The sequence below is a fragment of the Pelodiscus sinensis genome, chromosome 14, assembly GCF_049634645.1.
Source record: "Pelodiscus sinensis isolate JC-2024 chromosome 14, ASM4963464v1, whole genome shotgun sequence".
NCBI classification, from domain to species: domain Eukaryota; kingdom Metazoa; phylum Chordata; order Testudines; family Trionychidae; genus Pelodiscus; species Pelodiscus sinensis.
In genome coordinates, this window is record NC_134724.1 from 1,020,239 (window position 1) to 1,308,596 (window position 288,358).

The 288,358-nt window shown below is 47.4% G+C and overlaps 3 protein-coding genes and 1 non-coding gene across 11 annotated transcripts in view; 3 read left to right on the forward strand and 1 right to left on the reverse strand.

The window, feature by feature from the left end:
* Nucleotides 1-27,181: 27,181 nt before the first annotated feature.
* On the reverse strand, nt 27,182-182,312 carry ADAMTS7 (ADAM metallopeptidase with thrombospondin type 1 motif 7). 3 transcript variants are annotated; one of them, XM_075896803.1, is made up of 25 exons: nt 182,247-182,312; nt 170,637-170,992; nt 154,784-154,982; nt 149,182-149,262; nt 148,395-148,591; nt 145,821-145,904; nt 143,604-143,728; nt 142,140-142,289; nt 137,262-137,405; nt 125,980-126,124; nt 124,760-124,852; nt 122,435-122,580; nt 113,838-114,007; nt 112,992-113,125; nt 106,484-106,604; nt 103,594-103,838; nt 90,152-90,293; nt 74,953-75,079; nt 72,765-72,978; nt 67,253-69,148; nt 66,251-66,403; nt 64,634-64,807; nt 63,347-63,493; nt 60,734-60,893; nt 27,182-29,712 (listed from the first exon to the last, which is right to left on the reverse strand). In XM_075896803.1, exons 1-25 carry the CDS (start codon nt 182,299-182,301, stop codon nt 29,549-29,551), a joined length of 5,622 nt encoding a protein of 1,873 aa, XP_075752918.1. In that variant the 5' UTR covers nt 182,302-182,312; the 3' UTR covers nt 27,182-29,548. The 3 variants fall into 3 exon arrangements, with proteins under 3 accessions (XP_075752918.1, XP_075752917.1, XP_075752919.1); XM_075896802.1 differs by lacking the exon at nt 182,247-182,312 and adding an exon at nt 177,385-177,757; XM_075896804.1 differs by lacking the exons at nt 149,182-149,262; nt 182,247-182,312 and adding an exon at nt 177,385-177,756.
* Nucleotides 182,313-207,113: 24,801 nt separating this feature from the next.
* On the forward strand, nt 207,114-207,186 carry TRNAK-CUU (transfer RNA lysine (anticodon CUU)). Its single transcript has one exon. It is a non-coding gene; the product is annotated as a tRNA-Lys (tRNA).
* A 420-nt stretch (nt 207,187-207,606) lies between these two features.
* On the forward strand, nt 207,607-249,387 carry MORF4L1 (mortality factor 4 like 1). Of its 6 annotated transcripts, none has more exons than XM_075896805.1 (14): nt 207,609-207,743; nt 212,864-212,910; nt 219,670-219,737; nt 222,101-222,127; nt 222,535-222,621; nt 223,408-223,488; nt 226,702-226,764; nt 233,006-233,031; nt 234,136-234,224; nt 237,491-237,592; nt 238,682-238,770; nt 243,105-243,277; nt 243,646-243,730; nt 248,718-249,387. In XM_075896805.1, exons 1-14 carry the CDS (start codon nt 207,704-207,706, stop codon nt 248,800-248,802), a joined length of 1,062 nt encoding a protein of 353 aa, XP_075752920.1. In that variant the 5' UTR covers nt 207,609-207,703; the 3' UTR covers nt 248,803-249,387. The 6 variants fall into 6 exon arrangements, with proteins under 6 accessions (XP_075752922.1, XP_075752920.1, XP_075752924.1 ...); XM_075896806.1 differs by lacking the exon at nt 207,609-207,743 and adding an exon at nt 210,924-210,969; XM_075896807.1 differs by lacking the exon at nt 222,101-222,127 and having other exon boundaries at nt 207,607-207,743.
* A 24,320-nt stretch (nt 249,388-273,707) lies between these two features.
* UACA (uveal autoantigen with coiled-coil domains and ankyrin repeats) overlaps nt 273,708-288,358 on the forward strand; it is a 50,015-nt gene continuing 35,364 nt past the window's right edge. Inside the window, exon 1 of the mRNA XM_075896811.1 lies at nt 273,708-273,863. Within this exon, the coding sequence (XP_075752926.1) occupies nt 273,807-273,863 (57 nt within the window). The 5' untranslated portion in view covers nt 273,708-273,806. The remainder of the gene's footprint in view (nt 273,864-288,358) is intronic.

Below are 288,358 nucleotides of genomic sequence, written 5' to 3' on the forward strand. Positions count from 1 at the left end.
TATATTGCAGCTGCAGAAATAAAATATTTACGGTGCACTCCATGGGCAAAATTCACTGCAGCATGCAGGAGAGCACTTCCGTAGAGATTGGCTCCATGGCCGGTCTGCAGGTAACTCTACTGAGTGACTGTCCCACACAGTCGCAAACATGACTAACACCTGCCTCAGCTGGTACCTACACCAAAAGGACTCTGGACTGTTCCCCAAAGATACCTGCAAGATACCACGCATGCCAGAGGGAAGCCTGAGACAAACTGATGTCTGGTGCGATTCCTCTGAATTCATATGGCAGCCATGGAGTCACTTGTCCCACCCTGTTTCATTAGCAATGAGAAGACATTTTCAATCACAGGAGAGCAGGGAAATGCTTCTCGATTAACCTAGCATTGCTATCACCAATGGGATTTTTGCAAAACTGGACTGATTTGTCATGACAGTTCGAATCAGCAAGAGATGACTGAATGCAGCCAGCTATTCCTGGCTCTATTTTTAACTGCCCGTGTGGGCACCTCTCTTTCTGTGCACTTCCCAGGAATATTCCAGTCAGTGAATTAATTTACTGGCAGGAATAGTTGCCACAGCAGCAAATTTTAAGCAACTATTGCAGAATATTTGTGGAGAGTGAATTTTGAATTTGTAATTAAAATAATGTGTATGTGGAATCTGATTCTAAGGATTATAACCTTGCAATTAGAACAGAAATATACTCGGTGGCCCATTTCCAAAACAACTGGAATTACAGAGGGGGAATATTTGCACCAAGGAATGAAGAAACTTTCTCCGTGGAGAGATTATCCCATAACTATTCTGTGGTTTCTAGCATCTTCCTGTGGTGCTGGAGACAGGACAGAGGAGTGGATTGACCTCGCCTGGAAATCCTTATGGACCGTGAAGGTACAGATAAAAAACTACTTGCAGGGTTATTCACTGACTTCATTTGAAAACTGAAATCATCTGTGAATATTCTGATTTATCTGCAAACAATTAACCGTCTAAACAAGAGGCAGAGCTAATTATATTTATGGATTATGGCATATTGGGGTGCATTAGAAGGAACATTGCCAGCAGATCTAGAGAAGTGATTATTCCCCTTTATTCTGCACTGGTGAGGCTACATCTGGAGTATTGCGTCCAGTTCTGGGGTCCCCACTATAGAAAGGATGTGGACGCATTGGAGAGGGTCCAGCAGAGGGCAACCAAAATGGTTAGGGAGCTGGAGCACATGACCTATGAGGAGAGGCTGAGGGATTTGGGCTTATTTAGTTTGCAGAAGAGAACAGCAAGGAGGGATTTGATAGCAGCCTTCAACTCCTTGCAGGGGGGTTCCAATGAGGATGGAGAAAGGCTGGTCTCAGTGGTGATAGATGGCAGAACAAGGAGCAATGGGCTCAAGTTACAGTGGGGGAGGGCTAGGTTGGATATTGAGTCCAGCACCCTGGCATTTAATTTCAAAAAGGGGAATTACACAAAAATGAGGAGGTTAGTTAAACAGAAATTAAAAGGCACCATGACTAGAGCCAAATCCCTGAAAGCTGCATGGAAACTTTTTAAAGACACCATAATAGAGGCCCAACTTAAATGTATACCCCAAATTAAAAAACATAGCAAGAGACCTAAAAAAGAGTCACCGTGGCTTAACCACCATGTAAAAGAAGCAGTGAGGGACAAAAAGGTATCTTTTAAGAAGTGGAAGTCCAACCCTAGTGAGATAAATAGAAAGGAACATAAACACTGTCAAATCAAGTGTAAAAATGTAATAAGAAAAGCAAAAAAAGATTTTGAGGAACAGCTAGCCAAAAACTCAAAAAGAAATAACAAAATGTTTTTAAGTACATTAGAAGCAGGAAGCCTGCTAAAAAACCTGTGGGTCCCCTAGATGATCGAGCTATAAAAGGAGCAATCAAGGACGATAAAGCCATTGCGGAGAAACGAAATGATTTTTGAATCTGCACCGTCCTTTGTGGGTGATGAATCTGAGGAACTGTCCCGGATTGAAGTGTCACTAGAGGAGGTTTTGGAACAAATAGAAAAACTTAATGTTAACAAATCTCCGGGACCGGATGGCATTCATCCAAGGGTTCTAAAAGAACTGAAATGGGAAATTGCTGAGCTATTATCTGTGGTTTGTAACCTATCCTTTAAATCGGCTTCCGTACCTAATGACTGGAAGGTAGCCAACGTGACACCAATATTTAAAAAGGACTGTAGAGGTGATCCTGGCAATTACAGACCGGTAAGTCTAACTTCAGTACTGGGTCAATTAGTCGAAACAATAGTAAAGAATAAAATTGTGAAGCATGTAGAAGAACATAATTTGTTGGACAAAAGTCAACATGGTTTCTGTAAAGGGAAATCCTGTCTTACTAATCTATTAGAGTTCTTTGAAGGGGTTAACAAACATGCGGATAAGGGGGATCCAGTAGATATAGTATACTTGGATTTTCAGAAAGCCTTTGACAAGGTCCCTCACCAAAGGCTCTTGTGTAAATTACATGGCCATGGGATAAGAGGGAAGGTCCTTTCTTGGATTGAGAACTGGTTAAAAGACAGGAAACAAAGGGTAGGAATAAATGGTAAATTTTCAGATTGGAGAGGGGTAACTAGTGGTGTACCCCAAGGGTTAGTCCTGGGACCAATCCTTTTCAACTTATTCATAAATGATCTGGAGAAAGGGGTAAGCAGTGAGGTAGGAAAGTTTGCAGATGATACAAAACTGTTTAGGATAGTCAAGACAGAAGCAGACTGTGAGGGACTCCAAGAAGATCTCACCAAACTGAGTGATTGGGCAACAAAATGGCAAATGAAATTTTATGTGGATAAGTGTAAAGTAATGCACATTGGGAAAAATAACCCCAACTATATGTACAGTATGTTGGGGGCTAATTTGGCTACGACAAATCAGGAAAGAGATCTTGGAGTTATCGTGGACAGTTCTCTGAGAACTTCCACGCAGTGTGCAGTGGCGGTCAAAAAGGCAAATAGGATGCTAGGAATTATTAGGAAAGGGATAGAAAATAAGACCCAGAATATCCTACTGCCCTTGTATAAAACTAAGGTACGCCCACATCTTGAATACTGTGTACAGATGTGGTTCCCTCACCTCAAAAAAGATACTTTGGCCTTGGAAAGGGTTCAGAAAAGGGCAACTAAAATGATTAGGGGTTTGGAACGGGTCCCATATGAGGAGAGGTTAAAGCGACTGGGACTTTTCAATTTAGAAAAGAGGAGATTGAGGGGGGATATGATAGAGGTATATAAAATCATGAGTGGTGTGGAGAGGGTGGATAAAGAAAAGTTATTTATTAGTTCCCATAATAGAAAAAATAGAGAACACCAAATGAAATTAATGGGTAGCAGGTTTAAAACTAATAAAAGAAAGTTCTTCTTCACACAGCGTGTAGTCAACCTGTGGAACTCCTTGCCAGAGGAGGCTGTGAAGGCTAGGACTATAATAGAGTTTAAAGAGAAGCTAGATAATTTCATGGAGGTTAGTCTAGGGCAGCTAGTCTAGGGCTGCCCCCACGCAGCTGTGTGTTCCTGCAGGTGTGAGGTGCCTCTGCTGGTCCCTTCCCAGGGCTGCCCTCTCCTGTCTGCTGTGGGGCCTCTCCTTCCCCCACGTGCTCCCGTCGGCCAGCAGCAGACAGCTAGTGCCGGCTCCCTGTTGCCGGGCTGGTTGCAGAAAGGAGCCCTCAGCTTCTGCAGCTCTGCTCTGGTCCCAGGGAAGCCCTTAAGCCCCAGAAGAAGCTGTATGGGAGGGAAGGGATGCAGCATGGGGAAGAGGAATCATAGGGAAGCCCCAGGCCCCCAGCATAAGCCACAAGGGAGGGAGAAGGGAAGCTCCACACTTCTGGCAGAAACTGTGTAGGGAGTAGGGAGCCCCAGGTCCCTGGCAGAAGCTGCACAGTGGGGGGCCCTGCATTGTGTAGGGCTCGTAATTTGTAAGCACAGCCCTGCATATGGAGACTGAGTTCATTAAGAACAAGCAAACTGACAAGTTCCCATGGGCCTGACGTGCTGACCTCTATCCACGTCATCCCATGGCTCCACAGGCCTTCCGAAGAAAACGACTGTGGGCGGTGCCCTTTTGGCTGCGCGGTTACATAGAAAAAAAATCAAAAACGTTTGTCCCCCTCCCTCCAAACCGACTACAGGTTTTTCTTGTGTTCTTCACAAGGGAAGTCTCAGGGTTGCGAAGTCTTGTTCCCCATTTCTGCTGGCGTAGTTGACTCAGAAACGTGTGGGGGCATCTTTCTCAGACTTTTCTCCAAACGCTGACCAGTCAAACAATCCCCAAAGGAGGATTAGTCAGTCTCAATCAAACTCACTTCACTTCTCAATTAGTCAGTTTCACTTCCATGATCCTCTTGTTCTCCAGTCATGTCCAGTGTCTTCTAGGGCAGACGAGACTCGAGTTTTGAATGTATAAACAAGCAGAAAATAAGACTCCAGCTGTTTTTCAAAAATAAAAACACAACAAAAGGAGGCCAGTCAAGGTATATTTTCCTTTGCTCAGCCTTTAAATCTGTGTTCAGTTTGCAACCCGATGCTCCACACCCTTGCGAGGATTCAAAGGGCAGGTGGACCTTTTTCTGCTAGGCAAGATGTGCAGAATCTCTGGCTCTGTTTAATTTGCTTTCCAATCATTCCGCTGTATGTCAAGCGGAATTTCCTGGAATTCTCTGTTGCAGAGAGATCTGTGTACCGCCGCGCGTGTGGTCGAGCATAGCCAGAACATGTTTGTTGCTCTTCTTCATGGCAGCTACGGAACAGGAGGGCTGGTCTGCTCACTGAGGCTACATCTAGACTATTTTGAAAGAGAGTGTCCACACAGCAAAAGCACAACAAAAAACTGATCAGCTTTTTTGAAAGAGAGTGTCCACATGGATTGGACGCTATCTTGCATTTAAGTTGTGATTACTCTGGACGGAGTGGCCACCAGGGCATGTCTGTTATTTCCTGGAGGCCTCTTCTTTCGAAAGAACTCCCTCTTCTGCATCTACACACGCCTTTTTCCGAAAAAGCTTTTCTTTTCTCGTAGAATAAGGTTTACCGCCGTCGGAAAACCCCTCCCCCCATTCTTTCAACTTTCTGTCAAAAGAACTCAATGGCAGTGTGGATTCAAGTATTGTTTTTCCAGGAAAAACAGCTGGATTTCTGGAAAAACGCTGCAGTGTAGACGCACCATGATGTGCCACAAAATTCTGGTTCAGAATGAGCCTGGCTTTCTTTACAGTCTCATGCCTATATAAAGCAGGAGAGAGATGCTTGTCAGGCTTCTTCTAGATCAGGGGCAGGCAATACAAAAATGGCGGCCCCACTGCTCCTATATTTACCTGTGGAGGGGCATGTAAATGGCAATCACATCTCTCGTTGGCCATGGATCTCCATTCCCAGCCAACTGGAACAGCGGGAAGTGCCACAGACCGGGACACCACTTCCCATCGCTCCCACTGGCTGGAATGGTGATCCATGGCCAGCAAGAACTGCAATCACCTGATACCTGTGGAGGTAAATGTAGAGGTGGAGACCCACCAGGGACTAGCCCTGAGGTCTGGATCCGACCTGTGCACTGGATTAGATGTTGGATCTCTACCCACCACAGGTACAAAGAGGCGTATCTCCATGTATAACATCCTTAGTTTGTTGGGAGGCCAGCTTTCTTATGGCAACTGCCATGATTCTTTCCTACTTCAGTGAGCCTTTTCTCACCAGACTGCAAACTTTCTATCTGTACCTGATGTGGGAATGCAGAATGGCCTGTTGGCTTTGGAAGATTATAGAGCAGGAGGAAGGCAACAGATCTGCCTGGGCGTGCAGCTACTTCAGACTCCTACCTGTCCCATTATATCCAGGCTAACTGTAACCCTGCACGTAGGGGATGGGTTCCAGCCTCACCCTAGAAAATGCAGGTATCTGCCTAACTAGTAAGGAATGAAGTGGATTAGCTAGAGGAAAGGAAGAAAGAACAGTCTAGTGGCAAGTTTTCCTCCTCAATGTTTTTTCTTGAAGTTTTCAAGAGAATCCTTCCTTCCACACAAGGTGGTTTCACAGTGTTGGAAACAAAGAGGGACAACCCCCTTCTGGATCCATGCCCAGCCTGTGTTTCGCTCACCTCCCATATCTCCAGCAGGCGGCACTGTTTTATCATGTTTCTTGTACGTGGCCAGGGTGCTCTGCCCTGTACATTGATAAGATGCAGGCAGGGCGTTAGCTAGTCCATTCTGGATGAGATTCCACCGGGGTCTCAACACTCTGCTACATGAGTGTTGGGCTTTTTCATTCTCTCGGCTTTTTTTGGATCTTTAAAGTGTTCACCAGCCATGTCCTGGTTGGTAAGGAAAACTGAGTCACTGCCCAGCGCAGCAGGTCAGCATGTAATTGCTCAAGGCATACGCATTATTGATTGTGTTGTAATGGGCTGGAGACCTGTCCATGTGCAGTGCTCTGTCTCCATCCAGAAAGAAACGTCTTTGCCCCAAGGAACTTACCATCTAAAAATAAGGCGAGAGAGGAGAGGTGGATGCAAGACACATGCGAAAAGAGGAAAAGGTAACTGATCACAACCATTTTGCTCTCCTTTTGCACCCTGGACACAGGCACCTATCAGAAATTCCTAATTCGCTCACAGGCCATGTCTACACTACACGAAAGATTGGTGCTGCCGCAGATGATCTTCTGGGGTTTGATTTAGCGGGTCTAGTGAAGAACTGCTAAATTGAACTCAGAGGGCACCTCTTCTGGCACTGGTACTCCTACTTCTCATGAGAGCAAGGCAAGTCAATGGGAGAGTTTGTTCCTGTCGACCTCCCGCTGTGTGGACGGCGATTTACAATAGGTCGACTTCAGCTACGTAATTAACTTAGCTGGAGTTGTGTATCTTAGGTCGACCTTCTCCTCTTGTGTAAACCAGGCAATAATGTGGTAATTAGCAGCCAACACCCACTGAGCATTCAGTGGGTTCCCAGCTGAAGGGAGTTTTTGGAGGAGATCTGAAGGGCAGGCTTGTGGAATTTGACGAATTTAAATTACAGATCTAGCAGGGAGCGTCTCTATCTCCAACTGCTTTGTTTAAAGCTCAGTGCTGGGATTTTTCTGCTTTTCTCTGCCCTAAAGAGAGCGTGGGGTGGAAGTGCAGAAGGCTAAAAAAAGGAAACGTTCAATTTTGTGCTCCTTTTCTCCTGTTTAAATACAGTATTTGTATTCCTGCCTGGCTGTGGACAGTTACCCCCTTGCTGGTCCTGCCAGGGCCCTGCCTCTCCAGCAGCGGCAGCGTGGCGGTAACGGTCTGGTGAATTGCTAGCCGCATCTGGTATCCTCATTGCTGAGGTGTCATTTATCTGAGCTCTGCCGCTGCTTCCATTGTCAGGCACTGCTGTTCCTGGCCTCTGGCCTTACATCCCAGCTGGGGACTGCGCGCTTCTTGGTGGAAGGTCTTCGGCGTCTCGGTTTCACGGTGTCCAGATTTCATCTGCTTTTTTCTGCCTCTTCCCTTTGTAGCAGGACAGTGCTCCCCGGTGTGATCCATGAGCGGGGGTGAGACCGAGCGGGAGCCCGAGGTTGTCTCTAGGAGTGATCTCTCCATTCATGATGAGCCGTGTGATGACAGGCACGACCTTGGGCTTTGTTTATAGAGATGCCAGTTATCTCAGCTGCATTTACTAATCCCGCATCCCGCATCCTGCATGTCCTCCCAAGTCCTCCTGTGTCCTCCTGTGCCCCTCGGCCAGACCAGACTGTAACAAGAGATAGTAGAGCTGTGAAGGAGACCAGCCACAAAACCTCAGGAGAGGGAGCTCCGTTTGCAGTCCTCCTGGCCTCTTTCTTACAGCGCTGTAAGGGGCTTGGCAGAAGGCTTTGTTCTCCTTTTGCGCACCAGTCACAGGCCCCTTTCAGAAATTCCTGATCGGATCATCCTGTTTTATTGCCATTACCCAGTAGGGAAGGCCTGGGAGGAGAGAGCCAAGCGTGGGCTTGCGTACTCACACCGTTAGTGAGAACACTACAAGGGGAATCACATCTATTACATTGATCTCCAAACCAGTGGGCTGGCTCCAGTTCCTGTTGAAGTCAATGAGTGTGATGAAAGTAGTGCGGGGCGATGTTCCCGCTAATGGTTTCAATCCATGTGCAGAATAAATTTGTGGTGTGCACCCAGGCATGTGTGGCTGTGCACCACCCATAGAAACTCATGCTGTGAGTGCTCACTGATCAGCTGGGCAGCACTGGAATCTCTCCCGGGCAGCTGCCCACATGCTCCTATTACAGGGAACACTGGTGCGGGACCCAGTGGTTGTGTCATCCCTCACGCTGCCTCTGAGTGGCACAGCGAACGCCATAGTGCCTCTGATTGTGTCCTGACAGTCACCGGATTTAGTGCCTGATCATTGGGGATGCTGAGCACCCTTAATTCCCACTGAAATTACGTTTGGGTTGAGGTACCCCCTTCCCAGTGGGCAGCCAGCACCTTGCAGGCTCTTCTGGCTGAACTCTGCCTTCATGCCTTGTGCACCCCACGGTGACGTCAGCTGGGTGACAAAGGGCATAAAGAGCAGCAGAATCTGGCCCCGAGGACACGGCTGCAGCGTGCCAACGAGGCTGCTGTGTGAGCAGAGGCTTCCAGGCTCCCTGTCTCTTGGAGAGCAATTTTCAGGGATTTCAGTTGCGTGTGCCGGAGGGATCGGCGGCCTGCCAGGCGACATTTGGTATTTAGCAGGCAAAACGGAGGCTAAAGGAGTGTGCTGATTCTCCAGCTAATGTTTCCAGTTGCAAGGATGTTTCCACTTTATTGGCTAGTTGCTCTAGTTCTAACTGGGTTGTTTACGTTACCAGGTGGCTAATAGATCAAAGAGACTTTGCAGCCTCTATGCTCCTTCCTAGAAACCTACCTCCTGCTCTGTGTGTCAGTCTCGCCCCTCACAGCACCCTCCGTGGGCCAGTGTTAAGGGGGTAAATACTTTCTTCTCCTCATCCTCCAGCCTTCTCCTTGCTCCACTGACTACGAAAAGGCCAAGTCCCCTCGTGGGGTGACCCACTGTTCAGTCATTCCATTTAGAGCCCTTCGCTCCTTGTGCAAACATCAGCCAGGGGCGTCTGGTGAGACACGAGCTGCAGGCTGTGGGCGGACAGGCCTCGCTATGGTTTGTGCCACATTTGAATGATGGCAGCGGCTGATTATGAATTGCTGTGAAAAGGACAATTTCAAGGGATGGTGTTTCTCCCTCCCGCCGCCTCCCAGCTGTTCAGCAATGTCTTTCATTCTCCCTTCCTGGGGAATGGGAAAAGGAAACCTGTTTCCTTCCTAGCCCCTGTTCCCACCAGCATGCACAGAGCCAGTTGCTGCAGAGTCGCCCTACAGGGCAGGACTTTTGCTGCCTCCCATGGAAAAATCCACGGGAGAAACAAAATGGGAATGTTCAAACAACTCTGAAACCAGGGCTAGCTAGAGCTAGCTTTTCCTTTGCAGGGCGAGGTGAGCAGCCTCCTGGGAACAGTAGAGGGGTCCCACCTTTCCCCTGTACCCCAAAATGCACAGACTTACACAGCACGTCCAGCAATATTATTTATGCCATCATGTGCCAACAGTGTCCCTCTGCGATGTATATTGGACAAACTGCTCAGTCATTCGCCAAAGAATTAATGCCCACAAATCAGACCTCAGACATCTCCACACAGAAAAACCTGTTAGTCAACATTTTAATCTAACTGGCCATTCCCTTAAAGATCTGAAAACATGCGTCTTACTTCAAAGAGACTTTAACATCAGATTACAGAACTTGTATTCATGCTTAAATTAGACATGTTGCAAATGGGCCTTAATAAAGATGCTAATTACTTTACACATTACAAAGACATCCTCCCCTTTTGATATTCAGAGTAACTCCATATTAGCCACTTATTGACTTACAATAAGATATTTCCTCCTTCCTTGCCCTTCGCCCCCACCTTCTGATTTGTTAATTCATAATCTGTTTACTTTTTTCCTTGTATTCCTTTGTTATATATGGTCATGCCGATTCACTTTCAGAATATGATCTGAGGAAGTGCGTCTGCCCCACGAAAGCTCATCACCTAATAAACTATCTTGTTAGTCTTTAAACTGCTACGTAATGTTTTTTCCTTTAAACTTACAGGCTGTGTCTACACTGCACCCCTTTTCCGGAAAAGGGATGCAGATTAGACACATCGGAATAGCAAAATCCGCGGGGGATTTAAATATCCCCCGCGGCATTTGCATTAACATGGCTGCCGCTTTTTTCCGGCTTGGGGATAAGCCGGAGAAAAGCACCAGTCTAGATGCGATTTTCCGGAAAATAAGCCCTTTTCCAGAAAAGGGGTGCAGTGTAGACACAGCCACACAGTGTGTTTGGAGAGCAGGGACATGTCACTGGGTCCCTAGGTCTGTGTGACTAAGCTGCCCTCTCTCTTTCTCTTGGCAGCGAGCCCCGTGGTCTGCGGTAGAAGTTCTGCTGCCGCCCACAGCCACTGTCCTCATCCAGATACCTGCAGGGTCCTGGGGGAACATGACCTAGCCCAGCGGGTTTCAAACTTTTTTTCTCATGACCCAGTTGAAGACAATTGTTGATGCCACAACCCAGCATAATGTGACGGGAGTGTGAGCTTCAGGGTGGGGCTGAGGATGGAGCTCTGGGGTGCAGAAGGGGTTCCGGCTTTGGGGGTGGAGTCGCGGTTGGGGCAGGAGGGGCTTACCTCGAGTGGCTCCCAGGGAGCGGTGCAGCTGGGGGGGGGGGGGGTTAAGGCAGCTTCCTGCCTCTCCTGGCCCCTCAGATCATGCTGCCCCCAGAAGCAGCCAGCAGCAGGTTCCCAGCCAGTGAGAGTGTGGAGCTAGTGCTCGGGGCAGGGGCAGCATGCAGAGCCCTGTGCATTCCCCCCGCACACCTAGGAGCTGGGCCTGCTGCCGGCCTCTTTGGGGGCGCAGCACAGTCTGCGGTGCCAGGACAGGCAGGAAGCTGCCTTAGCCGCCCCCCCCCAGCTCACCTGATCCCCCTGCAGCACCGAGACCCAGTGCCCAACATCCCACCCCCCAGTCCTGAGTTGTGACCCATCGTTTGAAAACTGCTGGGCTAGAGTGCAGCCTCCTACTGTACTGCTGTGGCCCCACAGAAGCACTCGAACTTGGAGAGCAGGGAGTGTCCCTTCCCTCTGCCAGGTGTACAGCACCTTACACCCGACCTGCTATGCCTTTGCTTGCGTCCAGGCTCTGTAATGGGCAGCATGGGTCCATTGGTCATGTTGTATCCATTTGTTCCAGGGAAAAATGGTTTGCAGAATTTCCCCCAAGAGAACAAGTGAACTCTGCCTTGAGATACACTAAATGAATGGGCCGAGCCAGCCACAGGGTAGACAAACCTACCTTGGCAATATCCTTGGGTACGTCTAGACTACAGGCTTTTGTCGACAGAGGCTTTGTCGACAGATACTGTTGACAAAGCTTCTGTCGACAAAGAGAGTCTAGACGACATCCAGTTCTGTCGACAAAGCAAGCCGCTTTGTCAACATGAGAGTGTAGATGCAAAGGACAGTGTAGATGCAATAATGCCTTCTGTCGACAGAACTCTGTTGACAAAAGATGTTATTCCTCATAGAATGAGGTTTACCACCGTCGACAAAACTGTCGAGTTCTGTCGACATTATGTCAACAGAACTCGGCAGTAGTGTAGACGCAGGCATAGTTTTGTCGACAAAACCCTGTAGTCTAGACACACCCCTTTAGCCTCAAAATCATATAAAGCATTAACGCTGTCTCATGTGCACACTCCTTGGCTGCACAGATATCTTGGCACCTGGGGTGGGGCTAGAAGCTACTACATATAAACCCAATAATCTAGGAGTCTGCATAAAGAAATCCGCTGCCTTTTTGAAACAGCCTTATGTTTGTACCGGAAGCCAAGCCCTTGGGACTTCAAAGAAGCTAGGATGTGAACTCCAACTCTTCCTGCCATGGCGCAGTTAGATGGATCCAAGAGAACGCCATCATGAAACCTTCTTCAGGGCCACCCAGGTCAGATGTGGATCCCAGCATTGCAGTCCCGGCCTGCCTCCGATGGAAGCCAATTCTGCCTGCAAACGATGCTGCTCCGTGTTCTGCGGGAATGGAAATTCTTGCAGAGCTTTAAAGTGTTCATCTCTCTCTCTCTCTCTCTCTCTCCTCAGTTCCTCATAGTTTTTACTGGTTTTGGTGTTGGCATTTGTGGAGTATTTTATAGGACACGTCTACACTATAAAACTTGTTTGATGTTAATTAACTTGACTTTGAACATCCAGTTTATCCAATGCCATTTTGCATGTCGCCTCTAGGTGGCTGTGGTTGACGGAGCTTGTCCTCACTGCCCAGGGTTGCCTCCATGCATGGGGTGATGCATTGTGAGTAGCTATCCCTGCAGGAGGCTGGAATTCTGGGCGAGGGGCCCAGTGCCTCATGGGATGAACAAGTTGTTGGTTGTTACAGGTGTCTGTCGTCAGCCTCCCCTGTGTGAGGCTCAGACCCGGCCTTGTCCTGTGAAAGGCTTGTCTAAGCTCCTTTCTTTTCACGTGGCGCTTCTGGGTGTCCCTGCCTGGCATAGTCCAACTCCACCAGGCCATGTGCGATTTTGGCACACATGTCAGCATTTCTCTGGCTGGTTCAGAGCGCTGCCCATCTTGTCTCTCATTAAAATGATGTCCTGTTGCTTTGTGCCGGAGGCGTGTATGAGCCTGGCCCAGGCTGCACAACTATGCTGTGATTTCTCCACGCTGGTCCCGGGGGGAAATAACCATTCACAAGTTCCCGGGGCTTTTCCTGCTCCCCCGGCTGAAGCGCACTGGGGTTCAAAGCGCTCGCTGGCGCATTCACAGCAGAGGAGTCTGGATCATCACCTGGAGACCAGCAACTCTGAATTACAAGACACAGGCTACGTCTAAATCTTGCCACCTGTCTACACTGGCCATGAGTACTTGCACAAGAACACTGATGTTCTAATGTATAAAATTAGTGCTTCTTGCGCAAATACTCTGACGCTCCTGCTCAGGGATAAGCCCTCTTGCGCAACTGTTCTTGTGCAAGAGGCCAGTGTAGACAGGCAACATCAATTTCTTGCGCAAGAAAGCCTGATGTTTAAAATGGCCATCGGAGCTTTCTTGCGCAAGAGAGCATCTACACTGGCACGGATGCTCTTGAGCAAAAGCACATCGTTGAGACAATGCCCTTCCTGTCTAATATCTGTTTTGTGGACATTGATTCTTTGGCGAAGTGTCTGAGACGTTTGTCCAATGTACATAGCAGACGGACACTTTCGGCACACGATAGCATAAATTATATTTCTGGATGAGCAGGAATATGTGTTCTTGATCTTATAACTCAATTGGTTAGGTCCAATAATGGTATCAGCAGAGTGAATATGTGGACAAAGCTGGCAACGGGGGTAAATCCTCTAATATTTTGTATAGCTTGAAAAGCCTTTGTTGTTGTTATTGACAAAACTTTGATGAAAACATTAAGCGAGCTCTAATTGCTATTCATTTATTTCTTATCCATTTATTTATCTGAACATACTTATTCAGAGCTCTACATGGCAGATTTTTTAAAAGCAAAATTTTATGTTTTAAAAAAGATGCTTTGTTTAAATTAATGCATTTCTGTCATACGCATAAAACAAATTATTCACAAGTAGCTTGGATCATATGGATAGTTTACTGTATATTGCTGCAAATCTCTTGGTGCAAATCCAGATTTTGTCCCCTGGCCAGTAAAGTGCACTGTTTGAATAAATGTAACTTTACCTCTACATACCCAGTCTGCTGATGCAGCCCACACTGGCCTAACCAAGGAAAAGGAAACAATTAAAAACCTGTTATTTATGATCAAATTATTACAGAGCCCAGTTATTCCCTGGAATAATTTGCCTTTATTATTAGTTGTTTATAAAAGGTGCTATGGAGCCAGAAATATGAAGGAATTTCTCTCACATCTTTAATGATGCCCTTATTTAGTGGTGGTCTGCTTATATGCATCTGCTAGGTTGGGGGTAACTGTGGGAAAGGGTCTTGGAATGCATCTTGGCATTGTGAAATATGCATTGTGGGAGGCTGCTACACCAAGCTTGTATTGCCTACAAGGAGACTTGTTGCATTATGAGGATAACAAAGACAATTTAGTCTGCCCGATCTGATCCATTCCAACTCAGAGTGTAACTCTAACCGCCTGGAGGGATTTCTCAGTAGAGCAGTACATAGATAACAATAGTTCCACAAAAAAGAAACCACTTTGCCATGACAGTTTTTCCTTGTCCAAAGCCTTTAGTTTCTAATGTGTTACTCCAAAAATGGCATGTGACGTTCCTGTGCAAATCCCATGTTTGATAATTAGCTGCCCTGAAGCACAATGGATTTTAGGAAACTTTGCTGAAACACAGTTTAAACCCCCCATTTTGTTTGCTTTGTTTTCTCTGTGGGAAATATAGAAAAAGACGACTTATGAGTATCTATTTCAAATCTTAATGCTCAGCTAGCTAAATAGCCTTAAGGTCGGAGAGATAGCTATGGGATAGTGCACTGAAGAAGTTAAAAAAATAGCTTAAATATGCTCACGGTTTTATATTAATCAGGGAGGCCAAAGTGCACAGAATTTGTCTTTGATCTTTGAAGAAGTTGGGATGGGAATTCAAGGTCTCCAAGAATTTGGAGAGGACTCCAAGGTGATAGTAGATGCCAGAGTTTTACAGCAGGCCAAATTAGAATACATTGGGGTGCTGAATTGTTTTGAGGCAGGGGTGTAATGGGAGGTGAGGTGAGCAATGTGAGTCTCTGAAATGGAGAATGTAAGTTTTAAAAGATGCATGAAGGTTGGAATGTCTCAGCCTCTTGCAGACTCTTGTTGACTGAAGTAAGATTCTTCCTCATTTTTTCACTTGTGGATATTTTTGGTGGATTTGGACTTTTCAGTCTTTTATCTAGCTGTAAAAATAACAAGGAATCCTGTGGCACCTTAAAGACTAACAGATTTAAGGTGCCACCGCACCCCTCCTTGTTCTTGCAGATACAGACTAACATTCGCCCCTCCGACACTTCTCTGGCTGTGCGATTTCTCTGGTGTTGGAAAGGAACTCTCCCCAAATCAGCTCTTTGAAATATTTTTATTGTTTTTAAAATTTAAAATGTGAGAAGGCAAATTTTGGAAACCATCAGAAAAGAGCGCTGAATGTTAAATCTAGCTCCTCCTCCCATCCCCAGACAGGAACATCAATGATTTAGGATGATATGATGCATCTATGTAATCCTGGGTAAATGTCAAATGTACACTGACACAAAGAAATGGCCTATGAAATCCTTAATTAACATTTTGCTCTTTTCCATTCACCTTGAATTTATTTGCGAATGTTGAAAAAATTTGCCATTAAGTTCCAGCTAGACACCTGTAGACCCCTTACTATTGCTATATGCATTTGATTCATGGAGTGGGAAAAGAGAACCTTCTGTTTGTAAGTCTTCAGTTTGTTCATTCAGCCCTGGAAGTTGTTTATGGATGAAGTCTACGTAATTTTTTTGGGAGCAGAAGTCAGAGCATTTAAAGGATCGGAACTGATTACGTCATTATATCATGAAATTCCCAGAACCATCAGACCAGCTGTTTCACAATAAAAGTTTCAAATTGACTTTCCGAAAACATTTTGTTTAAAGCACCTGTACCCACTCATCAAAGAAAAAAACCCAAACCCAATCTCTTCCCCCCTGCCAAACTCATAGGAGAAACTCACTCTACACTGAGTGGTGTCCAATACACAAACTTACATAACTGAAAAAATAAACAAGTAGGCTAGATCTGAGGTGGGTATCGCATGCGACCCATCGGGGTTCTGTGTGTGGTCCACAAGACACTTTGTTTACTGTTCTCCACACACAGGGTTGCCAGATTCTGCTGGTTTTCATCCACATTGGTTTTTTCGTACTGGTATTAAGTGACACGCATGTAAAGCAAGGGCATGTGAAGCAAGGTGAATGCTGATTGCACACGACATTGTGCGAGCCATGTGCTCCCTCTGCATCCAATCAAAGTGTTGCTACAGTTCAATCAGCCCATCCTGCAAATTCTAGGTACACAAGCGCAGTTAGCAAAACCACCCTATGCCCTATGCCCACTGACAGGAAGGAGGGCCACTCACGAGGCTCATTCACTAGCCTAGGTTGCCCATCCCTGGCCTAGATCTTCTTTCCCTGTAGCTCGTAAGAACTCCCGAGGATATGACAACTTGGCTGCTCAGGTTGCGTGATGGGGATTTTGGGCTACTATTAAAATTCTTTGTGGCTGTAGGTTGGCTTTTTTGACTGGGTCCAAGCATTAAATGACAAAGCTATGCCAACTCATTTGTCAATGAAACAATGAATCTGCTACAGAACACAGCGCATGAGAAAGTTGCAGTGTTCAGTAGCCTGAGGATTTGCTTATTTGGAGTTTGTGAGTCTCCGCTTTGCAGTTTGAAAGGTAGTGTGTTCTTTTCTGATCTCTCATTCAGAGCTGTGGGGTTATTTTGGGATCACTACCGAGTCAGGAACCCATGGGACCTGACAGAACTGTATTCATTAGAACAATGATGCGTTTATTACATGGCTGACCTTTGGAAAGGCCAATGAGTTTGAAATCACTGCCCACTACCAGAGAATTGGGCTGTGTGTGAGCTTTAATTTCCAGCTCCGATAAGTGCTGTGATAACTGTTGCCTGAAAGTGATAAATCCCAAGCATTTGGACAAAAAAGGTGCTTGCTGTCTGGCTGCGAGGCTATATTTGGGGGTGGAATTTAATTTTTAGGGCTTGTTGTGGTGGCATCATCAAACTCAATGAAAGCCAAGCCCAGTAGAAATACCCGATAGAAAAATGTCTGCGATCAGATTTGCGGGTGATCAAGAGGTAAATGCAGAGCCAGCTTTGTCTCATGAGCACTTATCCAGTATAATATTTGAATTCATGTTTACTGAGACTCATCTGAGGAAACATTGAAAAGACTCGCTGTGTACGCTTGTGTCTTGAGTTTGTCACACTTTCTATTTCCTGGACCCGCCGTGTGTAGTTTCAACTTCTTCAAAGCCTCTTCCAGCAGGGCTGTTCCGTTTCATTTACAGTTTCCTTCGTGGCAGCCTGCCCAATCATTTGTCCTTCTGCGGTTCAGAGGTACAGCAGCAAAAAGAGATGAGGAAATATCCTTAAGGCCTGATCCAAAGCCCTTTGAGGTTAGAGGGAGTCTTTTCATTTGGCTTTTGCTCAGGCCCTCTGTGAGTAATGAGTTGTTTTTTGCTACCTAGTGACATTTTGGCACATTGCTAATAATGTAACAATGCAGCCCCACAAGTGTACTGTGAACAATAGTAACAGGCCACAGGGAGCAAAGGAGGGAAGAGCTGGGTCCCCTAAGACATAATAGGAAACCTAAATTTAAAACTAAAAAGAACTCAGAATGTCTCAATGGCCCTGGACATTTGCTGTTGGATTTCCTCTGGCCCATGGGAAACTCAAGGGTGGTGCTCATACAATTAGGTTTTGAATGTGATATGAACATACTAGCTAAGGAATTACTGGTTTTTTCATCCTCACCCACTGCGCTACATCCTTTTACAGTATGACTATGGCCACATCTCCACTGGCAGGAAGATCAGCGCTGCAATTGATCTGGAAGATTGATCTTCTGGCATTCGATTTAGCAGGTCTAGTAAAGACCCACTAAATGGAACGCTGAGGGTGCCTCCATTGGCGCCAGCACTCCTTGCTGTTGTGAGGAGTAAGGGAAGTGGAAGACTGCATTTCTCCTGTCAACCTCCTGCTGTGAGGATGGTGCCAAAGATCGGCTTAAGGTACGTCAACTCAAGCTATGTTTTTTACATAGATGGAATTGTGTATCTTAACCCGACCTTCCCCTGTAGAGTGGAGCTGGCCTCTATCTCTATTTGCCGGGCTGGCTGTGTGCTCCTCCAGTGGCCCAATCTATTTTCTTTTTAATACCGATGGAACACACCATTTCTTTCAGTGTGTACGCTGTAAAAGGATGAGGCCAACGCTCTGACCAGAAGACTGACAAGGAGTTTTACAGGCCTCCTTTTAAGGCTCCCTCTTTAAGCCCATCTCTCAGAGCTGACCCAGAAAATAAAATATGCCTCGGTGGGTATTGAACCAGAAACTCCTTATTTACTCGGGGGAAGGGGTCAGATGAACACAAGGAACTGAGGTAGGAAGAAAAGGGAAGGGAGGATAAAAAAAATGGAGGGCCAAAACTATCACATAGCAGACCCATGACTCGGCAAACAGAGAAAGAATGGGAACGTTCTGCATTGCCTCACGGATGTCAATATGTGGGCAGCCAGTGATCACTGCCTCCAGGATGACGATCCTGAGCTAGAACAGTGGAGAATCAGGATTCCCTAGCTAGCCCCCAGCCTATCCCCTTTGTGCTGTCCCTAGGGTTGTCAGATGGGTTCAACAAAAATCCTGGACACACTTGACATGATATCACAATGGCTGTGTCTACACTGGCCGCCTATTACGGAATAGGCATGCTAATGTAGAACTTTGGAAAAGGCAAATGCGCGGGGGATTTAAATATCCCCCGCGGCATTTGCATTTTCATGGCCGCCACTTTTTTCCGGCTTGGAGATAAGCCGGAGAAAAGCGTCCAGTCTGGCGCGATCCTCCGGAATAAAGCCCTATTCCGGAGGATCTCTTATTCCTACTTGCAAGTTCTGCTCCAACTGGTGAACAGCTGCCTCAGGCTGACAGCTACTGCACCCATCGAAGAGAGAGAGAGAGAGCTTGCCTCAGGGAGGTGGCTACCTCAAGCCCACTTCCTCTGAAAGGAAATCTGGAGAGAGCCCCTGAGAAAGAGCAAGAGTCCCCTTTTAGGGATTCCCATCTCCTAGCAACGCCTGCCTTCTCTTTCCAACCTTCCTGCCCTTTTTTCTCCTCTAGGAGGAATAAGAACCCTGCCCAACATGGCGGGCTCTTGTAGTTATAACCAAACACAATGGCAATCACATCTAACAGACATAATTGGACCCTCTTTGCAATGGGCATACCTCAATGTAAACAAGGGAATCGAGCTGTTACAAGCAGATAGCTTAGATGCTAACAATTTTAGTTGGAATGCCCTTAACTTCAATGGCGCCAGGATTTCACCCTTTAATGCTTTGTACAAAATGTACTAACTCAGTAGTTGCTCCCCCTCCCTCCCCCGCTGCCCCAAAGAGCCAGTTTACGTGGGTTATTGTTTTACAGAAACAAGAGTGCCGGTGCAGAATGTGTACTCTGAAATAACTCACCTGGAATAATGATTCTGGAATAGCTAGTTCAGTAAATTTTCCAATTTAGGCAAGCCCTGATGGGTGAGAACACAATACCCCAAACATGGTTTGTGATTCTCCTATGAGAAAGCCCAGGGCGCATCTTTTTTAGTCAAGCCATCTATAGAGGTATTTGTGACCTTTTTTCATATGTATTTTTGCTGGACTCTGAAAGAAGACATTACTGCAGGTCCTCCAGCGGCTTGCTCTACCAGAGCATTTTGTGGAGGGCATGTTCTTCCATGGGTAAGAAATAATGTTTTGAACACCATACACTGGGATGAAAAACTGTTGCTTATTCTCTAAAACAGGCAGTGAGGCAAAAGTGACAAAACTCTATGGGACAACAGAAACCAATTCCCACCTGTGACTTAAGGAAGACGAGACACTGTGCAGCATCACACAGCAAGCGTCCTCTTCACTGCACCCACCTTCTCAGAGCAGGAGTTCTTGTCCGGTAATTTGGGGTTCTGATTGTCACTAAACTACAACAAAGCAGAACCAGGGTATTTGGCGCCATCAAGGAGCTGACTTATGGTAGAGATTTAAAAAGCTGTTTCCCAACACTGCAAAGAGCAAGAACATGCTTGCGCAGAGGGTCTGGAGACGGGGAAGATTAAGCTATATCAGTAAAAAGTGGAGGCCTGGGGTTTAAAAATAAAAGGGAAATATTGGACTTGGAGCCTAGGACTAGCTGAGCAACATGCCTGCATTTCCAGGAGGCTGGGAGAGGATTTTACAATGGTCATAGCACCTCTTCCTGTGGCTGTAAGAAGAATTTTGTCTTCTGATGCAACATTTTTTTTTAATTGTTTTTTTTTTTTTTAAGTTTTATAACAAGAGGCTGGAAAGAGCACAGTTGTCATCATACCACTTGGCACAGAATGGGTCCCTGGGCTGCCTCTGTTCCTACTCTATTCTGTAAGGGCCACCTAATCCATTTCCAAGCAGGAAGCAAAAATGTGTCCCACCCCTTCCTTGCCCTGTCCCAGACCTTTATATAACAGCCTCTGGCTCACAGTAGACTGCTAAATTCCTGCCTTAGAAGTGAGAGACTACTTTCCATTCATGCTCAGTGCCCAGTGGGAAATGTCAATGAATTGCAATCCAAGTAAGAATACCCCAAACATATTCACAGTATTTTCAAGTGTGTGCAGGTACTAAGAAAACTTCTTCCCGCCCCCCTTACAGCCTTAACCTCAGCGGCTGCAGATGCAATATTTCAGGAGAGGAAGGAAAAGGAAAGAGCTGGGGAGTTCTTAGTGCCTCTTAGACCACTGATTGAAATGGAAATAGGATGAAGCTCATTATTGCAGTAGGCTTCTGTGGGCAGTGAGTGCTCGAGAACTTTCCTTTTCCTCTGCCCTGTAAGATCACTGGAAGTTTTGCTTACTGACTTAAATTTCATTCTTGTACAGAGGCATCAGAACCAACCCTCCCTCGCATCTTTGGTGCTTAGTATAAAATGGAGCCAGGATCTGACTGAATCTGTATTTTTGCCACCTGGTTTTGCCCCTTACAGAGCTAAGAAGACAAAAGTGAAAACTTTTATCCAATCCAAAGTGTCATTCCCCATAAGCTGCTATTTAACTGAGCAAAGCAAGTTAATACATTTATAAAATTTGCTCCCAGTAAAACCCTTGGCTTCTCTTCAACAGGAAATGGTGAACTTTGAATTCTTCATGCATGGAAATGTTTACATTTCAATTTATTTTTCATTTTTGTTTAGATAGAAAAGCTCCCTTCATTACAACAGAAACTTAAGACCTGATTCAGCAAAACACTTAACATTTACTGGACAAAATCTATTCCTTAAAATCTTCATTAGAATTAAATGACACCCCCCCCCAAAAAAAAAGAAAAGTTTGGGTCCTGAGACTCTTCACAATTAGGAATTGTTACTGATAAATCTTATATCTTTCACAGAAAATTATTATCTAGAAATAGAGAGGCCAGGCCAAATCAGATTCTCTGCCTCTCTAAGGTTACATCTACACAGCAGTCTTTATCCGAAATAACATCGTTCGCGTATAAACTACAAGCAGTTATTTCGACATAATGTCAAAATAGTGTCGAGCTAGAGGACTTCTTTCTCCGACTCCTGTAACCCTCATTTCACGAGGAGTAAAGGAAGTGGGAGGAAGAGCGCTGTCTCTCAGACTTCCTGCTGTGTAGACAGCGCCAAAAGCTGAAATAAGCCATTTCGACTTAAGCTACACAATTGAAGTCGCTCAAGGTGCGTATATTATTTTGGCTTTAGCCCCGCTGTGTAGATGCGCTCTAAATGGAGGAAACGTTGTCAATTTTGACAGTGTTTGTCCAAAGCCAAACAATGAATTTGGGTCACAGTGTTCAGCTGTCAGGGGGCCACTCCCCTAGGCTTTGCTTATTTCTTACCATGGCAAAGGAGGGCCACAACAGGCGGAACAGAGGATTTCAACCAATCTACTGTAATTCTGGAATCACAAAGATCAAAAAGAATAATGAGGAAAGTGGATTCTTTGTTTAGTTACTTTAAAATTAATGCTTATTAATTAGGGGGCTTATTAATTAGCTTCAGTGGGATGTGAATCAGATGAGACCCATGGAGTGATTAGGGAAATTGCTCAGGGCAAGTACTCGACCATGTGGTTAACTTTAAGTTCTGAATAAGCAGGAACTGGGGGGGTTGAGTGAGGGGAAAGGGGAGGGGGGCTGGAACAATTTGTATTGTGGGAGGTGCTGAGAGCCATTGACCCAAACTGTGGACTCTGGATGTGATGGGAACCACTTTAAGCCAGACCCTTTAGTTCCAGACTTCTGGGAAGGAATCACTCTTCCCTCAGTAAAGTCCTGATATTTGACATTTCCAGAGTTTGCAAGGCAGGCTTTTAAGAGACAGGATCTGAATAAATTGTGCACTGTGTTTTCCCTTCCTGAATTGCAGTTCTTAGTTTACTCAATATTTCAGATCACTACAAACATCTCCTGTGTTACTATACGTTTTTATTTGGATGCGCCTGGGATGTATACCTTGTGTGTTCGGAAACCAAATGAAAATCCTGTACATTATGGAACCCTCCTACAGTAGTTTAAAGCAGATAAACTGCCTTGCAGCATCTTAAGTACCCTCTAGGAATGTCTACTGGGTTTCTAGCATGGTTTTGATCTGTAAAGCTAGATTAGTAGATGTATTTTTTTGGGGGTGGTAGTGTTAAATTAGTTCCAACTGCTCACAATTTGAGTGCCTGGAATTTGACTTCACCATTTTTTCCCCACTGAAACCACACAGTGATCTCCAAGTTGAGTATTGTGACAGCTGGAACTAGTTGTATTTCTAAGGCGCACAGCTCCAATCCGGATACACAGAGCCTCTAAAACATTTTGTGGTTTATAGCTCTTGAAATATTCACCTACATTAGCTTGGAACAGATCCCTACAGAGGGCCTGGAGTTTGATTTTTTGAGTGAGGTTTGATTTCCATGGTGCTTCTGGGAGCGCTTGTACGGGATGAGATTATTAGAGGGAGGAGCAGAGGCCAGAGGCTAACCGCCTTGTAGAGAAAAGGGGGGTGAGGTAATTTCTTTTATTGGCCTAACTCCTTTTGCTCCTCATTCTTCCTCTCTCCCCTGGAGAATGTAGAAATAGTGCCCCTCCCCGGGGAGGCTGCTTGGATCTCTAAACCCTTATTTCGTTGATAAGCCCATATCAACCCTCCAGCCTCACGAGGCACAATTTGGACCACAGCATGGAACTGGAGATCTACAATGACACTGCTTCCAGAAGCACGGCCATACCTCCCCCCTCACGTCCCCAGGCAGCAGCAGCTGGTCAAGACTGGGAGTGTTCACCCTGACACGGGGTGGCGGATATCATGGGGGGAAGGCATTGCCGTCCCAAGCCGCCAGCCTGCTCCACCCATTCGCCACCCCCAGAATGCCTGCTGTAGGCATACTGGGGGCAGAGTGTTGCTGCTCTCCAGCGCCTGCCCTCCCCGTGTTCTGGGCCAGGGAAGCTGGGACCGCACATCCTCCTCCCTCCCCGTGGTGTTGCAGGGGCAGCTTGGCGCTTGTGGAGCAGAAGAGGGGGGAGGTATGGCTGTGCTCCTGGAAGCAGTGTCGTTGTAGATCTCCTTCACCTACCGCCCATGACAGCTAGTAAGCTGCACCTCAGAGACAGTGCTAGCCTATTAGGGGCCCTGAGCAGGAATATTTTGTGTCCCTCTCCTGCAATATATACTAAAAAGTGGCTGAGAGGTCCCCTGGAGCTGCTCAGAGCCCTATGCAATTGCTCACTTTAATTGTTTAGCGGTCTCTCTCTGGAAAGGCAAGCCCGGTCTTGTGTCGGATTACCAAGGGACACCTGATCGCCCCCTACATGGCTTCCAGCTGTGACCGAGCGCACGGGGTAGTGAGAGTTTTGCTGCATGAATAGTTTTGTGAAACTCTGCCAGAAGGATGCTATTGCACTAGAATGCCTGGTACACAAAGCTCTCCCATCTCTCCTGTTGTCGGGGTGCATTTTGTCATCATGTCCTGCAGAGGCTTGAACATAAGAACAGCCACACTAGGTCAGACCAAAGGTCCATCCAGCCCAGTGTCCTGTCTGCCAACAGTGGCCAGTGCCAGATGCTCCAGATGGAGTGAACACAACACGGAATCCTCACGTGATCCCTCTCCTGTCACCCATTTCCAGACAGCCTAGGGACACCATTCCTATCCATCCTGACTAATAGCCCTTGGTGGACCTAACCTTCATGAATCTATCTAGTTCTTTCTTGAACCTTGTTAAAGTCCTAGTCTTCACAACATCCTCTGGAAGGAGTTCCACAGGTTGACTTCCTTTTGTTTAAAACCTGCTACCCATTAATTTCATTTGGTGACTCTTAGGCTACATCTACATTGTGCATTCTTGTGCAAGAAGATATGCAAATGAGGTGTGACGATGAATATTGCCGTGCCTCATTTGCATACCTAATGAGCCGCCATTTTGCGCAAGAGGCTTTTGCACAAGAAGGAGCAGTCTACACTGCTCCTTCTTGAGCAAAAATCTCCTCTTGCACAAGAGCCGTTCTGCCTGAAAACAAGTGGCAGAACAGCTCTTACACAAGAAGAGGTTTTGTGCAAACTGCTCCTTCTTGCGCAAAAGCCCCTTGCACAAAATGGCAGCTTATTAGGTATGCAAATAAGGTGCAGTGATATTCATCGCCATGCCTCATTTGCATATCTTCTTGTGCAAGAATGCGCAATGTAGACGTAGCCCTAGTTCTAATTATGGGAACAAGTCTTAAACTCTGTAAGACCAAGGCACGTGTATGGCTTTGCCTCAGCTGCTGGAGCGTTTCTGTAGGGCCTGCTCTGCCAGTGTCCAGACAGTTCCACAGCTCTGCCTTATTTCCATTACTGAAAAATTACAAACATCACTGGCAACACAGAGTGTTAGTGAGAGCAAAGTTTTTAGCATGACTTCCCTCCCCCCCCTTTCATAGGCCTGGCTGAAAGAGGCATCATAGAATCATAGAATCATAGGACTGGAAGGGACCTCGAGAGGTCATCGAGTCCAGCCCCCCGCCCTCAAGGCAGGATCAAGCTCCGTCTACACCATCCCTGACAGATGTCTATCTAACCTGTTCTTAAATATCTCCAGAGAGGGAGATTCCACCACCTCCCTTGGCAATTTATTCCAATATTTGACCACCCTGACAGTTAGGAATTTTTTCCTAATGTCCAATCTAAACCTCCCCTGCTGCACTTTAAGCCCATTACTCCTTGTCCTGTCCTCAGCAACCAAGAGGAACAAATTTTCTCCTTCCTCCTTGTGACACCCTTTTAGATATTTGAAAACCGCTATCATGTCCCCCTTTAATCTTCTTTTTTCCAAACTAAACAAGCCCAGTTCATGAAGCCTGGCTTCATAGGTCATGTTCTCTAAACCTTTAATCATTCTTGTCGCTCTTCTCTGTACCCTTTCCAATTTCTCCACATCTTTCTTGAAATGTGGCGCCCAGAACTGGACACAGTACTCCAGCTGAGGCCTAATTAGTGCAGAGTAAAGCAGCAGAATGACTTCACGAGTTTTGCTTACAACACACCTGTTGATACAACCTAGAATCATATTTGCTTTTTTTGCAACAGCATCACACTGTTGACTCATATTCAACTTGTGGTCCACTATGACCCCTAGATCCCTTTCCGCCATGCTCCTTCCTAGACAGTCGCTTCCCATCTTGTATGTATGGAACTGATTGTTCCTTCCTAAGTGGAGCACTTTGCATTTCTCTTTATTAAACCTCATCCTGTTTACCTCTGACCATTTCTCTAACTTGCTAAGGTCATTTTGAATTATGTTCCTATCCTCCAAAGAAGTTGCAACCCCACCCAGTTTGGTATCATCTGCATCGGTGTCATGAGATCTTGATCCATGGTTGCCTTTGGGCACAGCACAAATGTTTCCAGTAGAAAAGAACTATGATCTTTGTAATATTTGGGCCAGACGAACAGCCGTTATGCTCAGTGTAGCTGCGACAACCAGCTTAGGCTGTTACCACCCAAGGGGTTCCCAGTGCCTCTTCACTCAAGTATGTAATGGACCCATTTGGCACATGTAGTTCATACACTCAGCACAGATCATTCTCAGGCATTTAAATCCTTCTGGATAGCTACAGGCTAGCACCTGAGTTCTTAGGCTAAGTTTAGCACCAAGATACTGCTGTCTGCTTTGACAGAGGTGTGGAATGGTTGAGGCTAGATAAGGGGAGGCCTATACAACTCTGCATGCTGAAGAAGTGCCATCTGTGTGCTAGCAGAGATACCAAATTGCTCTAGCAATCTGCTCTACCTTGTCGCGAATGTGAACTGACCTCCAAAAGGCAACAAAGAAGGGCAAACAATTAAGGCATACACACCATGCCAATCAGTCTGTGATTTAACAGGGAGCTCCTAACTGTCTATATAGGTACAAACAAGAGTACCTATAACGACACACATCACCCAGAATTAAAAACATTCCATAGTCTGCTGGTTTCACTCTGAACCCCAGTGGTGTTTTCTCTCTACTGACGTTGAATTAGAATGTGCTGTAGGAATAGTTTTGTAGGGTGTATACAGTCATTTCTGCTGTAACTCGGTGTGCAGATGTCGGCTGGTTTGACACGATGCTTCAATGAAATTTAATTGAATTAATACTTCTGTTCCAATATTTGCTTATACAATGCCCTTGTCAATTGAGTAGCCCAGAGTTTTGAAGGCTGCCTTCTTGATTCACTGAATCTGCTCGCATATTAAGGAAAATAAAAGGATGATCATGTAACAGAGCATCGCATGTGGAAAGGCAAGTTTCACAGCTCTCATGGAGAGGATCGCTGCAGCTTTGTGAGCACTCTCCAGGATAAATAAAAACAAAATGATTGTGAAGGATTCATCATGACGGGTTCCTTCCTGCTAGAGGCATGGGATGTGGGCACCATTGAGAAAAGGGGTCTTTTTTACTCTCGAATTCTTTTCATCATCAGCAACTTACAAATATAAGTTTCATGGCATCTTGATTACCCGAACCAGTCACAACTGACATCAAACCTTCCTTTCACCTTCGGATATATAGAAATGCACCTATTGTTAAAGAAGAATTTCCATAATTCTGTTGGAGTGTGACCATCTAGATTCCAAGTAAGGTGCTTACGCTCTTCAAAGTATCAAAATTAGCAAATGAGCCAAACGTTAGTCATCTGTGTTTTGGACACCCTGAGTCTCTCTGAAATTTGGACCATCTTGGAAAATAAGCTGTCTGGAACCAGGATAAAATGTGTGAAAGCACTTAAGTTACTTTGAAGTTAAAGAGAGTCCTAAGCCACTTGGACATTTGAATATTTTTACCACAAATGGGCACATATCTGCTTTATATTTTAATCACAAAATTAATAATCATTTCTATGGGCAGCCTCAAAGGAGTTTCAGAAGTGTCCTGATTTGTTATTTTTTGCTACAGATCAGAGGGCTGTTGCTAGGTAACTAGCGCTATCATGGTGCATAAACTTTCTCTATGGGGTTTCTAATGAAAAATTATTAGAATAGAGAGCAAACAGAGAAATCTGCAAACATTACATTTCCTTTGGCAACAGTTTAAATTAACATACTTTTGAGCTACAGCCATTTAAAAACCAACGAACATGGAAACTATTTCTTAGTAAAATCTTAGAGCCCTGATGAATGCAGCAAAATGTTGCATGGGAGGGATGGCGCTATAGCTGGGAAATCAAACAGGAACGTACACAATCTCTTTAAATATAAAACATTTACATCTGCTTGGAAAGAAACAAAATGCAGCTGGTAAAGTGATGGGCTGCAGTTTACTTACAAATTATGCACAGGAATTCCCTTGTCCTCTTGGCAATTGTAGTGAAAGTGGCTTCACACAGTACAAAAGAAGATGGCACTAAAAAAAAGGGTTACTTATTCTGGACTGTACAATTGTAATATCATTTAAGTGATATGGGGTTCAATCCTACTTCAATTAAAATCAATGGCAAAATCTCATTTACTTTAGTGCAAGTAGGATTTTATTCATTATCTCCAATTATTTGGTCTTTCCTTGTATCCTAAAGAGTAACATACAAATTAAGTTTTATCAATATGTTTTGGACCTTGTTCTAGGAACCAGGATAATAAGTCCTTCCTAATACACTGGGGGCATGTCTACACTACACAGAAGATCGACACTGACATGGTCAATTTTCTGGGGTTTAATTTAGCAGGTCTAGTATAGACCCACTAAATCAAACTCAGAGGGTGCCTCCTTTGGCGCTGGTACTCCTGCTCCTCACGAGGAGTACAGGAAGCCAATGGGAGTATTTGCTCTCATTGGCCTCCCACCATGTGGACGATGCAGAAATGCAATTTAAGATACGTTGTCTGCAGCTACATGACCACTAGTGTAGAGGGATTAACATACAGTCAGTGTTGGACCACTGACAGATTAGAACAATGTCTGCCTTGCTAATGAGGTACCCTTTCCTTGTACAATATTAGACAGCCTAGTTAAAAGAATCAACTAACTTTATCAAAAGTCAAGCTAAATAAGCAGAAGGAAGATTTTTAAATTTGTAGAAACAAAGAAAAAATCTTAACTAACCACCAAACGTATACAAAGTGTTGTAATCACATGCATGAATCCAATTGTGCCTTTAACAATCCCATTTGTCATTCGTGCCTTCCAGAGGAATAATGTGGAGAAAGTAAAATAGCAGTAGATGCTGTGTTTTAATACATTGTTCATGAATGGCTTCTTTGCAAATTATATGCTGAGGCAATGACATTTTCCCTCCAATGTAAATTTATCTCTTCATTCATGGATTTGGATGTCCTCACCCCTCTACCTTCCTTCAAAACATGCTCAGAGGTTCAATCACTTTTACACAGAAAATCAGATTCAGCATCAAAAGGGTAAGGAATACCTGGGCAGTGTCCTAATCCCCTTGGTGATAATGACTAGTGCAGGTGTTTTTCTTCCTTGCTCACTCTGATCTGTTTCGGTTTCTTACATTATGTAGCACTAACGTAAATTTGTAAACATTTTTATGTAAATTATAAAAGGGGGTTGCCAGCTTTGTGTCCCTGAAGAAAAAAAGGAAAAAAGGAAGAAAAAAAAAAGAAGAAACAAAAGCTACACTGTTTGGAATGGTAGATGCTCATGTATATAAAATAATAATTATTATTAATAATACAAAGTCACTTGGTCAAGAGTTTTGTGTTGGCCTGCCAACACCAACCAAAAGCCAAAAATGTCACATGATAGCACCATAAACCTTTTAGAGAGAGCTCCCAAAAATGTTTGCTATTTTACGTTTCTGTTTCCTAAAATGTTCTCTTGTAGATTGTTTGCCATTAGGCGTAACACGAGATACGGAAAATTGTATCTGTTTTCATCTACTTGCTAAGAAACAGCACATTTCTCCATGGTAACTAGTAGGGCTTTCGGTGCTGTCTAGTGAAAGTCAGGTGCTGAGTTTCAGACTGATCATTTGAGCACCACGTACTGTAGTTTTTTAAAAAAAGAAATCCCTGTTTTTTTAAAGAGCACCATACAAAATCCCCAGTGTAGGAACCTGTAGCAACATTCTGTATTGCAATATGAACAGACCATGTGGCAAAACCTAGTTTCATGGGATTCCTTTTGCTCACTGCATGATGTACGTTCTCTTAAAGCTTCTAAAGCTCTATTTTCCCCTTTCCCATAAAGGGTCCTTCGACTTAAATGGTTTCACCTCCTGGAGGCACGTTCATTCCCACGATCCCGAGCACTGTGGCCATGCTGGCGGCAGGTTCGGCAGCATTGCACATTGACAGTTGGAAGGTGGCATCTTCCCAGAATCCTTAGGGTTTGACAAAAACTGAATGTGAGGCGGTCCCGCTCACAGATGAAGGCTGCAGGAGAGAGAAGGGGGACACAGAAATAACATGACTGTTAATACAAGCTTTGAACAAAATCTGTATTCGGCTGACAGAATACAAAGTGCCATTGGGTTTTGTGCCTCCCGGGCTGCTTGCGTAAGGAAATAGGCTCACGGGCATCTTGATCCAGGTCTGAGTCAGTCAGCTCCGCCCTGTGCTGAGATATGTAACTTTGCGTGTTATCTCTCTAGCAGGACAGGACTCTTCCTCCCCATACAACTGATGTACAAAAATATGCATGCTGAGTAATATTTCCCAGAGCTCAGGTTCTCTGAGAGCCAGAATTGTGTTTTGTTCTTTGGATGTTTGCACGACGCCTGCGGGAAATGACACTCACAACCCAAAACAACATCAATTAATCCCTTTCCAGTGTCAGTGGATGGAATTAAAACTAATAGTTTGGGAATATCTGAGGTACAGAGTGGCAGAGTTACTAAGAAGTTCCATGCATCTGACGAAGTGGGTCTTTGCCCACGAAAGCTTATGCTCCTACACTTCAGTTAGTCTATAAAGTGCCACAGGACTCCTCGCCGCTTTTGCAGATTCAGACTAACACGGTTACCCCTCTGATGCTTTACACCATTGGATTGTGTTTCAAATGGCCATCCGAATGTTGTCAACAATCCATCATCTCAGAACCAGCATGCCCTGTCTGTCCCTAGTGTGAGGCCATAGGTAGTGAAGATTCTGTTACTGAGTTGTTGGTTTTTCTGGGGTGCTCATCACCACAGTCTCTAAGTAGTTCTCATATAGCAGTCTTCAAGTACCTAAAAGGATGTTACAAGGAGGAGGGAGAAAGATTGTTCTCTTTGGCCTCTGAGGACAGGACAAGAAGCAATGGACTTAAACTGCAGCAAGGAAGGTTGAGGTTGGACGTTAGGAAAAACTTCCTGTCAGGATGGTTACACCCTGGAATAAATTGCCTAGGGGGGTTGTGGAATCTTTATCACTGGAGATATTTAAGAGCAGGTTAGACAGACACCTGTCAGGGATGGTCTAGATGGTGCTAGGTCCTGCCGTGAGGGCAGGGGATTGGACTTGACCTCTCAAGGTCCCTTCCAGTTCTAATATTCTATGATTGTATGATTCTATTCTATGATTCTCTCCCCACTTGACAAATGGAGACGTTGAGGCAGGAAAATTAGGTAATTTGTCCAAGATGACACAGGCAGTCTAGGCAATTCCAGGACGAGAAAAGACATCTGCAGAGTCCCCCTCCCCACTCCCACCCTCCGTATCCATAAGATTCTGATTGTAAACCCAGTTATCACTCTCGTTCTCTCTGTTCAGGATCTTACACCAGATTCATCACCTTTATATCCGAGCATCTTCCAGAGTTAAAACTAAACAAAGGGACTAACAGCTGTCTGCTTGCGATTTCCATTTTATACCTACCCATCCTGGCTAATAAATATCGATGGATCTATCCTCCATGAATTTATCTAGTTCTTTTTTTGAACCCTATTCAAGTCCTGGTCTTCCCAACATCATCTGGCAAGGAGTTCCACAGGTTGACTGTATGTTGTGTGAAGAAAAACTGAATTCCTGAAAAACTGAAGACTTCAAGATTCAGAGAAGCCACCATTGACACTAGTTTAAACCTTAAGTGACCCAAGACCCATCCTTTGTTCTTCTGACTGACATACCCATTGCTTATAGAAAATATTCTTCTTGATAATCCCTTATTGCCGGACTTTGCAATATTACATTTCATCCCATTTCTATTCATCCACTTTACGAGGTCCTCCAGGTCTTCTCGTGATATTCTGGTCCTCCTCCATATTGGTAATACTTCCCAACTTTGTATCATCTGCAGATTTTGTTAGCGCACACCCACTTTTTGTGCCAAGGGTAAGTAATAAAAATGTTAAATAAGATCGGTGCTAAGATTGATCCCTAAAGAACTCCATGAGTAACTGACCTACCTCCCGTAGAATTAGACACCTGGACAAGTCTGATAAACTCAGAAGAGGTCTGATTACTGAACACAAGTCTGCTTGTTATTTACACAGCCTGCGACAGTAAAATGAGGCTATTTGGTACTGAGTTGGAGGAACACAGACCACTAATCGTTAATTCATGTGGCCTCCACCCAAGGGTAAAACGGTTTTTGTAGAGAAAGGCCAATGCCCCACTTTCCAGGAGAGAGAATTTGATCAGTGGTAGTTAATGGAAAGAAGACTGTGCAATATGGACTGTTGTGCCCATTTCAGATTCCACACTTGGCATCCCAGCCTAGCTGCTTGTTAAAGTGCATTTCCTATTTCAGTGGGGATCTTTCCTCTCTCTCGCTCTCCTGCAATTAGTCCTGCTTGGCAGTAATTCTTTGTGGCTTGAAAAAACCTGTTTACAATAGACTAAGCCCCTCAATGCCAGGCATTGTCTGTTAATTCATTTTGCTGGCTCGCTGGTGAAAAGCTGTTTAAACACCTACCTCTCCTATCCCTCCCCTCAGGGCATCGACTTAAAGGGAGCCCCTGTTCACCATAGGCTGGCTGCTTTGCATGGTTACAATTTCCAGCCCAGTCAGCAGAGCCGTGGAATCCATCCAAACTCCTTGAAAGCCGAGCGGTACTAGCATCACTGCCTGGCGGGTGGGAGACTGTGGAAGCCAGCCCAGGCTGAGGTTTTCAGGAATGCTGCCTCAGTGTGTGTGAACGGACCTTCCTGAGAAATCTGACTGTGATTTCTACACCCCGAGAAACAGGTGGGGAGTGGCTCTTGCCTACGTTTTCAGCACACCCCGGGCTGTCCACCACCCCCATTCCCATCACCATGCAAGGGCTATATTGCTATATTGGTAGAGTAGCAAGGGTGGCGCTATAATGTCCTGGCAGAACTGAGGGGCTGCTTTCAATCTATCACCTACGTGGCCTGTGCCTGGCTACCAAGGCCGGCTCTAGGGGGACACGGGGCCTGGGGAAACCTCTGCACAGTGCCCTAGGTGCAGGGCCCAGGGCAACCCCCACAACAGGCCCCACACCACTCCGCCCTTTCCCCCAAGTCCCACCCCTGCTCTAGCCGCCATGCCCCTTCCCACCCCTGCTCCACCTGCTTACTGGAAGCCCCCTCCCAGAAGAATGCAATCCGGGGTTGTGCGGGGCAGCAGCAGGAATCACCCCTGCCTCACACTCATGGCAGCCTGCTCCATTCTGCCCTGCTGTCCTCCCAGGCAGCTGTTCCAGTTCAGCATGGCGGCGGCGAAGCAGAGCACACAGGGCTGGGAGAGGGCGGTGGGGAGGGGCACAGCAGGCTGCTGCTGCCCTGCACCAGGCCCACAGTAATCCCCCAGATGCCTGTGAACCCCCAAGTCTCATCCATAGGACGACTGTGGTGGCTATCACAGAGCCCCCCATAGCGCGGGACCTGTGGAGCTGCCCCAAACCGTCCTATGGACGGGACGGCTCTGCTCTCTGCCAGATGACATGTCAGCGTGTGGTGACATTCAGTGCCTGCCCTTTGGACTGGTCTTTCGAAGGTCAGCCGTCCTGATAACATATCGATTTCCTAAAGTTGCTTCATGAGAACATGGAAGTGACTGTTCTGAGCAGCCCTGGCTCCAAGAATGAACCTTTCAAAGTACAAACGGGTCAGACTGGGCCGTACCATCGCCCTAACCATGTTCACAGTCTTTCTTGCCGTCATTTTCGACCTAATTGCTAGGAAGCTCTCAGCTGGTGTTGAAATCGTCTACAGAATGGATGGAAAACTGATTAAGCTCAGGAGACTGAAAGCTAAGAGTAAGATTTCTACCACATCTATTGTGGAACTTCAGTTCAGCTGATGACAATGCAGCTTTTGCCCACTCTGACAAAGATCTTCAGGCTATCTTGACTGTATTTGCTGATGCTTATGCATGCCTGGGTCTCATCCTCAACATCAAGAAGACAAAAGTGCTCCATCAGCCCTCTCCAAGTGAGATACCATATGCCCCATCTATTAAAATCAATGGAGAGACATGGGAGAATGCCGATCATTTTCTCTATCTTGGAAGTTATCTTTCATCCAAGGCAGATATTGATGTAGCAATGCAACGTCATCTGAGCTGTGCCAGTGCAGCATTTGCTTGTTTAGGGCACAGAGTTTTTGAAGATGACGACTTTCAAACAGACACCCAATTTCTAGAGTTTCTAGATAGGGTGCCATCTGATTTTAAGACTGCTTTCAGTTAAGCCTTTTCATTTATTTATTTAGGCTCCTAACTGATGATCTGGATGCAAATCCCAAATTTTAAAAAATTTACTCCAAAATTTAGTCCACAAGCAATTGCTTAAAAAAAAAGCCAGGCTAAAGAAAGCTATACTGACATGCTAAGAACGGAAAACACCACCTTAATTTTGTTTTGTTGTTTCAAGTTGGTATTAAAGTTGCTTTAAATTTCATTTAAACTGCTGTCATTCAGCATAGGCATTTACTTTTATGCTGGAGGGGGAAAAAAGCTTCCTAGTACAAGTTTTGTAAAAACAAGGAAAAGTTTAGCGTGGAGCTGAGTTGGCAAAAACCAGAGAATTAAGCTTCTGACCTCTGGCCTTTGTGATTTTTCCGAGCATCAGTTCTGACTTTAAAAAGTATTATCTCAGTCTACTGCCTCTTACAGGGCTGCCCATACTCTATTTTCATACTAAGATAAGCTGTAAAAACTTTATCACAGAAAATGTTATATATGTATGTATTGTGTGTGTACTAATACAATAGATATAGATAATATATAACATATATGAAAATAAATATGTATACATATACATTTATTTGTGCAGATGCATCTATCCATCCCATGTAACACATTTTCTGACCTATACAGGACTATGTAGCACTTTAAAGACTAACAAGATGGTTTATTAGATGATGAGCTTTCGTGGGCCAGACCCATTTCCTCAGATCAAAAAGTGGGTCTGGCCCACGAAAGCTCATCATCTAATAAACCATCTTGTTAGTCTTTAAAGTGCTACATTATCCTGCATTTTGCTTCAGCTACCCCAGACTAACACGGCTACATTTCTATCACTTTTCTGACCTATGTGCTAGTAAAATTGTGATGGGTTTTTCTAATGCCGAAGCAAGTGGGTTGTGCCCATGAAAGCTCATGATGCCATCTACATCAGTGGTATCACTTTTTCAATTGAAGTGCAATGTAAGATCTACCTCAGACCCAAATACCCTTGCCCCACCTCCTTCCCGGCCCCTTCTCTGAGGCCCTGCCCCTGCTCAGCCCCTTCTCCGAGGCCTAACCCTGCTCACTACTTCCTGCTCCTTCCCCCGCCCTCACTCACTGTCACCAGGCTGTGGTAGGGATTGGGGTGCAGGCTCTGGTCTTGGGTCTAAGAGTGGGAAGGGCTCTGGCTTTAGCCTAGGGTGGGGGATTAGCGTTGAGGTTGGGTTTCAGGGTGCAAGCTCTGGAAAGGAGGTTGGGTGCAGGGGGACTCACGTCTGGGGCAGGAGGTTGGGTGCAAGAGGAGGTTCAGGGCTGTAACAGGGGTTCAGGAAGCAGGTTCTGGCTGGGCACCGTGTAACTGAGACGCCTTCCGGGTGGTGGAGCAGTGGGGTTGAGGCAGTTTATTCCTGCCCTGGCCCTGCACCACTCCTGAGAGCAGCTGGTACTCCATGGCGCCATGTGCTGCCCCTCATCTACAGGCAGAGCCCACAGCTTCTACTGGCCTCGGTTCCTCATTACTGATCAATGGGAGCTGCAGGAGCAGTGTTTGCAGGCAAGGGCAGCATATGGAGACCCCCTGCTTTGCCTCTCTCAGGGGCTGCAGGGACGTGCCAGCCACGTTCAGGAGCAGCAATTCCCACAGGGATAATGACTCCAGCCAGGACAGGCTCGGCATTTTAGAACTCACTGCTCAAAGAATTACATTTAAGCGTAAGGGAGAAATGAAAATTATGAAATGCACAGACCAGTTAGAACTGCTGGCTGATGGTTTACAATCAGGGTTTTCACGCTGTTGGGTAACGTCTCCAGAGCAGTCATTAGAACGCTGCCTCTACAAGTGACTCTGGGAATTCAGGGGTTGTAGATGAGCAGTTCTCAGCCAGGGGTCTGGGCTCCCTGCGGGGCCGCAAGCAGGTTTCAGGGGGGCTGCCAGCATTGGACTCATTGGGGCCCAGCAGAGAGAGCAGAAACCCTACAGTGCAGGGTTGATGTCCCAGGACCTGAGCTCAGCCACCCATGACTGAAGCGGAAGCTCGAGCAACTTAGCTTGTGAGGTCCTGGCTAACTGCTCTGCTTGCTCCCCACTAGTGTCAGCCCAGCTTTTACATGCAGAACACCTGTCCTTGCGGCTTAGGCGGGCGGGGGAGGAAGGCTCAGACAGAGAAAGGCAGAGAGCCCTGCTGCAGGTTACACAGCTTTCAGACAGCTTATCCCCAATGCATTTTGGTTTTCACTAGGGGTCCAGTCCTGCAAAGGACGAAAGGTACTGAGTGTTCTCAAAGCCATGGCCGCCCCCTTGGGAAAGCAAGCCCCAGCCGGGTGGGGTTTCCAGGAGAGGATCCGGGGGAGCCTTTATGATGCAGAGTAGTTAGCTCACCCTCCCAGAGTGTAACGGGATGACTGGTGGGCCCTACCCATGGGACCGGCCTGGCTCTCGTGCTGTTGTCTTTGGCTACTAGATGGGTGCATCTAGGCTAGCCTGTGGAGTGTCAAATGGACCAGCTTTCCTCGGTAATTATGATAAGCAGTTGAAGCACGCTATTTCAGGGAATTCCATTCATGATTTCACCCCACACAGAGACAACGAAGATGAAGCTTTTCCCCAGAGCTCCTTGCTCGGTGACCTGGTCTTCTAACTCCCTTCTTCTGGGATTGGCCTGTTACAGAGGAACTTTATTCCCAGCAAGCCTTTCTGGGGACTAGCCCTTTAAATGTGGCAGAGGCCTAGCGTGGCCACTTTCTTTCTTTTCCTCTACTCTGAATCCCTTTCACATTTATTCCGGTTTTCCCCTTCTTCTCCCTGAGAAGGGACCATTCTCCACATGGTCCTTTGACCCAATAAATCACATGGTCCTTTGACCATACAAAACTCATAGCACCGGGTCAGCAATGGCTGCACGTAAATACATCGACCATCCGAACCTTGGCTCTGATGTTGTACAGCTCAGGAGCTCTGGCTCTTGCCACTCCACGCTGAATCCTGACTTCCCACAACCGAACAAGTAACCTTTTTATTTTATTTGGTAACCTCGGCGTTCACACAGCTTTACCCTTTCTTTTCTGGAGATGCTCATTTGGAGGGAGAACGGGCAGCAGTAAAATTGCAGACAGTGTATAGCTGAGAGAGGGGAAGCCATCAAAGGGTTAAACAGAGGTACTATTGTAAACACAGATCACTAAGTATGCTTTTAAGCTGGGTTACACATTAAAAGACTCAGCCCTTGACAACCAGCGTTTTCTCCCTTCAGCGTAGAACTAGCGGGAGATGGGCGGGCAGGATGTCACACACTGGGAGCCCCAAGAGAACAGTGTTTTCATTGGGAGTGCATAAGCTCTGATCCCATCTGGGCAAGGGATGACTTCACCAGGTCAGAGGTGACTGCTGTCCCATTCCACAGCTAGTGCTGAACTGAAGCACGGTCCAGTTACGCAGCCTCCCTCCAACACTTCCTAAGTGTCTGACTGAGAGAGCTGCAGACAAAGGGGGATCATGCCTTTGCCTTTGGAGAGGTCAAGAGGGATTATCCATTTTGCAGAGTCGGTGGATCTAATGACAGAGAGAATTTCTCTTTTCCCAAGAGCTGAGGCAGCGCCAGAACTGAAGGACTTTTCTCAAACTCATGAAAAATGAATGCCCTTTCTTTCGCTTCATTCTCTACGAACAATAGGGGGACAAAGAGCCAACTATGGTTAAATGAGTCCCTTCATGCAACCCTGTGGCTTCCTACCCAAAATATGAAACCAATTTAAATACATGCACTAAAGGAGTCTCAAAACTCTGGCAAGTTGCCTCAATTCCAAAATGAGCAAATCATCATAATCTGATTGCAACAAATAAATCTTCCTGGGCAGCTATTTTGCATAAGCAACATTTTTTACAATATAAAGGTTAAAGGGGATGGTGATATTTAGGCCTTCGCTATTGGTGGCATGTACTCATCTCACTGGCCTGATGTCAACAGGAGTTGTACACACAGCTGGCCTACCGGATGCAGGGTTGCTTTACAGGAGGGGGAAATGGTCATTAAAGTTGGCTGAATTCACCACTTTTGGAAGCCTTGTGTAAATCAGCGGTTTGTAAACTATGGCTCATGACCCAGGACTGGGGGGTGGAATTTCAGCAGGAGCAGGTGAGCAGTGGGGGTGCTAAAGCAGCTGTGCCCCAGAAGCAGCTGGCAGCAGGACCAGCCCTTAAATGAGGAGTGGGGACAGGGCAAAGTGCTCTGTGCACCCCAAAGCTCTCATCCTCAGGCCCACTCTGGAGTCCTCACTCAAATTTTGTTGGGTCTTGTGCAGCAGCAATTTTCCTCAAGTGGCTCATGAGAAAAAAAACTTTGAAAACCACTGGGGTAAAGCTTGATTTCTTAAAACTTTGGGGCGGGGGGAAAGGTGAGAAACAGGGATGGAGAAAAGTGCTTTGGGGAGCATGACCGTGTCTCCCAGTTGGAGGAAATGTCCAGCGGTTGCTGGATTTGTTCTGTGATCACATTACTGGCCAACCTTCTTGGGTTTTTTCTTTATCTTTTGAAAGCTATTTTAATAGATAATTGCCCTCAGGTGTCGCTCAGAACACAGATTTGATCTCTGCCACTTTGGGGATACAATATCTATTTTTCATTGCAAAAGCCCTTCTACCTTTCCCCACATTTTCTAGGATTGAGTTATATACAAAAATCTGGGCAGTGGATTAGCCAGGGGCTATAGCAATGCCTGTCCCTACAGTTTCATCTCTTCTCTCCTAAAAATGCCACAAAATGGAGCAGAAAAATGCCTTTGGTACGTTTTGAAATAGTTAAGGAAGGGTTAATATTTTGTGGCTCAGATTAGGTCTCACTTCCTCATTGAAAGGCTTCCTCATCAAAGGGTTTCAAGAGAGGCTCCTTTACAGAGCTATTGAACTGGCCAGCAAAGGAGCTCGATCATTGTCACAAGTGAGATTCCTTTTAGGATGAGCCTTGGGAACACTAAAGCTCCTTATGCATTCATACTGGTGCGAGGCAAAGCCGAAGATAAACAGAGAGGTTCTTTCAGCTTTCTAATGCGTTGCACTGGGCAGGGTGGCCCACTGAGATGGAGGTTTTAAAGAGTTCTTTGCGCAGACGTTATTGTAGGTGACGATGGGGGAATCTTCCAGGGGCCTTGGTCAACAAGCACGGTCACGTCAATACAAACAACACAAGATGTTCACCCTGTGATATGAAAAATTGACTGTTCCAATTAGGGAATGAAATTTCCATCTAAAGAGCACTACTCGATTAATTTTTACATCTCAATAGCTTACCTCTTGATGGGGACCCTCTTGTGGCTATTTGATGTTGGGATTGGCAATTTCCTGTGAAAACTAGTTTAGGCCAGGGCACTGGGGCTCCGTCTACACTGTCAGGTTTTTGCGGAAGAGGAAATGCAAAGGAAGCACTCATTAGCATTTCTTATGCTCTCATTTGCATATTCTCTTCCAATCCTTTTTGTGGAAGAGGTTTTTGCGGAAAAAAACACAGTGTAGATGGGGCCATTTTGCGCAAAAACCCCTTTTGCCTGCCAGACCAGGTGAGTAGCTGCCCTGCCCCAAACCCGGAGCCTGCTCTCCTTATGGAAAGCCTGCAGGACACTGGGGGGGACCTGCTGGAGGAGGGGGCAGTCTGCAGGTTGTGGGGCGGGGGGAAGAGTGTTGGAGTGGGACAGTTGGAGGGGGGTAGCCCCTAGAGCCTGACCCCACTGCAGACAGCCTGCATTAATACTCTCCTTAATTGCTAATTAGTACCAAGTGGAACACCGCACACTGTAAATAGCCTCAGGTAGAGGAAGGGACTAAAACCGGAAAACAGTATGTGTGTTGTGATTCCACCTTCCTCCTTTTTTAGAGTAACACCACAAGCAGCAAGAGCATCTGTACACTGTGTTGCACACTTGCACAGGAGATAGACTCAAACCTCCCACCCCACAATCCAAACACACACAGATGCTGAAGAGATTCAGCATTGGATCCCAAGAAGCCCAGACTCAGGGGTGGATGAGAGTGCCGCGGGGCCCAGGGCAGTGCCGTGGGGCCCCTCCTTTGACACGGCGCATCTGCCGTGGGGCCACGGTGCATGCATGGGGCCTCGGGAAGTGCAGGGCCCAGGGCAGCCGCCCCGCTCACCCTGCCCTAAATCTGCCGCTGCCCAGACTATGGGCAGATTGAGTTCTAAAGGCCACCAAACTAGCGTAGGAAATTGCACACCGAGGCTATGTCTACACTGAAAAAATGCGGAAGAACAGCTCTTGTGCAAGAGGGGGGTTTTGTGCAAAAAGGAGCCGTCTACACAGCTCCTTTTTGCACAAAAGCCTCTTGTGCAAAAGCGGCGGCTAATTAATTATGCAAACGAAGTGCGGCGATATTCCACTCCGCGCTTCATTTGCATAAGCTTTTGTGGAAGAAGGCTACAGTGTAGAAGTATCTCTACTGTGCACTTGCTTTGCACCAGTGTCCATGGTTACCCATGGCACAGGGCAGTGGAGACTCAAGCCCTGTAAAACATCTGGAACATGGGGATAATCATTCTACACTGTGAATCATCCCGGGGGATGGTTATCTCTGTGCGTAAGTCCAGCACCTAGTGCAGTGGGCTTTTACACTAGATAAACTATCGGAAACGAACATCGTGGGGGAAAAATTAAACAAAAATAGTGTGAAAATAACAACAGAATAAAACGTGCCCCTTCCTGAGTGCGACCCACTGCGGTGTTACTAAGGGCAGGAGTGGCCCATTGCTCTCACTCCCAAGCTCTATAGACTGGCATCAGGGAGGGTCTCTAATAATTTTACCCTTCCAAGAGAGACTAAGAGGGACAGAAAAGGTAAACTCTGGGGGAAACATTCCCTTTGCAACTGGAGTGCTAGTTCCGGCTGCCAGGGAGAGCCATGCAAATCTCTGAGCTTGAAAGCCCTTGAAATGTGCCAGGCACTTTACAGACGAAACCAGAGACAATTCCTGTTCCAGTTTCTGCCCTCTGGGGCTGAAATCCTTGCTCTCAGCGTGGCGGAGACCACCAGCTCTGATTCAACCTTCCGCCCCAAAGCAGATCTGAGCCTGCTTCCTCAGCTCATTTCCAATTCTGAAAGCTATTCTCAGTGCTTAGCATGTTCTAAGCCAGGGGTGGGGAACCTCAGGTCTGGGGGCTGGATGCCGCCCCTGGCTTGCCTGGATCCGGCCCCCGAGGCTCAGGGATCCCCCCGCACTGGGGAGCCTGCACTGGCACTCCAGCCTTCCTGCTCTCCACCATGGGGCTGGAGCACACAAAATGTACTAGCCTGGGGCCCCCTTAAACTCTGGGGTGCAAGGGGAATATGAGGAGGGTCTTTTTCCTTCTCCGTCAGGGGCTTCTCTCTTCACTTCTCTCTTGTGCGCGGCCCCTGACTGGGCCAGTGGCTCCCCAACCTGAAAAAGGTTCCTCGCCTCTGTTCTAAGTAGCCCTTTCCTTTCCATGTTATGAATAGGCACGGCTGGCCATCCCCATCAGCTCTAGGGGAGCTGATACACAGCTCTTCTACCCACCTGAATTGAATCAATGCCAGCAAGAAAAAGGGCCTATGAAAAAGCAGGTGGCAGAATCGGACAGAATCAGGGAGAGGGACTCAGAAGTTGATGATGGCCGTTAGGGAACGGAGTGTTTGGTACAGCGATCGACAAAGATTTGCATGTGCACACTGCTCATTATCCAACATGTTTGGATTCCCGTGCAAAGTAATAATGCTGATAGATCCCAGCTGCTAAGTTTAGCCCATAGGCCACAGCAGGTCTTTCCCTCCTGCTGCTATTTGTTAATACATTTGGTACTAGATCCTAATTAGCTTTCGGACTAAAAAAAAATGGTTTTTTAACTAATAGGTGCCCAGAGCAGAAACTCCACCACAGAGTTACATATAACATGTAGAGTAATTTGACCCATGGAAACCATCTTTTTCCATGGCTCATGTACAGATTGAGTTTGGACAGGCCCTGTACGTACAGCTGTGGACTCAGGTGAAGAGGTTAAAGAAAAGAAAGCCCCCCCCACAATACCTAACTAATGGAAAGCCAAGGAATCTGGATTAGTTTAAGATTTCGACACAACCTGACTTCCCCGCAGCAAAAACCAGCACCTGCAGTATCGGTCTCTGCCACAAACCCTGCCCTCTCTCCTGATGGGGTCCGCCCCCGCCCCTTCCCCAGATCTGAATGACACTCCCTCACCCCTGAGAAATCACAGCCTGGGTTAGGCAGCTGAGAATCTGAGCAAGCCTGGGCCCAGACCGGCAGCCAGGGAAGTCACTAGAATCCGCACGAGGCCAGAGGTCATGGCAATGCACTGTTTCCATTTAGTTGATACCGAACAAACTGTGTCCAGAACAGATGCTCACTGGTAGGAGTGAATGAGATAATTAACGGCTATTCTTACGGCTCTGGGCAATCATAATAAAGGTCATTCGATCCTTGGCAGATGAGGTCTGAACAAAAGGAAACACACGTGCATCTCCTGGCATTTGCTGTGGCATGAGCACAAGCAACTTTGATTACCCCTGGACATCTTGCTTCAATATAAAGTAGCTGCCTGCTGCCTTTGTGCTCCTGCCACTTGGGACTCCTGCCATGAGATCTCTTTCCTAGTTTGCTTCCAAGGCAGTAATGAAACTAGCTGCCTTGCATAGCTCTCATCCAATTTTCTCCCAAAGTGTTTGGAGGAGTTCTATCTGATGATGGAGCAGTTAATGTGGCTGAGATGACAGTCTGCATAGCTCTTGGGCTCAGAAGGGTGGGGCAGAGACAGGGCATGGGAGCAACCAGCTTTCCCAGATACTTGCTGGCTCTCTTGTCTCCCTGGCAGCTTTATCCCTATTTCAGCAAATCTGCTCCCGCTCTTATCGACTAGGAGCTGAGCATGACAGCCAGATCCTAGTTCTGAAAGTCAGTGAGAAATGGTGGGTTTTCATGTGAGGGCAATGCTCAAGGCTGAATGTAAGATCCCATCCAGCAAATCAATGGGAGAAGCCAAACATCTCTGCACACCCTTGGCAGAAGAAAGTGGGAGATGGATTTTGTGACTGGAAACTGAAAAGGCTTCCAACATTTGCAAACTAAAGTTTTCCATTTACCCATGGACAGCTGCACGGTGGGTGTTTTTCTACTGCCTTCTTCAAAAATGTAGCTCAATCTCGGGGTGAAAGGGGATTAATTTTTCATGCTGCTGTAGTTCCAAGCATTCTTAGCAGACACTCCTAGTCGCATAAGATTTACAATAAAACCCATGTGTGTTTTGCCCAACTGTAATACAACAGTATGTGGACAATGTGCTAAGCCACACAGCTCCTGAACTAGACCTGGAAGTGCACAGATTTTGGACAACGACCCACAAACAACCTCCCATGTGGCTCTACTAGCATTTCAATTGTTTCTTTGGAAAAGAAGCTACACAATGTGCACAACACACAATACTGATCACTCATATTCCCTCTAATCTTTTCCATCCAGGTGCGAATTTTTTCTATCCATGTGCAGAATACATTTTTATGTGCACTAGGGCTTGTATGAATGTGTACCAACAGTAGAAACAATAAATCCAGCTGTGAAGGCTCTGCTAATCAGCTGGGCAGCATCTGAATCTCTCCTGAGTGTCTGCACAAGTGCCCAGCCCACAGGGAACAATGCCAATCACCCATAAATAAGTGGAAATCTGGGGACCCAGAATCAGTGATGAGTGAACCCCAAAAGGCATTAGTGATTTAGGGCAGTTTGGGGATGTTCAGACCCTTATTGGAAGCTCTGGACACTTTAGAGTTGTTGCCCTTATGGTCATGATGAAAACCTTCCAAGTGGGATCTGATGCAGAGCTGTTGGACCAAGATAATGCTTTGTTGACTACATTTTCATCCCACAAGCATTACACTTGTGCCCACCGTTACAATGTGCAGACTCTAAAGATCATGGAGGGACGGGGAGAAGGAGAAACAAAGGGCATTTTTGGTAAAGTAATGGAGACTGGAAAGATCTTAGTTCAGTTCTTAGCTCTGTCCCCCACGTCCTGTGTAACTTTGGATCAGTCACTTCATTTCTCTACACCTCTGTAAAATGGAGTAAAATATCTTTATTGCCTCAGGGTATGTCTACACTACCCCCCTAGTTCGAACTGGGGGGGTAATGTAGTCATACGGAGTTGCAAATGAAGCCCGGTATTTGAATTTCCCGGGCTTCATTTGCATAAAGCCGGCCAGCGCCATTTTTAAATGCCGGCTAGGTCAGACTCCGTGCCGCGCGGCTACATGCGGCACGGACTAGCTAGTTCGGATTAGGCTTCCTAATCCGAACTAGCTGTACACCTCGTTCCACGAGGCGTTCCACGAGGCGTACGGCTAGTTCAGATAGGAAGCCTAATCCGAACTAGCTAGTCCATGCCGCGTGTAGCCGCGCGGCACGGGGTCCGACCTAGCCGGCATTTAAAAATGGCGCCGGCCAGCTTTATGCAAATGAAGCCCGGGAAATTCAAATCCCGGGCTTCATTTGCAACTCCGTATGACTACATTACCCCCCCTAGTTTGAACTAGGGTGGTAGTGTAGACATACCCTCAGAGAGGTGCTGAGAGGGATAATTCAGTGAAAGTGCATGTGGTTCTCCAATATGTCTGTTCTGTGGGCCATGCAGGGACACAGAAAGATACGATCATCTTTGCCCACAGCTGGATGAAGATCTAAAATGAAACAGACTTAAAAATAACTTCTATACAATCGTTAATTAGTTTATCCCATGGAAATGGAATAGGATTCTGACTTTAATTAGTTCTGACTTTCTTTAATTAGAGTGGAGATGATTAAAAGTGAGATGTTTATTTTTGATCTATTTGGCACGGCTTTTAAAAATAAGAATTATGTTTTTAACCTTTCAACTCTGCTGAATTTATTTGCATTTTTATGACCAACATATGCATAAAGAGGACTACATTGCTGATCTCATGCAAGCTTATTTTACCATTGGAAGGGATTATCTATGTTGTTCTAACACAAACACACAAACATTGCAGCCTTTATGAATCCTGTTCTATAAAGGCTCTTTAAGGACAAAAAGGAGAACACAGAATTTATGTTCGTGCCTTTTTCTGGGAGCTTTTGGATTTACACAGTTCTCCCTTCCTGCCATACGCAGGTTTTGTTACTCATCAGAGTTTGGCAGGAAATGTTTGTTTTCCATTGACATTTCCTGCACTGAGCTGTATTGAACATTCATGTCATTTTAAACCAAGAACTTTAAGGTTTCTTTGTTTTTCTAGACAGACAGGTGTGTGTTGAACACGTCTCCAAATGGTTATTCTGGTAAAACCGGTGGCTATATAGCTCAAGTCTAAGATATACACTTTCTCATTGTTTTTTCAATTAACAAAAACATTTCCTTTCTGACCATTACTAGTGGAATTTAATGGAACATTCTTAAGTATTACAGTGCCTTATAGAACTACAGACTGGGACGCCTACCACTAAAGTGCAGCCAGCCACCTGTGATGTGGAACATGGCAGCTATTATTACCTTGCCAGTAACAGTACATGACAGTGAACGGACAGGAAGTAACGAATAACCCTTCCTGTGGTTGTGTTTAATTGAAGCAACACAGGACATTCAGAAAGCAGAATAGAATTATTTTCCCTTTCGAATCTGGACAGAAACCCTATGCTGTTGGAAAGGAGATAATTAATGACAAATCATCAGGTTTATGTTTTATGTGAAAGACCTGATTCAAATCCATTAGTCAATGGAAAGACTCCCATTCACTTCAACAGGTCCTTAGAGGAAGACTGTTACCTAATTACATCACAAGCACACCACTTCTCTAGATCAAGTGTTTCTTCTCCAATCCAAATACAGTATTAATCAGATACAAAGGTACTTATCTTAATTACAGATCTAATTAGATGAAACCCAAGGTAGCCTACAGACCATGACTTAATGACAAAACTAATCTTAGGCCACGTTTCCACTTGCTGCACCGGAGATCAATCTTCTGGCACTTGATTTAGCAGGTCTGAAGGCACTCCTGGTCAGTGCCGGTACTCCTTGATTCACGAGGAGTAAGGGAAGGTTGATCTCCTACTGTGAAGACAGCGCCAAGCTTGGCTTAAGTCAGTGGTCACCAACCAATCGATCGGGATCTACTGGTAGATCTTGGAGCCTCTGACAGATGATCATGACTGGTTTGGCCAAGAGGCTGTCAAGCGCAGCACTTCAGCTGCCCTTCTCCTCACTGCTGGGCATCTCCTGCCCTTTGGCTTGGAACTGTTCCCCTCTCCCACCTTGTGTTCTATCTCCACAGAAGGGGGTGGGAGGCACAACAAGGTTTGGGATGGAGGGAGTTTGCTGGCTGCTTTTGAGAGTGGTGCAAGGCCAGGGCAGGGGTGAGCCTGACTTAGCCCCACTTCAGCACCACACAGGAGCCACCTGTGGTAAACAGTGTCCAGCTGGCGGCTACATCCTGATCCCTGTCCCAGTCATGAACCCTCTCTTGCACCTGAAGCCTCTGCCCTAGCCCTGAGCCCTCCTAGACCCAAACTCCCTTAGGGTATGTCTACACTACCACCCTAGTTCGAACTAGGGTGGTTAATGTAGTCAATCGAAGTTGCAAATGACGCCCAGGATTTAAATATCCCGGGCTTCCTTTGCATCTTGCCGGGCGCTGCCATTTTTAAATCCCCGGTAGTTCGGACTCCGTGCCCGCGGCTACACGTGGCACGGAGTAGGTAGTTCGAATTAGGCTTTCTAATTCGAACTACCGTTACTCCTCGTGGAACTAGGGTGGTAGTGTAGACATACCCTTACAGAGCTTTACCCTGACCCTCCTCCTGCACCCCAACTCCTGCCCCAGGCTCAGCTCAGAGCCCTTCTGACACTCCAAATCCCTTAGCCCAAGACCAGAGCCTGCGCCCCAGCCCTCTGGGAGGAAGGATGGGGGAGGGAGGAAGGATGGAGTGAGCAGGGGCAGGGACTTGGAGAAGGGGCACAAAGGAGATAAGGCAAAGGTATCTGGGTTTGAGGTAGATCCTGGATTGCACTTAAATTCAAAAAGTGATCTCATCCTCTAAAAGGTTGGAAACCGCTGGCTTAAGGTATGTTGACTTCAGCTATGTTATTTATGTGGCTCAAGTTACATACCTTAAGCCGATCTTCCAGGTCTTGTATAGAACTGGCCTTAAAAGTAAGACACTCCTCTAGAAGTACTTCTCTAGTATAAATTGCATCTATGATGTAAACATGAATTTGAACTTACAGTTACATGCCGCAATAGTGAAACATCATTAGAATTTCTAAAATATAGAAGTTAATGTTCTAATACAAAAGTTATTCCATTCAATATGAAATAACTTTACTTTGGAACACAACATGATGGATAAAGATAAATTAATCACTGGACTGTGAGCTGGAGGTTGCCCAAGGAGCAGTGATCATGACTTGATTACATTCAATATGGGCAAAGAGAAGATTCTGAGTGAAATGGATTGGAGGGGGAGAGAGGGGGAATTTAGTCAGAAAGATATGAATGAACATTGGGAGTGCTTTAAGAAGAGTTTATTAGATGACCAAAAGTCATGATTATACAATCAATAAAAAGGACATCTTTGGTTAAAACCCTATTCTGGTTCAGCCATGAAGTGAATATAGCAATTAATAGTTAAATATATAACAATTTTTTAAAAAGGGAAAGAGATAGGAATCAATATATATTAGAAATGTATTAAGTATAGAAAATTGATAAGGGAAGCAAAAACTTCAGGAAAATCTCCATGGCTAGCAGGATAAAGGACAATAAGGGAGAGGTTTTTAAAGTATATTAGAAACAAAAGAAATCCTAGCAATGTTGAAGGCCAATTACTAGATAGAGATGGTAAAATTATTAATAATGATAGAGAAAAGCCAGAATTACCCAGTAAATATTTTTTGTTTTGTAGTTGGAAAGGAGGATTATGTGCTGGTACCACATGAAGATAATGAAGTTCTTCTCAGTCCATTAGTAACCAAAGAGGACATTAAACAACATCTAGTAGGGATAAAGATTTTTAAATGTAGCAGGACTGTATAACCTGCTCCTCAATCCTAAAAGAGCTGGCTGAGGAGATATCTGAGACTCTGTTAATTTTTCATTTATTGTGGCATATCAGGGAATTCCAGAAAATTGGAAGAGTCCAAAAGTTGTGCCAATTTTCATAAAGGACAAGCCAGATGACTTGGGAAAAAATAGGTGGGTTACCCTGACATCAATCATTGGAAAAGATGATAGCAAATTCAACTAATAAAGAATGAAAGGATAGGACTATCATTAAATGCCAGTGAACAAGATTGGATAAAAATAGGTCTTATCAAAAATCCCTGATTTCATTCTTTGATGAGATTACAAGTTTGGTTGATAAAGATCACAGAGTAGAAATACTATCCTGAGACTGAAAGGCCTTTGAGCAAGTATCACACAACATCCTGGGATTAAAAAAAATTAGCTCTCTACAATACAAAGATCACATTAAGTGGATTAAGAACTGGCTAACTGAGGGTATGTCTACACTACCACCCTAGTTCGAACTAGGGTGGTAATGTAGTCAACTGGAGTTGCAAATGAAGCCCGGGATTTGAATTTCCTGGGCTTCATTTGCATGTTGCCGGGCGCCGCCATTTTTAAATGTCTGCTAGTTCGGACTCCGTGCCCCGTGGCTACACGCGGCATGAACTAGGTAGTTCGGATTAGGCTTCCTATTCCTACTCCTCGTGGAACGAGGAGTAACAGTAGTTCGGAATAGGAAGCCTAATCCGAACTACCTAGTTCGTGCCGCGTGTAGCCGCGGGGCATGGAGTCCAAACTAGCGGACATTTAAAAATGGCGGTGCCTGGCAACATGCAAATGAAGCCTGGGAAATTCAAACCCCGGGCTTCATTTGCAACTCCGGTTGACTACATTACCACCCTAGTTCGAACTAGGGTGGTAGTGTAGACATACCCTGAGAGATCTCAAAGCAGATATCAGTGGGGCTCATGTCTGGAAGGGGGCCTTTCAAGAGGGATAGGTCCAATGCACTTCAACATGTTCATCTGTGGCCTGTAAGTATATATAAAATCACTGCTCCAGCTGACATGAAAAAAACCTGGCCGTGTGGTAATTAATGACGCTGGATCTATATCGCTTGATATGCTGGGCTGTTCAAATCAAATGTGTTTTAATGCAGCTAATTGGAAAGTTATGTCTCTAACCTACAGAACGGGGGCTGTTTTCAGGTAAGTGATGACTTGAGATGGATTTAGGGAACAAAGTGGACAAGCAGCTCACCTGTAACGGTGATTCCTGGCCAATGGGAGCAGAGGGGCAAAAGCCTGCAGGTAAGTGCAGGGACAGAGCTTCTCTGCACTCTCAGTGACGTGTCTCTAGCCCTGAGGGAGTAGGGGAGGGGGAAGAAAGCAGCACACAGAGCCGCCCCCATATCTCCACCAGCCAGCAGTAATGCAGCATGCATTTATTCCAGTGACTGCGGCCCCTAAAGTCCCTTTCATAATCCACCCTTATCTGGAAGGATACACATTAGCTGAACAGCCATTCTTTGGGCCCATACAGGGGTGACTGGGTGAAATTTAAGGGTCTGTGATACACAGGTGGTCACGCTAGATGATCCCATGTTCCCATGTAGCCTGAAGGCTATGAATGTGAGGTTATTTTCATTTTGCAAGTAACTCTAATTTCTGCAGATTAAACTAGTGGTTCCCATTGCTTTGATGACTGTCTCTGGATTGCATGGAAGCAACTCCACCAATTCCCAAAAGTGAGAAAACAGGCAGGCCTCCTTTTCGGGGTGTCGCGTTACACCAGGGATTTTCTTTGCAGAAGAAAAAGTAAATATGGCACAAGCCTCTTTGCATCTCTTGTGCTCTATTTCTAGCCTTTCTCTTTTGTTCCACAGTCCCTTCTGCATCCCCAGAGACAGCAGTCTGTGAGCGGTCCTTTCTACCACAGGCATAGCCTCCTAAATGCCCTCCTTCCGCTGAACTTCTCAACTCTAGGCGCAAGGAGCCGCTGCCATCATGATGGCTGGCACTGAGGGTAGCTGTTAATACCCGCTTTGTTAAGCAAAACTCTGAAGGGTTTAATGTTCCTTTCTGGACAGACAAAAAGCTCCTTTCCAGAGGAATTCAAGTGATAAGGATGGCTAATAAGGGAGGTGCTATTCTCAGTGACATCTAATCCCTCTCATTATGTTGCTTTTGCTTTTCAGCAACTTTAACCCTTGCAGCCCCAGAGCTATTGCCAGCAGCCAGGAGACAGGTTGGTTCCATGGCACATATGGATGGTTCTCTGACAGAAGGTGAAAGGAGCAAGAAATAAACAAAGTGCCTGTTACTGAAGAGCTGGATGCCTGTATCCAAGGTAATACAGCCAGTAAACAGTCGGCATTGTTCAGCTTAGAAACAGAAATGCCCGGCTCATCTAGTCCAACAACTCCAGGGTTCAGTGCTGGACTGTGCTTGACAGAACATTTTCTAGTGCTTAGTCCAGGTTTGTTTTGACCATTTCAAAATGGTCGTCACCACCACATCAAGTGGCTATTTCGCAACCTAACCGAGATTTTTGTGTGTGTGATACTCAGTTCCTACTTCCCTTCTCTTAACTACATTCCATGACTTCTAGTGCTATCTCCTTGTACTAGAGGTGTAAAATCCCATTTAATAAGTTAACCGTTTAGCTGGGCTGGAACTCCTCTTTCCAGCCCCTACTGGTTAACCATTCACATCCCTACCTTGTACCACACTAAACAGTCTGGGAGGGAGGGGAAAAAGTTAATTGGTGGGGCTGCTGGTGGGTGGAAGGTGCTGGGAGGAAAGCAGGGACCCTGAGAATCTCTTACAAATCTCTGAGCCCAGAGCACCCACGGAGTCAGTGCCTGTGAAGCAAGCCCTTGGTTGGGAATCACTGGCTTACAGTGTGTAGCACCTTATTCCACAGGTGGTCCTGGTAAATGAATAGTATTGTTTCACTGGGTCTGCCCCTACCAAGTCTAATGCCATACAAAAAGTTGGGAAAGAAAACCCCCAAATAGCCGCAATGAATACGCACAAGTTATGTGCAAGCAGAGCACAGTCATGCAAGTGACACTGATTGTCACCAGCCGAGAATCAGATCCACACATTTTTCCTAGTGTTGCCTGCAGCTGAGCCATTGCTTTCTGGCTGATTTCTCTTTGCCACTGCAACTTGAGTAACCCTTGAGAAGAGATGTCAAGCATGAGAAGGCCCTGCTGCCCTTCCTGCCCTTCAGCTTACTGCAGGGCTCCATGCACCAGGGTGAGCATGGAAGAAGCATAGTTTGTCTTCGTGGTGTGTCCTGAGGTTGTGGTCAGTGTTGAGAATTTTCCTACTTGATGCCAGTTACACCCACGTCATAATCCCCATCAGCCAGCAACAGCTGGAATGGTTCTTCCGACTTTTCCTAATCTCTGGATTCATGGATAGGCAGCTTGGTATGTTACCATGCCTCACATTCAGTGTCAAAGTAACTCCATCTTCCCTCTAATTTCTCTATTTTGGAAACAACTGTCTAAGGATTTTAGTTTAGCCAAAGCGCCCTCTCCCCCCTCTGGCATCAAGAGATGGTTTAGCTGTAGGTGGGAGTGATGCAGAATTTCCCCTGAATTCACAAATACTGAAAGCTGCTGCCAAGGGAGTGAGTGTTTCCTCCAGGACAGCAATGGAAATACTCCGATACATTTCAAAAGAAGGGCGTGCTGTTCTTTTTTCTTACTGCAAAACTCTATGGTGAGCAACATTCTGATTCAAAGCTTTCTCTTTAAAGCAACATTCATCTAGGCTTGAACACTTGTGAGGTAAATCCTGATCTACACTACAGGAGAAGAGAGAAGAATTGAAAGACATGGGATGCAAGCACATGCATTTGGCATCTGTTCTCGGTCTTGTTTCCATCCCACATATACCAGGCTTCCTCCAATAAAAGAATCACCAACAAAGCAAGATGAGAGATTTTCTAGACAGGAAAATGGCACATTGCCCTGTGTTTCTCCTTTACCCTATCATACGCCCCTATGTAGGGTAAGGTTTTATTAGCACCATTTTTTATTTGAAACATTTACCCTTATTCACACTGAGTGGCACCTTACTCTGAAAGTAGTCCCATTGTTTACACTGGCGTTACTCATGCTCTATGCCACTCTTCAGTATAAGTATGGGGCTCACAATCAGAACCTCACTCCGGTCCACGAGTCCTAAACGGCAATCATTATGTTAGCGTACATTTGAAGCTCCGCTCCCCATAGCTGATATTCTTTTAGAACCTTTGAAAGGTAGCAAATAATGTACAAGATAACTTGTTTCTGTGATGCAGGCACACAGCTAAACAAATGATCTATGCCTACGAGCCCCAGCAATTTTCTTGCAAATGCCGATGTGCAAAGGGTGACGTGGAACATTTTTTGGAAGCAGCCAGTTGCCATTTGCTATGATAAGCTTCTACCATTGTTCCCTTTCAAATGGTGAAGTGCCCTGAGCTTTGAAAGATCATCCATGGAGTCCTTGTGGACTGGGAAGAGAGAAGAGAAAATGACGAGGGGAGGAGCCTCACTTCTGCGTGGCAAGGAGCAGCCTCAGCAGCCCATGTGGCTGAACAAATTATGAAGATTTTGTAGAACACAAGTTGGGTCTCAATTCTAACAGCCCAAAGGACCTCCTGCCAGTTCCAAACTTCTGCTTACATTGAGGGTGAGAATTTTAGTTTAAAGCTTTATAAAGGTGCGCAATTATGTTATTTGAAGTTTTCATCTACTTTTTACAGTTACTCTACAAACGTTTCAAACAAATGTTTTCCCCAGTCTAACTGTGCTCTAACATGGTAGCATCCTTTTGGTGTATGTGGAATAAAGGGGAGGGGACTGGTTCTTGGTTGTGAAGCAGACTGAGTGAAGGTATAACTTTGGTGTGCATTATAATGGCTATACATAATCAAAGGCACTACACAAGATAAAGTCACTAAGAGTTCAAGAAGTGATTTCATGCATTGTAAATGTTCTGGACAGAATTCTTTCTATGACTTGCGAACTATATAGTCCAAGTCTACTCATCACATTACCTGGCTACAAAACACTTTGCATGGAATCAAAAATATAACTTGAGGCACTGAATGATACATGTTGAACCTCTCTAGTCCAGCACTCTGTGGTTTGGCAGCATCCGGGGTCCAGCATGATATTAGTTAGCTGGATGTCCACTTATCATGGATGCGGCCAAGTTCCCCACAGTCCCATAGTTTGTTTATAGCCCCCTGTCCTGCTCTCAGTGTTCTGTGCTGTTACTTAGTTCTAATTTACCACTCGGTGTCTTCTAAGAGCCCAGCAAACAGCGGAAGTGTTGGTGATGCTGCTAGATATTGACCTTCTGTGGTCCAGCAATTTCTCTGGTTTGGAACTGATCCGGTTCCAAGGGTGCTAGACTGGAGAGGTTCAACCTCTTCTGCAAGCAGAAACCTTTCCTGATCTTCTTGCCATCTCTCTGTGGTCTACACCATTATAATTCCTCTGGGAATGGCCTTCCTGCTTCTCCCTCCTACTCCCTCCCTTGTTCAAGCTGCTGCTGGGAATTCAAACTCTGCTGTACATGGGCAGTACATGTCCTCCCGAATGTAAATAGGCACATAATTGCAATTATGGCAGCCCAGCTGCTCAGTTTATTTGTTTATTTAGCGGGTGTGTAGCTCCCCAGTGATGAGGGGCCGAGCAGAGGGTTGTTACATTGTCATGTAACATACCAGAAGATCAATGAGTTGTTTGTAAGCAGATCTGACATAACTGTTTTGTGGGAAAACCCTGCAGAGCTTCAGGGCTGGCTTTCTGATTTTGTGCGTTCCCAAATGGTGATTATCTGCACGGTCTGACTACCACGGAAGATATTCTTCTCAGCCATCAGCCACCTAACAGCTAGGCTGTTCTAGTACTTTGCTCTCATGTACCGGCCGTCTGGAACGAAGTACATTTCTGTCACTCTCAAGTCTGACCCCCATAACGACAGAGTCGTGTTGCCGAGGACTGCACTTCTCTTTAGGTTATTGTAGCACAAACTGATTTGGATTCAGCCCCCAAATGCTGCTGAGAATTTTCCCACAGATACAGGAAGTCTGGGGAGAGAGAAACCAAGGAACATTACAAGGAGGGTTAACAGTCAAAGCCACTTGAGGGACAGAGGCTCCTCCAGCCTCCCTTCAGGTCACTCTTGAGAGGTTCTCAGGAGTCCAGACTCTCAACTAGGGCTAAAAATCCTAGTGGCTACTTGAGGGCTGCTGCGGGCTCTGCAGTAGAAATGAATAGACATAAGCGTTATTCTGCAGAGCCCTCAGTTCAGCCGGCTCCCAGGGAGGGGGGCTGGCATCCAAGAGCCAGCACGTGCAGGGAATGGGCTTATAAACCAGCTCCCGGCCCTATGTCCATCTCCACATTATTCATCTGGGGGCAAAAATAACGTGGGCACCTCTCTTTTCACACTGCTGCCAGTTCCTGCTGGAGCTGGGGTGGATATTTTACAGATCAAGCAAAAGACGGCAGAGGAGGGATGCTATGATTAAGAAAGAAGAAAGGTTGTTACATAGTCAGGTGTGACCAGCACGCTGTGCTATTGCTCCAAGTCCGTCAGGGATATAAGCAGAAGGTTTCGCGCTCCCTGGGGCAGTACCTCGGCTGGGCAGAGGGCGGTCAGAGGGTTTGCAGCCACTTTCCCGCGAGTAGTGAATCTCCTTCCCCGCTGGTGCACTGCATATGCTCAAGCGACTGGCTTTTCCGACAGTGCAAAGCTGCAAGTGGCGTGGTCCCTTCACGCCGTTCGGCGTTCCCAGCTTTGGGAGGGCACGGGCATCAAGCAATCTCAGACGGCCAGAGCACACGCTGAACGACAAAATGCTACCCTGCTGGCCGAGCCTCTTCTGAGTTCCATCACTTAACCGCCTGCAAACAGCAGCACAATCCATCAGGAAACCAGCCGCTCTTTTTGTAACATGAACTTCCACGGCTCTGAGCCAGGGCTGCGCGAGGGAGTGACTGCTCTCTGTGAGCGATGGGGGTTTTCTTGACTGGACCAAAGCAAAGAAAATACAGGATGCATCAAAATGCTCAGAGCCTGGGGAAGAATGGACTTTTTTAGGGCTCTCTCACGCCAGCTTGTCTCTTTGGAGAAGCTGTTTTCTCAAGGAGGTTAAGGGACTGCTCTTTTCTCAGACTCAGCAGAAGGTATTCTTCATTTGGTGTGGGAAACGCAGGCTCAGTAAGCTACAGTTCTTTGTGCTACTGCCTTGAAGTAAAGTTCAGCCTCTCTGTGCAATGGGTCGTAGAAAAATTATGGCCTCAAATCCACCAATTTAATCCAGAATGGGAATGGCACTTAGGAGGGCAGCTGGTTTAACACGGCTGGTCGCTTTCAGGTTTTGACCTGAGTTAAAAGGGTGAGAGTTTAAGGGTTCTCCTAGTTTGTGGGTAGATGGAGGATGGGTGGAGGTGCAAGAGATGGCTGAACAGGGGTGAGTGTCTCGTATTGTACCAGTCACTCTGTGAAAGCTCTACTCAACTGCTGCAGCAGTCCTGCATTCAGAGTAATGATTAATCCCAGTGGTTTTGAGTTTGCTGCATTTCAAAACACATGGCTGTGAACTGGGACTGGTTAACATTAACCCAGCTCTTAGAGGAACCACTGCTCATTCCTGGGTATTAACCTACCATTTGTGGCTTGAAGCTCCACAAGGTGAGTTCAGTCTACAACACAGGTTAATTCCTCTGCAATTGGCTGGCTCTGGTAAGTTAAAAGCTCATCTAAATGCCTGTGTGTTAACCATACCCCTGAAGCCCCATTAGCCAGCTTTGCACACCACCCAGTTTCTTTCTGGTATGCCTCATCAATGTGACCTGGGTCTAAATTCCAGGCTGTTTATTAACCCAGCAGTTTTCAAACTTTTTTTCTCATGACCCAGTTGAAGAAAATCGTTGATGCTGCGACCCAACAGAATGTGAGGAGAGCGAGTGCTTCGGGTGGGGCTGAGGAGGAGAGCTCTGGGGTGCAGGAGGGGGCTCTGGCTTGGGGGAGGGGGTCACGGCTGAGGTGGGAGGGGCTTACCTCGAGTGGCTCCCAGGGAGCGGTGCAGTGAGGGGGGGGGGGTTAAGGCAGCTTCCTGCCTTTCCTGGCCCTGCAGACCATGCTGCCCCCAGAAGCAGCCAGCAGCAGGTTCCCAGCCAATGGGAGTGCAGAGCTAGTGCTCGGGGCAGGGGCAGCGTGCAGAGCCCTGTGCATTCCCCCTGCACACCTAGGAGCTGGGCCTGCTGCCGGCCTCTTTGGGGGCGCAGCACAGTCTGCGTTGCCAGGACAGGCAGGGAGCTGCCTTAGCCCCCCAGCTGCTCATCTGATTCCCCTGCAGCAACGGGGACTCAGTGCCCAACATTCCACCAGCCAGCCCTGGGTCATTTGAAAACCGCTGTATTAACCCTTTCATGGTTCAAGGTGAAGTGAGAATGTGACAGGGACGAAGGAGCAAAGCCACCAGCCTGGCCCAAGGACCCCGTGCAGCCTACAGGCTCGGCACAGCTGTTAACAGCTGTATCCTATGCACAGCTCTGGTGAGAGACAAAAAGAAGAGCCACTTAAAGGTTATTTTAAGGGGTTTGTCATGTCTCTGACCGTGGTGACTGGATCCACTGTTGACTGGAGGCAGTGGGCAAGATGATGGCATTTGCACTACTGCGGTCCTAGGAAAGGCGTATCAAGGAGTCCTTCTCCCGAAGCCAGAGCAGAGCTCTTTTCCCCCACCCTGTGAACCTTGGAAGGGTTAATAAAAATGTTGCTTGTACAGTCTCCACTCTGCAGGCCCATGCAAAGATCTGGGTGACCTGTCCTTTAATCAATGAACCACCTCCAACAGGGAGCAATTTATTAAAGGTCCCCTTACGCTGTTATGGCTCTTTGGCTCACATTTCTCACTCTGTGCCTCTGGCAGGTGGTTTCCCTGGACTTACAGAAATACAGTCCTATTACCGCAGGGAAACTACTCATCCAAATACGTATCAACAGCACAGAGATACTTGGAGCCGATTTATTGCGGCGGTTGAGCATGAGAACAAAGGGAGGAAAAGGAAGAGAACAATCCGGGTATATTGCTGTATGATTTTCCATCCACAAAGACTATCAATTGCCTGAGGTTCATTATTGGCAACATTTCTCTCTCTGCTGTTTTCCTTGTAATGACACAAGCCCTTGGAGTACACGGATTGGACCCATGTGCATGTCTGCTGCTTGCCAAGCTAGATATGCCGGTCTAAAACAACTCCCGCCCACGACACTGCAGACCCGCACACCCATCTGCTAGGCTACTCAGATTTGGGGAGCTGAAAAACACATGCTGTCCGCAGCCTGTTTAAAAAACATGCCCCAAATCTCTGGCCATTCAATTTCACATGGAAAGGACTAAAACGTAGCCGAAAGCTCTTTCTATTAATAGGGGAAAACTGCCGTTAGTCAAGAGTAGTGAGCCAGGTGAAAGGGAATGTTCCAGCTGAGGAGGAGGCTCCTCTTATCATTGTTCTGCACTATATTATTTTAAAGACCAGACTCCCATCCCAACTGCATTAGCATCCTTCAGAAAGCTACGTTAATTTCATCCTTGACACCCCTCCCACATAGACACGTGAAAATATCCAAACTGGGCATAACTCTCCCGTTCACACTTTCCTGGATCTGAAAGGGGACTAAACTTTTCCCACTAACATGCCATGGTTCAAGTGTCTCGCTACGAGGAAGGGGGCAGAGAAAGAGAATAAAGGATCAGGGGTTAATAATGAAGGTCCTAGAACTACTTTAAGGCCTTGCATAAAACGAATGATGGCCGCTCCTGACACAGTTAACAAAGGAATATAGCTTGGAAAGGCACGTATCCTCAGGCCATCGACCTGCCAGAGCCGCTGGGCTGGATTCCGAGTCGCACTGAAGGGCTGAGGGAAAAAACAACCTCTTTCCCCTCCCTGCTTCTGCAGCAGCTGCCACTGTGCCTCCTCTGTAGGGCAGGAAGGTCTATGCGCCTCTGATCCAACAGCACCACCCCATGTGTATTGAGACGGTGGCAGCCCCTGTTCTGGGCTGTCCATGCCACGGGGCTGCCCAAACCTTCCTCTTTATATTGCTCCCTTCCAGATTCCCACAGAGCAGCACTGTGTTGGCTCCACTTTGCGGAGCAACATTCTATAGAGCCATGGTGGAGACAGAGGCTCGACTTTCCCGCTAACAGATTCATTAGGTTTGCCCGCTGTCTTTCAGATACCAGCCACCATCTGTTTGTTCCCCCTGGTTAGTAGTTACCTTGAGGGGCTCACACGTGAAATGTGGGGATAAGTTAACACGAACAAGGGGCGGCCTTAAGTTCCACTAGAAAAATGCACTGCGTTCCAATGTGCTTTTCAGTCCTCTTCAAAGTACAGCTTTGTAAGGGACAAGGAGACCAAAAACCCAAAGAAGCGCCTGCCATTTTAACATTTACTGACAGTGTGTGAAATGACACAGGCGGGTTTTCCCTATACTCATTATAGAAAGTGTTGTGGGATCTCAGATCCGTGCTGTTTGATCTCATTACTAGTTTGTTACATTTAACTGGCTAGTACAGTCTAGGTCCAATCTCCGCAGCAGGGGTTCCAAACTGTTCCCTCTAATCTTTTGTGCAGGTTTTTTCCATCATGTGAGGAATACATTTTTCTGTGCATCAAGGGATGTGTGAATGTGCACCACCAGTCGAAACAAAAACCCAGCTGTGGGTGCTCTGCTAATGAGCTGGGCAGCATTTGAATCTCTCCTGAGTGGCTGCACAAGCGCCCAGCTTACAGGGAACACTGGCCGGGGCGTCAACGTGGGTCACCACCCCATTTTAATGGAGTCACCAGGACTGGTGTAGGATTTGCTGGGTCCCAGAGCTGATGCTGAAACCTGAGGGCAGTGGGGCTCAAGTTTCAGGCCTTTCCCCCAGGGCTGAAACCCTTGGGGCTTGGCTGTCTCTGGCCACCCTGCTCTAGGCAGCGGGGCTCAGGTGAGCTCAGAGTTCGGTCCCCCCTCCTGCAACAGTGCAGTAATTTTTGTTATCAGAAGGGGGTCGCGATGTAACGAAGTTTGAGAACCGCTGCCCCACAGGAGATGTGGCTGTTGTATTACTGCACAGATGTGTGGAGTGTAAACCTGGAACTTATTTTACCCCTTCATAAAACACAAGATTGAGGGGGCTTCTCCTGTATGTGTGAATCGGTACTACGGCCAGTTCACTGCACTGATGCTTAGCAGGCTGTCTTTTCTGATGACCCACTGTACATTGCACATCTGAAGTGAATCTTCCTCATGCCCTGCCTGATTCCTCATGGAGTGGGGAGAGCTGCAGCTGGCCAACAGTTACACCGTATAAGCCACTAGTAATGTTTATTTTACACGCTCACCAGCCTCAGTGAGAGAATGAAGAAAGCAAATGAGACGGCTGGGTGGGGGCCTGGATGTTCAGCAAATGATTCAGCCTGTTTTCTCCCCCCAAGTAAATTCAAATGTCTGCTCCATTTGCTCAGAATCAAATACTTCATCTCAGACACAGACACACTCAGCAAAGTCAGTGAGGGATTTCCAATTGCGGCTGACCTACCCGCTCTCCTGGACATCCCTGGCCAAATGCCTTTTGATTTCAGTCAGAGCAGAGTTAGGCTGGTGCGGGAGCACTTGTCAAAACCCCACCTGCTGAGGACGGTTCAGTGGCTACCCTGTTATTAAACATGGCTGAGACAAAAATGGGATAACCTCAGGCAACATCTGCTTTGTGAGTAGCCAGCCGTTTCCAGGCCCGGTAATACCATGCCCTCATGCTATTTCTAAATTCCGACTTGCATTGGACATTACCTACAGCGAAGTGCAGGGTCACAAGGAAAACCTTGCAAAGGGCTCAGTCCTCCAAGCTGCTCAGTATTCCGCCCTGATCCAGCCGTGACTTAGGCATGGGCTTAAGTTTACTCATGCGAGCAGTGCCATTGACTGAAGTGCTTTTGCTGACTTGGCCACAGAGTTCAGCACCTTGAAGCACCAGCCCTCCAAAGCCCAACTCGCCTGTACAGCAAACGGTAACAGAGGAACGGTTTTAAAGCCAATCCTATTGTGTCATATAAATATAATTGGCGCTACAGCTGACCAACAGCCCTATGCCTGAGGCCAGACCCGCAGTCAGTGTAAATCATCAGGGCTCATTGTAGGGAAGGAAGTTACCGATTTATACAAACTGATGATAAGGCCCAGGTTCTGTGTGTTGTGACTGCTAGGACATTTGCACTTATCTGAAGTGAGCCCACTGTTACACAAGTCCACTTTCATGTAATCTCCTATCAAACTTCAGATTATTAGCAATCCTAATTCCGGACGGGAATGTGGTTGCTTATAGCTTTCCTAACAGGTCTCCAAACTGAGAGTCCAGTTGGCTTTTATGGCACCACGTCAGGGTTATACACTGGATTGCACTGGCATACAGAACTACTGTCAGCAAATATGGACTCTGAACACAACCCCCACGTTCAGTACAGTTTCTTAATTGAAAACAAAGCTGAACCATCTACAATCCCCTCAGATCGTAACCAAGCCTCGACTGCGTTTATGAAATGCAGGATTTCTACACTGGAAACCCTGGCACAAGCCCTCAGGCAGCATGAGCCGCTCAAAGAGGAAAAATGTCACGTGAATTTCACTGGCAAGAGAGTGTTTGAGTCATGACATTTGTGGGTGGAGTTTTCGAAGCCATATGACTGTACTACCATGTATCAGTATTTCAACACTTACTTGACTCAGTATTGTCACAGTCCTGGGGATTGCACTTCTGGGTGTTCTCTGGCCACTGTTCATGGTCACACAGGCTGCTGTCTTCTTCCGCTTCTCCAGTTTTTGTGTTCATGCACTTCACCTGTCGCCGCTGGATGCCCCCGCCACAGGTGGCTGTGCACTGCAGGAAGTGAATTAGCGGGGATATAATTAGCTGCATCCCGAGTGAAGGGTTATTTTAGAGAGGTTGCTGTGGGATTGAGACTGCACTTACATATCTATACTCTACATTGCTATTTGCATGTTAAAAGTGGCATCTGAGCAAAATTCCTACATGGAACTTGCTTCTCCTTTATCCCTTGCTCCAGTTAGTTCTGTTTCTAGGGGACACAAAGGGCATATTTACATCAGGAAATTATTTCAAAATAACTAAAATCGATGTAAAATCAGATATTAGGAATGGCAATAATACAAACATCTGTAGGAGAACACTTCCATCTCCCTGGACACACAATAGCAGATCTAAAGGTAGCCATCCTGCAGCAAAAAAACTTCAAGACCAGACTCCAAAGAGAAACTGCTGAGCTACAGTTCATCTGCAAGTTTGACACCACCAGCTCAGGATTAGACAAAGACTGTGAATAGCTCGCTAACTACAAAAGCAGCTTCTCCTCTCTTGGTATTCACACCTCCAGATCACTTGCTAGAAATGGGCCTCATCCTCCCTGATTGAATTAACCCCGTTATCTCAAGCCTGATTCTGGCCTGTATATTTATACCTGCCTCTGGATATTTCCACTACATGCATCTGATGAAGAGGGTCTTTGCCCATGAAAGTTTATGCTCCAATACATCTGTTAGTCTATAAGGTGCTACAGGACTCTTTGTCACTTTTTTAAAAATCGATGTAATAACTCCCAAAATAGCAAAATTGAAATACCGTGTCCTCACTATGGGGAAGCCTTGAAATGAGTCCGAGGCAGGTTCTGTTGATGTGGACACGCTACCTCGACCTAGCACCCCAGGAAGCACTGGGGAGTAATTAGTTTGAATGACTCTGGGGAGTCGTTATTTCGAAATAGTGGCACCAGAGCATCCACACAACCGCTATTTCAATGTAACGATTTCAAAATTAGCATTATTCCTTGAGAAAAGCAGGAGTATCTATTTCGAAATAACAGGCTTGGTGGTGTGGCTTCGCTTATTAATTCAACCTAAGGAGGGTTATTTTGAAATAAAGCCCTAGCGTAGACCAGGGCAAAGGCATCTGTACTGTACATAACCCAAAGTCTGTCTGGCACTGCTGTGCACAAGGTTAGCTTCCGCTAAGCGAACAGACCTCTATTAATTCTGCTGACAGAGGAGGCGGGAGGCTTCTTGTTTGCTTGACTATGGGGCACAGTTAGCAACACACATCCATTAACCCTTATTATCTTCATAGCTGCTCCCATTTTCACAACATATCTGTTCAAAATAGGACTTGCTTAGAAATAGAATTCCCCCGAGGGCCTTTGCTGAGCATAGCTGGTCAATGAGAAATGCTTTGGTGTGCATTTAGATTTTCAATATTCCGTATAATGTATTGAAACTGAGTCACTTATCATACGGCTTTATTCACTTCTCAGACCCAGGGCCCTGGATTGAGCATTGGTGTGCGCTGAAAAGTTTTACCGCTGTAACTATGTCAAGTTGGAGGTGTGATTTTTTTGGCCATATTGTTATATACGGACACGGTTATAGTGGTATAAGGTAATTTACACCAGCACCATGTGTTTTCCTTTGCCAAACCAAAGTAAGCTAGACTGGTAGAAACACTTTGATGCATCTACACTAGAGCAGTTGGTTTCAAACTCACGACCCAGTGGAAGAAAATTGTTGATACTGCAACCCAACATAATTTGACTGGAGTTTGGGCTATGGGGTAGGGCTGGGGATGAGAGCTTTGGGCTGTAGGAGGGGGCTCTGGCCCAGGGGGAGGGAGACAGGACTGGGGCAGGAGGGGCTTACCTTGAGTGGCTCTTGGTCAGTGATGTGAGGGGGGGGGAACAGGCTAAAGCAGCCTCCTGCCTGTCTTGGCACCGCAGACTGCACTGTGCCCCAGAAGCAGCCAGCAGCAGGTTCTCAGCCAAGGGGAGTGCGGAGCAAGTGCTCGGGGCAGGGGGCAGTGCATGGAGCCCTGTGCACTCTTCCTAACCCCCCACGAGCTGGGCCTGCTGCTGGCTGCTTCTGGGGCACAGCGCAGTCTGCGGTGCCAAGACAGGCAGGGAGCTGCCTTAGCCCCCCACTGCTCACCTGATCCCCCTGCAGCAACGAGACCCAGCGCCCGACATTCCACAGCCCAGTGCTGGGTCATGCCTCCTAGTTTGAAAACCACTGACCTAGGGGGCTTTTGCTGCTTTAACTTATCCAGGATAGTTAAAGCAGCAAAAAGTTTTCAGTGTAGACAAGGCCTTATAAACTTTACTGTCAATTGCGTGGGCTTGATTGTAGAAACCAGTGCCACTGACTAGATGGCACAGAGGGTGTCTACTTATCTGAGATTGGAAAAATGCTGTCCAAAACCAACAGGCGTGATTAATTCCCGAGAGAGATTCATCTGCAGAAGACATTTATTTTCCTTCAACATTTGCTCACCTCTCCCCATGATCCCACTACCCATTTGGTACATGGGTGAGTGTTGCAGGGTCTTGTGTTATTTGGCCTTAACATTTCGTCACACCGTCCGATTTCTGGACACGTCACTAAACGCTTCTGCTCCCCTCCGCCGCATGACTCAGAGCACTAAGGAGAAACAAATCGGAATCAGTCTGGAGTAATGGGAAGAGAAAACCACCCCACTTACTCACATCTTATGGAATTACAGTCTGAAGAGGCCCTGCAAAAATTGCCTCCAGTGTTGAACGCTCCTTTTTGTGATTATAATGATTGTCCCAAGGTGGCTCTTTTGTGGAAGTGGGGATACTACATTGATTTGAAGCTTGGCTCTTAGGCACACACACCTTTGTAAGAATACAGCAGATCCACTTCATATATATACTCTCTATTTCCTAGGTCCAAATACTTAGAGGGTCAGATTCTTCCACAGCAAAGGGCACACATTACCCCCACTGACTTCTCATCACTGAGCATCACACAAGCTGAACTGAGTGGGGAATGTGGCCTACAAGCTGTCTAGTGCTATTCTATATGTCTTAAATAATGGCCATTACACACGGCACTATGAGGCTACGCAAAAGTAAAATGCCAGCAGCATGTACTTGCAGAGAAGGAATTCCAGCTGCCTACTGGAATTGCCATTAGAACGTTCAACACGTGTCTGAGGTTAACTCAGTTTTCATCAGAGTTGGTCAGTTCATCTTTTAATAGACACTTGAAAGTATCTGGTTATTTGCAAGTGGCTGTTAAAACATATTGAAAAGAACTTGGTTCCTCGGTCCCTTCATTTATTCTTTATGGAGAGATCTGTGTCAGGACCCTCCAGACCACGAGTGGTGGGTAATGTAGGCAACGTCTACGTTCTCTGCTGGCTGCCCGGGAGGGCTGGGGCTATGGTGCTGCATCCTAGTTTCTCAGCCGCCCAGTAGGGCTGGGGCCACGGTGCCAGCTGGGAAGGATGGGGCTATGCTATTCGCTGGGGCTGGGGGCAGTAACCTAGGATGGGGGCTGAGCTTGACTCCACAGGGAGAGGAGGTTGTGGAAGGGGGCATGGCCTCAGGTGTAAGGGGTGTGGTCACAGTGGAAGGGGGTGTGGTCAGAGGCGGAAGGGGAGTGGTCACAGGCAGAAGGGGTGAGGGCCTTGGGCTTGCCTTTCCTAGCTGGGCCTTCAGCCACCACCCATGCTCTAGACTCTAGTGGAGTCTGGATCAGACCCATCTCCGAAGATGTAGTGGATGCTCCATCTCTCTCTAGAAATCCCCTCACCTCTCTCCAGGATGAGGTATACCAGTCCAGGCAGGACTTGGTTTGGCAGGGAGTCTGCACTGGCGGCTTGTAGAAAACAGCTTGACAATGAAAGGGTCGCAGAAGCCGCTGCTCTCTGGTGTCAACGCAGTGAACGTCCCGGACCTTCAGCCCCCCTCCGCAGTTTCTTGAGCACTGGGGAAACAGCACGATGAGTCATGCTGGTGGGGCGGAGGCAGTGACAGTGTCCAGACATGAATATCTCTGGCAAAGCTGAGTTTACCCAGATATTAAAGAAATTAATCACTGTGCTCTTTCTTTCATTAACTCTTCCAGCGTTTGCCTTTGGGTCTCCCCGTGATTGTACCTAGTCCAAGCTAATGAGAGTCTTAAGTACTCCCACGAGCACTAGTACTTTCCACTCGGAAATGATTCTATTTGCATTTTCAATGGCAACAGATTTTTGAGGTCATGTTCCCACCTCCTCAGATCCCAAAAGCTAAGGCCTATTAAAATCATCCACAGCAGCCCTGCCATTCCAGGAGCCTTGCCTATCCTTTATTCTCAATGGCTACGTCTACACTGGCCACTATTTCCGGAAAAGGGATGCAAATCAGGTAAGTCAGGATAGGGAAATCCGCGGGGGATTTAAATATCCCCCGCGGATTTAAATAAACATGTCCGCCACTTTTTTTCCGGCTTGGGGAAAAGCCGGAAAAAAAGCGTCAAGACTGGCGTGATCCTCTGGAATAAAGCCCTTTTCCGGAGGATCTCTTACTTTGAAGTAGGAATAAGAGATCCTCCGGAAAAGGGCTTTATTCCGAAGGATTGCGCCAGTCTAGACGCTTTTTTTCCGGCTTTTTCCCAAGCCGGAAAAAAAGCGACGGACATGTTTATTTAAATCCGCGGGGGATATTTAAATCCCCCGCGGATTTCCCTATCCTGACTTACCTGATTTGCATCCCTTTTCCGGAAATTGTGGCCAGTGTAGACGTAGCCAATGGGTTTGTCCAGTCGGGTTTTAAAAGTCTCATGCTATGGGGGATTTTTGTGAAACTTTCCAAGAATCTAACACCTGCAAGGTATTCCCCAGCCTCCTCCCACAGTTCTCCTTAGTTTGGCTTCAGCCCCTGCCTCTTTTGACCGCCCTCGCTCCCCTCCTACTTTGCTGACTCCCTTCAGATCAGAGTCATCATGTTCCCACTTAGTGACAATTTATGTTCACTGGGTCCGTAGCCGGGGCTTCAGCCCCACGGGAAATGTTAACGCCGCTATTCCCAGCCCTGCAGCCTGAGCGCAGCACTTCCGAGTCAGTCGACCCAGGCTCTGAGATCTGTTGCTGTGCTGGGGGCAGAGGGACCGACAGCCTCGGTGGGACCCCGGGCAAGGTCAGGTGTGTGGGGGGACCTGGCTCTGGGCTCCCCAGAGCCTCAGGTGGAAGGGGCGGGACCAAGGCAGCCAGCTCTGTGCTGCCCGGACAGCAGTGCGATCCCCCCGCTGCTCTGGTGGTGATTAAAAGGGTGCGGGGCTCTGGCTACAGCAGGCCTGGCTGGGGGAGTTTCTTTGCAATGTGCCATTCTCAGACGGGAAGCCCAAATACCCTCCCTACTTTTGGTTCGAGGGCATCTATGTATTTACCTTACTCCAGTTTCCAATACGCCAGGATGAACATGGTCTCAGGTAGCACCTTCGAGCTGGGACAGGTTTCTTTGCAGCAACACAATCTTCATCCTTGCCTGTGCTACAGTGCACTGGCCTCCAGCTGGCTCCTAAGCCGCACGTTGTGGAGCACTGCAACACAATACACAATTAACTGCCCTGCTCTCCCCCGTGTAGAGTTACCAACCCTCCAGGACTGGCCTGGAGTCCACAGGAAGGAAAGATTAATTTCCAATTAGAGATTATGTCGTATGATTACACCTCCTGGAATATGTCCCACCCAGTGTGGGAACCTGACCCGCTTGTGAAGCCAACGTAAGAGCTGGTTTAGCCACAGCCTTTGCGCTGGGGGGCACAGGCTGGCTGAGGGGGAGCATAAGGCCCCAAAGGGGGCTGGTATAACTGCACCCTCTGTGCACCAGCCAGAGGGTGGTGTAACAGCGTAACAGCGTGTGTGCTCACCCATGTGCTGGGAAGCGCTGGCCTCCTTCCTGCTCCTCATCTCCACCCTGACCTGCCCGCCTCTGTGCATAACCCCAGCTGCTACGCACTAGCAACTCCCTCCAGCACGGAATGCCTTCTGCCACGGCGTGGAGCAATGCACAGCTGTGAAATACGCCCCTTTTCTGTATGCCCAAGACCATGGGGGGGGGGTGAAGGGAGAGCTGGGAGAGTCAAGCCCCCAAGCCCACTCCTTCTGCCCAGGCCCCAGCATCACGGGGAGGTGGGGCGGCATGTAGCCTGAGCCTTCCCGGCCCCGGAGCACGGAGAGGGAGGAGGGTGCATGGCCCCCGCCTCTCTGCCCCCAGCAGGCATTCTGGGGGAGTTGTTTGCACGGAGGCAGGTTGGCGGTTTGGGAAGGCAACGCCTTCCCCCTGCCTACGCTATCCACTGCCCATTCCCAACACAAGCACCTGACGCCACAAATACCCGCTAAGGGGATGAGACGGTGCCCGGGTTCCCTTTTCAAGCTGTACTTGCCTCACTCCATTTCCCAACTTCCCAGCTGGTCATTACTGTGGCCAGTCTGGTAGCGGGGGTCGTCACTTCTGCCTCCTCCTGCTTCTGCTCTGGCAGGCTGAGCATGGGGAGAGATGTTCCAAGGTCTCCATCCCCACTGGCGAATATCCTCAGAGTGCCCCATGGTGTGCTCTCGCCCCGGCTTGTGCTTTCATTTGGGTCTGGCACATCAGAAAACACACCCGTGGTATAAAGAGTCATCTTTCCTTCATTTGCTTCCCTCCCCACCCACCCTGCCGTGGTTAACTCAGCTGGCAAAGCGGGCAACGTCCCTTCTGGACTGGCCCTGGGGCTGGGCTCGGAGGATATTGGCGGAGCTGGTGCCTGGGTACCCTGATGGGCTAGACTATTTGATGTCCATGTCCAGCTTTCTGGAGTGAATGGCTCACGCGCGTGGGGAGGCATGGACCTCAGGCGGGAAAGAGCTGTCGCGCCTGTTCGCGGGCCAGGAGTCTGGGATGCAGCACTGAGATCATCTTGCCAATTCTGCACATCCTCTGCAGGAGGAGTGTGGTCAGCTGGTTCTCCGTTACCAGGATTGTAAGAGCTCATAGTGGGGTCAATATCTTCACTCCAGCCTCCTGCTTCCTGTTTAGAACTGGGTTCAGTGGAGATCAAAGGGGTGTCGTCTGTTGCAGGAGGCAGCGGCTTTGTTGTTGGCTGGGGAGGCAGGTTATGTGGCGGCCTGTTCATGTCTTCACTCTCCACTGTTGCCGTTATACTGGACAGTGCTGTCTCATCTTTGGTTTTGGAGGCAGCATCACCATCACCAATGGTGACCAAATCCCTTTCACTGGTATCCTCCTGGCCCTTCCGGGCAATACCAGCCAAGCCATCATCTTCCTTGTCATTGTTAACAGGAGCCTCTGTGCTTTGACCATCCTCTCCTCTGCTTCCAGGCTCTGCTGTGCTTCCCCAAATGCCAGACATCTCTTCTCCACCACTGCGGCCCTTGTCAGCTGGCAGGGGTGGAGGGGGGATGGCCAGATAAGGATAACTGAGAGACGGGGTGGTGATGGTTGCATCCTCTTCAGAAATGGTACTTGTCAGCAGGGCTCCTGGGGGCTTATCAGTGGACAGATAAGCGTGGCTGTTTATAGAATCAAGCCTTGTTCCTCTCTCAGTGGGTGGATCATCTCTGGACAGTGGCGTGTGTGTTTCTTCCTCCTCCCCCCTAAGGTAGGAGGAAGTTATGTAGAGGGCAGTAGTGGCTCTGCTAACCTCATGTGCATCAGTTACACTGAAGAGAGTTGTATCGTGTTGAACCCCTGCGTTTTCCTTTTCTTCATTGTGTCCATCGGCTGAAGTATTTGTCTCACTACTTGCTAAGTTTCCTTCATTGGGTTCTCCTGGTTCTGCATGATATGGAATGCTAGGAGACATTTCATTAGACTCCCCCAGGTTATTAGTGGCTTCACCCCCAGGCCCTGGTTCAAACCCCTCACTCTTAATGTCTTTCTCAGCAAGCGGGTCATAGGACAGATCTTCATGGAAATTGATAAAATTGTAATCGTAGTAAAAATCATCGACAAAGACGTTTCCCTTTTTGTTACTGCTGCCTGGAAAATCCTCCTCAGTGATGACATTCTCATCTTTGGATTGTGGATGATTCGGCATTGGGGGGCTAAAGTGGGAAATGTGGTGAGTGGGAATGTAATTTATCTCATTAAATAGTTCTCTACTGGAAGAGCCGCTGCCAGACCAGTCAGTGTTGCTATTTTCTATTTTCTTCTGGCATTGCTTCAGGGAGCAAGTTGTTTCTGAAGGTGGTCTCTGTGCAGGATCACAAGTTGTTTTATTATCATGATTGCAATAAACAGAGCGCCCCTGTGTTCCGTTTCCACATGTGACTGAGCACTAAAAAAGGAAAAGAAATGAAAATCTCACAAACGCGAGCATGAGAAACAGAATTCAGGAATCATAATAGGGGTGTGGGCATGATCATACAATCATGGGTGTGGTTATGCAAATGAGATGATTTAATGGGCACCCGGGAGTGATTATGCTAATATCAGTGCTAGCTCTCTGAGCCTATAACACCAGAAAACACTTGAACAGAGCAAAGTGCTCATGTACTTAAAAGTTTTGTACCTCCTCCATATTATGACACTGCGTACTACTGGGCAGAGATACAGTATCAGGTAAACTGTATATTATAAAAAAAAGTCTAGTAGTGAGTCTATAGTTAAAGGTTGTTCATATTTCTGTTACAAACAATGTTGCTGATTGTATTTGTATCTTGGGCTATTTTGCTTCAGGCTGAAACTTGGCCTACACGTTGGGCAGAAAAAATTTCTGGGAGTTGGGGTTTGTGGAGGGTGTGGGCCTGGTAAATGGAAAACCCAGGATTAAGAAGATGTTTTGTTGAGGAAAAGCATATAATGGACCCATTGATACTATTCAGTATAAAAGAGGCCCACAAACTGGAAATAAGGTCAGTGAAATTATCCTATACAATATGTAACTCATACGTCCATTAACATCACATTTGCTCTGAATGAGCCACAGATCGTTATGCTTAATTAGAACTGATTTATATGGCATTAGTCATGTATAACAAAATCCCTAACATAATCAAATCAGAAAAGCAAACCTAAATCCAGGGGATTTCAATGGAAATACCATCTAGTTGGGTTGACAATCTCTCAATGTAGGCAAGCACTTAACTGACACTGAGCAAAGCGAGGTGATCAGAATTCAAGGGGAATGGCACAGGTTAAGTTCGCAGACTATCCGCAGAGTATAAGCGGAGGGTCTGTGCTTGGGGACAGACCCATACGAAGATGTATGGGGATGGGTGTGAGTACATTACATACGTGCAAAGGCGCGTGCAGTTCCCCATGCTGCTCGGGGCCAAGCTGGCCCTTGGCATGTTAATAGCTCTCTGAGGGGCCAATAAGGCAGCTGGGGAGTGCAATCTATGGAGTGGAGAAAACATCCTCTCCTACGGCATGCACTGTGGGGCTTGGCTCTGAGGAGGTGCACAAATAGCCGTGTATCCTGGAGAAATTCTAGCTGCCCAGTTAGGGCTGTGAAATGGACCATTCTTGTCATCAAACCCCAACCTGCAGTTAAGCTGACCCATCAAAATTGGCAATACAACCCCGCCCCAGGTTATATTTTCATGTTTAAATCATTGAATATATATTTTTAATGTCCTGTGGAAAGTTTTAGTAAAAATGTAACTTTGGGGGAATTTATCTCCCCCATGTAAAAATTCTATTTTTGAAAAATAGACAAATATCTAAGAAAAACACATTACTGAAAGTGAATAGAAAGAGGAATAACATTTACAAAAAAGATTAACCCCACCCATCCCACTCTTGAAAGCTACATTTTCATGGAGAACAACTATGTTAAATGCAATCTATTTGAAATACTGTACATCGGCACAGCTTTAACAAAGCCTGCTTAGAAAAATGCTGGTGGGATTCCTGCTTTCATTTCTTATGCTCCACTTTCCAGTTTACACTTAAAACAATTATTGTTGAGATGACTCACAAGGAAGTTGTGTGGGACAAGCTAAGAACGGGCACTTAACCCCCAGCATTATGAGAATTCCTCTGCTCCCTTGATTGGGCTGGCTGATTTACCTGTTTAAATGGCCATTAATAGCAGGGCCTCAGGTAAGATGGTCAGTGAACGGTCTGTGCCGTGCACCGAGTGTACAGCCATACACTCTAGCTTGCTCTCTTTTTTAATAGAAAAGAGTCAGTTTCCAAGTCATGGCCACATGTCCATGTACGGAGCAGTCAACCGCCCATGGATAAGGGGCTGTATACGCGACAATTAGAAACCAGTGACTGGCCCATGCCAATTGATTCAGGCTTGTGGGCAGGGCAGCAAGACTTGTCAGGTCCCTGGGCAAGGTGTGGGAGGCTGGCTCTGGCAGAATGGGCAGGACTGAAGCTGGCTTCCCCCCACCAGCCTCTTGGAGTGAGCTGTGTGGGGCTCCAGTGGCTATTTAAAGGGTCCAGGGCTCCAGCTGCTGCCACAGTAGCAGCAGTGGGGGCTGGGAGCCCTGGAGCCTTTTAAATTCCCATGTCCTGGGGCAGCTGTTGGCAGGCTCTAGGATCCTGTGAAATGGGAAGGTCCCAAAGCTTGGGCTGCCGGCTGAACCCGAAGGTCTATGCTGCAATTAAACAGTCTCTGAGCCTGAGCCCCTTTGCCGGAGCTGGATGGCACAGGACAGTGGCAGGCAACATGGACAGACCCGCAGCACGTACGCGCACACAAACTCTCCGGCTGCCCCGGCCCACTGGGTTGCAATGCGCTCAGAACATCGGCAGGATGCTGCCCACATCTCGGGTGGAAACTTGTGCTGCTGCAAAATATGTCAAGGGCTTTTGAAGCTTTTTTTTCCTGTTACTCTAGTTCTTCGCACCAAGCAGGGAGCAGTCACTAGACTCTGATGGAGGAACCAGCCAAATTTGAGGAAGGAAAGAGATTGTAACAGTCTCGGGGAGATTCGCAAACCTGCCTTTCACGTGAGCCGACTTGGAGAACTTCAGCTCCTCCAAAGGACAGCGAATTAAAATGAATTTGAATGTTTAAATTGTCAGGACTCCAGCTATTTCCGGAATGTCTGACAGGTGATGTTAGAAAGGGAACTAGACACTTGCCCCCACCCTCCAACCTGAGTTTTCTGTCTGAATTCCTCTCCTTTCCCCCTCTTTAACATGCTTTAATCTGAGTCAGCCCCTGCGTGAAGTGTTTCACACTAGATTTTTTAGGATGCCATGATTGTCCAGAGGGCAATGAGGGCCTGTTGTGCTTTGCAAGGGAATGCAGTGCGGAACAAGCCACCTGAATTCAGGATTAGCTGTCTAGATCAGTGGGTCTCAGTTTCATTTCCAAACCCCTAACATGTTTCAAATGGAGGCACAGACCCCTTTGGAAATCTTAGACGTTGTCTGAGGACCACCACAGGTCTGCAGACCATAGGTTGAAAACCATTGTTCTATGGTAACGACAACCTTTTGCAGACTCCTTAGCCACAGTTTCGGTGGTTGAGAACTGCTGCTCTAAGGCTAGTCTTCACTATGGGGAAGACTGATGCTGCCGTAATCAATCTTCAGAATTTGATTTAGCAGGCCTAGTAAAGACCCACTCAATCGAACTCAGAGGGTGCTCCCATAGGTGCCGATATTCCTGCTCCTTGCAAGGAGTAAGGGAAGCCGACAGGAGCATTTGCTCCCATTGACCTCCCTTTAGTGTAGACCTGGCCTATAGTCTTGTCTATACTTACCTGGAAGGTCAAATTAAGAAACACAACTCCAGCTACGTTGCCCTCTGAGTTCCATTTAGTGGGTCTTTACTAGACCCACTAAATCAAACTCTGGAAGATTGATTGCAGCAGTGTCAGTCTTCCCAGTAGTGAAGACATGGCCTTAGAGTCACTGTGTTTCCATTAGAGCCTCGTGTTTCCCAAGAAACTGACACTCCTGTGTTCTTTACCCTTTGACTTTCTCACCTCAGACCAGTTGCCCACGGCCCATTGAGCAGGACAGAGGATATCCCTGTGACAGGGCGCAGCGGCGTCTGGCTTGGAGAGATGGTGACACTCGGTGTGCAGCAAAGCCCGCTGTTCATCGAGCCCCACACTTTGAATGCAAAGGACTGTCCGCTTCATGAGCCCACCTTCGCCACAAGTGGCAGAGCATGTCTGCCACTCACCAACCCACCACCTAGGAAATGAAAGGGGAAAAGGTGGGAGCTGATGTGAGCCTTCACATTCGCAGGCTTATTGCTCACAAGCGGGCACGATCCCTCCTCCTTGGTATTGCAGTACACGGAGAATCATGTGGCGTTCGAGGTGCCACGTTCTGACCTGCATTTTAAACATGCCAATCTGCCAGGGCAGTGGGCTCCCGGCGTGAGGCACGGCTGTAACCACAGAAGCCATTTGCAAAGCTCCGAGGCTAGTTGGGACTTTTGCAGACTCTCTTGCTCTTCTGTCTCGAGGTCCATCTATAAAGGAGGCACTAGGGAAACATGGCTCCTGATCAGGTTTTCCATTTCAACCTCCCCCAAAGTTCAGGGTGTTTGGATTCAGGATCGGTGCCTGAGGTCATCTGCTGTACAGTGCGGCATAAATTGTCACAGGCACAAACTCCAGGGCCGGAGCACCCACCGGTCAGCACCTCCCCACTCCCCAGCGCCACTGGTGGGCCCTGCAGACAGAGGATATGTCTACACTGCCACCCTAGTTTGAACGGGTGGCTAATGTAGTGATTCAAACTTGCAAATGAAGCCTGGGATTAAAATATCCCGGGCTTTATTTGCATGTTCCCAGGCACCGCCATTTTTAAATGCCCGTTAGTTCAAACTCCCTGCCCGCGGCTACATGTGGCATGGGCTAGGTAGTTTGTATTAAAGCTCCTAATTCGAACTACCATTACTCCTCATTGTAGGAGGAGTGTAGACATAGCCTGAGCTATCCTGTCCACAGGACAGTTCAGGGCAGCTGCCCCAGGCCCTGTGTTTTGGGGGACCTTCGGGCAGCTTCCTCAACTGTCCTATGGACAGAGTGGTCCTCCACATTGAGCTTTGCGCCAATCCCATCTGTGGGGCCCCGGATGGATTGCGGGAGGACCAGGAGTCCCGGGGTTGGCAGCAGGGATTGCTCCAGCAGCCTTCCCCACTCCACGGCCATCTCCCAGTTGGGTTACTCTGCTTTCCGCGGGCTTGGGGGAGTGGTGCGGGCTGGGGCCTGGTCACTATAATTCCCGTCGTCACAGTGAAACAGAGCGACCCTGCTGCCGCCCACGCCAGGCCTCCTGGTCATCCCCCGGCTTGCGTTGCTCAGGGGAGGGAACGTTGGGGACAAGCTGCAGTGGGGGCGGCAGAAGGCAGAGCAGGAGTGGGAAGAGGCAGGGTGGGACGGAGCCGGGGAAGGACTTGCGGGAAGGGATCGAGTGGGGGCTAAGCGGGGGCAAGGAGGGGGGGACAGAGGCAGGGCAGAAGCAGGGCTTAGGGTGTGGGGGCTTTGTCCTGGGCCCCACTCCCCGCTCCCTCCTTAGGGACAGCCCTGTCTGTGGATCAGCACCTCCGCCTCCCTCCCTGCCTCTCCAGCCTGTTGCAATCAGCCGGTTTGAGGCGCTCAGGGAGCTGAAGGGCAGGCGCGAGAACGCAGTGTGCTCAGGGGCAGGGTCAGAAGTGGGTGGGCAGCACAGGGGTGGGGCCTAAAGCAGAGCTGGGGGGTTGAGCACAGCCAGCGCTTTGGAAAGCCGGCGCCTGTGTGAGGTACCGTTCTCTCCAGAGCAGCGTAAGAGTTCATGGCCCTTTCTAGCAAGGTCTAAACCCAAAGGAGCTCAGGCCTGGGTACTCTTAACATCATCCATCGATTTCAAGAGGAATTAGGCACCTCAATACCTTGGAGCCTCCGTCTGCAGCCCAAGCAGCAAACTCCTGTTCACATGGGACATCAGAGAGGCTCTGCGGAGGAGCATGTGTGGAGCCAGTTGCAGGACTGGGGCAGACTCCTTACCAGAGGCCAGGGTGGAAAGAGTCAGACTCAGCACCCTGGAGCCCCCAGGCCACTGTCGCTCCACTGACTTGGGATGCTGATTTGCACCAGCCCTCCTGCCCCTCCGCTAAAGTTGTGAGAGCAGCCCAGGGTGGAGGAGAATGAGAAGGTGGAAAACCAAAGGAAAGCAAACCTGGCTGGGCAGGGCTCTTCGCTACACGTCCTCTGCTTGTCGTCAGGTCGGGTTAACGAGTCACAGTACCGTTCCTCCACTATCCCAGCTGCCTTTTCAACACAGTGCACAATCTGTCTCTGAACACCTGGAGACGGAGAGAGGCGGCAAGCAGGGGTTCAGTCGGGCAAGCCCGAAAATAGCTGTGCCGTGTCACGCGCGGAGCGTTTGAGCTGCACACCTGTGGGAGCAGTTCCCAGCTGCCCCCCTTTGAGGAGGCTGGAGGCATGGAATGCTGTAATTAAGTGGCCTTGGAATGAAGCAAGTTGGGCCCGAGGTCAGCAGGTGTCAGGTTCAGACTGCAGCACGCCGAGGCAGACACATGCACCGCACGTACCGTAAAGAATTAACAACCAATGCCTTTGTCTGAGCTTTCCCTTTGCTAGACACCTCCCTCCCTCGACTCCCAATTTTAAATGAGCCAAATAAAAGGAGCCTATAAAAAGTAAAAAAAAAGAGAATAATACTGACAATGTAGGAGGAATACAATTAACTACCCACAATAGATCCTTTAAAACAGTAAGCTACATTAACATCAATCAGGCACATGCGTTGTGTGGGTTTACTTGCATTTCATTAGCTCCCAAGGTGGTTTGGCCATTAAAATCCATTGCTAGCAGGTTACAGGAGGCCCTTGTGTAAACCTGACTTACTAAGAAGGAATGAATTTTTTTAAAATTAAACTACTTGAAAAGTTTGTTTCTGCAGCGTTTGTCCATGATGCCTGCCCAGAATCTTTCACACAACTCACAAAACTCACAAACCGTCAACTTTCTGTTCAGCAGCCACTCAGTTTTGCTCACTCTTTCACTCATCTGCACTGGGACAACCTGTTGGCAGAACAATGCTTGCATTGTCCACGTATGTGAAAAGGGCAGGAGGAAACCCAATATGTGACATGTTATCACGGTCAGATTTCTGGAACTGCACAGTGCTGGAAAAGCAGAAAAGAAACCTGGACTCACATCTCCCAATAGTCAGTGCAGCATAGAGGTGGAGGGTTAGAAATAGTACCAATCCATCTCTAAAATAAAAAAACTATAGCAGGCAATATTCAATTTTCCCCTGGGAAGTAAGATGTATTATCTGTTTAGCTAGAATGAGATAAATTCTTAGATTCAGACTTTTAGATCAAAGCTAGGGCACTCCATTCAGAAACCTATAGATCAATGGTGGACAGAGCTTGTAAACTTTTAGCTGTCAAAAGAAAAAAAAAGAAAGAAACGTGTCAGATTCCATGTGGTATGTTAATCCATTCTGAAAGTGTGAGGAATACATTTCTCACTCCTACTGACTTTTTATAGAAGTGTAGGACTAGAAGGGACCAATAGATCATCTCGCCCAGTCCCCTGCACTCAAAGCAGGACTAGTTATTTTATTTTGTTTAAGGAAAACAAGGAAGAAAGAACCAGTATAAAGTCTCCATAAGAGAATTACCACAGTGGCTCACTCTGTTGAGGTCTGCATCTGCACACAGTCCACTTGCAGCCATCAGAGAGCCCATTCTACTTTAAAGTTCCAGCACACAAAGAAGTCGACTGATCCTTTCTCCTTTTAACTGTGCAACATGCAGGTTTCACTAATGGAAAAGCCATGTGCAATATGGTTTAGCAATCAGGTAAATGGCACACAGCCCCTTCTGTCTGTGGGGGCACAAAGTGACTGCCTCCAAACCAAGCATTTCTGAACAGTGGAGACTGAGAAACAATGCCGGTAGAAACAACAAAGAGTGGCACTTTAAAGACTAACACATTTATTAAGGCACACATGTAACATACTGAAATGATAATTACTCCAATGGAGAGGGGTGTGTGTGTGTGTGTGTGTGGGTGTGTGTGTGTGTGTGTATAATTTTCCCTAGACAAAATACTGGGCCTCACAAAGTCCATGGGAGTTTTGCTTAATTTTTCAGCCCTCCAGGTTATTTTAATACAAGTGTTTGCATGAACAAACATGTATCTAACCACTTATTCGTAACCTTGACTATCTCAAATAGGAAGCATCTGGTGAAAGGATAAGCAAGATCTCCTGCTGACTCTTCCTGCAATGGGCATGTTGTTCATTATTACCTATGACAACATTGTGTATGACAAACTTCATTTCCTTTCAATTATAAATAGCTGAAACATTACCCCTCCAGCTGTGAGCCAATCTCTCAGCAGGTGGAGGGAACTGCACCATTCAGCAAGCTGAAGTGTTTCTTAACTTGAAAGCATTGATAGCTTTTGATGCTTTATACATATTGTTATAAGAAAGACAGGAGAAGTAATTCCCCTGCTCTACTCTGTGCTGATTAGGCCTCAGCTGGAATATTGTGTCTAGTTCTGAGTGCTACGTTTCAGGAAAGATGTGAAGAAAGTCCAGAGAAGAGCAACAAAAATGATTAAAGGTCTAGAAAACATGACACGTGATGGAAGATTGAAAAAAACTGGGGCTCTGTCTAAACTACACTGATCTATCAGAAAAAGGTATACAAATTGTGCTCCGCAATTTGCGTACCTTTTTTCGATAGTTTTTTTGGAAGAGGCTTTGATAGCAGAACATTCTAATAACAAAGATGGTACAAAATCTTTTCCGCAGGATAACAGGAACACACCGGCCCCTCCTAAGAGATAAGGTCAGGATGACAGTATGCAACAGAGATGCTCTGATCGAACCAGCATCTACAAGGTGATGGGTGATAACTAGTGACATCAGGGGACAGTAGCTATGTCAGAGGGGCAGATAATTGTTGTTAACAGGGTATAAAGATGTATGTATGTATGTATGTATGTATGTATTTAAAATATTTGTACCCTGCCCCTCTATTTAAAATATTCAAGGCAGCTTACAAAATTTTTAACACGCAATACATAAATATGTATCTCAGAGGGTGTGTCTTTGTCTAGACTAGGGAGGAATGGAAAGTCCTGCCATTCACTGAGCCACTGGTCCATTGTCATGGGCTTATATGTATTAGTGGTCTGGAGAGCCTGCAGGATACTAATACCATGCCTTGTTGACAATAAACCTGGCTGGATGCCTTTGTCCCTTAACGTATCTTGTGGTTATTGGGCAGTTCATACAAGATCTGCTGTGCCAAAGGGAACACATATGCAGCCAAACATCCAACACCATATAATCAGTTTATTCGTGGAGTTCCAATTTATTATTTTTCTGCCAGTGCTTCTAATTCCTCTAATTTGGCTCAGAAACATTTTCACACTTTTGTTTGTTTATTGAGAACTAGCACACTCAAGAACATTCACTAATTGGGTGTTTTTTTCCCTTATGAAAAATGTGTGGAAACCTCACTAAAATCTCCAGTATCTGGCAGGAGAACAGAGAGCTCAGCTTAGCATGGGAGCTATGCGCCAGTCGTTCCCCCACCATACGGCTGGATTTGTGAAGCTCACCCATACATGTCTATATGCACCAGCATTGGAGACGGCGTAAATCAACACAGTGATGTGACGGGCACTCTGCTGATTTACACCAGAGGAGCACCCCTCCATCAGTCATCTACCCTAGCTTCTTCACGCAGCCTTGGGTGGCCTCTCCGCTGACAAAGGCTGCCACCAGTAAACGCTCATTAGGCCCAGACCACAACTCCATAAACTGCAGGTCACAAAAATGAACGAATAAATAAATAAATAACCTCCCCGGTTTGACATCTGCTTGCTTTGTCCTCTGGCAGGCAGCTGCCGGTAACAAAACCTAGCCTAACAGGCAGATTTAATTTTCCTTGGAGGTGACCTTTGACCTATGGAGCAGGACCAGTGAATTTAATAGGACCACAAGATAGTTTCACACAAGCATTCCTGTTAACAGCATGTCTTGCTCCATCCTAAACACTGTCCTTAGCTGGGAAAGGGAGTAATTCATTACTACCCAGGAACCAAAGCAGAACGTACGGCAAGGCCCAAGGCTCTGAAATGCCTTGCAGACATGGATATTGTTTCAGAAGGTCACTGTATATCAACGTATGTGTTCCTGCCAGTCCTTTTCCCAGGAGCTTCTAGAACTGGAAAGAGACATGCTTTCTGACACAGAGACACTTCCCAAGTTTGGTGTAAAAGAATAAATAAATCAGCAGTTCATTAGGTGCATACGGAGTAATGGGAACATAAGACAGACCAGGGCTAGAGTCTTTCTTGGGTATGTCTAGACTACATGGCTCCATCGACGGAGCCATGTAAACTAGTTTACCCAGCATAGGCAAACAAGCGGGGATTTAAATAATCCCCGCTTCAATAAAATAAACATGGCCGCTGCGCTGTGCTGACGATCAGCTGATCCGGCTCAGCGCGGTAGTCTAGACGCGGATCGGTAGGCTGGGAAAGCCTTTGCCGACTGACCCTGTAAACCTCATTTCACAAGGCATAAGGGATCAGTCAGCAAAGGCTTCCCCAGCCGACTGATCCGCATCTATACTGCCGCGCTGGGCCGGATCAGCTGATCATCGGCACAGCACGGCAGCCATGTTTATTTTAATGAAGCAGGGATTATTTAAATCCCCGCTTCTTTGCCTATGCCGGGTAAACTAGTTTACATGGCACCGTCGACGGAGCCATGTAGTCTAGACATACCCTCTGAGGCCAGGTCTACAGTAGACCCAGCAGCTCAGCATAAGGTATGCCCTTAAAGGGGCACGGTCTGGCTACAGTGCTTGTGCCAGGTGCAAGCCTGCCAGCACCCAGCCAGCAGATCCTGCACCTGGCACAGCATGAGCCAGCCACCCGCTGCCACCCAGCCCTCTGCCTCTTCCCGGGACCAGGCTGGTGGCTCCCAGGAGCCTGCCTGGGGCCGCAAGAGGCAGGCGCCCGCCTGGTCTAGTGCGGAGATCGTGGACCTCATCGAGGTTTGGGGGGAGGCCTCCAACGTCCACGATCTCCGCACTAGGCACAGGAATGTGGCCGTCTAGGGCAGGATAGCTGTCAGCCTGGCCACCAAAGGCCACATGCGAACCCAGGAGCAGGTGTGCATGAAAATCAAGTTGGTCCAGTGAGACCCCCGACCCTGAGCCCTGAGCTTAGAACATAAGAACATAAGAACGGCCATACTGGGTCAGACCAAAGGTCCATCTAGCCCAGTAGCCTGTCTGCCGACAGCAGCCAACACCAGGTACCCCAGAGGAGATGGACCGAAGACAATGACCAAGCGATTTGTCTCGTGCCATCCATCTCCAGCCTTCCACAAACAGAGGCCAGGGACACTATTCCTACCCCCTGGCTAATAGCGCTCCATGGACCCAACCTCCATGAATTTATCTAACTTCTCTTTAAACTCTGTTATAGTTCTAGCCTTCATAGCCCCCTGTGGCAAGGAGTTCTACAGGCTGACTATAAGCTGTGTGAAGAAGAACTTTCTTTTATTAGTTTGAAGCCTGCTACCCATTCATTTCATTTGGTGTCCTCTAGTCCTTATATTATGGGAACTAATGAAGAACTTTTCTTTATTTACCCTCTCCACACCACTCATGATTTTATATATCTCTATCATATCCCCCCTCAGTCTCCTCTTTTCTAAGCTGAAAAGTCCCAGTCTCTTTAGCCTCTCTTCATATGGGACCCGTTCCAAACCCCTAATCATTTTAGTTACCCCTTTCTGAACCCTTTCCAAGGCCAAAATATCTTTTTTGAGGTGAGGAGACCACATCTGTACACAGTACTGAAGATATGGCGTACCATAGTTTTATACTTCCCCTCCTCCTTCTTCCTCTGGCTTCCCCCTTCCAGCTCCCTCCTCCCAGGTTTCCCCCTCCCCTCTCCCATCCTCTCTCTTCCCCTCTCCCACCTCCTTTTCCCAGTCTCCCCAGAGGTTAATCCTGGCCCCCCCCCTTTTGTTAAATAAAGAGTTTCTATTTTTGAACACACGTGTCCTTTATTTTTTACATCAGGAAGGGGGGCTAGAGAGGGGTAAGTGGAAGGAGGTGAGGGAGGAATGGGGCACGAGCCCCTGATGGGGAGGACTGGGGTGGCTCTGCGGGCTCCTCGGGGTGGAAGCTCTCCTGAAGGGCCTCCTGGATCCTGACAGGCCCCCGATTGACCCCCTCTGGATGGCAGCCTGTGGCAAGTGCAGCCGGGCTGATGGTCAAGTGCTGTGATGTGCCGAGCGTGGGCACTCAGGGCCCTCCAAGCCAGGACTGCTTTGCTGTCCCTCATCGAGTTAGACAAGCAAGCGGGGAACCCTGAGAACTGTCTGTCCGGGGTGGGGCTTGGGTCCCTTTAAGCACAGCTCTTGGCTAGCCTGAGGCAGCAGCTCCACACTCTAAGTCCTAACCTGATGCCCTGTCGGCACTGGTTCCGGCCAGCTTTAACTTCGGTTCAGGGTCCACTTAAAGTGGACATGCTAGTTCGAATTAGCAAAACGCTATTTCAAATTAGTTTTTAGGTCTAGATGCACTAATTCGAATTAGCTTATTTCGAATTAACTAATTCAAATTAAGTTAGTTTGAATTAGTGCTGTAGGGTAGACATACCCCACTAACAGCAATGAACCTCATGGGCCTTCTCTGTTTGACCACTGCTGTAGACCTGCCTCTGGGTGCAAACAGCTCAGTGCAACAAGCCTGGTGTAAGACAGATGTGCTCTCTTGGCTTGCCAGTTGCAGCCATTGCCATATTCCCGTGCTGATGCCTCAGAGTCAGGACTGATGTTTCTGGCACCTTCCATCTTTCACACTGTGGCATCGCTGGATGCATGAGGCAAGGTGGAGAGACAGAGGATAGCTCTGTGGGACAGACAGATGTTTCCTATTCAGCAGTGACAGAAAAGAAAACGCAGAAAAATGATCTCCCTCAGTGAAGGGTCCAATGGAATGTAACAAGGACGAACCCAACAGGGTTTCTACAGAAATTAAGTTCGGACAGACTGGATTCCCGTGCATGAAGCAGGCACATCTCCTCAGACAGACAATGAGGCTCTGCTGATTTACACGGGGGGGTGGGCCACCGACTTGCTCTTTAATTCTGCTGGGGTTAGTGTGTATCAAAAGCACCCAAGATTCCTTGCAAATAAGGCAGGGAGGGGGAGGCTCATTTCGTATGTGAATGACAAGGGCACCTCTCGCATGCAGCCCTGCCATCTCCCCTGGTGGGTAGGTAGCCTGCGTCTGGGATTGGATATTGTTTTTTACAGCTGTCCTGTAGACAACAGTCTAAAAAAGGTCTGACTGGCAAGAAATGAGCTCTTGTTTTGCTGGCACTCTCAGCAAATGGATAAATCATCTATAGAGCCTCCTGCAGCCCTTTGGCAGCACGGATGGGGAGACGCTGCTAAGGGGGACCTCAAGCCGCTTTGATCCTTTATTTAAAAAAAGAAAATTCCTGCAGCACATACTTCTGCCGTGACTGCAGAGAACTGTGACTAATAATAAGAACCTGGCGCTGTGAAGTAGGCAGGCAGAGTGAATTCCTGGACCCTACTGAGAAGAGGAAACTCCCAAGCCACTTGGCTCCACTTTGTCAGTGAGGATTTGTGGAGGGTCCGGGGCTCTTGTGAAACGTGCGAGGTTGACAGCGCTGGTGACTAACCAACCGGGCATGGCAAGAGCTCTCTCACACCGCTGTGCTTCAAACCTGAGCTGCAGGGGGCTGGTCCACATGTGGGGAATGTGGCAGAGATGCTTGCTCCTGGTTCTCTTCCTGGAGGATGGGGAGGGTGGGGGGTGAGATGGGGGGGGGGCGTGATGCTTCTGGCCTCATGGTGGTCAGAGGAGAGAGTGGCTGCCTTCAGACTGTGTGCTGGGCAGGGGCGCAGCCCCCTAAAACACCAGCCAGTCCAGCTGAGCTGGTGCCCAGTGAACCGATCCCCCATGGAGCAAGGCCAAGGAAGGGAGAGGACAGTAACTCTGACTCACAGCTCAGTGCCTGCTCTGGTCCTCGACATGCACGACCAGGTTCTGCCCATTCCTCAGGGCAGACGGGACTGCAGCCATACGATAGCAATATATGGCAGTAACAAATGCCCTCTCCCCGCCCCCACCTCCCACAGAAATCCACGGGCCTGATTCTGATTTCACATTGCTTTTATAGCTCCATTGACTTCAACACAGTGACTCCTGATTCACTCTGCTGTAAATAGGATCAGAAGAATCTCAATAGGGCAGGTTGGGTAGTTGTGAATCCATCTTATAGGCTCCCCATCTATTTTGAAACATGGTAAATGAAACAAGCAAGCAAATCCTAAAGTGAAATGGATTATAAATAACAATGAGCGAGCTAAGTTTTCTCTCCTATCTTAATCCTTTATCATACAGCAATGAAGGACGAGTCCCAACGAAGCAGAGATCCAGTGTAAATGTCTTGAGACATGCTAGGACCCCTCATGTTTCACGGCATACACCAGCCTCTGACTATTGGGGTCTTATGTGGAGCCTTTCCCTGGGGTTAAGTTGTTATATAACTACTCAGTGCAGGGTTTCTGGCACAGGACATTAAGATTATATTAACAAGTTTTCTCAGATGGCAAAAGCATCCTTAGAGTGTTGGATATGCAATCTTCTTCATGGCTTTCAGTATGTGTATCTGGGTATAAAACACACACATGCATTCACACACATATTAACTACCAACCCTGTTCCAGTTAGCCTGGTCTGCCCTAAGGCTTTATTTCAAAATAACCCCCTTCGATTGAATTAACGAGCGGAGCCTCCACACTACCAAGCCTGTTATTTTGATATAACAGGCTGCTTATTTTGAAATCTGTAGTCCTACTGTCCTCACGGAATAAAGCTAGTTCTGAGATAGTTATTTCAAAATAGCGGTAGTGTGGATGCTCCAGTGCAGCTATTTCGAAATAATTACTCCCCAGGGCTTCCTGGGGCTCTAAGTCGAGGTAGCACATCCACATTAACGGAGCCTGCCTCGGACGAATTTCAAGGCTTCCCCATAGTGTGGACATGCTAGTTTGAATTGGTTATTTCGGGAGTTATTACATCGTTTTTAGTTATTTCAAAATAGTTTCCTATGTAGACATGCTCCTAAAGATAAAGGCAAAAATCTCCCATGACCTGAAGTGGGAGCGAGGATTAAACCCCTTTATCTTTACATACTTGGGTCAGATCCTTTTTACATTTACTGAAAAGAGAAATCACTACTTGGAAGTTCCAAAAATATTTACAAGATGTGTGCCTTTGAGATTGCTGTCCATTCATCTGAAGGTACCAGTCTCGGGGAGCTATAAGAACTGGCTCTGTGGACTTTAGAAACATTCACAGCTGATCCCAAGGACAAGTCCTTGCCAAGCAGAGGTTTCCAAAACTCCACTGCAGAACAGGAAAATAAATGTTTCTTTGGAGAACGAAGGCGCCTTGAAGTGGAAAACATAAAATTCAGTGAAAGAATGGATCTGGTGAGCTCTCTTACATAGCTGATCATTAAGGCAAGTTTTAGTATGTCCTTTCCAAATGCTGAACATATGCTAGGCAGTGTTTCAGCTTCTAATGACTTTCCACAGGGATTAGTGGACGTACAAAAGCTTTGTGTGTGTGAAGGACAAAGAGGAAAACCGTGTGAGATTTTCCACAAGCTTTCCATGTACCCAGGTCACTGAATCTCTGAGCAGTGAGAAATGCTGACTCTAATAAATAACGCATTATAATCTAGCAGGGCTTCTTAATAAGGCCGTCAGTAATGCAGCGGTGCAAGGGATGACAGTCAGGGGATATTGAGGCTTCTCATTTGCAAACTGTACATTCAAGTGTGAGCCTCTTTGCAAGGCAGCCACACAAAAAAGTTCAGATCAAAGTTCTCACAAGAGCCCCATGCAATGTCGCCACTCGCCCTCAAAACCAATTAGAAAGGAAGATAATGTGTCATTATAAGGCCAAAGCCCAAACAAGAGACAGTCTTCTCATTTCTGTTTATGGAGTAAAATCAAAACAAAGAGCTCTGTTGCCTCTGGGAGGCTGGCGAAGCGATAAAGAGGACCACACACATACATACACACACCTCAAAAGCTTCAACCTCCCAAGGGAGCCATGCGATAATAGGAAAGAAATCTAAGGTTCAAAGACATGAATATGTCTCTCTGCTGTATCTGCTACATCTCTGTAACAAATACTCCAAAGTTCAACCTTCCTCATTTTGGTCAAGTAGTTCTGTAAAACTCAAGATACCCTCTGGCCCCGACTCTTCTAACTCCGGGATACGTTGGCTCTGTTACTCTGCTGGTTTAGAAATTCACTGGGTGTTGTAGTCTACAGGAAGCCTGACCAAGTGCCATTAACACTGTCAAATGTATATTTGCTACTGTTTGTCCTGGGATACAAGGGAGACTAGGTAGGAAGGATAATATCTTTTACAGAACCAATTTCGGTTGGTGGATGAGACAATATTTAGAGTTTCAAAGAGCTCTTCTTCAGGCCGGGAGGAAGGAAAACCCGTGCTGAGCCAAATACAAGCTGAGAGAGACTGTCAAGCATAAACGGCTTACACGTGTTATAGGAGATGCAATTAAGGGCTAGCAGGCCATTGGGTATGTTGTAAGGAGCCATAAAACCAGAGTCTCTGTTGAATCTGTGGTTTATAGTGTCTAGCAGAGTTATGAATTTAAATTCCCAGGCTTGTCTTTGGTGGGTTCCCTTGGAGAACAAGGATGGGAAGCTCAGAAGTGGGGTGATCGCTTTGATCAGGCGACAAGGTGTTTTTGTCTTTTGTTGTTTTCCTGTGTGAGTTCATTCGGAGCGAAGGGACTGGCTAGTGACACCAGTGGTTCCCAACTTCTGGTCCTCAGCCCAGCTAGCTGCCAAGCCACAGTGGCTCTGGGGGTCAGGGCTCCCACCGTAGATGTTGAGAGAGGCGGGCGGTGCTCCTCTGGGATGTGCAGAGCCCAGCGCGGCAGCCTTAGAGCAGCTGGCAGCTGGGAAGCAGCGCAGGGCTAGTTGAGGGGAACGGGGCAGGCACTGGGGGCTCCGAGGGGAGGGCTAGTGCTTGGGGAGTCAGGGGGCTCTAAGAGGCAGAGGGCTAGCACTGGGGGGCACTGGGGACAGGGCTAATAATGGGGGGGTTTGGAGATAGGGCTGGCACTAGGGGGCTCTGGGGGCTAGGGTTGCCAGGTGTCCGGTTTTCTCCCAGGCAGTCCGGTAATTGTGTCTTCTGTCCGGTAAATAAAACCAAAAATACCGGACATATAAAATGTCCAGTATTTTCTGTTTTTCTCAGACGGAAGGCCGGCGGGGACATTTTCTCCTTGTCGCATCTTGCGGGGGTGAGGGAAGCAGTGAGCACAGGAATTTAAAGGCACAGCAAGTTTTTTTTTTTGCTCAATAAGTTTGGTCTTTTTTTTTTCCCCCTTCAACCAATTTTTTGTGAAAGTATCTGGCAACCCTACTGGGGACGGGGCTAATATTGGGAACTGGGGGCTGGCACTGGGGAGGGCTCTGTGTGGGGTTGGGTGCAGTGGGGCTCTGGAAACAGGAGGCTGGCACTGGGGAGGGCTGGTACTGTGGAGCTCTGAGGGTGGGAGGCTGGCACTAGGGAGATTAGGTGCAGGGGATTCTTGGGTCAGTGGCTAGTGCTGGGGGGGGTAGTGGAGGGGTTGAGCCTCTTGCACCCACACAGGTGTTGGGGCAAAACATTGCTTTGCATCCATGATTTACTATCCCACACTTCTGAGGCTCAGGGGGGAACCACTAGTAATAAATGTGCTTGAGGCTGCTGCTGGGCCAGGTAAAAGGGATGCAGAATCCCTCTTTGCCACCTCAGGGGAGATGAGCGCTTTATGCGTTTGTTGCTATGTCATGCATAAGGCAGCGAACCAGGAGTTCAAATTAGCTTGGGAACAGGAGTGTCCATGATGTTTCTGATCTATGTCCCTGCTGAAAGGGGCTGAGAAGGTGTCTGCCAAATGAGGATGTCATGAAACGTCCTTGGTGGAGGCCTTGATCTCAGTTATGTCATTTACCAGCTCCTCCACCAAAACCTGAGCAGAATCTGCCCTTTACCCCTGGGCTTTACTCTCAGGGTATGTCTAGACTACACGGCTCCGTCGACGGAGCCATGTAGATGAGTTTACTAGACATAGGAAAACGAAGCAGCGATTTAAATAATCGCCGCTTCATTTACATCAAAATGGCCACCGCGCTGTGCTGATCAGCTGTTTGGCAGCACAGCGGGGCAGTCTGGACGTGCCACGGTCGACAAGGGAAGCCTTTGTCGACCACTCCATTATGCCTCGTGAAATAAGGTTTACTGGAGCGGTTGGTAAAGGCTTCCCTTGTCAACCGCGGCATGTCCAGACTGCCCCACTGTGCAGCCAAACAGCTGATCAGCACAGCGCGGTGGCCATTTTGATGTAAATGAAGTGGCGATTATTTAAATCGCCACTTCATTTTCCTATGTCTCGTAAACTCATCTACATGGCTCCATCGACGGAGCCATGTAGTCTAGACACACCCTCATAGTCCTGTTCCCACAGCCCATGGGATCCAAACATGTTCTTCAGCCTTAGCCGCCGCTGCACCGAGCTTACACTCAGCACTGCCACGAAGGGGTGAGGAAAGGTGACATCTTTCCTTCACTTTGCCTAGCCAGTGGCCCAGACATCCCCAGGCTCATCCTAAAGAGGCCTTGGGGCCCAAGAATATGGTGCCTCATCCCATCCTGACCTTGGAATGCCCCATCTTTGCCTCATCTGCAGAGTGAGGTGTAGGGGGTGTGTGGAGCTGGCCATGCCTTAACAGAGGATACTCTCTTTCGGAGGGACTCCTCAGCTTCCCTTGTAAGGCAGCCTTCTATCTCCTTTGGACTGGCAACCCTTGCTGACTATCAAATCAGCTGGAGGGGGTGTGAGGATTTGGCCCAGACAGACTCCTGTTTCCTGTCAGGTTCCAGTTAACAGGGGAAGGACACTATAAGCATCGCAGTAAATTCTAGCCAACTGCTTTATCCAAATGCCCCGTGTCTCACTGTGCAATCCTACTCGGACCGGTGGGACCAAGGGGGAGTTCACTGGCTGCAGGGAACTTTGCATGTTCCTTTGGACTCTGCACTTCTGCCAGCCTTGTTTGGACCCCGCTCCAGGTTAGAAGCCAGATCTCCCAGGATCACATATTTCACAAGTAAATAATAATTTCCATGGAGGAAGTTGGCTCCTGCCACTGCTACTAGGCTTATCCCTATTGGGCACTGCAGGCTTCGAGGCACCCAACCAACCTGAGCCAACGGGGCAAGTGATCACATCGGAAGGGGCAGCTTTCGGCACAAGAAGTGACCATCTAGGACCCCACCTCATGGTGATGTTGGAGGTGGGGCCGTGATTGGGAGGAGTTCTGCTGCAGGACAATACCTCCTGGCCCCAAAATACTCCAGGAACCAAACTGTAACCAGCTAATCCTATGGGCTGGAGGAACGGAATCAGGCAATTCCTGCATATGAGAAGCCTGTGGCTATGTGCCTGCAGGACCCATAGTCAGCAGGAGGCAAGCTCAGAGCTGGAAAGGAAGCTGTGAGGATGAAGGGTTCTCCAGTCAGGAGGAACGAGAGATAACCTGACTGAGCATGGAAGGGCCTGGGAGACCCAGCGGGGACCTTGAGAAGAGAGGCAGGGAGTGGCCCAGGACACACTGGAAATAGAGCAGACCTAGCTGGTTGAGACAGGGTTCTGGCCAGGACCCGAGAGCCGAGGTGGGACAGGGCTCCACGGCCAGTCACAGGTGTTGGGGGTCTGTGTGGGTGCCTGAGACCAGCAGGCTGAGCTGAAGACTGGCTGAGGAAAAGTCCCAGAAAGGCTGGAAGGGTTTTTGTTTAGGGTTGGGACATTTTCAGATGTTTAGTTCGGGACAGCTGGGACTGGAAAGGGTGCAGGAAAAGTGGTGTCCTGCCACAGGATGGAGTTACCAGCTCAGCTCTGGTGCTGGCGTGACCACTGGCAGGAGGCGCTAGCCCAGCAAGAGAGCGGCGACGCCATGCCTGGCCGTGAGGGGGCTGCTAGCAGCGAGTAGGCCATTACACACCCCTGGGCCAGGCTGCTGAAAGAGAGGGACTGAGAGGGAAAAGAAAGCCTGGGAGGAAGGTGTGCAGGGAATGGAAGGCAGCCTGAGGGGAGATGACTGGTAATCTGACCTGTTGATGCTGGGGAGGGGACAGGCGAATCCCGGCTCTAGATCACGGAACAGTGTGAGCTCTGCCCTGCATACTTTGAGGATCTGCTGCGATGAGGCATTTCCAGACTCTCCCAAGTCTGATCCTCTGTGAGATGCCTGAAATTGCTTTTTAGCCCCGTATTGTGCAAACACAGGCGATGTGAGGTTCTTCAGAGTCTCTGAAACACTTTTGTCTGAATCAACCTGAAGGCCCTGAAATCGCCAGGCAACCAGCCCGGTAACAGGACACCAGGTTTAGAGGGGAGAACTGATAGAGCCTGAGCTCAGCAGGGGGTCTGGATATTTATGACCCCAGCAGCTGTTTCTGTGTTACAAACCCACTGAAACCGAAGACCAAAGAGTTTCTTATGCCAGCAAATTGTTCTGAGGTGTATTTCCTAGGTCAGTGTTTCCCAGTTTTATTTAGCCACGAACCCTTTTAAACTTGAAAGAATTTTGTGGCACCCCTAATAAGCGTCTTATATATGGAACTGAAAAAGTAGACCACAAATAAGGATAATAATAAACAAATGCTAAACAAGGTCATGAGATCAACACAAATGACAATTGTTTGCAATAAAATTCATAAATGCTTAAATATTAATTATTATTTTTTAAATTATAAAATGTTATTGTAATGGAATTTTCTCGCGGAACCCTTATTTTTATTTTGAAGAACCCCAGGGTTCCCCTGAACACCATTTGGGAAACACTGTCCTAGGTAGTGCTGTAAAATGGGGCACAAATGAATTATTCCCTTTAAACGAGTGTTTATATAGATTTGGCCAGAAGTGGCATGTTTCAGACTTATTTATGGGAGAGGCCACCCCGGAGAACTGGACTATTCTGGGACCTTAACTGTGATGGTAACCCCCAACGAATATGCAAATATTTTAGGGAGAGACAGATCTGACCAGTGGACTAGCTAATCAAACTGATTTCAGACGGGATGGGCCGTACCAGAATTTTTGGGTTTGTAGGTGCCTGCAATACTTTATAAGAATCACCTCTGTTCCACTCACTAGTGGAAAGTAATATGAGTACAAAGCCACTGGTTTCAATCGGAACACTGCACAAAAAGGTCAACAAACTCACCTGTCCCACACGTGGCAGTGCACTTAGTCCAGGAGCCGTATCGCCAGAGAAACTCTGCCGGCTGAATCTCATTGTCCTGGTCCGACTCCCTTCGGATCGTGTACTGGTAGCGAACCCCTGGGTTTGTCTCCTGAAACAGCAACTGGGAGGAGACAAACAATCCAAGTCACAGCTCATTCAGCAACGCACCCACTTTCTGCTGGCACACACTAGGCCTGTTGGCATGGATTATCCGTCGAGACACTGCTGTGCAGCAGCAGAGCAGACACAAACGTAAGTGTGTGCGACAGAGACAGTGATCTGGAGAAGACTGGAGAGAGTCCTGTTCAATCCACAAGGCCCCTAGGGTCTGTCTACACAGCAAAGACAAACCTGTGGCTGACCTGTGCCGGCCGATTCAGGCTTGTGCTGCCAGGCTTTTTCCCTGCTGCATAGACTTCTGGGCTTGGCCATGCTCTATCTGTAGCTATCCAGCCCACGAGGAGTAACGGTAGTTCGGAATAGGAAGCCTAATCCGAACTACCTAGTTCGTGCCGCGTGTAGCCGCGGGCACGGAGTCAAACTAGCGGACATTTAAAAATGGCGGTGCCCGGCAACATGCAAATGAAGCCCGGGAAATTCAAATCCCGGGCTTCATTTGCAACTCCAGTTGCCTACATTAACCACCCTAGTTCGAACTAGGGTGGTAGTGTAGACATACCCAGAGGTAGGAGGGGGAGGAGAAGAGAGAGAGTGAGGTAGGAGGGGAGGAGACTTAAATACAAATGAAATTTTGTAATTATTAATGCAGAATTTTGTTTAAGAATGACTTACAATATAATTAAAATAAAAATTATCCAACTAAATTAAGTTTTTATCAAATTTACCCAGTTCACATTTAATTTGAAAATAGCCTTCAATTTGTGCATTTGACGCTTTTTTTCTATTTTTTCTTCAAAAGGGGGCCCCACAAAATTGCTCTGCCTTGGGTCCCGCAAAACTCTCATCTGCCCCTGGAGGAGAGACTTTGCACTCTGCCCCCAGCACAATCCAATTGGCTGGTTTCTGGCCAATGGGAGCTGCCTGTTTGAAGCACAGATAGCACTGTTCCCTTAGGCTAGTAGCTATTCACAGACCCACATGGCCCCAAAGCCAGTGCCTGGGTGGGGCAGGCAGGAAGCCTGCCTGGAAACCTGCTGGGCTGCTGGCTGGAAGTCACCCAGGTAAGTCTCCCAGCCGCGTCCCAGTCCCTCCCCCTCAACCCTCGTCTCCCTCACTCCTGCCCCCTTACCCCACATAACCCAAACCCACCGCCCCCTCCTGCACCCATACCCATTCCCAGACCCTGCACCCCAATCACCTGCCCCAGGTCTCAGCCCAAACCCCTGCACCTCAATCCCATACCGCAATCTCCCTTCTGCACCCAGTCTCCATGCCAGACCCTGCATCTTCTTCATTAATATCATGGAAGAGTGCGGCACTTGACCACCTTCCAAATTCCTAGAGTGGCCCCTCCCCTATCAAAAATTATCGCCCACTCCTGCTCTAGTCTGATCTCCCCTACAGCATGGGCCATACAATTTATGCAGCTGGGAAAGTGTAGCAAACGTATTATACACTGATTGACACAGCACCTTGGGCAAGCAACAAAGTGCTTGGGAAAGTACAAAAATGGCGCATTTGTAAAGACCCTTCTCCTCACCCACAGGTGAGTTGCAGCTCTCACAATTGCACCAGTAGCTTTAGAACAGGGGGAGAAAATGAGCAAATTTACATGAAGTCACAGGGACATTTTGGTAAGTGCCATGTAATTAACCAAACGGAAACTGGGGCTCATACCTCTAGTTTTGCCCCCTTCCCAATGGTCAGACCCGTGGGGTTCTCCATGCTGGTTATGTCTTCCCTCCTCCCCCCAACAGAAGTGCCATAGGAGAGCTGATAACCAGACCGTCATGACCTTGATTTTAGGTCTTATCTGACAGACCTCACCCTCTGAATCTTGGTGCCTCCTAACACGACACCTGGATTTGGCTTACTGTAAGCCTAGCCGCTACATCTACACTGCGGGAGGTTGAAGGGAGCACATGCTCCCGTCGGCTTCCCATCCTCATCAGAGATCGAGGAGTACCGGATGCCAGTAGGGGGCTGCCCTCAGCATTCATTTTGGGGGTTTGCCAGAGAGGAGCCATTGGACGTCTGCGTGATTGCCTTCCTCTGAGCTGCCTGAAGGCTAGTTTGTGCAAATTACTTTTCTTGAGCTCTCCATTGAGATATTTTACATATGATGGAAATTCCTGAGGTTCTCTCTTTTCCTGGCTTTGTAGGCGAGACTGTTGTCACTCCCGGGAGTGACAGAGAAGAAATGCTGAGGCAGTAGAATAGCAGGAAAAGCTCTGTTCTGTATGAACCCTTAACAAGCAACTTGTCTTAAGATGGTGTGAGATGGAAGCAGGAAGGGAATGCAATTAAGGTTTGTATTTTAATAGGTGACAAGAGAGAGAGAAAGAGAGGGAAGAAAAATCTAGCAGCAGCATGTTCTAGAATGGATGTTATTACTGGGATGCATTTGAGCTGGTCAATCATAAAACGAGGCCTTTGGTTAATCTTTGTTTGAGGAGTTAAATTTGTTTTACGAATATCTGCCTGAGGCCACATCATTTCCACTGTTGTCATGGCCACCTGCATACAGTGAGCGGCTCATACTACTGACCTGGAGACAAAAGTGCCAGTGTCTAACACCGTTTCCTGAGGCATTCCCTGGAGATCTCCCTGTGCACCACTCTGGTGAGCAAATACAATCTGTGGAGCCCATAGTCCCTGCCGATACGGCGTCAAGCAAAGCAGCCCGGTGTACAGCACAGTCACACTGACTTGCAAGGGTCTAAGGCAGGGGTAGGTGACCTTTTCTGGATCGAGGACCCACAGAAAAATCAGTCGGGGGCTGCAGAAAAGCCAAACCCAAAAAACAACAAAGCCCTCACTGACATGGCCCCCGAGTGAGCAGCAGAAAGACTCTCTGCACATTCCTCTTGCACACCAGAACCTAGGGGACCCCAGTTTAGTAGATTTTGTGGGACCCGCCCTAATCTCTGAGGTAGGGCCAAAATGAGGGGTTCAGTGTAAAGAAGGGGCTGCCTGAAAGCAGGCTTGTGGTGTGGGATCTGGGCAGGAGGGAGGGTGCAGGAGTGGGCTGGGGGTGGGAGGGCTAGGCAGGAGGTAGGGTTCAGGAGCAGAGAGCAGGTATGGGGACTGGGCAGAAAGGTGTGTGCAGGAGTGAGCTGGGAGTTGAGGTCTGGACAGGAGGGGGTGCCACTTCCTCCCCCTGCCAGTCTCAGCCCATCAGTCAAATCCAGACCCTGACTCCGGTCCCTGACTCCCCCTGTGGGGTTCTAGCACCAGCTCCCTGATGCTGGGGGAGGGAAGCCTAGTTTACCTCAGGGGCCAGGCAAGCCAGGGCCAGATCCGGTCTCCGGGCCTTAGGTCCCCCACCCCAAGCTAAGAACTGCTTGCACTGAGAGATGGAAACCAGCAAAATGAAATAAGTACCCAGAACAATCTTCAACTAGTAAAAAACACTCGAAACAACGTCGTACGTCTCTCCCGTGTGAAACGTGGGGCTCGCTCTGCACACGGGATTCCCTGTTTAATATCAGTTCACTCCCAGCTGCCTCGCATACCAATCAGCGGGGCCACAGTGCTCACGAAAGCTTGTGGGCTTAGCCCTGTTTTCTTAGCCTAAGTGCTTCTATTATCGCCAAAGCTCTGTTGTTCTTGGACCTTTGGTAGAGCAGAGGGCCTCCTTCCAAGAACCTCCTGAATAGCCAAAGGGTTTTAATTAGGTCACAAATCCCAGGAAGCTTTCCCAAGATGTTCTAGGGAAAGGCACTCTGAACGTTAACATTAGCAAGGGAAAACGATACTGACAATACTCAAAGTTTTGCGATTTCTCATGTTTCTTTCTAAAAATAGATTAACACATCTGCTGACTTGGTATTAATCAAACCACCCTTTCCATCCAAGCGGAGAACAAGACCAGCATACCATAGACTGCTGCTTATCCAATCACCACTTCAGCCCTTCAGGCTAGACTGGTAGCTCCTACATGCAGGAAAAGGCACTTAGCAGGTGCCATCAAAAGCATGAACATACAGTATTATGAGGCCCTGAACTATTTACCCAACCTCAGTACAGGAATGGGAGGCTCCTATAACATGGCAGCAGTATCCGGCACTTCCTATAGTTCACATTTAAGCAAATATGAGCTAACTAAATAAAAGCTGCTGGCTGGATTGCTAGGGTTTTACACTGCCGGAGAGTTCGGCCAATCATGCAAAATGTCTTTTGTGCCATGAAGCACAGCATGGACCCTTTGGCCAGCTCAGGCTAAGGATGCAGGACGTGCTCTCAGTTAGTTTCTGCAAGGATCAGCATGGGTTTGCAAGAGCTCAACGAAGGGCATCCCCAGCTGGGCTGAGATACTTTGCCTGCGAGTGTTATTTTATGGAAGAGGACGGTCAAAAACTGGTGGTCCCACGAGGCATAATGGGATATTCTTTGTAAATGGAAGATCCCTGGCATCACACCCAAGTAACATAGGGACAATACGAATATGGGGTCTGACAGTCTGACACTTTGCACCTTCTGCTGCCATGTAGGCATGAAGCAGTGTCCAATCAGAATTCCCCGCCTATTTACACCAGTGGCAACTTCAGATACCCATGTGGCAATGATCCTGCACCACTGACTTCAGCGGGCAAAGGGTCAAGCTTTCACCTTGAACCGGTGTCAATGACAAGACAGTGAAGCAGAGGCTCAGGTCCCAGGATTGCCCCTCTCTTCCCACCCCAGCCATGGAAGGGAACGTCGTAAGGCTGTGGATGCAGCAGGCTGGGGTTCAGCAAAACTCCCTGTCCCAGGGAAAAGTAACAGGCAGGCGTCTCCTGTCAGCTGCTGCTGTCATTACCCTTTCTGCAAAGGCCGTGAATGCAAACACGGGGGGAACCAATTTGGTAAGGAACTCTGTGCTCCAACCTGTTGTCTGCAAAAATTACAACGCTGACAACTCCTAGGGAGCCTCAGGTATTTGAGAGCAACTTACCTCTCGCTGAGGGAGTCTCGTGTTTCCTTTTGCCTTTCCCACCTCTAATTAACACACCTCCCAAAGCTGATGCAATCAGTCTTTCCATGCATTATGGGGCAGTAAAACAGAATAACACAGTTAAATTCACAAATAAACCCAAATGCCAAGGTGTGATTCACTCTGACTTCATTCCCAAGAGGCATCAGAGTATGCTGCACTTTGTGTGACCCTCTGGGCGACTGATTGTTTGGATGTAGAGCTGCAGTCGTTGGAAATGAACAGACTACGAACCACCAGGGGATAGAAGCTGGTTCTAGGGACATGAAGGTCAGTGGCAAAGAGCTCATTGACTTCAATCCAAGGGTCAGATTCATAGTCCTAACGAGCCTGTTTTCAGCTAACTCTCATTCAAAAGCTTTGAGAGGTTCCATTCGCTGAGGGACTATGTGTTAAACCAACCAGGAACGTCGTCCACGGTAGCGGCTATGTGGATCTGGCTGTGCACATGCAAAGTTGAGAATCAGGATGAGAATTCACTTCTGTGAAATCCATATAGAAATAACTACTTTAAAATGGTTCTGTGTCTTTGTTACTTTTCAGGCTGTGTCTGTCAAAAACTCCCCAAAATCCAGTTTAACGCCGAGAGGCGGAACCAAACCTGGGACCTCGGGAGCTTCATGCATGAGCCAGTTGGCTTTCAGCAAAGGCTGCAGCGCAAATTCTTTCTCTCTCTCTGTAAGTGGTCTAAGTGCCACTCTGTGGGACAGTTGAACCACACCCAGCAGGTGTGTGGGATTTACACATGCACAGCCAAGTAGAATATAAAGCAGCGCTGAATAATAATGCCTGCGACTTTGAGTGGGATGACCCATAAAATGTTAAGTTTTGTTTGCAGAACAGAACAATTTTCAAATCAGCACTACGCTGTCATTGAACAGAGATTTCTTGGCATTCTAAGTCTTGCTCTTATTAAGAGTGTTTCTTGGATGCACTGGACGTGCATATTTGTGAAAAGGGCCCGTGGGGGATTGAGGACCTCAAAAATGAGATGAGGCTGCTTGACTGTCACAGGAGAGCCCAGAATACTTGGGAAACTTTTGGCTCCTGAGTATCCTACTAGCTGGAGTAACCCTAACACACATTCCCATCATCTGGAAAAGAGATCTTGTCAGTCTGGGGGGTGGGTGGGGAAGGGTGGGAATGTAAAAGTAAACCGCTCGCCATAGGAATAAATACACTCTGGAATTCATTAACTGCCACCTCTGCTCTCCCAGTTGTTTGCTTTAAGCAAAGGAGTTGGTTGGAACTCAGGGCAAAGCATCTCCAACCCCCATCCCCGTCGTGGTTGCCTGGGTTTGTGCAGTGGATTTGTTAAAATGTATGTTGACTTTTCTGAGACATACCCAATTAACAGTAGTCCCTCCTTCTGACGCTGAAGTCCCCCCATCTGTTCCCCAAACCAGGGCTTCACTTCTAGTGACATCAAATGCACAGCTACACCATGGGGAACGACTGGTTGGCCACAGGACTGCTGACAAAGGTTACACTGGGTCACACACTGAATATGAGCCAACATGGTGATGCAGCTGTGAAAAAGGCTGTCATCAGCCTGTGCTGTATTAACAGGAGTGTCCCAGGGAAGGCACAGGAGTTGTCTCACTGTGTTCAGCTGGAGGGCTGTGTCCCAGTGCAGGTTCCACATGTTAAGAAATATGTGGATGAACTGGAGAGAACCCAGACGAGAGCAACAGTGAAGATAAAAGGGGTAGAAAAGCTGGCCTGTGAGGAAAGGTTCAAAGGGCTGGGCACGTTTAGTCTGGAGAAAAGGAGACCAAGGGGGAACCTGATAACAGTCTTCAGATGTGGAAGGGGCTGTTATGGGGATCAACTGATCATAGAATCATAGAACACTAGAACTGGAAAGGACCTCGAAAGGTCATCGAGTTCAGTCCCTTGCCCTCATGGCAGGACCAAATACTGTCTAGACCATCCCTGATAGACATTTATCTAACCTGCTCTTAAATATCTCCAGAGATGGAGATTCCACAACCACCCTGGGCAATTTATTCCACTGTTTAACCACCCCGACAGTTAGGACATTTTCCTAATGTCCAACCTAAACCTCCCTTGCTGCAGTTTAAGTCCATTGCTTCTTCTTCTATCTTCAGAGGCAAGGATGAACAAGTTTTCTCCCTCTTCCTTGTGACACCCTTTTAGATACCTGAAAACTGTTATCATGTCCCCTCTCAACCTTCTCTTTTCCAAACTAAACAAGCCCAATTCTTTCAGCCTTCCTTCATAGCTCATGTTTTCTAGATCATTCTTGTTGCTCCTCTCTGGACCTTCTCCAATTTCTCCACATCTTTCTTGAAATGTGGTGCCTGGAACTGGACACAGTACTCCAACTGAGGGTAATCAGCTAATAACTGATGAGATAACTGGCTCTGTGGATATGGGGAAAGTGGTGGACTTCCCTGACTTTAGCAAAACCTTTGAGATGGTCTTCCACAGTGCTCTTGCCAGCAATTTAAAGAACTATGGGTTGGCTGAACATGGCTAGAAAGCTGGCTAATCATTGGGCTCAATGACAGTGATCAATGGCTTGATGTCTAGTTGGCAGCCAGTATCAAGCAGAGTTCCCCAAGGATCAGTCCTGGGGCTGGTTTTGTTCATTAAGGATCTGGAGGGTGGGCTGGACTGTACCCTCCACAAGTTTTCAGATGACACCAAGCTAGAGGGGAGAGGGCAGGGATCGGGTCCAGCGTGACCTAGACAGATTAGAGGATTGGGCCAAAAGAAATCTGATGAGGTTCAACAAGGACAAGTTCAGAGTCCTGCCCTTGGGACGGAAGAATCCCGAGCACTGTTACAGGCTGTCCAAAGGGACCCGGGAATTCCAGTGGAGGAGAAGCTGGAGACGAGTCAACAACGTGCCTTTGTTCCAAAGAAGGCTAATGGCAGATTGGGCTGCATTAGGAGGATCATTGACAGCAGGTCTAGGGAAGTGATTGTTCCCCTTTGTTCTGCACTAGTCAGGCCACATCTGGAGTCTTGCGTCCAGTTTGGGTCTCCCCATTACAGAGTGGATGAGGACACATTGGAGAGAGTCCAGTGGAGGGAAATAGAACAGATTAGGGGGCTGAGGCACATGACTTATGAGGAGAGACTGAGGGAACTGCAGAACTCCCTGAAGGGGGGAGGGTCCAGAGAGTCTGGAGAGAGGCTGTTCTCAGTGGTGGCAGATGGCAGAACGAGGTCTCAAGTAGCAGTGGGGGAGGTCTAGGTTGGCTATTAGGAAAAACTATTTCCGTGGGAGGGTGGGGAAGCACTGGGATGGGTTCCCTAGGGAGGTGGTGGAATCTCCATCCTGAGAGGTTTTAAGTCCTGGCTTGACAAAGCTCTGGCTGGGATGATGTAGTTGGGGTTGGCCCTGCTTTGACCAGGGAGTTGCCTTAGATGGCCTCCTGTGGTCTCTTCTAACCCTAATCTTCAATGATTCTATTAATTGTTCTCCATGTCCACTGCAGGTAGGACAAGAAGTGATGGGCTTAATCTGAAGCAAGGGGAATTTAAGTCAGACAGTAGGAAAGCCTTTTTAACTATAAGGTTAGTTAAGCTCTGGAACAGGGAGGTGCTAGGGAGGTTGTGGAATCCCTGTCACTAGAGATTTTTAAGAACAGTCTAGACTAACACCTGTCGGGGTAGTCTAAGTTGACTTGGTCCTTGCTCAGAGTGAAGGGATAGACTAGATGACCTCACAAGGTCCCTTCCAGTCCTAGTCTGCAAGTCAATGATTTCTGATGTTCTTCCTCCCTCGCTCTCCTCCTCTACTCAAGAGCTGAAAAAAGTCAACAAAAATTCGCAAGCATGGTGGAGTGCTGTTCTTAGGTTCTGTCATGGGGAGATCGGCCAGTGGCTGAACAGAGTGTGGACAAAGGGAAACCTCAGGCTTCATTCTGAATGCTGTGGGGTCTTACTGGTTATGTGAGAACTTGAAGTCCAAATTCCACATCAGCATGTCCCCACAGCCTGTCCTGAACCACTCCTTGGGGGCTACTGCAGGGGACACCAAGGCACTACTGCACAGCATCTCTGTGTACGGGCTGCTCTTCCACCTTGCAGAACTGTCTCTGGGCAGCATTTTATGGGCCTGCATCTGCACTAACACTGGCGTATAACAATCATAGCTCCAGTGATGTCAAACAGAGTTACTCTGGTGTAAAATGAGAGGTGAAATCAGCCCCCTGAACTCTTAAATCTTAAAGAGCCACTTCTGTGCTGGGAGTTAAGTTGGCAGCGATCCATCTGCAGTGAAAATTTGAGCTGGACTAATTAGAAAGCTCTGAAAATTGAGTTGGTGAATGTAGAGAATGACACGGCTCTTTCCTGCAGAGCAGTGCTGCTCGTAAAGGTGCTTAAACATGATAGAGAGGGGAAGGCTGGCTGCTCCTAGAAGAGCTCATGTTTGAAAAGGAAAAGAGATAAAATATTTATTAGTGAAGCAAGTCGGGCAACTGAAACCTACATGCTCGTTAGTGCGAGGCAGGATTACACTGAGCAGAAGTTTGGGCAGGAGACAGAAACTTTGTTCCCCTTGCTAAATGTTATAATTAGATGAACAGATAAAGGAAACGGGCAGAAATGGAGGACCCTCCCACCTCCCAAACAACAGCCTGATGAATTACACAGATAGAACTCCAGTTCCTTAGCAGGGAGGTGGGGATGGGGGGGATGTGTCTAGTGACTTGCTGAACCACAGGAGCAAAGTCTGAATGGATGGTGAAAAATCATCTTTTCTATGGAGCTTTTCCTCTGTCAGTCTCAAAGGACTGCACATGCCTTAATGCATTTGTCCTCACAATAGCTAGAACCCTGAAAATTTGCAGATAGCTGCTTTATAGCCACACTTTTGTGGCTACAGATGTAGAACTTGTATCTTCACAGGACTCTAACAGTAGTCCTGTTAAGGAGACCACACTGAGCCAACAGGCAGAACTGAACCAGGGACTGCTAGAACTCAGTGCATGAGCTTCTTCAGCTGGCTCTCAGCGAAGGCCGTAGAGCAAACTCGTTCTCCCACCGTAAGTGGACTCAGTGCCACTCCATGGGACATTGCACCGAAGCCAAGTGATCTCAGAGGAAGCCAGGAATTGCACTGGGGTCTCCAAAATCTGAGGCTGAGACTTTTGTGGAATCCCCCAATGGAAATGTAGATTCATAATTCAAGCTGCAGAGGATCCCGGTGAGATTACACTGGCAGGTGATGATGGCTGCCCGCCCTGGGATCCAAAGATCATCACAGAGGTAAGCGGGCAGGCACTCTCTCTCGGGTCCATGGAATGACAGTTGAGCCCTGTAGTAAAACCAGCTGGGGCCTGAGCAGTTAGCCCCTGGTATAAGGCTGCATGGGAGGGTCACAGCTAAACCACATGGGCTGAGGGGTTTCCTGGTTGCAGGCCCGGGGGCTCGGGGCAATTCCAGGCTGTGTATTGTGCAGGCCGAAAGACGGGAGGAGTTGTGTGCATGACCCACAGAGGAAGCAGAGGGACAGGCCTTCTTGGGCACAGAGCTTGCTGGAGTGTCAGACCTGGGTGTTTCTGAGCAAGGAGACTGCCGGCTGCTGTTTGCTTCTACTGGGTTCAGGGACACAGGACCTCGCGTGCACTCTTTGCAAACAAACAAGATCGCATCAAAAACATCCCTGATGCATATCATTAATGTATTATTCTAATGGAGCCAGGCTCTGAAATGTGGTGATTTCCTTGAGCCAAAGGGGGAACAATCACTTAAAATGAAAGGGGCAAAATCTTTGTCTATATTTGCCTTGGAAAGTTCCTTGGCGTTTCCCTCTGGCTGCTATCAAAGAGCTGTAGTCACAAGAAAGGCCTCATAGCTTAGAAATGTGACTGTTGGGGCTGAGGAAGAGGGGGGAATAGAAGGTCTGGATTTTGCCCTGAGGAAGAAATTCTCATTGTTTGTGGTTTTGCCCTCTCTCCCATGAGCTTCCAGAGCTGACTTTACTCCCAAGTGAGGTGGATTGTCAGAGCCTTTCACACCGCTATCCGAGTGTCATAGTTGTATCCACATCTATATCAGCACGTGCCTCCCACTGTAGTACCTCAGTGCAGGTCCTGGGCTGGCCCTCATGTGGGTGGCAGGATGGTTGAAGGACTGGCGAGATGCCACCACGTCACCATGCTGCATTGTAATGGGATGACGACCTTGTCATGGCATGCACTGCCACCCAACCCTATTCAGGAAGGGGCATTGAGGCAAGGGGGCTTATGTCAAAGCACTGTTTCATCTTGAGGGCTGTGTAAACCCTTTCAAACATGTGCTCTCTTTCCCCTTTCTCCTTGAGATAAGATAAAGGCTTCCGGAAATAGGCATTTCTTGTAGTATTCTCTCTCTTGTGTAAATACTTGGAGGAATGCTGCTATTTGGATTAGTTTCAGCTGGAAAGCAAATGGGCTGGATCCACCCACTAAGTTGGAAACATGCTCGTCAGATCAAGAGAATCCTTCTGGCTGCTAATTACAGTGGTTCCCAAAGAAGCATGCATGAGTCCTCATAGCAATCAACGCACCGGTTTGCACTGACATTCCCACTGCTAGGAATACTGTGCTCTTCTGCAGAGAAATCCCACAGTAGAGCCAAGTCCCACTTAAGGGATTACAGTGCCTGAAGTCTGGCTCTGCAGACTGTAAATTCAAGTGCTGCTGTTCTTCAGCTCCAGGAGCAATGAGATGGTGTGATAACTGGTCCAATGTCCTTCCACCAGACTTTTAGCAGTCTGTTGCTCTGAGCCCCACCAAAGGCAGATTTCATTGCAGGAGGAACTGGCCGTAGCTATGCCGGGCTCTGTTGTTCATTGCTGTTAGTGTGTGTGCTGTCTTACCAGAGTGACTCTTTAAACTGAACTCAGGGAGGAAAATCGCAAATATTGCACGGCTGCAATGACCATGAACATATTTGGATAGGCTCAGCTGTACTTTGCTGATTTGAATCATAGTGGGAGAGAAATTCCATGCTGTTTGGCATGAGAGGGCATTTGCACTCTGCAGAAGGAAAATCCTTCCTTTTTCCCACCCTTTGCCCACCGCATCTATTTAGATTGTAAGCTCTTTCATAGAATCATAGAATACTAGGACTGTAAGGGACCTCGAGAGTTATCGAGTCCAGTCCCCTGCCCCCATGGCAGGACCAAATACTGTCTAGACCATCCCTGATAGACATTTATCTAACCTACTCTTAAATATCTCCAGAGATGGGGATTCCACAACCTCCCTGGGCAATTTATTCCAGTGTTTGACCACCCTGACAGTTAGGAACTTTTTCCCAATGTCCAACCTAAACCTCCCTTGCTGCAGTTTAAGCCCATTGCTTCTAGTTCTATCCTCAGAGGCCAAGATGAACACGTTTTCTCCTTCCTCCTTATGACACCCTTTTAGATACCTGAAAACGGCTCTCATGTCCCCCTTCAGTCTTCTCTTTTCTAAACTAAAGCAGGGATTAGGTGTATGTACAGTCCCTAGCCCATTGGGGCCTAGATTTCAGTTGGGGTCTCTAGGCAATATCATGATACTACTAATAATAAGAGCTATGTCATCAGCAAATGAGAATTAACCGCCCTTCCTAAATATGAGTTAAATATGAGATAGTGGGATACTGTTGCAAAAACAGCAAACATGATTCTAGACTGCATTAAGAGGAGTGTTGTGAGCAAGACACAAGAAGTCATTCTTCCGCTCTACTCTGCACTGATTAGTTGGAGTATTGTGTCCAGTTCAGGAAAGATGTGGAGAAATTGGAGAAGGTCCAGAGAAGAGCAACAAAAATGCTTAAAGGTCTAGAAAGCATGAGCTATGAGGGAAGACTGAAAGAACTGGGTTAGTTTGGAAAAGAGAAGGCTGAGAAGGGACATGATAGCAGCTTTCAAGTACCTAAAAGAATGTTACAGGGAGGAGGGAGAAAAATCATTGTCCTTGGCCTCTGAGGACAGGACAGGAAGCAATGGGCTTAAATTGCAGCAAGGGAGGCTTAGGTTGGACATTAGGAAAAACTTCCTACCTGTCAGGGTGGTTAAACACTGGAATAAATTGCCTAGGGGGGCTGTGGAATCCCCATCCCTGGAGATATTTAAGAGCAGGTTGGACAGACGCCTGTCAGGGATGATCTAGACGGTGCTTGGTCCTGCCATGAGGGCAGGGGACTGGGCTTGATGACCACTCGAGGTCCCTTCCAGTTCTGGTGTTCTGTGCCTCCTAGCTGCTGCTGGAATTTTTTTAAAGTTTATATTTGTAAAGAGCTTTGCTGTATGTCAGTCTGCCCCACCCAGCTCTTTGCACCCGTCACATGGCAAAATAAAATTACAGCCACGTACCTGGATCCAGACAGGCTCCGCAGTGGGCCCAGGGGACGTGAGGTTCTCCCAGTTCCCAGTCCTCTCATAGGTGAAGGTGGTCCCCGCCACTTTGTAATCTCCATTCCACTGGATGGTCCACCCGCCATTCAGAAAGTATTTCTCTGGATCTTCGCTCCTCAAGGCCAGGAAATTTCCTGCTTCTGCCACTTCCTCAATTCTAATCTCCCGGGCTCCAGCAGGGATCATCCCAATGTCAACATAACCTGGGAATTTCATGGACTGTCAATCTCAGGCAGCCGAACAAACAAAAGTCGCCCACATGCCAGATAAATCAATCACTTGGGGTACTGAGAGCTGCCCAGCTGATCAAACAACATTTTGTCTTTTAGCTGCTGGTATCTGGAGGCTCAGATAAAATAGTTCTTTCTTTCCCCTGCCTTCTTTCCCCTGCCTCCTTTCCTACATGGTTAAAAGTCTCAAGAGAGGGAGCTGTGTTAGTCTGTAACTGAAAAAACTTAAAAAACAGCAGATAGTTCTGCAGCGCCTTAGAGACTAACAAACAAATGTAGATGGTTTCATGAGCTTTTGTGGCCACTTGTGAAGAAGTGGGTTGTGCCCAGGAAAGCTCATGATACCATCTACATTTGTTTGTTAGTCTCTAAGGTGCTGCAGAACTATTCGCTGTTTTTTCAGTTTCTCCTACATGGATCCTGTCTGTGTTCTCTGCCGGTAAATGCCACTGCAGAACTAAAAGTGCCCCCACTGAGCCTTGACAAATGCGTGTATGTACTTTACCTTGTCCACATCACACTGAATGGGCTTTTAAAGCATTTAAAGTGTTTTTGCCTTGTCCATGTTGACCATCCAACCCCCCTTGCATCTTCTGTTCAGCTGAGCCCGTAGGTCCAGCTAACTCAGAGGGCAGACAAGGTCTTAGCAGCAAGGGACTGTAAATGGGTAGTTTCCCTCTGAGCAATAAACACTGGAGCTGTGTCTAGACTACATCCTTTTTCTTGAAAAACAGATATAAATTAGACACTCTGAAATTGCAAATGAAGAAGGGATTTAAATTTCCCGTGCTTCATTTGCATAATGGCGGCCGCAGGGTTTTTTCGAAAAGGGGCTTTTCAAAAGAAAAACAGCTGTTTAGATGGGGATCTTTCGAAAATAAAACCCTTTTTCGAAAGATCCTGTACTCCTCAAAAAATGAGGTTTACAGGATCTTACGAAAAAGGGTTTTATTTTCGAGAGATCCCCACCTAAACAGTTGTTGTTCTTTCAAAAAGCCCCTTTTCAGAAAAAAAAATGCAGCCACCATTATACAAATGAAGTGCAGGAAATTTAAATCCCAGCTTCATTTGCAATTTCGAAGTGTCTAATTTACATCCCTTTTTCGAGAATCAGTTTAACGTGTCTGTGTCCCAAAGGCTAAATCTTTGTCCCACTGAAGTCAGCGGCCAAAGAGCACCGTTGATCTGAAAAGGAGCCAGATTAAATAGTGATTTCAGGTGTTTGGTCTCTAACAAATAGAAATTGGAATGAAATTATATGGATGTAATCTCTCTCTCAGCTTCCTGTCATATCCAGGGCCTTTCAGAACAACTGCACTGCCAATAATTTACCTTCTCTTTATTATTGATCCCACTCTCCCCTGTGGAATTTCCTAACAATCTTGTTATTGAAGGGTTCCTGTTGGCAAACCAACCCCATGCCTCCCCTCCCCCCACTGCTGATAAAGGGAAAAACTTAGATCTGCAGGATCAAGGATGTTTGTTTTAAGAAAATCATTTAAAACAACAATCTCCACTCCCCAACCCCTTTCTTATTCAAATAGGTGAGACCTTTGACCTACCCTTGCTCTGTCCACTTGTTCAGTTTTCAGGAGAATGTTGAGTTTGTAGGCGAGCTTAGTTATGCTTTACTAAGTGACAGCCATGTTTATTTTATTAAAAGAGGTGCTCTCACTCTCTATCAAAGTATACAAACCATCTTGGCACTTTAACATGTGAAGCATGGAACGGAAACAACTCTCCTATTGAAGAAAAGTTGTGAGGGAATTTGGTACTCAAAGACATTATGATAAAGAATAATATCGCTGCATTGCCCTTTTACTGCATCTTCTGAGAAAGGGTCTCAAAGCCCTTTATAAACTCTAGAGTGTCCTTGTGAGGCTGGAGTTTTCTTTGTTTAATAGACAAGGAAAACTAGCAAAAAGATGTTGAGTGACTCACTCTAAGTAACCATGTTGTCCTGAGTCCAGCAGAATCCCTCTGAACCCTGAAAGACCAGGACCATCCACTGTGTTCCCCAAGGTGCATAATGATCTGCTAAGCAGAAACTTCTCTAAGCCCCAGAAAGTTACTACAAATGCTGTCCCAACTACCAGCATGAACTGTTTGTAGGAGCTTCAAAGAGGTAGCTGAATTAGTCTGTAACTGGAAAAACTTAAAAACAACGAATAGTCTAGTAGCACCTTAAAGACTAACAAAACATGCAGATGGTATCATGAGCTTTCGTGGGTAAAGCCCCATTTCTTCAGATGTGGGTTTTGCCCCCAAAGCTCATGATACCATCTGCATGTTTGTTAGTCTTTAAGGTGCTAATAGACTATTCATTTTGTTTGTAGGAGTACATGCGGCTCACGCCTGTTCCCGACAGACTCTGGCCTTAGGTTGCAGGGTTCCTGCAGAAGGACCTGTGTGGTAGCTCTGCCCCTTGGTGCTCTATCTTATCAGTATTTATTTAACCTTTTGAAACTCGCTTCCCTTCCTAAACAAGCCTCCTGGGGGACCATGCCTGGTGTGGTGCAGTCTCACCAACTGGTGCTGCTCACAAATGCTCCCTTTCAGAACAGGAGCCAGCCAAAGGTCAGGGCAGGCTGGGAGAGGGTTGTGACGGACAGCCTTACCCAGCCCCTCGCTCTCCTCGAACATCTTTTTCACTGTCTGGCAGGTGGATCCATCTCCGTGGCACACCCCACACCGATCCTCCACGGCGTTGGAGTCGATTTCGTAGTCGCAGCCCACGTTCTGAAACAAAGAACTCCCGTCACTCGTGCTCAGCAGGGACAATCTCTCCACAAGTCTCGGGTTTTAAGTGGCAAGAGAAGCGCAATTTCGGTAGGTTCCTCCAAAAACCTTGCATACTCCCAGAGAGGCAGAAAGGGTGTGGCAGCTTGTTTCTCCAGCACCCAGCACCCTGCTGTCTCTCTGTGCCAGCAAGCTGTGCGCGCATCATGGAGGGGCATGATGAGGTCACCAGTCCTCACAGGAAAGAATGAAAGTGACAAGCACTAGCCTCACCAAGCACTAGTGTTCCCTGTATGCTGAGTGCTTGGGCAGCCTCCCAGGAGAGATTCAAATGCCGCCCTGCTGATTAGCAGAGCACACATGCTGCCGGCTATGGGTGGCTGTGGGTTTCTATGGGTGGTGCACATCTGCACATGCCTCGGTGCACATAGCAAAATGTATTCTGCACACAGATGGAATAAAATAGAGGGAACACGGCTGAGCACCCTCCCTGGCAGAGCATCGTTTGTCATTGGTAGGATGGGAAATTAGGCGACAGATACAGGGGTTCCTCAGGGAGATTAAGGGCCAAATTCTGGTCCCACTAAAATCCTGTAATGGGGAAGTCTTGGACTTATACGCAGCCAGTTTCTCCTGCTTCCCTAGTTCCCAGGGTAGGCTGGGGCTCTGGCTAGGGACAGGGAGAAGCCATGTACCCCCATGCCGAGCATCCGAGGACCCTGGTCTGTGGCTGGGATTCCTTAGACTCTGCAATAAATAATATTAAGAATAGCCCTGAGGACAACTGCTTTCATCTGGGTGTGAGACTTGATGGTCTGGAGTCCATTTCTGGCTCTGGGCTGTCCCAGGAGCATGGGGTGGGGACTACACCAGGCACGTGGGCATGTTTAGGTGACGTTCATTTGGTGATCATGACCAGACTCTTTTTCCCCGGTCACTGCTGAAGAATAGGGATTCTATTCCAGCCTCCTATTTTGGTCACATCACTACCAAAGGATGCAGATGCAGGATCCAAGTGCTTATTCTAATTCTCTTCTCCCAGTTGCATGGTCTCAGGCCAGCTAATGGCTCTGAAGTTTGGTTCATCATAATCTAGTGACCAGGGTATAAGGAGAAACAACTCATTTAGCTGCAGTGGAATTGCACTGACATGGGGTCGCAGCCAGCCAGATACATTTTACATTTTACACTTTACATCAAGGCACCGTGTCAGATTTCTCATGATCACTTGCTCATAACCACTTTTCCTGCCACTTGGCTTGCCCAGAAGGGATGAAAGAGTCAGTTCACTGAGGAGCCACCAAAAGCCAGATTGTGCTGAGAAGTTGTTAAATTGCCACATACAGAGACATCTTTTGGAAGGTAGGCACTCAAATCCCTTGACAAGTATGTAGCCCATATACCTGTTTCCATTTTCTCCTGGGCCTGTCTCTGCGAGCACCTACCATTTGTTTGCACCTTTCAGATTTGCACAGAGTTGGCTGCAGTATTATTTGTAAAAGCTCGGCCTTTTACCATTCCGCCCATTTCCTTCATAATCGTCTTTCACAGGAACCTAAGAGCAGGGAGTCAGCCAGGTAGGAGAAGAGAACTGCTGCATGCTGTCCTCTAGTTGGGGGAGAGCAGAAATTTCCATGCAGTGCCAGGGAGATTTGTATATTTTGCTAACACGTGGGGGTCACAGTGCCCGGCGTCCTGCCTCTCAGCATCAGAAGTATCCCAGCATCAGAAGTATCCCTTTGATTTTTAGCCCCGGAGTAAATGGGTCCTTTTAATATCTGCATGTGAGTGGGGCACCAGGCCTTTGTGTCCCTGGTTGGAGACCCACTGCTCTGCTGCACCCTGTCCCAAGGACCCACAAGGCGAGAGGAGTAAAGCAGCAAAGCCACATCCACTATGCTTGTGTAGGGTGAAGCAGCCATCTTGGAAGATAGAGGCCTAGTCCTCCAATGGCTAGCGATGACCAAGCAGAGCCCAGCAGGCTCAGATAAAAGATTTTGAGGGGCCTTCGTGGGCCAGTTCCTAGCTAGGAGCAGAGGCAAGTGCTCCTCTTTGGCCAAAGGCTGACAAATAGACACAGGATGATGATGGGGGGGGAGGGTCACATAACCCCCAATGCCATGTGGGGGAGGGAAAGGGGTTCTTCTGGCCATGCTGCCTGGGAGAGGGGATGCTACCCAGCACGGTGCAGCAAGAGAGGCACAGAGACCCCCTCCCCCTCCCAGGTGATGGGAGGGGCAGCAGAGCAGCGCTCTGCCGAGTCCCACGCAGCCTCCAGACATGCTGCCTGGGATGCTGTTTGCTGCCTGGTGCCGTGCAGGAGGACAGACTCCCCTCACCAGGCAATGGGTGATGGGGAAGGGATGGGATGGGTGCCAGCAGGTGACAGCTCACCAGCAGGTGCCAGCAGGTGAGCTGCCCCATTTGGGTGCCACAGTGTTCAGGAAAGCAGCTTTCTTTATGTGATGGGGTGTGTGACAGCGCGTCTGCCCCGCACTGGCCTAAGAAGGGTTAAATCCAGACCTGGGAGGGGGCTGTGGCGATACAGCAGATACAGCCAATTAGGGCCCAGCCGAGTGCTGTATAAATATGGGCTCCTGGAGGGGCAGAGATTCACTCACTCTTGTTCCTGCTGTGGGGCAGGAGGGATCTGGCTGCCGGGGAAGCTGGAGGCTTCCTAAGACAGGGCAGGGCTGGGGAAAGGTGGTCAGGGCTGGGGAGCTCTGGCCTGACCCCACTCCCAGGCTGCAGGGCCTGAGGGATCCTAGGGCTGCAGGGAGGCAGCCAGGGCAGCAGAAGGCAGCAGGTCCACACCCCCTTGACAATGAGGAGTGGCCATGTCAGATGGCAGTTTGTCCCTGGATGCAGGGGCTAAATGACGACTGGCAGTGGATCACTGAGGCAAGGTGGCCACTCTAGGAGGACCCCAGAGTGTGGGGGCCCTGTGGCAGGGCAGTACCCCGAGGGAAGGGCTTCATGGACAGGGAGGGACTCGGAGAACAGGCAAACAGGTAAAGCAGGCGAGACACTGGCCAGAAGGGGGCTCTCCAGGGCTGAACGGAGCTAATTCCCCGAGTGTCCAGAAGGAGGTGGCACAGCGGTGAGTCACGTCGTGTTACGCGGGGAAAGAACAAATTCTGCCTTTTTCCTACCATCAGGCCTTGCTCTGAGCCAGGGAGTCTGTTTTAGGGTTGGTGTTGGAGACTAACACAGCGACAGCTTGTCTGGGTGCAGCAAGCTCTGACTGACTCACTTATCGTTTGCACGGGGCTGCTAAATCTCATTCGTCACTTCTATGGATGGCAACTCTGAGTGCGCAAACAGGTCCCACTCTGCAAGCCCTGCTCAGCAGCGCTGCTCCCACTGGCTCTGCTGGCAACAAAATCTGAACGCCTGTTTCTAAGGAAGAGGGAAGTTTCCCATGCGTGGTTTTGAAATAAGATACTTGCTTATTGATGATTTCCCCATCTCCTCTCTGTCCCAGATGAAGCGCGAAGGCCCAGCAGCCGACACAGATCTGGGAAAGTCTTGTAGCAGGGGCGTTCTTCCACACTCGCCTTTGTCCCACGTCCGAGAAAGGGGAACAGGCGGCACCGTGTTTCCTCTTTTGAGTCCTGCAATTTCTCTCTCCCATTGGTGGCAGGCGAGACCTTGGTATGTTCACACACATGACGCTGCTTGGCCTTTTGCTGCTTTTCTGTTCTGAGTGTGCTGGTGAGTACATAGCAACCCACATAGTGGGACGATAAGGACTTACCTTTTCCTCCTGGTCTAGTGGCTGTGTCTTTTTCATCTGCAGGTCGAATTCATTGCTGGAACAAGTGGGCACAGGGACAGGTGGCTTCCCAGGCTTTTCCCATTCGCAGTAAACACACAATGTGTAGAGCCAAAAATCACCCTCCTCCCTCAGGCTTGTCTGTATTAGCAGGCTACTGCACAATAAACACTGTCAACCGCAGCCAAAGCCATTTCCCAGGCTCCCAGGAACAGCTCCGGGCCAGAGGCAGCGTTCCCGTCTGCAGATCCACCCCCACCTCTCCGATACCCAGAGTGGAGAGAATGACCCACCTGGAACACTGACTGAGCAGGCTCAGAGTGGGCACCTAACCAAAGCGTCCTGATAGGGTAGACTCCCTCCCAGTACAAAGAAGCTGCGGGTGAATGTGGCCCGTGGCGCGCTAGCAGCCGGTTGGGTTTGTTTTCATTCGTTAGGCTGGGACTATCTGGCAGCGAAAGCCCTCGGGGAACAAGAAAGCTCTTGACAGATCACAGACGGAGCACGCTGCCGACAAGGCAGCTGGAGGCCCGCACTAGCACAGCGACTGTTGCTGTAGGCAGGCTGCTCTTCGACAACAGCTAACCCACCCCACGGAGCAAGAGAAACGGTCGTAATCCCCGCACGATCCATTGTACTTGATGGAATGGAAAGTCGGCTCCTGTGTGGTCTGCAGGCTGATGCAGCTGGCTGCGAATGAAACCATGTGCTGCGACCAGGAGAGGGGCTGGACAGCGGGGACACAAACAGCCTGTGCCCAAGCAATCAGAGTGAAACGGTGCAGGGGGTGATTTACGTGGTGGCTAGGCCTTGTGCTGGGTCTTCTGCACAGGGGGAATTCACCCTTCTGTAGCCCCTGTCTTCAGCAGCTCCAGGCAGTCCTCCAAAGCACGTTTGGACCTAAGAGCTGCTGCAGGAACCATGCCTCTGCCACTGATGGAATCTGACTGTCCCTGTATCAGCTGACCCCCATCATGTGCTGTGAGGGTCACTCTTCCTCTGCTTGCTCTGGGCAGCGTTAGCGATGGCAATCGCAGGGAGGAGGGAAATGGCTCATGCGTAATTGCCTGGGAACCATCATTATGCTTCAGAGGGGGCAGCCCTGACAGGGCAAGTCTATGGAGCTGCAGCTGGTAAAGATAGTAACGCCTTTGGTCCCTGGACTGCAAAACCAAGGTCTGATCCAATGACCACTGAAGACTTCGGGACACTCTTCATTAACTTCACTGGGCACTGGATAAGGCCCTATTTGAATAAGAGAAATAGAACTTAGCTATCAAACAGAAATAGATAGTTCTCTTGGGCTACGTCTAGACTGGCAGGATTTTCCGCAAATGCTTTTAACGGAAAAGTTTTTCTGTGAAAAGCATTTGCAGAAAAGAGCGTCTAGGTTGGCACGGATGCTTTTGCACAAAAGCACTTTTTGCGGAAAAGCGTCCGTGCCAATCTAGACACGGTTTTGCGCAAGAAAGCCCCGATCGCCATTGTATCCATCGGGGCTCTTTTGCGCAAAACAGTTCTGAGTTGTCTACACTGGCCCTCTTGCGCAAAAACATTTGCGCAAGAGGGATTTTTCCCGAATGGGAGAGTCACCGTATTTGCGCAAGAACACTGATGATCATACATTAGATCGTCAGTGTTCTTGCGCAAATTCAAGTGGTCAGTGTAGACAGTCTAGACGCAGCCTTTGTGGAAACATTTTCTGATCAAACATGAGGCCTTTTCATTGCATTCCACATCTTGGGACTACTCACCTGAGTCAAGGCTATGCGTGTGAGTAAGATTGTGCAAGATTACATCCCGCTGTCTCCTGGTGTTGGACAAGTCTTCACAGGCATGATCTGAGTGCCCTGAGTGGGCTTTGGTAGCAAGAGAGCCTGCAAAGTGTTTACTGACGGCTCTTCCTCAGCGACCCCTCGCAGATGGTATTGCTAAAGGGCGTTTCTGCCATAGGAATTGCTTCCTGGGGCTAGCTGCCATGCCTCCTTATCTGCCTCACCGTTGGCTTTGGCATCCCTTGGTTCTAGGTACTGTGAGTTTGGGGAATGTCCTCAGGTGTCAGTCAGCAGCACTTGGCCTGAAACCAGCACTCATTTTTATAGTTTCAAAGAAAGACGATAAAAATTAGAAAGTCAGAAACCCACAGGGTCTGGGTTTTTTAACAAGATAAAAACATTCTTTCAGATCTGCCCATTTTTCAGCGTCCATTCCTGAAGGCCAACTCCAACCCACAACAGGAGTCCAAAAATGGCCACGTCTTGTCTTCACTCAACACCACCCACACGAGTCAGGAAAAGACACGGTCATTCCCAGGCATGAAAACATTTGTCAATCAAATGTGTGTTCTGGTGCAAACAGTCAAAGTCCTCACACTGGTCCCTCGTGCGCACCAGCGCACACAACACAGCAATTAGTAACACCAGTCCTCTAAGACCAGTCTCTGGCTTTTCTCAGTCCCTCACTCTAAGTCTCTCCTCCTCAGAGAGCCACTTGGAATTGAAACGAAGGACGTAGCTGGCCTGGCTTCTAGGATGAGTCAGCATAATAGCTCTGCACCTCTGCCTGGTGCTCAAAGACACATTTCCCAAAGAGAGACTACCCCCAAAGCATACCTTACAGATCCCATTGATACACATATCCCGGCTTGCGTTCCCTTCATAACATGGAGTCCCATCGATGACAGCATCCCGGAGCTTTTCGGCGAAGTATTCATCCTCGGGGCGGCAGTGCAACTCACACGGATTGACTGAGGGTTCCAAACAGACTGTAAATAAACCTGCAAGGCTCAGATCATCTGCACATGTCCCCCCCTGCTATGGTCTGGCTTCTCCTGCGAGAGCCATCCCTGCTACAGAGCCCAGATATGCACTGTCAGGACTTCCCTCTGCTCAAAAGAATCATTTTCTGACCTGTACACTAAAGCTGCAAATGCACCTCTTACCTGTTCCCTTAAAGTGCTGCTGCCATTTGAATGTCAGCTCTTTGGGGAAGAGAGAAGTTTTCTTTTGTTCTTGTTGTGTATTTGTTCCTTGTACAATGGGGCCTGACTCCTAGTCTATGACTTGGGCTTCTAGATATTCCAGTCATGCAAGGGATAAATATTAATAATATTCCTTAATCTGACAGCACTGAAAGGTAACCCGCACTGGCCTTGTGGCCAGATTCAAATCATTAACACAGATCATTCATCAAATCGATGTAAAATAATTGCCTAGCTTTGCAAACAGAGGCTCAGGAGCAGCGTTCCCCATAAGCTGGGAGCTTCTGCGGCCACTCAGGAGAGATTCAAATGCCACCCAGTAGATTAGCAGAGCACCCATAGCTGGGTTTTTGTCTCCAGGTGGTACACATTCACACATGCCTTGATGCACTTAAAATTTATTCTGCACATGAATGGAAAAAATCCACACATGGATAGAAAAGATTAGAAGGAATATTGCTTAGGAGGTTGGACTTACTGTTGTTAGGTACTGGCATCCACTTATAGAGTTTCCCTTTATATAGCATGGCATCAAACTGGCTGCACTGGATGTGACGGAAGGACGGTCTGTCTATGGGGCACGGCTTCATGTTACAAACCCGGAACCGCTTCCGTTCCCCCAGGCAGTATTTGCCGCCATACTTTGGTCTGGTGTCGAAAGCAGGAGAACAGGGAACACAAACAGGTGCAGCACATTAGGATGCAATTCACTAAATTATCACAGCATATAAGGAGCACAGTTTTCACCATGGTCCCTGTGGGTGGCTAATCTTTTAACTGATCACACTGTACCAGATTCCCTAGTCAACCAAAACCCTGTCCCTGTCCCAAGTCAGTTGTGATTTCCTCTGTTAAAGTCCACATAATTTGGCACCCTGCAACTACATTTTTATTCATATGGAGCCAAATTCTGCTCTGATTTGCACCAATATAACTGCACTGCATTCAGGGGCATTACCCTAGCGTGGCAGAGAGCTGAAGGCAGCCACGTGGACTTTACAATCAAATGAAATGGAAGGAATTACCTGTGCCAATGAGAGATGGCGCAGAACTTCAGCACTGCATTGAAGAGCCGAACACGTCAGGGAGAGAGTGTGTGTGTGTGTGTGTGTGTGTGTGTGTGTGTGTGTGTGTGTGTGTGTGTGTGTGTGTGTGTGTGTGTGCGCGCGCGCGCGCGTACACACATGTAAGCTGGGAGTCAGATCTTTGGTTAGGACTACTCCAGAGAGAGGAGATAGATTTTGTTTTGAACTGGGAAGTTTTGTTATGTTTGGACCTGTAGTTTTGGTTCTGATCTGGTTTAATGAGTACAATTTCCCTTCCTCAGACAGCCCCACAGCTGTAACACAAATGAGGAGCTGCCATGCGAGAAAGTTACTTGTGTCACATCAGACAGCTGGCTGGTGTCTCTGTATCTGAGAATCCTGTCCCATTGTTCTTCCCCCACTTATACATTGCTAGTTATTTGAAAATGTCTTTATTCTGGAGCTGAACCTCACTGAGGTGGATGGGAACTTTGCCAGCAATTTCAGTGAGAATGTATCAGGCTCTTTGTTAGTAAATCTGTGAGAAACCACCCACGGTAAAAGCAGCAAACATTCCAGGTTAAACCCAATGCCATCATAACGCAGTGAAATAAAAAAAGCTCTGAGTCCCTGCTATACAGCTTTTTTTCCTGAATTAATAACCTTGCCGATGATGTAATTGGCAGACGTGTCTACTGGACCCATTGGGATTAGAACTTGACCTGCCAATGGTTTATTAACACAGCGGCTCAAAGATGGCTTTTAATAAGTGAACGCTGTCAAACTGAATTTCTTTGCTGAAAGACCTAGCTCTCTTCTTGGCAGCTTACATCATTCCCCCCCAAAAGAGACAACATTGTTTGCCATCTCGGGGAAGGGAGCTTTGATCCCCAGGACAAAGTCCTTTGCTCATCTTTCAACAGATTCCGTTAACAAATAAACCCACAGAATTCTGGCTTCCAAACAGAAATGAGCTGAACACCAATTAAAAAATAATGAAGCTACAATTTAGTGCAGAGTTTCTGCCTTCTCTCTCCCTTCCCCCCCCCCCCCCAAGACTGAAACAATAGCTGCATTTAGAAACAACCTTCCCAGAGAGCCCATCTGAACTGGCTGCGAGAAGCTCTGAAGCCCTACCAGCGTCTGTGTAACATCAAAAGGTGTGATTTGTGAGAACCACTGCTGTCCGATGGCCTTCACTTTGCCTGAACCTCTCCACTGACCTGTGCTTTAGAAAGGAATCCCCGAGTCAGTCAGCCTGGAGCAAACAAAGCTAGGTTCCAGTGCTGTTACACATGGGTGTACAGCACAGCAGACCAGTGGGGATGGTGTCGATGGAAAATTAGAGATCCTAATTCGAACTATCTACTCCGTGCTGCATGTAGCCATGGGCGCGGAGTTCGGACTAAGGGGGATTTTAAAATGGCGGCGCCCAGGATATTTAAATCCCGGGCTTCATTTGCAACTCCAGTTGCCCTCATTTGCCTACCTAGCTCGAACTAACGAGCTAGTGTAGACATACCCCTACTGTGATATTTGCTATCAAGTGCCAGCAATGCCCCTCTGCCATGGATATTGGCCAAACCAGACAGACTCTGGGTGTGTCTAGACAGCGCTCTTCTATCAGAATAAGCTATGCAATTTGCACTATGCAAATTGCACAGTTTATTCCGAGTCTAAACTGAAAGAGCTCATTTTGAAATTTGGCGCCATCTATTAAATCCCTTAATCCTCGTGGAACATGGGTTACAGGGATGTCAGAATAGCGCACCTGCTATTTCAGGAAATAGAGGGTTTTATTTAAAGATGCAGTGTTGCTATTTTGGGATACTTCTGGTAACCCGAAAGAGCAACGCAGTCCAGACATACCCTCTGTGACAAAGGATAAATGGACACAAATCAAGCATCAGGAATGGTAACACACACATTAACCTGTAGGGGAACATTTTAACCTGCCTGGACATTCAATCATGGATTTACAAATAGCCATTCTTTACAAAGGAACGTTATCATTCAATTACAGAAAGAGATGGCTGAACTGGTTAACCCACTACAAAGGCAATTTCCCTGCCTTTGATATTCACATTCACACATCAAAAGCTATGAATGGGACACATCCAGCCTGACTCAATGAGTGTGGTTAACGTTGGTCCTACAATTGACAGGTAACTGCTTTTGCTGTTATATGTACTCTGGATTCTGTAATTTCCACTCCAACTCATTGATGAAGTAGATTTTACCATGAAAGCACATGATATTATGTATTTTGTCAGTTTCTAAGGTGCTACAGGACTCCTCATTGTGTTTGAAGATACAGACCAACATGCTACCCGTCTAAGACTAATTCCTTTTGGTTTTGTAACTAAATTATTGTACTTTGGAGTTTTTCTCCCTTAGCAGAATGTTGCAGTATCTGGGCTATTACACTACAGGGGAATATTTAAAGTGAATCAGGAAACCTTTTAAAATTAGAACAGAATACAATAAAGTACAAGTTAATTAATTTCTATGACTTCTTTAGAAGTTTGACTGAAAACTTTTAAAAAACAGATTTACATTTTGGAGCTACCTTGACATAGTGACTTTACTATTATAACCTTGATTTATGATGGTATAAAAATGTTTGTTAGAGTTAAGCATCAAGGGTAATGTGTAAAGTTTGAAGTCCCGTTTCCCTGCAATTGCAGTCAAGAACCATTACCTATGTAGGCATCTATCGTCTCAGCCATTTTCTCAGCCCTGTTCTTGCTCTTTGCTTTCAGTAGCTGACAAATGACTGCCATTTCTCAAGATAAAACTGTCTGGTTATGTGCCACAAAAAATAAAGCCATGTGTTTTACCATCTTTGTGATTATGCCCTGATGAGATTGCTTTAGCAAACAGCATGCGCTGCAGTACCCCAAATCTCCCTAAAATGGCCACATGTGGATCAGAAATGGCCCAGCTATTGGAAACATTTCAGCAGAGATTCTCGTTTGTCATTAAGTCTATTTCTGTGTTAATAAATATAAGACATGGAGTCTGTCCTTGAAATGAAGCTCTCATTGGAGCTATTCCAGGTTTACACCAGTGTAAGAGAGAGCAGAATGTGGCCCATAGAATCATAGAGTACGAGAACTGGAAGAGACCTCGAGAGGTCATTGAGTCTAGTCCCCTGCCCTCATGGCAGGACCAAGAAAATTTTGATCATCCCAGACAGGTGTCTGTCCAACCTGCTCTTAAATATCTCCAGTGGTGGAGATTCCAAAACCTCCTTAGGCAATTTATTCCACTGTTTAACCACCCTGACAGGCAGGAAGATTTTCCCTAATGTCCAACCTACCCCTCCCTTGCTACAGTTTAAGCCCATTGTTCCTTGTCCTGTCCTCAGAGGCTAAGGAGAACAATTTTTCTCCCTCCTGCTTGTAACACCATCATGGGTGTGTCTAGACTACAGGGTTTTGTCAACAAAAGTTGGCTTTTGTCGACAAAACTATACCTGCGTCTACGCTACCGCCGCGTTCTGTCGACAGTAAGTCGACAGAACACGGCAGCTTTGTCGACAGCGGTAAACCTCATTTTATGAGGAATAATGCCTTTTTTCAAAAGTACTCTTTTGAAAAAAGGCACTATTGCATGGAAACTGCTTTTTTGAAAGAGAGCGTCTAGACTCTCTTTTGAAAAGCGACTTGCTTTTTCGACAATACTGATTGTAGTCTAGATGCTCTTTTTCAACAGAGGCTTTGTCGACAGTATCTGTAGACAAAGCCTCTGTCGAAAAAGGCGTGCAGTCTAGATGTAGCCCATGGGTCTATATTGAGTTTTCTAAGGATGAGCCTCCAGTCTGGGGCCTGTTTTTTTCCAACCGGAATCAATGGCAAAACTCCCATTGTTTTCTGTGGGTGCAGGACTGAGCCCTTTCTGTTCCAAGTGCTGAGACAATAACATCCCCAGCTAAACTTCCCTGAGTCTAAAGTTTTGTGACAGGTGGCCAGAGCACATTGTACACCACGGTTATTAAATCTGTAAAGTGATGCTTCATTGCCGCAACTGTTTAGTTAACCATACTTTGATTGTTCTCCTTTGAAACATTGTTCCTCTCGTGTGTGTTTTGTAAAAGTGAAAATCTCAAATGTGCTAAACAGAAGTTTTAACCATCACTCTTAGTTTTGCATAGGAGTATTATGTGCTAATTGTTTGCACCGATATAGCCCCAGAAAAACTATTTGCCAGCTAAAAGACTATGTTTCTTTCTAATAGTCAGTTATGAGTGAATTTCCATTTGTCTCCATATTGTTCACATCACTACAGAACCCTCTGTATTGCCTATAAGCTCTACAGTTTGCCCTACGTACATTTTTACAGATGTTGGCCAGCCATTACTAGTATAACAATTGCTGCATTACCCAACTTGAATTCACATCATCTAACTGGATATGGTTCAGATCTCACTTGTTAGTTTTATACCGGTGTGCTGTTATTTGTCATTTCTGTCAGTGTAACTGATACCACTGAGGAAGTAGTCTGATGTGCAATACACTCCACCAATCCTACACAGTTTAGACATTACATCCATACACACTAGGGCCTTGTCTACACCAGCACATTTTATCACCAAAAACTTGCCTTTTGGCAACAAAACATTGAGGGTGTTTACACTGAAATGTGGCATTTTTTCGGGAAAAACACCCAGTTTTGGAAACAAAAAAACTTCCACCCTCGTGAAAGACTGTTGTCATTTCCCCTCCCTTTATGGCTGACAAAGAGCCAGTGTGGTCTCTACTGTTTGTTTTGTCAAGAGAACTGGCTTCTGCCAGTATCCCACAATGCCTGCCCTGATGGCTCTGCTCAGTGTTTTGTGATCTCTGCTGCCCGGCAGGCTGCACCCCTCCCCTTTCAAAGCTCCAGGAAGTGTCTGACAGCTGAGTGAGCAGCTCCAAACAAATCATTGTATTGCTCCTGTTCTGCCCCACTAGGAACACAGTGGCAGGCATGCTGCTACTGCCAGGGGAGGGCTGGAGAGACGGCTGTGCTACTTTGAGATTCCTCAACACGGAGAACTCACAGAGCAAGAGGGAATCCCAAGAAGCACAGGGATTAGCTCTGCCTTCCCACAACACTGCCCCGTGAGATGCTTACCCACAATGCTTTGCTCTAGCCATCGACAGGGAGCTAGCAATGTGGCCATGAAATATCGACAATGGGAGGCAGAAAAACAAGTTTGGCCGGTTTTCACTTTTGGTGAGTTTTGCATGTCGACCTCACTTTTGTCACCAAACCTTCCCAGTATAGACATAGCTTAGCTAGAACTACTTTCCAGGCCCTTGCCTTTTATAAAATACAGAAAAGAAATCTTCACCTTAACTGACTGTAAACTTTTGGGACCAGGAATTATCTTTTATTTTATGTTCAGTGTCCAGCCCAAAAAGACTACAACCCTATATGAGGTATGTTAATAGATGCTACTTTAATTAGAGATGTGTGAACATTTCCATTGGAAACCTTCTCTGGAAAAAAATGCAGATTGGAGACACCAAAAGGTTTCCCAAATTTGTGTCCATTTTGTCAAACTGCTCATTTGAAACAAAAATCTGATAAATCAAAGGAAAATAAAATTAATGTATGTTTTGTGTATGGAAACACCTAGGCTATGTCTAGACTTCCCCTTCTTGTGCAAAAAATATGCAAATGAGGTGAAGCGTGGAATATTGCCATGCCTCAACTGCATAATTAATGAGGCTGAGTTTTTGCGCAAAACCCCCTTCTTGTGCAAGAGCCGTTCTTCCTCTTTTTTTCAGAAAGAATGGCTCTTGCACAAGAAGGGGGTTTTGCACAAAAGCCTCTTGTGCAAAAACGGAGCCTTGTTAATTATGCAAATGAGGCATGGCAATATTCCACACTTTGCCTCATTTGCATATTTTTTGCGCAAGGGGGGGCAGTATAGATATAGCCCTAAAGAAGAAAAACAGCCCTATTAATATTTTTGTCTACTCTACCTGAAAAGCAAGATCAGAGAGATTTACCTACAGCAGCCAAAACAAATAATTTCCTTAGGAGAGCTTTTCAGTGTTTACTCTCCTACATGCCTGTGGCTGTGTTTAAAACACTCTGTAAATGACAAATTGCTCTCCTCCAGCAAAATTCATGTCAAACATAAACTCTGCACTTGTCCTAGAAACAAGATTACATTTTTTTTTTCAAGTTCAATAGCACATGCTAAAATAATGTACTTATGAAGAGGTTAACAAGGGAACCTAGTCTCAGCTCATTAAAGACTTTTCTTGATAGGATTCTGAAAGTCCTTAAGCCAGAAAAGGCTGAATACCACCTGAAAAACAGGTAAAGACCCCCAAATTGCTCTTATGATTGATAGAGTGCTCAAAAGACCTCAGGGTGTGCATTAAAACACTGAGTGTGGGTGTGCTGTTAATCATGCACCTGAATTGTGAGGTCAGCCGTGTTAGTTTCACAGCCTGGAATTTCATTTCAGAGCTCTTTGGGAAGGACAGACCACTGTGAAAATATTCTTCATCAAGGAGCTTGGAACAGAGTCCCCATTTTACAGATTGTCCTGCTTTATCCTCACCCTTTTCTACCCGCAACCCTGGTACTTCTTCTCGGGGGTCATTTGAGAAAATCCTTCCTATCCTTTGCTTATGTGGTGCCATTGTCTTTTAAACAGAACTCGTCATAGACTTACTGGGAAGTTCTGCTTACAAACTGATGGCACAGCATAGCCCTATATCCTTTAAACCCCCTGTGTTGCCATGGCTCCTCAGAACTCCTGCTCCTCAGCTCGGATCACAGGCTCGGACATCACCACCTTTGGGAAAGCTTTGTTTCTAATCCAGCCCAGCCGTTATTTGGCAGGGGAAGAAAGAGACATCTGGGGAGCAGCTGTGTCAGCCCAGGACTCATGGAACGGACAATGTTATACTGTCTGTGATTCTGATGCTTCTGATTACCGGGCCACCTTCCTTAGAAGGTTAGGTCATATTTGGCTGCTGCCTCAGTAAAGTCTGGGAAGAAGAAACCCTCTTGTGGATCACACACCTTGATATTACCTGTATGCAAACTGTTTTGGGAACAAAGGGCAGTAAATAAGACGGGAATTTTCCCCAGTGATTCTGAATCTGCTTAAAGAAACATTTCTTCTTTTTGGCGTTAAAAAGACATTGCAGATATGTTATGGTCACACCGGCTTCATCTTTACCTTCGCTTTGAACTGGATGTCTGATGCTTTCTGCCTGAACTAATCTCGCATGGTTTGGCTGTAAAGGTGGACTAAAAAGACTCTAAACCCCAATCCACTGACCTTCCATTGCTTCCTAGCTAGCCCCATTGGTTGAATTGTCTGTGTTGTCACAAAGGGATGCTATTTCAAAAGGGATAATTAATGGCATTTGAAAGTGCCCTTTTGGTGGGTCACCTCTTTGGTGCTGTTTCACTGTGCAATTCATCACTAAGGTGGTCCATGCTTGTGGCAGGGTCCTAGCTTTCTTAGATGATGACGTGTTCAGATAAGTGCTGTGAATGAGACATTCCGAATGAAGTCACCGACTTAATGAATCTTATCCTGAGGTGAAAGTAACTTACATTTCTTACAGGTACTATCCTCTCACAACTGGGGGGGAGGGACAGTGCTCAGGGCAAAGGGTGGGCGGGTTGTGATGCGACAGCATCTGCCAGAGGATTGGGATGTGAGGGAGTGCAGGAGTCAGAGCAGGGGAGGGGCTGTGGGAGGCATAGGGCCAGGGGCTAGGGTGGGTATAAGGTGGAGAGTGGGATGGGGGGCTTGGGGAAGTCCTCGTTGGTGACTCTGCCCTGTACTGCACCCCCAGAATTATGACCCAGAACCTGGGATCCTAGTTGCTGGCCCGGTCCCTTCCCTCGCTCAGGGTCCCTGCTGCCGGTGGCCCTGCCCATGCATGCCCGGGGCCCTCCTGGCTTCCATCCTCAACTTTAGGGGGTGGGGGTAAAGGACAGCATTAAGGGCCTTCCCCCCGTCAGCCACTTTCTTACTTTCACCTCTGATTGTACCACATCTGGAGAGAGCAAGAGCTGAACTTACGTGGGGTTGTGGCATTGCCTTTCTGCATTCTGAACACCAGCGCCACATGTCCGAGAGCAGGCAGACCACGAGCTCCAGGTCCCCCATCCTCCATCAGTTGAGTCCGGGCGATAGCCCACCTGGACACACTCTCCATTGAAGCACCACTGCAGAGGAAGCCAGACAAGAGTGAGGCCAGCTGAAAGAGCAGCAAAGGGGAGCAGAGCTCTGAAGGAGAGCGGCGTGCAGCGCAGGGGAACAGGAAGCGAGGGACAGGTGGTTAAGGGAAAGTGTGCACATGGGAGTAAAATTAATTTGGTTTCACATACAACTGTTTCACCGCAACTCATGTTGCAGCTTCCTAGTAGCGCCCGGGAAGCCTGAGAATTATGCCTTAGTGCTGGTGTCATAAAAAAACTCCACCAGCTGGTCATCACCCAGTTAACATGGAGACCGGGTCAGAAGGCAGGTTCGACAGGTAAAGCCTAAGGAATCCTTCCTGATCAGCAGAACGGAACTAAACTCTTGGGGCCAGATTCCTAGAGCCCTGCAAATCCTTGTGCATCTGCTTTGTATCTGCAGGTACCCGCATCCATGGATGTGGGTGCAGATATCTGTGGCTTGTTGTGGATGCAGATACAAATGTTGTGACTAGAATCCTGCAAATTTGCAGATATCGGTTTTATATCCGTGGGTATCCTCATCTGCAGATAGGGATGCAGGTATCCACGGCTCACTTTTGCAGGGACAGATGCAGATACAACATTTTGTATCTGCACTGGGCTTTACAGATCACTGGGACCAGCATCTAGCCCTAGCCAGGTGGGGAGACATGGAAATGTTTTTATGCTATCGTTGTTCTATTTTTTGATACCTTGAACCTGAGGCCACTGTCCTGGTCCCACGATGCAATTTAGAGCAGTCTCAAGGTCGCTTTGTGATGTGCTCCCTGGGAACAGCCCACGAAGAGTCATGTTAGCAGCCAGGGATTGGCTGCCTATGGCTGCTCTCTGGCCATGCCTCTTTGCCTTTGCCATGTCCCCTGCACCTGGACAGGGGGCACAGGAGCTGCTATCCTATGCCAAATAGGGCTTTCTGTGCCTGTTTTGTGCTGCTACAGTAAAAAAAGCACCTGGTACGGGGCCTCAGTTTGGTTATTAATTCTCCTCTTTAGTCCTCCCTGGGCTGGAAGGAAGTGGCGTGTGAATGAAACTGCAGCTGCACATGCAATGCTTGGAAAGTCAGGCCTGCAAGGTCAACTGGTGCCATGAGGACACAGCAGGGAGCAAAACCAACTCCAACTCCTATGCTGTTTCAGTAACTTGCTGCTTCAATGGATTTAGGCCCCAGTCCTGTCATTCTTACTCCATTAAAGCCACGGGAGTGGAGCCTTAGTAGGGACATAGGACCGGGCCTGTATTAAGCATTCTGACTTAGGGGTGTTCTTGTGCCTGTAAAATTTTGGATTTTACCCTTTACCTTTGCAAAGCTGACAGACCTGGGTCGTTGGCAGGTGGGACTGACCCTATGACCGAACGTAAGGGCTGAAGCCATGTGCCTCTACTGTATGAGCTAAAACCCCCCTGGCTCTGAGCTAAGGCGGTAGAGCACACCTCACTCTCCCTTTCAAAGGCCAGCTCTACACTAACGGGGAAGGTTGAATCAAGATACGCAACTCAAGCTACATTAACTATGTAGCTGAAATTGACATATCTTGTTTTGCATTTCTCCACCATCCCCACAGCACGGGGCCAACTGGAATCCCATCGACTTCCCTTATTCCTCACAGAAGAAGGAGTACCAGCAGCCATCAGGGTCCTCTGGGTTCAATTTAGTGAGTCTTAACTAGACTCACTAAACCAAACTCCGGAAGATCAATTGTGGCAGTGAAGAGATGGCCTCAGTGGTCTCGGTGCTGCTGGGTTACACCTTTAAAGTTAAGCAGAGGAGGGCAAATACCCCCTTCATGGGTGTGCTGATCCTTGTGCACAGCAGTGAATTCATCAGTGTACCAAAAAGAATATATGTAACTAGGTCCATCTAGTCCTCACCTTCTCAGAGCTGTGCTGGAAGCAGTGGTGTGGCAAACACTAGCACCTAGCACTAGCAGTGATTTGCAGCTTACTCGATTTAACATTTCAGTAACTACCCAGACACACAAATCCAGCTGTGCTGAATGTATCCCTCTCTAGGTAGCTCTGCAGTGGTAATTCCGATGCTGCAGAATTTCATCTGGCAACTTGTCTTATTTATTGATTTATGTAATAAACCCGTGTCAGGAAAACTGTTGCTTATGTACAAGAGAACAAATCGCCTGCAGCTGCAAGCAGAGCTTCCTCTAATTACCTTGTTCTCGCCACACTTTGTGCCATCGACAGCAGCGTCCAGCTTGGAGTGGCAAGTGGTCCCCACTGAGCACCAGAGCGTATTGCAGACATTCTGCGGAAAACAAGCATGGGCACAGCATGGGGGTTATGGACCATCCCAAAAGGCCAGCCCACACCCAACCAGTTTGAAACGTGTTCACACGCTGAATGACCCCCCTGATCTAATCAATAGGCAAAGAAAGCCACTGTGACCTTTCTGTTTACAGAGCTCCCTTTCTGGTCACCCTTTGCTCTGGCAGTTTGGACGTAAGCTTTCTGCTTTCCCTTACTGAGCCCCTTTAGCTTCCTCTCCTTTGAAGTGACTCTTCCTGAAACCAGGAGGAGAGAAAATTTGTGTGGGGGGTCAGTCTGGCTCCCTGGACCTAGGGGAAGAGGTGCTTTGGGAGCAGAGGGCTCCACAAGCAAACCAACCTCTCCCCTAATTCAGCCCAGATGACAAAGGCCTTTTCTCCATTAACACAAAGATCACTTGGCATTAGAAAAGGATCAGAAAAGGGCAACAAAAGTGACGAGGGGTTTGGAACGGGTCCCATATAAGGAGAGATTCAAAAGACGGAGATTTTTCATCTTAGAAAAGAGGAGACTAAGGGGGAATATGATGGAGGTCTATAAAATCGTGATCAGTGTGGATAAAGTGAATGAGGAAAAATGATTTACTTGTCCCCACAACACAAGAACTAGGGGTCACCAAATGAAATTAATAGGTAGCAGGTTTAAAAGCAACAGCAGAAAGTATTTCTTCACACAACACACAGTCAACCTGTGGAACTCCTTGCCAGAGGATATTGGGAAGACCAGGACTTTAACAGGGTTAAAAAAACTAGATACATTCATGGAGGATAGGTCCATCAATAGCTATTCGCCAGGATGGGCAGGGATGGTGCCCCTAGCCTCTGCTTGTCAGGGAAGGGATCACTTGATCATTCCCTGTTGTGTTCATACTCTCTGGGGCACCGGGCACTGGCCATGTAGGAAGACAGGATACTGGGCTAGATGGAGCTTTGGTCTAACCCAGTCTGGCTGCTCTTATGTTCTTAATTCATATTGTGAGATCTAACCCGTCAGCAGCCCGGTGTGAGTTTCTATGCAAAGACTCTCACCAGTCACAGGGTCACTCAGAAGTCCCACAATCTATCATTACATTAATGAAAACTGCAGGCACCCCCAACCCTGACTTACATCCATGTCATCGCAGAAGGCAGAATATGCTCCATACTGCAGCCGGCACTGATGGCTGACGTCATAGAGGACTCCTGGTGGAACCAAAGGATAGTGGACCACTTCTTTGGCAGGTGGGTCATCCAGACACAACCCCCAGCCTCGACTGCAAATGGGAAACAGTGTGGGAGAAAAATCAAATCACTCCAATTGTGTCTAAGGGGGGACACTGGAGGAAATCAAAACTCTCTAAAAGAAAACTGCTGTAAGGGTTAAAAGTTTTCCAGGCCTTTCTCCCTGTAACAGAGAGAAATCATCTTAACTCTAATCAAGACCTTTACAATGCCTCCTACCTCAAGTTCATGGAGACTCCTAGTCTGTCACAAATTGCCATCTAAACTCTTATCTTTGTCACAGTTTGCCTTGTAGACTCCTCACTCAGGTTCTCATGTGCCTTTGTACTGTAAAACTTACTTCTAGCACTTCTGGTGTGAACAGAAACCTCTCAGAGTCCTTCTACTGAGACTTTGATATGTTAAAGAAAACAATCAACAACTAAACTGTCTGAGCATACTGTATAAAGGATCCCTGAACCTGTCTCTCAGGGCTGGTTGCTGCTCTCACTCTGGTAGCTCTCAGCCTGCATGCATGCATAATAAAGTTTTCCTTCTAGATTTCTCTCCTGCTTCACTAGATTTCTCTCCTCCTCACTGTTTTGACCTCCAGCCTCGGACCTTTCTGGGGACTCTGTACCGCAGGGGAGCGAGATTTCCCCAACAACAGATACGTCAAAATCAAGCAGCTGGAGTCAATGTAGAGCAGGGGAAGAGCCAGCAAAACAGGCTCTTGAAGAACATGAGGATTGTTGCTGAAAACCAAGGAAGAGTGACTCTTGTGCACAGCTGGCAGTCCTGGGTAATTACCAGATGCTTCCAGGTGAGCAGCAACAGCTGTTTGCTCTGATACGCTGCTAGACCTGAGATTTCACGAGAGCCTGTTCTTAGGAGCTTCCCCCAGCACAGCTACAGAGTTAGCACAGCGGGTGAAAGTGAGTGCAACTCCATAGAAATCAATGGAGCTACAGCCACTTACCCAAGAATGAGGCCCAAGAGGTTTCAGGGAGCTCGATGTCAGGTATCAGCTGAGCCAGAGAGGCTGTGAGGGTGGCCACTCCTTATCGCTTGTCCTGGAGCATGACCATACAGTGTTGTGTGGTGCAGGCATAAGAGAGCCTCTTGGCTCTAGTGCTACCCGTAGGCTGTCTAGACTGGCAATTTTTTCCGCAAAATCAGATGATTTTGCGGAAAAACTTGCCAGCTGTCTACACTGGCTGTTTGAATTTCCGCAAGAACACTGACGATCTCATGTAAGATCATCAGTGTTCTTGCGGAAATACTGTGCTGCTCCCATTCGGGCAAAAGCCCTCTTGCGCAAATCATTTGCGCAAGAGGGCCAGTGTAAACAGCACAGTACTGTTTTCCGCAAAAAAGCCCTGATGGCGAAAATGGCGATAGGGGCTTTTTTGTGGAAAACCGCGTCTAGATTGGCACGGACGCTTTTCCGCAAAAAGTGCTTTTGCAGAAAAGCATTCTGCCAATCTAGACGCGCTTTTCCGAAAATGCTGTTAACGGAAAACGTTTCCGTTAAAAGCATTTTCGGAAAATCATGCCCGTGTAGACGTAGCTGTACAGTATTTCAGAATGCAGGGCCCTGTTGACTCCTGCTGACGTCAATGGTGAAGCTCCTAGGCTGCGATTGTCTTCATGTGCAAGACTCCATTGAAAACGTCACCAAAGAGACTCCATGTGTAACATGCGCTCCAAGGAAGAAAAGACTTCCCACTCATCGGTCTGAACACAAACACCTGGCAGAGCCCTCCAGCCTAGAACCTCATCAGAGACCAGGAGGCAGCCTGGTTTTTACAGTGGCACCTTGACAGCGCATGAGCAAGTTATGGCTGTGCTTGAAAGAGCTCTCCCGAAGCGGAGAGCAAAATACTGCTCCGACACATTCATAACCAGCCAAGAGGAGAAACGTTGGCTATAAAATGAAACCTCCCAGAGAGCGGCTGTCAGCATCTTTCTTGCACCAGGTTCATTTGAGAGGAAAGCTTGCGACAGCAGCTACTTCCTTAAGCCTGGATGGAAACAATACACATCTCCCTGACCCCGTTTGTGCTTTTGTGCCACTTCGAGTGTGAGGAGGTGGCAGGTTTGAGGCAGTCAGACGGCGCTTTAAATTCTCCCTCGCAAGCGCGTATTCAAGGGGTCGGCTCCTGGCCTGGTTCCTGTTATGGGAGACACTTTTCCTTGTCCCCCTCATTAGGCTGCGTGCCTGACACTTTGGAAGCCACATCTATTAATTCTTTACAAAACCTGCACTCGCTCCCACCCTGCGCCCAAGCCATTGAACAGTGTCTCCTGTTACTTGTTTCATTTAAAGGGGGGGGTGAAGGGTTGCTTGCCTGGACCTGGCCCCCACAGCTCAGGGCTCCTCCTCACCAGGATTGGGGAAGCCGCCTTGGTGCTCCAGCTCCCCCACCACTCCCATCACCCACCATCTCAGTCAGGGGCCACATCAGGGAGGGTTTTTTTTTTTTTTTTTTTTTTGCTTCTCACTTTTGTGCAACCACTGGCTGAATTTTCTGTGCATCAGAGGCCCCCGACCCTATAAAGGTTGCCCTCCCCTGATTTAAAGGTCTCTGTGAGAGGTCATTCCAGTGCAATGGTTGTTTTAAATATAATCATTTAAAATATAATAGCTCACAGGTTCCTGGTCGCAACTCCTCTGAAAGGAGGGCAGGGTAAGGTCAAGAGCTTCAAAATCAGATCCTGCTGTTAGTGCCGACATGGAAATAAACTGCCAGGGCATCTTAATTGCAAGTCAGGGAGGGAACATAAAGCAAAGTGTTGCCAGACCTAATCTCTTCCCAGTTAAAATTAGCACAGTAAGTGGTGGGTGCTTCCTATATTGTGTCGGACAAGTAAGGCCATCACAAATGCAAGTGTGTGGAAAAGTCTATGCGCTGCTGTGTTGTTTTCAGCCGTGAGGCACCCGAGTATTTATATTCTTGTTGCTCAGTGTTCGTTAAGAAAGACCAGCTGCTGCGCTCATGGGGATGCTGGTATGCGTAGGAGACTAGTCATAACAGTTGCACATCAAGTTGTGACAATGTTTACGGCCACAGAGCCACAAGATGTAGACAAAACTAGCAGCAGTTTGATTAGGTTCAGGAAGTCCTTCCAAATGGGGTTTCAAAGCATCACAGCAGGAGAGGACAGAGGCAAAATATTTTTAAACAAATGACGACCAGCAATTGAAAGAAATCTTCAAGGATGTTTATGTTAGAAGAGATTTTAACCCCATGAAAGAGATAAAGTCAGAGACAAAAAGACCAATAGAATGATTTCCGCTCCACAGTATTTTTTCCCTCCTGGCTTATGCTTTATGGATAGCCTGAAAGTTAGGTATTCAGCCATGCCACTGTGCTTGCATTGCAAAATGAGAGGAGGTATAGTCTAACCAGCAGTATGAATTGTTCTGGGGCAGAGGTGGGGCATTTAGAGAAGATGGAAAATATTTTTCAGCAACAATATGGACAGACTTTAATGTCCTTTTACGTACTGTATTTGAAAGAAGAGGGAATTTTAGAGCATAACATCAAGAACATACCCCACTTAGACAGCATTTTCAGGATAGAAGGATCCCAGAGCAGGTCACATCTATATTCAGCATTGCTAAAATGCAGCTGACTCTGAAGTGGAGAGCAGCAATCAACCACCATGCACCACAGTGAGTGAGGGGAAATGCAGACCAAGGACAGTGGGGAAAACTGGTAGTTTTTCAGGACAAGCCAGTGTCACAAGAGTCCAAAGACCATGCAAAGCAGACAGGGTCTCGGCCCGAAGTCCTGGTCCAGGAGACCCATGCAGAGCAAAGTGTCCTCAAGTCAGTAATCTCGTCCTGCGTGGGGAAGCAAGCTCTGAATCAGGATTTAGCTCTGTCAGTCCAAGGAGCCAAGCTTACACAAACACTCATCTTACTGTTTCAAAATACTGTGGCTTATATTTTATTTATTTGTGTATGTATATATTTATTTATTTAGCTAAAGCAAGTCAGAAGCACCCTGACTCTTCCAGAACAAATGGGCACACAGGACACGGGTTCAAAAACAAAGATCTCCTCCCAGTCCTTAACAATCACGTATGCAAAACACCATCCCCCCTTATCCTGAACTGGAGGTACGTAAACTCCTGAAAAGCTAGGGGAGGGAGAAATTAGCGATTAGCTTTGCCCCATTCAAGCCAAAGCTCTCATAGCCACAGTGCAGGAAGAAAGCAAAGCCCCTTGGACAGCACGTGTGCACTTGCTGGAAATGGTTATACTTAGTTCCTGAAGACTATGTTAATTTACTAAATATCTGAATGGGCACCTACATGTCACAGGGGTGGGTAGATAAGGCAAGAATCGGATGCAAGGGGATCTGACAATTCTCAAATGTGTAACAAAGCAGGTAAAGGGGAGGAAAACGTCTTCCAATGAGTCTCAAATCTTGTCATCCGTCCAAATCCTGCCAGCCTTAGGAAACTGAAACGGCTTCTCCACAAAGGGAGAATATGGAACAAGGATCCTAGCTGGGCATGATGGGCCATCAGCCTACTTCACTCTAGTGGTGCTTAGTTTACTGGTAAGTGGGTTGAGCCTATACTAGTCCAGCGACAGTTGTGTTTGGTTGCACAAGCCTCTCCAGCCCTCTGACTTGAAGTCCAATATTAAAGTGCAATAGTAAAGCAGACATGTGTAGCAACTGTCTGAGGAGACTTTCAACTCCCAACTCCTAGTAACCTCCTTACCAGGTCACAATACAAGCCAAGACACTCCTAGGGGAGTCGTTATAAATCAGCAATCATTTATTGCTTCATCATTAGGGTCTTAATTTATGTCGGTTTACAATGCCCTTGGCTTCCACCAGAATTAGCATTCACAGACAGGGCTTAACTTGGCTTTATGCTTTTGTCTCATGATGGGTTACAAGAGTCTCCCACACCCAGTCACAAAGCAGCTCTCGAACGTAACACAACCAGCGGCCCGTTCACCAGAACCAAGCTGCTGAGTTTTAGCTGTGATACGAGGTCACGACCAATTTCCTCACTCTAGGGAAGTCGTGGCCTCAGTTTAACCAATTCTGGGACAGGGTCCCACTGGCACAAACAGGGCAAACAATGGATGTCAATAACTACTAAACCAGTTCGTCAGCCCGTAAAGCTCACTGGCCCTCAGAGCTGTATCTCCAAGCTACCCCTAAAAAATGAAGCTAGGAAGTCTGGTGGAGAACGCCTTTAAAAGAGGTTTCATTTCCGTGGCTATCGCTGAACTCAGTATGCACCTTTTCTTGGTCTGCTGATGTTCCTCACTGCCCACCTTCCCTGTCTCCTAGCTCATGGTATGTATCCCCTTGAAATATCCAGGTCTTTCCAGGCGTCCAGATGCTTTTGTTGTACCGCTCAGGGGCCTGTCTATATGAGCAAGAGCCACCGCTTTACAATTAAGGGGCTTATTTAAACTGACTTAGGGTATGTCTACACTGCATTCCTCTTTTGAGAGAGGAATGCAAATGCAGATGAGCGAAATTGCAAATTAAGCGTGGATTTGAATTTCCTGAGCTTCATTTGCATAATCGCGTCCGGGCGCTATTTTGAAATACCCTATTTCGAAAAAAGAAATGCTGTCTAGATGCAGTTATTTCGAAAGAAAACCCTCCCTATAAAATGAGGTTTAAGGGTAATTTCAGAAGAAGGGTTTTCTTTCGAAATAACCATGTCTAGACAGCGTTTCTGGGTATTTTGAAATAGAGCCCAGATGCAAATAAAGCACACTTCAAATCCGCACTTCATTTGCAATTTCACTCAGCTGCATTTGCATTCCTGTCTCGAAAGAGGAATGCAGTGTAGACATACCCTTAGTTCAGCTGATGCAAACCGCTCTCTGGATCCTCCAATTTCAGCGTACACATGGATTATAGCAGTTTAAGGGGCCTGGGAAGAGGTTTAAACTCACTTCAAATAAGATAGCCTTTAACCAAAATCAAAGAGTTTTGACTGATTTAAGTGAAACCGGTTCGCCATTCTCATGTAGACAAGCCCCCCGGCTACATGGGGTTACAGCTGATCTCAGCCAGCTCTCAGGGAGGAGAGACATACCTCCCTTTGGCCTGATGCACAAGGTCTCTGCCCAGTAAGGCTGCCCGTCTGCTCAGCCTTCCTATCCTAGAGCGCTGGCTTCACACCCCCATGCGGCTCATCAGAAACATGATGACTGAAAACGGAGTTTTCCACATGCAGCTTCACAGCGACTTTCCTTTGGGGAGAGGTGCCCAGCACTTTTAAATGGACCTTTGGTTGGAAATTCCTTGGTTCTTCCCCGTCTCGTGTAGCTAAGCTTCACTCTGGCTAGGACACGCTGCCGTGTGGCCTGTGCTTGAGAAGGCTGGGGCTCTGGGGGCCCTAGAGGACTGGGCTGGCGCAAGAGCAGAGAGTATATCCCTGCTGCGCGCTTTACGTTCATTCGGAGTTCTGCAGACTCCCTGCCTGGCAGCTCCAAAGCCATTTTGTTTACTAGCTCATGGGAAAACAGCCAAAGGGCATTCACTGCGAGGGAAATAATGCATTCTGCACCATGCAACGCCAAGTGTCACCTATGCCCGGGCACTGCCTTGCTGTACCTCGAGACTGGTTTGTTAGCTCTCTGACATGAAACGAGGGCAAAGCCCTGCTCCTTGATCTCCCCAGGGCTCTGTGTGTGGTTGCTTGGCCTCTCGCTCACTGAAACAAAAGGCATAGAATAACTACTCCTGACTTTTTGTGTTTGATGCTCTCAGCTCCCCTCCTGCCTATGGCAGGCTAGTCTCCTGGGGGCTGGCATACTTTGCATTTAGGATGCACATGGTGTTGGTGGGCTGTGGCAGAGGAGAGGACAGACTAGCTGATGGCCATCATGCCCCAGAGGCCATCACAACATGGAACCCCCTCAGTGCCCCCTGCTTTTCAGATCACACAGAGGGAGCGGCACTAGGATAGCCAAAGTTCTTGGTGTCTGTCCCTTTCCCTGTGCTCGTGCTTCGTCTCTGAAAGCCAAACTCCTCCAGCACGCTGGGGGTCACTGAGCTGCGGCTCCCGTCAGGCCAGTGGCCAACACGCTACCTCCAAGAGTTCTGCCACCCATCCCACGGATTTGCCTTCTCTTGGCCTAGCCAGTGAGAGGGCTGGGAGAAATCTGGCATAAATGGAATATGAAATGTGCACAGGTTGTTCCCCCCGCCCAGTAAAGTCAGTTTGCTACTTGCACAAAGGACTGTCCCCCTTTAATGCTTTAATCTAAGAACTCAATACCTCAAACTAGAAGCACTTGATTGTAAAGGCACAAGGTACTTGCCCTATTGCTCCCTAAGCCTGTTATTTAAGCAGCAGGATCCCTTATCAGACTCGCCTCCCAGGGCGGCTTGAACAATGTGTGGCAAAAGCCAGCCTCACTGGGACTTGTGCCAGTGACCTGGGCATCCGGAAGTCATAGAGCTATTTCTTGAGCCAAGAAGAGTCTCCCTGGGCAGTGGGGGGGTAATAAGATTTAGAGCCTCCTCCAGACTCACAATGGGTTTCTTAGCTGTAAATGAGGCTATGCACTTCCAAAAAAATCTAGCCACAGAGCTAGCATGCTGCTGAGCTCCACGTGAACCGATAGCGTTCAGCCCCTTACGTCCTGAGAGGTCAGAGTCAGCCATGCCGTCACATGAATGCACACCCGGGGCGGCTCTCTGTGGAAGATACTAATGGTTTGCAGTTGTTCCAATCTTGTATGGATTTCTTTCTCTCTTCTTTAGAAAATTGGACAGTGCAATTCTCAATGTAAAGATTGTCCCAGGCCAATCTAGCAAGCCCAGTGATGAGGGTCTAAACTCTGGGCCTATTCCTTCCTACTTTTTTGCCAACATTGTTCTAACAACACAGACACTTCTGTGGCCACACCATCCCCTTTTCTATTGCCAGAGTGACGTCACAACCAACAAAATACTATTGCTGAAGTGGCGTCTCCCCTTGAAGGCAAAGCTGCCCTCCATGGGGGAGGAGAGAGACAGAAATTAACTGGAAATGCACCCAGATGGTCCATTTCTTTCTTGGGGCACTAAGTGCAGCTTAAGGTGATGATCAGAAAATTCCTGTTCTAAAAGTGAAGGCTAAAAATATACACTCCTTGGAGACCACAGCTGATTTAGCACTGAATATCTGAAATGAGGGATCAGTCACATGGCCAACCCTCACACCCTGCACACAGCTAGCTGGGTGTGTGGAGGGTAGATTCCAGGCTCTGCCCAAGCAGCAGCGCAGTGCAAGGGGAAAGGAGACGCCTCTGTCAGACACATTCCACCCAATGCCAGTGCAACGCAGCCCTTCTGCCCAGCCCCCTGCAGACCAGCAGTCAGCTACAATTCCTCCCCTCTCCCTGCAGTAATGAAGAGAAATGGCCCAGCAGTACACGGGCACTGATGGATGCAAATCTCCAGGCATCGGTCTCAAGAACCCAATACCAAACTGAAGAGTCAGCGAGCAGTGCTAAAAATAAACAGCCGTACAAAAGAATGTGGCTTGCCATAGCTACTGCTTGGAATATCTCCTGCCCGGAGACAAACAGAATTCCTCTGCCTTGGAAAGTGACTCCGGGCCGAGCAGAGGCCAGGCGAGGTAAGGTTTCGCGATGGGCTGCAGCCCATGGAATACCAGGTCTCAATAGCACAGAAAGGGCCACTGGGACGAGCCAGGGACTGCGTTTGCAGAGGTGCTGGGAATGCCTCCTGAGAGGCACGGAAGTCAAGATAACAAGCACTGTGTTTCTGTTACTTGCAGCGCTAGTCTGGCCCTGGCTCGCTGCCCATGCTGTGTGCCAGGGAAGCAGTAAGCGGGTGGAATGTGTCCGACAGAGGCGTCTCCTTTTCCCCTTGCACTGTGCTGCTGCTTGGGCAGAGCCTCGAATCTACCCCCCGCACACCCAGCAGCGGGCTCTGCCAATGTGTCCGGACAGGCCTGCTGCAGCCAGGCACAGCCTGAGCCCTCCCCAGAGCAGCAGGGAGGTTGGCAGGAGCCTGTGACTTCTCAAATCATCCTCTGCCTGCAGGGCTGCTCCCTGGGCAGCACAAGGACCTGCTGCCCTGCACACTGGGCTGCCACATGCTGATCGAGCTGGGGGGAGTAAATCGCCTCCATGCCTGTTCCAGGGGGGAGTCTCAAAGGTACAATGGGCAGCTGGGCACCAAACTGCCCCACAAAGCCAGTGCAACGTGAAAACCACATGAACCAAAGCGTGGGTCCCGCAACGTTTCCCTATGGCTGGAATTGCTGACAATGCTCAGCGCCAGGCTCTCCTTTGACTCGCACGGGTGTGAAAGGGGAGTCACTCCAGAGACACTCTCTGGTGAGTGAGAACAGAACCAGTATTCCTGGGCAGGCACTGGGACAGCTGCGCTCTCTGGAGTATCCAGACGATTGATTAAGCAGAGAAAATTGCTTGGGACTTAGGGAGCTAAGCGGAGAGCAGCACTCTAACATGTGCATCCCAAAGGATGTCTTTTCTTTCGGAGTGCGTCCGGTTCTTCCGGGTAACACGCGGCACACGCTGATGTGACGTGATATACGGACAGGTGATCCCAAAACTTTGGGGTGATTTATAACATGCCTTAGCAGTCGGGATTAACAGCCAGTGGTAATGAAATGTAGACAAGACTGTAACTGAGGTTTTACATGGCCCCAGAGCCCGAGAAGGAGTGTAGACCCGCTGGCTGGGCAGCAGTCACTGATAATGTGTCATAGTGGGGAAAAATGCAGGAGGCTGCTCGGAAAGGAGATCCATGGCAGTGTTACAATACTGCCTTTGCAGTAAGAGAGGGGAATAACTCTACAGTGAAATCCTGGTCCCAACCAAGTCAGTGGCAAAAGTCTCATTGACCTCAATAGGGCCAGGATTCCGCTGCTAGCATCCAATCCAACACAAAGGGCTCTACTGCTCAGTCCTGTGGATGTCCCGACATTCACGTAGGGCTTGATTTGGTCAGATGCCAAGATCCAATGGGAATGGCGGGAATTTGAGGTCTGCACCTCAAAGTGGGGACCAGCCATTCAGAGGACTGGGTCATCAGGTTTGCTCTGATTGGCTCCCAAAGTTCCCTTATGCTGTCGTCTAACTCAATCAGCAAATTGGCCCCGTATGAAAATCTCAGCCCTTTGTCACCACTTGGGCACAGAGAGCACGCCAGACACCAGGGTTTGCTGAAGACAAAGAAAACATTTCAAGTGATGCATGTTCGAGAGTATCAACACCATTAGCTGACAATTCCAACAGGTCCCCACCCTCCGAGTGGAGCGCTTGCAGTTCCCTCCGAAGGCACCCAAAATGCGGGACAATGCAGATCACAAACGCCTGAGACCATTCACCAGGAGAGTTCAGTGAATGGGACCAGCCGACCCCTAAGCCCTGATGTCATGTGGATCTTGCTGTAGATGGATCACAGCTACCCAGGCCCCGAGCTCAGCCACAACTCAGACCTGTTCTTCCTCCAGAAAATTCTTCCTCCCAGGCAAACCTGCATCTCATCCCTAGAGGGACACTTGTCCTTCCACCAGGCATGCTGATGCAGGGCCACAGGGGACAATTGCCCTGGAGTCTGGCAATTCAAAAGGACCTGGGGCTCCTGGCTGTGAGGTCACCACTACCACAGCAGTGGCAGCAGCTGGAGCCCTGGAATCTTTACATTGCCACCAGAACCCTGGAGGCGCGCTCCAGGCAGCGCTGAGGGCTGGTGGGAGGAAAGGAGGTGCAGTCTGGGCAGCACTGAGGGCTGGTGGGAGGAAAGGAGGCGCGCTCTGGGCGGGCGGAAGGGAGGCGCCCTCCAGGTAGCGCTGAGGGCTGGTGGGAGGAAGGGAGGCGCGCTCTGGGCGGGCGGAAGGGAGGCACGCTCCGGGCAGTGCTGAGGGCTGGTGGGAGGAAGGGAGGCACGCTCAGGGCAGTGCTGATTCTGTTGCTCCCCCTGCCTTCCACTCTCAAGCCCTTGATCTTCCCACCCATGCCTGAGGCAGCCCAGGCCCTCCCAAGGCAGCCAGGCAGGAGCACTCATGTGTGTCCCGTGCCTGCCACTCTAGTCCAGCTCTCCATTTCATCCAGCCCCCTCTGACTGTGGCGCCTGGCTCCTGACTGCCCGGCGAGCCCTGCCATTGGCCCCACGGTGGAAGGAAGGGAAGGAGAGAAGGTGGGGGACTTACTCGAGGAAGCGGGTGATGTATTCCCTGCTGCAGCGGGACCAGGTGAGTGGAGAGGTGTCATACAGGAGCTGTGGAGACATGATGAAAGGTCTTTTCCCAACTGGCTCACAGTCATTGCCGCTTCCATCATGCTGAATCCCAAAACTGTGTAAGAGCACAGTCCCACAAAGGAGAGGTGAGCCGCGGGCTTGGAGACAACTACACAGGTGCTTTGTCTTTAGCACAGTCACATCAAGCCTAACAGTACAAAGGCCTCGGACAGTTTCCCCCCATTAAGCTGTTCTGAACACCCCCCAGCTCTGCACAGAGACTTTACCTGTCCGCCAGGATCCAATGCCGTAAATGTTACATCACTGTCAGTGGGAAGCCACCTGGCTCAAAGGGGCGGGAACCGGGAGACCAGTGAATTACTCCCAGCTCCACCACTGATCTGTTGTGGGACCCCACGTGAGCGATTTCCCCTCTGCCTTGTCTGATTAGATTGTGAGCTGTGTGGGGTGGAGACACCTGGGTGCATCTGCAGCGCTCTGGGGAAGTGAGGGCCTTAATGCACGACTGACACATCAAGAGCTAATCAATACGGCGAGGGGAGTGGGCATCTGGGGGATCCGGGGACCCTCCCCCCATAACTGTCCTTTCTCTAGATTTGATGCCGAGCTCCAGCAGCTAGAGCAGGGCATGGAGACACAGAATCATAGGGTAGAAGGGCTCTCAAGGGGTCTTCTGGTCCAGTCCCCTGCACTCATGGCAGGAAGAAGCATTAGCGAGACCAGTGGAGGGCAATAACCGACCTGCAGGCCAGATCTAGTTCACCAGGGTTAGTCCCTGGTGAGCCGCAGCCCTAGTCACCTGCACTTCTGGCGCTCCGGCTGCTCGCAGCTCCCCTTGGCTGCAGGTCACCATTCCCAGCCAATGGAAGCTGCAGGAAGCAGTGTCCTGGTCCATGCCACTTCCTGCAGCTCCCAGTGTCCAGGAATGGCGATCGCTGGACTCTGGGAGGGATTTGGATGTGGGCTCTGGGTTGGGCAAGGTGGTGGGGGGACAGGAGAGGGTGAGGGCACAGGCTCTGGGAGAGAATCTGGGTGTGAGTTTGGCTGGGACAGGAGGTGGGAGTACAGGTTGGGGGAGGGGTGCAAGTGCTGGAAAGGGGCAGAGGGCTGAGTATGAAAGGAGGTGAGGCTGTAGGGCTTTGCAAGGGGTTTGGGTGCAGGAGGAGGTGCAGGCTCTGGGAAGGAATATGGGTGTGGGCTCTGGGCTGGGGCAGAGGGGTGGGTGCAGGAGGGATGAAGGGTACAGGCCCTGGCCAGCCAGTGCTTACTTCAGGCTGCTCCCAAAAGCAACCGGCACATCCCTCTGACAGTGGCTCTTAGGTGGGGGCGGCATGGGGAGGGAGGGAGGTTTCTGTGCATTACCCATCCCTGCAGCTCCCATTGGCTGTAGTCCTCAGCCAATGGGAACTGCAAAGTTGGCACAGGAGGCAAAGGCAGCATGTGGAGACCTTTATCCTCTTTTCCGGGAGGCTTCCCTGACCCACAGAGGGATGCCTGCTGGCCACTTCCAGTAGTGTTGTGGTGCCAGGACAGGCAGGAAGCCTGCCTTAGCCCTGCTGCATCACCTGGAAACCTCCAGGAGATATAGCCTGATTCAGTTGGCAACCCTGACATGGGGTGGGTTTGCTGCCTGTCCAGTGAGGCCAGGGTGGAGAACAGGACAGCACATTTCATAAGCAGAGCCGAGTGGATAATACACAACAGACACTGTATCGTTCAATGAGCCCCTTTTCCTGATTGTACGATACTTGTGAGCAGGTTGCCATTTCCTCAGGTTTCCTTCTTTGACATTGAACACGCTTGCATGGGGTTATTTTTTAAGCTCACAGAAAGCTATTTGATTCTTGCTGTCGCTGAGCTATGTTTGGTTAGTTATGATTGGGCGGATAAGGCACACGGTATTGTTTCTGTTCCTCGATGTGGCTATCGCATGTGATAGCCACCAGTATGAATGTAACAGTTGGCTTCCACAACTGCTCATGCATTCAACTTTGTGAGGCACTTCCTGTGAATTTGCTGCCAGGAAAACGGACTTGCACAAATGCTCCTGAGAAGCGTCTGCACAAAGGGCATTGACTGCAGGCTACGCAAAGTTAGACAACATTCCAGCAGGTACTTGCAGCAACTTTTCTGTAGTATTGCCTCATTCTTGCAGTTAGGTGCTGAGGCCACGTCTCCACTTGCGGCACTGAAAATTGATCTTTTGGCGTTTGATTTAGCAGGTCTATTAAAGACCTGCTAAATCGATTACTGAGGGCACCCCCAGTATTTCTCACAGTCACCAGGAGTAAGAGAAGCGGAGGGGAGCATTTGCTCCTGTCGACCTCTCACTGTGAAGACGGCACCAAGCTCAGCTTAAGGTATGTTGACTCTAGCTATGTTATTTCCATAGCTGGAGTTAAGTACCTTAAGTTGGTCTTCCAAATCTAGTGTAGACCTGTCCTCAGCCAACACTGGCAAGACCACAAGGCTCTCTCAGCGTGGAATCCCACCTGGTGGCGTGTACTTAAAACAGTACCAGGCCCACCACCGGGGGAGCAGAGAGGACAATTGCCCCAGGGCCTGGCAATTCAAAAAGCCCCAGGGCTCCTGACTGCCACTGTTGCTACTGTGGAAGCCAGAACCCCAGGCCCTTTAAATTGCCACCAGAACCCCACATGCTGCACTGAAAGCTGCCTGAGGGTGGCTAGCCCCAGCCCCATCCCTTCTGTCTGAGACCCCACCCCCAGCTACCTCTCCCTTGCCCAGGGACCCAGTGAGTGTTGGCCCCGCTGAACATTATAGTCTGATCTATGAAAACCCAAAAAGCACAGGGTACATATTTCCAAAGCACCAAGCCTCCCTGTAAGTCCCTTCGGTGGGGCTGAACATGTTCCCCACCAACAAAAAGGAAGGGGCTATCGCCTCATATCTCCTCAGCATGACACAATGCCCCATTGCTACCCTATACCCTTCCAAGCCAGAGGCCTGCTGCTCCTCTCACACTGGTGTAAGTCAAGTGTATTTCCACTGAATTACATTGGCCTACATCCAGTGCAAGTGAGCCCAGAAGAGGCCCAGAGAATCCAGTGCAAGAATGACTGGCCCAGCCCAACTGCCTAGGGAGGATAATGAAAATTAGCTCGTGTCCAATTTGTTCTCCGTGAAGAAATATTTGCCTCATATAATCACTGTGTATGCTGGCGGACAGGAACGTACTGTTCACAGTCTGAACCTTGGGGAGTCACTGCCTTGCTCCTTGTTCCCACACATGGTTCATTTTGTGCTTTTCCAAATGCACAGACTCCAAGCTTCATAATTCCTTTATTGTTGCTTTCCCACTCATTGAAATGCAGGAGCTTAGCACTGTATTTATTACACGCTTTCAGCAATAACAACCTCTAGTATGGAAAGGTCCTGGAGGCAGCCAATAGAAAAGACAATGAATCAAGTTGTGGATAGGGCCAACGAAGCAGGCAGTAAATGGTGTTACTTAATTTAAAGGCTGTGGTTTATGATAACTGTCAAGGCTGTCTAAAAGTTGCCAGTTTGATAAACTATTCACTTCTGTATATTTCCTAGGCATTCACTGGAAATGTAACTGAAATAATGTGGAAGTACTGTCTGCAAATAAGAGAATCTATCTGGTATAATTGATATCATACCCAATGGAGAAGGGGAAATGTAAAGCAAAATTTAATTAATGGATCAATGAATCCAAAGTTCAATGCAAATCAGTGAATATATTAATACATGATAGTTTTTTATGTAAATGTAGAAGAATTTTGAAGTAGTCTGCAAACCCAAACAAGGAAAAGATAAGACTACCAAACAAAATTGATTTAAGTAAACTTCAGATAATATACACTAACTGACAGAAAGTTGCTATACATAATAGAAGACATTTAGAATACAGAATAGTTTCCTGAAGCTGTATTAATCTGATATGTAAAAGACCTTTCCAGAGGTTAATTGCATTAAACAGGCCAACATTTGCCATCCATTCTATAAATACACTAAATTTGAAGAATTTCTAATGAAATAGCCTTTTTAAAAATGTTTCACAAATTCTAGTTTGATCTTGGGCCAACCTATTTAGGCTTTAACTACACTGCAGGGTTTTTGTGCAAGAAGCTTTTTATGGAAGAGATCTTCCGCAAAAACCTCTTGCACAAAAGCGTGTTCACACCTCAAAAGCGCATCGCAAAAGTGGTGTGCTTCTGCGCAAGACAGCATCCACACTGCATGGACGCTCTTGCGCAAGAAAGCTTTTTCTGATAGGCTCTTTTTGCACAAGAAACCCCTGTGGAGTGTCCACCATGCCTTTTTGCGCGAGAATTGTAGCTCAAAAAGCAGTTATGCCTCGTGGGGAGAGGAATAACTCTATCGGCAAAAGCCCTCTGTCCTGTCAATTTACTGTATTTTTTTTTCGCAAAAACATGCTTGAGGAGTGGACGCTCACTGGTTTTTGCACAAAAATGACCTTGTAGTGTAGACATAGCCTTACAGAACACCATTCAGTTTGCCTTGAAGTCCTATACACTGATTCAGTCACACTGGATTTGACAGACAAATGTAACTGATCTGGGGCACCTGGAAGTGTGCAGAGGCAGTTTAAACTCAGAAAATAATAATAAAGTTCTAAAAATGAAACCCTCTGAGCAAACCCCACAGGGTAAACTCTGCACATAAGCAAAACTCCTTCTGAAGTCAGTGTAAGTAAGGCAAGATTGAGTACAGATGGATATTTTCCCATTTTGTGTATCACCTGCACTTTTTAAAATTAAGAGCTGAGTCGTGTATCTTTCCAGGATGGGGGTCATAAAAGAAATTAAAACACACAAATTACCTGTGTCCGAGTTCATGGGCCACGGTGAAAGCCAGGGGAAGTCCTGTATCCTCATTTATATTACAGCTTCTGTGAGGCTGACACATGCCCGATACATGAGAGAGACCCAGCGTCTCACATGGCCTGTTCATGGCAGCACAGATGTCTTTCCTTTTGCAGTTAGGGTTAAAAACAAAACAGACACACAGGACAAATCAGCTGTTGAAATCATAGCATATTCCAAAATGTCAGAATAAAACTGAGCACAGCTATTATCTGAAAACTCTGGAGTGGGCGATTATCAATTAGGTTGAAAAGGGAACCCTGAATGTTGGGAACAATGCCAGGTTTGTATGGATTAGGGGATGATAAACATCTCCCTGAGTAGGAAGGACTCCAAAATAGTAGGCCCTCTCAGCTGTGTACCTGATGGGTACAAATTGCACAGTGCAATTATATCTGCAGCGGATGGCTGACGGGGTGCTGGTGTTCCCCCTGTGACATAACATAGGATCTAACTAGCCATCAGTAATATACATTGTGCATATATGAAAGGTGACAACATATTAATTGGCTAAACAGACACAAAGCGAGGATACATCTGAATGTAACAGATTTATGACCCTCTTTGTCCATTTGCTCCCCAAGCCTTACTAAGGCACCTGATTAATTTAAATTCAAAAGCAGCTTGGTTGCATTAATGCCACTTTAAAAGTACAGCGGGGGTTGGGAATAACTAAGGAACAGGACATGAGGCAGCTGCAAAGTGACTGCAGTTACCAGAAGAACAATAACCCCAGAGGCAGCTACTGCCTTGCAGTGTCTTATTTCTATCGCAGGGTAAGTCTCCTGGAGACATGAGGTGTGGGGGGAGATGCTGTGCTTGTGAATGAGTTGGGAGTTACTGAAATGACTGATGAAACCAAAGGCCAGACTGCAGTGGCTGAAAGCTAGGAGACTGCACTCCTTACCCATAAGGAAAATACTCTTGGTAGGGGATCTTCAAAGAAGACTAAAGAATCCAGGTGCCCAAATCCCACAGGCTTTCAGTAGAAATTAGGCACCTTCCTAATTTCTCTTTTGCAAATTCCTGCCTCAATCCATAAAACAACCCTGTAATCTTATACAAGTGAACATCCCCCATGGGAGGCAGGAAACTGGAGACAGGTCAACCCAAAATCTTGCATCTCAACATCCCTGGATGCTGGTAAATTCAAATCCATTTTCCAGATTTGGATCTGAACTCTGAGGCTGGCAGCAATTTTAGGAATAGGCTAATCTGAAAACAGCAGGTTGCATCTCTGGTTACATGTGTGTCCAAAAAAAAAAAAAAGAAGAAGAAGAAGACGACCCACATAAGGAAATTGCATTTAAATAGCCCCCACCCTGAGCCTACTGTCTCTATCTCCCAGCATTATAGGCATTGTAGGTATTTCCGGCTGAAATCAGAGAGCTAGCGCAAGCATAAAGCACAAAGCAGGGTACCTGGTTAGCAAGACAGCTACATCATGATGCAAAGGGTGGGTGTCTCCTTTCACATTGATGCTTTTCTGCCATTTGCAAAAACTCTTCAGGGTGTTGTCTGCATGGTGGGTGATCTTCAAATCCTCCTGCCGATATAAGTAAATGAAAGTCTGCTGCCATGCTATAGTCCTTTGTGCCACTTAGAGACATTGGCGGCAGGATCTGATCTCAGTGACACCATGTAACTATACTGACGTAGAGGGAAGTGCTCCAGATTTACACCACATGGCTGAGATCAGAATCCACGTCTTTTGTACTTTCACTCGACTGCGATCAGCTCAGAATGTGAGACAGTCTAGAGAAGGGAGTTAACTCTTCCTCTGAGGCTGCTGAATCTTTTACAAGGACACTGCTGAGGGAAACAGATCAAACAGCTCAGTAACCGGAGGTTTAGCTGAGACTGAGAACTGCAGCTGGGAAGCAAAAACATTTCACAGTCATTGTACAGTGCTGCTAGCTGGGAGGCTCCCATGGGACTAAGCCAGCTCTGGAGCCGAGGGTCAGAAAGAAAGCTACATCTGCTGGGCAACACCCTCACTCCCAGTCACTTCTCTGTCACGCTGGAGCCATGCATCCCCGAACTGTAACGGAAATGCTGCCAACAGCATGTCCAGGTGCCCGAGGAAGCAAGGTCAGTGCCCCTAGGCTGTCGGATGCTGCTTGAATATTGTTTGGAATCCTCATGAATTACTGGGATTCCTTTATGAGTTATTACAGCTCAAGATAAGGCCAGCAGGGCGGCGGGTATGCGAGGCAGGGGAAGGCATTGCCTCCCCAACCAGTAGCCTAGCCCCACACTCCGCCCTATTGTAGGCATACTGAGGGCGGAGTGTTGCTGCCCCCAGGTGCCCACCCTCCCTATGCTCCGGGGGTGGGCCGTGCACCAACCTACCTTCTCATGGTGTGTATGGGGGGGTGGCTTGGCTCCCATGGTGGCAGGGCTGGGGCAGAGGAGTGGGGCTGGGGGCGAGGCTGGGGACTTGCCTCCCCCAGCCCTACCTTCACCCACCACCCATGAGGGCCAGACTCTATAACACCTCTGCCTGTGGAGCTCCTGCTGGCTTCAGAAAGAACTGCACCCTTCCATGCCAGTCCCTGCATCGAGTCTCTAGGGCAGTGGTCACCAACTAGCAGATCAGGATCTACCGGTAGATCCTGGAGCCTCTGACAGGGGATCCTGACTGCCAGCCCCTCAGCTGCCCATCTCCTGCCCTTTGCCTTGGAGCTGCCCCTCAGGAGCCTCCTGCTTGCTGTGCAGGGAAGGGAGAGGAGGGGGCACTGGTGTCAGGGTGCCTCCTCTCCCACTCTGTATTCTGTCTCCACAGAGCAGAGAGGGGGCACAACTGGACTTGGAGGGAGTTTGCTGGCTGCTTTGGGGAGTGGGGCAGGGCAGGGGCAGGGCCAGGGCAGAGGTGAGCCTGCCTTAGCCCCACTGCACCACCACCCAGGAGCCACTTGAGGTAAGCAGGGCCAAGCTGGAGCCAGCTCCGAACACCTGCCCCGGTCCCAAACCGTCTCCTGCACCTCAAGCTCCTGCCCTAGCCCTGAGCCCCCTGGACTCAAACTCCATTACAGAGCCTATGCCCTGAACCCCCTCCTGTACCCCATCTCCCTGCCCCAGGCTCCACTCAGAGCCCCCCTCACACTCCAAATCCCTTAGCCCAGACCAGAACTTGTGCCCCAACCCTCTGTCCCTGCCTGGTGAAAGGGAGGACGGAGCGTGCAGTGTGGGGCCTTGGAGAAGGGGCACAAAGGAGGCGGGGCAGGGGTATTTGGTTTGAGGTAGATCCTGGATTGCACTTAAATTCAAAAAGTGATCTTGTGCTTAACAAGGTTGGAGACCCCTGCTCTAGGGCTTGTGTTTATTCTGTGCAGGACCTTTCTGGCCACGTGTAACAGCAGCAGTCCCCATTGTCTGCAGGCAGCACTGTGAACTACAAGCCAGCTGGCACTCAGCTAAGGCTTTCCAGCAGACTCCTTATTCTCTCTGTAAGTGGTTTCAGTGCCTCTGCATGGGACAGTGCACCACCCCCAGCCTGTGTGCAGGGTTACACATGTGCATGGAAGTGAGAGTTTAACGGCTTTCATGGCCACTTCCCAACTGGCCATGTGGAAGCGGGCTGAGCTTCCAAGATGGAAATGAACCCAAAGTATTACTCATGTTGTTTTCTTTTTTACCTCATCATCTTCTAACAGGATAAGCCGAACGATTGCAATGTGGATAGGGTTTCCAATGCTGGCATCATGGAATATCCCTGCCACCTGCAGAAATATGAACAGCCAATAAATCAATGGCTGGGAGAAAGCAATTACTCTGCTTGCAGTCCAACATGCATCCAACAGAGAAGCATGGTCCTAAAACATATTGTTGGGTGATATGGCCCCAAATCAGAAATTCCTTAGAATCAGGGATGGGTGCAACTCTAGGGCAGTTCATTAATGACGTGGTTCTCTCTCCTGGAAATCATTAGAGCTGTGAATTTCAACACAAAACCTAAAAGGGTGTCACAGGGAGGAGGGAGAAAAATTGTTCTCCTTGGCCTCTGAGGATAGGACAAGAAGCAATGGGCTTAAATTGCAGCAAGGGAGGGTTAGGTTGGACATTAGGAGAAACTTCCTGATGGTCAGGGTGATTAAACACTGGAATAAATTGCCTAGGGAGGTTATGGAATCTCCATCACTGGAGATATTTAAGAGCAGGTTAGACAGACACCTGTCATGGATGATCTAGATGGTGCTTGGTCCTGCTGTGAGGGCAGGGGATTGGACATGATCACCTCTTGAGGTCCCTTTCACTTCTAGTATTCTATGATTCTATGCACGGGACAATGCTTACACTGTGTAATGACCACATATGGTTTCTCAAGGGGAACGGTCTGAAATTGGTCACTATTAAGGACTATTAAGCAAATTATGTTGTTCCCAAGTCATCTGCCCCCCACCAACTTCTGCTCAAACCACTTAGCCACATCCAGAACTGTGCTATTTCAGTCTCAGAAGAAAAGCAGGCTAATTGTGCCAAAGTATACTAAGCAACCTGGTGATTTTTATGATATGTGCAAACGCCACCAGGCGACTCGACTAAGATCACTACGTTCATTTCATGTATGAGCTCAAACAAATCTGACTGTGAGTCTCTGGAGGCGAAGGGCTAGCTCATTAACCCAAGGTGCCATCTACCTTCCAATCAAATGTGCCTCTGAGTGCTGGAAGATTAAGCAGCAATGTTCACTGCTGAAGCATTTGAATGCAATTGCTGTAATGAAGTTTTAGAGCAGGCATTTAACTGTTATTGAAGCCCTGATGGCACATAACAGAAACTCTCTGGATTCTGTGCCAGGGCTTTCATCACCTCTTACTCATGGCGTTACGTGACTCTTTCTGTTTAACTGTTCACAAGGACACGTGTGTAGGAAAGCTGCTAACGTAGCCAATGCAAGCCAGGCTAGTCCCCCACTCTCACAGGCCAGCTGGCTCCAGCTTAGAGCATTATTCAGTGGGTGCAGGAAGCTGCCTCTGGATGAGGTTGCTAAACATTACTGCATCCTCTCTGCAGCTCCTGTCTGACATGTGGCAGTAATGCTGGGATTGTTAGGCGTCCTGTGCAGAAAGGGCCCAAACTCCCTCAAGTCCATGGGAATCTTGGCCTTGACCCCGGGTGCTTAGGATCAGGTGGGACAGGTTATTACTTGGCATTTATTTATCAAGCAGAGAATCATCAGTTGCCTTATGTGCTTGCAGGGGGGGAATAAAGGAGCTTTCTACTCTGCGCTGATTAGTCCTCTGATGGAGTACTGTGTCCAATTCTGGCCACCACATTCAGGAAAAATGCGAAGAAATTGGAGAGGTTCCAAAGAACAGCAACAAAAATGATTAGATGTCTAGAAAACATGAGCTATGAGGGAAGACTGAAAGAATTGGGCTTGTTTAGTTTGGAAAGGAGAAGACTGAGAAGGGACATTGTAACAGCTTTCAAGTACCTAAAAGGGTGTTACAAGGAGGGAGAAAAATTGTTCTCAACCTCTGAGGACAGGGCGAGCAGCAAGGGGCTTAAATTGCAGCAAGGGAGGTTTAGGTTGGACATTAGGAAAAACTTCCTAACTGCCAGGGTGGTGAAACACTGGAATAAATTGCCCAGGGGGGTTGTGGAATCTCCATCACTGGAGATTATGAAGAGCAGGTTGGACAGACGCCTGCCAGAGATGGTCTAGAATGGTGCTTAGTCCTGCTGTGAGGGCAGGGGACTGGACTTGATGACCTCTCAAGGTCCCTTCCCATTCTAGTATTCTATAAGACCATGACTGATCAGCCATAACTTTCCTCGTTGCCAGAGGATGTTGTGTAGACCAGGACTATAACAGGGCTCAGAAAAGAGCTAGATAGATTCATGGAGGTCAGGTCCACCAATAGCTATTACTAATTAGCTAGGATGGGTCGGAATGGTGTTGAAGGCCTCTGTTTGCCAGAAGCTGGAAATGGATTACAAGGGAGGGATCACTTGATTCCTTGTTCTGTTCCTTGTTCCCTTTGGAGCACCTGGCATTGGCCACTGTGGGCAGACAGGACACTGGGCTAGATGGACCTTAGGTCTGACCCAGCCTGGCTGTTCTTATGTTCTCCCCTGTGCAGGCAACAGGCTGAACCCTGGAAAGTCCAATCACCTGTATAGATGCCACTGTGTGGTCTCTACTTAGGCCTCCAAGGACACCAATGGATTTCATGGATTTAACGGTCATGGAACTCAGCACTCACCATGTTCATTACGGTCAGCACATACTTTTCTATATGTTCACTTCCGTGATATTCCACCATCTTGGGATCTGCTACCACCAACGTCTCCACCCACTTCTCCTTGCTGATGGAGCGCTGCTTTATTCTGCGCCTCCTCTGCTGCCTCTCTTCCCATCTCTCTCTCCGTTTCTCAGATGTCTCCAGGCTCTGCTGAGATTCTGAAGGAGGGAGAAGGGAAGTGGGTTTCGATCCTGACTGACAGCTTGGTGGAATAGAAGAGGACTGAGAAAAAAGAGAGTTAATTCCATACAAGCCACTAGAGCCCTCAAGACACCGACCACTGACTCACAGACCACCAGCTCCCTCTTATCTACTCTGTTGAGCCATATGCCCAAAAGACCCCTTAGAAAAAGGCCTCCTGACTCTTTCTGTTGCTTGGTGGCATTAGCGTATTGGAGAGAAACCCAAAGGTGGGTTTGGAGCAAGCTCCGGAATATTGCCCCCAGGTCATGGACAAACTCAAACAGCAACAGGAAACCTACATTGCAGTGTTATTAAGATTTGTATTTATATATCAATGTATTATGTACCATTAAGGAGCATTTGGACATATGCATGATAGAGAAACAAAACTAGTGGCTGAACAATATGGGCCATTTTCAGCCATGCAGCACAAGGGCTCGGCCAGGGGGACAGGGATCCTTAATACAATAAATTCCTTGCCCCAAAAGCTGGATTAATGGCTCACCCCAAACTCTAAAGGTCTCCAAGGGTCCTGACCAACCTTAAAAAGCCACTGAGATCTAACCTTTGGCTCCATGGGGCTGCACAGGAGATGGAATTCCAAGCTCCACTGACAATCCCCTGCTGCCTGTCACCAGAGTTTCACCTTGGGGAGAGACGGCAAGAATGTTCATGGAAGAAAAAGGGGGGTTGGGGTGGCATGATGCTGAAAAGGAGCTTGAATGTGCCTAATTACATAGTGCAACTGTGCAGTCTCATGCCAAGAGTTCTCCTGTGATGCTGCCCCAGAGTCAGGGTCAACCACAGACTGAATAAGAGTTTTACTAACCACATCATAAATAGCTGGAATTGCTTTTGTCCCCAGGCTCTGAAGAGTCAGGCTTACTTCACTGACAATAACCCAGTGCATGTTTACAGTCTGCATTGTGCGTTAAGTCATGAGGGTTTGCCTTCTAGTCCTAAGGAATCCCAAATATTCAGATAATTTGATTAGTCTCCTGTTCTGTGGTACCTTTCTGAAAGCTTAAGGACCAGAGCTTACTTTTGCTGGAAAGCTTTCACTTATGCAGGTTTGATGATGTGGGGAAATTGAGAAGACCCGGGTTCAGAGGGAATTCTGGATGTTAAAGGAAGCATGTTTATAATTTTAACTGCAAACACCCTCTTAAATACTCACCCTGCCATTCGTGTGTGTTCACTGCATGCAGAAAACAATATATAGGGGGAATGTACCAGGACTGTGCCGTGCATTGTTTTCTAAATAAAATCAGCACGTTCTGATCACAAAGAGAGGTGACAAGAATGATCAGATTTTCAGAATGTTCTTTTCGAGAGTATGATTGAGACTAAATGACAAGTCCGCACTCCAGTAGAAATTTACATGCATCATCATCTATACAAACTCAGCCCGAGGAATTTAATCGCTCAAAAAGCAGCAAGGAGTCCTGTGGCACCTTACAGACTAATTGAAGTGTTCGAGCATAAGCTTTCATGGGCAAAGACCCACTTCATCAGATGCATGTCAAAAAGGAATAGATTTTTTTAAGGCCAAAAGTGATCATTTGCTTATAATGATAGACTAAATAGGCCTAGTGTATTTAGCTTAACAAGAGCAGGCTCAGAGATGACTTGATCACAGTGTGTAAATACTTTATAGGGAAAGACTCTGACGACAGAGACCTCTTTAATCTATCAAATGCTGAACAAGGTTTTGTGGCTGGGAGCTGAAGGCAGGCAAATACAGTCCAAGATGCAAAATTGTAACAGTGAGGCTAACTAAACACTGGAGCAACTTTCTCTAGGTATGTGGGCTCTCCATCATCTGAAATCAAGGTTTGAATGTGTTTCTAAAATGTAGCTTGTGGGGTGTTGTGGGAGCCATGTCGGCCCTAGAATATGAGACAAGGGAAGTATCTTTTATTGGGCCAACTTCTGCTGGTGCAGGACTACACAGAGTTCTAACCGCTGAGCTCTAGATCAGCCAGAGGGCACGAATTCCTGGGAGCAGGAGTCAGGATGAGGTGTTCCGGCCTGTGTTATGCAGGTCAGACTAGAGCAGTGGTCCCCAAACCTTTACCTTGTGCCCCCTTACGCTTCTGGAGCTAGGGCCAGGAGTGGGGCCAAGGCTCTGGGAGAGGGGGATGCAGGCCCCCGTTAGGGGGCTGAGGCTGGGGACAGGAACAGAGCCTTGGCCAGCAGCTGGGGTCCAAGGCATGGGAACGACAGCCGCAGCCAGAAGCAAAGCCCCAGGTTTGGGGCCAGAAGCTGGGACCCTGAGCCAGCAGCCATAGCTGGGGGTGGAGCCTGGAGAGCAAGGTTAGAGACAGGGCCAGGAAGCGGGTGGCATTCTCTCCTCACCGTGCCATGGGGACTGGCTGAGGCACCAACCGCACCTTCCCACTCCCCCAAACATTCCTCTGTGCCCCCCAGAGGGGCATGCCCCACAAATTGGGGGTCTCTGGACCAGGTGATCATAGTGGATTCTTCTGAGCTTTAAATCTATGAATCATCCAGTCTCATCTTCCACCCACCACAGGCTGCAGCATTTCGCCCAGTGATTCCTGCATCCAGCCCACTATACGTTCCAAGCGTGAGAGCAGCGCCCTAGAGTGACACGTCCCATACACATTTACTGCTCCATCCTCTGTTGGCGGGTGCAGCCTTCTCCGGGAATAAAATGCACCTCCTGCCCATGGCTGCTCTGAGCCACCCCCCTACTGCCCCAAGGGAAGGAAAACTACCAGGCGTCTCAGCAGCAGAGAAGCCACTGGAAGGGCCTGGGGAATAGTAGCTAATATTCTTAACCAACCCTTATGCGACTCCTTCAATGTCGGAAGGGCGCATGACTGTGCAGATGACAAGACTGGGGTGAGGTGTCTACAGTCGGTTCCCCCACTCATGGCCTTGCACTTTATGATTGACCCCACCTGCCCGAGTGGCACAGCCTACCGGAGGTGCATCCTGAAGCTGCGGCTGCACATGGCGGTAGTGCTCCCCACCCCCACCCAGTGGGGCCCCCAGCCCGTGGGAGAAGAGGAGGAGTCTGCTGTGGGTGCCCCAGACCGCCCTGCCCCCTGCACTGCCAGCCCGGGAGCTCTTCATGCGGCTGGGGGAGCAGTCGCTGCAGCCCTGCATGGGCAGAGCTGGAGCTCCTGGCCTGGTGTGTGGCTGCCGGCGGTCTGGGCTGCAGAGCCCCATTCAAACTAGGCCCCGCAAATAATCACACTGACCCTGGCTGATGATACTCCCGGTGGTGGCAAATGCTGGGAAGATTAAGACTTTTGGACCAACTTTGGAGACATCTCACCTGTTCCACAGTTGATCCACTACACACATTTCCCAGATGAGCTAAAACCCAATGAGCGGTGCAGTTCAACCTTTCCAACTTGCTGCACAAGGTGGAAAATGCATCGTTTGCTCCCTGCTCTCACAATTGAGATGTCTAAGATACTTAGACTGCTCCTATTATCATGTAACTGAGCACTTCACAGTCTTTACTGTATTTACCCTCACAGCACCCCAACAATAGACAAATACTGTTTTACAAATGGGGAACGGAGGTAAAGAGTAATAAGTGACTTGCTCAAGGTCATACAAAACAAGGAACTGCCTATAGGTGTCTCAAACCCCAGGCTAGTGACCTTATCATTGGATTAGCCTCTGCTTATGAAGAGAATGGCAGCATCTTTGTGGAGAGCCTCAGGTTTTCGTAAGGAACAGATGCAGATATCCCTCATCGAGGCTGGCATAGTTTCACTACCAAGCCTGCAAAATTTAATCTGCTCTCATTACTGTCCAATCCTACAGTAAATGTTTGAGGTATAAGATTTTCTAATCTTAAGTGGTGCTCTAGTGATCACAGAGGGTTAGTGGATACATGGGGAGAATATGTCTGATAGGAGAGGTCTATTTAACGTAGCAGACAAAAGCAGAATGAGGTGAAGGTGAAACTAGATAAATTCAGTCTACAGTAAAGGAGCAAATTTTTAACAGCCAGCAGAGTGGATGATTGGGACAGTTTAGGGGATGGGTAATCCACCAAACCTCTTTAAAGTCTTTATATCAAAATTGGACATCATTCTATAAGACATTTGCTAGCTCACTCACAAGGAATGGGCTTGATAGTAGAATAGCTGGGTGGAATTGAGTGGCTGTGCTATTCAGGTGACCATAATAGCCCCTGCTGGCTTTAAAATCTGTGGGTATGTCTAGACTACATGGCTCTGCCATGTAGATTAGCTTACTAGACATACCCAAATGAAGCGGCAATTTAAATAATAGCCGCTTCATTTAAATTAAAACGGCTGCCACGTTGTGCCGCTCAGCTGTTTGGTGGCACAGTGCTGTAGTCTGCACGCTCCACGGTCGACATCAAAGGCATTTGTCGATCTCCCCAGTAAGCCTCATCCCACGAGGCATACCAGGGAGGTCAACAAATGCCTTTGATGTCGACCGTGGAGAGTTCAGACTACAGCACTGTGCCGCCAAACAGCTGATCGGCACAGCACTGCAGCCATTTTAATTTAAATGAAGCGGCGATTATCTAAATACCCAAATGAAGTGGCAATGTCTAGTAAACTAATCTACATGGCTCTGGTGACAGAGCCATGTAGTCTAGACATACCCTGAATGAATGGAAAGAGCCACTGCTCTTTCCAGGCACACTCTTTCCTTGGAAAATAATACTGCTGATTTGAGACTTCACATCTCTCCTCTTTTGGATCAGTTATTCTACATAAGAATAGCCAGACAGGATCAAACTGAAGGTTCATCCAGCCCAGTGTCCTGTCTTCCAACAGTGGCCAACCTCAGGTGTCCCCAAAGGGAGTGAACGGAACAGGGAATCATAAAGTGATCCCTCTCCTGTCACCCATTCCCAGCCACTGACAAACAGAGGCTAGGGAGACCATTCCTACCCATCCTGGCTAATAGCTACTGATGAACTTAACCTCCATGAATTTATCTAGCTCTTTTTTGAACCCTGTTAAAGTCCTGGTCTCCACAACATCCTCTGGCAAGGAGTTCCACAGGTTGACTGTGCACTGTGTGAAGAAAAATTTCCTTTTGTTTGTTTTAAACCTGCTACCTAATGTCATTTAGTGACCCCTAGTTCTTGTCTTGTTGAAACAAACACATGACTTTTCCTTATTGACTTTCCCCACACTAGATCAAATAATCCTCACCTAGATTCCAAAGACTGTTTGAAGCACCCTGCTCTGGAGGGATTTGACTTCAGTGGAGCCAGTACTTCAATCTAAAAAGTTCAACCAGCGGCTAAGTCACATCAAACAGATATTTGCAGGAAAACAAACAGTCACCACAAAGCAGAAAGAAACACAGGGCAATCAGTGGTCTGTAGTCTAGGGCTGCCGTGACTGAGCAAATACAAATAGCAAATGCAGAACTATTGCCATATGACAATAAACATGCTGCACTCTAGAGTCATTCCTGTGACATGGGGGACTCAGACTAAAAATGCCACAAAATGATTGCCTGGTGCTGGGCAATTAAATTCTTTAGCAATTGTCCCTCCCTCACACATGACCAGTAAACTGAAAAGTGGTCAGCCCTCCCATAAGAAAAATGCCTGGGGACATAATGCTGGTCTACAATCCTGGAAACTTGGCACTCTCTTAGTGAATAGCTGTCAAGCTATTCATATATCCATCTGCCCCTGAATTTCATTGTATCTCCCTCATTGGAGTGTCTGAGCATCTTCCATATCAAAACCTGTTTCACATTAGGAGACTTCATGAAGGCTCTATCCCTCTCCCTTTTGGGGCATAAATGCACTTGCAGCTACGGTATATCTTTACTGAAATATTTTGGGTCACCTAAGAGTTTTCTTTATAGCCAGCCTATTGCTAGTCGGTACACCTGGCCTTCAGTACAAGGCATTCCAGGAGGAAAACCTCAAACATAAATATGATTTCGCATCAAATTAATGTTCAATTTCTTACCCTTTTTTAGACAGAATTGTGTGTGAGGATTCTGTATACTTTAGCACAGGAGAAAGGTGCTGAGTATTGATATCAAAGGCACTCGGCACCTGGCAGAAGGGATCCCCAAATGTTTCTGTTTCATTGTTTTCGAGCTGTATTATTAAAACCAGTTATCTTCTAGCTGCTTTTGACTCCTATGAAACTTCAATAAAGGAGATCAAATACCTTGGACTCCACATGTTCCCAAGGCATGGGGCGGTTTCCTGTCTCGCTTTCTGCTGGATTCCACTGTTGACTTGTCTTCCTCATATGCTGGAGCTTGACGTTTATAGATCCTATGTGGACGGGCTGTATGCGCCTCATGCGTACTTGTAGCCAAAGGTTCAATGAAATAGTCTTCATTCGCAAGCCGAAATACACCTGTCTGGGAGGGGGAGAGAAAGGCACAGTCATTTGTATGATGCATTGACTCACAGTGAAGACAATTACAGTGGGATGAGGGTTGCAGAATCTGTCATGAGGAAATAGTTGCTTGGTAAAGAAGTTGCTTTTGCCTCTTTATCCATGCTGAGAACTATACACTCCCAGACACAGAAGAACAAACCAGCATGGACTGCACATACTAGCTAAGATTTGAGCATCAGAAAGCAAAATCCACGTGTAGTCCCCTTTCTAAAGGTGCCTCTGCTTATTCTCTGGGAAGATCCTATGTGCTGCAATCTAGCCCCAGAGACTACAATTCCCATGAGCCCTGGAGGAAACCAGAAGGGAAGTGGCTTTTGTTTTTGGGAGCTGAGTCTCTCCATGTGTGTGAAGGAAGGCTCAGCAATCTGGGGACTCTTCCCTTTGTTTTTGGAAAAAAAGGAGCCAGGCTGCTGTGGAGGAGTTTTAGCCAGTCAGGAGCTGTTAGGTTGCAGCTACAGACTTGGACTCAGAGCCTTTGGGACTGGAATCTAGTAGGCTGCTTCTGATTGCCCTTTGGCTGTACCTGTGGCTAGAAGTACTACTCTGCACCCAGCACACAGGAGGAGACTAGAACCATCCACTCCAGCTGCAAAATCTTCAAGTGCACCCACGCAAGCAAGTGTATGGGACTGAGAGTTCTGAGGAGTGGGATAAATGGTGGCAGTGCACATGCCAGATAGATAAGTTTCTGTTTACTGTGTTAATGTTATTCACTATTAATCTGTTAAACCCTGTTCCTTTAAGTTGTTAAGTAAAGGTTGTTCATTCTAATGCAATCTATTAGAAGTATATTATTTATGATTTGTAATTGTTGTTCTGTGGTTAGATCCAGTTTATTCCTGGAGACTCCCAAGGCACACCATTAAGGCTGTGTCTACACTGGCCCCTTCTTCAGAAGAGGCATGCTAATTTCTAACTTTGGAATAGGGAAATCCGCGGGGGATATTTAAATATCCCCCGCGGGATTTAAATAAACATGGCCACCGCTTTTTTTCCGGCTTGGGGAAAAGCCGGAAAAGAGCGTCCAGACTGGCGCGATCCTCCGGAATAAAGCCCTTTTCCGGAGGATCTCTTATTCCTACCTGACTGCTCCAGGGTTTTTTTTTCATTTTCAATCCAAAATGAATGATATTTTAGCAAGAAAGTCCTAAAGGTGCCAAAAAGTTTTAGATTGTATAGCAATTGATATTAACATCTACTTTACCACTTCACATAATATGTCACAGTTATTCTCACTTCGGCCGAAATTAAGATTTAATATACAGATACAAAATTACCAAGTTTTTTGAAGGTATGTTTTATTAAAGAATCACATAATTATCAGACATCCGGCAACACTGCAGACTGCTCCCACTCTTGTGCCAAGGTTAGGCGAGTACGTACTCGTGTAGATTAGTTCGATAGTTAGATTAGTATGTGTTTATTTTCAACCTTGTAACGTGTAGCCTCGTTACTTCCCGACAATTAACATTGTAGAACAGCGATAGCACATACTAACACTATGGCACATACCAAATTTCATTGATATATCTATATAAAAGTGTTTTTGAGATATTAATTAAAAACTTGGAAAATATTTCGAATATTTTTACTGCAAAATTTCATAAGAAAAACTTGCAATTTATAAATAAAAATGTATATTAATTATGTATATTAAGAATACTTCTTACTTCATTAAAACTGCAAGAAACATGTTAAAATGTTAAAATATACTTTAATAATAATGTAATGCTTTTGTTCATTGCTTTTTGAAGATCATAACAAGAAACATTTGGATGCGGTAGCAGCACAAGAAGATTTGGCCATGGCTTCAACAAAAAAAATCCAATCTGCCCCCCATGATTGATAGCCGATTTACAGACAAGGATCTCAACGACGTCTTTACTTTTGAATTTTAAAAGCCCAAATTTGGACTTTTGGGAAAAAAGCTAAGAAGAAATCGGCAACATGCAAGGTGGAAAAGGAAGTGAATGGCGAGTTCAAACCATGTAGCTTCAAGACAAGTGAAGCAAGTGCCATGAAAAGTTTCAACCTTTGGCGTCATGTAAAATGTAACCATCCTGAAAACTATGCGGCTCTGGTTACAAAAAAGGACCAGGAAGATGAGGCAAAACAGAACCGCTGATGTGGCTAAATGACGTTCATCTGGCTCTTTCAAAACTCCTGGAGAAAAGTTTTTTGCAGAGCTTTATCTGAAAAGAAACCCAAAATTGAGCAAACAAAACTTGACTCATATTTGAAGTCCTCAAAGGTTACAGTCACCATGAATGCCAATACTTTCTGTGAAGGGCTGATGGAAATGGATTGCTTGAGTTCAACACCGCTCACTACCTTCAGGCTAACGAACAAAGGATTCAAAAAAATTGCAGGTGAAATGGGTTGGCAACTTGGCGTTTTGACGGGGCACGATGCGGTTCATCATTTAGTTGTCAGCACTGCTGAGTCTGGTCGCAAAGAGCTCAAGAAAGCTTTGGAGCAAAAATTGTGCTACCTGAAAATTGATGCGGCAACCCATGGAAACAGAAATTTCCTTGCAATCAATGCTCAGTACTACGAAGAAGGAAAAGATAAAGCTGTGGTAAAAACCTTGGACATAATCGACACTGAAGGGTGTCACAATTCTTCCTATGTGAAAAGTCAAGTAAAAGCTATTTTAGAAAAATTTGGGATCAGTGAAATGCAAGTGCTGAGCATCTGCGCTGACAATGCAGCAAACAATGTGCCGTCAAAAATTTCAGCGAGGACAATGAAACCATTTCTACCTCTGAGAATTGGGATGTGGACAGAACTGAAGCTGTTTTGCCTGATGAAGGAACTAAAGGAATGGATAAAATCAAACTCAATATGGATGCTGCTGCACAATGGGTTAATGACCCTAGCCTCATATTTCCAACATGGCTTCATGAGGATGACTCAAAAGTCCAACTGATGAGGTGTGGTATTCACACTCTTCAGTTGGCAATCTGGGATGGACTGAACAAAGAACATGTGAAGAAATTTCTGGCAAAAATTCGACAAGTTGTTGTCAAACTACAAACCCAAGTATTCAAAGTGTTCTGCTTGATCTACGTGGGGTAACTCAATCATTGGATACTGTGACTCACTCGGGTTCAACATTTGCGAAGATTGATCGGCTTCTCGTTTTTCAATCTTACTGTGAACAAGTGGCTGCTGCTAGAACAAGAGAACTCAAGTTAACAAAAGCTGAATGGGATGAAGTGAAGAACCTGCGAGACCTCTTGGCAAAGCCAAACCAAACAACCTATCTATTGGTAGGCTAAAAGTTAAGTCTGTTTTTGAGGCCATTCACAGCTACCCACACCGCATACAGGCTGCCTATAGAATTGCTCTGAGCATGCCAACAACTCAAGCTAGTGTAAAGCAACTGTTTTCGGCTTTAAAGTTAATTTTAAATGATCTGCGGCAGGCTATGAAAGATGACTTGATTGCTTCAATAATTTTTTACAGATTGAATTATGAATGATTCTAGTTTGTATCATTGTTGATGACATTTAAATTGTTTTAAAACTCTGAATAAAAATGTTTTTTCAAAATTATAGTATGCACTTTTTTATTTAGTTAAAAATTAATTTGAATCAAAGCGCAGAGCGGAGTCGGAGCAGAGCTGGAGCAGTCACTATTAGTGCTGGAGAGGAGATGGAGCGGAGCAATTCAAAAATTTGATTGCTCCAAATCCCTGAACCTTCTTTTTCTCACCAGGTAACTTTTTGCTTCTGCCCTCATTTAAATAGTTCTCTGTAATTCTTCTGTAACAGTCTGAAGTACTTATCATAGTGCTTACTCCAGTACTTTGAGTAGTTTTTGTAGTATTTTTATTAGTGTCCCTTTAATTTCAAGGCAGCTACTGCTGCCCATTTACACTGTCTAAACACTCATGGTTTTTAATGGCCTTTAACTTCTGGTTTCTTATGGTCATACCTCAGAAGAACTTTAGGGAAGTAGAGGCACAGGAAGCTGTAGGGGTCTAAGTTCACTGCAGCCTGGAGACTGGAGTTACTCACTAAGCCAAATGATTGCATGGACTGTACAATGAGGCTGTGAGGTTAACATCTTTCCTTTGTCAGGAAACAAAATTTGAATGCTTTGTTTAACAAATTCTCCACTCCTGACCCCTAGGGGGGCACTGAGTTTGAGTCTTAGGTCTTCGATATCAAACAGTATCATCACTACAGGTTGAACCCCTCTCATCCGGCTCCCTCAGGACCGAACCGCTTCCAAACCAGAGAATTTTCTGGACCACGGTGGGCCAATATTGTCTAGTAGTATTACCAACACTTCCACTACTTACTGGGATGCTAGAGGACATTGAGGGGCAGATTAGAGCTAAATAACAAACACAGAACATGGTTAGCCAAGACTGGTGACTATAAACAAACATTATGGGACCATGAGAAACTTGGCCACATCCTTAAAGAGTGGACGTCTGGCTAACTAACATGCTGGATGATGGATGTTTCCGGACCAGACGGTGCTGGACTAGAGAAGTTCAACCCTACTACTAGGAAACATGCTGATTCTCCTGCCTCTGACCTCTCTGAATTTACTCTATGTATCTGTTTCATTGCTAGGAACTGGGTGTTTCGGAGCAGGAGTTTCTAGATTTCCGAGTAGTGGATGATAGTTGCTTCTGCTCCCTCACATTAATTTTTAATTTGTAACTTTAGTACCAAAGTTTCTTCAAGTTTCTAATGCCCTTATTCATTACACGGAGATGAAGACTGCAGTATGTATGTGTTGTACTTAACTTCTATGATAGTAGCTAAGGCATTGTCTGAAAAGATTTCAGAGCAAAAATCAGACTGATATAGACTGTGCCAAACAGAATAGCCTTATGGGCTGCAGGCAGTTATGCATATTGACAACATAGTAGAACTAACAAGAGAAGTTAGTTTCAGTTGTAAAGTCTCACAAAAGCCTTCCATGCACCTGACTTTTGTGGAGCAGTTTTGGTGATGGAGGTGGGATAAGCTGTATAACAGTCCTTTCTTCAAACAGTTTCTGTGTCTACACTGGCACCCTTTTCCGGAAATGCTTAAAACGGAACAGTTTTCCATTATAAGTATTTCTGGAAAAAGAACGTCTACATTGGCAGGATGCTTTTCTGGAAAAGCCAATGTAGACGCGCTTTTCCGCAAAAAAGCCCCGATCGTCATTTTCGCGATCGGGGCTTTTTTGCGGAAAAGACTACTGTGCTGTCTTCACTGGCCCTTTTCCGGAACAGTTTTCCAGAAAAGGACTTTTGCCCGAACGGGAGCAGCATAGTTTTTCCGGAAAAGCACTGATGATTTTAAAGCGGCTGCTTTTCCGGAATAAGTGGCCAGTGTAGACACAGCCTTTATGTCTGCTCCCTTCTTATGTCCTAGACCCTTTCTTCTTAATGTAAAGTAAGTGGCACAGTATACCTAAAGCGTATTGTTCAGGCTCTTCCTGAGAGTAGTTATTAATGGTTCACAGTCATGCTGGAAGGGCATAACAAGTGGGGTTCCACAGGGGGTCTGTTTTGGGACTGGTTCTGTTCAATATCTTCACCAACGATTTAGATGATGGCATAGAGAGTATGTTCATTAAGTTTGCAGATGATACCAAGCTGGGAGGGGTTGCAACTGCTTTGGAGAATAGGGTCATAATTCAAACTGATCTGGACAAACTGGAGAAATGGTCTGAGGTAAATAGGATGAAGTTCAATAAGGACAAATGCAAAGTGCTCCACTTAGGAAGGAACAATCCATTTCATACATACAGAATGGGAAGTGACTGTCTAGGAAGGAGTACTGCAGAAAGGGATCTGGGAGTCATAGTGGGCCACAAGTTAAATATGAGTCAACAGTGTGACACTGTTGCCAAAAAAGAAAACAGGATTCTGGGCTGCCTTAACAGGAATGTTGTGAGTAAGACACAAGAAGTTAATTCTTCTGCTCTACTCTGCACTGATTAGCCCTCAATTGTATTCTGTCCAGTTCTGAGCACCACATTTCAAGAAGGGTGGGAAGAAATTGGAGAAGGTCCAGAGAAGAGCAAGAAAAACGATTAAAAGTCTAGAAACCATGAGCTCTGAGGGAAGACTGAAAGAACTCGGCTTGTTTAGTTTAGAAAAGAGAAGACTGAGAGGGGACATGTTAACAGTTTTCAATTATCTGAAAGGGTGTTACAAGGAGGAGGGAGTAAAATCATTCTTTGGCCTCTGATGATAGGACAAGCAGCAATGGACTTAAATTGTAGCAAGGGAGGTTAGACATTGTTGAGGTTAGACATTAGGAAAATCTTTCCTGTCAGGGTGGAAACACTGCAATAAATTGCCTGGGGGGGTGGGATTGTAGAATCTCTATCACTGGAGATATTTAAGGGTAGGTTGGACAGACGTTTAACAGGGATGATCTAGATGGTGTTTGGCCCTGCTGTGAGGGCATGGAACGGGACTTGATTATCTCGAGGTCCCTTCCAGTTCTATGATTCTCTGATCACTCTGGCTGTGGGAGGGTAGTGCAACTTGAAATGTGACTTGAATGTATCATCATGTCAGAACAGCACTCAGGGGGAATTAATTGCCAGGGAGCGGCCTTGCTTTCTGTCTGACTAGTCTGAAGTGGATTGTTGTGTAGGATGCTCACATAACCCATTTGTTTTCAGCCTGCTGTATGATGCTTTTGATCCGGCATTTTCATTACTTTTGCATGCCAAAAGGAGAAAAAATGGAGGGAAGATCAAAATGCGGCACAAAGAAGCCTTGTTATTAGACTCTCCCATTTGTTCCAGGAGACAAATCTAAGCTTCACATGCCACCGAGGCCTGAGTACGAGCAATTAGCTTCTCCTGGCCCCACGGGGCTAGTTGCACACGGGGGAAATCCTCTAGCCACGTGGTCTACAAAGACATGACCAAATTTGCTTTCCTGGTAGCTTTCAGAACTTTTTCTATGCTAGTGATAGAAATGTAGCCGTGTTAGTCTGGGGTAGCTGAAGCAAAATGCAGGACAATGTAGCACTTTAAAGACTAACAAGATGGTTTATTAGATGATGAGCTTTCGTGGGCCAGACCCACTTCCTCAGATCAAATAGTGGAAGAAAATAGTCACAACCATATATACCAAAGGATACAATTTAAAAAAATGAACACATATGAAAAGGACAAATCACATTTCAGAACAGGAGGCGGATGCGGGGGGGGGGGAGGAAGGAAGGTAAGTGTCTGTGAATTGATGATATTAGAGGTGGGGAGAGTGGGACGTCTGTGAGCTAATGGTATTAGAGGTGATAATTGGGGAAGTTATCTTGGTAATGGGTAAGATAGTTTGCGTATTTGTTCTGCGCATCCAGAAATATAATTTATGCTATCATGTGCCGAAAGTGTCCGTCTGCTATGTACATTGGACAAACATCTCAGGCACTTCGCCAAAGGATTAATGCCCACAAAACAGATATCAGACAAGATCACAAAGAAAAACCAGTTTCTTGCCATTTTAACCAGAAAGGACACTCTCTCAATGACTTAATCACCTGCATTCTGCTACAAAGACCTTTTACATCTGCACTTGAAAGAGAATCCTCTGAACTGTCATTCATGTTAAAATTCGACACTCTCCGGGAAGGAATGAACAAATATGCAAACTATCTTCTTGATCTTCTTAGTCAAATAGTGACTATTTTCTTCCACTATTTGATCTGAGGAAGTGGGTCTGGCCCACGAAAGCTCATCATCTAATAAACCATCTTGTTAGTCTTTGAAGTGCTACATAGTCCTGCATTTTGCTTTTTCTATGCTATTTGCATAGAAAAAGACACTGAAAAAGAGAATTTCCGGACCCATGTGGCTCACGGTTACAGCATAGCTTGCCCCTTAAGAGACCTGGTGCCAGCTAAGCCTGTTTACTGAAGAGGCATGTCTGGGTCTGGATCAAGTGATTCCCTAAAAAGAACAGAAGGGCATTGCAGTGAAGGGGTAGTGGCCATTGCAGTAGGACAGCAGGGACTGCTCGGAGTAGGCTGGCTCCAGCAAAAGTTCTGGGACTTGGCACTGACACTACGGCCAGGTAGGAGTGTGACACTGTTGCACAAAAAGCAAACCTGATTTTGGGGTGCATTAACAGGATGTTGTGAGCAAGATACAAAAAATCATTCTTCTGCTCTGTGCTGATTAGGCCTTAACTGGGGTATTGTGTCCAGTTTTGGGCACTGCGTTTCAGGAAAGATGTGGAGAAATTGGAGAGGGTCCAAAGAAGAGCAACAAGAATGATGAAAGGTCTAGAAAACATGAGCTATGAGGGAAGACTGAAAAAATTGGTCTTGTTTCATTCGGAAAAGAGAAGACTGAGAGGGGACACGATAGCAGTTTTCAAGTATCTAAATGGGTGTCACAAGGAGGAGGGAGAAAAATTGTTCTCCTTGGTCTCTGAGGACAGGACAAGAAGCAATGGGCTTAAACTGCAGCCAGGGAGGTTTAGGTTGGACATTAGGAAAAATGGAATACTGGAATAAACACTGGAATAAATTGCCTAGAGTGGTTGTGGAATCTCCATCCCTGGAGATATTTAAGAGCAGGTTGGATAAATACCCATCAGGGATGATCTAGAAATGGTGGTTGGTCCTGCCATGAGGGCAGGGATTGGACTTGATGACCTCTTGACGTTCCTTCCCATTCTTGTATTCTATGATTCTGTGATGGGAGGTTCAATGGATGAACTGTTCTGAACATTAAGTTTCATCCTTGAGTTTATTTTATGTGTTCCAGGCTCTAAGAAGGGGTGTTGGCACTGGACAAAAAAAAGGGTGCATGAGTTTCCTTTAAGGGGAAAACTGAAGTAGGCTGCCTGAAGCATAAACGCAGGCCATGCAAAGCTGCTTTGGTGTGGGCCACTTGTTCATACTTCTCTTTTGTGCCTGCTATTTCATCCCACCGTGAAGCCCAAATGTTACTTCCAACACTGCAACCTCTCATGCACAGGCTGGGTCTGGCAGGGTCCAGCTCGAGACACACTGCCGAAAGGTAGCATTTTGCCCCCAGAATTTGGGCCTGATCCTGCATGTGGATCCACAAAGGCAGGCCCTTAGGCACATGCAAGGCCTCATTGTCTTTACTGAGCTTTGTGCCAGTGTCTAACTGTATAGATCTAATTAAGGGTTGTGGCCTTAATTAGTGGTGGCAGCTTGGTGGTTTACACTAAAAACAATGAGTCTGAATTTTCCAGATGCTGAGTAGCTACAGTTGCTGTTGACTTCAGCTGGAGCTTTGAAAATCAGGCTCATGGGGCTGAAAGTAATTTCTTAGGGTGTCTCTTCTCTCTGCTGACACCAGCCCCATCACTGCCCCCCCACTCCGCCCCTTGTACATTCTCCTGTCTATCATTGTTCTCCATGCTACCTCCTGCAAACAGAATGACCTCTCAGCCTTGATTCCTCTGATGCCTTCTGCCCTTGGGGCCCACAAACACTCATAAAAATCAATTATCCAAACTTTGGAGACAGCTGTATTTGGACCAGAGCTTCCCAGGTAGGACAATGTAGGGTTAATATTGTGTTCTAGTCTACGGAGGAGATTGGTTAGTCCACAGCAAATTCCAAGGTTGAGACACCAAGGACAGCTTGGGGCTATGTCTACACTATGGGTTTTTTTCCGGGATATCCCAGAAAAACTCCGCTGCATTCAGGGAACACGTCTGATCTTCTGTCTTTTTTTTTTTTTTTTTTTAATAAAGAAGAGCAAATGCACTCTTTCGGAAGCCCTGTCTTCCTCCCTCCACAAGGCGGAAGGGGTCTTCCGAAAGAGGAGGTTATGATGGACTGGGCTGGGTCTGGGCACCGCTGAGGACATCTGCTCAGGGTAAATTGCTCAAACTCAGGGATCCTTACAGTCCCTGACTGGAAACCATCCCCAAATAGGCCACAAACCCTTTTGCGTATTGCATGTGATGAAGTCCAGATGGACCAATAAACCTAGTAAGTGGCAAGCTGGGAGAATTAAGGCTAAGTGGAAGACCCTAATTAGGGAAAACTCACCTGTGCAAGAACAAGCTGAGCTTTTATAAAGCCAGGGAGCTGATGGCAGAGAGGAGCTGCAGGGGGTAGCTTATAGTTCCTCCGTAGGAGGAGGGAGCTATAGGCTGGCAAACCCAGAGGGGCTGCAAGATCCAGAAGGTGGGAAAGAAGCTCAGGGAAGGGCAGTAAGGTCCAGGAGGGAACAGACCTTAGCTGCTGAAGAAAGGGCCTCTCAGCTGAACCCAGAGCAGAAGGTGGGCTAAGGTTCTCTTACCTGCCACTGAGGAAGAAGCTGCAGTTCCTGGAACAAGAGAGGGGCCACATACACAGAGAGAGAGAGGCATCAGTAAGGTGTGCAGCGAGCAGCAGAAGAGGACGTTGGGCCTGGAAAGATTCCCCTGACCTGCATGGGGCCTCCACCAGCACTGAGTGCAGCCCGCAACCGTCTGCACCTAAGATTAAGGCATGAAGGCCCATATGGTTAGCATTGAGCATGGGCAATCTGATGAAGCCATTAATTTTTCAGGTTACATTGTTCCCAAGATGCTGAGATGGGAGCTCCTTGGAGGCACGGTCCCTCACACACCTTGATTCCTTATGGAGCTTTCAATGGTTTCTTCATATGGTTTCTTCCATCAGCTCCGTCATAGGAGGTGAACCCGCATCATGGTCTCTGTCTAACAATTGCCTGGAATATCCCTCAAAAGGCCCATGTTTCATCAAAAGGAGATTTTGTCCAGATAAAATATTTTAAATTAAGAATTAGCAGCAAATAATGAGATTTGCTTCTAGTGGCTCTGTTTGTTTCCCATCAATATTTACAGTTATATTAATGCTTTTGCATATTGCATGTGATAATTCCTTATTTTATCCCAATAATTTTCCTGTATATTACCCAGGAAGGATTCTATTCTCACTTACACTTGTTTTCTGCCAGTGTAATTTCATCAATATCAGTGGAATTACTTTTGATCTACACCAGTGTAAGAGAGAGCAGAATAAAGCCCTTAACAAGCAAAGGAATAAAGATGATTTATTTTTAATTTTCTGGACAGAAAGGATCAGGTGGGATGGTCTTTTAAAAAAGCAAACAAAATCTGTTAAAGATAAAATGTGATCCTAAAACCCACAAAGCTCGAAAGGCGGGGAAAGACTCTAACCATGTAATTACTACAGCTTACACAGCATAATGTGCTAGACCAGATGTTGATCAAAAAGATAACCAAGGTATTTAGCCTTGAGGCATGCTAATTATACTTGATCTTGTCACAGACAGAAATTTCAAGTCAGGTCACTTGTATATGGCAATATGGATGGAAGCAACATTAAGTTTAGCATGTCAAGTATTATCATCATATGTAAAAATAAGCCACTGTGTCCTACCCCACTAGTTTTAAGCTTCCACAGAACAGTATTGTCTTATTTACATGCTGAGTGTAATTCTTAGCTCAGTTCCAAATTATATGTTATTAATTATTTATAATGAAGCAACAGCTCCTACTGCATTACTTTCAACAATTATCATCTATGCCTTATACATTCTGGCTGCGTCTAGACTAGCAAGTTTTCATGCAAAAGCAGCTGCTTTTGCAGAAAAACTTGCCAGCTGTCTACACTGGCCGCTTGAATTTCCGCAAGAACACTGACAATCTCATGTAAGATTGTCAGTGTTCTTGCGGAAATGCTATGCTGCTCCCGTTTGGGCAAAATCCCTCTTGCGCAAAAGCTTTTGCGCAAGAGGGCCAGTGTAGACAATGTGGTATTGTTTTGCGCAAAAAAGCCCCGATCGCGAAAATGGTGATCGGGGCTTTTTTGCACAAAAGCGCGTCTAGATTGGCCACAGATGCTTTTGTGCAAAAGCATCTGTGCCAATCTAGACGCTCTTTTCCGCAAATGCTTTTAACGGAAAAGCTTTTCCGTTAAAAGCATTGCAGAAAATCATGCCAGTTTAGACGTATCCTCTTAGTATACCACTGGGTGTTTTAACATCAGACTGCTGGAAAAAACAAAAACAGGTTAAGCTTAAATATATAAAGTCAAGTTAGAATGCTCCCTAATTTGAGACAATTAACTGTCTGTTCTTTTTTTATTCTAAATAGATTGATAATATGACACCTGATCACTTGTCAGCCCTGCTAAACTACACATCTTGTGAAATTGTTCTTACCTCTTTTTGTCTAGCGATTTTTCCCGTCAATCACTATTTCAGTAAATCTGCTTTTAAATAAATAACAATCATCCTTACTGTTTGCATTGCACTTTTCTTCAATATGCATTGCAAATGAGCATTTCGTCTTCTCAACACTCCTGTGATAGGAACGGAGCCGGCAGAGTTATTGAGAGCAAACAATGCACTGGCTGGTATTAGTCCCTTCTCTTTTGGGATTATTTGCAAATAGACTTTAGTTTTCACTAATCTGTTTTTTATTTTAATATTATTTGATAAATGGCTCATGTGAGCATATTTCAGCCTATGGCCTCTTTATAATTATTGGTTTTAAGTCTGGCAACAGACTTCGCCAGGCCCTGGACAAGATGGGGGAGGCTCAGCTCCAGGCCCCCTAGAAGAGGTGGGGCCTCAGGTGAAAGGGCTGGGGCAGAAGCTAGCCTCCCCCTTTCAGCCCTCAGCTACAGCTCCTGCATTGATTTCAAGGGCGTGGGGCTCTGGTCACTCTTAAATTGCCAGGCCCAAGGCCGCTGCCTCTTTTACCCTCCCTCGCTCATCTGCTTTGAGCAGATATTTATGCCTTACTCCTGCTCTGGGGCTGGTCATCTAGGTCACATGGTGTTGCTTTCGCTTCCTGATTGGATAAGTCCCCTCACCTATACAGTGCTTTCAAGATGGTCATGTGAATGCTTCCAGCGTGCCTGTATATCTATGTGCCAATACAGTCACATGAGTATTCATGACACTTCCTATTTCCATGAACTATCCGGCAGTCAATATTTCGCTCTTACAGACCCTTGCAAAGATGTGACTGAGAGGAATTCAGCTCCTAAAGGAATTCACCTCTTATCTCTGAATGAAAGCTCAGAAATACTCCCTCCTCCCCCGCTCCAGCATTTGTCCAGCTCCCAACTTCATCAGCTTTGAAGCCAGCTGAGGCCGGAGAGGAAGCGAGTATTAGAGATGGCACCAGAACTTCTTGGATCTCAATTGTTATGGCCCGGCCACTAAACTGCGTCTCCATCCCATTCTCTTTACTGGCCAGGCTTACTTTGAAATCCAGAAATTCTTCTCGCGAGCTGTAGAACTTAAGGGAAAAGTTCAAACTCAAGGGCTTGATCCTGCTATGTAATGAGACATGCTTTGAAGACTCAATGTAATGAATGGTGCTGAGCACTGATAGCTCCTGTTCTCTTCAGTAGGAACAAAAGGTCCTCTGAACCTCTCAGGATGAGCTCAGTATCTTACAGTGTTCTCTCTGTGATGGACCCTCTGTACACAGTGATCAAACCTTTCCTGATCTCTGCAGTAATTAGCTGGAACCTTAAGCATCTCTCAGATTTTATTCTTAAATTCCATATAACAACACTCAGCATAATGCTTATAAATAGATCTTACTCTTACTACCTTCTCCAGCAGATGAACAGGTGCTATGTGCGGTGCTGTATCTGCTATGCACTGCTTAGTAATCTACAACATAGCTTTTGGGGCCAGATTCAGTGAAGCTACAGGTTGAACCTCTTTAGTCTGGCACCTAACTGGTGCTGAATCAGATAATTTGCTGGACCATGGGAGGCTGATATTGTCTAGCAGCATTGCAAACACTTCCACTACTTGCTGGGTTCCTAGAAGACACTGAAGGGGTAAATTAGAGCCAAATAACAGCACAGAACACTGAGTGCCAGGACTGGGGGCTGTAACAAACTTTATGGGACTGCGGGAAACTTGGACACCCAGGATAATTGGGCATCCAGCTAATGAAAATCAAGCCTGATCACAGATGTTGCCAGACCAGAGTGCGCCAGATTAGAGAGGTTCAACCTGTACATTGACTTGTACCAGCTGATTATCTGACCTACAACATCAACAATTGTTACAGAATTTCGGTGGCAAAGTCCAAAATGTCAAGTTAAAAACCCCAAAATCTGTGACCAAAATCCAGATTATTGATTCTCAAAAAACATCACATTCCAGCAAACTAATTCAATGCACAGTTGCATATTTTAAAAATATATTAAGATTAAAATATGCTGCAGGACAACTAACAAAATTACTAGATGAATCTCACACATATATGTGTGTGCTCACACACACAGCAAAACCTCAGATCACTATCTCCAAAATCTCAGGCCTCTATCACTTGAGATAAAAAGAATTTCTCCGTATGTAGCAATAGTCAGTTCCTTTATTCTATCTGTGGACCAGGCATTAGAAGATAAATTCCTCCTACATTCCATTGCCTCCTGTAAGACAATCGGAATATTTGTTGCCCCAAGATAGCAGCATAGAAACAGAAATGTCTGAGGTTAATAATATTGATCAAGATAAAGCACAATATTTTCAAAAATGCCTAAGTGGTGTAAGACTCTAAATCCTATTTTCAAAAGCAACTTAGGCATTCAATGAGATCTGCATGCCATCTCCTAAGTTTCTTCGTCATTTTTTAAATAGGATTTTGATGCTTAAGTCACGTAGGCATTTTTGAAAATATTACCCTTTGACTTGTGTAATCCTCAGTAAGGCAGGCAGGTTTGCCTCTACTCTAACAGACTGGATTTATTGTATCTTTTATGGAAAGATCTTTTCATTTCAGACCTAAATTTAGGTGCTTCCATGAAAACCATGTTTTCCCTGATTTCAGTGAGTAATAGCTGAGTGTGACTTTGACACTGATGTCCAGAAACCATGATGAGTTTCATCATCCAGATTTATTTTACCATAAATATCTTTAAGTTTTCTGCACTCCCTGTTTTTATGGAGTCCTTTATGATCCCACATATGTACTATAGCACAGGAGAGAGATATGACAGTTTTCAGTGGTTCACACCTGAAATCTATTTTCTACAGCAGCCCAGAGAGAAAGACAAGAAAGCACAGTCCCAAACAGGTAAACCAACCATTTGAGAATATGTTTCTCTGGAGTCAGTTGGAGCTTTGACATTAATTTCAGTGGATGCAGCATCAAATCTGCAGGGTGAAGCCTAGGTGTGTTAAAATGTGTTTATTTTGGTACATGTGTAGCTGTTGAAATTGTCAGTGGTTATGTGTTTACACATGGAGGGGGTGGCTGGGGAGCCAGAGAGCAGCGCCAGGGGTGGAGACGCAGGCAGCTCCCCAGAGCCACTGCTCACGGGAAACCTACTTAAAAACCAGCTCCCCATGTGTACTGTCTCCTGCCTTCCCCCACCCCACACTGCTGCCTCTGATACAGCGGCAGCAACACGATGGGAGGTGGGCTGCTGCATGTAACCATGAAGGTTAACCGATGAGCCCAGGCTCAATGGTTAACCGTTTACACATTTACACTATCACATCCCTAGTGAAGCCCTTACCTTATTGAGGTCAATGAGAGTTTTGCCATTGTCTTCAATGGAGCTAGGGTTTTACCCCGGTGTATAGTATTTTGATATCCCTGTGATTAAAGCGTCATTTTTCTGTATTCAATGGAAGCACTTACCAGCCCATCACACGTGCTAAGAGCTGCTAAACCACCTTTCAGTGCCCAGTTCTGGACCTCTCCAGTCATGTGACAAGAGTTGTGACTGTAAGGCTGGATTTTGGCATTGGTGATTCCTCCATATCGCCTCTCACTAACAAACCCAGGAGCAAGGAGATGGTTATTGATGCTTAAATTGAATTTTAGGTGCTGTCCTTTGTAATGCAGCTCATAAAAGGCGAGCAAATTGTTCCTGGAGGAAAGGTCCCTTTTGTGAATTGCATGAGGAGCCAGATCGTAGGACAGAAAAGATCCCCTCTCATCAATTCGGATTGGATGAACAACGTCATAGCCAGGATATTGCTTGAGAACTGCCTCTGTGAAGAAAACATTTGCAATGCTCAGATATAAAGATGATGATAATCTTTCCTCTCAAATGATCCTAGTGCACATTATGATTATTGCAGAGGTGGGGAACCTATGACCCAGAGGCCAGATCCAGTTCCCAGCTTGCCTGAATCCGGCCCCCGAGGCATGGGGTCTCCCCCAGCATTGGGGAGCTGGTGCTCCAGCCGGCCTCCCTCCCATCCAGACCCCGCACCCTAACTCCACTACTATATACTACCTCCTGCCCAGCCCACTCCTGTACCTTACCTCCCTCCCAGACCCACCAACCCACTCCTGCACCCTCTCTGCAACCCAGCCCTCACACCCCAAGCTCTCTTCCCAGCAGCCCCCTCCCACACACTAAACGCCTCATTTTTGGGCCCACCGGGGGGGGGGGCACAAAATCTACTAAGCTGGCCCCCCTAGGCTTTGGTGTGTGAGGGGAATGTGGGTTTTTTAAAATTTGTTTTTCACTTTTGTGAAGACCCTGACTGATTTTTCAGTGGATCAGCAGCTTACATCCCAAAAAAGGTTCCCCACCCATGGTTTATCGGTTCTACCAGTTCCCAGGAAGAAGGGGTCATTTTCCCCACATCTGAACTGGAACCCCATATGGAATTATAAATGTCAACTGTTCAAAAGAGCAAAGAAATAGTGCACAGCAATTCTGAACAAGAAATAAAGATTATCTGAGAAGGAAAATGTAGTCCAGCTAAATTACATGAACAGATATAATTATTCAAATGGACTGATGTCAGGACACCTGAGTTAACACATGCTTTCTTACAAAAAGTTCCAGAGGAAACAATCCCCCGCAAAATATCAAAGTTTCATTGGATTACTAGTGGTGAAGGGCAGACAGCTTTTCTTTGATGCAAGAAAATAGTTTTCTGGATGAGTAATTGTTTAAATTGAATAGATTTTCAAATTTTCTGTTATGAGCAAGAAGAAATATATACCCCCTCAATTAACGCTATACATAGGCTGTAAAGGCCCCAAAGGAGGGAAACAGAAGGAGGACTCATGGGTGGATACATTTCCTGGGATGTGTGCTAAAAATAAATTGGAATGTGGGAAAATTTATGCTGAGATTTAGTACAAGGGCCTGACCCCCCTCCACAGCGTCAATAAAATTATCCTCAGGAGGGAGATGAAGGACTAAAATCTACCATTGAAATGTTGTTAGAACAGGGTGTTATTGTCCAAACAGCCAGTATCTAATAATGCCCACATTCTCCACCATTTCTAATGGACCTTCATAAGCAATTTTTGTCTTTGTTTCTTTCTTTTTCTCTTCAGGATCTGAGGAAGTGAGTTGTAGCTAACAAAATGTTATGCTCTAATTCCGTAATAAATTTGTTAGTCTTTAAAGTGCCACTGAACTTCTTGTTGTTTATGTTGAAACAGACTAACCCAGCTACCTCTCTAAAACCTGTGGTAAGCAATAGTAGCTCAAATGTAAATATTTAATCCTCAATAGATAGAGGATAATTGGATTATTTTAGTTACAGCAGTTTGAAAACTGCCACCCAAAAGTAATAAAAATGTTCATAAACAAATTCTAAGGTTGTTTTTTCCAGAGAAAATAACGTTTTTATTTAAAGGTTTTGGACAAAAATTCAGAAAAATGCAACCCACTTTGGAGATAGACGTTGAGCATGAACATTAATATACATGCTTTGTCTTCCAGTATAATGTTAGTGAAACATATGGGCTGCGTCTAGACTGGCAAGTTTTTCCGCAAAAGCAAGTGCTTTTGCGGAAAAACTTGCCAGCTGTCTACACTGGCTGCTTTGACTTTGCGCAAGAACACTGACAATCTAATGTAAGATTGTCAGTGTTCTTCCACAAATACAATGACTCCCCCGTTCGGGGAAAAAGCCCTTTTGCGCAAATGCTTTTGCGCAAGAGGGCCAGTGTAGACAACTGAGAACCGTTTTGCACAAAAAAGCCCCGATTGCAAAAAACCGCGTCTAGATTGGCACGGACACTTTTCTGCAAAAAATGCTTTTGCACAAAAGCATCCGTGCCAATCTAGACGCTCTTTTCCACAAATGCTTTTAACGGAAAAACTTTTCTATTAAAAGCATTTGCGGAAAATCATGTCAGTTTAGACGCAGCCATGATGTCAGAGAGAATTTAGGAAACCAGCTCTAGTGACACTACTTATGATGAGGAGAATGAGTAAGAGAAATGTTCAAAACAGAAACCCTGAAACAGATCTCAAATTTGCAAATGGCTTTTTTTTTAAATAATGGACTAAACCAAACATCCAGTTCTGAACACTCAGAAGAATGACCATACTGAGTTACACCAATGGTCTACCTAGTCCAGTATCCTGTCTCCCAGATACTTTAAATTCAGAGAGAAGGAACAGAATAGGGCACTTATTGATTGATTCATCATTTACTATCATCCAGTTCCAGCTTCAGGCTGTTGGAGATTTAGGGACAACCAGAACATAGGGACAGGTCCCTGACTATACTGGCTAACAGCCAGTGATGGACCTGTCCTCCATGTACTCCTCTAATTCTTTTTTTTTAGTCCAGTTATACTTTTGGCTGTCACAACATCCCCTAGCAATGTGTTCCTCAGGTGACGGTCCATTGTGTGAAGAAGTACTTCCTTCTGTTTTTTAAAGCCTCTTAATTTAATTGGATGACACCTGGTTCTTATCCATTCACTTTTTCCACACCATTCATGATTATATAGACTTCTGTCATAACCCCCTTATTTCTTCTCTAAGATGAACAGTCCCAGTCTTCTTCCTGAATCATTTTTGGTGCCCTTGGCCAGGTATTGAAGCTAGGCTTACCAATCTTTGGCTATGTCTACACTACAGAGGTGTTTTTTTTCCCTTCAGAAAAACAGCCATTTTTATGAAGAAAAAAAAAAAAACTCATGAAGTATCCACATCTCAAGCATGTTTTTGTGCAAAAAAATTCAAAAGAACAGAGGGCTTTTTTCCCCTGGTATAGGTATTCCTCATTCTACTAAGAAGAATGCCTTTTTGCTAAAGAGCTCTTCTGTAAAAAGGTGTGAGAGAACAGGGAAGAGGGGTTTTTTTGCGCAGAAAGGAAAAAGCACAGGTGGCTTGGTGGCCATTCTGTGCATAGCAATCAGAGCTTACTTTCAAGAGAAACAAAAAACAGGACTATGTAGCACTTTAAAGACTAACAAGATGGTTTATTAGGTGATGAGCTTTCGTGGGCCAGACCCACTTCCTCAGATCATCCATGCAGTTTGGACGCTCTCTTTCACAAAAGCGCATTGCTTTTTTATGCACTTTTGCAATGTGGATGCGCACTTGCACAAGAAGTTTTTACAGAAGATCTCTTCCGATAAAAGCTTCTTGCGCAAGAAGCTTGCAGTCTAGACATAGCCTTTAAGTGCTAGGATTAACCACAGACTTCCAGGTGTCTGCCAAAATTTGCAGTTTGAACCCATCTCTGGTTTTTTATCTAGTGTGGTATCACACAATATAACACCACCTCCACTGATGCAGTATTTCCAACTTTAACCTTTTTTTTCATTAGCAATGTTTATTCCCAAATGACATTGGTCCCTATGCCCTCTTACTCTTCCCTGAGACTTTGCAAGGCATTGCACCCATTCTCTAGTTAGTCTCTAGAGAAGGCTATGCTGGCTCAAAGCTGCATGGAAGCTATTTAAATACACCATAACAAAGGCTCACGTTAAATGTATACAATCAATCAATCAATCAATCAATCAAACAAGCAGTAAGAGGACTGGAAAAATGCCACTGTGGCTAAGCAGCAAAACGAAAGAGGTGGCTACAGACAAAAATACATCCTTTAAAAATTGGAAGTTTAATTCTAGTGAGGAAAATAGAAAGGAGCATAAATTCTGGCAAGTCAAGGGTAAAAATATAATTAGTTAGGCCAAAAAGAATTTGAAGAGCATTTAGCAAAAGACACACTAACTAACAGTAATTTTTTTCTGCAATTTCCACTTCAATTCATTTGATGAAGTGGGTTCTACATACAAAAGCTTATGCCCTTATAAAGCTGTTAGTCTCTAAGGTGCCACAGACTCCTCATTGTTTTAGTAAAAAAAAACTGTACGTACATCAGAAGCAGGAAGCCTGCCAAACAATCTGTGGGACCACAAGGTGACCAAGGAGTTAATGGAGCACTCAGTGAAGATAAGGCCACCGAGGAGAAGCTCCGTGAATGCTTTGCGGCAGGCTTTACTGCAAGGATGTGAAGGAGATTCTCTCACTCAAGCCATTCTTTTTAGGTGACAAATCTGAGAACTGGCCCAGACTGAACAGTCAGTAGAGGAGGTATTGGAGCAAACTGAGACATTAAACAGTGGTAAGTCACTAAGACCAGTTGGTAGTCACCCAAGAGTTCTGGAGAAACTTACATTTTCAGAGTTAGGAATTCTGGAAATCCAAATGTAGCTTATTGCTTAGACCAGCCTTTGTACCAGAAGAGCGAAGGGTAGCTAATGTAATGCTGATTTGTTAAAGAAGGCGTCAGGGGTGATCCTGTTTTTTCCCATTAGTGCCAGGTAAATTGGTTGAAACTACAGTAAAGAACAGAGTGATCTGGCTCATGGATTAAGACTAGGGATGTTTGAGTATAAATGATTAACAGTTTAACCGATAAGCAAGAGCTGCCTACCTGGCTCTGCTCCCCGGGAGGAAGCTTTGCAGCTGCAGAGACTCCACACCAGGAGATGGGTGAGCAAGAGCTGGCAGCCCCATTCCCAGGCAGGTTTCCCTCTGGGTTTGGCAGTATAAAGTTAGGCTTTATACCAGTACACTGTTTTAAACATCCCTAATTAACACACTATGTTGGAGAAGAGTCAGCACAGCTTTTATAAAGGGAAATCATGTCACCAACAGTTAGAAATGAGCAATCCCAGAAGAGACTCCTACACCCCATTAGAAGGGAACAGGACACACAATTCAGCACACCATTCTCAAAGTCATATGGATACTTTGGTTTGTCGATATGGCAAGCCCCAAACAGTCCTTCTCAGGCTGGCTGTGTCTAGACTGGCCAGTTTTTCCGGAAAATCAGCCGCTTTTCCGGAAAAACTTGCCAGCTGTCTACGCTGGCCGCTTGAATTTCCGCAAAAGCACTGACTTCCTACTGTAAGAAATCGGTGCTTTTTGCGGAAATACTATGCTGCTCCCATTCGGGCAAAAGTCCCTTTTGCGCAAAAGGGCCAGTGTAGACAGCTGAGATTTGTTTTCCACAAAAAAGCCCCAATCGCGAAAATGGCGATGGGAGCTTTTTTGTGCAAAAGTGCATCTAGATTGGCCAGGGACGCTTTTCCGCAAAAAGTGCTTTTGCGGAAAAGCGTCTGTGCCAATCTAGACGCTCTTTTCCGAAAACGCTTTTAACGGAAAACTTTTCTGTTAAAAGCATTTCTGGAAAATCATGCCAGTCTAGACGTAGCCCCTATATATATTGCAGATAAAATGCCGGTCACACCAAAGGGCAAAGTGAAAAGTGTGCTGAAATCACATGGAAATCACACTGCGGTGGAAATAATTTTGAGACATGGTTTATTTAGGTAAACAGTTGTTCCTCCTGATAAATGTGACTAGTTAAGACTTTTAGTTCCACTTGTGTGACCCAGTCAGGGGAAGGACAAAAGGCACCCTGTATCAAGGGATCTCCCCAACCTCTGCAGTTCTTTGACATCTGTCCTACTTTCTCCTCTGTTTCTACTCCTCCCTCATCTCAGTGATGGGGGATCCTGACTCTGGATGGTTCTGGAGCTTGGGAGACTCTCTAGCTCAGAGTTAGTCTGGGCCAAGCAATACTTAGTTCTGTCTCCAGTGCAGGGGACTGGACTAGAAAGCCTGGGCAGGCCCCTCTGGCTACTTATTCCAGGCTTCTAAGAATGAAAGGTACCCGGCTGCAAGCTTCCTTCCAGCCAGTGTTTGGCTGGGCTTGCATGACAGCGCTTCTCACGGTGGAGAAAGGGGAGCTTTGAGCCAAATATCCCTTCCTCTCCGGGTCAAAAGCGGCCCCTTCTTCCCAGCGCCCTGCATCAGCGCTGCAGCTGGGGCTTTGCCAAGGGCATGTGGGGCGCTTGCTCCAGCTGGGACTCTGCTCCTGGTTTCTCTGCCTCACACGGGGGTCCGTGTCCCACAGCAGCAAGCCCAAAGCCCGGCAGTTAGCTCGTGCACTGAATGGCCCGGGCAGAATTAGCCCTCCGGGGAAGCCCGGCGGGCACCCAGCTGTCAGCTCCCACCTGCCCGCTCCCCGCCCGCCTGGGGAGCCCCGGGCCAGCCGCTTGCGGGCTCCGCGCTCCTCCGCGGGCGCTGCCACCAGCCTGGCGGGCACCGCCGTCCCACTCGCCGCTCCCCGCAGACAAAGCGCCCGGCGCGGCTACCGACCTTTCCCCGGCGGCTCCGCGCAGCCCGCCAGCGCCAGGACCCCGGCGAGCAGCGGCAGGGGGGCCGGCAGGGGCATGCTGGCCGAGCGGGGCTCACTGCTCCGGGGCGCGGGGCATCCCGCCGGCCGCCTCCACTCCGCCCGCCCCGGCAACAGGCGTGGCCGGGCGGGCGCCCCAGGCGGGCTCGGCCCGGGCTCCGCGGCGCGCAGCTCGCTCCCTGCCCGGCTGCCGGCTCCGAGCCCCGCGGCTGCGCTGGGAGCGACCCGGCTGCGGGGCAGGAGCGCGCCGCGAGTGAGTCACACGCCGCCCGCCGCCGCGGCTCCTTCCCCGGCCGCTGCCTGGTGCGCGGGAGCCTCCTGGCGGCTTTGCGCGACACCCACCGGCGCGCCCCTGCCGCGCCCGCCCCACCCGGTGCCGCTGCGCGCTCCTCCGCCAGGGAGGGAGCTGTCCACAGGGCTTGGCGGAGCCCGCACTGGGCCTCCAAGGGCCCACCCCAGGGTTGACTCCCTCCCTGGTGTGGGAGGGACCAGGCAGGCAGGACTGATGGGCGGTAACTCCGCTAGTCCTAGGAACTGCGTGGTACTCACGCCAAGCCTCTGCGCGGTGCTGCACAGGGCCAAGGGACCGGCACCAGCTCCAGAGATCTCACGGGCAATGGGAAACCATTTCCCCTGCCCACCCAGGAAAGAAAGGGCTGGAGTGAAACTTCCCCAGACTGTCCCTTTAAGCCAGGGGCTCGCAAGAGCTGGCTGCCAAGCCATTTGATCCAGCCCGCAGCCGCCCTGCCATGCCCCCGCCCTCATTACCTCACAGAAACTTCCCCTATTATCACCCCTAATGTCATTACCTCACAGACACTAACCTGCCCCCCTCATCCCCACTCCGTTCTAAAATTTGATTTGTCAGTTTCATGTGTTCATTGTTTTGATTGTATCACTTTGGTATATAGGGTCGTGTCAATTTTCTTCCACAAATTGATCTGAGGAAGTGGGTCTGGCCCACGAAAGCTCATCACCTAATAAACCACCTTGTTAGTCTTCAAAGTGCTACATAGTCCTGTCTTTTGTTGGGGCAGGGAAGTGCATGGAGTCTCCTCCTCCAGCCAGGGGGCAGGGCACCTAGAGGGACCCCTTCTGCGTGAGGCCCCGCCCTTTCTGGGGCAGAGCTCCCCTTGCAAAAATTATTGCCCACCCCTGCTTTAATCATTGCAGCTCATGACAGACTTCTTAACACATCTGGGCACAATAGGCCATGTTGCTATTGGTGATAAACTGGAGAGCCCATTGCAGCAACCCAGAATAGCGAAAGCAGCCCCCCCTATTCCGACGCACATCCCATTGGCCTGTCATGGGAACGCCTAGAGTCTCTCCACATTCGCTCGCTCTCACCTGCTGTTCCCCTTAATTCCCAAAGAGCAGGTAATGTGTTCTGCTGCCTAGAGAGCCTTCCAGCTGCGGCTCCCAAAATGCTGTGCATATAGGGTGACCAGATGTCCCAATTTTATAGGGGCAGTTCCAATGTCTAGGGCTTTGCTTTATAGAAGCATCTATTATTCTTCTGCCATCCAATTTTTCACACTGGCTGTCTGGTCACCTTCTTTGCACGGGTTAAGGAATTTAACAGGAGTTAGAGAAAACATATTATACCTATTTTACAAGTGGGGAACTGAGGCACAGAGAGGGTCTCAGGTTCTACAGCAGAGATGGGAATAGGATATTGGTCTCCTGATTCTTAGACCTGATCTTTAACCACAAAACCACCCTTCTTTACTCCTTTGTCCTACAGCAGGCTGCCCAGGTGCTGGAATGTCCATGAATCTTCATTCAGTTAGTGTATATCCCACATCCTCAAATAATAGTGCAATAAATATATGCAGTGTAATGGACAGTCAGGTGCAGTGGTGAGTGCTGAAGGTGTTCAACTACAGTCCTGATGGTTGTTGATCTGAGACCACCTTCAGCTGCCAAATGGGTACCTGATATATTGGGTCATGGCAGCCAAAGGTAGTCCACATCACTGCTTTGTGCATGGTTGGCTGTGAAATTGACATGCCTTCACTGTTTCAGCCTCAGGAGATCTTTGATTTCAAAAGCTTGGGCAGGAGAATGCAATAACACGGTGTCCCCAGTGAGACTTAGCACTTGTCAAGGTCTGTCCATTTGCTAGAGTATGTTTTTTCTCCCCGACCCAGATAATAATTGCATGGTGTATATGAGACAGATTGGGCTATGTACTCTTGTATACCATTGTCCCATGGACACTAGACCCTTTAAGGGAAACTGGGGCCAGCCGCACCTGAACCATAATGAATTAACTGCTTTCCAGCCAGAGGGTGTGGGATTGAGGAGGGTCAGCTCAGTGACACATTAATGGATGCCTAGGCCTTATGGAAGGGTGGAAAAACCTCAGGTCGGGAGTGGGGGGTTGAATCAAGGGCAGTCAAAGGCTCCTATGAAAGTCCCTGAGCTAGGGTCTGCAAAAGTCAGCTGAGTGCTCATTCCATGCCAGAGCAAGGCAGGGTGCATGGAACCAGTACTCCGGGGAGCCTTAAAGGTAGCCCAGAAAGTGGCTGGGAAGAGAACTCAGAGGGTGGGCTGAAGAGAAGCCCTTGGAGAACAGAAGAGTCTTTTTTTTCCTGACACTTGTTAGTTGGACTCTTGCTACCACAAAAGGGGTTGTTTGTTCATGTCTGGATAGGTGAGCAGAGCGACACCTTCGGCATAGATCAATGTGTGGAGAACTGAGGAGACCCAGTCTGGGGAAGGAAAGTGAAGCAGTGCCAGGCTTGGTTAATAGGGGATGCTTTTGATGGCTGTGCTCCATAACACCCACTGAACAAAGACTATGTACAATAAGGCTCCTGATACTCCAGATCCTAAGCTCTGCCTTGCTACGTATTTTTTATTTAACTCAGTGATTCAGCACAGCACTTGGAATGCAGAAAATTATAGCTCTTCATTTGTTAAATATATTAAAGACATTTTTCATGTCCCAGAGCTATTTTATTTAATTTTGCTGACTCCATCTCTCCTTCATTGCTGACATGTGCCACCAGGCAATCTCCGCTTAGGGAGAAATGGGAAGAGATGTAATGTGTGGCAAAAATAAGTGTTTGGTTTCAAAATTATACATGGTGGAAGCTTATTTGTGCTTTTTAAAAATGCAATATTCTCCTGAAAGCAGCATGTTCGGTTTTTGTTCTGTTGGGCCCAGAGACATTTTTAATAAAGCGATTCATTGCCTGAACTATTGGTCTTGCTATGCAAAATTGAGCTAGTCTTTGCATTATGCATTATAAAAATTGCCAGAAGCTGAGTATGGGCAACAGGGGAGGACTCACTTGATAATTATCTATGTATTCATTCTCTCTGGGGCACCTGGCATGGGACACTGTCAGCAGACAGGATACTGGATTGGATGGACCTTTGGTCTGACCCACTATGGCCGTTCTTATGGTCTTAAGGTATTTTGTCGAAGATGAAAGGTAGGTAAGTATATTTACATATTTTAGGCCTGATCCACCATTCCCTGATGTGATCTCCTAACGACCAAACAAGGAATGGAGGATTAGCATTAGTGGCTATGTTCATGGCAGACACCCACAGGTTAGAAAATATTCCTCCGAGAAGGTTGCAATGTAATGCTGCTTGATTGCTTGGAATGCTAGAGCCTCACACACAACCACCAAAACCAGAGAGACCAAGCAAACTGCTTTCACTCTGATTGCACAGCTTCCTCAGAGCCCCTTGGGCTGCAAGCCGGACTAGGAAAACCCTTACATGTAAAGTGAGAGCTGGTAGTCTGAGCACAGTTTTAATACACCACCCTATTGCTTCTTGCATTGGGCTGAAGAGGTCTGGTCAGGCCACTGCGCTAAGCACTGTACAAATGTGCAGTCTCCCCACTGAGATGACCGGCTACATTTTGGCAAAAAGCAATAGGTGGAAGACATAAACCAACGGAGGAGGGAAGGAGGGCTGGAGAAACCTGAGGAGCCAGTTAAACAGTAAGGAGAAGTCTCAACTCACCATCCAGTCCAGCGGTTTTCAAACTTTTAAAATCATGAGCCAGTTGAAGAAAATTGTTGATGCCGCGACCCAACACAATTTGACTAGAGTGTGGGCTCTAGGGTGGGGCTGAGGATGAGAGATTTGGGATGCAGAAGGGGCTGTGGCTTTGGGGGAGGGGGTCAGGGCTGGGGCAGGAGGGGCTTACTTTGAGTGGCTCCCGGTCATCAGTGCGGGGGTGGGGGGCTTAAGGCAACTTCCTGCCTATCCTGGCACTGCAGCCCATGCTGCACCCCAGAAGCAGCCAGCAGCAGGTTCCCAGCCAATGGGAGTACAGAGCTAGTGTTCAGGGCAGGGGCAGTTCACGAAGCCCTGTGTGCTGTCTCCCCACCCCAGGAGCCGAGCCTGCTGCAGGCTGCTTCTGGGGCACAGCGCAGTCTGCCATGCCAGGGCAGCAGGGAACTACCTTAGCACCCCCACTGTTCACCTGATCCCCCTGCAGCAATGAGACCTACGGCCTGACTTCTACCACCCCATGACCTGTAGTTTGAAAACCACTGGGCTAGTCATTATGGGGATCATTGTTATTCTCTCTGCAAACCATAAAGAGTAAAATTATGTTCGAAAACCTCACTGAGTTTAAAATAATACACTAATGTCTGATAACTGCAGAGCTAATCCTGCTAGCTGCTGAGTATCCTGTGCAGGTGGAAAGCCACCTCAGTGCGCACAGATGTGCCACCTCTTGCAGTAACTGGCTCATTCATAGCCCAAGTTAACATTTTCAGTGTTTTTCCAAAGATGAATTGGAAGGCTTGTGATTTTTGCAAGCATTGCCCTTTGCTGTAATACTCACCCTCAAAGGGAGGCAGGGTATAACTTTGCATTTGATTCTGCATAGAAAAGATCATGTCCGTTGTATCTAGATGAAAGATTAGAAACATCTGAGAACTAGTAGCAGGCAGCTGAGGCATCCCTAAATTTCACAGACACTTATGCAAGTGAAACGTACAATAGAGCTCTGTCATGTTTTCCCTACCTCCCCTTCTCAGTGGCACATGCACATCAAAGCTGCCCCCACCACTAATCCCCTTGCCTGTGTCCGGAGCTCTACCCAGCAGAGGTGAGAAGAGACATCACAGAAAGAAAATGCAGTTTATGTGATTCAGATTTGTTTTCAGCCAGCAGCGTGAATATGGCGTGACTCCTTTGAAATCAGCAGTGTCACTCAATGGCTCTCAGCCTTCCCAAACAACTGTCCCCCTTTCAGGAGTCAGATTTGCCTTGCCTATCGCAAGCATCACCTCACTTAAAAACAACTTGCTTAAAAATCAGACATCAAAATACAAAGTGCCACCACCACCCTGTTACTGAAAGCATGCTGACTTTCTCCTTTTTACCACATAATAATACATGGATTGCCAGATAAATAGTGTAGAGGTATTTCAAGGTATAATATATGCAGCAATATAAACGAGTCGTATGAAATTTTCATTTGGACTGACCTTGCTAGTGCTTTTTATGTAGCCTGCTGTAAAAGGAAGCAAATATCAGCCTGAGTTGATATATCTGTTGGAAGATCACTGCCTACCCCCAATGACACATGCACCCCTGCCTGACAATCACTGGCAAACTGGTTCTGTGGGCTTGCACTAAAACCGGTGTTACCTCAGGAGTATGGGCAACAAGGGAAATAGAACTGCGAATTAGGGAAAAGTCACCCCTGTCTCAGAGTGATGTACAACCCATCTCTACCTCCTTCTTGTTACAACTGGAATAACCACCTCACATTGTGTATCCCTCCCCAGTGTGGTGCGGATCAGAAGGTTGAGACACAAAAGGATTAGGTGCAACCAAGGTCAGTGTATCGAAGGGATTCGATGACAGCGTTTGGGGAAATGGAGTTACAAACTTTGGGCTAATGTAAAGCCCTTGAGGAGGAACACGAGGGACCCCAAACAAGGGATGTCAGCCCCTGGGCCAATCTTCTGCACTAGGACTCAGGATCGATGGTAAGTAAACTTCTCTCTCTCCTTTCGCTAGGGAACAGGTGATGTTCTCCAGAGCAATAGTATGAGCTGCCTGGGGATCCTGCCAGTGCACACGCTGTCCCTAAGGGTGGCTAAAGGCAGAACACAAACGCAGACCCACCCCACACTGCCCCTGAGGGTGGCTAAGGGCAGCAACTGAACACAGACCCGCCCCGCACTGTCCCTGAGGGTGGCTAAGGGCAGCAAGTGAACACAGACCCACCCCACACTGCCCCTGAGGGTGGCTAAGGGCAGTACACGAACGCAGACCCGCCCTGCACTGCCCCTGAGGGTGGCTAAGGGCAGCACGTGAACACAGACCCGCCCTGCACTGCCCCTGAGGGTGGCTAAGGGCAGCACGTGAACGCAGACCCGCCCTGCACTGTCCCTGAGGGTGCCTAAGGGCAGCACGTGAACGCAGACCCGTCCCGCACTGCCCCTGAGAGTGGCTATGGGCAGCACCCGAACACAGACCCGCCCCGCACTGCCCCTGAGGGTGGCTAAGGGCAGTACGCGAACACAGACCCGCCCTGCACTGCCCCTGAGGGTGGCTAAGGGCAGTACACGAACGCAGACCCGCCCCGCACTGCCCCTGAGGGTGGCTAAGGGCAGCACGCGAACACAGACCCGCCCCGCACTGCCCCTGAGGGTGGCTAAGGGCAGTACACGAACACAGACCCGCCCCGCACTGCCCCTGAGGGTGGCTAAGGGCAGTACACGAACACAGACCCGCCCCGCACTGCCCCTGAGGGTGGCTAAGGGCAGTACACGAACACAGACCCGCCCCGCACTGCCCCTGAGGGTGGCTAAGGGCAGTACACGAACACAGACCCGCCCCGCACTGCCCCTGAGGGTGGCTAAGGGCAGTACACGAACGCAGACCCGCCCCGCACTGCCCCTGAGGGTGGCTAAGGGCAGTACACGAACGCAGACCCGCCCCGCACTGCCCCTGAGGGTGGCTAAGGGCAGTACACGAACACAGACCCGCCCCGCACTGCCCCTGAGGGTGGCTAAGGGCAGTACACGAACGCAGACCCGCCCCGCACTGCCCCTGAGGGTGGCTAAGGGCAGTACACGAACGCAGACCCGCCCTGCACTGCCCCTGAGGGTGGCTAAGGGCAGTACACGAACGCAGACCCGCCCTGCACTGCCCCTGAGGGTGGCTAAGGGCAGTACACGAACGCAGACCCGCCCCGCACTGCCCCTGAGGGTGGCTAAGGGCAACACGCGAACACAGACCCGCCCTGCACTGCCCCTGAGGGTGGCTAAGGGCAGTACACGAACACAGACCCGCCCCGCACTGCCCCTGAGGGTGGCTAAGGGCAGTACACGAACGCAGACCCGCCCCGCACTGCCCCTGAGGGTGGCTAAGGGCAGTACACGAACGCAGACCCGCCCTGCACTGCCCCTGAGGGTGGCTAAGGGCAGTACACGAACGCAGACCCGCCCTGCACTGCCCCTGAGGGTGGCTAAGGGCAGTACACGAACGCAGACCCGCCCCGCACTGCCCCTGAGGGTGGCTAAGGGCAACACGCGAACACAGACCCGCCCTGCACTGCCCCTGAGGGTGGCTAAGGGCAGTACACGAACGCAGACCCGCCCCGCACTGCCCCTGAGGGTGGCTAAGGGCAGTACACGAACGCAGACCCGCCCTGCACTGCCCCTGAGGGTGGCTAAGGGCAGTACACGAACACAGACCGGCTCCACACTGCCCCTGAGGGTGGCTAAGGGCAGTACACGAACGCAGACCCGCCCCGCACTGCCCCTGAGGGTGGCTAAGGGCAGTACACGAACGCAGACCCGCCCCGCACTGCCCCTGAGGGTGGCTAAGGGCAGTACACGAACACAGACCCGCCCCGCACTGCCCCTGAGGGTGGCTAAGGGCAGTACACGAACGCAGACCGGCCCCGCACTGCCCCTGAGGGTGGCTAAGGGCAGTACACGAACGCAGACCCGCCCCGCACTGCCCATGAGGGTGGCTAAGGGCAGTACACGAACGCAGACCGGCCCCGCACTGCCCCTGAGGGTGGCTAAGGGCAGTACACGAACGCAGACCCGCCCCGCACTGCCCCTGAGGGTGGCTAAGGGCAGTACGCGAACACAGACCTGCCCCGCACTGCCCCTGAGGGTGGCTAAGGGCAGTACACGAACGCAGACCGGCCCCGCACTGCCCCTGAGGGTGGCTAAGGGCAGTACACGAACGCAGACCCGCCCCGCACTGCCCCTGAGGGTGGCTAAGGGCAGTACGCGAACACAGACCTGCCCTGCACTGCCCCTGAGGGTGGCTAAGGGCAGTACACGAACGCAGACCCGCCCCGCACTGCCCCTGAGGGTGGCTAAGGGCAGTACACGAACGCAGACCCGCCCCGCACTGCCCCTGAGGGTGGCTAAGGGCAGTACGCGAACACAGACCTGCCCTGCACTGCCCCTGAGGGTGGCTAAGGGCAGTACACGAACACAGACCGGCCCCGCACTGCCCCTGAGGGTGGCTAAGGGCAGTACACGAACGCAGACCCGCCCCGCACTGCCCCTGAGGGTGGCTAAGGGCAGCAAGTGAACACAGACCCGCCCCATACTGCCCCTGAGGGTGGCTAAGGGCAGTACACGAACACAGACCCGCCCCGCACTGCCCCTGAGGGTGGCTAAGGGCAGTACACGAACGCAGACCCGCCCCGCACTGCCCCTGAGGGTGGCTAAGGGCAGTACACGAACACAGACCCGCCCCATACTGCCCCTGAGGGTGGCTAAGGGCAGTACACGAACACAGACCCGCCCCGCACTGCCCCTGAGGGTGGCTAAGGGCAGTACACGAACACAGACCCGCCCCGCACTGCCCCTGAGGGTGGCTAAGGGCAGTACACGAACACAGACCCGCCCCGCACTGCCCCTGAGGATGGCTAAGGGCAGTACACGAACACAGACCCGCCCCATACTGCCCCTGAGGGTGGCTAAGGGCAGTACACGAACACAGACCCGCCCCACACTGCCTCTAAGGGTGGCTAAGGGCAGTACCCGAACGCAGACCCGCCCCGCATGGTCACTGGGGTGCACTGCAAGCGCTGCAGCTGCGCAGAGCCTGAGAGAGTTTTTGGCGGGAAAGCTCTGAGGAGATGGAACCCTCAGGATGTTCTCTGGCGGGAAGCACCAGATCGATCCGGTTCGGTCTGGCACAGTCCAGACCCACAGGCCCAATGTGGCTTGTGCAAGAACAATGTGGAGTTTATGGCCACAGTCCCTGGACTCCATTTTGATGTCTCAAAGGGGTGCTCATAGTATATGGAACCCACAGCAATTCATATTATGAATTCACACCAGAATGAATTTAATCCCAGCACTGGCTACATGCAAAAGGGGTTGAAACAACCGAGCCATGGCGGGTTATGTGGGAATGAGGCAATACACTAAAATATTTTTAAAAGAAGAAATTGAGTGTATCCTGCTGGACTGGGGTGAGTCAAGTCAAACAGCAGGACTTTGAGTCTGACTGACAGATGCCAGCTGTTATGAATTAACTTATTGAATTAGGCTGATGTTCCAGCAAATGGGAATCTCTGCAAAAAGGCAATGGATGAGGTTTATAAGAACACTTACCTTTGGCTCAACTCTGGCTTCCACGGGTGCAGAATTAGATCTGCTCTGCACAATTCTGAAAATCCAGCCATTGTTTCATGTTTACCTGAAGAAAAAGAGTTATGATCATTTTAAACCTAATTCAAAATATTTGCCACACTTTGAATAAATGTTATTAGCTATCCCAGGGTAAATGAATAGTCACTCCACTCATTTTAAATGACCTATTTCCAGATATGAGAACAGAATTAGGTTCCTTTTCCCTTTCTGGTTTTCAGGAATATTGTTTTGAAAACAATACTTTCTTGCCATTTAAGGTAGTGCATTTTACAGTGAGTATGACACCCAGTGGGGAACCAAATAATCACAGTCTGTTTAAGGTTGATCAACAGATGCTTAGCTATAAAATAAAAATAGCAATGCTGCTTCAATATCTCTGGTAATTTACAATCCAATCATGCTAAAAATGTAGATAATCAAACTATATATGTGGATATCTCTTGGGAAAAAATAAGACATTTCTGAAACCTTGCTCACATATTTCTAAACTGTATGAGCTGTCCAGTAGCTTTCCCATGAAATTGTCTCTTTGTACAACTCTTTTTATTGTGTGCTTGTTTGGGTCTTTTATTTAGATGATAACAGAAATGTTAGAAAAGGTCCAAAGAAGAGAAATTTTACAGCAAAACTGATAAGTGTGTAGCCATAAGACATTTGTTTAAATTAATTTGCCTGATTTCACTAATGTGTCAACTTACAGTCATTTTAACATTATAATATGAATCACTCATGTTCCAAAAGCTAACAGAGTTATGGGCACCCTAGAAATATTCTGATAGACAGAGCTAAGGCTGTTCTACACAGGGCTACAGGTTTAGTCTATAGATAGTCTTTGGGTGTGTCTTATACTGCACCCTAAACTCAAAATAAGATACGCAATTTGCACTATGCAAATTGCATATCTGATTTTGATTTTATTTTGAAATAGACTATTTGGAAATTTGGCACATCTACGTGGCACCAAATTTTGAAATAAAATGCTATTTCGAGCCATCCCTTAACCCTCGTGCAACAAGGTTTACAGGGATGGCGAAACAGCGCATCTGTTATTTCGAAAAATATTTTGAAATTACGGGTACATTCCTTGGACGTGGGGTAGCTATTTCAGGATACCTCCAGTATCGCGAAACAGGCATGCAGTGTAGATGTACCCTTTCATCAGGTAAGGTTTGTACCGAACACAGACTGAGTATCAGGCAATGGGAGCTGGATCAGTGTGCTTTGCCCTTCACGGGCGCATTGGGATGGATTGAACTCTATGGGCCAGATTTCCAAGAGCTCAGACCCTAGTTAGACATTCAAATAAGGACCAGATTTCTCAGAATAATCAGTCCTCCAGCAGTTTCCATTCCATCTAGTTTTCAGAAGAGTTGAACACATCCTGAATGCTGAACTCTTAAAAAACTTGCTCACAATGGTGTGTGCTAAGTTCTTCTGAAAATTTGGCCATAAATCACTGCTGCTGAAATGCATCTGTTTCTGGACTGGAGAAATACTGCTATCCTTTGAAAACCACTGTATTTTTTGGGGGTGTGCAGGTGGAGAATGACTTCTTCAGTGAGCTACAGAAGGAATTTGATTTACGTGAGGTATATTTCAGTGATGGGCAACCTACGTTAGTGAATGGGCCGCAAAAGTGGCCCTCCTTCATCTCCCTGGGCTGCAATATTGTTGTAACCAAGATGGTCTCCCAGGATAGGGTAATTTTACTAACTGAGCTTGCCGAGAATTTGTGGGGTTGCTGACTGAATGGTAGCAGCGCTTTGATTGGATGCAAAGGGAGCCCTGGCTCTCACAGTCAATGTTGTGTGCAATCAGCACGCACCTCACTTCACATGCCCTGGCTTTACGTGGATAGAAACCAGCAGAATTTGGCAACCCTGCATGCGAGCAACAGTAAACAAAATGCCTCATGGGCCACACACAGAATTTCAAAGGGCCGCATGCAGCCCGGGGGCTGCAGGTCGCCCACAACTGATATGTTTCCTTCTGTTGAGATGTGATGGGTACACACTCCTACTCTGCAGAAAGTAATATGGATGATATAATGGTCAGGCACTTGCTTTTATCATTATCCCTCCTGTTGAGACACTGGGCTGACTCAGTAGGAAACATGCCTACTGACGAATGACCAAGACCATTTTTGTAGCACCAGGGTTCTATTCAGATGTCTCTCATCCCAGTATCGAGCAGGCCTAGCCTTGCTTAGGCTGGGAAAACTGCTCACAGTGGAGCAATTAAAATCAACGTTTATGAGGACTAGAGGACACCAAATGAAATTAATGGGTAGCAGGTTTAAAACTAATAAGCGAAAGTTTTTCTTCACACAGCACATAGTCAACCTGTGGAACTCCTTGCCAGAGGAGGCTGTGAAGGCTAGTACTATAACAGAGTTTAAAGAGAAGCTAGATAATTTCATGGAGGTTAGGTCCATAAAAGGCTATTAGCCAGGGGATAGAAATGGTGTCCCTGGCCTCTGTTTGTCAGAGGCTGGAGAGGGATGGCAGGAGACAAATTGCTTGATCATTGTCTTCAGTCCACCCCCTCCGGGGCACCTGGTGCTGGCCACTGTCAGCAGACAGGCTACTGGGCTAGATGGACCTTTGGTCTGACCCAGTACGGCCGTTCTTATGTTCTTACGTTATGTTAATAGATTTGCTTTGTCACAGATTTGACAACAGTTTTCATGAACTAGTGTTTATTTTCACCGGGCAGTCTCCTTCCTCATTCACAATACAGAAAATGCAGGTCTTCTGATTTTATCCCGGGGAATTCCGTGCTTCTGTGATCCTGTGCATGTACACCGTTCATGTCCCTCCAGCAGATTTTATTTTTCTCTGCAGAATATAGATTCTGCTGGTGTCACACTGCAGATACACCTTTCACCCACCAGGGACTGCTGTGGGGCCAGGAGGGAGGTCAGCCAGCTGGTGGAGGGGCTGTGTTCCTCACAACAGGGCCAGGTGAAAAGAACAGGGCATACATGGTTCCTGGGGTGGGAATCGCAGACTGGGATTCAGAAGGGCTAGTGTAGGGGACAGAGATTGGGGCATGGGCTCAGAAGCTAGTGGGGTGACGGCATGGAGCCAGGGGCTGAATGGAAGGTGCACACACACGGGGACCGGGATAGGGGCGCAGGGCCCCATAGGGACAGGGAGTGCAGGGACACATGGGGCCTGGGATAGGGGCACAGGGCCCCATAGGGACAGGGAGTGCAGGGACACATGGGGACTGGGATAAGGGCACAGGGCCCCATAGGGACAGGGAGTGCAGGGACACATGGGGACTGGGATGGGGCACAGGGCCCCATAGGGACAGGGAGTGCGGGGACACATGGGGACTGGGATAGGGGCACAGGGCCCCATAGGGACAGGGAGTGCGGGGACACATGGGGACTGGGATAGGGGCACAGGACCCCATAGGGACAGGGAGTGCAGGGACACATGGGGACCAGGATAAGAGTGCAGGGACTCATGGGGATGAAGGTAAAGGGGCTGCAGCAGAAACCGAGGAGGACAGGGAGTACAAGTGCATATGGGGGCATGGCAGATGTGCCTGACTGAATGGGAAAGGCTAAGGGTGAGCCAGGGCCTGCATGGGCGAGGCTCCCCAAATACCTAACAATCCCTCAAAAAAAAAAAAAAGTTTCCGTACATATCCCACCCATACCCAACAGTCCTCCAGGTTCACTCCCAAATCCGTTCCCTCTCCCTCACCTCTACTCCATGACCCTTAGTCCCCTAAGCATTTGCACTGCTTCTGAGGAGTGCAGGAAATAGGTGTCAGCATTTTAACTTGAATTGTTACTCAAAGTGCTGTAGTAACATCGAATCATAGAACACTAGAACTGGAAGGGACCTTGAGAGGTCAAGTCCAGTCCCCTGCCCTCAGGGCAGGACCAAGCACCATCTAGACCATCCCTGACAGGTGTCTGTTCAACCTGCTCTGAAATAGCTCCAGGGATGGAGATTCCACAACCTCCCTAGGCATCTTATTCCAGTGTTTAACCACCCTGACAGGTAGGAAGTTTTCTATATTGTCCAGCCTAAACCTTCCTTGCTGCAATTTAAGCCCATTGCTTCTTGCTCTATCTTCAAAGGCCAAGGAGGACAATTTTCCCTCTCCTCCCTGTGATAGATACCCTTATAGATACCTGAAACCACTATCATGTCCCATTTCAGTCTTACCTTTTCTAAACTAAACAAGCCCAATTCTTTCAGTCTTCCCTCAGAGCTCATGGTTTCTACACCTGTAATCTTTTGTTGCTCTTCTCTAGACTTTCTCCAATTTCTCCACGTCTTTCCTGAAATGTGGCACCCAGAACTGGACACAATGCTCCAACTGAGGCCTAATCAGCGCAGTGTAGAGCGGAAGAATGACTCCTCGTGTCTTGCTCACAACACTCCTGTTAATCAAGTCCAGAATCAAGTTTGCTTTTTTTGCAACAGTATCACACTATTGACTCATATTTAATTTGTGGTCCACTCTGACCCCTAGATTCCTTTCTGTAGGGCTCCTTCCTAGACAGTCGCTTCCCATTCTGTGTGTGTGAAACTGATTGTTCCTTCCTAAGTGGAGCACTTTGCATTTGTTCTTATTAAACTTCATCCTATTTACCTCAGACCATTTCTCTACTTTGTCCAGATCATTCTGAATTATGACTCTATCCTCCAAAGCACTTGCATCCCCTCCCCACTTGGTATCATCTGCAAACTTAATAAGCGCCCTCTCCATGCCATCATCTAAATCAGGGGTGGGAATAATTTCAGAAATTTTTGAAGTGGCCCGGGGCCACCCCCAGAAGGGGCAGGGCCTCAGACAGAAGGGGCAGGGCAGGGACATTTCCTCCTTCCCCACCTACAGACCCTGATTGGCCTGGGGGTAGGAGCATGCAAAGTCTTTGCTCCCCCACAGAGAGACCTGCCAGCACTTCTGAACATCTGGCAGTTCCCTCTAGGTTCCTGTGCCCCTGGCTGTGGGAGGAGACTTTGCGTGCTCCCCCCTGCTGCCCACAGGTCAATCAGGGCCTGGGGAGGGGGAGGATGTGAAGTCTCTTGCTCCCTGCCGCCGCCCTGCACAGGAGCACCCTGCTTAGAGTCAACTGCCAGCTGAGCAGCAGCTGGCGGTTGATTTTAAGTGCTGAGCCCCTTGCAGGGTGGGAGGAGACTTTATGTGCTGCCCCCGCCCCCAAGCCCTGATTGGCTTAGGGGCAGGGGAAAGTACAAAGTCTTCTCCCACCCTGCCCCCATCCTGCACAGAGTGTGAGGTGCTTAGAAGCACCGTGCCCCTCGCAGGGCGGGAGGAGACTTCACGCACTCCTCCACCCCTGGGCTAATCAGGACTTGGGGGCGGGGGGCGTGCGTGAAGTTTCCTTCCACCCTGCCAGGAGGGGAGGCGCTTCTAAGCACCATGCATTCCTTGCAGGGCGGGAGCAGGGTGGGAGCAGACTTTGTGCGCTTCCCCCTGCCTCGAGGCCCTGATTGGCCTAGGGACGGGGGGAGCGGCAGGGCCTCCGTGGGCAGGATTAACTTGCTTCGCAGGCCAGATCTGGCCCACAGATGGCCTTTTGCCCACCCCTGATCTAAATCATTGACTCATAGACTTTAACGTCAGAAGGGACCATTATGATCATCTAGTCTGACCCCTGCACAATGAAGGCCACAGAATCTCACCCAGAATCTCCTAGAATAATCCTCTCACCTATATCTCAGATATAGAAGTCCTCAAATGGTTAAGGACCCCAAGATGCAGAGAATCCTCCAGCTGTGATCTGTGCCCCATGCTACAGAGGAAGGCGAAAAAACTCCAGGGCCTCTGCCAATCTACCCTGGAGGAAAATTCCTTCCTGACCCCAAATATGGCGATCAGCTGAACCCTGAGCATGTGGGCAAGACTCACTAGCCAGACACCCAGAAAAAAGTTCTCTATAGTAACTCCTGTCATCCCACCATTGGCCTATTTACCACTGATAGTAAAAGGTCAATTAGTTACCAAGATCATGTTATCCCATCAAACCATCCCCTTCATAAACCCATCTAGTTTAATCTTGAAGCCAGATAGGTCTTTTGCCCCCACTACTTCCCTTGGAAGGCTGTTCCAGAACTACACTTCTTTGATGGTTAGAAACCTTCGTCTAATTTTGAGTCTAAGCTTCCTAATAGCCAGTTCATATCCATTTGTTCTTGAGTCCACATTGGTATTGAGCTTAAATAATTCCTCTCCCTCCCTGGTATTTATCCCTCTAATATATTTAAAGAGAGCAGTTATGTCACCCCTCAGTCTTCTTTTGGTTAATGTAAGCAAGCCAAGCTCCTTGAGTCTCCTCGGATCATCCTAGTGGCCCTTCTTTGTACCTGTTCCAGTTTGAATTCATCCTTCTTAAACATGGGAGACCAGAACTGCACACAGTATTCCAAATGGGGTCTCACCAATGCCTTGTATAAGAGCACTAACACCTCCTTATTTCTACTAGAAATACCTTGCCTAACGCATCCCAAGACCGTATTAGCCTTTTTCACAAACATGTCACAATGGCGGCTCATAGTCATCCTGTGGTCAACCAGGACTCCGAGGTCCTTCTCTTCTTCTGTTACTTCCAACTGATGTGTCCCCAGCTTATAACTAAAATTCCTGTTATTAATCCCTAAATACATAACTTTACACTTCTCACAATTAAAATTCATCCTATTGCTATCACTCCAATTTACAAGATCATCCAGATCTTCCTGTATGATATCCTGATCCTTTTCTGAATTGGCAATACCTCCCAACTTTGTGTCATCCGCAAACTTTATTAGCACACCCACTTTTGGTGCTGAGGTCAGTAATAAAAAGATTAAATAAGATTGGTCCCAAAACTGATCCCTGAGGAACTCCGCTAGTAACCTCCCTCCAACCTGACAGTTCACCTTTCAGTATGACCCGCTGTAGTCTCCCCTTTAACCAGTTGCTTATCCACCTCTCAGTTTTCATATTGATCCCCATCTTTTCCAATTTAACCAATAATTCTCCATGTGGTACTGTATCAAATGCCTTACTAAAATTGAGTAGATCAGATCCACTGCATTTCCTTTATCTAACAAATCTATAACTTTCTCAAAGAAGGAGATCAGGTTGGTTTGGCATGATCTACCTTTTGTAAAACCATGTTGTAATTTGTCCCAATTGCCATTAACCTCAATGTCCCTAACTAGTTTCTCTTTCAAAAATTTTTCCAAGATCTTGCATACTACAGGGCTACGTCTACATTGGCCCCTTCTCCGGAAGAGGCATGTTAATTTCCAACTTCAGAATAGGGAAATCCATGGGGGATTTAAATATCCCCCACGGGATTTAAATAAACATGGCACGATCCTCCGGAATAAAGCCCTTTTCCGGAGGATCTCTTATTCCTACTTTGAAGTAGCCAGTCTTTGAAGTAGTTTGAATTGAATTAGTTCACGATCACTCGAGCCACAGTTATCCCCTACAACCATTTCATCTATGAGGTCCTCACTACTCACCAAACCAAATCTAAAATAGCATCCTCCCTTATTGGTTCAGCAACTACTTGATGAAGGAATTCATGAGCTATCACATCTAAGAAAATCTGAGCCCTATTATTATTACTAGCACTTGTTCTCCAGTCTATATCTGGAAAGTTGAAGTCTCCCATGATTACACAGTTTCCATTAGTATTTAGTTCATTAAAAATATTAAAGAGGTCTCGATCCATATCCAGATTAGATCCCGGTGGTCTATAGCACACCCCAAGTACTATCCCATTGATGAAGATATTGAACAGAAGTGGTCCCAAAACAGACTCTTGCGTAACTCCACTTGTTCTGCCCTTCCAGCATGACAGTGAACCATTAATAACTACTCTCTGAGAACGGTTATATGCCTTGCAAGGAATCTTTTTTGTTGTCACTATTACTATAGAGATACTTGCTGACAGGTATTTTGAAATAAATTATCAGAGTGAGAGGAACTAACAGTTTGGTTGTGCGGTGGGTAGGGCTGACGCTTCTCTGTCTCCCCTCCGCCCATACATGGGAGATGCATAAAAACATACAGAAAAGAGACAGAATCACAGGCAGGTGAAAGGGACTGGCTGGGGATACCCGGCTCATCCAGGACTGCCCCAGCCCTCAGCCTGCCACCCCCCAGATGCCCTTTAGGGAGGACAGTGGGGCTTGTGGCTCCCCTCTATTCATTTGGGAACATTGCTGGCTGTTTCCTTTCATCAGGGAGTGCGGGGAAAGTGCACAGTTTGCTGCCTTTCTCACTCTGGCAGGGGAGCGCAGGGGGAGGCAAACCTGGACCTGCCCCAGCTGGGGGACATGCACCCCTCCCCCAGCTATGCCCTGGAGCTGCAGTGGCCATGGAGAGGCACTTCTCACCTGGCCCCAAGCTGCTGCCGTGAGAGAGGCTGGGGTTTTCCTCTCACCCTGGGGGAGACTGCCTATTGATCCCAGAGCCAGCCAAAGGTACAGGCCAGCCGGGCTAACGCCTGGGGCACCCCATTATAGAGGGCGCCACACGGGGCTGCTGGGCCAGGCGGGTGCGGCATCATGCATGCGCTGGATACCCGGGGTGGTGCCATGCATGCGCCGGGTGCCCAGGAGTGGAGGGCACCGCATGCCCGGGGTCAGGGCCGCGCATGCGTCACACTCCCAGGGGCAGCGCCACGCTCCCAGGCCCAGGGCGCACAAATAACTCTGGACGGCCCTGATTGAACCCCTCATCCCCAGCCCCACCCCAGAGCAATGATTTAATTGATTGAGGGACCTGAGCAATGCTGGGTAAATTGTCTAGTCTAGTAATACGCATTTTAAGTCAGCATCAAACTGCATGCACAAAGCAACCAGAAACTGCCCTTTGCAATGGCAATGTCCTGGGGTCCTTGACAACCCTTCTTGCCTCCTGGATGGAACATAATGTTGGCCAAGAATGGGCTCAAAGTGGAGTAGTGATGGGGCTGCCCTTTGTTTGCCCTCTGTTTGCCAGCCTTCGGAGTGCCTGTCTCACCAGTAACCCGTCCATCCTCATGGAAAGTGCTTCACCAGGGCAAAGCCAGAGGCCTGGGGAACACTGGAATTGGGACAGGCTCATTCTGGGAAAAGAAAAATCTCCTCTCCTGCCCCCCAGACCTTTCCCGTCCCCAGCCTGCCCTTGCCTGAAGGCATCTGGGCTGGGACAAGGACTGGTGTCCCATTCCACTGAGAGGCTGCCAGTGGAATTCTTGTCTTTCTTTACAGACTTTTCTTTATTTTAAATTCTTTGTGTGTAACCATGTGTTCAGGGGAGTGTGTGTGTGTGTGTGTGCGTGCATGCGTGTGTGCGTGTGTGTGTGAGACCAAGTGTTGGGGGGAGCATGTCTGGGGCAGCATGTGTGTATGTGAGCGTGTCCATTTGTGGGTGTGTAGGGCTAGCTTTCCTTTGCTATTCATTGCCTTGCTTGTATCATATTTAGGGGTAACATAAGGAATGGGCCTCTAGGGCTAAGAACTTTGGCATTGATAAACAACCCAACACCACCTCTAAGTTTTAGGGAATGGGAAGTAGTGTGTAGGGGGGAATTTTGTCCATACTGACTTCTGCCAACCACGGAAACATGAGTAACACCAGCTTCTGGAAAGAACATCCAACCACAAGAGTGTGCTGCCAATGAACTGCAATTGAAATCAGTAATATACTAATCTGGACAAGGAGGACACCCTTAACATGAGTAGATGGAGGAAATACAAGGAAAAGGGGGAAATCTCCTATTGAATATGTACCGGATACAGTAGCCTAAGTGTAACACCTTCCACGCCAGCCTAGAAGCAGTAGAAAGAGATGTAGGCTTGGGAGGGCCAGAATGATGGCTGCTGGAGAAGATGAGGAAGGTGATGGTGATGAGGAGGAGAATGGCTGACACTGCAGGTTGTTCTGCATAGGATGGTATAAGTATGGATGTCCGGATCTACTCTCCACATTAGCTCCATCTGCCTTGCTGAGTTAGAGTGGGAGGGACTTTGCTAAATGTGTTAATCCACTGTTTGTAAAGAGGGAAGGATTCCCATCGGGTGAGTGCTGTACCTGTGTGCATGGACATTCCCCGCTACACGGCACTGTAATAGTACTGCCCGGCTCGTGAGCCTGTGTCGGAGCAGTGTGTGTGTGTGTGTGTGTGTCCATTTGGTGTGTGAGCCTGTGTCGGGGCAGTGTGTGTGTGTGTGTGTGTGTGTGTGTGTGTCCATTTGGTGTATGAGCCTGTGTCGGAGCAGTGTGTGTGTGTGTGTGTGTGTGTGTCCATTTGGTGTGTGAGCCTGTGTCGGGGCAGTGTGTGTGTGTGTGTGTGTCCCTGTGTTGGTGCAGTGTGTGTGTGTCCATTTGGTGTGAGCCTGTGTCGGGGCAGTGTGTGTGTGTGTGTGTGTGTGTGTGTGTGTGTGTGTGTGTGTGTCCATTTGGTGTGTGAGGCGCCGTCTGATCTTCCGCAGCGCCTGTCCCGGGCAGAGTCCCACACCCTGGTCCCTCCAGCCTCTCCCAGCCGAGAAGCCGCGCCACAGCCCAGCGCAGCAGCTTTTCGGGCGCCGGGCAGCGAGCACCTCCCTGGGGAGCCGCTCCGCGCTCAGCACCTCGGAGAGCTCCGTGCGCCCCGGGGGCGGTCGGCCCCTCCGGCCACAGGCGGCAAAGGCGGAGGGGACTGGCCAGCCCGCCCTCCTTGCGCGCAGGCTTGGCACCTGCGGCCAACCAACAGTCCAGGGGAGGCGCCTCCGTGACTGCTCCCCTGATAAAAGCGCCTCGCAGCCGGCCAGCCGGGGTCCTGCCAGCGCGTTCCGGCGCCCAGCTTTGCGCTCCAGCCTGCCCCCTCTCCAGGACACCCGCCGGCCTCACCGGGGACCCAGATGCGCCCCCAGCTGCAGCCCGTCTAGGCTGCGCCCTAGTCGCCCGCCCGCGCTGCCTCCGGTGGGGCCATGCTCTCGGCCCGCGGCGAGGCGCCCCCCAAGGCCGGCGGGGCGGCGTGGTTGGAGCGGGACCCGGCCAACGCCACGGCCTGGGAGCTGCAGATCTTCCGCACCCGGAGGAGATGGCGGTACCGGCGCGCACCGCCCTGGCGCTGCGGATCCTGGTCGCCGCCGTCTATCTGGACGTGTGCGCCCTGGGTACTGGAGGCAACGTGTTGGTGCTGCCCGGGCGACTGCGCTCCCGCCTCGGTGCGCAACCTGGCGCCCACCGACCTGGAGTTCGCGCTGACCCTACCCTTCTAGGCAGCCGAGACGGGGCTGGATTTCCACTGGCCCTTGGACGGCAAGCTCTGCGCCCTGGTGGTCTCCGCAGCGGTGCTCCATCATGTACGCCAGCACCTTCGGCCTGGCTGCGCTGCGCTACCGCTCCATAGCCCGCACCCCCCTCAGGGTGGCTGTGTCTAGACTACATACCTCTGTCCTCAGAGGCATGTAGATTAGACACATAGGCAAAGTCAAATGAAGCCGCGATTTAAATGATCGCGGCTGAGCCAACAAACAGCTGATCAGCTGTTTGTGGGCTCGGGCGCTAGTCTGGACGTTCCCCCTGTCGACATCAAAGCCCTTTGTTGGTAAACCTCATCCCACGAGGAATAACGGGGCTGCCAAACAAAGGGCTTTGATGTCGGCTGGGGAGCGTCCAGACTAGGGCGCTGAGCAGACAAACAGCCGATCAGCTGTTTGTCGGCGGGGAAGCCATGTAAATTTAAATGAAGCTGCGTTCATTTAAATCGCGGCTTCATTTGACTTTGCCAAAACAACAAATCTACGTACCCGGTATGTCTACACTACAGCACTAATTCGAACTAAGCTAATTTGAATTAGCGCAGCTAGACCTAAAAACTAGTTCGAATTAGCGTTTTGCTAATTCGAACTAGCATGTCCACATTGAGTGGACCCTGAACCGGGGTTAAGGATGGCCGGAAGCAGTGCTGGCAGGGCATCAGAGTAGGACTTAGAGCGTGGAGATGCTGTCTCAGGCTAGCCGAGGGCTGTGCTTAAAGGGACCCGACCCCCACCCCGGACAGACAGTTCTCAGGGGTGCCCCGCTTGCAAAGCAATCCTGGCTTGGTGTGCCCAGAGTACCCACACTGGGCACATCACAGCACTCGGCCATCAGCCCGGCTGCACTTGCCGCAGGCTGCCATCTGGGGAGAGGGGGCAATTGGGGGGCTGCAGGAGAGGTTCCACCCCCAGAAGCCCACAGAGCCAGCCCAGTCCTCCCCATTGGGGTCTCGTACCCCATTCCTCCCTCACCTCTTTCCACTTACCCCTCCCTAGCCCCCCTTCCTGATGTACAAAATAAAGGACAATTGTGTTCAAAAATAGAATCTCTCTTTATTGAACAAAACTGGGGGAGACTGGGAAAAGGAGGTGGGAGAGGGGAAGAGAGAGGGTGAGAGAGAGGAGGGCAACTACAATGATGAGGGGTTTGGAACAGGTCCCATAGGAAGAGAGGCTAAAGAGACTGGGACTTTTCAGCTTAGAAAAGAGGAGATGGAGGGGGGATATGATAGAGGTCTATAAAAGCACGAGTGGGGTGGAGAGGGTGCATACAGAAAAGTTCTTCATTAGTTCCCATAATAGAAGGACTAGAGGACACCAAAGGAAAGGAATGGGTAGCAGGCTTCAAACTAATAACAGAAAGTTCTTCTTCACAAAGCAAAGAGTCAACCTGTGGAACTCCTTGCTGCAGGAGGCTGTGAAGGCTAGAACTAGAACAGAGTTTAAAGAGAAGTGAGATCAATTCATGGAGGTTGGGTCCATGGAGTGGTATTAGCCAGGGGGTAGGAGTGGTGTCCCTGCCCGAAGTTTGTGGAAGGCTGGAGAGGGATGGCACGAGACAAATGGCTTGGTCACTGTCTTTGGTCCATCCCCTCCAGGGTCCTTAGGGTTGGCTGCTGTTGGCAGACAGGCTACTGGGCTAGATGGTCCTTTGGTCTGACCCAGGACGGCCATTCTAAGCTCAGGGCTCACGGTCGGGGGTCTCAGTGGACCACCTTGATTTTCATGCAAACCTGCTCCTGGGTGGCCAGGCTGGCAGCTCTCCTGCCCTAGACGGCCGCTTTCCTGTGCCTAATGCGGAGGTCGTGGACAAGGTCCATGATGTCTGCACTGGACCAGGTGGGTGCCTGCCTCTTGCGGTCCTGGGCAAGCTCCCGGGAGCCGCCATCCTGGTCCCGGGAATAGGGGGAGGGCTGGGTGGCATCGGGTAGGTGGCTCGATCCGTGCCAGGTGCAGGGTCTGCTGGCTGTGTGCTGGCAGGCTTGCACCTGGCATGGGCACTGTAGCCAGCCCGTGCCCCTTTAAGGGCTCCGGGGCCGGGAGGGGGGCAGACGAGTTTCCCTGGTGTTGGCCAGAGCGGCCACCAGGGAAAGCTGGGGAGGGCTACCTCCCACTAGTTCGAATTAAGGGGCTACACACCCCTTAATTCAAACTAGTAAATTCGAACTAGGCTTAATCCTCATGGAATGAGGTTTACCTAGTTCGAACTAAGCGCTCCGCTAGTTCAAATTAAGTTCGAACTAGCGGAGCGCTAGTGTAGCGCCTATCAAAGTTAATTTGAACTAACGTCTGTTAGTTCGAATTAACTTTGTAGTGTAGACATACCTTCAGTGCGCAGCTCTGGGCCGCCGCCGGCTTGGCCAAGCTGACCGCTGCGCTCTTCGCTGCTGTGAGCCACGTGGCCGCCAGCCACTCTGCCTGCTGTGCCATCCCCGTTGGCCGGCCCTGGCTGGCCCTCTACCACCTGCAGAAGGTGCTGCTGGCCTTCCTGCTGCTGCTGGCCACCCTGGCCCTCTGCTATCTGCTGCTGCGATGCCTGGGCAGTGCCGGCCGTGGGGCGCCCAGGTTACCCACCCCTTCACCATGGCGGTCCACACCAGCATAAATTGCCTAGGGAGGTTGTGGAATTTCCATCATTAGAGCTATTTAAGAGCAGGTTAGACAGACACCTGTCAGAAATGGTCTAGACCAGGGCTACTCAACATGTGGCCCACGGCCTGTTTCTTTATGGCCCACGGTGCAGTTTGGATTTACCTGGCGCTTAACACAGGTGGAATCCTTTGAACATGGCCTCCACTGGGAACATGCTCCATTGAAAGACGCAAGCGGATGTGTTGGCTGAGTGTACAGATGGGTACAAGATGTCGGCGTTTCTAGCCCCCACGTAGGAGGTACTGGGAGAACCAGGGCATCATGGGAAGTGCTTTGTATTCATGCCCATCAGTGTGAAAGAAGCGATTTGCATATATTTGGATATATATGCATTTATATGCAACCACACTTAAGTTGTGCTCCTCATCATGTTCTGAGTGTATCATTGTGGCCCTTGGGGCTTCCAAAGTTGAGTAGCCCTGGTCTAGACAGTGATTGGTCCTGCCATGGGGGCAGGGGACTGGACTCGATGACCTTCTGAGGTCCCTTCCAGTTCTAGTGTTCTGTGATTTTATATGCGTAGAATCAGAGGGCTGTGTCCTGCCTGACCCACAGTCAACACAACAGGAAAAATGTTGCCAAGAAGCATCCTGTGTGTCCCGCACAGCCTGGAATCCTAGAATTCAAGACCAGAAAGAACTACGAGGAAGACTGACCTCCCGTGTTTCATAGGCCACCAACACCCCCTAGCATTCCCATGTGAAACCCAACGGCTAGAAGGAGACCAAAGTCTGTGATTCTTTGTCACGGGCTGAGCACGAGGGTGTGAGCACACCACTGTCCAAAGCCCCTGCAGTGCCAGGGACACGATCCAGAGAGCTCCACTCTCATAATCCTGGCAAGTAACCTGCATGCTGCTGAAATCCCCACGGTCTGACCTGGAGGAAGATCCCTTCCCAACTCCAAATAGGGCGATCAGTCACTGTGAACCGTCCAGTTGAACACCTGACAGCAAGAATGCTTGCTGCCTCCTCAGAGCCCTGGCCCTCCTCATCCCATCTCACACCTCCACTGTGGTCATCCCTGATGCTTCAGAGGAAGAAGATAAAAGCTCTGCCAGACGACAGGGAGGAAAGGAGGAGGAAAAATCCCTTCCCGAGCCCTGCCCAGGGCTGGCTGAAACTCTGAAGGATGAACTTTAGGAACATAGGATGTACACTGAAAGAGCATCCGGGGGTTGCTGAACCCTGCTGCCCGTCATTGGGGGTTGCCAATCATAGACTAAAATAAGACAAGATTCAGTCCTCTGCAGATGGCCAGGACAAGGGCTAGGTACCACTTCTACCTTGTCTTAGATCTTTGCAGGGCCTGGATTTCTCCAAATGCCTGGAGGTGGGCTGCATGGTAAAAAGGCAGGGGAAGAGCCCTGCATGAATACAAAATTGGTATCTGCATCCACGTTTGCAGATCAGGATATGGATACCCACGAGTCTATAGCAGATCTCCACAAATGTGCAGGCTTCTAGATACAAAATTGTTTTACATGTCTGTATCTGTATCTGCAAAAATGAGCGATGGATATCTGCAGCCACATCCAGGGATGTGAATACTTGCAGCTATGAAGTGGATAGCCACAGATTTGCGGGGCTCTAGGTATGGGATTAGGTGGGGTAGGGAACAGATATCCCACAATCTGACCAATGCAGGTGGCAGTAAACAAAAGCACTGGCCATCAGCTATTCAGAGCACGCTGGCTCTCCTGGAAATATCTGAATGATTTCAAATACAAATTCTTAGATCTCTTAGGCCTAAAATACAAATAAGAACCATCCTCCTACAGCCCTTTAGCTGTATTACCACCAACATAGCTGTAAAGCACCTTTTATTGGGAACCCTCCAAAAGCACTTTACAAGTCGATGAACAAGCTGGGGATGAGCAGATCACCAGGCTTACCTGAATGACCACCAGGGAACCGGTTGGTTAACCATCCCTGTTCAAACCCTGATACAGGCAGCTGTGACACGCCCACAGAGACCCTGCCCAAAGCAACCCCCTCCTGTGGTGGCCAAGACACTGGGCCCCAGACCCCATGGGAGTCAGCATGGAGCAGCTCCCACCCATGGCTGCCCATCTGGCCACTGGGACCAGCTTGGAGCAGCCCTCTGGCCATGGTGGGCCTGGCTGGAGCATCCCCCAGTGTGCCTGGCGGGCAGGCCCCTCCCACACATAGGCAATGGGATGGCAGGCTGGGCTGGACCCTAGACTCAGCTGCTCTGCACCAGCTCTCCAATGGTTAACTGGTTAAACAGCATCTTTTTAATACAGGGGTGGCCAGCCTGTGGTTCCAGAGCCACACGTGGCTCTTCAGCAGTGAATAGGTGGCTCCTTAGGTACCAAATCCAGGGATGGAGCTACAGCTGCCAACTTTCCACTGGGCTGTAGGGTGCTCTCTGTTCCACCCCCAGCTTTGCCCTAGGCGCTGTCCCCCTCCAACCCTTTCGCCTAGGATCCTGCCACTTCTTACCCTCTCCACTGAGCCAGTCACACCCATGCTTCCCCTTCCCAGTGTCTCCCACTGAGAGAGCTTATCGCAGTGGGCAGGAGGAAAAGGAGGAGGCGGCACTGACCGGTGGGGCTGCCCATGGGGGGATGTGCTGAGAGTGGTGGTGGGGAGATGAGCAGGGCTGGTGCAGGGCCGGACTGAGGCATGGGCTAGCTGGGCAGCTGCCCGGGGTGCCAACTGATGAGGGGCGCCTGATGGTAGCTGTAAGGGGCGCGCGGTGTCCCTTACAGCTGCCATCAGGCGCCATGCGCCTGGCTCCCACAGTGCCGGCACCACGGCGCCAGCCAGCAGCTCCCTTCCCCCCACGACCGTGGGGCCCTGCACTGCCCGGCGCATGCGCCAGCAACACTAGCCAGGCTGGGCTGGGCAGCGCATGCGCCATGTGCCCCGGGGGTGGGCCCCGGGCTGCGCACCAGTGGCTGTGGCCAGCCCATGCATGCGCTGTGCACCCCAGGGGCAGGCCCGTGCTCCCTGGGAGGGCCCCACAGGTGGGCCCGCACATGCGCCGTGCACCCGGGGGCAGCACTGTGCGCCCGGGCCCGGGGTGCCAAAAGGGCTCTGGCTGGCCCTGGGCTGGTGACACAGAACTGTGGCTGTTTGTCCATGTGCAGTGGTACATTCTGGCTCCTTCTCAGGGTTAGGTTGGCCATCCCTGTTTTAAGTTTAACCTGTTATCTATTCTATGGGAATTTACATTTCTAGTACAAGCTGCAGGTTAACAGGGATCCATTACTGAAAAGCAGTCACCTCTGGTGTGAAGCATGGTAGCTGGCAGTGTGTGTGTGTGTGGGGGGGGGAGTACAGCAAGACACACAACATTTCCTCACTATGATTAAGGGAACTCCTGCTTTCCAGCCATAATCCATTATTGTTGGATTCTAGAAATCAGCCCCCAATAATCAGCGTGTGCAATCAGGAAGATGAGCACTAAAATCACGGCACGATGCACACTGGGGTAGTTTAGGCCCCCAGCATGAAAAGTTAAGGGGTAGAATGCTCAGCTCCGGCCAGCAGGTATGCTAGGTAAGGGGGTGGGATAGAGAAGGGGAAACTCCATATGTTTTCATAGCATTTTGGACTTGTAGTCCCTGAAGCCCTCCTTAACCTGCCCTTAGGCTCTCTGCTTCCAGTTCCTTAGTGGTGATGGGAGAGGGGAGCTTCAGGGTGCCTCAGCCTGAAGACCAGCGTTCCTCAGTGCAGAGAGAGAAAAGTGTCTATTTCCTGCAGAGCTGGTGTCTTTAATTCACAGCTGGAACTTTTTTTTTTTTTTTTTGCTGGTGTGGGAGAAAAATCAAATAACTCCAATTGTGTCTAAGGGGGGACTGTGCAGGAAATCAAAACTCTCTAAAAGAAAACTGCTGTAAGGGTTAAAAGTTTTCCAGGCCTCTCTCCCTGTAACAGAGAGAAATCATCTTAACTCTAATCAAGACCCTTACAATTCCTCCTACCTCAAGTTCATGGAGACTCCTAGTCTGTCACAAATTGCCATGTAAACTCTTATCTTTGTCACAGTTTGCCTTGTAGACTCCTCACTCAGGTTCTCATGTGCCTTTGTACTGTAAAACTTACTTCTAGCACTTCTGGTGTGAACAGAAACCTCACTTCTGCTGAGACTTTGATATGTTAAAGAAAACAATCAACAACTAAACTGTCTGAGCATACTGTATAAAGGATCCCTGAACCTGTCTCTCAGGGCTGCTGCTGCTCTCACTCTGGTAGCTGTCAGCCTGCATGCATGCATAATAAAGTTTTCCTTCTAGATTTCTCTCCTGCCTCACTGCTTTGACCTCCAGCCTCGGACCCTTCTGGGGGTTCTGTACCCCAGGGGAGTGAGATTTCCCCAACACTGGTTTAATCAGTCATGGTATATTTTGACATCACTGGAGTCTATGGGCAGCAGCAGGAGCAGTGAGATATTATCTAGTAAAACTGTAAGGTACCGAACACAGGGTGCACCCAGCACACTGCTAAATCTGCCCACACAGCCATCAACCCCTGGATATTTAATATCTTAAGGGATTTACATTTACTTGTGTCAAACACAGCTCGGTGCCAGGTTTAACTGGCGGGCTTCATTTTTTAATATTTATTGAAAATATTGAAAAGATGAAGCACATACACCTGTGTAGGCGAGGCTTAGAGACCATCAACATCAATTAAAGTCTCCCCAGGATTTCAAGTCTTGTAACCTTTAAAAAATAGAGATTAGATGAGGGGAGGCTGCACACAACCACACTCATCCATGGGTATGGACTTTACAGTCACAGAATTTTGCACCTGTGCTTGTGAATGGCCAAACCAGCAGTCCCCAGGTCCCTACAACTTATTATCTAACTGATCTCACATTTGTGTTGGTTAATATATGAACACTCTGATCATAGCTCACCCCATGTTCAAAATCTGAATATTCTTAATCCAATGAACGTGAAAATAATAACAAAAGCAGAAGTCTAGCGGGGGTGGGCCTGACGTGGGTGGGCCATGACACACTTATTTTTCATCCAGGTCCACCCTGCTCGGGCATAGGGGCTGACACACCTGCGCCTGGACTAGGGTGCTGGTCTGACCTCACTCTGCTAGCACCCCAGCCAGCATGCGGGGGTTTTACCACCCCAATCATTACCCACCCACCAGAAGGTGGGGCCACCCCAGCGGGCCCTTCTGGTTAGCCACTGAGAAGCACAGATATATTGTAAGAGCAAAGGGGCTCCACCGGGTGAACATAAAGTTTTCAATTTTTCAGGCTTGACTGGGAATTAAAGCCATTGGACTCTGAGGCACTAGTAGGGGTTTGTGCCTGAAACTGGGAACTCTTCAGCAGCCTGAAACCTGGCCCTGCTGGGATGGTGCTATAGGTCGGTCTGCACAGACAGAAGGTGAATTGGAATCGAATTGTTCACAGGTGGGTCCTAGTTTCATGCACCCTGCTGTCCAGAAGGAGAGTTTGCAGGCGGATTAATTTTTTAAAAGAAAGCTGCTTCCTTGTGTTTTGAAGAAGAGAGAAGAGGAAAGCCATCGCTTGCCGGTTGGTTTTAAACACAGGCAGCAGGGCAGCTTCAACAGTAAAACATGGAACAAAATGCCTCAGAGAGGTTTCCGTGGTAGTCTGTCGCTTTAAAAACAACGAGCAGCCCTATGGCACCTTAGAGACTAGGAAACACAATATAGCATCATGAGCTTTCGTGGGCACAACCCATGTGACAAAACAGCTTTGTCTCCACATTTTGGCACAAGTGCGGCAGCGGTTTAAGTGAATTGCTTGTTCTTAGGAGGCCTATTGATGGCTGGGCATGGTGTGGACACAATCCGCTGAAACAACAGGGAGATTAACGGGGCTCCTCTCCCAAAGTGCCTTTGTGGAAGCTGCATGAACGTCCCACACCTTGGCCACCCATCCCTTCCCAGTGCCCATTCTATGCCCCGTGGCATGCTGAGATCCAGGTTGCAGCTGGCCACAAGGGGGCGTTTGCAGGGGATCCCTTGCAAAATGCAGGAGACAGACACTGGTAGCAGTAATCCAGAAATCCCTTTAAGCCCTGTTAAATCCTTTGCCTAAAGCCTCACATTGAGAAAAGCTGCATGAGAGAGGCATACTGTCAACTGTAGTACCAAACAACTCAAGCTTCCAAGAGCCCGGCTAGCTCAGTCGGTAGAGCATGGGACTCTTAATCCCAGGGTCGTGGGTTCGAGCCCCACGTTGGGCGCAACCTTTTTCCCCTATACTCCCAGGAGAACGTTTTTCCATGCAGCTCCCTAGACTCCCCCAGGATCGCGTGGGGTCCTGGGCTGGCTTGCTAGGCGTCTAAGAGCAACGCGGACTCCCCAGGCTCGGGCAGGGGGATGCAAACGAAGGGCCGCTGGCCGGGGAGGAGGAGTGATGGGAGAAGCACACGGAAGGGGCTCAGGCTGCAAAGGCTACAGGGCGCGGGGGAGGGCCCGACACAGGCCTGTGCCTTGTGCAGGGAAGGGCAGCGCGCAGCCCTCTGCTCCGAGCCAGGGCCGGGCGCTGGGCACAGCTGGCCACGGGACGCCCCGGCCGGGCAGAGCGCACGTGGCGCTGCAGGGAAGCCTGGGGCCGGCCCCGCCCAGGACTACAAGTCCCGGCATGCCCGCGGCGGCGGGAGCATGCGCAGAGGCGCGGGGCTGGGCGCTATAATGCGGTGGCGCTGGCGCGGCCCCGCCGGCAGGGGAGGGGTGGGGAGGCGGGCGAGGCTCTTATAAATGGCGCCCAAGCAGGACCCCAAGCCCAAATTCCAGGAGGGTGAGTGCGGCCGGCGGGGCGGCCTGGAGCGGGGGGAGGAGGGGGGGGCTGTTGTTGGAGCGCGGGCTATTGGGGGGGAGAGTGGGGGGGCTGGGGGGGAGGATAGATGGGAGATGGATGGATGGGGGAGGAGGCTGGCTGTTGGGGGGGATGTGAGGGGGGGCTACTGTTGGAGCGCGGGCTGTTGGGGGGGCTATTGGGGGGCTGGGGAAGGCGTGCGGGGGGCTGTGGGAGGGTGGGGGAGGATGGGTAGGGGGAGGGTAGGGGGGTGGCTGGCTGTTGGTGGGGGAGGGGAGCTGGGGGCTATTGTTGGGATGGGGGATGGGTGGGTGTGGGGGGTTGTTGGGGGGGCTGCGGAGCATTGTTGGAGCGTGGGTGAGGAGTTTCTTTTGGTGGGGGATGGGAGCTGGGGACTGTTGGGGTGGGGGGTACTGGTGGGGCTGGGGGTGCCATGGGAGGCTGGCTGGGAATGGGGCTGGGAGCCCTGTGGGAGGCTGGAGAGGTGCAGGGGATGCTGGCTGGGCTGGGGGTGACAGGGTGTTGGGGTAGTGGGGACTGGGAAGCTGATTCTGTGGCCAATCCATGCTCCAGTAGTTACAAAGCTCTGGGGTGTGGACCAGAAAAAAGGCCCTTTTTAATCTTCCAGCTTCAGTCCCTCCCCCCTATCTCTGCAGTGGGGGAGCGGAGGGCTAAAAGGAAGAGATGGTTCTTTGAAAAAAGGCAAAACACAACCTCCTCACCCAGTTGCTTGTAGGTGAAACCACTGTCACTATCTGTGCTTCACACAGCTTGTGTGCACTGTGTGTCTGAGAGAGTGGTTTGTGGGCTGCAGGGTTGAAACACGGCCTACGAGGTCAGTTATGACCCATGGAGATGATGTATCCTGGCAGGTTGTGGTGAAACAGAATGGCCTTTCAGTTTAGATCTAGGTGCATGGTTCCCTGCTGGAAGCCATCTCCTCCAGCTACTCGATTGGTAGCTGCAGTATAGGTACTCCATTTTACAGAGGGCTTGCAGCTTCTTGGCAGTCTTTCAATGAGGCCCTCAGTTAAGCAAATTTGGACTCCCTTGTGTGGTACCTGAGGGGCAGAGGGCTTTTAGGATGTTCCAGCTCCCTTGCGTGCAGAGAATTAGGAAATGGCAGTGGTTTCTCTTAGATAATTCTCTTGTTTTTTTTCCATACTTCTCAATGCTCTCAGCTCACCCAGGAGACTCAGGACTTGTTCCTTTGTTTAGAGTGTGCTTGACTTTTGTCTTTTTCATCGGTGTGTGTCAAAGCATTCTGATAGATATCAGTGGGCATTGAAGCCATTGAAAGATTTTTTTTATCAAGTTGGACTGTCAAGATTTTCCTTTCTTGAGGTTGAGAAGTATGTTTACTTCATTACTTAAATTATTTTTATAAGCTCGCCCAGTTGGAGATCTTGTATCTTGTCTTGTGACATAGTCTTTATTAAATATGGCTTAAGGATATTGTAAACTACAGTATGCTGATTATTGTGGTGATGTGCAACACTGTTATAACTATGGTGATCTCTGTTCATAACAACCCCCCCTTTTTTAGACATAATATTTTAGGGCATGACTCGACTACAGAATTAAGTTGACCTTATTTACGTCGGCATCCAGCAGTTGCAGTAATTACATCACTTGTGTGTGTCTGGTTTCTTCTGTCAGTCGTGTGTGCGCTCACCAGGAGCACTCGTACTCATTGTACTATCAGTGTGGGGCATTGTGGGATGACTTCTGGAAGCCAGTAATAGTCACTATAAGCAATGCACTGCTGATGCTACATCCATGAGAAGCATAGTTAGGCCAATGCAGAGTGAAATGCCCTGCTGTGTTACCTTATGTTGTCTAGATTAGGGCAAAATTTTAGTGTAAACATGTGCATAGGCTGCCATAAGCTGCCGTGCATTGAGATAATGGTAATGCAGACCAGGCCTTAATTCTCATCAAGCTGAAACATGACATACACTTTTCATGAAAGATGCAACTTACTCAATAAAATCTGCTTTTAAAATAGGTGGTGTTTTTTAGAATAGACAAATGACAACTGTAAGGGTAATATTTAAATATGTAATTTGAAAGACTAATGGGTGTTTTGAATGTACATGTTGAATTGTACTCGTAGATATGGGAAGTGGTATTGTTTGTGCTGATGTGACTTTCTGGTGTAGTGTGTAATATGCCAGTTGGTTTTTTATTTTAGCTTTAGAGAAGCTGACAGCAAGTGGTCTTTAAAAATTTCCCCTGGATTTAGCAGTATGTATTTGCTTATTTAAAAAAAAAACAGATTTAACTTGCAAAGTTGTCTTTTGCCTTGTATCTTGTCCATTCTGGATCTGGATCCAGCAGATGGCATTTGATTGAAACCCTTCAGAAGTCAATGGAAAGATTTCCCTGGGAGTCAGACCAGGTCCTTAATGAATAATACATTAGAATTCACCTTACACATGTAAAACTACTGCAGCATTAAGCATTGAAGCCCCAATCCTTGCAACTTGTGTTTTGTTGTTGTTTTTTGCTTACCCATTCACATCCCTATGCCAGATAACTGGTTAACCGTTACCCAGGAGTGGCCAGCCATGGATGGAGGGCTGCTCCAGCCCCATGGGGCTGCCAGCTCTGGGAGTCGTCAGCCTCTCATGGGGTTGGGAGGGGCAGCTGGGGGGGAGCAGCTGCTTTCGGCCCAGCACAAGGCTGCCAACTCCTAGCTTGCGTGGCCTGGGAGCCAGCAGCCCTCTCCACCTCCTCCTGACTGCTGCTTCCAGCCCCAGACAAGGCTCCCCACTCCTAGCCCCTGCAGCCTGGGAGCCAGCAGCCCAGAGTGGGACCAGAAGCAGCTGGGCTGGAGTAGCCCCTGCACATGGTGTGGGGGGTCACTCCAGCCTGCCCCCGTTTAATCAGTTAACTGGTTAAATGCTAAATTTAACCAGTTAACTAATTAAATGGGATTTTTTCATTCCTAATCTGGAGCCCCATGGAAGCCAAGATTGTGCCATGTGGGCAGAAGAACTTGCAGGCTCGGGGATAGCTCTAGCTTAGGAGCTAGGAGCAGCATTGCTAAGCAACAAAAACACTTGGCATAGTTAGGTATTCAAGAATATTGACAAAGCATGTCTGGTTATCTTTTCAGAGCTGTTTAGACCCTAGTGTGCTCCAGTCAAAAATGTCTGACTTTAGGAAAACTGAATGCAGGGGTCCCCTGTAGTGCACCTTGTGGGTATGTACTATAGACATACAATTCAGAATTGTTTTGATTTAAGTTGGCGTGGGGAAGACTCCTGTAAACTTTTCTAATGTGTTTTCTTTGAGTATGAGTGTAGGTGATGGGGAGAAGGTTTTTGTCAGTCTTTGATTTCTCAGTAGTGAGGAGTCCTGCAGAAATAGTGCCACAGAATATTCTTGTTGTATTTATGTAAAGAGTCTAACTCTCCTTAAACTTAGGCAGCTCATTTTTCAGAGCAAATAAACAAGGCATGTTTTCTAGTGGTGTTAACAAGCAATGCAAAATAGTCGTGAAATAGTGTAGTCATTTTAAGTAGGTGTTTTGCATGCTGAGTAACTGGCTTTAAATTAAACAGAAAACCTTTTAAAATAAGTTGGTATTTCCACTGTGCAAAAAATATTGCCTAGAAATATCAAACCGGTTTTGGTAAGCTGCTTTCATACAGATGTTCTCTTGACATAATTTTGCACAGCAAACTATTTTATCTTGGATTTGCTGTCTTGTCAATGTATCTCTTTTTCTGACCCATTTTGAGCACGAAATCCTGCTGGTTATTTGTGGAGTTCACTGTAAATCTGTTTTATCCTACCACTTTACTGAATAAGGGAATAAATTATTAATTGGAAAAGTGACTTAGTAAATGTATCACTAAATATTTGGTGCAGTATTAAACCAGCTTATTTTGTAGGCATAGAGTAAGGAAAGCTAGAAATGCCCTTCTTGCAAAAAGAAGGGATTATTGGTTTCTCAAGCAGTGGACTGTATCCCCTGTAAGGCTGTGTTTCTCAAACTGTGGGTCCCGACCCCCCAGGGGGGGTCACGGTATCACAAAGTTTGAGAGAACCCCTGCTGTAAGGTATTGGTAAAGCTTAATTATTTTGGTATACAGGGTGCAATCTTTGTTATAAGAACTGAGGGAAGATGTTTCCTCTTGTACAGTACTGCCTTCTGTTAGATAAATTAGACTTCCGCTTTGTAAACAACTGCAGAATAAGGATTTTATAGCAGCTGAAATCCTGATCAAAAGTGAAACAACTACTTCCCCCTCAATGCCCTCATTCAGCTGCATGCTTTTCTTTGGGGACGGGAAGTAGTTGACGTCATTATAGTCAGTTTTCTTTAGACAATAGAGGTGTCAGGTCCTTGGTTTCCTCAAGGAAAAGGACAAACTCTTATTTAAATAAGTCTTTTGTTCCATAACTTGGAAACAAGACAGTAGCATGGCTGTGTAAGAGAGCATGTTCCCTTTCAACATATGAAACAGCCCTTTGAAATCTGTAAGGCTGAGATGTTTCTGCTGTGCTATTTACTGCTTGTACATTCAGGTTGAAACTCAGTCCACTCCTGTAGAGCCAGAGTGCTGAGGCTAGGCAGGAAGAATCCAGCTCAGAACCCGGTGTAACACTGCTGTACAGTTTCCTCACAGCCGTTGCCTCAGATTGTAGCCTGGATTAGAGGGCTGTGAACCGTTTGTATCCATTCTATGTCGGCATCAGTAGGTGGTTGGGGCAGCCCAGGATATTCCATACAGTGTGGCTTCCAGTGCCAGCCAGTGCAGGAGTTGCACAGAAGTGGTTGTGGGGCACAGGCGGTACACAACCCCCTTGTGTGGCTGCTCATTTAAGTGTGGGGTTTAAATGGTGCAGGGCGCTTTGAGCTTACTCACTGCTTGTCTTCAAAAAGCACCTGCTTAAAAATGGAAGAGATGGCCTTTGGAATGCTTTGTCGCTTGACAAGTGTGTAGGCATAAGCTGCCTCTGGATCACCTCTTAGCACAGCACTCTTAATGGTGTTTGACTTCCTGTGTTCTTTTGTAAAATGCATGTCTTTGTGTGCAGCATTGTTCATTAATATGACTAATCAGATGGCTGTTTGCAAACTTTTCCAGGTGAACGAGTGCTGTGTTTTCATGGACCTCTCCTTTATGAAGCAAAGGTATGTCTGGGTTCTCATTTTTGAGATGGTGGCAAAAAACATTTACATAAAGAACACAAGAGTTTAATGGATTACAGTAGTCTATTGACTAAGCACTAGATAGGATTACGTCAAGAATTCAAGATAAACTGACAAGAAAATATTATAAACTTTGTTTTTTGTAAAACTGTAGGTTTCTTACAAACTGTAAAGTACATTTGTAGGTTATGGATGTTCATTAAAAACTTGCGTAAAGGTATAATAGAGGTAGGAAGCAGGGGATTTGAAGCAGTATACTGACACGGTCAGTGGAATTGTGCATGCATGTAAAACCACTTAGCAGTATACTGACACGGTCAGTGGAATTGTGCATGCATGTAAAACCACCATATGTGAAATGGAATATATGTCATGTAGACTCCTAGAATTCTGCAATTTCTAAGTATGCGTTCAGATTCTAAGGAACATATTTTATGTTAATGCATACATATAACATTGAAAGTTGGTTTGGGTTCCAGTTTGGCCTCCTTGTTCATCATGAATGCCATCTCTTAATACTTTAATCCGTCATTAGTTAGGTAAGACACTGAATTGTCTCAAGCCACTGAAGTGCTCTCTGAGTTTATCATCTTTCCAGTCAGATCCATTTCTAAGAAGTTTTCTAGGTTCTAAGATTGTGTGTAAATCAGTGCAGTTACTGCACTTGTGTTGAGATTATTTCCACGAGCCTTTAACGGCCCCCAAAGGGAGTAATAAGTGGAGTAGCTCATGCCTTATTATTTTGTCCTCCAAGAGGCCTAACTTCAGACACCAATTTCAGATGCCATGCTTTTCTTGTTCACTAGCTAGGAGTTTAAAATAATCCTGAAGTTAGATCAGGAAGCTTGGTTTTGCTTGGCTCATCCATTCTGTCTCCTTTTTGCACCTTTTCTCTAGTCACACTTCATAGCCTACTTCACGAAAGCTCATGATACCATTTACATGTTTTGTTACTCTCTAAGGTGTAACAAGACTATTTGTTTAAGTTTTTCCAGTTACAGACTAACTCGGCTACCCCTCTTAATCTTGAACTGTACATTAATGGCTTTAATAGAGGAACATACACAATGCTTCATACGCAAGTCTTTCAGTATGCTAGTTGATTTTTGAAACCGTTTGGGTTAAGTGTCTTCACCTGATGCAATCGTGCAGTGTTTTCTGAGTATTAAAGTTTTGTCCTTGAACCCCTTGCTTCTGGCTAGAACAATTTTCCTCTTGAAAGAAGAAGGCATGTAGGTTGGGGGATTATGTAGAAGTTTTCTTGGGATACTTAGTTTTCCGGGTAGGCCTAAGCACAAACTGATGCGTTAATTAGTTTATCAGTGATTTTTTTTTTCCCCAATTAACCTTTACTATAGGATGGACTTGATTGGGAATGGGGTTGGCAAAGAGAGTGTTTACAAGTGTCCCAGATTCTATTTATGCCATTTAGAAGTGATCACCGTAATGCATTTTCAAGGGTACTTCTCCAACAATGAGACTTCGATTTGTTGTTCAGAGTGCATCTCATACAGCTTAGACACAATCTTGATTCACTTTAAGTATTGGGCTCACTCACCCTAACCGAGTGCAATGGGTGCAAAGATTAAAGCAGTACGATTTTTGTAACTTGTTGTGTTACTTAGTGTGTTCCTTCCCTTCTCCTGGCACTTGACGATGGGCTCCATTTGAGTGTGTGCCTCCAGGCCCAGATGGCCTCCTGTGGCTGAGCTCTGCCTGACCCAGCGGAGGAGAGCGGGGAGGGCAGGGAGAATCATTCTGGCTTTCTAACTTGAGGGCCAATCTCTGTGGCCACCAGTCCAAGCTCCTCTGTCAATTTGATCATCTCTTAGGCTGCTCCTTCTGATGCCACTGCTGTGTGGTCTCTTGTGCATCTCACACAAGCCAGAGCATGGTCAGTGTATTTCTTCACTCCTATGCTGCGCCATGCATCCCCTCTGCAGAGGTGAGGTGGGCTGGTGCAAGAACAGTCTCTGCTGGCTCTGTGCCTGAGGGGGAATTCCCTAACGTAGGGTGGGCAATCATTTTTGGCAAGGGGCCACACCAAGATTTTGGAAAGTGGTCAAGGGCTGCACTAATCTGTGGAGGAGATACAGGGTTTAGGATGGCGGTTGGGTGCAGAAGGGAGCATGGGGTAAGGGAATGGGGTGCAGGAGACAGTGTAGGGTCTGAGAGGGAGTTTGGACAAAGGAGGGGGTTGTGATCTGGGTTGGGGATTGGGGTGTAGGGTCAGGGAGGAGGTATGGCTGCAGGAGAGGATTTTGACCTGGGGGGGCCAAGGCTGGGAGGGAGCTGTGACCTGGGAAAAGGGGGTGCAGACTGCAGAGGGTGTGGGTGGTGACTTGGGGCGGAGATATGGGGTACAGGGTCTGGGAGGGTGAGTGCAGGAGAGGATTCTGGCCTGGGGGAGGAGTGTGGGAAGGGTACAGGGTCTGGGAGGGAGTTGTTGCCTGGGGCGGGGGGTGCAGAGTGTTTGGATGGTGACCTGGGGGAGGTAGTTGGGGTGCAGGAGGGGCAGGGGTGCCAGAGGCAGACTCTGGCTCGGAGGCATGAACCCAAGTCTGCAGCCCCTGCCCCCCCCCCCCCAAGCAGGCTGGGCTCCCTGCTTGCTGCAGCCCCGCTTGAAATTGCAGGCTACTCCCTCCACGTGGCGCTCAGCTCTGGGAGGGCAAAGTGATTTGCATTGCTCCCATCCCCCAAGCCACTCTCTCAGCTCCTCTTGATTGGTTGTTTCCAGCCAATAGGAGCTGAGAGATTGGCTGGGGTCAGTTCCTGTTGGACAGTTGTTCTAGCCAATAGGAGCTGAGGATTGGGCTGGGGGCAGGGAGACAGCACAAAGCTTCCCCTACCTTGCAGAGCAGAGAGCCACACCGACTGTACTGTAAACCATGCAGCTGCGTGCCTGAGAGTCCTGGCAGCATGGTCTGTGGGCCAGATCTGGTGGCTTGATGGGCTGGATCCGGCCCCTGGGCCGCCTTTTGCCCAGCTCTACCCTAATGCAAGAGTAATCGCTGCTGCCCACTTAGAGCCAGCATCTGACCACTCTGTGGTGCGGGAGAGGCACAAAAGTTGCGTCTTAAGGGAGAATTTAGTCTCTAGTGGCTTATGGCAGATAGTGTCCTTGATTTCCTTTCCTTTCCTCCTCTCCATCTCCTTTTGTCTTCTAGCTTATCTTTCTGTGCTCGTCTGTCTCCCTAGATAAGACAACTGGGAGTATAGAAGAAATGATATTTTTTTCCATAATTGAAACTAAAGCAGTCTGTTGGCATACAAGGTACACTTGGTAAAGAGAATACCGTGGTCCCCAAAATTTGCCCTTCTGATTTACTTGAACCTTCTTTACCTTTTTCATTTTAATCTGTGTTTTTTCACTTACATGGTTTGTCTAATTCTCTTGGATTAATGTTTGTTTTTAAATTAGTAGGCTTGGGTAACTTGCACCCAAGAGTCCTAAAAGAGCTGGCTGAGGCAGTCTCTTGCCCACTGATTATAATTTTTTAATAAATCTTGGAATACAAGGGAAATTCCAGTCTATGTTAATGTTGTGCCCGTATTCAAAAAAGAGCAAGCTGGCTGATACGGGCAAAATGGAATTTAATGAATAAAGGCTAAGAACATGATGCCAGTCCCCAAAGTTTAATGGGGAAAAACAATTCTCTAAACCTGATTTCATTCTTTGGGAAGATTTCAGGCTTGATTGATAAAGATAACGGTGCAGATGTAATATACTTTGCCTTTTGTTAAGGTATTTGACTTAGTACCACAGAACACTTTGATTAAAAAAAAATTAAGCACTATAAAATATCACTAGAGTATATGTTAGAAGAATTAACTGGTTAAATGGCGCACATCAAAATAGTTGTCAATGGGAAATCAGCAAATGGAGGTATTTTCAAGGGATCCTGCAGTGATTGATACTAGGGATGTTAAGGACTAGTCACTGTCGTCTGAGCAAATGCTTATCGGCTAGTCAGTTGACTAGTTGATTCTTCTCCCCCCCGCCCCCCCGATTGCTGCCTCTATTAGAGGCAGGGGAGGGGGAGGGGAAGGAGTATGTCAAAGCTGGGGAACATCTGTACAGTGCTGCCACTCTAAAATGCCAAGGAGGCATTCAAAGGGGCAGTGCCGCACAGCTGAGCCCGGGACTCCCTGGGCTGGAGACCCTTGTACGTTTCAAAGCTGGCACGCCGCTTGCAGCCTGGAGTCAGCAGGCTGCACGCGGAGTTCCGCATTCCTCCTTTGAAATGTACAAGAGCCCCAGTGGGAATGCGGAAGTGCCTATCGACTAGTCGAGTAGTCAATGGAATTTCCATCTAGTCAATTAACCGTTACTTAACATCCTTAATTAATACTAGGTTCAACATGACTACCTTTTTTCCAGGAGCCATGTGGAAGTAAATATAAATCCCCTCTGATAAGTCAGTGAATGACACACAGTTCACTTCTACACTGTGGGGTGGGAGTGTGACAGAGTAGCCCCAGTAACATGGGTATCAGCAGAGTCATGAGTTAGCTATGCCAAGTATGAGCCTACCTGAAACCCATGAGTATCAACGCAGTGAAACTGGGTCACTGCTGCTCATGGTCCCGCAACAACGCTGCCAGTAATACTCTAGCTAGCGCAAGTATGTGTGTGTATCCAGGACAACTGATCTCCATGTAGATATCACTAAAGATTGGTGGAGTGGTTGAAGACAGGATGTTCGTATGGAGTGTTCAGAATGGGAATTGGTAATCTGGACCCATTCCAACAAAATGTGTGTTGTTGTTTTTTAAACTAGCAATGGGAATGGTTAGCAACACTCTTACCAAGTGTTGTTTACTAGTTACAGTTAATGAGCAACCCGGCTGGGCGGGAGCAGCCCCTGTCCACGGTGAGGGGGAGGCTGGGCCTACCATGCCATAGGTGAAGGACCACTCCAGCCCAGTCAGGCTGGAGTGGCCCTTTGCTCACCTCTATTGAAATGATTAATGTTTAAGCAGTTAACTGATTAAACAGGATTTTACATCCCTATTTTTAACACTGCCAAATTTAAGGTCATGTTTAGGAGCAGGGATTGCAGGCCATACCACCCACATAGACTATCCTGGAAAGCAGGGTCTCCGCAAAGAGTTCAGGGGTCGTAGTGGCCAAGCAATTCAACACAAGCTCCTGTTGTGATACTACGATAAAGGCGTAATGAGGTACTTGGAACGTGGAGTAGGGAAGTGATTTTTACCTCTGTGTATGATATTGGTGAAACTGGTTCTAGCTAGAATAATAGAACAGTTCTTCTGTCAACATTTTTTTTTTTTTAAAGGCTGGTGGGGGGGTGAGCGGAGGAAAGAATCACCAAAGTGATTCAAGAATATGCCTCAGTGAGAAACTTAGAGCTCGATCTGTTTAGTTTATCCAAAAAGTTTGAGATCACTTGAGGAAACACTGGGTCCTAAAGATGTCTTTAATCTAATGGAGAAAGGCAGAACTGGAACTTAAGGCTGGAAGCTGAAGCCAGACAAATTCAAACCAGAAGTAGGGGACAAATTTTTAACAGTGAGGGTGATGCACTGTTGGAACAAGCTAACGGGGGAAGTGATGGATTCTCTCTCTCTCAGTATCTTCAAATCAAGACTGGGTGCCTTTCTGGAAGGACACTTTAGCTAAACACAAGTTATTGGGTTTGGTACGGGATCAATGGGTGAAATGTAATGGCCAGCAATATGCAGGAGGTCAGACTCGATGCTCTAAAGGCCCATTCTGATCTTAGTCAAGGAATCTGTAAACAGTGTGGTGGTCTGATGAAGCAACTTATTTTGTTTTACTCCTTATGCTCATTTTCTGTTTGCCTCTGTATACTCTAACTTCTAACTGGGTAACTACAATTTATCTTTGCCTTGATTAGATAGTCAAGGCTTTGAATGTTTCTTGTAGGTTGCCGTAGTCTAGTATAGTGAGAATAAGCTAAACTTTGTTTATCCTTTCATCAGAAATTCTTAAGCCTGAAAAGTACCTATTGCAAGCAATTACTGCTGACCAGAGCGCTTGCTTTGTGGTTGCAAAAAATCCAAAATAACATTTCCTTTACTTTTGATAAGTCATCTCCTGTGATTAACTTCCTCCTCTGCAAGACAGGGGTCTTCATAGAGCCCTGTGCCAATATAAAATTGGTCTCTACATCTGCAGAAATGATCTGCAGATATCTACATCTGGGATGCAAACACCTGTGGATATAAAGCAGATATCTGCACATTTCCTGGGTTCTGGATACAAAATTTATATCTGCATCTGTATCAGCAGAAATAAGCTGAAGATACGCACGGATATCTGCAGCTTTGCAAGGGTCTAGGTATGCATGTGAAGAATTAGACGGAGTCATTTGCTGTGTACACCTGGCTTCTGGTTAGCCATCCAGAAATCACTGAAGAGGCTAAAGTGACCTGCTCCTTGTCTTCTAATCAGCTGCATGTTCTCTTGCTCGCCTCTGGATGGAAGTTAAGCCCTTCAAAAACATCTGGGTAGCTTAGTGGGCATTAGTTGTTCTGCCTCTATACTTTTTTTTGTAACTGAAGCAAAGCCAGTAATAATGTGCATCTCTTGCTGAACAATTTCTTGTCAGTAGTGGCATTGCTGCCGAGTACTTCAGTGGCTTGCCCAGGAATCTTTGAATTTAGACTGAAAGCTTTTAGCCCATCTTCCAGAGATGATTTTTTTTTTTTTTTGTTCAAATCATATTGTTGACCCAACTTTCTTCTTTGTTTCAGTGTGTAAAGGTTGCCATAAAGGACAAACAAGTGAAATACTTTATACATTACAGTGGTTGGAATAAAAAGTAAGTAATAAGTCTCTGAAAACAAGACTTAATTTTCCTTTGATTACCCCAGCTGGTGTTAGCTTAATGGACTGACACTACCAAGCGTAAGTCAATTGAAAATGTTTCATTAGCACAGAAATTAACATGAGTTTAAGTCCATGTATTGCAGCAAAGCCTAACTATTTAAGCATGGAATAACACAAGGCTAATGTTGCTCAACTAATAATTTAGTTTTAAAAGTATATTTCCTTTGGTGCATCAGTTGGATCATTAAACTAGCTCCAAGTGCCACTAGGTTGCCCTGTTACAGCAGTCGAGTGCACAGCCTACCCATTTTGAAAAAGGTTTCTAGCTTTGAAAACATAGGATTTCAATAAGCTTTTTGTTGTATAGTGGGATATGGAACTATTCCAGTTTATTGAACAGTGGAACAATATTTTCTCTAGTCAGCCTCCATCTGTTCTATTTTTGTAGCCAAATGCTAGGACAAGTGGTGCAAAGAGGAGTAGGGTTAGGTGAAGGGGGGAGGAGAGGGCTTGCGCTCAGAATAGATGAGCTGAAGTGCTGAAGTTCTGATAGGTAAGTCTTTCAGTCTCTCCTGCACCATCTGCCTGTTGGGTGGCAACATGCTTGAGGTTGGGGTGAAATAAAGTTGTAGTAAAGCTGCTGATGAGGTTTTCCTTCTTGTAAATGAGATTTTTGAATTTTCTCCTCTCAAGAATTAAAACTTCTGTTTCATGGCTCTAAAGATGAAAAGGCCGTCAAAGCATTTTGCTTTTGGAATGGCAAGTATACTTGAGTTTTTTTGGGTGATGTATAAGGGTTGAGAACAGTATATGTTCTGATTACAAGTTATCTTGGTCACTAACTTTCTGTAAACAGCCCTGATGCAGCATCTACAGGGCTGCTTGCAGGTTACCATGTGTTCTAATTTTCAAAAGGCATATACAGGTTGAACCTCTCTAGTCCGGCACCCTCAGGATCTGACTGGTGCTAATCAGAAAATTTGCTGGACCATAGAAGATCAATATCGTCTAGCAGCATCACCAACACTTCCCTTGCTTGCTGGGCTCTGAGAAGAGAGTGAGGGGTCAATTAGGGCTAAATAACCACACAGAACATGGAGAGCCAGGACTGGTGGCTGTAAACAAACTTTGAGACTGCAGGAAACTTGGCCATACCCGTAAGTGGACATCTGGCTAGCTAAAATCATGCCAGACCATGGATGTTGCTGGACCAGAGAGTGCTGGACTAGAGAGCTTCATCGGTACTACTCTGCTGTCAGTTTTATGGCTGAGTTTCAAGTTTAACTATGTTCTGCAGTCTAACACTGAGTGTGGAGCAGTAAGTAGTTGTTTTTCCTTAGCAGCTGATGGAATATGAAAACTTGACAATTTTTCAAAGAGTCCTTTTGGTTTGTGTGAACATGACTGCCATATACTCTGTAAAAGACCTTGTGTGGGACACGAAGCTTAATTTGTGTTTTGTCACTGTAGCGCTGCTGAATTAATGCTGACTCTTATGGATCAGTTACAATCCATTCTCTTTGGTGTAATGGTGGGTACCATTGGCTGTGTCAGATGATTTTCTCTTGTCTTTTTTCCACCTGCACTAACTGTTTGCCTTTGATTATTTTCTTGCTTTTCCAAGCTTCCAATTATCTACATTAAAAGTGGCATTGCTGCAACATCTAGACAACTGGGACTGTATGGCTTTTTAATTTGACTTCATAATTAAGTTATGGTTCTCTAACACATGAGTCTTAAACTTCTTAATTTCCAGTGGTTTTTTTACAAGTCTTGGTAGTAAGTAGTTTTCACATCCTATATAGTATAATACATTCAGGGAGTTGTACAGTGTTCTTCTCTTGAGGGTTTTTGACAACATAAACTTTGGGAGCAAAGATCAAGTGGCTTAAATACTTCACCAAGGCCCTCATCTTAAATATATAACCTCTAATATATATATACAGTTGGGTGTGTTATTTTTGTTTTCTGTTATACTTGCACACTAAACTTACTGTAAGAATCTCAAGACTTAAAGTGAACTTTGGCATTCTAAGCTTGACAACTTTTGCAATGAGATCATTACTTCACCATGAAATGCAAGGTTGAGAATCTCTAATTTACAAAGCTCTGTATGTTACATAAACGTTTTTATAAACATACAACTTGAGATTTCGGAAAAGATGTACATAATTTCATATGGCCATTTTAATGTTTCTAACTTAAAATCTTTTGTCAAATTGCTGAAAAATTATCCACTGTTTGTCAAAGTGGCATTTGCTTGCTTACAATGGCAATTTCTCCAACACATGTTTATATTAAATTATTTACCTTCAGATTTTTCAAGTGTTCATGCCATCTTGGTTTCCTTTACAGAGAGAAATCAGAGCTCTTCTTTTTACAGTAAGATCTTATTGCTGAATTTGTTCACATATAAAATATGTTGGAATAGATACAGTAAATTTATCTTGCTGCATAACTTAGTTATGTCTGCAGATTTTCCATGTTATAGCATGTGTAGCCCTTTGTTTTTAAAAAAAATTACTTAAAAATATTAAAGTGCCCTTCTCTTAAGATTGGGAGTCTGTTTCCCAATTGGCAATCTGCAGGAAAGACTGAAGATTTCACTTTGCCCTAGACAAATCAGTGGGAATGCATTTTTATCTGATAACTTACACTTTCTGTCGTGCCAGTTCATGGCTTATCACAGAAGCAAAAGTTCAGTCTCAAATCCTGTGAACTCTTTTAATTAATTATTGGGAACAGATTTTAATTTTGCAATGTTTGCAAATGGTGGTTTGATTTTTCAGCTGGGATGAATGGGTTCCAGAAAGCAGAGTGCTCAAATACGTGGACACGAATCTGCAGAAACAGAAGGAACTTCAAAAGGCCAATCAGTAAGTATTTTGTGGTATACTGATTTGACTTACCATTATGTCTTTTTATAGTGCTTCAGCCCAATAAATAAATCTCCCTGGGAATATTTATTAATTTTAAATGTATTATTATCCTCTTCCCCTGTTTTGTTTGTTTGAGGGGTGTGTGTGTGGGGCGGGGAATCATGGGGCTGCCTCAGATTTATAGCATGTACGTGTCCTTATTATAACCTTGTGGTCAAATGGCTTGGCCCTTGACTTCCATATACCTTTTAATCAAAACCTAAAGTATGAGAATTTTAAGTTGCAAGGAAAAGTGTAAAGGAGGTTTGAACAAAGGAGATTTCTTGTATCTCAAATTTGCATTCTGAAAATAAAACATAGATCTTTCTAATTGAGCTCATGGTATATATTATGATGTAAAATAGTAATGCACTCTTACAAAAAGTTAGCCTTTAGTAAGAGAGCTCTAAATATATTGATCCTTATGAATGCTTTTTTGTATTGCTCTAGAAAAAGTGGCCCCTTAAGAATACAAATATTTCTAGTAAGCACACTTCTGAAGCCACTCCAGTGCATTTCTCACAATTCTGGGGGGAGGGGAGGGAAGGTTGAGTGTCCACGTGTAGGTAAAATACTGTGATGTGATATACTTGTAAGTAGTGGGAGCCCCCCCCCCGCTCTGCATCATGAAGGAGGCTCCCTAAGTGTCTGTTCTCTTTATACGCATTCACTGCATGTTGTCTCAATGTTTGCATGATCTGTTACCTTTGCAGCAAAATCATATTTCTGAATTTGTTTTTAAAGGGAACAGTATGCAGAGGGCAAGATGAGAGGTGCTGCTCCGGGCAAGAAGACATCTGGACTGCAACAGAAAAATGTTGAAGTGTAAGAAGCTTTTTTAAAACAAATTCTTTGCTTATCAAGTCATTTCACTTATTTTCACTTATATTCACTACTCTTGTGAAGTTCCAGAGTAGATTTTAAAATGCAAAATCTTTGTTTAAAATTGAGCGAAATGTTAGTTTATAAACATGGATTGTTTCTGTTGTGGCAATGTGCTTGTCTATCCAGCAAAAGTACTCTGTCAGCATTAAGTAATGCAAAATTCCCATGTTGCTGAAAGTAAATGACTGGTTGCACTTAGGCTTTTAAATTTTGCTCCAGTCATTATATTCCTCTAAAATTATTGAACAAGATCCTTATGAGGGCACATCACATCTTACATTGTAGCTCTTGATGAAATTGATAATTCCCCGTGGAATGGCAAAATCAACCCTGGTCACGCAAAGAGTACACCTAGACTTGCTTTCACTTTCTAAAGAAGATATGCAAATTTGGCAGTAATTTGCATATCTTCTGATGGCTTTTTTGAAAGTTTTTCTAAAAAAGCAAGCAGTTTAGACACGGTTCCTTCAAAAAAGTTTTTTTCGGAAGAATCGAGTCTAAACCTGCTTGCTTTTTTGAAAAAGCTATCTGAAGAAGATATGCATATTACCGCCAAATTCGCATATCCTCTTTTGAAAGTGAAAGCAAGTCTAGACTTACTCAAACAGCGATAGAATCTTTGAGCACAGAGATGTAGCTCTGAAGAATAAATGTCATATTGTCTTCATGCAGTTTATTAAAACACTCTGTAGGAGGCAAATAAAACTTTGTAATATTCTGCCATTCATGAAACACTAGCCTATTTACCACAAGTATTTGTTGCATCTTTTTGAAACTGTTCTGTTTGGACAAACGTAATGCAAGTATGTCTGGGTCTTAAAACAAAATGGCTTTGCATGTTAAAATGGTAAGCTTAAGAGACCCATACCAAGTATTCGTTAGAAGACAAATGTATTTTCACACGTAATCAACAGACCTTCAGTCCCATTCGTAGGGTTCAGTGACTAGGCTTGTGGCCTTACCTAGATTCAGTTACATCCAGTGACTTAATGTTGGAATGAATCAGCAAGACTCAAATCCACCATGTATGACTGAATATTTTATTTCAGAAGCTAGAGGGTTTGCTTAATTTTTCCAGGTGGGTTCAGTGCTAAATAATAGTGTTCAAAATATATGCTCCTAGCTTGCTCTGCTTTTCGGTCTTAGTCAAGAGATGGCTGGCTAAATTTTGACCCATTACCTTTAAAAAAGGCATTTGGTGGTAACTTCAAATCTCTTTTAGGCACTGTAGCATTCTTTTGCTGGTGGCTATTTTTTTTAGTATTATGAAATAGGAGACAAATCACACTCATATTTGGACTTCAAAAGTTTTTATGGAGACACCTTTTAGTGTCATGCCATTAAAAGGTAGAGTAATAGACTTGAACTGACAGGAGCTAGTTTCTATTGGAGAGCCTAGAGCAGGGGTGGGCAATAATTTGAAAAAGGGGGACATGCCACAAATTTCTGAAATAGCCCTGAGCTGCTGTGGAAGGCATGGGGCCAGGAGACTTCTTGTGCGCCCCCACCCACAGACCCTGATTGGCATGGGGGTTAGAGTGGTGAAGTCTTTGCCCCCCATCCTGATGCCTAGAGAGAATTGCCAGCTGTTCTAAAACAGCCGATTCCCTCTGATGCTGTGCACCCCGGTGGGGAGGAGGCTTCATGCATACTCCCCTGTCCCCAGGTCTCAATTGGCCTGGGGGTGGGAGAGCGGATCCATTGGCTTAGCAGGCCGGATCCGGCCCACAGAAGCCACTTTGCCCACCCCTGGCCAAGCGCACTCGTTTCTAAGGACATTAAAGCTGGTTACGAGTACAGTTGTGCTTCTGTGTTGCTGTGACCATAACAGGGTAATGGCGACTGTTCTCATGCATAATCTCAAAAGCCTTGATGTATCAAGTTCTGACTTTTTTCCACCTAATATGTGTGGCATGTAACACCCCCCAATGGTGACTGTAGGTCCCAGGTCCTGTTAGCCTTACTCATGTGAGCAGTCCCAGTTGAACCCCTAAAGATTTAACTCTCTCTCAAAATAAACTAATTCAAAGCTGCTACCATAACCCTGTCACCTTTAATTATAAGGGCACACCAGAAACACCACTCCGGAGTGGGCTCTTCTCTGACAGAGGCTCAGTCTTACTGCATAATTGAAAACTCTCCTTTCAAGCCCTCCTTGTACTTCCCAGTTGAAACAGCATTTGCAAATAGGGGTGTGTCTTCCCCTGTTGCCACTAGAACAGAAACTGGGGTTGTTGGTGTCCCATAGTAACTGGGACGCTCATTGTAAGTGGGCTACCTCACTTCCTGCCCCTTCCTGATATGCGTCTCACGTCTGGGTGCTGAACACTTCTTTAATGATGCATCTTCAGATCATTAAGTGGAATCTGTGGGAAGGGAAGATGTTGGGGGAGGGAGGTGGTGTTTTATACAAGCATTCATCTTATGGTATTAAAGGTACCTTTATCATACGGTCCCATGTGCCTCTTGCACTGAACTTGCTTCTCTGACTCTTTCACTTACGCCAGAACCATTGGTGCTTCCTCCTCAGTTAGCAGCATGGATGTACCACTGCTGCCTTTACCAGCAGAAACTCATCCTGTCCTCGCCTCCTGACTGAGCCTGAGGAAGGGAAGTCACTTGAACAATATCCCAGCAGGGCACCTGGGACTGTGTGGCAGATATTTGCAGAGCGCTGGGCCTCAGACCACTTAAGCCAGAAAGTGAAGATTGCAAATAGATCCTCTCCAATGGCACGACTAGACTAAGGGTTTTTTCTTCTAAAGAAGCCGTCCCTGGCATTTGAAAAAAGAAGGGGCTTTGCAGATACATAGTGTGGTTAGTTGGGAGGGAGAGAAATTGATCTAACCACATTTTTAAAGGGGTACCACTGTAAATTAGTTAGGCCTCAGAATTTACCTTCTATAGCATCCTTGGAGGATGCCTGTAATATAAAAAGACACATTTTTAATTAAAAAAGAAACAAATTTGACTCTTCAGTGTCCTAAACAATCTTAGAAAGAAAATAATAGTATAAATGTGTATCCTCCTCCAGGGATGCAGAAGGTGTTTAACATCCTCTAAGAGGTACATTTTGAAGCTTCAATAGACTCTCTTAAAGGCTAACTATCAGGTCTGACACTCTGTCCTTAACTCAACCCCCATTGTGCCTAGATTTTTCAGACGAGATGGAGCGCATACTGTTTGCTGTTTGGAGACCCCTACAATATCGACGCGGTGAGTTAAGGATGGATTGTCACACCAGGATTCTCATCCTGAAATCCAAACTTCCTTTCTTTTGTAGATTTCTTTTATAAGCTCTTAAAGTCTTAAGTCGCAGTAATGTACGGTGCTGGTGATAACACATAAGTAACAACTGTGGAAGTAACTCTTACTTTGACAACATCTCCATCAAGTGCAGCTGCTTCTTAAAATTCTCTTTACTTTGCCCATACAGACTTTTAGCTCTTACCTACTTCAAAACATGGGCATAGTGCCAATTGAAAGTGTACAGTCCTGTGCGACATGCACTCCTCAGTGAGATTTCAGTGCATCCATTTAAAAAGGAATTGCAGACACTTAACTTTTAAGGCTTCCATTGATTTATTTTTGTTAGAAACTGGTGATTTTTAGAAGGCTAGTCTGTCTGCTACCCGTCTACCAAAAGGTGAAGTCCTAGTCTCACTGAGATCAATGACAAAAGTCTTATGACATCTGTAGGGCCAAGTTCTGGCTTTTGCTCATAGATGGTGTTGTGAATGTAAGGTTTGAGTCTCATGTAACTATGGATTTGGGAACATCCAAATTACTTATACTGTGCTGTGCTATAGTTTAAATATTGGAAAGCATGCTCAGGGCATACAGTAATTTTTAACCAAATAAAATGATTTGTAATGTGCAAGTTGTATTAATAGTACAGATTTTTTTATGATGCTGCTGCTTTCTCATGGGAGGAATGTCATACAAGCATGGTTGGCTATCAAGAGCCACAGGCTTGATGTTTTCTAGAGATAAACTTCTCTACTTTTCTCTGCAAAATTGCAGGCTTCTGGCTACTGTTGCTGGACTCTTCATGTGTTCTGCCCTCCTGGCGTGGCTGACTTATCTACAAACATTTTCACTTATAATACCTCCCTTGCAGTCAAAAGGCAGCCAGTGCTTTGGGATCTGTGGAAACACATGCTGTACTTTTTAGGGAATCGGAACACAAAAGCCAGCCGCTAACCTGTCCGAAATCAGGAAATGAAAATCTTGTGGGTCTTCATAAATCACATGATTTGCTGGGGCTCTGGCCGGAAGTGCTACCAAGGCGACTGCCTTAACAACTTTAGTAAGCTGGGAATTGGAATTTGTTTGCATTTTTTTCGTCCCTTTGATAGAACATTCAGGCTTTGGCTCCACCCATCCTTTGAAACGTGTATGTTTCAGGTGTCCGCTTGTGGCAAAATGAGATAAAGCTGCATGTATAATGGAACTCAGTTCCCTAGGATGTGAAGTTATTTTTAACTTTCATGGCATCACCTAATGCTACAGCAAGAACTTGTATACTAATAAATTCAACTTGGACTGCCTTTTAACAGAGCGCTTTGGTCATGTATCCGTTCTTTGTTCTGAAAGCTCACATGCTCGGAAGCAGTTCTTGGTGTGTATGCTTCAAGTTGTTTGAAAGCTGGCATTTCTGGGTTTTGAGTGGCTGGCAAGTCATCTTATTGCCATATGGTATAATTTGTTCCAGTGGCAGGGTGGGAGCACAGCATGAGGTTGTGAAGTGAAACACTTTTAATGTGAGTGTTTGAAAATGAAACCTTACTTTGATATCTTTCTGTTATCAAGACTTAGTTTAGTTCTAGAAGATAGGAGCCGTTCAAACGTTTTTGCCCAGTGCTAGATAAAAATAGAACATTCCCATTAAAACTGAATCTTAAAACACTGACTTCAGTTGAAAACCAAACATCACTAAAAGACTCTCCAACTTTCTGGATGGTCACTAAAATGGCATTTTCCTTTCAGTCTTTTGGTGACAGTGAAGTTCACTTATTGTACTGCTTTTAAACAGCGGCCTTGTTCAGGTTTGGTGGCTTGCATTTCAGTGTAGTGAAGTTTAGCATATATATGGAGTTTGAAAAATACTTTGGGATATTTCAGGATGAAAGATGCTGAGCAAATGTCGAATTGGACACTGCCATTCCATGCTACTTCATCAGTGACATTAAACCTGTTACTCTATAGCTGAAGGCACAAAACAGTTTTTTCTATTCATAATAAACCTTTTACTAAGGTGTCTTGTTTCATTTACTATCTATAACAAGAATTACTGTAGCTTTTATACAGTATATATGAATATTTCAAAAGACTGGCTGTCACAGAAAACTGAAACAGTTGCTTTTTAAAAAGCTAACCTTTGCTAGGTTAGAGTGAACTATCTCTGTAGGAGGTCTTGGGTGTCATGCTTTTTCTTTAGTAGTTCCCTGATGCACTGGCTCTGTTCATTACACTTTGTAAGCAGTCACTGCAACCTAATACAGAGCAATAGCTTTGAAATTTAGCAATCTCAAAAGAGATGGGAGAGCACAAGGCATCTGCATTACAGTGAGCCCTCGCTACTTCGCGGTTCGACCATCGCGGATTCACGACTTCGCGGACTTTTTTCATTACATTATGTATATACGTGAATCCGCGATGGTCGAACCGCGAAGTAGCGAGGGCTCGCTGTATACATGTTAAATATGGTGTCCCTACTTCGCGGATTTTCAACTATCGCGGTCGGGTTTGGAACCTATCTACCGCGATAAATGAGGGTTCACTGTATACTGTATATATTAATAGTGCAAAAAAAGAACAGCACCAGACCTAGGAGGGTTATTTCTTCTGACAAATTGCAGTGGTTCTTAAAGTACTTCAGTTTATCTTGTTTAATTATCCCAAGAGCTCCGGTTCTTTTATGTATTAGAAAGATCCCCCTTGGCCTCTACTTTTAGTTGGTGTGTTTGTGTTCTGGTTAGAATACATTCAACCTGTTTCTGTTTCATTTGTAGTCGTGGGTATTCTCCCCACACAGGCGGAGTACTGGCACAGAGAGAATGACCCCCTATTCCCCCCCAGCCTGTTTGTGGCTGCATTTCTGTGGGAAGTGAAGTGTTGAATTGCCTTTACCCCCTTCCCGCCCCCCCAGACATCTGCAAAACACTTGGATATATTTTATGCACCTCATAGTCTTATTATGCCTTCTTCCCTAACATCTGCCAGTTGTGTGCTGACACAGCTTGTCCTGTTACTCAGCTAGTGCCTGGTCACATACAGGGTCAGTTCAGAAGCTGCCCTGGGTTTTTTACACACAGTATGGAACTATCTCAACCCCATGGTTTAGTGTATGGAATTCTATTTGTTGTTCCTAACTTTACAAAGAACATGACCCAAGCAGCTATGACAGACTAGGCTTGCGTGACCCAATAAAAATGATCTGGCCTAAATCCTGGTATTAATACTAGAACGCTGCCCTTGAAGACGACAGGCAAGTATTTGTGATGGAACTGTGCATAAGGTCTTATTTAAGCCTGTGTCCAGAAAGTTTGAACCAGTGACCAGGCCTAGCAGATGCATTTAGTTACTGTTCCTGGGGAGCCAAGCCATAATAATTAGTGGGGATGCTCCCTCCCCCTAGCCTCTGCTTGAACCAGTGCCAATACAAAAAGCAATGAAAAGGCAGGGTAGTCACACAGGTGCTAGGATTAAGGAAACACCCCAGGCCTTGTTCCCATGCAGAGATGGGACTGACCTTTCCATTACCATAAAAAATGAAGAACGAGATTCCAAAGCAGGAATGGCACTGAACTCTGGGACACGAAAAGCACTGCCTGATGGGAAATCTCTGTACCACATACGGATGAATTCATACCTGCACAGGCCCAGATCGGTATGTCAGACCAATTTTAGTAATCCTCTTGGTATCCCAAATACTGAAACTGCCCAACTGCACTATGGACTCCCCAGAAGGAACCCCACTCGTAGCCAGGAATGATCAGTTTCTAGTATCTAGCCTAAACAAAGCAACTTTAGAATACGCCCTTGAACAGTCTTGTGGGCCGGCCCCCTTGCTGCCTCCTACAGACGCAGTGGGGAGGGGGAAGGAAGTAGCTGGTGCGGATAGCTCAGACTCCCCACGGACAGGGGTTGCTGCCTCTGTATGCAAGGCAGCAGCGCATGGCGGTAGGCAAGCAACCGGCTTGCCTCACGGATGGGCTCCCGCCTGCTGCCCTGTGCTACTGCCTCTGAAGGTGGAAATGGGGGGGGGGGGGTGCTGAACTGGGGGTCATATGAAGGAAGCATCTCAAAGTGCTGTTTAAACTCAGCCCAAGGGCACATGAGGGGCACAGCTTGGCATTGCTGTGCAACCAGCCTGCTGAGTCCAGGGACAGACATGGGGTCAGCTTCAGCGTGCTGATTAACCAGCCCCTTCAGACATGCTGTGATAGTTGGTGTGAGTGGGTGTGTTCATCTGATTCTAGGGTGGGAAGAACTTGGCCCTAGGGAGCCTAGATCCTCCCAATGGAGCTATCCTGCAGGGAACTGGCAGAAGGGAGAAATAAAGTTCCATATGAGAATGCAAGTAACATAAGCAGCACACTACTAGAATTATCCCCTCCTCCCCCATAGAGTAATCCTAATAAATGAGCATGCCCCAAAGTAACGGGCAAATCGGGTAACAATATAAAAGCTGTCTGAAGACGATTGTGCTTGTATGTGATTTTGGGTGCGTGTGTGGAATTTGAGGCATGAGTTACATGATTCAGAAATGCAGCTGAAATAGTTGAAGTTTTCATTTAAACTGTACCCAACTTAGGTTCTCTAGGTGCTTGTAGCAATGATTTCTCTCCAAAGTTCTGTATTGAGCACAAAAATATGAAGAGCTGCTGTCCAGTCTAAAGGGTTTAGAGAACGGTCCAAAGAATTGCCATTAGATTAGAGCAATGAAAAGGTACATGGAATAGGGCAAGTGTGGAACAAAAAGGCTATGTCTACACTGGCGGGTTGTTGCACCAGAAGTATGCAAATGAGGCTAAGTGTGGAGTATTGCTGAGCCTCATTTGCATACCTAATGAACCGCCATTTTTGCAGAAGAGGCTCTTGCGCTAGGAGGAGCTGTCTACACTGCCCCTTCTTGTGCAAGAAAAACCCTCTGGCGCAATGCTGTTATTCCTGAAAACAATCAGCGTAGTGGCATTGCACAAGAGGGTTTTTCTTGCACAAAAAGGGGCAGCGTAGACAGCTCCTTCTAGTGCAAGAGCCTCTTCTGCAAAAATGGCAGCCCATTAGGTATGCAAATGAGGCTCGGTGGTATTCCACGCTTAGCCTCATTTGCATACTTCTGGCGCAACAACCCGCCAGTGTAGACATAGCCTATCTGTGGTGGCGTGATTGGTGGTGAAGTGTTCTCGCAAATCATTATGCGAAAGGAAGTCCATGCTAGCTTCATACAACTTGATCATTCTGACTTTGCCACTTAAATTTCTCCTCCTCCTCTGCATCTGTGGCCATAGTACTAAAACATGCTGTTTTATCTACGGTTAGATTGAGGTGTAACTAGTTTGTAAACCTCCTGCTCAAGCTGTGTTCCTTTCACAGCACTGAGCTTATGAGAGGCAATACCAGAAATACTGAAACTAGCTGATTAAAAATCTTATTTATCCTAGAGAACGTGCCTGTTTGGGTAACTCTGAAGTATCACCTCTGCAGAGCATTTTAGATATTAGTGACATGGAAGTCAGTACGTCTTTTGGATACTAATAGTTCTTGGCCTCTATCTTGTGTCAGATAATTCCATAAGTCAGTCGCGCACTGTGTGTGTATACAGGTGGAGATTGTTATTTTTAGTCTATTTATATGCTGCTATTCCGGTCAAAATAGTCTTGTAAATGTTCTATTAAATGGAAGCTAGGGGGCTGTGCCCCCTTCTCACTATGCTTGCCATCCCACCACCTTCTGGGGCTAGGTGTCTAGCCAGGGGAGAGGGGGAGGGTGTCTGACCAGGGGGAAGAGAGCAGGAGCAGAGGAGGGGGCAGGAGCAGGCTGGGGGCAGGGTGTCTGGCAAGGGGGGATTGGGCAAGAGTGGACCGGAGGTGCTGGCATAGGATTATGTATGCTGCCAAGAGCATGCGACCATTAGCTTTTATCAGGTTAGACTTGTTGCCATTTAACTTCATTGGTTGTACCTTTGATATAGGAGACAGCAAATAATGGTGTCTTAGTTAGCCCGTCGGTGCCTTTATTTATTTTATTAGTTCCTTCTTGCTATACTCAAGTGGGTTGGTGGGCTTCTCTCCATTGTCCTGGGCTTACTGGCTCAGGATGCTACTGACTGACGTTTTGCTACTTTTTTTTAGACAATTTTGTGTATAGGCGTCCCCTTGGATTAAGATTTATTACTCAAGGTATTTTAAGACTTGAAATAATGTCTTGTCTTTTCTTTTCCTTTTTGCAGGAAAACAAAAAAGAACAAACAGAAAAGTAAGCCTATTTTTATTCATAAATTTATTCAGTCCGTAATAGAAGATCTACTGGGACAAATCCTCATCGTATGTAAATGGCTGTAGTTCTAATTTCAATGGGACTAGGATAATTTACTGGTTGACAGTCAGCCCAGCAAGTTTATGAAATAACAGCATAAAGTCTAAGATGAAATTTTAAGGTGGAAGCATTAAAAAAGAAATGGAAATGTCTGTCATGGGCAGGACTGCTTACAAATTAGACAAGGCAAAGTGCTTTGCATGCAGCAGTTCTGTAGTAGAATCCTTCTTTCTCGGATTACCCATGTGTCAGGTACTCTTGTTCAGCGTGGAATGTTGTGCGCACAGTTGTAAGACAGTGGAGAAGTGACAGTGTAAGAGTAGGTCCACAATAGAACACCTATTACAGTGTTTCTCAACCAGTGGTACAGGTACCCTTAGGGGTACTTGAGAGAAGTCTGGGAGGGTACGTCAGCACCATTGAAATTTGGAGAACTGAATTTTTGTTTTAAGTTTCACAACGGTTTATTATTTTTTGTACTTTTTACACCCAAAACTTTAATCGCCTGCCTGGCTACAATTAAGTGATTTAAACAAATGTGTTGCAATGATAGGGGAAAAAAAATTGTCTGAAAACTGTAGGTACTAGGGACACACACACACACAATCCCCCTCGAAAAACTGCGGCAAGAGCTACTTGCCAGACCGGCACTGCGCATATGCGCAACGCCGGAGAATGGGGCGCATGGAGCGACCGGCTGAAATCTACTCGCCTGTGGCAAGTAGAAACAGCGGTTTGTCGAGCCCTGCATATATTTGAGGTACTTAAAGGGGTACTTTATTTTTATAAAAAAAAAAAAAGTTGAGAGAACACTGATCTTTTGCATTGTGACCTATAAACTTTGTGCCCAAGTTGTGTATGCAGGGGATGTTTGCAGGTGAGGAAACAATTTTTAGATTGAAAATAATGAATGCTTCAGCGGTTTGAGAGATCTGTGTATAAGCCAAACTAGTCAGTTAGTGAAAATGTCCATAAGGATATTCTTGTTAATGTAGAGATCAAAAGCATCTGCAAACAAAATAATAGTGGCTTTTGTATACGTAGCTCCTGGAATTGGGGAAGGCAGCAGTACAAGCGAGACTCCCCAGCCACCTAGGAAGAAAAGGGCTCGAGTAGATCCCACCGTTGAAAGTGTATGTATTTTAACTGTGCTCTAACTCTGCATTTTACCTGCAACAGATTGAAATGTAAACCATTCAGTCTTGGGTTACTGTGTGTGTTTTTACAAGTTCCTGTCGAAGTCTGCAGCTTTGAACTTCTTTATCTTCTTGGTCACAAATGTATGACAAATTTAAGCAAGAGCTAAGTTTAAGGGTGTTCCAAACAAGGGGTACGGTTACGATTTTTTACGCAACAGGTAAGGTAGATGTTTCTGGCAAATGTCAGCTCTTGGGTGGGAGAGTTCTCTGGTACCTTGAAGATCTGCTCAGTGATCCGGGCAGCTGGGAATGTTTTATCCATCACTTTTTGGCATATTACCTGTGGCCAGCATTGAACGTATGTGTACTAATGTAATGTGATTAAGTAGCAGAAATCTGCGTGTGTAAAAACTTATCACTCATGTTCACCAACAGCAGTTGATTTAGAAAGAGATTTACGCAAACCTGGTCTGTGTGTAATATACGTGTACAGAGTAAAAGCTGTGGTGGTCATCTCTGTTCCAACCAGAAAGCTCTAAACTGGCATAGTCCAATTGGCACAGTGCTGTCAGGCTCCCTGGCTGTGAATGTCCCTGCTGCTCCTAGTTGGAGTAAAGGCCAGACGGGCTCTGTGCTACCCTGCCCCACCCAGCATGCTGACTACGTCTACACTGCAGGCTTCGTGTGCAAGAGCATGTCTACACTGTCATGTGCTTTTGCACAAAAGCGTTCATGGCAGTGTGGATCCTCTCTTGCGCAAGAAACCTCTGTTGCCCATCCTCATTGCTTTCTTGCGCAAGAGCTCTTGTGCACGACGGCTTATTCCTCATGGGGAGAGGAATAACTCGTGTGCAAGAAGCCCTCTGTTCCGATGCTTTACTGTACATTTACTTGTGCAAGAATGCGCGAGCAGTGTAGACACTCCAAGTTTTTGCACAAGAATCCTGCAGTGTGGACGTAGCCGCTGAGTTGCAAGGTGGTGCCCGCGGGTGGAGACAGCCCACAGAACTGCACCTCTGCCTGGGCAGAGCAGGGACATTTCACAGCTTACGGGGAGCCATCTGAAGTAAGCCATTCTTATAGGTGACAGATTTGAGGAATTGTTCCAAATTGAGGTGTCTTTAGAGGAGGCTTTAGAACAAATGGATAAACTTAACAGTAACAAGTCACCAGGACCAGATGGCATTCACCCAAGACTTCTGAAAGACCTCAATAGTTTTGCAGTTTCACACTAACTGGCTTATAGAATCATAGAATACTAGGACTGGAAGGGACCTCGAGAGTCATCGAGTCCAGTCCCCTGCCCTCATGGCAGAACCAAATACTGTCTAGACCATCCCTGATAGACATTTATCTAACCTGCTCTTAAATATCTCCAGAGATGGGGATTCCATCCTTTAGCTATCTTCCAGTCATTTGGTACAGAAGATGATTTAATGTGATGCCAATGTTTAAAAAGGGCTCTATAGGTGATCCTGGTAATTACAGGCCGGTAAGTCTAACATCAGCAACAGGCAAATTGGTTGAAACTATAGTAAAGAGCAGAATTGGCAGACCTATAGATAATTTGGAGAAAAGTCAACATGATTTCTGTAACGGAAGTCATGCCTGGCCAATCGAATAGTTCTTTGCAGGGGTCAACAAGTGTGTGGACAAGGGGGATCCAGTGTATCTGAAGAAGTGGGTTGTGCCCATGAAAGCTCAAGATACCATCTGCATTTTTGTTAGTCTAAGGTGCTGCAGGACTATTTGTTGTTTAAGTTCTTCCAGTGGAGATAGTGTACTTAGATTTCCAGAAAGCCTCTGCTGAGGGACCTTATCAATGGCTCTTAAGGAAAATAATCTGTCATGGGATGAGAGAAGATCCTCTCATGGATTGGTAACTGGTTAAAAGACAGGAAACAAAGGGTAATAAGAAATGGTCAGTTTTCAGAGTGGAGAGCGGTAACTAGTGGGGTCTCGCAGGGTTTTGTACCAGGACTCGTTCTTATCAACATATTCATAAATGATCTGGAGAAAGGGGTAATCAGTGAGGTGGCAAGGGTGTGCAGATGATACTAAACTGCTCAAGGTAGTTAAGCCCAAAGCAAATTGTGAAAAGCTTCAAAAGGATCTTTCAAAACTAGTGCCTGGACAACACAATGGCAAATTCAATTCAGCGATAAATACAAAGTAATATATATTGGAATACATAATCCCGACTGTATGTCCAAAATGATGGGGAATAAATTAGCTATAGCTACTCGAGAGCGATCTTCCACTCAATGTTCAGCAGCAGTCAAAAAAGCAAATGGAATATTAGGAATAATTTTAAAAAGAGACCGTGAATAAGACAGAGAATCTTATTGCCTCTATAAATCCATGTTATGCCAACATCTTGAATAGCATGCGGATGTGGTTGCCTCATATCAAAAAAGATATCTTTCCACTGGAAAAAGTTCAGAAAAGGACAACAAAAATGATTAGAGGTCTGGAACAGCTGCCATATGAGGAGAGAGAAATAAAACTGAGACTTTTACCTTGGAAAAGAGATGATTAAGGGCGGGGGGGCGGGGTATGATGAAGATCTATAAAATAATGACTGGTATGGAGAAAGTAAATAAGGAAGAGTTATTTACTCGTTCCCATAATGCATGAACTAGGGGTCATATCATATGCAATTAATAGGTAGCTAGTTTAAAACAAAGGAAGTTTTTCTTCATGCAGTACAGTATCAACCTGTGGAACTCCTTGCCAGGGGCTATTGTGAAGGCCAAGGCTATAATAGGGTTTTAAAAAGAGCTAGATAAATTCATGGAGGTTAGGTTCATCAGTGGCTATTAGCCAGAATGGGTAGGAATGGTGTCCCTAGCCTCTGTTTGCCAGAATCTGGGAATGGGCGATGGGGTGAATCACTTGATAATTACTTGCTCTGTTTGTTCCCTCTGGGGCACTTGGCACTGGCTGCTGTTGGAAGACAGGACACTGGGCTAGCTGGACTTTTGGTCTGATGCAGTCTGGCTGTTGCTAGAATTAGTGTAACAAAAGAAAAGTAATATTCCAAGTGCAAAAGGTATTAGTTATGTAAGGTTAATATCTTCAGGTGCTGCTATGGGAATATCTCTGTCTAGAAGGTGAAATGTATAGTAAAATTCAGCAAGAATTGAACTGTCTTTCACATCATAAGATTTTGAAATAGCCATTGCAGTTGCATTAGTGACTACATTTTGGAAGCGGAAGATGACCGAAGAAAGATAACATCTGTTGTCTTGATTCTTCAGGAAGAAACATTTATGAACAGAGTTGAAGTAAAGGTAAAAATTCCAGAAGAGCTGAAACCATGGCTTGTTGATGACTGGGATTTGATCACCAGGCAAAAACAGGTAACCCTTACATTGTGAAAATTATCCTTTACCTATACGCATTTATGCGGACTACAATCGATGGTTGGGGACTCCTGCTCCTTCCAACTGGGGGAATGTGTGGTCTATTTTTCAAGGTTTTCTTGGCATTGTACGTACTCAAGGCTTATTTGACCGGCTTGTAAATGCCAGCTGGTTTCTTCCCATAGCTCACCTGTGGTAGATGTTCTGCAGAGCTGCATGTTTTCTGGAGTACACCTGGAGTCTCCTTAAGTCTGGGCATTAAGGTTTTAAATTGGAGAGAATTGCATTTTACCTTATTACGGGTGCAGGAAAAGCAGAGTTTAGCTAAGCTTAATCAATCTAGCAAAAAGCCTTGTTTTGGATTCCAAACATGCAGGAAAGCAAAACTGACTGTGCTAACCACTAGGCTTGGTTATCTAAAATCTGGTACTGACGTAGACCATCTTTGTGTTTCAGAAGTGAAAAAGAGAACATATCTAACACATAGTTTAATTATGGCCTATGTATAGTGTTAAACGTAGAAACTAAAATCCTTAATGGCATACGCATAGGAATAACAATCAACTTCTCTGTGCTCTGGTACAGTCATATGATTCACTCTTTAGCTAGACATTCCTCCTGCAGGCATGCAAACTGACAGCAAGCAGATCCTGGCAGAAAGTGAATGAGAAATGAGGGAGCTCTCTAGATGGGAGGAGTTCTGTAATTTCTACTTGTAGCAGCTAGATCTCGTAGGGAATTGTTTGTTTGCTGGTGCTCTAGAATTCATTGCTGCACACTAGAGATTCTGAGGAGCTCTGCTTAAATGGCAAAAGATGACTTTTGAAAAGCCTATAACGTAACACGAGAAGGGGCGAACATGGTGGGAACAGTTAGCTGTAATAGCATACCTTCCTGGTCAGAATGATTGACAGACTTATGACTTAGTGTAAAAACCTCGTTACAAATTCTCTTAATGATGGAATATTGTAGAAACATTCTTTTCAACAAGGCCCTTGTCATATCTGTCAGTACTTTAAAACCAGTACGCAGACACACACATTTTGCAGGTGAGGCTGTTCATCTCTTTATTCCTTTTTTTCATAGCTCTTTTATCTTCCTGCCAAGAAGAACGTTGACTCCATTTTAGAGGATTACGCAAGCTACAAGAAATCACGTGGCAACACTGACAACAAGTAAGTATTGGCATTTTAAAAGACCTGTCTTAGCCATTGAAGTGTCTCTGCTGTTGACTGTTACAGCATGTCCTGGTCGCCCTTTCTGGATGGGCACCACTTCCTTGTATATGGAGCTCAATTCTGGGCACAGGTTAGCATAGGAATGTCTTTACCACAGACTTTTTCTGTGGAACAGCACTAGAGTATTACAGACCTTTGGCAAACAGCAAACTCCTGAGAGTAATCCACCTGTCTTGATCTCCCTGCTCTTGTCAGCTTTGGGTTTGTTCAGTATCCTTAAGGTAAACTATCCTTGCTGCCTTCCTCTTTCCATCTTGGTCTTCTGGCACCTGAGGGTAGATGGTTTTCCCCTCAGACCCATCCTTAAAGTGTCTCCTCTGCGGTCAGGTGTTCAGACTGCCAATCTCCAGGTATGTGTCAGCCAAGGAGTTCCAGCCTCATCTCTTCGGATTTGTGTCGAATCACGGCACTTGCATCTCCTGGCTGCTAACCCATTGTTTCAGCAGTGTTAATCAGCTGATGATCCTCTGACTCCTCAATTATAGTCATTCCCAATGTGACCAGTCCCTAGCACAAAAGGGGGCCGTTCTAATCCCCAAATGAAGGTTGCAGGACAAAGTGAAGGTAACTGTGATGGTTACAATTAAAATGGAGGCAGAAATAAAACCTGGATTTCACCATTTCAGCCAAACCTCTCCCAATCTCACAACGGCCACAGAAATGGTTAAAAATACAAATGTAACTTCAAGAATTGAACCTGAATAAATAAGTAAACCTCTGTGCTTCCAAAATGTCAGGCTAGAATTTTCAGAGAAGTCTGATTCCTTGAGCTTCTTTGAAAAGACCAGTATAAATGTGCCTACTTGTTTCTCTCTTCTTCTCTTGATAGATGTAAAAGATTGACGCTTTTGAAAATTAGGCTTGCGTTACTTTATATATAATCAGTGGTTAGTGTGAGGGGCTCTATGTATAGCTAAAGTTGCTTACGGTTTCCCTTATGCCAGCCTGTTTCCCATATGTAGTTTAGCTTTGCCCCCATATGTTTGCTTAAGTTTCCTGCGGACCCTACCTTTCTCACCACAAATTTAAGCACTCAGAAATTGTAATTGTTTTAACTTCTCTTCTAGTGGATTTTTTTTTAGGGCTGGCCGTGAGAAAGTGCTCTTGGGCACTGAGGTACATGGGAAAGCCCGCCCTTCTAAGGAGCTGCACAGCATCTTACCCTCCGGTGTGCATCCTGTAAGGCAGGGATGGGGACCCTTTTTTGGGTCAGAGGCTGCTGACCCACAGAAAAATCAGTTGGGGAAGCACACAAGTGAGACGCTCCTGACTGAGAAGGAGAAAGACCCTCCCCACATTCCTCTCACACACTAGAGCCTAGGGGGGCCCAGGCTAGTAGACTGTGTGCTCCAGCCCTGAGTGTGTGTGGGGTGGGGGGGGGAGCTGGATTGCCAGTGCATGCTCCTCAATGCTGAGCCTCAGGTCAGATCAAGGCAAGTCAGGGGCTGCATCTGGCCCCCAGGCCTGAGGTCCCCCACCCCTGCTGTAAGGGCTCCTGCCCGATCCAAGGCCTGATCTAATGTCCATTGAAATAAACTCTCCTGTGACGCCTCTAGAAATAGAAACCTAGGGGTTAAAAGAGGGGTCCTTCTAGTCTAGTAACCTGTCTCCCGCAGTGGCCAGTACCGGATGCTTTAGACTTAGAGGAAGGTACAAGAAACTCTGCACTGTGCAGATAGGAGATTGTGTACCCCCTGTAAAGCTCTTACTGTAACCACTAATAAAGATTGGGTTAAGACCTGACAGGTTTTGTGGTTGACATTAAGTGCTAGAATGTGGAGTGTGCGTGTGTTCCAAGTGAATGGTCCAATCCCTGTTTCGGTCCTGTTGTTGGTCTCCGTTATGTCATGGGGCAATGGATTCCAGTCTCTCTAAATGGCACGAGTGTGTTTCCTTTCATCAGTTTGAATTTGCCATCTTTCAGTTTCAAATGTTTTATTTTTTGAGGCAGGGAAAATGGAAGCTCCCAGTCTCTCATGTGCCTTTCAGTGGGTATACTTCTGTCACGGTCCCTCTTGTCTCTGCTTTCAGAGATAAGCAGTCAGTTCCTCAGTCTCACATAAGAGTCTTCCATGTCCCTAATTGCTCTTGCTGTCTTTTCTGAAAACCCCTTTCTTTCTTCAACCTTCTCTTTGACTAGTGTTCAGATGAGGAAGAAACCCTGACTTATGCCATGTCTTCCATCCTGCTCCTGATTTGTCTTGACCTCTGGTTGGGGTATTCCATCAGACGTCTTGCAAACTGTCTGGAGAATCACTTGGTTTAATGGATTAGCTATGGTGAATGAACCCTGTGGAAATCCAGACCTTGAGTGAAAAAGAATTTCTTCTTAGGATGGTCCATCTCTCTCCCTTCGTTACGCCTATGCAGTGCACAGCATTTCCCCCAATTGCTATCCTTCGATGGGAAGGCCTTATGTTCTTTGCTAAGGCAAAAAGCAGTAATTTCAGCCCTGAATTTCCTGATAGAGATAAGGACTAAGTATCCCTCCTATTAGGAGAGATGCAGCATTTGACTCTCTTGTACAGAAGGCTCAGCTGTATGACCATAGGGAGTTGTTGGTAATAGTCTATGTGCCTCTGTTTCCTACTCAAGTCTGCATGGCTGCCCAGGACGCAAAGGAGGGCTAAATTCTCTCAGGGCAGACTGAGGGACAGAAGGAGGCGCGTGTGTCACCTCTCTGGGTGGAATGAAGAATCGTTAAATAAGTGGTTGAAAGCAACCCTGGTCAACAAGGGGGCCATAGAGACAATGCGCACACCTGTAACTCCTGGATTTCCTAGCTTAGGAAAAACCCCACTGGAGAATAGAAGACCGAGGGGGGTGTGGAGGGTGAGTTCTGATAGAAGTTTGGGAGCTTTTTCTCTCACTGGGAACGGACTCGGGAGGTCCGATAGAAACCCCTTGTGGTGCAGTGTCAGTACCTTGCTGGTTGCTGTGCTGGGGCGGTGGGCTGTGGAGGACTCCCACTGGTGGTTGTCTGCCAGCATGGCCCAGCAAGAGGGGCCTCAGGACAGTGGCCAAACCGGTTCTCCCGGTTAAGAGAAGCAATGGGACAAAGGAAGTGTGCGCTGGTGGAAGCTTCAGTCTGGGGCTGGAACCATGAGGGAGACAGACTGAGGTTGCTGGGGCTGAGGCTGGGGTGATGGACCCCTAACCCAAGGGGTCTGAAACACCCTGGCCCCGAATCCTGTAAACACACCACATCTATGCTGTGCAGTATCCTGGAGGAGCAATAGAACCTCGCTATTCTGCTGCTGGCGGAGTCTGTTCTTGCTGCTCTGGGGGTGCAGGATCGGGGGAACCCCGACTGCGTCGTCACACCCCCTTCCTCCCTTGAAAATGGAGTTCACTGCAGCTTGGCTGACCACAATGGTCTGTGCTTTAATCCTTATTTCTCTGTGCTAACCTAAGGATGGCCTGTACTGCCTTGCAGCAGACTAGGTCCCACTGTTTTGAAAAGGCTGGTGGAGTGCTGTAACTACTGGGTGAGGTTGGGTAACCCTGGAAGAGCGTACACGTCCCAGCAGAGTCTCCGTTGCACTTGCAGGATATAGCTGATGGTGTAAAGCAGGAGTGCTGAAGTTGAGACTCGGGGTGATGGTCTACCGTGAAGGGGAGCCTTTGGTGTCTGGTGCATTGAAGGGATTCCTTCAAGAGACTCTTCTAAAGCTGGGGGCCTAGTATGGATCTAGGGCAGACCCTTAATTGCTCCAAAATCTGTAATGAAGTGGAAGGCTTGTGGACCCATATGTTTTATGGTTTGGAAAAGTGCCGCTAGAGAGGTTGCAGTTCAGCTGCTTGAATGACTGTTGGCTTTTTCCACTATGAAGCGTAGTACTACTTGAGTCGTCAAACCCCACCTCTGACTAATTTGGTCACCAGTCATTGCTGAAGGTAATGTGTGTGGCGTAGAATTGACAAGACTTTCAGCAATTGCCTTTTCACCTTGCTTTGAATGGGCTGCTTTAGCCAAGCATTTGAGGTGGGAAGACAGTTTTTATTTTTGCTCTTACTCTCTACTACTTAGAACTAAGTTGGCTTGCAGCATGTCTTCATGTAGAGCCAGAATAACTCATTTTGAATAATCGGAACCACTAGAAATAGGCATTGGTTTCTCTGAGCCATCTCTTATGAATATTGGCTCTCCCGAAGTTCTAAAAGTCGAGTGCACACCTGCCCCAGTCAGCCACAACCCTGCGGTTTTATTTGTTTGGGGTTTTTTTGTTTTTTTAATTTAAAAAATATTTCACATTTCTTTTGTGTGCCAGGGAGTATGCTGTTAATGAAGTTGTTGCTGGAATAAAAGAGTACTTCAATGTAATGTTGGGAACTCAACTGCTGTACAAGTTTGAGAGACCACAGTATGCTGAAATCTTAGCAGATCATCCTGATGCGCCTATGTCACAAGTCTATGGTGCACCACACCTACTACGATTATTTGGTAAGTATGACCTCTTGGTTCTGCTGTAAGGAGGAACACATGGTTCGAGTGCTCTGCCTTTTCTGTGCTGTTAATAATTGGAATAAGATGGTGAATCAGAGTAAAATGTAAACAAATGACTCGGCTCTATCCTTTGGTCATTTATATGAAGTGTCCAGAACCACAGATCACCTACTCAGAATGGAAGTTTCCAAAACACGATTTGGAGGCAAACTTTGTGGGTAAGAATGGGGTCTGCAGTTGGTGATCAGGTCGTACAGATCTTGGACTTGTACTCTTGTGCAATGAAACTTATTAAAGTTATGGCGAATAACCGTGTCAAATATATGCTTCCATAATTGTGGCAATGTATTCATTTCTTGAAACAGTACGAATCGGAGCAATGCTTGCCTACACTCCTCTTGATGAGAAGAGCCTGGCTTTGCTGTTAAACTATTTACATGATTTCTTGAAGTAAGTTCAGCACTCCTTGTTTGTGTTAAAGTTTTTTAAAAGCACTGAAGCCCTGATCCTGCAAAATCCCTGTTTTATATGCTTAATGTTATATGTGTTTGTTTATGGGACTGTGGCCTTCACGCTTCGACTGTTGTTTTTTTAATGATATTTTGATTATCATTTTGGCAGCCCAAATTAATCTGCAACACTAATCCACAGAAAGCAGTTTGATTTATTGAAATCCTTTCTTGCAGATTTGTAGTGGTTTTCACTTGTGCATAATTGGTATTACAGGCTATTGTGCTGATGTGTCATTTGTTTGAGTTTTCAAGTTTCAAGACCTATATTTACTCAAAGCAGCTTACATTTTTCAGTAGTAATTAAACAATCTAAAAAAAGATTGGTTGGTTAATGTTGCGGTGTGTCATAGCTCTGTAGAAACGCAGCCTTGATGGGAGAGGTCTTGCATGAGAAATTGCTTTGGAACTTGGTGTCATGACACACCACAGAATTGTTCCTCATTATGGAGAAGTGTGTATTTCCTTTGGAGGCGCATCACAGATGAAACGTGTGGCTTTTGCAGTTATTTTTCTGTCATTACTCACGCATAGGGAGATTACCAGACCTGCACTGTCCTTTGTGGGTGATGAATCTGAGCAACTGTCCCGGATTGAAGTGTCATTAGAGGAGGTTTTGGAACAAATTGAAAAACTTAACCGTAACAAGTCACCGGGCCCAGATGGCATTCACCCCAGGGCTCTGAAAGAACTCAAATGTGAAATTGCGGCACTATTACCTGTGGTTTGTAACCTATCCTTTAAATCAGCTTCTGTACCCAAGGACTGGAAGACTGCTAACAACGCCAATGTTTAAAAAGGGCTCTACAGGCAACCCTAGCAATTACAGACCAGTAAGCCTAACATCAGTACTGGGCAAATTAGTTGAAACTATAGTAAAGAATAAAATTCAGACACGTAGAAGAACATAATTTGTTGGGCAAAAGTCAACATGGTTTCTGTAAAGGGAAATCATGTCTTACTAATCTATTAGAGTTCTTTGAAGGGGTTAACAAACATGCGGACAAGGGGGATCCAGTAGATATAGTGTACTTAGATTTCCAGAAAGCCTTTGACAAGGTCCCTCACCAAAGGCTCTTGTGTAAATTAGGTTGTCATGGGATAAGAGGGAAGGTCCTTTCTTGGATTGAGAACTGGCTAAAAGACAGGAATCAAAGGGTAGGAATAAATGCTAAATTTTCAGAATGGAGAGGTGTAACCAGTGGTGTACCCCAAGGGTTAGTCCTGGGACCAATCCTATTCAACTTATTCATAAACGATCTAGAGAAATGGGTAAGCAGTGAGGTGGCAAAGTTTGCAGACAATACTAAACTGTACAATATAGTCAAGACCAAAGCAGACTGAAGAAGTTCAAAAATCTCATCAAACGGAGTGATTGGGCAACAAAATGGCAAATGAAATTTAAAGTGGATAAGTGTAAAGTAATGCACATCGGGAAAAATAACTCCACCTATACGTACAATATGACGGGCTAATTTAGCTACAACTTATCAGGAAAGCGATCTTGGAGTTATCATGGATAGTTCTCTGAAAACGTCCATGCAGTGTGCAGCGACAGTCAAAAGCAAATAGGATGCTAGGAATTATTAAAGGGATAGAAAATAAGACACAGAATATCTTACTGTCCCTGTGTAAAAGTATAGTACGCCACATCTTGAATACTGCGTACAGATGTGGTCTCCTCACCTCAGAAGAGATATTTTGGGATTAGAAAAGGTTCAGAAAAGAGCATCTAAAATGATGAGGGGTTTGGAACGGGTCCCATATGAGGAGAGGCTAAAGAGACTGGGACTTTTCAGCTTAGAAAAGAGGAGACTGAGGGGGGATATAATAGAGGTATATAAAATCGTGAGTGGTGTGGAGAGGGTGAATAGAGAAAAGTTATTTACTTGTTCCCATAATAGAAGAACTAGAGGACACCAAATGAAATTAATGGGTAGCAGGTTTAAAACTAATAAAAGAAGGTGGTTCTTCACAAAGCGCACAGTCAACCTGTGGAACTCCTTGCCAGAGGAGGCTCTGAAGGCTAGGACTATAACAGTTTAAAAAAGAGCTAAATAAATTCATGGAGGTTAGGTCCATAAAAGGCTATTAGCCTGGGGGTAAGGAATGGTGCCCCTGGCCTCTGTCTGTCAGAGGCTGGAGAAGGATGGTAGGAGACAATTTGCTTGACCATTGTCTTCGGTCCACCCCCTCTGGGGCACCTGGTGCTGGCCACTGTTGGCAGACAGGATACTGACCCAGCATGGCCATTCTTATGTTCTTATGTAGTAATGTTCTTCAGCACTGCAGCTTAAAAGCAAAGACATCAACAAGAAACCATTTGTGTGGAAAAAGGTTAATTTCTGTTCTTGCCTGCGCTGCTGCAAACTGCAGCTCTATCAGGAGTTTGAAAATCTATCCCCTATTATTACCTTTGAAGCTGTGGAAAATTTGTATTTTTACTTCAGTGTATAGAGGCCCCAGCCAAGAATGGCACCCGATTCCACACACTCTCTCTCTTTCTCTTTCTCTACGGCGGAGACTATCCAGATAGGTAGTTCAGATAAAGGTGGGGGAAGAGGAGCATTATCCTCATTTTGCAGATGGGGAATAGGTCAAAGATTAAATGATTTATCCAAAGCTGCACGATTTGTGGCAAAGCTGGGTGTTAGTACCAGTCAAATAGCTGAGCTATGGGGCCATCTTTCAGTTCATTGAAAGGCAAAGTTCAAGCCATTTGTTCCTTGATATGGTTTGGAACTCATGGATCTGCCTTTCCTTAAATACGTTCAAGACATCAATTGCAGATCAAGTCTAAGTCTCACTTTTGTTTCAGTAGCACTTTAAGTGCCTTGAGCCTAAGTCTGCTAGGTGCTTTTAGAAGCTTTACTCTGTATCTTACTATGGGACTTAGATGTGAGATCTAAAAGTGGAAAGTCCATTTGCTGTAATGGAGATGGATGTTCATGTACGGTTATTGGAGGCACTGACTATTCTAAGAAATCAGAGGTGTCTCCATTTTAGAAACGTAAAATCTGATTTAAGTTTCAAAGTAGGAAGGACTCCTCTGCAGCTCTCAAATGTAAGAGGCCCTTCTCTAGTAATGGATTATGCTTTCGAGCTAAGGATGCATGGCTAACTATCCAGTCGCCGCATCTATACTTATAGTCCCCAGTAAATGCACATGCACAGTTGTCTCCCTTTCCAGTGGGAGGGAAATACCAAGCACTGTCCGTCCTGTAGGCAAATTAAATACTTAATGTTGGAACTTACTTGGCCTTAATACTCCAGAGGCTGCTTATTCTCTGTGCTAGTTACCCGCTTGTGTCTTTTTGCCACTTTATTCCTCCAGTAGAGCAATTATTTCTATAACACGGTTATGAAGACTAGAAAGTGGATTTAATGTCCTAGGTGGAAGACAGGCTAATCCAGAAGTTGTGCTCAGCTAATGTATAATGTTTCAAAATGTGTTGTTAAATGAAGGGCAGTGGATGATTAAATTAGTGATTCTTGCAGGCGTGGGGGGCATATAGACAGAGCCTTCAGAATATCCCATTTTAAAATGGAAAAGTGATTAAGGAGGAAACATGATTTTGCCCTACCAGAGGGGCCTGAGATTGTCACTTTGCAGAAGGCCATATGTACTGGCTGCTCTTCTGGCTTGGGTGTTAGAGCTTCACCTAGCATCTGTTAAGACCCAAAATTGTACAAAATAGCAGGCTGCCTTTCACCAACTTGTTCGAATGACCGACTGCCAGACATCCAGAGAAGGCAAAGTTTAATAAGAAGCTGAATCTTCCCTAATTCTTACTGTATTTCTGCCTGTTGGAGGTCTTGTGGCAATCCTTGACTACAGGTTACATCTCTCTCATCCAGAACTCTCTGGTCCAGAAACATCCGTCGTCTGGAATGATTTCAGTTAGCCGGGTGTCTACTTTTCATGGGTGTGGCTAAGTTTCCTGCAGTCCCATAAAGTTTGTTTACAACCCCCAGTCCTGGCTCTCAGGATTCTGTGTAGTTGTTTAGCTCTAATTTACTCCTCAGTGTCTTCTAACAGCCCAGCAAGCAGCAGAAGTGTTGGTAATGCTGCTAGACAATATTGATCTCCCGTGGTTTGGCAAATTCTCTGCTTTGGAACCAGTCAGGTCCTGAGGGTGCTAGGCTACAAATAGGGATGTAAATGACTAATCAACTAGTTGCCTATTCAATAAGCAAAAGCTTATTGGATAGTAGACTAGTCGCTTCGCCCCTCTGCTGCCTCTATCAGAGGCAGCAAATGGGGGGAGAGGAGAGGGTGCTTGGGGGAGGGGGGAGCTGGCTTAAAAGCCAGTCACCCACACCCCCTTCTCCCCCTCACCCGCCCTCCAGCTCCGTGGGAGGGGGCAGAGGTGCAGCACCAGCATTCCACCTTTGACATGTACAAGAGTCCCCGCTGGCCCCAGGCTCCATGTGGCATTTCAGTCTTTGGGGCTCTTGTACATTTCAAAGGCGGAGCGCCATGTGTCACTTCTGCCTTTGATGTAGCAACAGCTGGGTGGGCTCTTGCTACATTTCAAAGTGGAAGCACCCTTATCAACTCATTGAATAGCTGACAGAAATTCCATTGACTATTCAATTAGTTGATTAATCTAATTTTAACATCCCTAGCTAGAAAGGTTCAACCTGTACAGTCCAATTTGTTTGTTTGGAATTGGATTCCAGCATACGTTGTTGAAAGTCTGTCCTTACCCCTTATTCTTTTGAACATCCCATAAAATATTGAGTTTAATTCCTGATAGGTGTGACGTGTCACACTGCTGAAATCCTATCTACTGCCCCTCTCAGATCCAGCTTTTCTAAGTCCCAGTCTAATGCATTAGTTCGGGACAATAAAGCGGAAGTCTTGAGATATTGACCTGGACAGCGAAGTATTTTAAGTTCTACACTTGTATGTTTGTCTTTCGTAGGTACTTAGCGAAGAATGCTTCCACGCTGTTCAGTGCCAGTGACTATGAAGTAGCCCCCCCTGAATACCATCGGAAAGCAGTATAACAGCATGCATCTGGAACAGTGCTGTCCACTTCGACGTCTTGTTCTTTGTCCTTCCATTGCACATGTCTCTTGCACAGATTATGTAAATTTGAAGTGAATAAAGTGTGTGTTTAAAATTGAACTGGCCTTTGTAAGTTCTAAAGTGTTTTTTTTCTTTGTTTTGTTCTGAAGCAGAAGCTTAAACAGGCTTTGGAACTCATCAGCTGGATGTAGAAAGAAATGCAATTACCATATGATTTCATTGTCTGAGCTCCTTAAAGCTTATGGATCCATTGTTTTGACACTAAGCTCTTCCCTGACTTGTGTTATTGCTTAGTAATGACAAGTGTTCCACAGGGGTTGTGGTGACCTAACTTACATGCTATTAATTATACTGACTTTCAAGCCCACCTAATTTCTTGGTGTTTGAAGTGTAACATGTGTTGATCCATAAACTCATTCCATGCCTAGAGAGTTGAAGGATTGTGACTTTTTTGTATTCTAACAATGGAAAAAATGCATTGTATCTTGGTGTTCTGGAAATGTTGTTGGTCTATCAAGGAGCTGTTTTCATGTCTTCAATAAACTTTTTTATTTCAAACATAACCTGTTTCCACTCTTTACCTGACCTGTGTTCTGTTGCATCTGACCCCTAGATTACATGAAAATGCTCCAGTATAAATTGTAAGCCAAATCGCTTTTTCAAAGCTTAAAATTGTCAGGATATGGGAGATGTAGTATAAAATATGTATTTGATTTTAGATACTTGGTTTCTAAGCCTTGTTCAGCACGCATAACTGAAATAGAGTTGAAGTAAGAGTGCTGAAGTTGAACTTCTTTATTCAAAGAAATCAAACTGCATGGAACAGCAATAAAACTGTAAAAGAGCTAATGGGAAACAGCATTTTGAAACCAAACACTTTGAAAACATTCCTTCCCAGCTGCTCCCAGCCCATTACTTGTCATGCAGCAGAAGGCCGAAATTCACTGCAGCGTGACCCGGGACAGACAACCGGAGGTAGGACTAGTGTATTCTTAAAGTCCCCGTGTGCCTCTTGTTGAATAAACCCCATTTTCCAATGGTAAACAGGCATCAAAATTACTGTTGTTTTTCTATTAATGGACTAGATTCCTCCCTCCAGTAGAGCATAATTCAATTCCTATCTGCTGATCTAGCAGTTCTAAAATATTTGACCTGTATATCTTTCTAAATCTAGTTAGGAATGCTTAATAATGCAAATAGTGTGATATACAGTGGCTTTCATCTGAAGTCTTGAATAACCTGGTGGTTCCAGATAATATGCATGAAATCGCAGTTCTAGTTTTACAGAGAGCACTGCTCTCAGACTATTATGCATTTCTTCTGGGGTTAGATACTTTAGGAATAAAATGTTTTAAAGATTTAATATCTGCAAATATGCATTGATGTGACTTGTCAGAACAGATAAAAGAAACTAAAATGTTAGAATATTGTATTAATATTGTCTGTATCTTTACCAGGTTTCACCCTTGTATGAATATACTGTGATTAAAGCATGCTGCCAAGCACTGGTATTGTAACAGGTTAAAATCTGACTCCAGTGTGATAGAACTCAGAAGTGACTGAAATCTAAGCACAGTGTGACTAGTTCAAAGATCTAAATGAGGCATAGCCCTACAATGAACATCTGCTTTATCATTAAATTGTGTGTGTGTGTGTGTATATATAAATATAAAATAGCACCCAGAAGCCCCAATTCAGACTAATCACCCCTAATTATTACTGCAAACTGCAATATTTTGATTTTTTTCATAGTCACACAAAAATGCGAGGGACTTCACAGTTGTGGGTCTCGACCCAAATAAACTTGCTGTCCAGGATCATCTGAAAGGGTTTCAGACATTTGCAAGAGAAAATATTGCCACTAGAATGGAATGATGTGTAAAGTCTTCCTCAAGTAGACAAAATTAGAGTGGTCCTGTAGCACCATAGAGACTAACACAAAATTGTAGATATCCTTAGCGTTGGTGTGCACAATGTGCCTCTTGCTCCACTCATCTGAAGAAAGCTCATGAGGCCATCTACAATTTTGTGTTAGTCTCTACAGTGCTACAGGACCACTTAAGTTTTTTTTTAAGTTACAGATTAACATGGCTACTCCTCTGAGACCAAGCAGACAGATGAGTCTCTCCAGTCTGAGATCATTGATGTACCCCATTTTCCCTCTCCAGTCTGAGATCATTGATGTACCCCATTTTCCCTCCCCCTCCCAAAATAACCCCATCAGAATTAGCTAGTTTCCTGTCTTAACCCCTGTTACTATCGTGTCTATAGTTTGGTTATCAATGTGATTTTAAAGCTTAATCTGGGACAGTAACATAAAACTTGTAATTCATGCATACAATTCTACCTTTTATACATCTGCTTTCAATCAGTCTGACAAGGGGACCACCAGGAATGCATGACTTGATTATTTAAAGCATTTGCTGTTCAAATCTTTGTACAAAAACCAAGCAGATAAAAAATGTAACTTTTTTAGTATATCTGTCCAACATGAAACACTGTTTCTCTAGCCTTCACTGCAACTGTCGGCATCCTATAGTCCTTAAAACTTTTTGCTGTTCATAATTGAGTGAGATTCATTCTTCCATTGATGCTGCCTCTTGGGTTTAGATAAGTAGAGAGAACTGATAGTACATTTTTATGAGGCTACCTACAGCTGAATTTTGAATGTCTATCATCTTCCTATTTCTCAACAAGCTAACCCTCTTGGAAAAGAGCACATTATCAGTATGTCGTATGTAAAACGTTTTAGGCAGATTTTTCAATACTGATTTGGCAACTTGACACTTCACCCTGTACCCGGTATTTCCTTTGATTCTGTTGCAGAAACTTTCTTCTGACTACATTGGGATGGCCAAATAATGGGTCTGAATTCCTCAGTCGTGACATTATTCCTGGTGTGTTCTCTCTGCTCCTCTTTGAACTCGGTTTTGTAGCAGTCACTGCATGGGTTGTGATCTTGGAAAAAATCAGATATAGCTGACGTGGTGTACTGATCCAAAAGGTAAAAGGAGAAACGACTTGCCAGACTCAGCTGGACCAATAGACCATCTTGCCCAGTGTCCTGTCATTGGCCCAGGCTGGATCGTTGGTAGGACATGAACAGAACAGGGCAGGGTGCCACTTCAGGAGGGCAGGGGGCTACAGGTGGGTGTTCCAGGAGGCGGCTTACTCTTCCTTCCCTTCACGATCTGGGACCGAAGGGAAAGCATGCAGCTCACCTGGCCGGTATGGGGTGGGGCAGAGGAGTGAGTGATGCAAGCTTGGTACTTCCCCTTCTCCTCACGATCCAGGAGGGAGGGAAAGACAAGCAAGTAGCATCCTGGTATGCATGGCTGTACCGCCCAGCCCTCCTGAAAGGGCTCCCTCGAGCAGGGTGTTTTATCCAGTGACCCGTCCTCTGGTGCCCAGCCTCAGTTTCTGGCAACAAGTTTCGGGACAGCAGGAACTGAGGTTATGCCCCAACCATCCTTGGTGGACCTGTCCTTCAGGAACGTCTCTTCCCCCCACCTAGTCCTACTTTTGGCCTTCACACTATCCCATGGTGACTAGTTCCACAGGCCACTGTCAAGTCAGGAAGTACTGCTTCGTTTGGTATTTTTCATGCTGCCAGCTATTACATTCGTTAGGTGACCCCCTAGTGCTTGAGTCACATGGAGAGGTAAAAGCACTTCATTCCTGGCTTTGGAGACCACTCCTATCTTCCCCCCCCTCCCCCGCCCTCGGTCATCTCTTTTTTCCAAGAGGGACAAGCCCAGTCGTTTTCATCTCTCCTCATCTTAGCTGTTCCATGTCCCTAAGTGTTTGTCACCCTTCTTTGTGCCTTCCCATTTACAATGTGCTGTGGCAAAGTTCTGGCTGTGCCTACTGGTGGATAATTAGCCTCAGACTCGCTGTGGTCCCATACACAACCCCTTTCTCTTCACAGGAAATAGGGTCCACAGCTTAATGAGCCAGACTCATCTCGGGCTAGTCCGTGGTTTTGGGGTGAAACCCCCTTGATAGTCCTGGTCTCCCTTCTTGGGGCAGGCTCTGTGTTGGCTTTGGAACCCGGGCCCGCCCACTACTCTGGGTTCTGGCCCAGGGACCCTAAGGGTAGGTCTACACTACAGTGTTGAGGAACAAACTTGAGTTACGTCCACACTGCAATTGCATTCTTCCGCAAGGAAATCGAAAGACCAGAGGGGTTTTCCCGGTGTTGGTAATCCTCTTTCTACAAGGAAGAAGCCTTTTTGTGAAGGAGTTCTTTCGCAAAAAGGCGTGTGTGGACGGGGAAGAGGGAGTTTTTGGAAGAAGAGGAAAAAGCACAGGTGCCCTGGTGGCCACTCCGTCCGTAGCAATCACAGCTTACATGCGAGAGAGCGTCCGTACAGTCTGGACACTTTCGAAAAACCAGATGGCTTTGTTGATGCGCTTTTGCAGCGTGGATGCTCTCCAAAGCTTTTTTGGAAGAGGTGGTTTTTCCTTCCGACTTGGCAACTTTTTCCTGCTTGGCCACATCCCCAAACAACCCCTCTAAAATGTCTCCCTCTGGTACCTGTTAACCTGCTCTCAGCTCACACACGGCTGCTTCTTGTTCCTCCCTTTTCTCCCTCCTTTTCATCACTGTCTTCTCCCTCTCCTTACCTCGGGGAGGCCTTTTAAAACAACTTCACTGGCTGTCATTGGCTGCAGGTGTTGAGTGACTTGCCTGAGGGAGCAATCTAGTTAATTAGCCCCCAGGTGTTTTCCTGCCTTCATTTTATTGCAGCAGGCTCTAGGGGTATGTCTGCACTAGCCCTCTAGTTCGAACTAGGGAGGCTAATGTAGGCATTCGAAGTAATGTAGGGAGGTTTAACAGGTAGTTTGATTTAGGGGCTTTAATTTGAACCACCGCGTCCCTGCCACGTGTAGACTCGGGCAGTTAGTCTGGACTTGTAAATTTCAAAAATGGCGACCGGCCGGGAAGATGCAAATCAAGCGCGGGATATTTAAATCCCGGGTTTGATTTGCAACTTCGAATGCCGACATTACCCTCCCTAATTCAAACGAGGGGGCTAGTGTAGACATACCCTAGTAGTCTACTCTGGAAAGAGAGCCACTTATCCAGTGCCCTGTATACCTGCCTTCTGCCAGTGTGTGGCAGGCTGTTGGCTTAGGTCTGTATCAATACCTTTTGTGAGATGGTGAACAAAACTGCACGCAGGATTCAAAATGTATAGAGTGGCCTATTTAGTTTCATTACCGAAATTAGCTAATTCTTTAGATAAGCGTTAAGTAGACAATCCTATGGGATCAGCCTCTGTACACATGCTCCCACGCTCTGCAGAGTTCCTCCTCTGACTCCAGGTCAACACAGACTCCAGAACAACAACAGGATTTCAGTGCCTGCCCTTCCGCAGCAAGTGTTACAGCAGCATGAGCCAGTTGGCACAATCCAGGAGTTAGTGAAAGGTTAGAATTCTGTAAAATGGCATTTTCCCCCAGCACCCCCAAACCAGAATCTGCCCCTTCTTACTCCCCTCTTGCATAACTGGAGCCTTACAATCCCAAACGATTCCCTGCTTTTCTGTGTTTCACAGCCACCGAGCTCCACTACAAGAAGGAGAAACATCAGGGCAGTGTCTACACTCGTGGCTTCTTGTGTGATAAATATGCAAATGAGGCTAAGCGTGGAATAGCGCTGAGCCTCATTTGCATACCTAATGAGCCACCATTTTTGCAGAAGAGGCTCTTGCGCCAGAAGGAGCTGTCTACACTGCCCCTTCTTTCGCAACAAAACCCCTCCTGTGCAATGCTGCTATGCCCATTATTTTCAGGAATAATGGCATTGTGCAAGAGGGTTTTTGTTGCCACTGCGGTACCCAGGGTATTAACACACACACGTACATATCTATACATGTTATGGAAGAGAGAATACTAAAATAAGGGATACTTCACAAGGAGCATGACTTTAAATGTTTATTTAATATGAAGTCAAATAAAACATGGGAGTGTTGTGAGCAAGACACGAGGAGTCGTTCTTCCGCTCTGCTCTGCGCTGGTTAGGCCTCGGAGGATTGTGTCCAGTTCTGGGCACCGCATTTCAAGAAAGATGGGGAGAAGTTGGGGAAGGTCCAGAAAAGAGCAATAAAAATGAGTAAGGGTCTAGAAAACATGAGCAAGGAGGGAAGACTGAAAGAACTGGACTTGTTTAGTTTGGAAAGGAGAAGACTGAGAGGGGACATGACAGCAGTTTTCAAGTATCTAAAAGAGTGTTACAAGGAGGAGGGAGAAAAGAACAAGAAGCAAGGGGCTTAAACTGCAGCAAGGGAGGTTCAGGTTGGACATTAGGAAAAACTTCCTGCCTGTCAGGGTGGTTAAACACTGGAATAAATTGCCCAGGGGGGGTTGTGGAATCTCCACCCCTGGAGATATTTCAGAGCAGGGTGGACAGGGATGATCTAGATGGTGCTTGGTCCTGCTGTGAGGGCAGGATACTGGACTTGGTGACCTCTTGAGGTCCCTGCCAGTTCTAGGATTATATGAAAAAGAACACTGCAGAGGGCTCAGTGTGTTAATTAGCCTCATTATTTTTCTATTCCACTCAGGCTTCACTGAAGTGTTCTCACCGGCCTCCCACGCTCTGCAGAGTTCTTCCTCTGACTCCAGGTCACCACAGAATCCAGAACAACAACAGGATTTCAGTGTCTGCCCTTCCGCAGCAAGTTCCCAAAAACAACAGTCTGCTTTCGTTACTCTGCTGTTCCCGTCACTTTCCGCTGGACTGCTTGTTACCCAGGAAAGTGACTGGGAATCTTTGTGCTCTGTTAAAATCTCTTCCAATTTTGCATGATGTCCATGGAGGGGAGTGCTGGGAGGCGGAGGCCGGAGAGCGGTGAAAGATGAAAACCTGACAGGTTCCTCTGCTTTTTTGTTTCTCTATTTGACATTTGCTGATTGTTCCATATCCGTCCTTGTGGCATGCACCCTCTGAATTGCTGACTGTGCCACACATGCCCTGCAATTGCATTCATGTGTAGAGCTTGTTCAGTCTTTCACACCATGTTCGGTTATTTGCTGCCTTCTGTTCCGAATGACAGGCAAACACATTTCATCAGTCTCAATTTTGTTGTTCACGATTTGTCATGTATTTTAGAAATAAATATTTCTATCTCATCAGATCATTGACAAATGCATGTTGGTTTTGGGAACGTACGGTAGACGGACAAACAACTGAAATCAGGTTGTTTTTCTGGAGTTTATAGCGGCCTGGAGGTCAGTTGGCTGTTTGGGGGAGTGTGTGAAATCTCTCTTGCGTCTGAAAGGTTTGGAAGGGAATCGGTAGAGGAACTCTATCAAAGAGCACCAGTCTGAAGGGGCAAGCCCTTGGAAAGGTCAGTCAAAATTCAGTGAGTCTCTCCCTCCTATCCATAGAACATGAACATTATCTTCAGCAGATCTTGACATCTCCCACCAATGACCAGCAATATCAGAGATACAACTGTATCCTTGGTATCCTGAGACAATCAAGATAACCCCCGTTTTTCATGCACTGGTTTCAAACCAGTTATTCATTACTATGGGTCCAGTGGGATACAGTTTCTGCAAAGATGTAAGGAGCTAGGGGAGATTGATGCCAAATTACCTGTGTAGACCAGCAAAAACCCATTGTCTCTGAAAACACAGGGATTAATCCATGTAAAACTGCATAGGAGCTCCATCCACAGAAGCTGCCTTGGAGAATGTGCCCTATTTTTGGGGCAGGATTCGATGGCATCTCTGCACAAGGACACTGCGTAGCGGAGAGGTTGACACCTCAGTTCCAGGGCAGAAATGCTGCTTCCCGAGGCCCTGCTTCAACCGCTGGGCAAACTGGATATTAATTCACTGGGTCAGATGCTTTCGTACCGATGGCCACCCCTGGGCAGAGTGGGGCCTAGAAAGCGGCTGGTTCTGGCCAGCGGAGAATCCTGTTTCCACAGGGAAGCTTTCAGCTGATGGACCTGTTTGTTTGGCCAGGCCCGTGTATGGCCGTGGCAGAGGGGCCGTGTCCGAGGGGCGAGAGCCGAGACAGCGGAGAAGAGGAGTGGCTTGCAGGTGGGACTTGGTCGGCCCTGGTTGGCAGTGGGAGCCTCAAATCCCCCCTTGCTCAACCTCCCCCACTCCCGCCATGAGACCCAGAGGATGGGCTCACAGGAGTCACAGACTCCTCCCTAAAGACCCCACAGGGATCTCAGCTCTTCTCTGCCACCCGCACGGAGACTGGGGAGGGGGGTGGATGCTCCTCAGTCACTCCCTGCATCTGCCCCAGGGCTAATGAGCCAGCGAGGAGCCGGTCTCCAGCCCGTGGGTCAGCTCAGGAAGGACGGGCCCAGCTCAGCCTCTCTCTGGACTAGGGCGCTAGTCAGTCACCTTGTGACCGTCCCCTTCCCCAGCGTCACGGCCAGCGGCTCAGACCTTCCCCCGAGCACCATGGCCCAGCCCCGGGGCGGGGAGAGTGCGTTGGCACAGCCTGGGGGCCTGGCTACTGAGCCTGCCCTGCCTTCCTGCCCCATGGCGCCTTGACTCCCCCCTGCCCCACGGCGCCTTGACTCCCCCCTGCCCCGCCCAAAAAAAAAACACTGGAGAAAAAATTCTGTTGAGGGGAAAAAAAAGGGGGAGACCAAAGTTGATGAGCAACAACAACAACAAAAAAGGACTCTGAGATATTAAGAAAAAAAAAATTAAAAAATAAAACAGCATTAAAACAGCATGGCCCCTTTCAGTGCGTGCAGAGTCAGAATAGGGACAGGAACAGGGGAGCGGTTGAGCACTAAGACCCAGGGAAGGTGGGTCCTTCCTTGCTTCCCCTTGGTCTTTGGGCTTTTTGCCGGCTGCCATTTTGTTTTCTTGATCAAGCCAGAACACAGCTTCCCTGTGGAACCAGGCAAGCAGGGGATCCGGGAGCAGGGGGCTGGGGATGTGGAGGGCCAGGGGCTGGGCCCAGTTGCCGAGTGTGTTGTGGGGTTGCCAGGTGTTCGGTATTTTCGCCTCCTGGCAGAGAAAAAATAAAAACCCAGAAAATACCAGACATTTTAGGTGTCCGGTATTTTCTGAATATTTTTACTAGACAGGAGGCAAAAATACTGGACTGTCTGGGTCAATACCAGACACCTGGCAGCCCTATCCAAGGTGTGCGATGCCCAGAGGGAACTGCCAGCCGTTTTGAACAGCTGGTGGTTCTCTCTGGCCCTGGCGTGGTGGGGGAAGGAGACTTTGCGGGTTTCCCTGCCCTGGGTCGTGATTGGCCTGAGGCATGGCTGTGCGAGCCACAGGCTGGATCAAACGGCTCGGTGGGCTGGATGTGGCCTGCGGGCCGGATCTTGATCACCCGGCTCGAGGGTGACATCGGTGTTTGCAACTCTTCTGCGATGTCACCGGTGACTGGCTGGGGCCTGAGCCCACAAGTTCCAGGGCCAAATGCTGGCTGCTCAAGGCCCTGTGTGCCATAGACCCCATACTGTCCGGCTGGGCAAGAGGGGATGGCAGGACTTTGAGCCCAACTGTCGGAGCTGCACGGCCTGCGCGTGAGTGTGCTGGTCAGAGAGGGGAGATGGAACAGGCTGCCCCATGGAAGCAGGAAGGGTGTGGGCCGTCCGAGGGGCATCTCCACCATGGAGCGGCTTCACCGACCCGCCGAGAGCTGGGGGGAGGGTTCCCAACTCTCCTAGGCTAGTCCCAAGCTTGGCTCTGTGAGGCTTGGTGCGTGTCTGAGGTTCTACTGACCCAAAGCCCAATCTCCCTCCCGGCCCATTGGCCTGCAGCTGCTGCCTGTCACTGCGTCCTGCTGCCACCACCTGGGTCAGGGCTGGTCGCTCTCAGCTCCTGTCCCAAACGCCTGGGCCGTCCCTCGGGAGTCTTCCGCCGTGAGCCGCTTGGGAGAGTCACACGGGCAGCCAGAAGCCTCCCTCTTCCCGGCTCCCTGCCAGGCTGCTGTGAGCGGCTCCCACCTCTTGCTCACGCTCAGGCCTGGTCTCCCTGCTAAATCGGGGCTGGCTTTGACCTCAGGGTCCCGGGGGCACGTGAGTTAGCGCAAGGGAAAAACGCAGTGAGGAACGGGCACTGGATTCTTCCAAAGAGCCCTAGCTCACGCCAGGGCCGCCATGCTGTTTACCTCACCCTGAAACGGAAGGGCCGGGGGCAGTGGCCGTGACCGTCCCCAACGTGGCAGAAAGCGTGTGAGCCGCCATGTTGGTCCTGGGCCGTGGGCGCCTGAGGAAGGCAAACTGCCTGCCCTCCCCACTGTGCTGCAAGTCTCGTGGTACTCGAGTGGCTTTCTGCAAAGGTCCAGGAAGACGATCCATCCGCCTCTCCGTTCTCATTCTTCCTTAAAACGAAGTTCCTAGCCTTTGTGGCTGCAGAGAAAAGCCGGAAGAGCCTGTCCTGGATACAGGCAACGCCGGATGGCAAATAAAACATAGTGTCGTTAATTCGCTGTTCAACCTGTCAGTCTTCTGGTGGTGGTGTTGTTTTAAGATCTATCTTGTGCTTGCCTGGATCCGGCCCCCAAAGCTCCTGCACCCTCCCTCCAGTCCAGCCCCTACATCCCTGGCAGCCCCTTCCCAAACACTGAACCTGCTAGCCACCCCCTAGGCTGTGGTGCGTGAGGGGAATGTGGGGAGGGTCTTTCTCCGTCTCAGGCGGGGGCCACATTATTTTGTTTTGCTCCTCACTTTTGTATGGCCCCTGGCAACTTTCTGTGGCTCAGTGGGCCCCAACCCAGAGAAGGTTCCCCCCACGCCTGCTCGGTAAGGAAAACTCACTGGTGTTCCGATGGCTGGATTCTCTCTGGTATTTGCCCGGCTTGAATGCGCAGACCTGTAAACAAAGCTAACTAAGGTGTTGCTACGTAAAGACTGTTTTCAGGGAAAGTAGTGGCTGGCTCCTTTCATTCATCGCTCTCGAAGCACTTTACAAGGAGAACCGTTCTCGTTTATAGATGGGGAAACTGAGTCACGAGACGCGGTTGTGGCTTCCTTAAGGTCAGTGTCGGAGCCAGGGGCCCCGAGTCCCAATTCACATGCCCTATTAGGCCATGGCCCCTTTTCCTCTGCAGGACCCCAGCGCCTTTAGTGCGTTTGTCCGGCCCAGCTGCACCACTCGATGCACTTTGCAGACTCTGCCTGGGTGGAGAAGGCGGGGAGCCAGTGGGTGCTTGTGCCGTGCTTCTTCCCCACTTCCTACTGCTGCCCAAAGAAACCCCTTCCTCTTTCAGGTGCTGCAGGACTCCCCATAACTCCAGGAGAGAAGGGGGCTGGCTGTGCTGAGTGTGGGGGGGAGGGAACGCCTCCCCCAGCGTGTACCGACAGCCCCTCGCTTTCATACATACGGGAAAACCCACCAGCTGGGCAGGATTCTAATTTTGGCAGAGAGACTTTTCCCGATTTGTTTCCTTCTTACGCCAGCCGCTTTCAACTGCCGCCTACTTTCTAACCGGAGCAGCAGCTCGCAGGGGGGGGCCCGCCCAGCGGCCGCATCTCTTGAGGTCGTGGGGGCATTTTGATCCCTACGCTGGCCCAAAGCTCTTTAAGACGCGGTCCTCAGATGTCTGCTGCCGTGTGTCGCACCAGGTCAGGTTACACAGCCCTGGGCAATGCCTTATTTGTGTTGCTCTGCAGCAGCCGCGTAACACAATATTGCACCGTGGAAAAAAGAGTGTCTGTGCGGTAGCAGTGTCTGGTATGTGACTACGAACCCCTCGGAGGAACGGGCCAGGGCAAAGGGACGGAGACATTGGCATAATTCTACTTTTAACGTGATAAAGATCACGTCTCTAACCTGTTATAATTTTAGGTCCCGCTACATCTGACCTGAATTCCTAGCGTGAAAGAATGAGAGCAAGTACAAAATTAGCAATCATATTTATGGGTTGGCAGTTACCAACCTCCATCCTCACGTCCCTCAGGGCTGCCCACCAGACTTGGGCCAACAGCTTAAAAAACTGACTCCCCCTGGATCTGATGTATAAACTCAAAGGCTGGCGGAGTGTACAGTAAGAGGGAGCTGTTGCTACGCACGGCTCTGCATTCGGGCTGCTAAGACGGGAGGCTTTCATTCATGGCTGCTCTGGGGGGCCAGCGAAGAACCAATGCTTTTAATCCCACCCCAGTAAGAGAATAAAAGGCTTGATTGTGCTTTATGGCGCCTGCCAGGACTGGGTGACGGCTCCAGCTGGGAGCTCGGCATGAGTTCGATTTTACAGCCTGGAGCCCGCCAGCCATGAAACTGACATTCTTGTCAGTTCCTGGTTCCAGCCCTGAGCCCTCCCTGCCGCTGGGAGCTGAGGCAGCCCTGAAACTGACACGAATGCTGAGGGACGTGGCGCGTTGCATGGTACTAATCGTGGAGGTAGCGTTATTGTGTCGCTGGACTAGGCCACTGGGCAGAAGCAGGATTCTAGTAGACAGGGACATAATTAGGTCGCGGTGAGGCAGCGTAGGTCCAGATAAGCCTTTCTTGGTTTTTGTAAAGAAAACCAGGATTGCTCCCTGGCTGGCTTGTCGGTTATTGTGGGTGAGCGATGACAGACACAACGGCCTCCAGCTTCCGAGTCGGTGTGGTCGGGAGGACAAATCTGTAAACCTGCGGCAGCCGCCCAGACTTTACCTCGGTAATGCCTGTGAGCGATGCAGAGAGACGCGAGCTTTCTGGAGCTCTCCCAGTAAAGCTAGAGCGTGACACCCTGGCCCCTTTGAAGTCAATAGCCCTGCCATGGGCCCCAGGAATTCCACTCTCCAGTCTGGTTCGCAACAGGAAATTAGCCACTTTGCCTGGGAGTGTGAAAACAGCCCTGCGGAGCAGCGCACGTCCAGCCACCAAACCCGGCTTGCAAACAGGGCTCGGGCCATGAGACCATTCTCCCGTTGACCTCGCTACGGCCTCTCAGGGAGACGGATGCCAGCGAGGGAATCCCTCCCTTCGTCCTTGCCGCAGCGTGTGAGGTGTAGACAGGCCCTGAGTTGCTGGAACGTGCCAGCAGGAGAAGAGGGGCGTGCGTTACAGATTGTGGGTGCCACGGCCACCTGACTTTTGGGTCTGGGCTTGGTCGGGCGGGGCTGGGAACCTTCGGGAGCCGCTCTCCAGAGGCTGCCCAGAAATGCTGTTGGGCAGGAATAGGAAGGCGAAGGCCGGGCAGCATTTCTCCAACACATGGCAGAATGTGAATTATTCACTCAGCTCTCAGAAGGCGACAAGTGGCCGCTTGTAACTGTGCTAACGGCTACACGGGAACAAAGGCCTGGCCCTCGGCAGGGGCTGGCACTGAACCGCGGTCCTTCAACAGGTCCTGAGGGGAATCTGACACCAGCTCCATGCAGTGCACAGCTGGGAAGCCACTGGAACGGGCTGTGACGTGAGAGTCTGTTCACGAGGAAGCTGAGGCCAGGTCTAGGCCACACCTGGAAGGCTGGTTTAAGGTTCACAGCTCTAGCTACATAAATAACGTGGCTGGAGCTGGCGCACCTTAAGCCAAGCTTGGAGCCGTCTTCACAGTGGGAGGTCGATGGGGCAAACACTCCCATCAACTGCCCTTACTCCTTGTGAATCGAGGAGCACTAGTGCTGACCAGGGCACCCTCAGTATGCGATTGAGCGGGTCCTTACTAGACCCACTCAATCAAACACCAGAAGATCGATCTGAAGCAAGTATAGACAGGGCCTAACTCAAAGATTTTGGCCTGTGTTGTCCCGCTTGTAATTACAGGGCAGGAAGGAGCCGGCTGGCCAAGCTGTGGGTGAGCTGGGCGCTGTGACCAGGGCCAGGTTCTTGCACAGCGCTTGGAGCGGGACGCGCCCTGCCAGGGGGACAGGGAACAGCAACAGGGCTGAGGGGGCGAAGGGGCACAGCAGGGAGAGGACAGCGAGGGGGACGCACGTAAAGAGCTGATGGGCAGGCTGCAGAGGTGACACGTAACCAGGCCCCCACGGCCCACACTCCCCAGCCGCCGCAGCAAGCAGGGGGGAGCACGGCGGGAGTTGCTAGAGAGCTGGGGGGGCAGCCACATCAGCTGTCTCTTTGGGGACCGGCGGCGGTTCTGGGAGCACTCAGGTGTCGGGGCGATGGGCGCGGCACTCAGGCTCCACGCTGTTCTACCGGCCAAATAAATCACTAGCGGGGGAAGGGAAGGTTCCCATCTGGCTAGCTCCCTCCATAAGGGCTGCACCAGCCGCTGCCTTCTCGGTGTGTTCCTCCTGCACGATTCCCGCCTGCTTGCGATTGGCTCCTCTGGTTATTGCGTCCTTTCCCCTCCTTATCGTACTGCCTCTCTCCCTGGCCTGCCTGGCTCCCCTGGGGCTCGAGCTACACCGGGGCCTTGGCCGTGCTGGCACACGCCCCCTGCTCATGAGGACCCAACGGACAGTAGAGATTTTCCCCAAAGTTTCCTACCATTGCTTCCCTCCTCCAGCAGGGGGTGCTGTTGGCCCTGCAGCCACTGCCTGGGGTGGATCGGCTCTGGGCAGGGCTGCAGGATGCCGTGGGTCCGACGCCCAGAGGCGAGCAGGGGGAAGCTGTTTGGGCGCAGGGGGTTAGTGCAGACCCAGCCGAGTGGAAGACTCGGTCACTGGCCCATGGGCTGTCCATCGCCAGCTGCAGGGATATTACGCACGGGCAGGAACGTGGCCACGCCAAGGGACCACGGATGCTACAGCGGCTCGCTGGTACCCGGCGCTGAGTGTGTTGCTCCAGGGAATGGGGGCAGGGCTCCACGTCGCTGAACTAAACCCTCCCAGAGAATTGGTCTGAGCTGGCTGCCCTCTGTCTCCTTCCTCCCCTTCTTCGGGGACCCGCGGGAATACGGGGCCCAGGAAAACCTCTGGGCGTGGCTGTACAGTGGGTTTACATGGACAAGCAGCTCCCAGGGTGGCAGGCAGGCGGACGCCGTTCCAGGGCCCAGGGCTCCGGGGCTGCTCGAAGCTGGTCTGGGTCCGTGGCAGGCGGAGGCGGCAGGGGCTCCGCCGTTGTGGGTGCTGGGAGCCAGAGGCTGATGAGCCGGGCGATTTTCTAACAGACACGTGTCCGTTGGCGAGGGAGGGGCACTCCCGCCCCGGTCCGGAGCTGGCTCTGCCGTCTCCCCACAGGCGCGCCTGGCGGCGGTCCAGGAACCGACGGTGGATCCAGACCCATTTCGCTGGGAAGCAGGCTGCAGGCCGTGCACAGATCATCAGCCGGGTACGTCCACAGACCCACGGCGCTGTCCGTTAGCCAGGTGGCTGACGGCAGGCGGCTCTTTTCCACAGCCAGGAACCCCCAAAGTGCAACTCTCTGAAGAGCTGCCTCGAGGTAGAGCCCCCCGATTTTGCAGGATCAGTGCCACACCAGGACTCCCTGGCCCAGGAGCCCCGAGACGGGGGTTCTGTTCTCAGCTGGGATGTACCACGTGACAAGTCAATCGCTGTCTCTGTGCCGCTTGCTCCTCCCGCCCTTTGTCTGTTGGGCTTCCTGAGGCTGGAGCTGTCTCTTGCTCTGTCTAGGGTCAGGGCCTACCATCCCCAAGCCCCCTTCTTGCCTGTCTTCTATGCACTACGGTGATCTGCACGCGAAGACGATATGCCAGACTGGGCTCTGGGGAAGCTGGCTCACAGCTCAGCACTTAGAATATCTAGTCCAGGAGAATGGCCTAAGAACGGAACATAAGAACGGCCAGACGGGGCCAGACCAAAGGTCCATCCAGCCCAGTGTCCTGTCTGCCCACAGTGGCCAATGCCAGGTGCCCCAGAGGGAGGGAACAGAACAGGGAATCAACACATGATCCATCCCCTGTCACCCAAACAGAGGCAAGGGGCACCGTTCCTCCCCAGCATGGCTAATAGCTATTGATGGACCTATCCTCCATGAATCTAACTAGCTCTTTTCTGAACTCTGTTAAAGTCAGAACATCCTCTGGCAAGGAGTTCCACAGGTTGACTGTGCACTGCGTGAAGAAAAACTTCCTTTTGTTTGTTTTAAACCTGCTACCTGTGAGCGCAATCCATACGGCGATGTTCATGGTGTTCCCACAGAGCTGACAACGCAGAGGGAGGGGCAAGATGAAAGCAGAGGTAACACTCAGCTGTGAAAGATGTGGGCTGAGCAGGTGTCAAACAAACACAAGGAAGTATTTCTTCACACAACAGGAGGGGGTGGAGCACTTGAAAACTGCCTGTTCTGTACATTCCCCTGGGGCTCCTGGCATTGGCCACTGTGGGCAGACAAGCCACTGGGCTAGATGGGCCTTTGGGCCGACCCAGCCTGGCCGTTCTGATCTTCTGTACCGTTTCCATCACCATCTTTGTGCCACTTTTCTGCATGCCCAGCAGCTGTCCGGTGGGTTTACATGGACAAAGAAATAGGGAGCGGTAACCTCAGGTTGGAAGTCCCCTCCTCTTTCTCCCCCATCCCAGGTCAGTCACTACAGCAGGCAGACACAATAACACTTAACACCATGGGGGCGGGTAATTCCCAAAACTGCCTCGACTGCCCAGCCACCCCAGAGGGCTGGGGCCGTGCCGCGTGGTGGCCCGGCAGCCAGGAGAGGCTGAGGTCATGCTGCGTGGCAGCACCAGCCCTCAGCTGTGGCTGAGCCAGACGTGGCTGGCGGGGGGAGACCGAGAGGACTTTAGCTCCTCCTGGCCATCGGGCAGGGGGCGGGTCTGGGGGAAAGAGAAGGAGCAGGCAGGGGAGCCCCCCACACCAGTGTCCCCCCATTTTAGGCAGGTTCTGGCACTTCTGGGGGGCACCCCAAATTGGCAGGGTCTCCTGGAACTGACGAGGTGCTCGGTGGAGGTTGAAGCAGACTCAGCCGATATCCCTTCCCCCACCTAGTCTCTGTGTGAGCTGGACATGGGCTGGCCTCCTGGGTGAGGGGCCCAGAGCTTCCTGCAGAAATTAAACTCAACGAGAGGTTCATTCATGCCAAAAAGCCCTGGCCAGGTAAGTCGGTGAGCAAAAGCCCCTCCCCCGCCCCCATATGGACTAGACGTAGCCAGGTTCCACAGACAAGGAGGGGATGCAATACAGTCACCCTGACCGGTCTCAGAGGGGCCCTCCCTGGCTCCAGGAACCGAGCAGAGACTTTCCTCGAGAGGGCAGAGCCCTGCTGGAAGGGTCCGAAACCTTCTAGGGCCTCCCTCGGGCAGAAGGGTGACACTGGGCAAGCTGCCTGTTTTCTCTGCCACGCTGCCAATTGAAACACACGTCCGGGGCCAGTGACGGGTTGTCCCCTCAGAGCTCCTGTGGGCGCTGGACTGAAGTTAAACCTGCTGGGATAGTCCCAGGGAATTGAAAAGGGAATTGCAGACTAGCTTCCTGCTCGGGAGGGAGAGGGACATGAGCTCTCACCCTGAGAGAGGTGCCAGCTGGAGGCCTGCTGCGAGATGAGTGGGGGGCTATGAAGGGGTTAGCTGTGACCCTGTGTTCAAATACCAGCTCAGCAGTTCCCATGGCAGCTGGCAGCAGCAGCGGGTAAGTTTGCCAGTGCAGACAGGGTGTACAAGATGGTTCGTTATCGCTTAGATGGCAGTAGCACCAAAAGCTCCTTGTGTTAGTTGCTGTACGACCGTACGGGAAGAGTCCCCCAAAACTTACAATGGGAAGGAGCAGAGGTCACGGGGTGGAGGGAAAACCCAAGGAGGGTGGAGTGAGGGGCACCGGATACCAACCATCATCAAATGTGCAATGCTCAATTGGTCTCCGCCCGTTGGTAGCAATCACAGCTCTCCATCTGCCCAGCCAGTAGCCGGTTGCACTCTCCTGCCTGCATTCCAGTAAGGCGAGTGCGGAGGAGGGACGGGGTGGAGGAGCGGGCGGTGGCTTTCTGCACTCTGGCCAGGAGCTGGTAAAGGGTGGCCGGGGAAAGCGCACGAAATCGCTTCTCCAAACAGCAGGGAGTCAGGGGATGGAGCTGGACCAGCGGGCAGAGACAGAACGCCAGAGTTCACCGCGCGATAAGTGACCAGGCTGCAGGCATAGGGCTCGGGGACCCTCGGAGGCCTTTGCCAGTAAGCACCAATAGTTTGGGCTTGTGGCATTGGAAGGGGAGCAGCCAGTGGAGGGACTTTATGGCTACGTCTAGACAGCAAACCTCTTTCAAAAGAGGCTTTTTCGAAAGATATTTTTGAAAAAGCCTCTTTTGAAAAAGAGCGTCTAGACTGCAACCAGCACTTTCGAACAAGCAAGCCGCTTTTTCGAAAGAGCACCCAGGCAGTCTGGAAGCTCTCTTTCGAAAAACCACAGTTTGCATTACATAGCGCCATTTTTCAAATGGCGCTATGTAATGCACTTTCGAAACAAGGCGTTCTTCCTTGTCAAACGAGGTTTTCCGCAGTTGAAAAAACTGGCACGTTCTTTCGATTTACTTTTGGAAGAACGCGGCCGCAGTCTAGACGCAGGGGAAGCTTTTTCGAAAAAAAGGCCACTTTTTTCTAAAAAAACCCTGTAGTCTAGGCACACCCTATGAGAGGTGGGACGCAGCAGGGATGCCAAGCCCAGAAAACCTGAGCCGCAGCATTCTGCGCGTGGCAAGATGGTAGGCAATGAGGCCAGAGAGGAGATTGCAGTCGTCAAACCAAGGGGTGGTCAGGTCTAGGGCAAGCGGAAAGGGCAGGTCGCGGAGGTGGCAGGGTTAGTCATGACCTGGCTGAGTGGGCCGAAGACTAAGGCTGAGCCAAAGAGGAAGTCGAAATGACATGCCAGAGTGACAGGGCATCCTTGTGCTGGCCATTGAAAGCTTCAGTTTGGAATATAAAATGACTCAGACTCACAGAACACTGGGACTGGAAGGGCCCTCGAGAGGCATCGCGTCCAGCCCCGGCCCTCACGGCAGGACCAAGCACCATCTCGATTCTAGATCATCCCTGACAGACGTCTGTCCAACCTGCTCTTAAATATCTCCAGGGATATTTCCCCCCTAGGCAATTTATTCCAGTGTCTCACCACTCTGACAAGTAGGCAGTTTTTCCTAATGTCCAACCTAAACCTCCTTTGCTGCAGTTTAAGCCCCTTGCTTCTTGTCCTGTCCTCAGAGGCCAAGGAGAACAATTTTTCTCCCCCCTTCTTGTAATACACTTTTAGGTTCTTGAAAACTGCTATCGTGTCCCCTCTCAGAGTGGCTACGTCTAGACTGGCAGGATTTTCCGCAAGTGCTTTTAACGGAAAAGTTTTCCGTTAAAAGCATTTGCAGAACAGAGCATCTAGATTCGCACGGACACTTTTCCGCAAAAGCACTTTTTGCCAATCTAGACGCGCTTTTGCACAAAAAAGCCCCGATCGCCATTTTCGCCATCGGGGCTTTTTTGCGCAAAACAAATCTGAGCTGTCTACACTGGCCCTTTTGTGCAAACGTTTTGCGCAAAAGGGACTTTTGCCTGAACGGGAGCAGCATCGTATTTCCGCAAGGAGCACTGATCTCAGACAGTAGGAAGTCAGTGTTCATGCGGAAATTCAAGAGCCTCTTCCGCAAAATGGCGGCTCATTAGATATGCAAATGAGGCTCGGCGCTATTCCACGCATAGCTCTGGCGCAAGATGGCGCCAGTGTAGACATAGCCCCAGTGTTTTGCTGCATTCGCTGGAACCGTTCCTGTGATGGGGAGGGCATAGGACGTGCGCAGGAGAAGCTGCGGAGCAGGTGGATTCCCCAGACATTCCAGGCCTGGTTTGGGAAGTGGGGGGCAAGCTCCCGGGGAGAGGGGAGAGGGCCTGGCCGAGGCACCTGGCAGGAGAACATGGTCCCCTCCTCTGGCAGGGCACTAGTGGCTTGGGGAGTGTCACCGTGTTCTGAGCATTAGCAAGAAGCTGTGGGATTCAGCAACATGGAATACGAGGACTCCTTGCACTCGAAAGCACAAGGGGCTTAAATTGGAGAAGAAGCCCTCGGACGGGGAACGCTCCCACTCACCTTGAAGCATTTTTGCTAATGACGTTAGATGCCAACTGGGGTGTTTTAATCACCATCTCTCTGCCATCAGTGGCATCCAGCTCCCCATCCAGCTCCTTGCCGGAGGATGCGGTGAAGGCCAGGACTTTAACAGGGTTCGGAAAAGAGCTAGATACATTCATGGAGGTTAGGTCCATCAATGGATATTGATGTTAGTAAGTTTGTCTCCTCTAGACCGTTGTGACTCAAGTTACCCCAGGGAAGTGGAATAAAGATGGTGGCAGTGGGAGAAGCTGACCAAAGCTCGTCTGAAATGTCAATGTAAAATCCCATGTTTCTGTAGTTTTTTCTATTTTATTTAGTGCATTTACTTTTGTGAAGGTAAAAATCGCGTGAAAGGCTTGGGACTTTGAAACCCCGTTTCTGAGAGCAGCCTCTTGGTCGTGTTTTGTATCGAACAACTCAGAAGCTGTTTGCTTGATTCGGACCCGTGTTAGCACGGAGCAGACGTTTTGCTAGTGTGAGACGAGGCTGCATGCTGTGAAAGACTGGACTCAAGAGAGGCCACGAAGGTTTGTTTTTTCACTGTCTGTGGATGCAGGCACTTCCATGGCTTTCATCCAGATAGCATCTGAACACCTTCTCGGAGCTGCTGATGCTCAGGTGTGCTGTAGGAAGGAACTGTGGAGGCTCTGTAGCCCTATCTAGGCTTAGGAAATTCTCCATTATTGTTAATATCTTTCCATCTCTCTGGGTGTAAGCAACGCTGGGAGTGCTCGCAGAGAAGGGCTGTCAGCTGTTGCTGACATTTTTATCCTCACATCAGATTTAGAGTCCTTGTGAGCAGGGTTAGATGAGGTGATTAGCTAGCCTGGGTCTCCCAGGAGCGATGGTAGCAACCATGGGAATGTCTGTGCAGAGAAGGGTACAAAGGAAAGGTACCGGCTCTTTCATTGCTCAAGTGCCTCTGGCTGGCTGACTCACCGAGTGTCAATGAAGAAAAGCTGGATCTTTGTGACAGTCTCATGGAGCGTGGGACTACAGGCATCTCCATAAAAGAGAGTTTCCTGAGAATCAACTTTTTATTAGGCAGGTGCACGGGGTTGAGGAGAAACGGTGAGTGCTTAGGGAGAGAGGCAGAGACTCGAAATCTGCCACTTGGCCTGGAGTTTAAACTCTGTACACGTCTGGACTGGATTCCTGTAAGACAGGGTCAGATTTGGACATGAGAATTGCCTTCTAATAATGGGGCCAAAAGAGTAACAAAAGCTTTATTGTACTGAATAGGATGCTGCTACATTTGTTGGGTGTCTCCAGAAGATTCTGTCCCTCTAACGTAAAACAGCAAACCATCAACGCATGCCCAGTGTAGGCGTCACTGTTCCAATATTCGCTGTGGTCTTTAATCCAGTTCAATACAACATTAGTTCATTTGTCTACACTTGTCCAAAGACAACCAATTACTTTTCCAGCCAAGCAAATGCTTGCTTGTCTCAAACCAATTGATTGTCTGCAAAATATTTGGGTAATAGAAGAAAAGATACATTCAAATGGATAAAGGAAGCGTTTGGGAGATGTTTGGAGCAGTGAGAGTTGTCACTCATAGTGCTGTCTTAATCTGCTTAAGGAGGCATTGTCAGGCTGAGCTAGACACAAAGTTTCTATTTGGTGTGACCAAGGTTTTACAAAACTGAGCAGCAATCACAATCTTCAGAGGGGTAGCTGAATGAGTCTGTAACAGGAAAAGCTTAAAAAAAACAACAAATAGTCTAGTAGCACCTTAAAGACTAACAAAACATGTAGATGGTACCATGAGATTTCATGGGCACAACCCACTTCTTCAGATGACTGGAGTGTTGGAAGTCCAGAACCAAGAATAAATAAGGGAAAGAAGGGGTGGGGGGGAAGGAGAAGGAAAAAAAATGGAGGGGAGGAATTAAAAAGAGACAGTAAGTAGACAAGCTTCAGAGGTATCAGAGGGGTAGCTGTGTTAATCTGGATCTGCAAAAGTGACAAGGAGTCCTGTAGCACCTTATAGACTAACAGATGTATTGGAGCTTTCGTGGGCATAGACCCACTTCGTCAGATGCATGTAGTGGAAATATCCAGAGGCAGGTATAAATATGCAGGCCAGAATCAGGCTTGAGATAACGAGGTTAATTCAATCCAGTAGGATGAGGCCCACTTCTAGTAGCTGATCTGGAGGTGTGAATACCAAGAGAGGAGAAGCTGATTTTGTAGTTAGCGAGCTATTCACAGTCTTTGTTTAATCCTGAGTTGATGGTGTCAAACTTGCAGATGAACTGTAACTCAGCAGTTTCTCCTACAACAACCTGTAGAACACTTCATGTCTCCCTGGACACACAATTGCAGATCTAAAGGTAGCCATCCTGCAGCAAAAAAACTTCAAGACCAGACTTCAAAGATAAACTGATTGAATTAACTTTGTTATCTCTAGTCTGATTCTGGCCTGCATATTTATACCTGCCTCTGGATAGCCACTACAAGTGTCTGACAAAGTGGGTCTCTGCTCATGAAAGCTTATGCTCCAATACATCTGTTAGTCTACAAGGTGCTACAGGACTCCTTGAAGCTTCAGAGGAATAGCCGAGTTAGTTTGTTACAGGAAAAACTTAAAAAACAACAAATAGTCTAGTAGCACCTTAAAGACTAAATAGTTACAAGAGGCTGATAAGAACCATTAGTTTGCCTTGGAAAGGAAGATGACCAACACCAGATTCTACACAGACATCAAGAACCATTAGCACCTTATTGTTTGTTTGGTTGATAATGTGCGAGCCATCCCATAGCCCAATTCATACCAATTGCATAAGAATTAAACTTGTGAATGAAGTTAAGTTCCAACCCTTCTCTGTGTATTTGGCTTGCAGAATTGGTCTGAAACAAAATGGTGACTTGGAGATCCATTAATGAGTGTCCAAGAAGATTAAAGTGTCTCCAACAGGTTTTTGTGTGTTGCCTTTTCAGATATCTGATTTGTGTCCATTGATTCTTTCCTGTAGAGACTGTCCAGTTTGGCCAATACACCTGGCAGTGGGGCACTGTTGGCATTTGATGGCATAGATCACATTAGTGGATGTGCAGTTAAATGAGCTTCTGATTTGGTGGTTGATGTGGTTGGCTCCAGTGATGAAATTGCTTGTGTAGATGTGTGGGCAGAGTTGGCACTGGGGCTGATTGCAGAGGTGGGTTCCTGGATGATTATGATGGAGGTGTGTTGCGTGGTTACTGGAAAGAATGTGTTTCAGGTTAGGGGGTTGTATGTAAGTGAGAATTGGCCAATTCAACACACCTCCAAAGCCTATCCCTCTGAAGCTTATCTGCTCACTGTCTCTTTTTTCTTCCTCCCCTCCATTTTTTCCTTCTCCCTCCCCCCCTTCCTCTGTCCATTATTTATTCTTGGATCTGGACTTCCAACACTCCTGTCATCTGAAGAAGTGTGTTGTGCCCACGAAAGCTCATGATCCCATCTACATGTTTTATTAATCTCTAAGGTGCTACTAGACTATTTGTTGTGCTTTAAGCAATCACAATAGTGATGATTGGGAATGATTGTTGCTGTGCAATCTGCCTAAGTTGGAATTTCCCAACACAGTTCTACTGTGTGATGGGGTGCGCGAGTGATAAAGCTGTGCCAAAAAACATCCTTAAAAAACCCTCACTGAGTCTGTTTCTGAGGAGGTAAATGGAACAGGGTTCCCTTTCACCATAGGCTATGTCTAGACTGCAAGCCTCTTTCGAAAGAGACTTTTTTGAAAGATACTTTCGAAAAAGAGCCTCTAGACTACAATCAGTACTTTAGAAAAAGCAAGCTGCTTTTTTGAAAGAGAGCACCCAGGCAGTCTGGAAGCTCTCTTTCGAAAAAGCACAGTTTGCATTACATAGCGCCTTTTTTCGAAAGAGCACTTTTCAAAAGAGGCGTTCTTCCTCGTGAAATGAGGAGTACCGCTGTCAAAAGAAAAGCCGCGGTCTTTCGATTTAATTTCGAAAGAACGCGGCTGTAGTCTAGATGCAGGTGAAGTTTTTTCGAAAAAACCCTGCAGTCTAGACACAGCTCATGTTTCGGATTCTTGTGGGGTGGTGCTGTTTCTTGGGTTATTATTTTAGGTAAATACACACTGCAGACAGCAGCCGCCCCCACAAACACTGCAGGGAGGCGGCGAGGAGACCTGTGGCACCTTATAGACTAACCGAAGTGTTGGAGCATAAGCTTTCGTGGGCAAAGACCCACTTCGTCAGATGCATGTCTGATACTCTGATACTATAGGGAGGAGCAGCCCCTCCCCCCACATAACACTACCGAGAGCAGCTGCCCCCCCCAAACACAGCAGGGAGGAGCCACCCCCACATAACACTGCAGAAAGCAGCCCCCCCAACACAGCAGGGAGGAGCCACCCCCCCACATAACACTGCAGAAAGCAGCCCCCCCAACACAGCAGGGAGGAGCCACCCCCCCACATAACACTGCAGAAAGCAGCCCCCCCAACACAGCAGGGAGCAGCCCCCCCACATAACACTGCAGAAAGCAGCCCCCCCAACACAGCAGGGAGGAGCCACCCCCCCACATAACACTGCAGAAAGCAGCCCCCCAACACAGCAGGGAGGAGCCACCCCCCCCACATAACACTGCAGAAAGCAGCCCCCCCAACACAGCAGGGAGGAGCTGCCCCCCCCATAACACTGCAGAAAGCAGCCCCCCCAACACAGCAGGGAGGAGCCCCCCCCCCCACATAACACTGCAGAAAGCAGCCCCCCCAACACAGCAGGGAGGAGCAGGGACCCGCCGTCCCCCCACGCACACTGCAGGGAGCGCTGGGGAGCTGCTGCTGCTGCGGCGCCCCCTAGCGGCCGCGCTCTAGCCCTGCCGCGGCCGCTGCCCAGGGGGCGGGGCTCGGAGCGGCCAGGTGCGCGAGCCCCGCCCTCGCCCAGGTGAGGCTCACCGAGCCTTTTTCAAAGGGGGAAGTCCCGCCCCCGCGCCCCGTTCCCATTGGCGGGCGCGAGGGGCCGGGGCCGGCGATTGGCTGCGGCGGGCAGAGGGGCGGCGCCGCTGGACCGCGCAGCAGGCTCGGGGCCGCGCGCCTGCAGAGTCGCGGTGCCGCCCGGCCGCAGCATGAAGAGTCTCAAGTCCCGCCTGAGGCGGCACGAAGTGTTGGCGGGCACCGCCGCCGTGAGTCCGGGGGCCGCGGGGGGGAGTGATATGGGGGGCTCTGGGGCAGTGTGTGGGGCGGGGCTGTGGGGGGAGGTGCGAGTTGGGGGGCAGTGTGTGGGGCGGGGCTGCGGGGGGAGGTGCGAGTGGGGGGCAGTGTGTGGGGCGGGGCTGCGGGGGGAGGTGCGAGTGGGGGGCAGTGTGTGGGGCGGGGCTGTGGGGGGAGGTGCGAGTTGGGGGGCAGTGTGTGGGGCGGGGCTGCGGGGGGAGGTGCGAGCTGGGGGGCAGTGTGTGGGGCGGGGCTGTGGGGGGAGGTGCGAGTTGGGGGGCAGTGTGTGGGGCGGGGCTGTGGGGGGAGGTGCGAGTTGGGGGGCAGTGTGTGCGGCGGGGCTGTGGGGGGAGGTGCGAGTTGGGGGGCAGTGTGTGGGGCCGGGCTGCGGGGGGAGGTGCGAGTTGGGGGGCAGTGTGTGGGGCCGGGCTGCGGGGGGAGGTGCGAGTTGGGGGGCAGTGTGTGGGGCCGGGCTGCGGGGGGAGGTGCGAGTTGGGGGGCAGTGTGTGGGGCCGGGCTGCGGGGGGAGGTGCGAGTTGGGGGGGCAGTGTGTGGGGCCGGGCTGCGGGGGGAGGTGCGAGTTGGGGGGGCAGTGTGTGGGGCCGGGCCGCGGGGGGGGCGTGTGAGTTGGGGGGCAGTGTGTGGGGCCGGGCCGCGGGGGGGGGTTGGGGGGCAGTGTATGGGGCCAGGCTGCAGGGGCCATGGGGTGTCAGGGGCTGCGGGTAGAGGGCTGGGCTGTATGATGATCAGTGGGGGGGCTCTGTGCTTTTGGCTGGGGGCATGGAGCAGTGTGGGGGAGGGCTGTGGGGTGTAGCAGGGGGGCCGCAGAGCGATGGGGGGAGGGCTGGAGGAATGGGGGCGGCAGTGGGGTGAGGGCTGTGCTGGGAGGGTTTGTGCATGGGGCAGGATTCTCTGTCCCCTGCCAGCTCACCAGAGCCCCGCATGCAGGATTTTGTCCCTTCTTGTAAAGATCACTAGATAGTGTTTCAATAGACCGGACATGCACTGGGAATGCGTTTTTATCTCTAAGGAAACTTGTGTCTACTCCACACTTGGAAATGTGGCTTATTGGAAAGAGATGTAGAAATACTCTGAAAGGCAGCCTTGGCCTTTGGGGAACTGGACTCTGGAATCTTGCTTGGTATAATGCTAATTCTTCTCTTTATGGAAGTACCATGTTTCGCATTGTTACCTAGTAGATACATTCAGGAGTAATAGCCTTACACTATTTTGTGATAGTCAGTAGAAGTCATCTTTACAATAGTTTGCTTTTTCAGAGCAAATATCACATGGTGATACCCGAATGTTAAGAAATGCTTTAGTAAATCACAACATTGGTATTCAATATAGACAATTTTGAAAGCAAATAAGAAGATAGGGGATTTAGGTCAAGTACAGTCCGATGGTAAATGTGATTCATTTGCCCCAGCAAGCTATTTTTAAAAGTTGAGATTAGCTTGGTTTATGATTAAATTGCTTTTTTTGAGATTATAAATCACTAATCACGACTGAACAGTAATTTCCATTCTAAAAAGGAATTGAGTGATATGAAATCGCTATTGCTATTGCTAGCGTGATTTGGCACTTACAGAAATGAAGAATTTGTATTCCTAGCTAAATGAAGATGGCAGCAGATGATTATATGGTGCACAATGAGTGTCAATTTAAAAAATTGAGGTGTGTTGTCGGTACTAGTTATTAAATTAGTGCATAACTTCGAGATAATCAGGCCCTGAACTATTTACCAGGTTTACAAAGTGTAGTTTATAAGTTTGCTGTGGAAAACTGTGTGGGTGGCTGTTAATATGGGTAAAGGGAAATGCCACTGAGAATTCCAGGCACTGTTGGTAACTGCTGTTGAAGGGAAGAGAATGGGAATCCTGCTGAGTTACTGTCTCTTGGGATCTCTCTCTCTTTTTTTTTTTTTTATAATTATTGTATTAGAATTTTGGTTAGTAGGTATCCAACAAATCCAAACCCTTCCCCTCCTCCCTGCTTCTAGACCCTAGAAGGGGGGAAAGGTACTTCCTTTCTCATCCTTGTTTTTTGAGCCTTTTTTTCCAGATAGGAACTCTCCCACAGCTTCGATATTTTTGAAAGATGGTTCTTAGTGAGTAGCCTCACTGCCTGCCTGTGGTGCTTTTCAGATCTTTCTTAAGCAGTAGTAGAATGAAATTGAAAGAATTAGTGTCAATTTCTCTGCTATCTTCAAAGATTTGAATAACTGCTGTTATCAGTCTTGTTAACTTCTTGATGGGGTTGCTTCTTGGGAAAGCTTTAAGCAGCCCATTCAGTCACATGAATGGTTTCAGACCCAGTTAAACAGTGCGGTTGTGTTTCATGTTGAGAGGCTAACTTTGGAACTGTAGGGTGTAAGAACTACTTACAATAAAAAGCTATATTCTACTAAACTGAGCGCTCAGCATACCATCTACCACCTCCTGTCAAGGAAAGTGCCTTATTCACCAATAGTAAATGGATTTTCGTAGGTTCTCAAGATGTATGCAATCTTATTGGTGTCAGTTGCTCATGTTTAGAGGTGGTCGCAGCAGCATTCAACCCTAAATCTCGTACATTCTTGAGATTCCAAGATGTGCTGATGCTGTAGAGTTTTTGAGTGGTTCAGTTCTGCATTCCTGTAAGTTACACTAGGAATTCAAGTGAGGATACTGATCCTTATTTTGGAACAAATGAAATGCAAAAGATTAGTTGTGCATCAAGAAACAGCAATGGCTACTGAATCTCTCTGCATCATTGGCGAAAAGAGGTTGTGTATTAGTTTATTCCGTCCAAGTTTCTTTATTTGTTGAAGTTAAACAGTTGGGGATTGGCAGCTTTTTCCGGTAGTCAGATTTCTTGTACTCATTGTATACTAATAGTTGTTATAGCATCACACAGAGGATTTTATTATTTTAGAGCAGGGGTGGGGAGCCTTTTTTGGGTTGGGGTCCGCTGACTTGCAGAAAAATCAGTTGGGGGCTGAACACAAGGGTGAAACAACAACCCCCCACACTGATGTGGCCCCTGACTGAGGCCTTGAAAGACATTCCTCTTACACACCTGAGCCCGGGGTGGGTGGGTGTGTTACCGGCTAGTAGATTTTGTGTGCTCTAGCCCTTCGCTGGGGGGGACCCCTGACTTTGGGGGCCAGGTCCAGACAAGCCTGGGGGCCACGTCCAACCCCCGGGCCTTAGGTTCACCACCCCTGTTTTAGAGTGTTCTACGAATATAGCTACATATGCCCAGTCTCAGTGAAATGACGTGCTCAACACTTGACGAGAAGTGAGCTTATTAATTGGTTAATGGGGAGGACAGTTTGTAGGGGTATAGAGGAGCACGATCCTCATAAAGCTTAGTGTGGGAGGGAAAGCAACAGTAAAATGGGAGGACTGGGAAGTGTGTAGGAAACAAGGAGGAATGTCATTGTGCTCATGCACTAATTAATGTCTTTTTATAATGGAAAATATGGAGCAAGCTTTGATCTCAGTCCGCCCATCTAGTTTTGTTTAATAACTTCTCAGCTTTAATAAAGCAATCTCCTGAATACACTCTGTGCATTATTTTTTTTGATTGTTTTCACATCTGTTGAGCCAGAATTGGAATACTTTATTATGCATCTTCAGAAGTGTTTTGTCAGACAAGTGATTTTTTTTTTCATTAAATCATGTAGTTTAGAAGTATAGAGTTCATTGCTAGTGACTTTCTCAATAGAGTTCAGTTCTAATAATTGCACCATCCTCATCAGTTCTGGTCAATATTGTTTGTGTGACTTCTCAGCACATTATAGTTACCTTTTGGTGTGCAATATATCGTGAAGCTTTATAAATATATTTTTTCAGTCTTGTAAAGTTTTATTTTGTGGCTAAATCTAAAATAGTGTTTTATATTGAGACTTAGCCACTACATTTTAGGTGGAAAACTAATATTTATTGAAAATATCTCAACAAGGCTGACTTAAATAATCCTTTAGCATTGTATTTTTGGAAACAGTTCAATATGCCTGTCAATTCTGTATTGATACGCTACAAATGAGCGAGCAATTTCCTGAAAACAAATTTAAAAACAGAAGATTTAAACACAGTGCCCAATAACATTGGTGGCAGATGCAACTTAACTTGTACAAATGTAAGGTAATGCTTGTTGACAAAAATAGCATGACCGTCACACGCGTACTGATGGGCTCTGGAGTTCCAGGGGGGAAAAGCGGTAGGAGTGCTTGTGGTGAAAGGTCACTTACTTGAAGCAATGGCGGTTAAGAATAGATATCTTGGATATCTTTAAGAGAAACTACTGAAATTATATCATTGACTGCTGGTATGTCCACATCTGGTTCCAGTTGTCTGCCTTGCCTGAAAGATTTAGTGGAGGCTGAGCGTGTCTGTCTGGAGTAGGACATCAAAGATAGTTGGAAACGATTGACATTGGCACATATGAAAGTTCAGTGATCATTGTTTAAAGAAGAATTTGAGGGGACTTGGAGTCCAAATAAAGGGCCTATTTAAAAACAAATTACTTTACACTCATCCTGCACTGGTAGAGTGGGGAAGATATTTTGGGGGAGGAGGGGCTGAATGAGGAAGAAATCTAAATTAAACCACATTAGCACTCATAAAAAGAGAGAATACTTTATTCATTGCACAGTCTATGAGAATTCTGCTGTGAGAGGTCAAAATTGATATTCTGTGCAGAATGTTGAAAGAGATGGATGGATAATTGTGACCACTGACGGTGGTGGTGGTCCAAAATATGTGGGGTTTTTTAAGCGTTCTTTTCTAGAAGATTCAGGAAAAAAATTCCCACCTTGCTATGTAAATCTCCACTATTGTCTTTAACTGAGTGTTTTTTGTCTTCAGAACAGAATCATTAGGCACTGGTCATTGCTAGATGCAGAGTATTGGAGTATGTGGATGTGTGGTCCAATCTACCAATATGTAAATCCCTGTGAACCTTTAATCCAATTGTGCAAACACTTTCACTTTCTTTTACTGTGTTAATATATTGATAAGAATTAAGTGCCAACAATTTTGGTTGTTGGTTCTAATAATTTCTTAGAACAAATTGTGGCATGCTGTATTGTACTGTTTACACCAAAATAAGAGGAGTGAAACTTTCAATACATATGCGTGGCTCAATATAATTCTCTTTAGTAAGATGTGTTTTTCTTATCCCAAACGTGGTACTCAAACTGAACCAGGTCCAGACATCCTTAACTAGATTAAAATGGGAAATACCACCTCTAGGTTATCCTAGTTTTGGTTAGTTCATAATGTATCTCGAATAATTCTGCCATGTTTCTGTAAAGCATATATGGCTTAAAAAGAAAGTTCCTGAAAGCTGAACTGTAAATTGAATTGTTGAGCCTTTTGGGTAATTAAAATGCCTGTTCTGAGGACAAGCTTTTTGATGTGCTGAAAAATGGTAAGCAGTTCCTGTTTTGATGACTCTACATGTATGGGCTGAGGGACAGACTGTTAGATCAATAAAGTTTATTGGCTGATGGTTTTTTGCTGATTTAAAACAATTGCTCTCCCCTTATCTTCATATTCAAGAATCAGAATTCTGAAAGAATGAAAAGCAAGTTCTGAGGATATTGCTGTACTTCGTTATAGATGACTTTTTCCTCCACATTTCTTTATGTAATGATTTGTCTGATGTTGCTCAGTTCCGTAAATCAGTTTTTTCTTCATTTAAATCATTGCTCTGGGGTGGGGCCAGGTGAGAAGCACCTCTCTATGGCTGCCGCAGCTCCAGGCACATGTACCCCAGAAGACAGGTCTAGGTTCATCCTCCCCCTGCACTTCCCAGCTAGAGGGAGGAATGTGGCAAACTGTGTACTTTCCCCTCGCTGCCTAAAGTGCATCTCGGGTGAGTGTGGCAGGGGCACCTGTTCCTTAGCCAGGCCTGAGTTGGGGCTGTGGCAGGGGTCTCTCCTCCTGCCCCACAGCCCTGAGTGCCTGCGCGGTACTTAATAGGCTGCTGCATGGCTGCGCAGCTTGGAGAAACTTAGGTATAGGCACTACCTACACTGATGGGATGGGTTCTACTGTTGGCATAGGGAATCTGCCGCCCTGCAAGGCAAAAGCTAGGCTGATGTAAGGCTTCTTTAGTCAACCTAGTACCTTCTAAAGCCGGGATTAGGCTGGTTTAACTATGTCCTGTGGGTGTGGATTTTTCACATCCCTGAGTGTGACCCAGCTATGTCACTAACTCCTTAGTGTAGACCAGGCCGAAGGGCAGGTTGATGCTACGGCTTGTGTCCCTCAGTTGGAAGGCGGCCTGCGCGAGTCGCACTCTGCCTCCTGGTTTCCATCTGCTTCTGCTGGGCTTGTACCTGCGCTCTGCACCTCCCAGACACAGCGTAGCTGTTACGGTGGGGTTCTGTCCGCTCTCCGTGGGTGTGTTGGGAGTGGGGATGTAGCGGCCCTGAAGAGGCTGTAGAGATCTCTTGGTCTTAACTGTTGCTGTGGTCTAGGTACCACTTGCATTGCTCAGTAACCACACTAGGGCTACGTCTACACTGGCCCCTTTTCCGGAAGGGGCATGGTAATTTTTGAAATCGCAATAGGGAAATGCACGGGGGATTTAAATATCCCCCGCGGCATTTAAATAAAAATGTCTGCCGCTTTTTTCCGGCTTTTAGAAAAGCCGGAAAAGAGCGTCTACACTGGCCCCAATCCTCCGGAAAAAAAGCCCTTTTCCGGAGGATCTTATTCCTACTTTGAAGTAGGAATAAGATCCTCCAGAAAAGGGCGCTATTGCGATTTCAAGAATTACCATGCCCCTTCCGGAAAAGGGGCCAATGTAGACGAGCCCCTTGGTGTGTGGGTTACACATGATTTCTGACATCCCTGGTCAGGGGTGGAGTCTTAGGGAGAAGAGGAAGAGCAGGGGATGGGGCCTTGGTTCACTCTTGCGTATGTTCTGGTGCTCCTGGGCTATGTCTACACTGCTCGTTTTGCGCAAAAAATATGCAAACGAAGCAAAGCGTGGAATATTGCCGCACCTAATTCGCATAATGAAGCTCTGTTTTGCGCAAGAGGCTTTTGTGCAAAAAGGAGCTGTGTATCCAGCTCCTTTTTGCACAAAACCCCCCTCTTGCGCAAGAGCCGGCTCTTGTGCAAGAGGAGGTTTTTGCACAAAAAGGAGCTGTGTAGATGGCTCCTTTTTGTGCAAAAGCCTCTTGCGCAAAAACAGAGCCTCTTTAATGATGTGAATGAGGCGCAGTGATATTCCACGCTTTGCCTCTTCTGCATATTTTTTGTGCAAAACGAGGGCCGTGTAGACATAGCCCTGGTGTATACACACAACCCCCCCAGTCCCTTCCACCTGAAGAGCTGGGCTCAAGGGTCCACGTGCAGCATGGCCAGGGCTCGACAATTAATGTAATCTACTTGCCCGTGACGAGTAGATTACAACCCGGGAGAGCCGGTGCAGATTGATCCGCGCTCTGCGCAGGGCTCACCGCCGCTTGGTGAGCCCTGAGCATGGCTGTGGCCAGCCTGGGTCTGCGGGCTTAGGCTGCAAGGATAAATGTTGCAGAGTGGATGTTCCAGCTTGGGCAGGAGCCTGGGCTCTGCAATCCCCTGGGAGAGGAGAGTCTGAGCGCCCAGCGCTGGCCGAGACTTAAAGCCTGCACTGCAATATTTCGCCCTGCAGTTGGAGCCCTGTCTGCCCAGGTCCCATTGGCCTGGGCTCTGAGTGTCACAGCTGTGAGGGGTGTTACTGCAGGCTGGACGTACCCGAAGAGGCACAAAGTGAAATGTTCTTCCCTCAAACTCTCACTCTGCAGTGCAGATAATTCGCAGCAGCCCAGTCCCATTTACCCTTCTGGAGCGCAGCAGTGCAGGCATTCTTCAGTACATGCTCGCCCGCCCAGAAAGCAGCATTGGCAATTTGGTGTTGCAGAGCCCATGCCACAGACGTGTGCTGTTTCTCTGAGAGAGCCTACCCGCTGCTTTAAGGGGAATTCTCCTTGCTCCGGGAGGAAGGCCAGCACTCCAAATCAGGTCTAAAAACCGCAAAAAATTAAAGAAATAAAACACATCAACACAGAACAGACTTTCAGGAAACCTGTACTGAGTATTGAGCGCTACTGTGGAGGTCTACAGATGCCTTAGTCAAGCTCTCCCATATACTCTGGGCTTATCGGTTAATATCACGGTTACACACAGGCTCTTGACCCGCTCCTGGAAAGCTGGCTGCCACCCTGCACTGCTGCCTCTGTATAAGAGGCAGCAGCGTGTGGGTGGCAGCTGGCTCCCTAGGAGCGGGGCGGTAGGGAGAAGCTGGTGGTGTAGCCTTTGTGTGTAATTTATTAACACATTTTAACATCCCTAATCCAGAATCAGTTGTACGCTATACAAGTGAGCAACAAGGATGCTGCAGACCCCGGCTTTGTGAGAGTTAGCTAGCATTCTGTGTGTTCCCAGTCTGAGTGGGATTGGTCAGTTTATTGCAAGAAAGACTAGAGAGGGGGAGAAATCTTATCAAAACAACCCACCCTTTCAGCTGCTTTCTCTTTTGAGATCAGTGGCCTCCATGTGGATATTCTTAGTCTGTGCTCATGTGGCTACTACAGAGCTTCTTTTTATCCCTGCCAAAACAATCTCTTATCCGCCCCTTAGAAAGGTATATCCCTTGAGTATTCTCCAGTTATTTGCATGCAGTCAAGGACTGTGAAAGAAGAAGAAAGCAAGTCAGCAAAGACTGGCGAGAGCTCACAGCAATCTAGTATAGTCTCAGTGCTCAGGTACCTGTCATGACAGACAGTGCTTCGGCCGTACCGTTCATCAACAGACTATGGGAACAGGGTCTGCTGTTCTGACTGATCACCTGAATGTTGTTGCCAACTGGCTCAGCAGGCCACAGTTAGAGCATCCAAAATGGGAACTGAGTTTTAAAGTATTTCTCTCTGGCTACATCTACACTGGCCCCTTTTCCGGAAGGGGCATGTTAATTTCAGCGATCGTAATAGGGAAATGCACGGGGGATTTAAATATCCCCCGCGGCATTTAAATAAAAATGTCCGCCGCTTTTTTCCGGTTTTTAGAAAAGCCGGAAAAGAGCGTCTACACTGGCCCCGATCCTCCGGAAAAAGCACCCTTTTCCGGAGGATCTTATTCCTACTTCAAAGTAGGAATAAGATCCTCCGGAAAAGGGCTTTTTTTCCGGAGGATCGGGGCCAGTGTAGACGCTCTTTTCCGGCTTTTCTAAAAGCCGGAAAAAAGCGGCGGACATTTTTATTTAAATGCCGCGGGGGATATTTAAATCCCCCACGCATTTCCCTATTATGATCGCTGAAATTAACATGCCCCTTCCGGAAAAGGGGCCAGTGTAGACGTAGCCTCTGGGTAAAGAAACTTCAGTAGTGTGTCTGTCTGTCTCTTCCCTGAATCGCAAGATTTCAGTTTTGTTCTCTTATGAGTGGACTCATGGAGCCAAAATTCTGCCTTGTTGTAAATGTCATGTTTAACCAGTTAACTGCTTTAATGGGGTGGGGTGGCCTGACTGGACTGCTGGTTTACCATAACTGGTAAGCATCATCCGGTAAGGTTAACCATTCACTTGTGTACTGAACTCATCAGTTAATCCTAAATTGCTGCTTCTATCAGAGGCAGCAAGAATGGAGGCTGGAGCCTGTGCCCATGGAGAGCAAGCTTGTGTGGAACCGCCTGCCACCTCCCTTCCCCCCACTGCCTCCCAATTGGTTCCTCCTGAGCTCCCGCAGAGCCACCTGTCCCCAAGCTACTGCCTCTGAGCCCTGGTCGACAGTAGGAAGTTATTTTGAACTAATAATAATAGTCCATATTACCAAGCCTGTTATTTCAAAATCTGTACTCCTGCTTTCCTCAGAATAACGTTATTTTGATTCTATTATTCCAGGAGATATTTTGAAATTTCCTAGTGTAGATATGCTCTGATCGAGACGCAGCTGTGCAGGGGGGAGGCGGAAACTGGTACCTGTGGGAAGCTGGCTTTTCAGCCAGTTCTTTGTGCATGGATTGATATAGAGGCAATAAGATATTTGCTGTCTTATTCTCTATGCCTTTTAAAAGGATTCCTAACATTCTGTTTGCTTTTTTGACTGCTGCTGCTCATTGAGTAAAATGTGCACACTGAGAATTATGAACACTGTCTTTTCTACATTAAATATTTCTGTTATGGAGGGGGGCGCGGGACAGATGATATGGTCCTAATGCTCTTTGCATTCCACTCGCATCTGAGGAGGATGTTAAACAGAAGCTGTTAAAGTTAGACATTTAAATCAGCAGGTCTAGGTAACTTGCATCCAAGATGTTTTTTCATAAATCTTGGAATGCTGGGAAAATCCCAGAAGATAGGAAGGAAACTAATGTTAGGACAATATTTAAAAAGGGTAAATGGGATGACTTGGATGATAGATAGGCCTGTCAGGCTGATATTCATTGTCAGGGTAACGGAGTGGCTGATGCAGTACTTGATAACAAACATTCTTCCTTCAGTTAATCCCAACCTACTTAACTCCTCTACCAGGGTTCCAGAGCTTGTGTCTGACATCGACATCGCAGTTTTTAAAGTAAATGCTCTTTTCCTTGTCTGTCTTGAAGCTTTTTTACAGTGTTCTCTCAAGCAGGGAAGGCTGATTGCCGTAAGTTCTTAGCTGAAAGAAAACACAAACCGTGAATGTCTTATTTATCCAGCCATTAGCAGAGATGTCTTACATTGTCCGATATTAATTACAGGATGGAGATCTACATCTAAAACATTCCACTCTAGAAGGCTATTGTAAATGTCAGTTTTGTTGAAATAGGTGGTAGATGTGAAAATGTAGCAGGCCTGCGAGTCTCCTTACCAGCGTGGAGGTAGGGAAGGGAACTAGCTTACACTGTTCTGTACTTTGACAGAAATAACAGCTGGTGGAAATAGGAGTGTTTGAAACTTGTTCCCAGTGTCACTTGTCATGACAATCTCCGGCCATCCTGTTCCTCTTTAATCTCTTCAAACCACGCCAAGAGGGTTTTTAAATCAAACTCTTTATTATTCGTTCTTGTAAAGCAACAGTATGGAATAATTTCTCTGTATAAATTTACAGGTGAATGTTTCCAATGTCAGTTTAATTCAAAGGCAAATGTACTCTGACCTTTGCAATACAAGCAGTTTATTGCCTTGATCATAGTGTAAACTGATTGCTGAGACTGAAAGAGAAGGTCTGCCGCAATTTCTGCCTCTTGCGTATGGGGAGGGAGGGGGGAGAATACAGTACTGGCAATGTGTGAGATGACATCTGGTAAGGACAAATCCAACCAATTGTCTACTGGAAAGAGAAGGCACCATTGAAGGTTTTGACTTTGCAGCTATTGTTGTAGAGTTTCATTCTTTTGGGTTCTGGAGAATTTTAAAAAGCCTTTTAAATAGGTGTAATGCATATAGCTTGTGGGTGACAACACAAGGATCACTGATGAAAATGACTTAGTGAAAGACTGGTAAGAGTATAAGGCCTGTACTTTTCCTACTCCTAGTGTAGAAAGGGAAGGAATGCCATCTAGTCCTTGCTTAAATGGAAAATGTAGCTGTTGACTCATGGTATAAAGTACTAATGTCAAAACCAACAGTGCGTTTGGCTATTGATGCTTGCCCAGTTTCATGTCCAGTCTGATGTGAAAGTTGAATAAATCAGTTGAGAAACCAATTGCCCATTTTCCTTAAATAAAAGGGTCTGTGTGCTGACTTATCTTTATGCCAGAATGAGTTGGCAGAGAAGCCAATGAACTTCTACCAAGCCAAGAAACATGCAAGTCTGGGCTAGTAAGTAGGAGGAAGCAAGAGGATGTAAACAAATACTATTCATTTCTCAGTAGGTATGAACAACAAGTTGTAAAAAGGGAGGAGTCTGAAATTTTTAGCTTGAAGTTGATATTAGAAAAGGTTTTTCTCCATTAAAAATTAAAATGGCTGGAACACTGGCCATGTGGAGATATATATATTTTTGTGCTCCAGAACCTGCATCTTACGGAAATTGCTGCAAAATTCATGCCTTCTTGTCTTGAGGTTCGTTGTCTTGAGTCTGTTAATGGCCTTGTTCAATAGCAGTATCAGGTGTGCACTACTCAATCCTGAAACCTCAAAAGTCAACACTGCTAATTATTTTTTATACTGGATTCATCCTGTTCTGTAGAGATTCTTATTCTGCTCTGTGACATGGAATTAAGGTTTTTGAGAAGAACTGACACACACCTGTCTTCCACTCTGCTTCTAAACATCTAACTGCTGTGCCTGTTCTGCCACACCCACCTGCCACTCCAATTTCTACAGTGTGCTTGTGATATGTTACAAGTTTGTGACCCGTGGAGACAAACTGAAGAGATCATGGTTCAGTAAACATAATTGAGTTTAGCATCAAAATAACTGGGTAATATGTGGGCTGCCTTTTGTGGTGATTTGTCATTTCATTCAGTAAAATGTCACTTTTAAAATGTACCTCAATGCTACCGAAACTCCCTTTTGGTGGCTTATTTTCCTTTTGCTGGATCTCAGCGGGCATTAAAGCCTTACGTGGTGCCTTTAAACTGTATGTGTTTGTTGTGAAGAGTCTGGAGACAGACTGGGGGAGAAGGGATATTTTCTGCCATTGTCATTGTCATCTTTCAGGCATTAACGATGGGAGAGCATCTCAAGATCCTAACTAAAACAAGTGAGCAGGGAGATGCTCTATTAGCTGCCTCTGCTGAGTAGACAGGGGGTGTGACTGGCGATGTCTAGACTGCAAGCCTCTTTTGAAAGAGGCTCTTTCGAAAGATACTTTCGAAAGAGCCTCTTTCGAAAGAGAGCGTCTAGACTGCACGCGGAACTTTCGAAAGAGCAAGCTGCTTTTTCGAAAGAAAGCACCCAGTGAGTCTGGATGCTCTCTTTTGAAGAAGCCCTATTTACATTCAAGAACGCCTTCTTTCGAAAGAAGCACTTTCGAAAGAAGGCGTTCTTCCTCGTGAAATGAGGTTTACCGCCGTTGAAAGAAAAGCCGCATTCTTTCGATTTAATTTCGAAAGAACGCGGCTGCAGTCTAGACGCAGGTGAAGTTTTTGTGGAAAAAGGCTACTTTTCCCGAAAAAATCCCTGAGTCTGGACACAGCCTAAGCGAATAGCTGGAGATCTGCATCTGTGTCCAATGAGCCGTGGATATCAGCGAACATAAAGCAGATATCTGCAAACTTGCAGGGCTCTGTGTCAGTGTTCCCTCTAAGATTTTCCAACCATGCACGGAGTGAGTTTTGACTTGTGCACCAATATTGAGGTCATATGTGCTGGTTTGGATGTGTGCCCAGTGGCACCCAATTTATTAACACACACACATTCCTGGCTGCCGAAGCAGACCCCGCCCCTCTGGCCATGTGGTATGTCCCGCCCGGCCCTAGCTGTCAGAACAGGCCTGGCCCCCCACCACATGGTAGCCCCGGCCACGGGAGCAGGCCTCTCTCCCTTACCACCATGTGGCTCTGGCAGATCCTGGCCCCCTTCCCCAGTGGCTTCCTCACCACATTGTTAGCTGGCCCCGCCCACCGGAGCAGCCGCCTGTCGCATGGAAAGCATTTTTTGTGCGCAGCCATGCAGGGGTGCACCTTAGCAGGAACATTGCTCTCCGAATAGACTCTCAAACATGATCTTAGAGAACGTTCTGCTGCTGTCAGTCTACTATGTAATGAGGAACAGCACCCAGGAGATACAAACTGAAGCCCTCTGGGCATAACTTTTTTTTTTTAAACTATCTGTTGGACCTGGTAATTGTGGCTGTAATAGTCAAATCTGAAAACCTCTATACAATCTACAAGGGTAGGCTATAAATAACTAGCTGTATTGCAGCGATCACCCTGGGTTTCTCACATTCTCAGTAGCTGTGTGTCCTTTCTGCTACTTCTGGGTAATTTGAGACCATGCTGTTTCTTTATCCAGAACAGCAAGACTAGTAATCGTTCTCTGCTCCATATGTACTGCGAGTGCCTTCAAGGACCTCTACTGGCCGGCCCCTCATTTATTCACTCCTTGAAAGAGCAAGGAGGGAAGTTTTGTGAAGGTCCCCTTAATTCTAAAGAACATTGTTAGGGCAGGATTAGTAGTAAGGCTTTTTATCACCTTTTAAAATGCTTCTATTTAAACGGTTGGCCATCTTTCCTTGAAATTCAATGCTTTAAATCAACTCTTGAGCAATACAGAGGTTGGGGAAGGAGAGAGCATGTTTCAGAGTTGCAAGGAAATGAGCGAGAAAACACCTTTCATTACCTCTGAAGCCATAATATGCAGGGTAAGCGTAAATTAGTAGCGGCTCTCAGCTGTAAGTAATTAGATGGGATTTACTGAATAGTGTTCATTTTCTCACCTTCTGGCAAACAAATGCATTAACAGCCAATTGCCACCTGCTTAAGCTGTTTTATAATGCAAAAAGCGGTCATACTGGACTTTCTCAGTTGCTCTTCTATTTAGTTTATCATCAGTGTGC

Coding starts and splice junctions, on each gene's coding strand:
- MORF4L1 (XM_075896805.1), top strand. CDS start 207,704: ATGGCGCCCAAGCAGGACCCCAAGCCCAAATTCCAGGAGG. Junction 233,032..234,135: donor AAAAAAGAACAAACAGAAAA/GTAAGCCTATTT, acceptor TTGTATACGTAG/CTCCTGGAATTGGGGAAGGC. Junction 234,225..237,490: donor TAGATCCCACCGTTGAAAGT/GTATGTATTTTA, acceptor TTGATTCTTCAG/GAAGAAACATTTATGAACAG.
- ADAMTS7 (XM_075896802.1), bottom strand. CDS start 177,460: ATGCCCCTGCCGGCCCCCCTGCCGCTGCTCGCCGGGGTCCTGGCGCTG. Junction 103,839..106,483: donor CGAGGAGAGCGAGGGGCTGG/GTAAGGCTGTCC, acceptor TGAAATTCCCAG/GTTATGTTGACATTGGGATG. Junction 72,979..74,952: donor GAAGAGCCCTGCCCAGCCAG/GTTTGCTTTCCT, acceptor TTCATTTCCTAG/GTGGTGGGTTGGTGAGTGGC.